This window comes from Corythoichthys intestinalis, chromosome 18 (genome assembly GCF_030265065.1).
Source record: "Corythoichthys intestinalis isolate RoL2023-P3 chromosome 18, ASM3026506v1, whole genome shotgun sequence".
Classification (NCBI taxonomy): Eukaryota; Metazoa; Chordata; class Actinopteri; order Syngnathiformes; family Syngnathidae; genus Corythoichthys; species Corythoichthys intestinalis.
The window spans coordinates 44,848,782-45,101,880 of record NC_080412.1 but is presented as its reverse complement, the minus strand read 5'-3'; the positions used below and the strand labels follow the sequence as shown (position 1 = coordinate 45,101,880).

The 253,099-nt window shown below is 38.7% G+C and overlaps 5 protein-coding genes across 11 annotated transcripts; 2 read left to right on the top strand and 3 right to left on the bottom strand.

The window, feature by feature from the left end:
• The first annotated feature begins 329 nt into the window (after positions 1-329).
• On the top strand, positions 330-36,842 carry tbc1d8b (TBC1 domain family member 8B). 4 transcript variants are annotated; one of them, XM_057821383.1, is made up of 21 exons: positions 330-590; positions 6,147-6,257; positions 8,526-8,644; positions 8,713-8,938; positions 9,043-9,283; positions 13,847-14,054; positions 14,146-14,313; positions 14,409-14,570; positions 18,412-18,562; positions 18,631-18,845; positions 21,394-21,511; positions 22,549-22,834; positions 22,903-23,032; positions 23,107-23,205; positions 25,143-25,211; positions 25,276-25,516; positions 25,589-25,654; positions 31,891-31,974; positions 34,201-34,248; positions 34,307-34,404; positions 34,487-36,842. In XM_057821383.1, exons 1-21 carry the CDS (start codon positions 464-466, stop codon positions 34,850-34,852), a joined length of 3,333 nt encoding a protein of 1,110 aa, XP_057677366.1. In that variant the 5' UTR covers positions 330-463; the 3' UTR covers positions 34,853-36,842. The 4 variants fall into 4 exon arrangements, with proteins under 4 accessions (XP_057677366.1, XP_057677365.1, XP_057677367.1 ...); XM_057821382.1 differs by having other exon boundaries at positions 31,882-31,974; XM_057821384.1 differs by lacking the exon at positions 31,891-31,974.
• Positions 36,843-54,761: 17,919 nt separating this feature from the next.
• On the bottom strand, positions 54,762-55,778 carry LOC130906478 (gap junction alpha-3 protein-like). Its single transcript, XM_057820856.1, has one exon. It carries the CDS (start codon positions 55,776-55,778, stop codon positions 54,762-54,764), a length of 1,017 nt encoding a protein of 338 aa, XP_057676839.1.
• An 11,667-nt stretch (positions 55,779-67,445) lies between these two features.
• Positions 67,446-158,696, top strand: LOC130906475 (oligophrenin-1-like). 2 transcript variants are annotated; one of them, XM_057820853.1, is made up of 24 exons: positions 67,446-67,542; positions 102,197-102,292; positions 102,378-102,439; positions 103,980-104,051; positions 106,202-106,303; positions 106,364-106,474; positions 106,598-106,702; positions 109,710-109,839; positions 109,938-110,038; positions 112,333-112,424; positions 116,601-116,679; positions 121,938-121,971; positions 122,044-122,106; positions 126,681-126,755; positions 129,386-129,470; positions 132,842-132,900; positions 137,125-137,230; positions 137,307-137,466; positions 140,186-140,357; positions 145,396-145,626; positions 150,881-151,019; positions 152,277-152,327; positions 155,703-155,742; positions 157,637-158,696. In XM_057820853.1, exons 3-24 carry the CDS (start codon positions 102,431-102,433, stop codon positions 157,646-157,648), a joined length of 2,028 nt encoding a protein of 675 aa, XP_057676836.1. In that variant the 5' UTR covers positions 67,446-67,542; positions 102,197-102,292; positions 102,378-102,430; the 3' UTR covers positions 157,649-158,696. The 2 variants fall into 2 exon arrangements, with proteins under 2 accessions (XP_057676836.1, XP_057676835.1); XM_057820852.1 differs by lacking the exon at positions 67,446-67,542 and adding an exon at positions 93,689-94,318.
• Positions 78,577-85,698, bottom strand: LOC130906477 (gap junction beta-1 protein-like). Of its 2 annotated transcripts, none has more exons than XM_057820855.1 (2): positions 85,476-85,698; positions 78,577-81,269 (listed from the first exon to the last, which is right to left on the bottom strand). In XM_057820855.1, exon 2 carries the CDS (start codon positions 81,253-81,255, stop codon positions 80,548-80,550), a length of 708 nt encoding a protein of 235 aa, XP_057676838.1. In that variant the 5' UTR covers positions 81,256-81,269; positions 85,476-85,698; the 3' UTR covers positions 78,577-80,547. The 2 variants fall into 2 exon arrangements, with proteins under 2 accessions (XP_057676838.1, XP_057676837.1); XM_057820854.1 differs by lacking the exon at positions 85,476-85,698 and adding an exon at positions 81,356-81,443.
• A 10,198-nt stretch (positions 158,697-168,894) lies between the features above and the next one.
• Positions 168,895-252,277, bottom strand: LOC130906380 (androgen receptor-like). 2 transcript variants are annotated; one of them, XM_057820659.1, is made up of 8 exons: positions 251,123-252,275; positions 229,360-229,511; positions 229,179-229,295; positions 201,540-201,806; positions 199,180-199,324; positions 187,063-187,193; positions 179,152-179,285; positions 168,895-173,502 (listed from the first exon to the last, which is right to left on the bottom strand). In XM_057820659.1, exons 1-8 carry the CDS (start codon positions 251,989-251,991, stop codon positions 173,344-173,346), a joined length of 1,974 nt encoding a protein of 657 aa, XP_057676642.1. In that variant the 5' UTR covers positions 251,992-252,275; the 3' UTR covers positions 168,895-173,343. The 2 variants fall into 2 exon arrangements, with proteins under 2 accessions (XP_057676642.1, XP_057676643.1); XM_057820660.1 differs by lacking the exon at positions 187,063-187,193 and having other exon boundaries at positions 251,123-252,277.
• Positions 252,278-253,099: the final 822 nt, after the last annotated feature.

Below are 253,099 nucleotides of genomic sequence, written 5' to 3'. Positions count from 1 at the left end.
AAATAAATTTCTCAGAAAAACAGTTGGAATTTTTTTTGGGGGAAAAAACAGCCCCCCATTTTTTTTCATGCGAATGCAATAAGCTTCCGTGCAATCCTATTATTCATTTGATTTAATTAAAAAAACAAACAAACAAAAAAATAAATGGAATGATCTCTGCCATAGTTATCAGTCAAAACTAATTGGACGTCTGTCACTGTCAATGGCAAGCAATTAAGTAGAGTAGCGCAGTTCGTACTGTAATGAGTCTAATCAGTCTAATGGCATAACGCTCCCGTTGTGGCACCGCCCCAATTATGAAAAACTACATTCCCACAATGCAGCGCGCCTGGTAAAATTTCTTGTCGACGTGGGGAAGAGAAGGCATCCGGACGGCGGACATAAACAAATATTCACGGGGTTTGATGCTATTAGCGTGGCATGACAGGAGGATTTGGAGGCGAACCCGCTGACGTTTCTCAAGATGTGGCTCAAACCCGAAGAGATCCTGTTGAAAAACGCCTTTAAACTGTGGGTCACCGAGAAGGATAATGAGTATTTTGTGCTTCAAAGAAGGCGAGGTTACGGGGAGGGTGCAGGCGGCTTGACAGGTAACGTTTTCACCTCCTTCGCATGTTTGACAGCTGTTGGTTTTCAGATCCCGACTACGTTGTGGTCTTTTCTTGCCCGCTTCATTTGTCTGTTTCAAAAGAAAACCGGTAAATGTGCCCATGTATACAGTAGCATGCTATAAGATGACTGCAACAGGTTTAAGCCAAATCGTCAACAGATGGCTTACCATTGTCTCTGCCTGTCAAAGTGTATTTTTCTTCTTCTCTAGTTGACAAAAGGTGTTCATGGAGCAAAGTTCATGTTTACACTGACTGGCCAATGGCTGTTGTCAACGTTAGCCCGTGAACGTCTTCAAAAATAGTCTTAAGTATTCAATGAGTTAAAGGCAGTTAGCAGTTAGACAGGTTAGTAACGCGTTACATTCGCTCCGTTACATTTACTTTATTAACTTTTGGAGAAAAAATACTTCAAAGAGTAGATTTGTGAAGAAGAAACGCTAGTCTTGCTCCGCTACTCCGGACTACGTTACATTTTTCCTCTGTAGTCTACATATTTGATTGCTGCAACGATTAATCGTTTAACTCGAGTAATTCGATTAGAAAAAAGCTTCGAATCGAATTTTGCCGCTTCGAGGATTCGTTTCATTAGAGTGGCGTTGTAATGGTTTGTTTTGAAAGTGTTTGCATTTTGTTTTATTGATTTGGGTGGATGCACTCCCCTCTAGTGGCAACAATGAATATGACACAACTCGTCTAATGGCTGAATCTAACTGTCCCCCTGTTAAGGCCAATGTAAGGATGTAAGTTTTTGTTGTAGCTAATATGTTTGTTTATGCATTCGTAATTGAGTTTAGAAGTATATTTAGGGGCAGTTTACACGATGACTCTCCGAGAAGACGAAAAATTTCACATTAGCATCTATATGCTTCCGTGTTTCCGTCTCCATTCGAACGATGACGCAATTCCGCGTGAAAACGATGTAGTATTAATGCCGGGCCTTAGGGGGCAGTGTAGTTTTACAAGGGGATAGCCCATGACGCATTTCCTTGACAACAACCTCCACAGACCGGAAACCGCACACTGATAGCCATGGCGACCACTGCAACGCGTTTTTTTATTTGGACAGATGAGGAGAATTTTTTTGTGGGTTTGTGTTTTGAACGATTGATTGAACGAGCTTTGTGGGGGGGGGGAAATAGCATTTAGGCTAGCGGAGTTTTGCTGTGCAAGTTAGCCAATTGTTATTTTGATGTCCTAAGATCCTCATTTATTATATTTATTTTTTCATATTTCTTAGGCTAAGCTCGTGTACTTTAGTTTTAAATTAGGGCTGTCAAACAATTAAAATTTTTAGTCGAGTTAATCACAGTTTAAAAATTAATGAATCATAATTAATCGCAATTCAAACCATCTATATAATATGCCATATTTTTCTGTAAATTTTTGTTGGAATGGAAAGATAAGACACAAGACGGATATATACATTCAACATACTGTACATAAGTACTGTATTTGTTTACTATAACAATAAATCAGCAAGATGGCATTAACATTTTGTTAAAGCGATCCATGCATAGAAAGACTTGTAGTTCTTAAAAGATAAATGTTAGTACAAGTTATAGAATTTTTATATTAAAACTAGGGCTGTCAAAATTATTGCGTTAACGGGCGGTAATTAATTTTTTAAATTAATCTTGTTAAAATATTTGACGCAATTAACGCACATGTCCCGCTCAGACAGATTTAAATGACAGTAGAGTGAAATGCCCACTTGTTAATTGTGTTTTATGGAGTTTTGCCGCCCTCTGCTGGCGCTTGGGTGCGACTGATTTTATAAGATTCAGCACCCATGAGCATTGTGTAAGTAATTATTGACATCAACAATGGCGGGCTACTAGTTTATTTTTTGATTGAAAATTTCACAAATTTTATTAAAACGAAAACATTAAGAGGGGTTTTAATATAAAATTTCTATAACTTTTACTAACATTTATCTTTTAAGAGCTACAAGTCTTTCTATCCATGGATCGCTTTAACAGAATGTTAATAATGTTAATGCCATCTTGTTGATTTATTGTTATAATAAACAAATACAGTCCTTATGTACCGTATGTTGAATGTATATATTCATCTTGTGTCTTATCTTTCCATTCCAACAATTTATTTTACAGAATATATATATATATATATAATGTATAGAAAATTTTATAGATGGTTTGAATTGCGATTAATTACGATTAATTATTTTTTAAGCTGTAATTAACTCGATTAAAAATTTTAATCATTTGACAGCCCTAATTAAAACCCCTCTTAAGGTTTTCGTTTTAATAAAATTTGGAAAATTTTCAATCAAAAAATAAACTAGTAGCTTGCCATTGTTGATGTCAATAATTCAATCGCACCAAAGCGCCAGCAGAGGGAGACAAAAACCACAAGTAACAAGTGGACACGGCACTGAGCTGTCATTTTAATCTGTTTGAGCAGGGCATGTGTGTTAATTGCATCAAATATTTTAACATGATCAATTTAAAAATTAATTACCGCCCGTTAACGCGAGAATTTTGACAGCCCTATTTTAAATGCATTTATTGCTCTTGAGAAATGAAAGTGCAGTTCAGCATCATTTGAAGAAACACTCAGAAATGTTATTTTGCATTTTCGTACTTTTGGAATTGCCATCTTAGCAAGCCAAAATAGATATTGTGGCAAGCATAATCACTTTTTTTCCTTCGTTTTACATCTCCTAAAATTTACTCTGCAAGGCATTAAATGTTTGTAATCCGTTTACGGGATTATTCGAACGAATTAATCAATAGATTAATCGTTTACTTAAATAATCGATAGATGCAGCCCTCGATTTAACTTTATTTTTGCCGTAAATCACTGGTGTCTAAGTCCGGTCCTTGAGAGCCCCTATCCAGCTTGTTTTCCATGTCTCCCTCCTCCAACACACCTGAATCACATAATCAGGATCGTTAGCAGAGCTTGCTGATGAGCTAATCATTTGATTCAGGTGTGTTGTTAAAGGAGGGAAACATGGAAAACAAGCTGGATAGGGACTCTTGAGGACTGGACTTAGGCTCCCCTGCCGTGGATGCTGACCAGTTTCACCAAATAGACTTCGCAACAATAATCACATGATTCCATGATACCAATTGGACGTAACAAGACAGTTACATGACCTCAGGCAAGCTTGCAGTCAGAAGTCCTATGATTACACTGGCATGATCAATGAAGTAGCGTCTTTAAAGCACTGTAAAAATGTAACAACTAGAGCACTCATGCTCTTCTTTTCTTGTCTGAATTTGATGATGTGTGTGTGTATCTGTCCTAATATGGTCATGTAATAAGTTATTGTACATCATAATAGTAACAGTTCATAGTGATAACGTTGTGCTGAGAAAAAAATAAAATACCATTGTAAAGGTGCAACGATTAATTGGAAACTAAACGATTAGCAAATTTATCAACAACTATTTTGATAACCAACTAATCTTTTAGGACCTTCTTCAACTTCGACTTATCTATATTATTGAAATGATAACATACATATAACTTCTCAGTTGTAAATATAATGAGGCTTCATCATTATAATTCAAAGTAGGACATGAACAAGAAAACTGCTTTTATCTTGGAAAGCAACAATTCACATTTTTGCCAATTTACTTTCTAAACTAGCTTCTTAATGAGGCTGCTGCAACTAATCGATTAAATCGATTAATAAATTATTCCATCGACTTCATAATGTATTGACGGTACACGGGGAACGGAGCCAATGAATAGGGGGCCTGCATTGTTGGCGAGGCCATCAAATCACGACCGAGTGGGATCACAGACAAAAAGCCTTTTTCGTTAAAAATTCTTGTGAATGAATGCTTAAATCCCTGAATTCTTTATAGGTATGGACATTACAGTCTCGATTCTGGGTTAAAAGCAAAAAAATAAAAACGTGCAGTTAGCATTTATTTTACGTAAATATGTCGAAGTACAATGCTAGTCTGTTAGTAAATGTAGCTAGCGGCCGCCTTATGTAAACAGAGTTTTTCCGGTGAAAATTCTTGTGAATACATGTTTAAATTCCCGAATTCTTTATAGATATGGATGTAAAACAATCTCAATTCTTGGTTAAAAGCAAAAAAAGCCATGCAGTTAGCATTTATTCTACATAAATATGTCGAGGTACAATGCTAGTCTGTTAGTGAATGTAGCTAGCGGCCGCTTGATGTAAACAGAGCTTTTCCGGTTAAAATTCTTGTGCATAAATGCTGAAATCCCCTAATTCTTTAGAGATATGGACGTAAAACAGTCTCGATTCTTGGTTAAAAGCAAAAAAACAAAAAACAAAAAAAACTTGCATTTAACATTTATTTTACGTAAATATGTTGAGGTACAATGCTAGTCTGTTAGTGAATGTAGCTAGCGGCCGCCTGATGTAAACAGAGCTTTTCCGGTGAAAATTCTTGTGAATAAATGCTTAAATCCCTGAATTCTTAGTAGAATTGGGCGTAAAACAGTCTAGATTCTTGGTTAAAAGCACACAAAAAAACAAAAAAAAAACGTGCAGTTAGCATTTATTTTACGTAAATATGTCGAAGTACAATGCTAGTCTGTTAGTGAATGTAGCTAGCGGCCACCTGATGCAAACAGAGCTTTTCCGGTGAAAATTCTTATGAATAATGCTTAAATCCCCGAATTCTTTATAGATATGGACGTAAAACAGTCTCGATTCCTGGTTAAAAGCAAAAAAAATAATTGCGCAGTTAGCATTTATTTTATGAAATATTGCGAACTATGATGCCAATGCAGTAGCAGCTAATTTCTCCCATTGATTTTTGCACATTTCAAAATGCATGCATAGTACGAAAAATATAATAATTACCTTGAATCCTCGAACAAATCACTCCTGAGACAATCCTTCTTGTTTGTATGCTTTCGTACTTTTTCAGCAGAAATCCGGTGTTAGATCGCTGCGTGCGTGTGTTTGTTAATAACTCCTCTTGATGTGGGCGGCCCCCTACTTGTAGGCGAGGCACAGTGCATGACCGATCGGACCCGTCAATACAATTGTGAAGTCTATGATTTTTTGCCAACAAAGTTGATAATCGATACAGTTGTAGACTACATTTAAGTCAGGAAGCTGTATTGAAATATTATTTTTGAAGGAAAGAGTCATCCATTTTGTCTTCATTGTTACTTAAAACATGTCTGAAACAACTTCAAGGTAAATTGTGAATGTACCGGTAATTTAAAAAAAGTGACATTTATCAGATTCAGTGATTAATTGTCTGATTAATCGATTATGAAAATAATCGTTAGTTGCAGTCCTATACCAATGTTTAAAAAATGATCAGACATTGTAAGGAGTCACTCACAATGTTACTCATAACTTGAGTATTCTTCTAACTGAATACTTTTTTACTTGTACTTAATTTTTTGGGGGGATGACTACTTTTACTTGAGCAATGTACGAGTATTTTGAAATAATGCTACTATTACTTAAGTACAATATTTGGCTACTCGACCCACCTCTGGCTAAAGGTAACGCTATACATCTGCAAGGCCAATGAAAATTTATCACTGTGTTGTAAATTTCAGGTCTCCTCGTGGGAACGCTGGACACAGTTTTGGATTCTACATCCAAAGTTGCTCCTTTCCGTATTCTGCACCACACGCCAGACTCACAAGTGTATTGGTCGATAGCATGTGGTACTTACTTACAAGTATATTAGCATTATCGAGATGTACAGTGGTATGAAGTATCTGAACCTTTTGGAATTTCTCACATTTCTGCATAAAATCACCATCAAATGTGATCTGATCTTTGTCAAAATCAAACAGATGAAAAAACAGTGCCTGCTTTAACTAAAACCACCCAATTTATATATGGTTTGTCTTTTTTTTTTTTTTTTTGAGGATAGTATGCAAACAATGACAAAAGGGGGAAAAACAAGTACGTGAACCCCTTGCCTAAGGAGAGTTAAAGAGCAACTGAAACCAATTTTTCCCAAGCAATTTAAGTCAGGTGTGTGCCCAATCACAGATGAGTGATTTAAAGCTGCCCTCCCCACTATTAAACACACACCTAGTAAGAATTGTCTTGATGAGAAGCACTGTTTGATTTTCATCATGGCTTGGTCAAAAGAGCTGTCTGAAGACCTGCGATCAAGGATTGTTGACTTCTATAAAGCTGGGAAAGGATACAAAACCATCTCTAAAGGTCTGGATGTTCATCACTCGATAGTCAGAGAAGTTGTCTTTGGCACTGTTACTTCTCTCCTTAGGAGTGGCCAGAGGTGTCGCCCCCCATTAGGCAAACTAGGCAATTGCCCAGGGCCCCCAGCCAGCAGGGGCCCCCAGAGGGCCAACAGATTTAGCACACGCAGCTTTACTGTACTGTCGCAGCAACAAGTGCGACAGTACCAGCGAAAGCCTTGTGTCTGAGTTCCCTAAAGGGGGCCCCTTCACTCGCTCTGCCCCCCCCCCCCCCCCACGTGACTCAGAGTGAGAGTGAGCGGTGATTTGGCTTTTTTTAAATTGGCGTATATCCAAAATGAAGAGAAGTTATCCTTCTGGAAGTGACAAAAGAAAAAAAAATGCAGTAGAGGAGAAAAGGAAGCAAGACAGCGCTGAGTGTACTATGTTACTGTAGTTTTATGTCCTAATGTAGTAGAAGCCGGGCACTTTGAGTATCCTAAAAAGCGCTCTATTACGAGGCTTTATTGCACTTTTATTAAATATGCTATTACTCCAAATCCAACTGTCCCCCTTACTTGCACACGCTCGAAGGGCCCCATGTTGCTTGCTGCCTGGGGCCCTCGGGGACTCTTGTCACGCCTCTGGGAGTGGCCATCCACCAAAGATGACGCCAAAAGTTCAGCGCAGAATACTCAGAGAGGTAAAAAAGAACCCTAGAGTGTCTGCTAATGACTTACAGAAATCAATGGCACAGTTCAATATCACTTTGCACACATCAACTATATGTAAAACTATGGCCAAGAGTGGGAGGACTCCAGGGAGGAAGCCACTGCTGTCTAACAAAAAAACCATTGTTCTCGTTTAATGTTCGCAAAAAGGCACTTGGACACTCCACGGAAGTGTTGGCAAAATATTTTGTGAACTGATTAAACCAAAGTTGAATTGTTTGGGAGTAACACACAACGTCAAGTGTCGAGGAAAAATGGAACAGCTCATCAACATCCACACCTCATCCCCACCGTGAAGCATGGTGGAATGAGCCTCATGATTTGGGGCTGTTTTGCTCTCTCAGAGCCTGGACAACTTGCAATCATGAATGGAAGAATGAATTCAAAAGTTTATCAGGATCTTTTGCTGGAAAACCTGAGGCCGCCTGTCAGACAGTTGAAGCTAAAAAGAGGATGGATGCTGCAACAAGACAATGAACCAAAACACAGAAGATAAATCCACTTCAGAATGGTTTCAGATCAACAAAATACACATTCTGGAGTGGCCAAGTCAAAGTCCAGACTTCAACCCCATTGAGATGCTGGGGCATGACCTAAAGACAGCGATTCATGCCAGCCATCCTACAAATCTGACTGAATTACAGCAGTTTTGTAGAGAAGAATGGGCCAAGATTTGTCCTGATTGATGTGCCAGACTGATCTGCAGCTACAGGAAGCGTCTGGTGGAAGTTATTGCTGCCAAAGGGTGGGCCACAAAATATTAAATGTGATTGTTCACTTACTTAATTTCCCCCTTCTGTCATTTTTTTGCATACTATTCTCATTAAAATATGAAAACCTATAAAAGTTTGGGTGGTTTTAGTTAAAGCAGACACTTTTTTTTCATCTGTGTGATTTTGACAAAGATTACATCACGTTTGATGGTGATTTTATGCAGAAATGTGAGAAATTCCAAAAGGTTCAGATACTTTTTCATACCACTGTAAGTGTGTGCCATTGTCACTGCACAGGTCCCCACTTTTAATTACGTTTTTTCCTAATTTTGTGTTAGGCGTTACCAAGGAGGAGATAGTCCAGCACTGGGATTGGCTCCAGCAGAATATCATGAGGACGCTCTCGGTGTTTGATTCCAGCGAGGACATCACCAGTTTTGTCCAGGGCAAGATCAGAGTACGGAATCTTAAAAACGAATAGGTAGTCAGAGGTATGATATTCTGAAATCCCGTTGATTTTCTTAGGGTCTGATAGCCGAAGAAGGGAAGGCGTCCCACGTGCATGAAGATGATCCTGAGAAGTTCAGAGAAGCTTACTTGAGGTTCGAGAATTGGTTTGCGCTGCCACCCGAGGAGAAGTTGGTCACGTATTACGCCTGTACGTACTGGAAAGGCAAAGTGCCCTGCCAGGGTTGGCTCTACCTCAGCACCAACTTCCTCTGCTTCTATTCCTACCTGCTGGGAGCGGAAGGTGAGAACAAACTCGTTCAGAATTGTTCGTTTCAGCTCACTCGTGAACGTTTTTCCTCTCACCGTCAATGAAACGCCTATCATCCACATCCTTTGTATCTTTAGTAAAACTGGTGATCTCTTGGGACGAGATATGGAGGTTGGAGAAAACGTCCAATGTCATCCTGACCGAGAGCATCCACGTGGTGGCTCACGGGGAGGATCACTACTTCTCCATGCTGCTGCGCCTCAACGAAACGTTCGTCATTATGGAGCAGCTCGCCGACTACTCCATCAAGCGCCTTTTTGATAAAGACGCCTTTGAAAGCCAGAGAGCACTCTCAGACCCCCTGCAAATTACCAAGAGGTGCTATTTTTTGCTTTATTATGAGTCACATAGCATCTTTCATCCATCTATTAATCTTAACTAACAGAGTGATAAGAGTTGCACTTTATTTTGGGGCACAGTTTTACATTCTCATCATCAAGGTCTGAATCTATATACTAGTACTATGCATACATTAGTATTAACACTAGAAAACCCAGCAGAGGCCGACTTGGCCTTTCCTAAGACAAACGTTCCTAATAGTCCCTAGCAATGGCCGATTTGGCTTTTCCTCCATGACTCATGTGATAGTTTGTGTCAGTTCAAATCAATCTACATTTATTTATGAAGTTTGACACTTTTTATACATTTTTTAATTCACTTCTCCTATACTCCACACATAACGACAGAAAGAATGGCCCAAATGTGTACATTGTTTTGAAGAAGAAAAAAAAGCATTTTAGAACTGCAATTTGAGTGTAAAGCAGGAACTGTGTCTATAGTTTAGAAGGACTGAATCAGGGGCATGGAGAATAAAATGTGGTCATTGTGTCTGAAGTTAATGTATGTCTAGTGGTTGCATTTCCATATGAACGGCTGTTGTCTGTCCGACAACCATTTGCCAATTCAAAAGCACTTGGGTCATTTTTGCCACATCTGGGTTTTCCGGGGGAGGCCATATCGGCCATTGTTTGGGACTAGTACGAGTACCAGAATTCTCTGGGACTTGTAGTGTTAAAAGGATCTGAACCGTTTGGAATTTCTCTCTTTTCTGCATAAAATAACCATCAAATGGGATTTGATCTTTGTCAAAATCACACAGATGAAAAAACAGTGTCTGCTTTAACTAAAACCACACAAACATTTATATGTTTACTTATTTTGTGTGCTAATGTAAAGAACTTTCGGCATGGTAACAACGTAGTTAAATGCGCTATATAAGTACGTACGCTCCATTTACCATTTAACGAGAACAGAATGCAAACAATGACAGAAGGGGGAAAAATAAGTTAGTGAACCGTCACATTTAATATTTTTTGCCCCCCCTTTGGCAGCAATAACTTCAACCAGACGCTTCCTGCAGCTGCAGATCAGTCTGGCACATCGATCAGGACTAATGTTAGCCCATTCTTCTCGACAAGGGTAGCTGCAGCTACAGCTGTAGTTCAGTCAGATTCCTGGAAGGTCTGGCGTGAATTTCTGTCTTTAGGTCATGCCACAGTATCTCAATGGGGTTCAAGTCTGGGCTTTGACTTGGCCACTCCAGAACGTGTAATTTGTTCTTTCGCAACCATTCTGAAGTTGATTTACTTCTGTGTTTTGGATCATTGTCTTGTTGCAGCATCCGTCCTCTTTTTAGCTTCAACCGTCTGACAGACGGCCTCGGGGTTTCCTGCAAAACATCCTGATAAACTTTTGAATTCATTCCAAATTGTCCAGGCCCTGAGGCAGGAAAACAGCCCCAAATCATGATGCTCCTTCACTATGCTTCATGAGCTGTCACATTTTTCCTCCACACATGGCGTTGTGTGTTACCCCCAAACAATTCAACTTTGGTTTCTTCAGTCCACAAAATATTTTGCCAAAACTTCTGTGGAGTGTCCAAATGCCTTTTTGCAAACATTAAATGAGCAACAATGTTTTTGTTTTTGTTTTTTTCAGACAGCATTCTTGACCATAGTTTTACATATAGTTGATGTGTACATAGATATTGGACTGTGCCAGTGATTTCTGTAATTCTTTAGCAGACACTCTAGGGTTCTTTTTTACCTCTCTGAGTATTCTGCGCTGAACTTTTGGCATCATCTTTGGTGGACGGCCACTCCCTGGGAGAGAAGCAACAGTGCCAAACTCTCTCCATTCATAGACAACTTCTCTGACTGTCGATTGATGAACATCCAGACTTTTGGAGATGGTTTTGTGTCCTACCCCAGCTATATACAAATCAACAATCCTTGATCGCAGGTCTTCAGACAGCTCTTTTGACCGAGCTATGATACACATCAGACAATGCTTCTCATCAAGACAATTCTTACCAGGTGTGTGTTTTATAGGGGGCAGGGCAGCTGTAAAATCACTCATCAGTGATTGGGCACACACCTGACTTAAAATGTTTGGTAAAAATTGGTTTCAATTGCTCTTCAAGTCTCTTTAGGCAGAGGGCTCACTTACTTATTTTCCCCGTTTTGTCATTGTTTGCATGTTAACCTCATTAAAATATCCAAACCTCTAAATGCTTGGGTGGTTGTAGTTCAAGCAGACACTGTATTTTCATCTGTGTGATTTTGACAAAGACCAGATCACATTTCTTGCCTGGTGTGTGTTTTATAGTGGCAGGGCAGATTTAAAACAATCATCGGTGATTGGGCACACACCTGACTTAAATTGTTTGGTAAAAATTGGTTTTAAATGCTCTTTGAGGCCATGTCCAGACGTAGCAGGGTATTTGGCAAAAAGAAGATATTTTTCTACGGTTTGACCTATCATCCACACGTGCATGCAGATTTAAACCAGGGTTCTTAGAAACGACAGGAAAGGTGAAGATTTGCGAATTCTGCGTTTGTGGCTCCATCATGTGGACACTGATAACCGAAGATTTACGTCACTGGCTGCGACAAATTTTGTCCTGACGTCACACATGAGACCAATTTTTACATTTGGAGTATATTAAATGGACGCTTTTTTGCTTCCATTATTTTTTACAAACTCTTGCTGTGTTTCTTATTGAATAATGGGTGTTTTGGACAATTATTTTATTGTTTTGAATGTACTTAAAAATGAATGAAAGCGGTTGGCTGTGGAAGTTTTTTTTTTTTTTTTTTTTTCTACACAAACGTGCAGGTGTGGACGCAATTATTTTTCCCCGACGTATTAGGGCAGAATCCTCGTTTTTAAAAAACCCTGCTACGTGTGGACATGGCCTGAGTCCTTAGGCAGAGGGTTCACTTACTTATTTTCCCCCCTTCTGTCATTGTTTGCATGCTGTCCTCATTAAGAAATATGAAAATCTATAAATGGTTGGGTGGTTTTGGGTAAAGAAGACACTGTATTTTGATCTGTGTGATTTTGACAAAGATCAGGTCACATTTGATGGTGATTTTATGCAGAAATGTGAGAAATTGCAAAAGGTTCAGATACTTTTTTATAACACTGTAGCTCTTAACTGCAACGACATCGAATGCATTAGAACTGGGTCAATTGGCAGTGAACGATCATGTTTCCATGCCATTAAAAAAAATGAATGAGCATCTAAATGCTACTCCAGTGTGACTTGTATGTTTTTTTCCATTCATTGTGCTTTTTCTGGTGAAACATATACTCAGGTGTGACTTATAGTCTGAAAAATAAATACAGTGGTACCTCTGCTTACGAATATCTCTACGTACAGAATTTTTAGGTTAAAAGACGCCTCAACAGGAAAAATTGCCTCTTGTTCCAAAAGAAATTTCCGGATAAGAAAGGCCAAAATACAGTATGGCTGGTACTTGCAGCTCTCAGAGTTTACTGAACGGAATATACTTATAGCAGCTCTGCCATTGGCTATTGCCTAGCTGTCCTCGCATCCAATTGGCTAAGACGGACCTCTACTGTATGTGTATGTGTGTATTCGAGCGTCCTCTTCATTCGCCCTTGGTGTTATGACAGCTTTACATGAGTAGATGAACTTTTCTTGTTTTTTATATTATGCACAACTCTGATTTTATCTTTATTGTACAATCATCTAATTGTAACATGTATTTGATTCATGTTTTGATGCATTTTTATGGATTATAGTAGATTTATGTCCGAATTTTGGGGGGTTTGGACAGATTTGGACATTTATATGAAATTTCCGTCTCTAATTCCAGAATTTTCAGGTAAAGAAACTACTTCCAGAACTAATTAATTTTGTAAGTAGAGGTACCACTTAGGGCTACAGCTATCGAATACTTTAGTAGTCTATTAATCGATGAACTAGTTAGTTCGAATATTTGAGTAATCGGATAAGGAACATGACAAGTTGAGCTGAGCCTCAAACGGTATTAAAAAAAATAAAAAATGAGGATCTAAATACAACAAAAGAATAATTGGCTAAGTTACATAGCAAAAGTCCGCTAGCTTAAATGCTATAAAATGCTAACAATTTTTTTTTTTTACAATGGTCTTACCAAATGGTTCAGACAGTGAGACACACATTCCCACAAAACACGACTAAATATACCTATAAACTAAATTATGAATGCGTTAAAAAAACATTAGCTCAAACAAAAGCTTACGTTGGTTTTAACAGGGAGCAGTTGCATTCAGCCATGTGAAAAGAGGCAGACCAGAGGGCAGTGTATCCACCCTAATCAATAAAACGAAATGCAAACACTTTTAAAATTTTTACAAGGCCACTTTAATTAAACGAATACTCGAAGCAACATCATTTAATTGGAATATTTTTTTCTCATCGAATACTCGAGTTAAGCGCTTATTGTTGCAGCGCTAGTACCACTGTATATTTTTAAATATGTGCCAAAAAATACAATTTGAAAATACAGTAAACGATCATCTAAATGGCTGTTTGGCTCAGTGTCTTACATTTTTACTATGCTTATCGCAACATTTTTTTTTTACTTGCAGAGGCCTAGAAGCTCACGCAAAGAGCGAGCAGTTCCGGACATTTTTCAGGCTGCCCAAAGAGGAAAATCTGCTAGAAGTGCACGAGAGCTTCCTTTGGGTGCCGTTCAGTCATTTTAATACGCTTGGCAAGATATGCCTATCCGAAAGCTACTTGTGTTTTGCCAGCCAGGACGGGAGCCAGTGTCACATCATCATTCCGATGCGCGAGGTACGTGATTTATTTGCAAGCCGACGCTTCCTTCCGACTCACGTAATATGATGAAACGTCTTTGTGGCTGGCCAACGCTTGCGTCTTCCAGGTCGTTAATGTTGATAAGTCAGATACCGGCAGCCGCGCTTTAACGGTGTACGTGCGTGGGAAAAGGGCCCTCCGTTTCACGGAGGTGCGGGACTACCAGCGACTGGCGACGACCATCCGCGGCAGATGCGGAATCAGCGCCAGCCCTCAGCACTCCGCCTCCGCCGAGGTAATAAATCTCCACGCGTTTTCTTTTCTGAGAGGTAATAAATCTCCACGCGTTTTCTTTTCTGACATCAACACGCTTCCGTCCTTGTCACTCAGGTTATACGCGGGGAATGTCAGTCGCTCATCAACCACTTTGAGGACAACCCGGAGGATGTGACACTGATGGTGGGCCAAAAAGACAGCAGCAAGGCAGTGAGCACAGAGGCTCTCATGACTGTTTTTCATCCCCAGGATGTGGAAAACCTTGACCCAAAAATGGTAATGTGGAAGAAAAAAAAGTGATGGTTGTCGCGGGGCAGCTGCTGGTTTTTGGATGATTCTCATGAAAGCTATGCATTATGGTGATGAAGCACATTTACCAAAGCTATCTTAAAATAGCAGAATTCTATGATGACTCAGTAAAAACATGTACACTAAAAACATGTAATAGTACATATTATGGTAATAATCACATTAGGGCTGCAGCTATCGAATATTTCAGTAATCGAGTATTCGACTGAAAATTCTATCGAGTAATCGGATAAAACCTATTTTTTTTAGGTAAAGCACAATTATAAATAGACATGAGAATTAGGGCTGTCAAACGATTAAAATCTTTAATCGAGTTAATCACAGCTTAAAAATTAATTAATCGTAATCAATCGCAATTCAGACCATCTATAAAATATGCCATACTTATCTGTAAATTATTGTTGGAATGGAAAGATAAGACACAAGACGGATATATACATTCAACATACTGTACATAAGTACTGTATTTCTTTATTATAACAATAAATCAACAAGATGGCATTAACATTATTAACATTCTGTTAAAGCAATCCATGGATAAAAAGATAAATGTTAGTACAAGTTATAGAAATTTTATATTAAAATTAGGCCTGTCAAACAATTACAATTTTTAATCGAGTTAATTACAGCTTAAAAATTAATTAATCGTAATTAATCGCAATTAATCGCAATTCAAACCATCTATAAAATATGCCATATTTTTCTGTGAACTATATATATATTCTGTAAAATAAATTGTTGGAATGGAAAGATAAGACACAAGATGGATATATACATTCAACATACGGTACATAAGGACTGTAGTGGGCATTTCACTCTACTGTCATTTAAATCTGTCTATGCCAGGGGTGTCCAAACTTTTTGCAAAGAGGGCCAGATTTGGTGTGGTAGAAATGTGGGGGGCCGACCTTGGCTGACGTCCTTTAAGTAGAACATTATATTTAAGCAAATTTTAGCAAGCCATTCTGTGTGTCACATTTGCTTTAATATTTTTTTTTAATTAATAATTTCAACAATCTCGCAACTAGCGTTCTCTTTCGACTCTCGGGCTCTTGCAAAATGCTGCTGCTGTGAAAATAAACTAGCTTCAAAAGTTGCTTCAATTTCTCACTGCGTATCTTCCCTGTAATCTTGCCGTACATGTTAGCGTGTCTTGTTTGGTAATATCGCCTCACATTGAACTCTTTAAAAACAGCGACTGTCTCTTTGCAAATGAGGCAGACACAGTTGTTTCGTATTTTAGTGAAGAAATAGTCCAATTTCCACCTGTCCTTGAAATGTCGCAGTCAACTTTTTTTTTTGTTGATTGACGCCATTTTAGAAAATTGGGAGTAAAGGGCCACACAGGGTAATGTTGCTTAGAGTGCTGCTGCCTTTTAGTGGGTAAATGAGCAGCAGCATTTAGTGTGTAAGCTACTTCATATGCTGGTAGCAGTACTGCAGACCAATTGATTAACTCTGTGTGCGGGCCAGACGTTATTTATTTTATGACAGAGGCTGGGGGCCGGATGAAATTTGACCACGGACCGCATTTGGCCCCCGGGCTGCACTTTGGACATGTCTGGTCTATGCTGTCATCACTCCGAAGCGTATTTTCCAAAGCTAGACAGCTAGTGAATGACGCCTTAATAATCAGACTTCTTCCTTTTTCATCTGATTTATTAATAAAATGGCCTCAAACCATTTTCCTCTTTAGACCGTCGTAAAACTACAAAAAAAAAGTACACAAGCATTGCATTAGCAACAACGTTAGCTTAGCACGCTATACAGATTAACTAAACATAAACAAAAAGCGTCTCATACAAAAAATATAACATTTCGCTTATTAACATAATATGTACATTCTTTACAACAACCATACTTACGGACAAATCTTGTCCAAGGATCATATAAGCACAACAGAGACGTCGTGCAGCCACATTGAACTGGCAAGAAACCAATAAACCATGTCGCAAAGCGACCACAAGAGTTCGCTGTTAGACAGCACAAAAAGCCTTGCTGTAAAACTTACCAAAAGGCAGAATACTGTCTGAGCGGGACATGTGCGTTAATTGCGTCAAAAATTTTAACGTGATTAATAAGAAAAATTAATTACCGTGCGTTAACGCGTTAATTTTGATAGCCCTAATTAAAACCCCTCTTAATGTTTCCGTTTTGATAAGATCTGTAAAATTTTCAATCAAAAATACAAACTAGTAGCTGCCATTGTTGACACATCTTCATGCTTTCCACAAGTGTTAAGTTTCTGATGTGAAAATTAAGTGATTTAATAGCTGTTGAAAACTTGCATCAAAATCGCACTAAATAAAAAAACGAGTCGCTTTTATGGGCAAAAACCTGATATGTTATATATTGATTAGGGCTGTCAAAATTATTGCGTTGATGGGCGTTAATTAATTTTTTAAATTAATCACTTTAAAATATTTGACGCAATTAACGCAGATGTCCCGCTCAGACAGATTTAAATGACAGTACAGTGAAACGCTCACTTGTGTTTTATGGAGTTTTGCTGCCCTCTGCTGGCGCTTGGGTTCCACTGATTTTATAGGCTTCAGCACCCATTACATTGTGTAAGTAATTATTGACATCAACAATGACGGGCTACTAGTTTATTTTTGGATTGAAAATTTTACAAATTTTATTAAAACGAAAACATTAAGAGGGGTTTTAATATAAAATTTCTATAACTTGTACTAACATTTTTCTTTTAAGAACTACAAGTCTTTCTATCCATGGATCGCTTCAACAGAATGTTAATAATGTTAATGCCATCTTGTTGATTTATTGTTTAATAAACAAATACAGTCCTTATGTATCGTATGTTGAATGTACTGTATATATCCATCTTGTGTCTTATCTTTCAATTCCAACAATAATTTACAGAAAAATATGGCATATTTTATAGATGGTTTGAATTGCGATTAATTACGATTAATTAATTTTTAAGCCGTAATTAACTCGATTAAAATTTTTAATCGTTTGACAGCCCTAATATTGATATGTTAAATATTGCTATTGATCCTGAAAATATAGGTGATAATCTCTGCATTTGGTGATGTTTGTGCATCTAGCTTGAAAATAAAGCTGAACTTTGATATTTGAATTAATTGGGATTTTATAAGGGAACGACTTTGAATTTTTTGATGCCGCTACTCATGGAGACTCATATATGCCTAAGGGAGGTGCCTGTTTTAGTTTTAGGTCGCTAGCGGCTCTGGTTTTGAACATATTTGAATTTTAAGTTTTTTAAAATAGGCCCCCTACAGAGCGGCCTGATAGTGAAGTCTATGCGTAAAATTAACTGTTAACTATATCAACAATATCTACCTTGGTGCCATCCTCTGTCTTGCCTTATTTGTGGTGTTTTATGGGTCAAAAACATGTTTTAAATTTAATTTGAAAAAAAAAGAAATACTGTAAAATCTGATTATGACGGGACCATGAATACAGTGCAACGGTAATCCAAGTTGCGTGCTTGAACATTACATTTTCCTTAAATATTTTTTTTAAACAATATAAGAAATCTTTGTAGTCTATCATAATCTGCTAAATTAGATGGTTATAAACAATTTGAATTAAGCTGATTATTTGTGATGCTGTATTGAGATGAAAAGATCAAAGGTTTTAAAATCAGTTCAAATATTATTTTGGGCCACAAAATATACACGTTTTCATGACTGGATTCCTAAAATCTTCAAAGACATAGTTTAGCGTAGCTTCATGAGAATTTGGAAAATAGTAGTTATTTTTTGAATCAAAGAACAAATAAAAACAACTTAACACAAGGGTTAATACCGTTGTTCAACAGCTTAAAGAGAAGATGAAAGAACAATCTTGGAACATCCATTTTTCCGAATACGGCCGCGGTACAAGTATGTTCTTCACCCGGAAGACCCGCGACCTGATTGTCCGTGGCGTTCCCGAATCCTTGAGAGGCGAGTTGTGGCTGCTTTTCTCAGGTACTACTACCGACACAAAGCATCCTTTCTTTGCGTCATCCTTGTTGACCCGCTGTCCTGTCGTGAAGGCGCCGTGAACGACATGGCGACTCACCCCGGCTATTACACGGAGCTGGTTGAACAATCTCTCGGCACGAGCACGTTGGCTACAGACGAGATTGAAAGAGACCTTCATCGTTCTCTGCCGGAGCATCCCGCCTTTCAGAGCGATACGGGAATCTCCGCTCTGCGCAGAGTCCTCACTGCGTACGCTTACAGAAATCCCAAAATTGGCTACTGCCAGGTAAACTCACGATGGACCTCCAACATACTCATGCTATTTATTTTCTAGGAGCAATTGTTTTGGCAGCCGTTTTAATTTTGGACAAAAAACTTTTGAGTCTTAGTCCTATTTTAGTCATCTTAAAATGTGTTCATCTTGTTTTCGTCGACAATTACTCAGCACCAACTTGGTGACGATAATACACACTCAATTGGAAAACAGTACGTTATTTTCAATTAAAAATACCCACCTGGACGCCACGAACTGTATGTAAAAAGAGTTGTCTGAGAGTTTTAAGATTACGCTCCCCATGCTAAATGCTAATGCTAACTCAAACGCTATGCTAATGCTATGAGTTACATTTAGTTTGTGATTATCAATCAGTCCCTATTTTTAAAGGCTAAAGTAACATTGCATATTCTCTCTTGCTAACATAGGAAAAAAGTAAGCCTAGAGTGCAGCCTAGCTTGAAGCACATCCTAAACACCGTTGAGGGGGGTTCGGAGGTGTAGCACTTGTCACATGAGTTACACCAGTGATCCCCAACCATACCCATACCTGTATGTGCCGCATTAGCTACTGGGCCGCAGAGAAATAATAAATCATGTGTTAACGACCGCAATCTGGCTTGTGACTGTGGCCTTGATGCATCAATATCCCTGTCTATTCTATAGACCAGGGGTCATGAACCTATGTCTCGTGAGCCATATATGGCTCTTTTAATGAGCGCATATGACTCTCTGCCAACCCGTCATCTTACAGTGGTATGAAAAAGTATCTGAACCCTTTGGAATTTCTGCATAAAATCACCATCAAATACGATCTGATCTTTGTCAAAATCACACAGATGAAAAAAACAGTGTCTGGTTTAACTAAAACCACCCAAGCATTTATAGGTTTTCATATTTTAATGAGGTTAGCATGCAAACAATGACAAAAGGGGGAAACTAAGTAAGTGAACCCGCTGCCTAAAGAGACTTGAAGAGCAATTGAAACCAATTTTTACCAAACATTTTAAGTCAGGTGTGTGCCCAATCACTGATGAGTAGTTTTACAGCTGCCCTGCCCACTATAAAACACACACCTGCTAAGAAATGTCTTGATGAGAAGCATTGTCTGATGTGAATCGTGGCTTGGTCAAAAGAGCTGTCTGAAGACCTCAAGGATTTTTTATTTGTATGTTGCTGGGAAAGGATACAAAACCATCTCTAAAAGTCTGGATGTTCATCAATCGACAGTCAGAGAAGTTGTCTACAAATGCAGAGTTTGGCACTGTTGCTTCTCTCCTAAGTAGTGGCCGTCCACCAAAGATGACACCAAGAGTTCAGCGCAGATTACTCAGAGGTAAAAAAGAACTCTAGAGTGTCTGTTAAAGACCTACAGGAATCACTGGTATAGTCCAATATCTCTGTGCACACATCAGCTATATGTAAAACTAGGGCCAAGAATGGTGTCCATGGGAGGACTCCACGCAGGAAGCCACTGCTGTCGACAAAAAAAAAAAAAAAAAAACATTGTTGCTCGTTTAATGTTAGCAAAAAGGCACTTGGACACTCCACAGAAGTTTTGGCAAAATAGTTTGTGGACTGATGAAACCAAAGTTGAATTGTTTGGGAGTAACACACATTATCATGTGTGGAGGAAAACTGGAAAAGATTACCAACATCAACTCCTCATCCTCACTGTGAAACATGGTGGAGGAAACATCGTGATTTGGGGCTGTTTTGCTGCTTTGGGGCCTGGACAACTTGCAATCATAATGCAAGAATGAATTCAAAAGTTTATCAAGATGTCTTGCAGGAAAACCTGAGGTCATCTGTCCAGACCGTTGAAGCTAAAAAGAGGATGGATGCTGCAACAAGACAATGATCCAAAACACAGAAGTAAATCATCTTCTGAATGGTTTTAGAGGAACAAAATACACGTTCTGGAGTGGCCAAGTCAAAGTCCAGAGTTGAACCCCATTGAGATACTGTGGCATGACCTAAAGACAGCATTTCATGTCAGACATCCCAGGAATCTGACTGAACTACAGTAGTTTTGTAGGGAAGAATAGGCCAAGATTAGTCCTGATGCATGTGCCAGACAGATCTGCAGCTACAGGAAGCGTCTGGTTGAAGTTATTGCTGCCAAAGGGGGCGCTGGGGGGCACAAAACATTAAATGTGATGGTTCACTTACGTATTTTTCCCCCGTTCAGTCGTTGTTTGCATACTATCCTCATTAAAATATGAAAACCTATAAATGTTTGGGTGGTTTTAGTTAAAGCAGACACTGCTCTGTGTGTTTATAACAAAGATCAGATCACATTTGATGGTGATTTCATGCAGAAATGTGAGAAATTCCAAATGGTTCAGACACTTTTTCATACCACTGTAGATGCCATATCGTATTTTCGTCTCGTTGTCGTCTCGTCAGACGAAAACTGGCACTCGTCTCGCTATGTTTTAGTTACAAATTTACCTCGTGATCGTCAGGAAAAAAAATTGTTGATCAACGAAATATTTTCGTTATCGTCATCGTTGACAAAGACGACAAAGGTAGGAAATTGACTCATTTCTCCTACTCAGGCCATGAACATTCTCACCTCGGTTTTGCTGCTCTATGCCAAAGAGGAGGAAGCCTTTTGGCTCTTAGTGGCTGTCTGCGAGAGGATGTTACCCGATTACTTCAACCGCAGGATTATAGGTGAGGTTTAACAAAAATGTGCTTCATTGACTATTAACAGCAAGCAATCAATTTGTTGTACCGTATTGGTCCGAATATAAGACGGCCCTGATTATAAGGCGACCCCCTCTTTTTCAAGACTCAAGTTTGAAAAAAAGACTTTTTGAACACCAACTTATTTTTTATACAGAAAACAATTACAGTACATCCGAAACAAATGATAATAACAATATATTTGAGAGAAAAAACATGTTATTTTGCCTCATTCAAATCTTAATATCTGAAAATTTAAATATGTAAACTCAAGTGCAATCGCATCCGTAAATGAATGGCTTCTGGTTTTTGAAATGTAAATAAACCAATTTATTGTGATAAAACAACAAAATTGCAATAACTTCATTAACCATCAAAGTGAAGTCTAACTGTAACTAAAGTCTTGATACAAATCTGAATAAGGAAAAACATTGCAATAAAATACTGAGAGTAGCTGAGCTCTATCATGACAGAACATCGCTTCAATGATATCTGGCGCCATCTAGCGTCGTGAATGGGGAGAGTAGCTGAGATCTGTCATGACAGAGCATCGCTTCAATGATATCTGGCGCCTTCTAGGGTCGTGAATTGGTCGTGAATTTGCCTGTACGGCAAAACAACCCCACCAGGGGGTTCAATTGCTTATTTGACATCCCTGGTCTACACTACGATGTCCAATCTGGCCCACCGCCCAGTTACTATTGTCCGACAGCCAAATGATGAAAATATTAAATATAGTCCACACAAGAAGCTTAAATTCATTCTACATTCTGTTGCACCTCTCATCTTTACCACTAGATGGAGCTAGTCACCTAAACTGTACCTCTCCATTAGCTCAAGGAGTCAAAACACAACAACACGTTGACATCAATGTAGGATCCCTGTGTAGAATTTCATCATTTTATTATATATAAATTAAAAAAAAGATTAGATTGTGCAAGAAAGAGTTTTTGTTTGCCAATCTGTAGTTGGAAGTTCAACTTAAAAATAAATAATGAGTAACTCGGGTGTTGTCTTTTCTCAAGGGGCTCTGGTGGACCAGGCTGTGTTTGAAGATCTAATTCGGGAAAACCTACCACAGCTGGTGGAAAACATGACGGACCTGAGTTTCTTCTCGTCCGTCTCTCTGTCCTGGTTTCTCACTCTCTTTATCAGCGTGCTCCCCATCGAAAGCGCCGTCAACGTGGTGGACTGCTTTTTCTACGACGGCATCAAAGCCATCTTGCAGCTTGGCCTGGCCGTGCTCGATTACAACGTGGACGCTCTGATCAGCTGCCACGACGATGCGGAAGCTGTCACAATCCTCAACAAGTAAGAACCGGCCATTTGGCCTTTGTGATAACGCCGTTCTGAATCGACTCATTTTTTTTGCGCTATAGATTTTTTGATAGCGTGACCAACAAAGACAGCCCGCTGCCTCCGACTGTACAGCAAGCCCCTGTGAGCAACAACAATAAATCGACCCGCTCAAACGTGGACATCAATGAATTGATCCGAGAAGCCTACGAGGTGCTGCGTCATTTTTTATTTCTTTTTTGCAGATGTGTTTCATGTAGTGTTTAAACTCATTTTCTCTAATTTAGAAATATGGCAACATTCGCTCAGAAGAGGTGGAGAGCTTTCGAAAAAGAAACAAGCTGTTTGTGATCCAGACACTGGAGGACACGACCAAGCAGAATGTTGTACGTAGCCGACTGGGTTGATTTTGGTAGCGTTCTAATATTGGTCTGAATCCTTTGGATAAAAATACTTAAGGCCGATTTATGCTTCGGCGTAGCGGTGACGGCGGACAAACACCGTTAACACAGACCCGATTTATGACTACGCATCACGTCAACGTGTGTGGCGTGAATGTCGAAGGACTTTGATTAGTCCGTTCAGAACGTTTCCAGTTCAGCACAGCACCGCTGTTTTCAAACATTCGCAAACATCATCTGTGTGCATACAGTCCCTGACAAAAGTCATGTCGCTTATCCATTTTGTTTTGGTATTTTGCTAATAACTAGGGCTGTCAAACGATTAAAATTTTTAATCGAGTTAATCACAGCTTAAAAATTAGTTAATCGTAATTAATCGAAATTCAAACCATCTATAAAATATGCCATATTTTTCTGTAAATTATTGTTGGAATGGAAAGATAAGACACAAGACGGATATATACATTCAACATACTGTACATAAATACTGTATTTGTTTATTATAACAATAAATCAACAAGATGGCATTAAAATTCTGTTAAAGTGATCCATGGATAGAAAGACTTGTACTTCTTAAAAGATAAATGTTAGTACAAGTTATAGAAATTTTATATTAAAACCCCTCGTAATGTTTTCATTTTAATAAAATTTGTGAAATTTTCAATCAAAAAATAAACTAGTAGCTCGCCATTGTTGATGTCAATAATTACACAATGATCATGGTGCTGAAACCCATAAAATCAGTCACACCCAAGCGCCAGCAGAGGGCGACAAAACACCAAAAAACACAAGTAACAAGTGGACATGACACTGTGCTGTCATTTTAATCTGTTGGAACGGGGCATGTGCGTTAAATGTGTCAAATATTTTAACGTGATTAATTTTAAAAATTAATTACCGCCCGTTAACGCGATAATTTGGATAGCCCTACTATTTTTAAATAATGAATCCCACCAGGACGTGATCTGGACGAAAAATTGTCCAATAGTTTAAGATGACGCTCACCACACTAAATGCTAATGTTAACTTGATCGCAATGCTAATGCTACAAATTACATTTAGTGTGTGATGGTCACTTAGCACAGACCTTTAAAGGCTAAAGCAACATGGAATGTCCTCTTGCCAAGATAAGAAAACAAATCTTAGCATGTGTTTCAAAACAAGCAAGCCTGGAGCTCAGCCTTATTGAAGCACGTCCTAAACACCGTTGAGGGGGGGGTGCAGAACATGTCACATGAGTGAAACGACCCAAACACTGCTATGTTGCAGGCTGATGTACTGCACGTACAATAAGAAAATGTCACACATTGGGAACATACAGGGCCGGCCCAGGCCATTTGGGGGCCCTAAGCAAAATAATGCAAAGGGGCCCATATTTTTGGCCCACCATTTCGTCACAGTGTACTGTGAAACCCATACATGCAATCCAACCCATACGTCCATATTTTGTATATTAATCAGATTTTGTTGCACTGCATACTTCAAACTTCTCACCCCAAATGATTGTCAGTACTTACAGTAGGTAGCGCCAAAGAACTTTGATTTTTTTAAAGCTTGTAATCAAGTATCAAAACTCACAAAAGCCAAATAAAGCAAACTGTAGTAAACAAAATAGAATATAAATTAAACAATTGCCAGATTGGGGGCCCCCTAGTGGTCAGGGGCCTTAAGCAGCTGCATAGTCTGCGTATAGGCTGGGCCAGCCCTGGGAACATATGACAGAAATGTCACATTTTTGTCTTGTTGTCGTCTCGTCAGACGAAAACTGGCATTCATTTCGTGTTTTTTTAGTCTTACAATATTGTTTGTCGACAAAATATTTTCGTTATCGTCATCGTTGACTAAACAACAACGATGGCCGACGAAATTTCCGTCCGCTGATGTCATTTGGAAAAATTGAATTAACACGTGTTTCTTTGTAGACGCGCGTCGTGTCCCAAGACGTGAAGTTTACTCCTGCCCAGCTCGACGAGCTGTACAATTTGTTCAAAGTGAGTGACTACTTTTCTGTTCTCTACAAAAGGGAATGTAACAATGCGGTCATCGTCGTTTCAGAGGCAACATTTTCTCAGCTGCTACTGGACAATGAAGAGTCCAGCGCTGCTTCACCACGACCCGAGTCTGGCCTACTTGGAGCAATACCAGCTGGGCTTCCAACAGTTTAGCGTACTCTTTTCCTTGCTGGAGCCTTGGGCTTTTTGCGCCAATAAAAGCACGCTTTCGTTATGGGTTTTTCGCTTAATCGACGAGAATCAAGATGGCCTAGTAAACTTTAAAGAGTTCTGTTGCGCCCTCGGTGAGTGTTCGCCACTAGTTTATTTCTTCTTCTCCCCTTTAATTGTATACCATTGTTTTTTTTCTCCCGCAGATAATTTGTACTGTGGATCTTTCACAAATAAACTCAAGTTCCTCTTCAAGCTGCATTTACCACCAGGTAAAAAATATGTCTGTTTAATGATACAGTGAGGAGCAGAAGTATTTGCACCCTATGTGATTTTGCAAGTTGACCCACTTAGAAAATTTGTAGAGCTCTGAAATTTCAATCATACATTTCCACTTATAGAGACAGAATCTTTAAAAAATCTGTGTCTCACATCGTATGATTTAAAAAAATAATCATTTATTTGTAATTTACTGGGGTTGCAAAATTAGTGGTGTCAACAATAACCGATGCGGCGATGCATCCCGATGCGGGGCATAGAGGATTCGATTCAATTCGGGCAACAAGCCGAATCGATTCAGCGCATTTTCAAATATATAAGTACAGTGATACCTCAGCTCACGAACGCTTAAGCTCACGAACTTTTCGCCTCAAGAACATTAAATTCGCGAGCATACAGTCTCTGCCGACGAACTAGTTTTCGGCGGACGAACCAAACCACGCGGTCGAACAGCGCCACGAGAAGCTGACGCACGCTCACGGCGTCCCAGTTCGTCCCCTCCCATTCGTTGAGTGCGGACGTGGTTTGTGTTCGATAGACATTTTGGACCATATTGAGTGTACTTTTGCTATTATGGAACCAGAGGTTGCGCTAGAATTTTTCGTTGTCTGTCATTTTGACTGACAGGGTCATAAAAATCCGGTCATAATCTATTTTTACCCGTCACTTAAATTTTTTAAATGATGATAATGACATTGTGGTGACCCTTTGTTTGGCATAATTCACCTTCCGTACTTGTGTGTCCATTTGGCCGAGTGCGTTAGCAGCTACGACACAGTCACGTGACAGTTTTCATTCATTTTAAATTAATATTCTGTCCGAACAAGCTTAACAGAGAATCCACACCGTGCCATCACACATCAAGCAGATGAATATGTAACTTTTTTTCCGCAGTGACAAAAACAGCTGACTGTGGCCCCAGTAGGTAGGTAGCCTACCATATGTAGCATATGGAACAATGAAATTAACAGTTCACCTGCTGTGGCCCGAACGTAGTTTTCACACCTTCCTCCTGGTGCGCATGGACTTGAATTGCATGCCCGCTTGTGCAGTCCCTGTTTTTTCACCTCTTTTATCAACACCATCGTCGTTTTGGGGCTTTTTGAAGAAACTTCGGACACTCAGTTGCCTTGACCTTTTTCAGAGTAAGGCCAACGACGTCATGCATCAAGAGAGACAATAGCTAATTAATATGCTCACTCGCCTCCCAGTGGTCTGGGGTGTGAATTGCAACCTGTCAAAATGACGGATGGACGCAGTTTTTTCCGTCACCGTTTTATAAAATCGGTCAACGACGGAAAATATTCAGTTAACGCGACCCCTGTATGGGACCGAAAAAGATCCCACCACAGGCTAGTGTTAAGCCTAAGAAGACATTAAAGAAAATAAGGTATATTTTTGTGTAGTTTTAAGGCTTATTTGGTAGAAAATTATGTTTTATGGGGACCTGGGAACGGATTATTCTCATTTTAATGGTTTCTTATGGGAAAAAAAACTTTGGGAAGACGAATTTTTTGCCTTACACACACTTTCTGGGAACCAATTATGTTCGTGAGCTGAGGTATCACTGTACGTTCAAAAATCTTCCCTGGGCAATTCCGTTGATGCAACGGATTTGGTTTCCAAATTTGTATTATTATTCTCATGTTTCATTTTTTACACACCGCATAACTCTGGTCAAGTTTGCCACCAACCTCGTAGAAGCCAAAATGTCTCCAGATGTCTGCTTTCAGTGGTGCATCAATAATCTTTCTCGCTCCCTCTTTCTCCGCTTCAGCCATTGTTATGTTATGTCCTATCTCTTAGACCAGGGGTCATGAATTAAAAATCCTCTGGGTCCGAATTAAAAAATTACAACAATCTTGGGTCCGGAAATATTTTTAATGCTTCTTTTTTTCCAAAAAATACAAACGTATCTTTACGTGGCTATGCTCATAATTACAGCATTCAAAAATGTAAATAAAATATTTAAAAAATTATATATAGTAAGTATTAAATAATATTTAATAATAATTAATTAGTAATAGATAATAAAGCGATTATATTGAGCCCTTAATTCCGCTATCTTTTGAGAACGGATGGCAGAGTTCATAGGGAAACTGTGAAAAAGCGTGCTTCGTCTCATAGTGCCTTTTCAAATTGCTGTTTTTTTACAAGCGCTACCGTTGTTCGGCCATTCCTTACTACGCGGCGAAACGTCTACACAACGCTCAGCGCGCTTGCGCAAGCATCCGAACGCATGCGCACATCGGTCAGAAGCGGCGAGTACTCACTATTTTTGTTTTTAATGAGTTTTTTAGAACCTTTTCATTGCCTCAAAAATACTTTTTGCATGGATTAACCTCTCATACTTTTAATCATTGTGGTTTTTTGTGTTAGCTTTGAAGCAGTTGACCACATTAGTCACGTAGCGTATTTAAACCGTCCTTATTTGGTATAACTGCATTTAAGTATTTTCTTCAGGCATTTATAGTACGTACTGCCTGTATGCATCCAAACAAAACAAGTTTAGCGCGCACGGTAGTACTTTGGGTGTCAAATTCGACTAATGTAGGACATTTCGCCGATGTAGCCGATAAGGCTTAGTGGTCTTGTACTGCCGCCAGGTAAAATGAACAAAAATGTGTTGTTCTACTTCTCCTTAAACACTGTTTTCTGCATCAATCTTGCGTAGTTTTGTGCACGCCATTTGCTGTACCTTTTCGCCTCATCCTCCAACTTCATTCGGCTCAGTTTTTGGCTGTCACTCCGCGGAGTCTGAAACGCGAGTGTGAGACATGCTGTTCTAAAAATAACTTTCAAATACTTGACTCCCATTGGCTGGCTCCTGCGCGTCACCGCTAGGGTTTTTGTTTGTTGCCTCCCTCCGCTCTGCAAACCCGCAGAAAAAAATTATTTTTGTTGTTGCAACGTGTATTAGTCCGGACAGGTTGAAATCCGGTCCAGACAGCTTGGGGGTCCGGAACCGGACCGAGGTCCGCGGTTCCGTGACCTCTGTCTTAGAGGTTAGATCTTGTGCCCGAACCCGATTCACATTCGGGTCGGGTCGGGCCCAAAATGTTAAGCATTCACATTCGGGTCGGGCCGCCGCGCCGGACTAATAAATTATAAAAAAAATAAAAATAAAAAAAAATGGGATAAAACCGAGAGCAGGCTCTCTGTATTGTGCATTTGCTTGTGCACGCACATAAACGCCGTGACCCGCATGTTTTTTTTAAAACTTTCCCAGCGTTATTTCGTTGTGCAAATGCTTTTTTAATGATCATAAAAATATGTAGACTATTTAAACATTAAGAAAACTTGCGCTTTTTTCGGCCAACTGAGAATTCGTTACGAATGACACTTTTATTTATGCACACAAAGGCAACACAAATGTGATCCTTTTGAGTCTTCTTATGTGTGTCTGCAAAACCGCATGTTTTTTTTTTTTTTTTTTTTTTTTAATTAACTTTCCTGGTGTTATTTGGTTGTGTAAATGCTTTTATAATGATCATAAAAATATGTAGACTATTTAAACATTAAGAAATCTTGTGTTTTTTCTGCCAACTCGAAGAAATGAAGATAAATTGCTGCTACTGCGTTTGACATACAAAAAAAAAAATCAGGTTTTTCGGGCTGGGCCTGCAAATCTAGTTAATTGATCGGGCTCGGGCCGGGTCGGGCTTCAATACCAGCGGGCTGTGTCGGGTCGGCCTGAATTTTTTAGGCCCGATCTAAACTCTATAGCACATATAAAGTGGGCTAGGCCTACATTTTACTTTTGTTCTACATTGCAATTTAGTTCATGTTTTGTTTGCAACTGAACTGATCCCTGGATTGATATTGCGATAAAGATGCTGCTGCACTACAATATTTTCTTTATCGTTTTCTTTAATATTCACTTGAATATTTTTATTGATGGGTCATTGTGACTAAAATACAGTGACTGTTATTATTGATTTTGCACAGGAGTTCAGATGTTGCACTGTGTGAAAGGCTGCTACTGTGTGTAAAAAAAAAAAAAGAAAGCTTTGGTCTCATTCAAAGCACTAATTAAATGCTGTGATCTGTTTTTTTTTTTAATACCTTGCCTTGCAAAAGTATTCGGCCCCCTTGAATCTTGCAACCTTTCGCCACATTTCAGGCTTCAAACATAAAGATATGAAATGTAATTTTTTTGTCAAGAATCAACAACAAGTGGGACACAAACGTGAAGTGGAACAACATTTATTGGATAATTTAAACTTTTTTTAACAAATAAAAAACTGAAAAGTGGGTCGGGCAATATTATTCGGCCCCTTTTTTTTCAGTGCAGCAAACTCACTCCAGAAGTTCAGTGAGGATCGCTGAATGATCCAATGTTGTCCTAAATGACCGATGATGATAAATAGAATCCACCTGTGTGTAATCAAGTCTCCGTATAAATGCACCTGCTCTGTGATAGTCTCAGGGTTCTGTTTAAAGTGCAGAGAGCATTATGAAAACCAAGGAACACACCAGGCAGGTCCGAGATACTGTTGTGGAGAAGTTTAAAGCCGGATTTGGATACAAAAAGATTTCCCAAGCTTTAAACATCTCAAGGAGCACTGTGCAAGCCATCATATTGAAATGGAAGGAGCATCAGACCATTGCAAATCTACCAAGACCCGGCCGTCCTTCCAAACTTTCTTCTCAAACAAGGAGAAAACTGATCAGAGATGCAGCCAAGAGGCCCATGATCACTCTGGATGAACTGCAGAGATCTACAGCTGAGGTGGGAGAGTCTGTCCATAGGACAACAATCAGTCGTACACTGCACAAATCTGGCCTTTATGGAAGAGTGGCAAGAAGAAAGCCATTTCTCAAAGATATCCATAAAAAGTCTCATTTAAAGTTTGCCACAAGCCACCTGGGAGACACACCAAACATGTGGAAGAAGGTGCTCTGGTCAGATGAAACCAAAATTGAACTTTTTGGCCACAATGCAAAACGATATGTTTGGCGTAAAAGCAACACAGCTCATCACCCTGAACACACCATCCCCACTGTCAAACATGGTGGTGGCAGCATCATGGTTTGGGCCTGCTTTTCTTCAGTAGGGACAGGGATGATGGTTAAAATTGACAGGAAGATGGATGCAGCCAAATACAGGAACATTCTGGAAGAAAACCTGTTGGTATCTGCACAAGACCTGAGACTGGGACGGAGATTTATCTTCCAACAGGACAATGATCCAAAACATAAAGCCAAATCTACAATGGAATGGTTCAAAAATAAACGTATCCAGGTGTTAGAATGGCCAAGTCAAAGTCCAGACCCGAATCCAATCGAGAATCTGTGGAAAGAGCTGAAGACTGCTGTTCACAAACACTCTCCATCCAACCTCACTGAGCTTGAGCTGTTTTGCAAGGAAGAATGGGCAAGAATGTCAGTCTCTCGATGTGCAAAACTGATAGAAACATACCCCAAGCGACTTGCAGCTGTAATTGGAGCAAAAGGTGGCGCTACAAAGTATTAACGCAAGGGGGCCGAATAATATTGCACGCCCCGCTTTTCGGTTTTTTATTTGTTAAAAAAGTTTGAATTATCTAATAAATTTTGTTCCACTTCACGATTGTGTCCCACTTGTTGTTGATTCTTGACAAAAAATTAAAATTTTATATCTTTATGTTTGAAGCCTGAAATGTGGCGAAAGGTTGCAAGGTTCAAGGGGGCCGAATACTTTTGCAAGGCACTGTATATATATCTCAAAGTATTTTCATTTGACTTCAACCAGGAGTGACACAAGAGCCAATAAAAAGTTGTTTAATGTTTGACCGCTTGTGTTGCCTCATGATTCACGAAAAATATGCTTTGCTTTAGAATTTTAATGCATCCCAGGCTTTAATGCATTGCCGAATCGAACCGAATCGAATCGTGACCCTCTGAATCGAATCGAATCGAACCGTGGCCCTCCGAATCGTAATCGAATCGAAACGTGAGGGCAGTGCCGATGCACACCTCTATGCAAAATCGTAATGGGTGCAAATACTTCTGCTCCTCACTGTGTATACTTTCCGAGTTTAAAGGTGCTATGAAATGGCAACGCCCATGTTTTCAAGTCATCTGCCGTAAAATTTCATAGCACCTTTAAAATAGGTTTACATCTTACCGCTGTCAATGCTAACCATTCCAGTTTACATGATCTGATGGTTTTCTTGGCCTACATTCTCCTGTCTCTTGATCTTTCCTCCCAGCGTGCTTACAGTCAGTCTCTTGTTAGCTTTCACAGGTAGTCCTTTGCAGGAACAGGAGGAAAATCTCTCCAACTTTTTTCCAGTGACAGAAGGCTCTCCTCACTTTAGTAAACTTCCTGGTTAGCCTCTTTACTCTTTCTTCACTCCTTAACCATAGACTTCATAATTATTTTGACGGGACAGATTCCCGAGACACTGCGGGCGCCATTTCATTGGGGACCGTCCCACACTCCGCTTCAGTTATTCGCAGTCGGTCTTAGTTCTTCTTAAACATATGCAGTGACCCAACGTCGGATTTAGGTTGAAAAAGTATGAAAGCGTTACCGCATACAAACAGGACGGATTGTCTCAGGAGTGATTTGTTCGAGGATTCAAGGTAACTATCATATTTTTCGTACAATGCATGCATTTTGAAACGCTGTAAAAAAAAAAAAAAATTCAATGGGAGAAATTAGCTGCTACTGCATTGGCATCATAGTTCGCAATATTTACTTAAAATAAATGCTAACTGCCCGGGGGGTTTTTTTGGCCTTAAAGAAAGACCAGAAATTACCCCGATACCAAACTGACTACTTGGCTTTGTCAAACAATAGACCACCCAAGCAACCAATTAAGCATACAACCCCCCTACATACACCTGTATGGTCGCTGCCTAGGTGTGAAAGGGGGGGGTTTCACTCTGGATAGCTGCAATTAGCACCTTGAATATTTGCAAATCCAGGGCTCCCTTGGCTTGGTCAAACACGGAGGAACACAGAGATGGCCAGTCACCGTGTTCTACAATATGATTGACACGGCAGTACTGAATGCATATGTGTTGTATCAGGCATGCACCAGAAGGCAAGAGAGACGGGTGGACTTTTTGGCGGGTCTTGCAAAGGAATTGGCTCACTCTCATGTGGGCGCAAAGAAGACGCAGAAGGAAAATTTGCTTCGGTAACAACCTTCAACACCTAGCCCCGGGAAAAGGACGAAGTGTCATATATCACCACATAAAAAATGTTATGTTTTATTACACCGTCTCTTGTACTGTAGGCAAACTGCAGCTTTTTGAAGATGTAAAAAGGTTGTCCGCCCGATTGCCTGCCTGAGCGATCCACTGTCTGACAAAGCCAAGTCATCTCTGTCCTGCAAACACTCAAGACGCTAATTGGAGCAATCCAACCCTGTGATTTTGCGAGTGTGAACGGGAATGACTATTAAGGACCTCAATGTTCACACAAGATTTGCTAATTAGGGTCAGATGACCCTGATCTGGATTTAAAAGGGATTTGTATCAACTGTTCCACCCTTGGTAGTTCTAGTGTAACCAAGAATCAAGACTCTTTTACGTCCATATCTATAAAGAATTCAGGGATTTAAGCATTTATTCACAAGAATTTCAATGTAAAAAGCGCTTTGTGGTGATAAGGCGGCGCCACAGTGGCTTAAAGACTAGCAGCACATTCGACATATTTACGTAAATGAAATGCTAACTGCCCGTTTTTAAAAAATTTTATTTTTTTGCTTTGAACCAAGAATTGAGACTTTTTTACGTCCCTATCTATAAAGAATTCAGGGATTTAAGCATTTATTTTAGGGCTGTCAAAATTATCGCGTTAACGGGCGGTAATTATTTTTTTAAATTAATCACGTTAAAATATTTGACGCACATGCCCCGCTCAAACAGATTAAAATGAAAGTAGTTTAATGTTCGCTTGTTACTTGTGTTTTGGTGTTTGACGCCTTCTGCTGGTGCTTGGGTCCAACTGATTTTATGTGTTACACCATGAGTGAGCATGGTGTAATTATTGACATCAACAATGGCGAGCTACTAGTTTATTTTTGGAAAATTTTACAAATTTTAATAAAACGAAAACATTAAGAGGGGTTTTAATATAAAATTTCTATAACTTGTACTAACATTTATCTTTTAAGAACTACAAGTCTTTCAATCCATGGATCGCTTTAAGAGAATGTTAATATTGTTAATGCAATCTTGTTGATTTATTGTTATATTAAACAAATCCAGTACTTATGTACCGTATGTTGAATGTATATATCCGTCTTGTGTCTTATCTTTCCATTCCAACAATAAATGACAGAAAAATATGGCATATTTTATAGATGGTTTGAATTACGATTAATTACTTTTTAAACTGTAATTAACTCTATTAAAAATTTTAATTGTTTGAAAGCCCGAATTTATTCACAAGAATAAAGCTCTGTTGTGTTTCTACTCTGGCAGCTTTGATGAAGATAGGCCCCGTGTCCCGTCAATACATTATGAAGTCTATGCCTTAACTTTTCCCGCTACCTACATTTTCTTCATGTGCTCCACTAACATATCGCCCACATATTTTCAGAGTTCGATCTTCCGGAAGATGGCGTAATTAAGAAAAGTCCTGAAAGAGGTAAACATTGAGTCATTTGCTGTCAATTGTTTTGTGTAAAATCCTTATCCATTAACAGGTCGAGGGAAAGTGGACCTGCAGGCGTATCTCAAACAATGGCAGAACGAAATACTTAGGAAAGAGGAAACCATCAAGGACCTTCCTAGAATTAATCAGGTCGTCCGATTAACATGCTGCTTTACATTGCTATTGTATCGTCACGTAATTTACACCACAAACTTTCATCTAAATCCACCAGGCTCAGTTCATTCACTTCTCCAAGACCTTGTACAACATTTTCCACGGCGACCCTGAAGAGGAGTCTCTGTACCGTGCCGTGGCTCACGTGACCAGCCTCCTTTTGAGAATGGAGGAAGTGGGCCGGAGGCTGCAGGAGCCGGGCGGCCCGGCCGCATCCGTAGAGCCTTCGGCACCCGCCGACGGCCCCCGGGAAGCGGGGCCCGGGCTCCCCGCCGCGGACTGGTCCTTCTCTTTCGAGCAGGTCCTCGCGTCTTTGCTGAACGAGCCGGCGATCGTGGGCTTTTTCGAAAGACACATGGACATTCAGACAAAATTGACGCAAGCCCACGTGGCCCAGCTAAAGCTAACGGGAAACGGCAAGTGATTGGATATTACTGTGCTACTATACCCTCTCATATCAATCCACAGTATTCTCCCCAGTTGCATATCATTCACTATGCATATTTTAATAGACTGTGTCCCATTTTTACGTAGCAGCCATATAACAGGGGTGTCAAATCCACGGAAACGTCCCGCCAGGGGGTCCAATTCGGCCCGCGGGGTTATTCTACCTGACAGTCATGATGTAGCTCATTCATACTGTACATACAAAATCACATGCATTTATTTTGACATTGGGATTTTAGTGATCATATGTGTGCACTACTGCACTTGACTCACTTTTGTGTCCGCAGATACATTCGTTCGTTCGCCCCTCCCAGTCAAAATGGATTGGATGTCACGTACCGTCAATGGCAGCCAATGATTTAACAAGGAAGTGACCCAAAAGTGACCTAGGAGCAACTTAAAGTGACACCAAATCACCTGGAAATCAACTAAACACCTAAAATCAACGGGAAACAGGCTGGAAATGACCGAAAAATCAACAGGTTGCTGTTGCTGAACGTGCTCCTCTGGCTCCTGATGACAGAGTGTAGAGCAGGGGTCCCCAACCTTTTTTGCACCACGGACCGGTGTTATTTGGGTCTTTTTTTTCACGGACCGGTGTTCTGACAAATTTTGCAACCCATCAAAAATTGCAACGATGCGGTTCTGCGCATGTGCGTAACGTTAAACATAGCCGCAAAATGCGCAAATGCAGCGATTCCAAACTTTCCTGAAAGAAAGGAATATTAACTTACGTTTGATCATGGAAGGACTTGTAGAAAAGTTCTCCTCAGATTCATCCTGCCATGTAAGCTGCACACAACAACTGCACACCGCGCTCACCATTAACGACTTCGCCTTGTCGTTAAACATTAATTAAGAAGCCCGCTTCACAAAGATACGATGTTGGAAATTGTAGCAAGCTTTTCAATGCTCTTGTCGCGATGTCAGGATATTCCAGAATGACTTTAATCCAGAACCTCGGTAGAGTTGTTGTCTCAAATGTACGTTTAATAAGGTCGCCGTCATTTGCGAGCTCTACAAATTGATCTTCCTGTTGCACAGACATGCTGGAATCACTCTGTTTATTCACAAACGGGTCACGAATCCACTCCTTCGCAGTTCGTGGGTCTTTGAGGTTGTAGGCTCGTCAGGTGCCCTTTTTGCCGTAAAAGTATCCTTTTCGCCGTAAAAATATCTCCAAAGACGTCTGTTTTCCAGTTATCTTCGCTCGTGTGAGGGCTAATTATTTCCGGGAACAAATGTGCTGTGCCCACGGCCTAGTAATACGTTATTATCTAGGACAAGCGCACATAGATATATTATATACACAAACAAGATGTACTGCTAGCAGTCCAATCAATGGACTTCTATGACAACATTGTAATCCATCCCGTAGTATTATATCTAGAGTAGACAGAGATATTGATGTGTTAAGCAGGGGCACAGGGTTAATTTGGCCAGAATGCGGTTGTTATTAAATTATTTCTGTGCGGCCCGGTAGCAAATGCGCCATGGACCGGTCCCGGTCCGCGGCCCGGCAGATGGGGACCCCTGGTGTAGAGGGTGACTGGGATTGTCCATAATGGCCAGGAGTTTCCTCATCGATCTCCTCTCTACCACTGTCACCAGAGAGTCCAGATTCATGCTGACCACAGAGCCCGTGCGCCTGATCAGTTTGTCCAGCCAGTTGAAGTCCCTCTTAGCTATGCTGCCTTCCCAGCACACCGCGGCATAAAACGACACTGGCCACCAGGCTTTGCTAAAATATCCGCAGCAATTTCTTACAGATGTTAAAAGATTGCATCCATCCATCCATCTTCAACCGCTTATCCGGAATCGGGTCGCAGGGGCAGCAGTTTCAGCAGGGATCCCCAAGCTTTCCTTCCTGGCCACATCAACTAGCTGTGACTGCTGGATCCCAAGGCGCTCCCAAGCCAGTGTTGAGATACAGTGCCCTCCATAATTATTGGCACCCCTGGTTATGATGTGTTTTTTAGCTTCTAATAATTTTTTTTAATTCAAATAATATGGGACCTTAATGGGAAAAAAGAGAAAAATCCAACCTTCAATACAAGTGCATTTATTCAGTGGGGGGGGGAATCCCACATAAAGAAATAATTATTTGCCATCAAATAATGTGTGTCACAATTATTAGCACCCCTGGTGTTAATACTTTGTAAAACCCCCTTTTGCCAACAAAACAAGGTCTGGGGACTGAGATGGCCATGGGAGGAGCTTGATTTTGTGTCTGGTGAACCATTTCTGTGTAGATTTGGCCATATGTTTAGGGTCATTGTCTTGCTGAAAGACCCAGTGACGACCCATCTTCAGCTTTTGGGCAGAGGGCAACAGATTTTGATTTAAAATGTCCTGGTATTTTAAAGCATTTATGATGCCATGCACCCTAACAAGGTTCCCAGGGCCTTTGGAAGTGAAACAGCCCTACAGCATCACTGACCCACTGCCATACTTCACAGTGGGTATGAGGTGCTGTCTACATGCCAACAAGCTGTTTGGGAGGCATGCACGGAGAAAACCTTTCCTCACTCACAATCATAAACGCAAATGTCTGGAGTTCGCCAACCGGTATTGGGGCTTCAACTGGGACCGTATGCTTTGGTCAGATGAGACCAAGCAGTGGCACCACCAGGGGGTGGCCAGGGGCCTATAAATTGGTTGGCCACCCCACTGGCCACCCCGCTTTCCAGTATATCGTTAGTATAGTTAGTATATATTAGATAGAATTTTTTTAATGCTTCTTCTTTTTTACGAAAAAATACAAACGTATCTTTACGTGGCCGTGCTGATAATTACAACACTCAAAAATGTAAATAAAATATAAAAAATAAATTTATAGTAAGTAATAAATAATATTTAATAATGATTAATTAGTAATAAATAATAAAGCGAACATATTGAGCCCTTAATTCCGTTATTTTTTGAGAACGGATGGCAGAGTTCGTAGGGAAACTTTGCGAAAAAGCTACGTGCTTCGTCTCATAGTGCCTTTTCAAATTGCTGCTTTTTACAAGCGCTACCGTTGTTCGGCCATTCCTTACTACGCGGCGAAACGTCTACACAACGCTCAGCGTGCTTGAGCAAGCATCCGAACGCATGCGCACATCGGTCAGAAGCGGCGAGTACTCACTATTTTTGTTTTTATTTAGTTTTTTAGAACCTTTTCATTGCCTCAAAAATACTTTTTGCATGTATTACCCTCTCATACTTTTAACCATTGTGTTTTTATTTGTTAGTTTTGAAGCAGTTGACCACATTAGTCACGTAACGTATTTAAACCGTCCTTATTTGGTATAACTGCATTTAAGTATTTCCTTAAGGCATTTTTAGTACGTTCTGCCTGTATGCATCCAAACAAAACACGTTTAGCGCGCACAGTAGTACTTTGAGTGTCAAATTCGAGTAATGTAGGATGTTTTGCCGATGTAGCAGATTTTGGCAGAAGACCGTCTCTGAGCAGATGAGGCATGTGCTGCTGCCAGGTAAAATGAACAAAAATGTGTTGGTCTACTCCTCCTTAAACACTGTTTTCTGCATCAACCTTGCGTCGTTTTGAGCACGCCATTTGCCGTACCTTTTCACCTTTTCTCCAACTTCCTTCGGCTCAGTTTTTGGCTGTTACTCCGCGGAGTCTGGAAAGCGAGTGTAAGACATGCTGTTCTAAAAAAACTTTCAAATGCTTCACTCCCATTGGCTGGCTCACGCGCGTCACCGCTAAGGTTTTTGTTTGTTGCCACCCTCCGCTCTGTAAACCTGCAGAAAAAAATGTTTTTTGTTGTTGCAACGTGCATTAGTCCGGACAGCTTGAGATCCGGTCCAGACGGCTTGGGGGTCCGGAACCGGACCGAGGTCCGTTGTTCCGTGACCTCTGCGCTACAGTATCATTTACTGAAAGCTCAACAAATACACTAGGTGGCAATATTTAGTCACAATATACAAACTCACATTTATCCTATGGCCAAATCTACACAGAAATGGTTCACCAAACACAAAATCAAGCTCCTCCCATGGCCATCTCAGTCCCCAGACCTTGTTTTGTTGGCAAAAGGGGGTTTTACAAAGTGTTAACACCAGGGGTGCTAATAATTGTGACACACATTATTTGATGGCAAATAATTATTTTTTTATGTGGGATTTTTTCCCCACTGAATAAATGCACTCGTATTGAAGGTTGGATTTTTCTTTTTTTCCCATTAAGGTCCCATATTATTTGAGTAAAAAAAAATTATTAGAAGCTAAAAAAAACACATCTTAACCAGGGGTGCCAATAATTATGGAGGGCACTGTAAATATCTTCAGAAATGCAAGGGGTGTATTCACTTTTGTGATACACTGTAGGTAATCTGAGATCCAGGACACCAAATGGGGGTCCACTTGCATCCCCATTGGCGCTCGACGTCAAATCCTTCTAGACTGGGAGGGTCGAATAAACGAACGTTCAGTGCCATTGCCATCAATGGCAGCCAGTGAATTAACTTACTTGGCCGAAAATCAACGAGTGATTGTCACCCACGAACCAAAATGAGTTTGACACCCCTGCCACACAATATTGCTAAAGTACTGTTTATTGTACAGCGTTTCAAATTAGCATCCATTGTACTGTTAACGCCTTCTATTATTCTCTGCTGAAGTGTGTTGTGTTTTGAATGGAAAGGACGCCTATGGCCGTCAATGGCACTGAAACACGATCATTCACTGCCAGCCCTCCTAGTTTAATTAGAGCGGACAAGAGTTAACTCGTAAGGCTCGGTATGACTCAACCGCTCGCGATGGACTTTGAAGGAAATTTGACTATTCAAATCTCAGGGTGCCGTTTGTGTGAATTAAAATGTGTTTTATCCTGAGAAAAAATATTAATGACTGAGTTGTAATTGTTGAGCATGTGTAGCACACTTTACGAGGCTAGCCTTCAACAACATGCAAAGTGTTGTCGTTTTCGAATTTAAGCTGCTTCCGTCTGTGTGATTTGTTGCACATTATTGTCCAATCTGCCTACGCGACGGAGGCGTTTGGGTTGGAAAGGTCGCGGACGCTTTGGTTCTAGCTTTTCATCTCTCGAGGCCATATACACACTTTTGATTTTTTTGTTACGCAAGACTGTTCTAGAAGCCAGTGGATTTTTCTCTCCATTTGTTATAAGATTTCCAAATGTATATTATGCAGTGCAATTGTAAGTCGAAACCAGCATCACATTTGAAACCGCTTTGTCGATAAATGTAAAGAATAAGATGTAAAGCCATACTGCTGTTCCACTACGATGGCTTTCCTGATGCATTTAGCTTAATGGAGCTCATATATTGAAATGATTTCAAAGATAGCTATTAAATGTATTTTATTATGCAACTGTCAATTGATAGAATGATATATTTTTTATGCGTTTTCGGTGACATTTTTATTTGACAATGGGTTTATAAGACTGTCATAAGACTGTCATAATTGTGACATGATACTGTCATGAGCATTATGTCAGTTTTGCTGTCATTGTCTTGACAACTGGTGTCACGGCAACTTGAGATATGAACTAGAAACTGCATTTTCTGGAGAAATTACTATGAGGCTTTGCTGTGGGGAGATACAGATCTTAGCCCCGCCCAGGTTGATTTCGGGACTTTTCAGGGACAATATTTGGGGATAGTTTTTTCTTTTTTTTGCCATTAGAAATGAATGGGAAATTTGGACGTCCGCGGCCGTCAATGGCATCGACTTACATATGCATCAAAGGAATCCAAGTACATTGGCATTAATAGAATCGACATTCATGGCCGTCAATGGCATCAATGCAATGTAAATGCCATTGGAGATGAATGGGAAATTTGGACGTCCATGGCCGTCATTGGCATTGACTTCCATATGCGTCACTTGAATCGGGGAAATTAAGGGGACACGTCCTGTTGATATCTGGTCATTTCCTATTGATTTTGGGATATTGTTTTTTTTTTTGTTTTGTTTTTTTGCCATTGAAAATGAATGGGAAATTTGGACATCCATGGCTGTCAATGGCATCAACTTACATATGCATCAGTCAATGGCATTACCCAAAGTAAATGTCATTGAAAATGAATGGGAAATGTGTACGTCCATGGCCGTCAATGACATCCATTTGCGTCAATGGAATCGGGGACATTTGGGGGACACGTCCTGTTGATATCTGGTCATTTCCTGTGGATTTGGGGATATTGTTTTTTTTTTGCCATTGAAAATGAATGGGAAATATGGATGTTCATAATACAAATACATCAATGGAATCCAAGTACATTGGCATCAATAGACTAGACATACAAAGCTGTCATTGGCATTACCCCAATTAAATGTAATATGAAATGAATGGGAAAATTTGCCGTCCATGACATGAAAAATCGGCATTTACGTGCGAAAGGAAAATTTTTCAGGGTCGTTGGAAAAAGTCCCTGCGTCGCGCAAAAATTCCGGTCGTTTCGATGTTTGAACAGTCCCGATTGGTCAAACAGTTCAGGCTGTGCGGCGCGTCGAAGAAATGCCATTCCAAAACTTTTTTTTGAATTTTACTATCTGGGTCTTTTGGGGGACACGTCCTGATGATATCTGGCCATTTCCTGTTGATTTGGGGATAGTGTTTTTTTTTTTGCCATGGAAAATTAATGGGAAATTTGGACGTCCGCGGCCGTCAATGGCATTGACTTACATATGCATTAATGGAATCCAAGTCCATTGGCATAAATAGACTCAACATACAAGGCCGTCAATGGCATTACCCCAAGTAAATGTCATTGGAAATGAATAGGAAAATTGGACGTCCATGACATCAGTGACATCGAAATTTGTTCAAAATTTGTAGGACTGGATACATTTTGAAAATTTGTTTTTTTCTCAAAAAATCGGCGTTTACGGGCAAAGGGAAACTTTTTCGGGGTCGATCGAAAAAGTCCCTGCGTCGTGCAAAATTCCTTGCGATGTTTGAACGGTCCTGATCGGTCAAACAGTTCAGGCTGTGCGGCGCGCCAAAGAAATGCCATTCCCAGAAAAAAAAAAAAAAAATTTGAATTTTACTACCTGGGTCTTTTGGGGGACACGTCCTGATGATATCTGGTCATTTCCTGTTGATTTGGGGATATTGTGTTTTTTTGCTATGGAAAATGAATGGGAAATTTGGACGTCTGCGGCCGTCAATGGCATCATCGACTTACATATGCATCGATGGAATCCAAGTACATTGGCATCAATAGAATCAACATACATGGCCGTCAATGGCTTTACCCAAAGTAAATGTCAATGGAAATGAATGGGAAATTTGGACGTCCATGGCCGTCAATGACATCGAAATTTGGTCAAAATTTGTAGGACTAGATACATTTTGAGTTTTTTTTTGGGGGGGGGGCGGGGGGGATCTGCGTTCACAGGTGAAGGGAAAATTTTTCGGGATCGTCCGAAAAAGTGCCTGCGTCGCGCAAAAAATTCCAGTCGTTTCGATGTTTGAACGGTCCCGATCGGTCAAACAGTTCAGGCTGTGCGGCGCGCCGAAGAAACGCCGTTCAAAAAAAAAAAAATTTTGAATTTTACTATCTGGGCCTTTGCTATAGCAAAGCCCTATATAATTATGTCACTTTTGAAACATCATAATTTACTCATAAAAAATTCCAGGATGGTAAAGGGCATAAAAGTTGTATCCAGAATTTGCCAAAAACTTTCTCATTCATTTCTAATTGGATGCCATTAATAGTACATGAACATCCAAATTTCCCATTCATTTTCAATGGCGGAAAAACCTGTGTGGTTGTGATTTTTCACCAAAAACCAATCCATAATAATTAAGACGGTCTTATGAACCCACTGTCAAATAATGTGTTGCTGTTTTCTTATTTTGTCCAAACACAAGAACTGAAATGCAAAACGGATCATTTCAAAGTATATACTGTATGAGAGGATTTTTTTTTTTTTTTTAATCACAATTTATCTGCTCATTTCACAAGTGCTGCTTTAATTTTGTTTGCCGTAAGGGAAAACTCTACATTTCACGAGACTGATTTGAAGGAATTTTGATGTAGATTGTAAAATCCTGATGAATGCTTTACTATTCATATGTGTAGTTATTGTCGAGTGCATTTGCTTACTTGCCAATGGTCTTCTTGCATGCTGCTGCTGTTTTTTTTTTTTTATTGCCATGGTTTCAAAATAAAGTGTGCTCATTCTTTAAATGGGATCGTTTGGCCGTGAGACAGTAGCTGCTTATAACTGACTTTTTTTTTGGTGTACCTTGACGTCTTTTACATTGTCACCGTCGAGGGCGTAGGTTTGGTCTCAACATTTGTAGGGACGCTATTACAGCATAACCTGCATGTCCACTTTTTGCTGGGGACGGGACATTAATGAGACCAAACAGATTGGATACATTTCTCAACATAACAACGTAAAATGAAAAAAGTTAAAATTATTTTCATAGGGAGAAACTAATTTTTCAAAATGCTTCCTTCATTTCAAGGAAATTTACAGTGGTTGTGTTTTTGTGCATGCACAAAATACACAGATGAATTAAAGTCGACAGTAGAAAACATACAGGAAGACACCTCTAGGCAGCTTTCTACTCGAGTTTCACAAGTTAGCAAGTTCACACAGTTTAATGTTATGCTAATTCTGATTCAGGTCGGACTTTCAGTAGCAAAATTAGTGGCATGTTCCCCACCTCCACAATATTGACATATTTTTTAAAATTACTTACAGTGGCTGCTGCTGGCCGGAAAAAAAATTCTAATATCCCTCCTCTTCAAAGGGGGTGGAGGAGGCGGCATATTGACATGTATTTCTGTCGGGACTGTGTAAAAGTAGGGGTTCTAGTCATCAGCCAATCGAACGTGTGTTTGAGGGGGAAAAAAATGGAGCGTCACATTCAGCAAGCGAACATAAGTCTGAACATAATAAAAGTAGGGCTGTCAAAATTATGGCGTTAACGGGTCGGTAATTAATAAAAATATTTGACGCAATTAACGCACATGCCCGGCTCAGACAGATTTAAATGACAGTACAGTGAAATGCCAACTTGTTAATTGTGTTTTATGGAGTTTTGCCGCCCTCTGCTGGCGCGTGGGTGCGACTGATTTTATAAGCTTCAGCACCCATGAGCATTGTGTAAGTAATTATTGACATCAACAATGGCGAGCTACTAGTTTATTTTTTGATTGACAATTTTTCAAATTTTATTAAAACGAAAACATTAAGAGGGGTTTTAATATAAAATTTCTATAACTTGTACTAACATTTATCTTTTAAGAACTACAAGTCTTTCTATCCATGGATCACTTTAAGAGAATGTTAATAATGTTAATGCCCTCTTGTTGATTTATTGTTATAATATACAAATACAGTCCTTATGTAGCGTATGTTGAATGTTTGTATCCATCTTGTGTCTTATCTTTCCATTCCAACAATAATTTACAGAAAAATATGGCATATTTTAGAGATGGTTTGAATTACGATTAATTGCGATTAATTACGATTAATTTATTTTTAAGCTGTAATTAACTCATTATTGACATCAACAATGGCGGGCTACTAGTTTATTTTTTGATTGAAAATTTTACAAATTTTATTCAAACGAAAACATTAAGAGGGGTTTTAATACAGAATTTCTATAACTTGTACTAACATTTATCTTTTAAGAACTACGTCTTTCTATCCATGGATCGCTTTAACAGAATGTTTATAATGTTAATGCCATCTTGTTGATTTATTGTTATAATAAACAAATACAGTACTGATGTACCGTATGTTGAATGTATATATCCATCTTGTGTCTTATCTTTTCATTCCAACAATAATTTACAGAAAAATATGGCATATTTTATAGATGGTTTGAATAACGATTAATTGCGATTAATTCATTTTTAAGCAGTAATTAACTCATTATTGACATCAACAATGGCGGGCTACTAGTTTTTTTTTTTGATTGAAAATTTTACAAATTTCATTAAAACAAAAACATTAAGAGGGGTTTTAATATAAAATTTCTATAACTTGTACTAACATTTATCTTTTAAGAACTACAAGTCTTTCTATCCATGGATCACTTTAAGAGAATGTTAATAATGTTAATGCCCTCTTGTTGATTTATTGTTATAATAAACAAATACAGTCCTTATGTACCCTATATTGAATGTATATATCCATCTTGTGTCTTATCTTTCCATTCCAGCAATAATTTACAGAAAAATATGGCATATTTTATAGATGGTTTGAATTGCGATTAATTACGATTAATTCATTTTTAAGCTGTAGTTAACTCGATTAAAAATTTTAATCGTCTGACAGCCCTAAATAAACGTAATTCACTAAATAACGATAGGGTCAATTCCATCCTAACAACACAAGGGGAGACAATCTAAATTACCTTTATAGCTGAACTCATTGTAAAATTCAGATAAGGTCGCTTAAAATTTTGATGTTGACAATTTGAGCATCCTGAAAAGTTGTTTGTGTAATGTCCCTCCCGTCCCTATGCAAACCTACGCCCTTGGTCACCGTATATTTAACCACAGCTGCCAGTATTTTACCGGAAATTCTACAGATTTTTTTTAACAGTGTAGCACAAACTTTTTTTCTATTTTTTAATCAACCTCGCCTATTTTAACCGCAGTCTAGTTCGTCATTTCATTTTTCACATGTCAAATCTTCCTTTGCGAAACAAAGGACAAGCAAAACCTTTCGCGTGATCCGTTTGGCAAGCTTTATGAAAGAGATGCTTTTTTTTTCAAAAGAGGAAAGAAAGAAAATACCTTATTTTTGGAATAAACCGCTTTGAGAATTTCCCCTCATAAATCAACTAAGTGGGGAATATTTAGCCAAGTTGTATCAAGCCTGAAATCTCTGTGATTTACAATTATTGGGTTGCCAGTGCCATTGACAGCGATGGATATCGTTCCAGATTCTATGGCCGTCAACGGCAATGAGTTAACTTGAAATATAAATAAGCTGAACCTTCTAAATATAGGCTAGACTTGATACGGCTTCCATCTTTTTTGCTTGAGGATTCAGAAATCGCTATTTGTCGCAAGTTGCCTAAATCAAGGCTAAAAGCTAGCATCTTGTCATCAGATTAAAGTCTTGGCATCACTTCAGCTTTGGCTGCACATTTGGCCATTATTTTAGAATCTATTCCATAGGCGGAGTACTTTTGGGGTGAGGGGGCACAACATTTTAATGACCCCGAAACGCAGTGTCCGCAATAAAATTAACTTAAATGAAGTTCACAATAAGCGTTCTTTTGTTTTCCCATCATTCTTGAGGGGAATTCTAAATCAGGCTGCTTAGGCAATACTTTTAGCCAAGATCGTCATCCATTGATATGGTACGCCCGCCGGTGTCATGCTAATGTCCTTACCCCAGTCAAAAATTGTATCCCCTGGGCGGAGGTAGATTTGTGTCTTTATTATTCAATGAAAAAAACAGTTGCTTCAGTAAGAAAAGTTGTTTCAATCAAAACATACCGTATTGACCCGAATATAAGACGGTGTTTTTTGCATTGAAATAAGACTGAAAAAGTGTGGGTCGTCTTATATTCGCGGTCTAGACATTATACCCATTCACGACGCTAGATGGCGCCAGATATCATTGAAGCGATGTTCAGTCACGTCAGATCTCAGCTACTTTCAAGTTTAACCAGTTTGCATTATTTTATTGCAATGTTTTTCCTTATTCAGATCTGTTTCAAAACTTTTGCTATGTAAAATTTGTAATGGTACTAGCAGCATTTATTAAGTATTTAGTACAGATGTCCCGATCGATCGGCGTCCCGATCGATTCTGATCCGACCATGTCATTTTCAAAGTATCGGAATCGGCAAATAAATATCGGCCATGCCTTTTTTTAATATATATATTTTTTAATTAAATCGTTTTCTAATTGTATTTGACGTTACAAACATAATATGTTACACTCTTCCAGAGATTCAGTTTAGGCTTAAGGTAGGGTTATCGAATTTATCCCAATAACGGCGGTAATTTAAAAAAAAAAAAAAAAAGTATCACGTTCAAACATTTAACGCAATTAATGCATGCGCTGCACGTCCCACTCACGCATTGTCGCGCTCAATCTGTAATGGCGCTGTTTTACCTATATAGAGAGAGATAAAAGGCAGCGTGAAATGAGTAGAGTGAACTTTGGCAGTCTTTGGAGCCTTTTTTTAATAGGCTAAAACCTTACAATCCCTCTCCCTACAATTAGAAATATCATGGGAAGCAATGTGGGGAAGCAAGGTAGCAAGTGATCTTTATCTTAACACCTTATGTTATTTGCCAACGCAGAGAAGATATATCAATTGGAAGCACTACGCACAGTCATGGTTCCACTTCCCATCATGCATTTGGGCATGGCTACAGTACCATTTACTGAAAGCTCAACAAATACACTAGATGGCAATATTTAGTCACAATATACAAAGTCACAAGTCTTTCTATCCGTGGATCCCTCTCACAGAAAGAATGTTAATAATGTAAATGCCATCTTGAGGATTTATTGTCATAATAAACAAATACTGTATGTTGAATGTATATATTCGTCCGAGTTTTATTCATTTTTTTCTTAATGCATTGCCAAAATGTATATGATCGGGAAAAATAATCGGGAATGATTGGAATTGAATCGGGAGCAAAAAAAAGCAATCTGATCGGGAAGTATCGGGATCGGCAGATACTCAAACTAAAACGATCGGGATCGGATCGGGAGCAAAAAAACATGATCGGAACAACCCTAGTATTTAGTGTAAGTTTTCGGGCTGTTGAACGAATTAATAGAATTATAATGTATTTTTATGGGAAAATCATGCCAAACGTACTACCATTTCGACTTACAAACAAGTTCCTCGAACCAATTAACTTCATAAATAGAAGTACCACGGTACTGTACTATGGCATATTACATAACCACATTAAGCCAAAGACTAGAAAAAAAGACATTGAATTCCAATGAGAGAAAAAACCTACAAAAATGAAGCATTATTCGCCCAATGAGCATGAGTGCCTTCTAGAGAAGAAAACATGTTTCCGATAATGAAACTAAAAGGAATGCCGTATTGGCCCGAAAACAAGACGGTGTTTTTTTTCTTTTGCATTGAAATAAGACTGGAAAAGTGGGGGTCGTCTTATATTCGGGGTCTAGACATTATACCCATTCACGACGCTAGATGCTAAATTATTGTTGGGATGGAAAGATAAGACACAAGACGGATATATACATTCAACATACTGTATATTAGTACTGTATTTGTTTATTATAACAATAAATCAACAAGATGGCATTAACATTCTGTTAAAGCGATCCATGGATGGAAAGACTTGTAGTTCTTAAAAGATAAATGTTAGTACAATTTATCGAATTTTTTCATTAAAACCCCTCTTAATGTTTTCATTTTAATAAAATTTGTAAAATTTTCAAACAAAAAATAAACTAGTAGCTCGCCATTGTTTATGTCAATAATTACACAATGCTCATGGTGCTGAAACCCATAAAATCAGTCGCACCCAAGCGCCAGCAGAGAGTGACAAAACACCAAAAAACATAAGTGTTAGGTTTTGTGTTTGGTTTCTCCTAGTGTGACTTGTCCCTGTGATTACCCATTGCTCTCACCTGTGTGTGTTTTCCCAGTGTATCCTGCAATCTGCATCCACCTGTGTTACCCAGCTGTTCCTCGTCTCGTTACCCCTTGTCTGCGTATATAATGACCCAGTTTCTTGTCACTCCTTGTTGCGTCATTGTCTATGTCTATGTCTCTACCAAAGTCAAGACCTGTCCAAGCCCTCGTGTTCCGTGTAAGTTTTTGAAAAGCAGTCTTTTGTTGGTGATAGTTTTGTGTTCCTCAGTGCTGTCTTTTGATTACCACAGCTTTTGTTTTGTACTTTGTTTTTAGTTGGCTTTAATTAAATCATTTTTGCACCGCCACCTGCCTTGCCTTTTTTGTTTCCCTGCAATTGGGTCCACACACACCCTGTCTGCCCGCGAATCCCTGACAATAAGTAACAAATGGACATGACACTGTGCTGTCATTTTAATCTGTTTGAGTGGGGCATGTGGGTTAAATGCGTCAAATATTTTAACGAGATTAATTTTAAAAAATTTATGACCGCCCTTTAACGCGATAATTTTGACAGCCCTAGTTAATCTAATTTAAATTTGCCAAGGAAAAAAAAAAATCCAGATATTTATTCTGGAAGCTTTCAAAATGTTTCTCTTGTAGTTTTTAAAAACAAAGGTTTGAAATGAATGATGCATCACTTGAACTCATACATATGAAAGTTAGTATAAATCAATTGATTTATTTTGCGTTGATTATTTAGCCTATCAATTAATTAGGCTCCTATTTGTGAGAAATGTATCCCTGACCCCTGTTCACCTAATCTGTTTGGTCTTATTAATGTCCCATCCCCAGCAATAAGTGGTTATTCTGTTATATTGTCCATACCAATGTTGAGATCAAACCTACGCCCTTGCTGTATTGGTTACAGTTGCCAATAAAAAACTCATCCAAACATACATTTATCAATCTTCGGTCTACCAAACTGTTCCTTGCAAAAGTGTTTTCAGTCGTCGTCAGCTCTCCCAGTTCAAATGCTTCGAACTTTTATCAATGTAAATGGCAACCAATGACTTCATCCTGCCTGCGGGGTTTGCTGTGTTAACAGTTCTTTGTTGAATTTATCTTGATGATCTTTACTTAGAATAGTCTAGACTAGCCTTTTCGCAAATGAAAAACCAATGGCACACTGTATTGTACCTACTGCGCCTTCAGCAGCCGACTCAATCCATCTCTTCATGTCACCCCAAACACATTGTAACCATAGAAACATTCAATATTGTAGAATAACACAATATCATGATCACTCTGGATGAACTGCAGAGATCTACAGCTGAGGTGGGAGAGTCTGTCCATAGGACAACAATCAGTTGTACACTGCGCAAATCTGGCCTTTATGGAAGAGTGGCAAGAAGAAAGCCATTTCTCAAAGATATCCATAAAAAGTCTCGTTTAAAGTTTGCCACAAGCCACCTGGGAGACACACCAAACATGTGGAAGAAGGTGCTCTGGTCAGATGAAACCAAAATTGGGAACTTTTTGGCCACAATGCAAAACGATATGTTTGGCGTAAAAGCAACACAGCTCATCACCCTGAACACACCATCCCCACTGTCAAACATGGTGGTGGCAGCATCATAGTTTGGGCCTGCTTTTCTTCAGCAGGGACAGGGAAGATGGTTAAAATTGATGGGAAGATGGATGCAGCCAAATAAAGGAACATTCTGGAAGAAAACCTGTTGGTATCTGCACAAGACCTGAGACTGGGACGGAGATTTCTCTTCCAACAGGACAATGATCCAAAACAAAGCCAAATCTACAATGGAATGGTTCAAAAATAAATGTATCCAGGTGTTAGAATGGCCAAGTCAAAGTCCAGACCTGAATCCAATGGAGAATCTGTGGAAAGAGCTGAAGACTGCTGTTCACAAACACTCTCCATCCAACTTCACTGAGCTCGAGCTGTTTTGCAAGGAAGAATGGGCAAGAATGTAGGTCTCTCGATGTGCAAAACTGATAGAAACATACCCCAAGCGACTTGCAGCTGTAATTGGAGCAAAAGGTGGCGCTACAAAGTCTTAACGCAAGGGGGCCGAATAATATTACACGCCCTACTTTTCACCCCAGATGTTCAGTGAGGATCTCTGAATGATCCAATGTTGTCCTAAATGACCGATGATGATAAATAGAATCCACCTGTGTGTAATCAAGTCTCCGTATAAATGCACCTGCTCTGTGATGTAATTGGAGCAAAAGGTGGCGCTACAAAGTATTAACGCAAGGGGGCCGAATAATATTGCACGCCCCACTTTTCAGTTTTTTATTTGTTAAAAAAGTTTAAATTATCCAATAAATTTTGTTCCACTTCACGATTGTGTCCCACTTGTTGTTGATTCTTGACAAAAAATTAAAATTTTATATCTTTATGTTTGAAGCCTGAAATGTGGCGAAAGGTTGCAAGGTTCAAGGGGGCCGAATACTTTTGCAAGGCACTGTATATATATATATATATATATATATATATATATATATATATATATATATATATATATATAGGGCTGTCAAACGATTAAATGTTTTAATCGAGTTACTCACAGCTTAAAAATGAATTATTTGTAATTAATCGCAATTCAAACCATCTCTAAAAAATGCCATATTTTTCTGGAAATTGTTGTTGGAATGGAAAGAGAAGTCACAAGACGGATCTATACATTCAAAATACTGTACATAAGGACTGTATTTGTTTATTATAACAATAAATCAACAAGATGGCATTAACATTATTAACATTCTGTTAAAGCTATCCATGGATAAAAAGACTTGTAGTTCTTAAAAGGTAAATGGTAGTACAAGTTATAAAAATTTTATATTAAAACCCCTCTTAATGTTTTTGTTTTAATATAGTTTGTAGAATTTTCTATCAAAAAATAAACTAGTAGCTCGCCATTGTTGATGTCAATAATAATTATGGTGCTGAAACCCATAAAATCAGTCGCACCCAAGCGCCAGCAGAGGGTGGCAAAACACCAAAAAAACACAAGTAACAAGTGGAAATGACACTCTGCTGTCATTTTAATCTGTTTGAGCGGGGCATGTGCGTTAATGGCGTCAAATATTTTGACGGGATTAATTTATATATATATATATATATATATATATATATATATATATATATATATATATATATATATATATATATATGTATATATATATATATACATATATATATGTATATATATATATATATACATATATATATATATACATACATATATACATACATATATATATATATATATATATATATATATATATATATATATATATATATATATATATATATATATAACATATATATGGCGGAAAACATTCAGGTGACTTGAAGTTCCGCTCTGAGGGTCCAAATTTAGCCAACTTTTTTTTGAACAGGAGGGCTTTTTTTTTTTAAATATTATTTTTTAAACAGCAAAACCCTATCTGTAGGCGCGAGCACATGAGAGCAGAATTACAGACGCCATGACTTTAATGAGCTATTATCGCGTACTTACCTCGTTTCGATCCAAAAACTCCATGTAGTATGTATCACTGACTGTCAAGACACAGCTGTGAATGGCCACAGCTGGATTTTTTGGGTGAAACATGATAACAGGGTCGCGATGCAGAAATCGCAGACATCAAGGAGTGGTCGAGATTTTCTTTTTCAAATATTTACCCTTTTAAGTGTGTGGGGGTTTTTTTTCTCAATTTTTCTTTGTTTGGATCGATTTTTATCATCTAAAATAATGGGGAAAATGCGACAGTAACACAAAAAAAAATACAACTAAGCGATAGCTATGAGGTAGATATCTGTGACCTATTTACAGACATTATTTTTTTTATTGCGACGTAATTTGTTTAAAAGATTAAAATATGCGAGTGGGTAATTCTTTGATTATATATATTTTTTAAACTAAATATTAGACATCAATTAATGATTCTAAACTAAAAATTACAGATATTTTGAATAATAAATATACTTACCTTCTTTTTATGGCTGGCTTGAAACAAAAGCGGTTGCGCGACGTCTGTAAATGGGTGTCTCCAGAGTAAAATGGACAAATGAAAAATATATATTAATGCGCCATGAATCTGCTATGGCAGCACATAGACATATTGTTCTATCAAACACAACAGATCTTTTGGCTTAAAATACAGCAGTTTATTTTAAAGAGGGGTGCAAGAGCAGAAACTGCTTTTTCAGTCTTGTCTGTGTTTTCCGCCATACATACATATATGTGTATATACAATATATTATACAACTCATTGTTGTTTAATGTATCTTGAAGGGTCGGAAAATGGCAGTCATGTCATTTGAAAAAGACTAGCTACAGCATCTGAGTCACAACAGAATAATAGACTGATTTGCCAACCTTAAAAACAGACGGCATTCTTTGACGCTTCCATATACCAAGTAACTTGCAATTGTAGCCATTTTTTTCCTGTTGGTCTGCAGTCCCTGACAATGAAGAAAAAAAGTAGCGTCTTATACAGTCCCTGACAAGTCTTGTCGCTTATCCATTTTGTAGAAACAATTGCTAATAACCTGACTTTTAATTATTCAATCGGTGTCAGAAATGGCTCACATGATAGCTAAGACCCTCCCAAACGATGTTGAATGTACAAAAATATATTTGTTTCACTGAAAAAAGATTGATCATTTAACCAAAGAAAGCAGTCTTGCATGCCTCCCAGAGTTCATCAACATTCTTGGGTTTCGCCTTCCATGCTTCCTCTTTCATCCTGTTCATGTCTGGTGACTGAGCTGGCCAGTCCTGGAGGATCTTGAGCTTCTTTGCCTTGAGGAACTTTGAGGTAGAGATTGAAGTATGCGATGGAGCACCATCCTGCTGCAGAATTTGTCCCTTTTTATGGTTAAGAATGTAAGAGGCAGCTAAGATTTGTTGATATTTCAGACTATTTATGTTGCTTTCTACCCTGCAGATCTCTTGCACACCTCCATACTGGATGTCACCCCAGACTATGATTTTGCCACAACCAAACTTCACTGTTTTGTGGCAAAAGTTGGATTTTTCAGATGAATCGTCCATTGAATTACACCACAGTCGCCGCAAATATTGCAGGAGACCTACTGGCGCCCACATGGATCTGAGATTCACTCAGAAAACAGTGCAGTTTGGTGGTGGCAAAATCATGGTCTTGGGTTACATCCAGTATGGGGGTGTGCGAGAGATCTGCAGGGTGGAAGGCAGCATAAATAGTCTGAAATATCAACAAATCTTAGCTATCTCTTATATTCCTAACCATAAAAAGGGACAAATTCTGCAGCAGGATGGTGCTCCATCGCATACTTCAATCTCTACCTCAAAGTTCCTCAAGGCAAAGAAGCTCAAGATCCTCCAGGACTGGCCAGCCCAGTCACCAGACATGAACAGGATGAAAAAGGAAGCATGGAAGTAGAAACCCAAGAATGTTGATGAACTCTGGGAGGTATGCAAGACTGCTTTCTTTGGTGTTCCTGATGACTTCATCAATAAATTGTATGTATCCTTGCCGAACCGCATGGATGCAGTCCTTCAAGCCCATGGAAGTCATACAAAATATTAAATTTGGATCTCACAGCACCACTACTTAATTCGATTATGTTATGTAACATTTTTGTATTTGAAGCACATTTTTTTGTTCAATTTTCACACTACTTTCTGTAGGCGACAAAACTTTTGTCTCGCCAAAATTTGACCTTTACGTCTTCATTAAATGATAAATCTTTTTTCAGTGAAACAAATATATTTTTGCACATTCAACATCATTTGGGTCTTAGCGTTCATATTAGCCATTTCTGAAACCAATTAAATAATTAAAAGTCAGGTTATTAGCAATTGTTTCTACAAAATGGATAAGCGACAAGACTTTTGTCAGGGACTGTACTGTATTAAAAAATACCATGAATCAACAACAACAATAATAATGATTAATAATAATAATTAATAAATTATCACTCTTTGTTAGCTGTTTGTGAAGTTTTGTGCATGTATGCTACATTCACTTACATCCTGTGCATCTCCTTGGGGCTAAGCGCCCATGTTCTTAAAACCTAGTGACGCCCCTGGTTACCATAGACTTTTAAACTACCTCTAAAAATCCCAGATAGTCCTTTTAAGGTCATATTTGATTTCCACTTGACAAACTGCAAATGAACTGCATGTTTTTGGAATGTAGGAGGAAGCTGGTGGACTTAGGGAAAACCCATGTCATCTCAGGGAAAAACTCCCAGGAGGCAGATGTGTTGTCCAATAACTACTTATCGCATCATGATTTTTGTTTTGTTATTGTTGCATTTAAAAAAAAAAAGTGTCTATACTCTCAGGTCATCTATCCTACTCCTGTTGTTGCTGATTTTGCTGGACTGGCTGCTTTTCCGCTGGCTTTCCGTGGGCAACCTCTCTTCTCCGTCACTTTTACTTTTCCTCTCTGCGGCCATGTTGTCTCTGTTCTGCTTGTACATCACTTTGCTGCTGTACGGGCTGTAGGGAGGATCCGACCGGGCGACCACCGGAAAGGGCTCGGGTCCCGCGGGACGCCCCGGGAAATAGCCGTAGTCCGGGACGAACGGGATGACGGCTTTCACGGGGTCTTTGACTGCTTTCGAACGTCTGTAACGTAGGCCCTGGTGGCATTTGGTGAAGCCCAGATGATACATTTCTACCAGGTTGAGCAGCAGAGAAACGCAGGCCACGGCCAGCATGAAGAGGATGAAGACCGTCTTCTCAGTGGGTCTGGAAATGTAGCAGTTGACCACGTTGGGGCAGGGCCAACGGTCGCACGTGTACATTGGCTTGAGCTCAAAACCGTACAAGAAGTACTGCGCGACGATGAAAGCCACTTCGAAAAGAGTCTTGAAGACAATGCTGAAGACGTAAGTCCGAAGTAGGGCTCCCCTTAAGTGGACGTGACCTTGGTTGTCTTTGATGGGCTTGACGGGCTTTTTGGCCCCACTGCCGAGGGTCTCCTGCTGCTTTTCGCTCTGCAGAGCCAGTTCTTTCTCCTTCTCTTTCAACTTCTCCTCCATGCGCACCAGATGGAGGATGTGGCCCAGGTAAATGAGAGTGGGCGTTGACACAAAGATGATCTGCATCACCCAAAAGCGGATGTGGGAGATGGGGAAGGTCTTGTCGTAGCACACGTTCTGACAACCGGGCTGCTTGGTGTCGCAAGTGAAGCCCGACTGCTCGTCTCCCCACACCTTCTCCGCCGCCGACCCCAGCACCAGGATACGGAAGATGAACAGGACCGTCAGCCATACTTTGCCCACCACGGTGGAGTGCTCCTGCGCGCTCTCCAGCAGCTTGCCTAACAGGTTCCAGTCTCCCATGTTGACTCAGCGATTGACCTTCTGCTTCAGTGACAGGACCACCTGGGTTGAGACAAGCAAGTGGCAAGTGTTTACGATTTGATTGATTTTTATTTTGACCAGTTATAAAGGAAATAATACAACAAAGGGAAGAAAAACAGTAGTAATAGTAAAAATGATGACAGCAAAATAACTAGAAACTGCAATTTCTGGAGAAATTTCTAAGGGGCTTTACTGTGGTAGATGCAGATCTATCAGGTCACTTCATGTTTATTTGGGGAGATTTGGGGGCATGTTTTCTTGACATTCCATGCTTCAAGAGTTAGCTTCTGCAGCTCGGGGTCAAACGCCAAGGCCCTCGCCTTTGGCTGAGCCCAACTCCCTACGCATCTGACCCCTTTGGCCCACCCCACAGGTGGTGAGCTGATGGGAAGGAGAAGCCACAGTGCCTTTTCGGGGACAGGGACAGGCGGCCACTAGACGCTCGCCTTCAAACCCCACCTCCAAGCCTGGCTCCAGAGGGGGGCCCCGGTGACCAGCGTCCGGGCCAGGAAAACCTGAGTCCATTTATTTTATTCGTCATAAGGGATCATGTTGAGCCATGCTTTGTCTGGCCCTCACCTCGGACCTGTTTGCCATGGGTGACCCTGCCAGGGGCTGAAAGCCCAGACAACATTGCTCCTAGGACTGCACCAAAAACTAAAATGTTGGGGGAAGTACAGCCACTGAGTCCTATCTCCTTTTTCTCACTCTACTTACCACCTGTCTTACTTTATTTCTTTTCTCTAATTTTAATATCTAGGCTATTTTTCAGCCACAGCCTCCTGACTATCCCGACCCCTGGCTGGATGGACGTTGTCGTTGTCACCCCTCCCGTCTCATCTGGCTAGATGGACCTCCTCTTGTTCCCTCACTCTATTGCATCTTTAAAAACTGTAACTCCGTCTGCTAATTCCCATTAGCAGTCCTGGTCCATCTTGTCTGTCCGTCCTGGGAGTGGATCTCTCCTGATTGTGGTTCTCCCCAAGGTTTCTCATTTTTTCCAAAGGGTTTTTGGAGTTTTTCCTTGCCGACATGGAGGGTCTAAGGATGAGGGATGCCCAGGAGTTGGACTAGAACTTTATTTAATTCCTCTACTGTTTCTGACTGTGTATCATATTGCCTCTGCAAAGCCCATTGAGACAACCGTGTTGTGATATAGGGCTATACAAATAAAATTGAATTGAATTGAATAGGACAGTGATTCTTAACCTGGGTTCGATCAAACCCCAGGGGTTTGGTGAGCAACTCTAAGGGGTGCGGCGAAGGTAAAGAAACGCAGAGCCCTATTTTCATCCGCTGATTTCATCTATGCAAAGTGGCTTTCTAGACCATGTTTTGGACTAGTTTTCTCCCAATTTACAGGTTTAACACTGCAAGTCCCGGTTTTTTGGCTATAAAGAAATACCAGAAAGGCATCAAATGACCCCGGTACCAAAATGACTACTGGGCTTTGTCAACCAATAGACGACTCAAACAAGCAATCAAGCAGGCCACCCCCTACACACTCCTGTGGAGTGGCTGCTTAGGTGTGTGCAATTAGCATCTTCAATATAAGAGAGACCGGTGGACGTCTTGGTGGGTCTTGTAAAGGAATTGGCTCACTCTCATGTGGGCGCAAAGAAGGCGCAGAAAGAAAAATTGCTTTGGCAAAACCTCCAACACCTAGGAGAAGGGCGAAGTTTCATATGTCACCACATTAAAAATGTTTTGTTTTTTATTACGCCGTCCCTTGTGCTGTAGGCAAACTGCAGCTTTTGGAAGGTTGTCCGCATGATTGCCTGCCTGAGCGGTCCACTGTCCAACACAGTCAAGGCAGCCCTCCCCCACAAGCATTTCAAGAGCTTTACCCATTTGTTATGGAGTTGTGTTACAATTAAGCTTGAGAACGATAAACTGATACGACCGGATATCCGGTTTTACAGGTGAGAGATACAGCTGTATCGATAGTAAAGTTACCATTCGACAGTAATTAGCCATTAAATATTCAATGAACCGATAGTAGAGATAGAATTCGGCTATCGCGAGCACAAGAATTGGCTTCTAATGCCTAGCTCAATGCATTGCTTAACGGGATAAAAATTTAGCTTTTACTTCACATGTCATGAATGCGCTTGTGTCATTCACCCCAGAGCACATTTAGATTGAGACGGCACGCATGATATAATATAGACAAGCACAACTCACGGTCGTGGTTGCCTCAACTTCCCATGCATTTCGGCAGAACCGCTACTAGTCGCTGTCATTACCCGATCGTCACGGGCGTACATAACAACGCGAGAGCTAACAAAACCACTGTAACGCACGCTCCGTAGCGTTTTCTTCACAGCCCAAAACGAAACTAGTAGTGGCAATGAAGCAACATGCTAAAACAATGGACAGTTTGAGCACCGACGCCAGCGACGTGCAGCGATTGATTTTCAACGCACCCGGGAAAAACAAAAGTCGGACTTTGAAGTGAGGAAGAAAGCCAGATCTGTTCGCATGGGACAGAGCTAGTGTGAAGCGGTACAGAGCTTGTGAGTTTTTAACCCTGAAAAATAACCCACTTCAATGGTGGAGAGGGCAGCACGACCCTCTGAAGATTTTTTTTCCACGAAACGCAGTGTACATGTGGATTAGTTGATCTTCCTCTAGAAAAAAATCTGCCGTTCAAAAAAGATATGGACAGTGATGAGGAATAAAAAATGTGGAAGCACAGGCATAAGTGAAAGACTCTGCTGTGTATAAGGTTAAAGTAATGATTATTGACCTGTCTGTCTAAAATGCCATGTTTGTATTCCCCCAATTATACCAGTGGTAAAGCATAATTTATTATTTATTCATGATAACATTGTAGGTTTAATTCTTTTTTTCTAGAGCTGCTGCATATAATTAATATTTTTTGTTTGTAAGATGTTTACGTTGAAAGTTTGCACTTAAATTACTTACCTCTGTTGTTCAAAACACCAGGAAATACAGTAATTGAATTATTGCACTTTATTGTTGTCTGTCACTGGAGTTTTATTCTATTATCAATCCCATCCAACAAAATGACGGTCATATAGTAAGCCTTGTTTTCATTTTTTTTCATAAAAAAAAATAAAACATAACATTGGTATGAAATTTTGTTGTTTAATTTTGCTATTAGAAATGTGGTCTTTTTTTATATGTTTAAAATACTGTACGAACACACACAACAAATGTTTACTATCGTATCGATTTCACTCTGCATCGAATCGTATCGTTCTTAAACTGTATCGAATCGTATCGAATTGCTCGGCCTAAAAATGTATCGTTTTTGAATCGAATCGTAACCTGTGTATCTAGATACAGTTGTGGTCAAAAGTTTACATACACTTGTGAAGAAGATAATGTCATGGCTCTCTTGAGTTTCCAGTTATTTCTACAACTCTGATTTTTCTCTGATAGAGTGATTGGAACAGATACGTCTTTGTCACAAAAACATTCATGAAGTTTGGTTCTTTTATGACTTTATTATGGGTGAACAGAAAAAAGTGATCAAATCTGCTGGGTCAAAAATATACATACAGCAGCGCTAATATTTGGTAACATGTCCCTTGGCCATTTTCACTTCAATTAGGCGCTTTTGGTAGCCATCCACAAGCTTCTGGTTACATCTTTGACCACTCCTCTTGACAGAATTGGTGCAGTTCAGTTAAATTTGATGGCTTTCTGACATGGACTTGTTTCTTCAGCATTGTCCACAAGTTCTCAATGGGGTTTTGGCAAGGCCATTCGAAAACCTTAATTCTAGCCTGATTTAGCCATTCCATTACCACTTTTGATGTGTGTTTGGGGTCATTGTCCTGTTGGAACACCCAACTGCGCCCAAGACTCAATCTTCGGGCTGATGACGTTAAGTTATCTTGAAGAATTTGAAGGTAATCCTCCTTCTTCATTATCCCATTTACTCTCTGTAAAGCACCAGTTCCATTGGCAGCAAAACAGCCCCAAAGCATAATACTACCACCACCGTGCTTGACGGTAGGCATGGTGTAACATATTGCCCAAACATATTGCTGGGCATTGTGGCCAAACAGCTCGATTTTTGTTACGTCTGACCACAGAACTTTCCTCCAGAAGGCCTTATCTTTGTCCATGTGATCAGCAGCAAACTTCAGTCGAGCCTTAAGGTGCCGCTTTTGGAGCAAGGGCTTCCTTCTTGCACGGCAGCCTCTCAGTCCATGGAGATGCAAAACACGCTTGACTGTGGACACTGACACCTGTGTTCCAGCAGCTTCTAATTCTTGGCAGATCTGCTTTTTGGTGATTCTCGGTTGAATCTTCACCCTCCTGACCAATTTTCTCTCAGCAGCAGGTGATAACGCGTTTTCTTCCTGATCGTGGCAGTGACAAAACAGTGCCATGCACTTTATACTTACAAACAATTGTTTCCACTGTTGCTCTTGGGACCTGCAGCTGCTTTGAAATGACTCCAAGTGACTTTCCTGACTTATTCAAGTCAATGATTGTTCAAGTCAATAATCACTCACAGGAAATTGCTAATTTGTGTTGCTGTATGTATATTTTTGACCCAGCAGATTTGATGGCTTTTTCTGTTAACCCATAATAAAGTCATAAAAGAACCAAAATTCATGAATGTTTTTTATGACAGAGTGATTGGAACAGATACTTCTTTATCGGAGAAAAATCAGAGTTGTAGAAATAACTGGAAACTCAAGAGAGCCATGAAATTATGTTCTTCACAAGTGTATGTAAACTTTTGACCACAACTGTACATATCGAATCGGCTTCATGCCAGAGATTCCCAACCCTAGTTACAATATGTGTACTCAGAGCTTTTCCAAAAATTTGCTTTTCTCAAACTATGAACACACACTTGTAGTGTTTAATGTTATTTCAACGCTAAAATAAATGCTTGTTACATAGCATCAATGACATTCAAAACTGCAAAATGCTTGTTTGGTTCATGAACTGTTGCCACATTATTCTCATGCAAAAGTTATCACAATAATTTGTGATAGAAACCTAAAGTTTTTGCATTTAATCAAAAATATATACATTTAAAGATGCATAGTTTGTGTTGTAAAACATACAGTGTTCACTTTGGTGTAGATTAGTATCTTAAGTGGAATGAATTTGATTTGATGACTTTTGAATTTTAGTACATTCAGATGTTAGTAATCTAGGATCATGTAAAAAATATATACTGTATAATACATTATTAGGAATAAATAACATTTAGTGAATTTAGTGAATTAAATTAGAAACAAAGCAGGAATACTATTTAATTAATAAAGTTTTACTTTCTACAAATTCGAATAAAACTTCATCGTAAAATCAAAGCCCACTTACTTGTTTGCGAGTGAGTCGCCCTGCAGAAAAAGACGGCGCTTGAGTTTGCGCTCAAGAGAAGATCCGATTGATCATGAATAAAGGAATTGTCTTCTCTTAACTTGTGTTGTCTGCACTAATTTAAGAAAAAAATGGGGTGTGAGAGCTGCCTGCCGGCTGACAACTTTTGCTTCAGGACAGATCTTGTGACCCAAGACCCAGATTTAGGTTTGTAGTTTAGATTTCACTGCCTGTAAGTGGTGACGCGGCAGCCAACCTAAAGAACACTTGTGCTTGTCCTTTGGGGTGCCGCAAGTGGACAGAGAAGGGGTGTCAAACGTATTTTGGTTCACTGGCCACATTTATGATTATTATTTGGGCCCAACTACTGTGATTTTTTTACCGTAAGACACTAGTTTTTTTCTTCATTTTGAATCCTGCAGCTTATAGTCCAGTGTGTCTTATTTGTTGATCTATTTGGGCTAATAGGTAACACTTCATTTGACAGTGGCGTCATAAAACCGTCATAAAACAGTCCTAATTATGACATGACGCTATCATGGGCATTACTGGATGCTTATGACAGAAGTCATTAAGTGTTATCTGGCAAATTATGTCACTGACTCCATTTACAGTGCTGCTCGAAAGTTTGTGAACCCCACAGCGATGGTCAGATTTTTTGTAAAAAAAAAAACTAAAATAACCTTATTAAATGTTAAGTTATACCCAAATCCACAATACTGACATTCCAAATAATGGACTGAAACAAAAGAAATAGTTATATTGTCATTCTTTATTTAACAAAAGTGGTTGATTTAAGAAAAACTCAGATATCATGTGTGCAAAAGTATGTGAACCCCTTCAGTTAATAGGATATTGCGCCTCCTTTTGCAGAGATTACCTCAACCAAACGGTTTCTGTAGTGACCAATCAGCCTCTCACATCTACTTTGGGGGATTTTTGCCCATTCTTCGCAGTCAGTTGAGAGAGGTTTGATGGGCGTCTGGCATGAACTGCTCGCTTCAGGTCCCGCCACAGCATTTCAATGGGATTTAGGTCAGGACTTTGACTGGGCCAGTCCAGAACACGAATCTTCTTCTTTTTCAGCCATTCCTTGGTTGTATTGCTGGAATGCTTTGGATCATTATCATGTTGCATGATCCACCTTCTGCCAAGCTTTAACTTCAAAACAGATGGCGTCAGGTTATGTTCTAGGATTTGACAATATTCCTCAGAATTCATGATTCCCTGGACTATGTGGAGTTGTCCAGGTCCTGAGGATGAAAAGCAAGCCCAGATCTTGACATTCCCACCTCCATGCTTCACTGTTGGGAGAAGGTTCTTTTGGTGGTATGCAGTGTTGACTTTTCGCCAGACATGGCGGTTTTGGTTGTGACCAAACAGTTCAATTTTGCACCTACATCAGTTGATGAAAACTCTTTTTAATTTAGTCTCGACAACACAACTGTTAAAAAAACAAAAAAAACTACTGAATTGATTGATTAGGAAATCAGGTTGAAATAATAGAAAATTCCAAAATGTTGAGGGGGTTCACAAACTTTTGAGCAGCACTGTATGTCCAGCTTGGATCTTTTACAGCCATTCAAAAGTTAGATAATTTGCCGGATAAATGACATCTGTTATAAGTAGAGATGTCCCGATCGATCGGGTCCGATCACGTCATTTTCAAAGCATCGGAATCGGCAAAAAAATATCGGCCATGCCTTTTTTTAATATATAGATATTAATTACATCGTTTTCTAATTGTATTCAATGTTACAGACATAATATGTTACACTCATCCCGAGTCTTTAGGCTTAACGTAGGGTTATCAAATTTATCCCGATAACGGCGGTAATTAATTTATTAAAAAATGTATCACGTTAAAATATTTAACGCAATTAATGCATTCGCTGCACGACCCACTCAAGCATTGTTGCGCTCAATCTGTAATGGCGCCGTTTTACCTATATAGAGAGATAAAAGGCAGCGTGAAATGAGTAGAGTGAATTTTGGCAGCCTTTTTTTAATTGGCTAAAGCCTTACAATCCCTCTCCCTACTAATAGAAATATCATGGGAAGCAATGTGGGGAAGCAAGGTAGCAATTGATCTTTTACTTAACACCTTGTGTTATTTCCCAACGCAGAAAAGATATATCAATTGGTAGCACGACGCACAGTCATGGTTCCACTTCCCATCATGCATTTGGGCATGACTACAGTATCATTTACTGAAAGCTCAACAAATACACTAGATGGCAATATTTAGTCATAATATACAAAGTCACAAGTTTTCTATCCGTGAATCCCTCTCACAGAAAGAATGTTAATAATGTAAATGCCATCTTGAGGATTTATTGTCATAATAAACAAATAGAGTACTTATGTACTGTATGTTGAATGTATATATTCGTCCGAGTTTTATTCATTTTTTTCTTAATGCATTGCCAAAATGTATATGATCGGGAAAAATTATCGGGAATGAATCGGGAGCAAAAAAAAGCAATCGGATCGGGAAATATCGGGATCGGCAGATACTCAAACTAATACGATCGGGATCGGATCGGGAGCAAAAAAACATGATCGGAACAACCCTAGTAATTACCGTAAAATGCTACTTTTTTTCTTCATTTTGAATCCTGCGGCTTATAGTCCAGTGTGGCTTATTTGTTGATCTATTTGGGCTAATAGGTAACACTTCATTTGACAGTGGCGTCATAAAACCGTCATAAGATAGTCCTAATCATGACATGACACTATCATGGTCATTACTGGATGCTTATGACAGAAATCATTAAGTGTTATCTGGCAAATTATGTCACTAATTCCATTTATGTCCAGCTTGGATCTTTTACATCCATTCAAAAGTTAGATAATTTACCGGATAAATGACATCTGTTATAAGCGTTCATTAATGCTCACGACAGTGTCATGTCATTATTATGATTATGACAGTGTTATTGCACCACTGTCATAAGCGGAGTTTAAGGGGGGCCAGGCCCTCCTGGTGGCCGAAAAGTGTCATTGCATGTAATTGCCTTTCCTACATATATATAAAAGTTGTAAAGCAAGAAAACAACAACATGAATAAAAAAAAACCCGATATTTTTATAATTGGTCAAAATTATTTTACAAACAAATCATGTGACTAGAACCTTACACGGTCATTTGCTTTGCATATTATCCCTCCACCCCCCCCAAAAAAATAGGGGAGGGCAATTTTAATTTTCAATTAATTTTTTTTCTTTGATTGAAAATATTTTTTTTTTTTTGATTGAAGCAACTTTTTGGGGGATTGAATGATTTAGACACAAATGTCCTACCCATGATATGGCCCAAACGCAAAAGGGATTGCTAAAATCAAAGAAAACTTTTTTATATGAAAAATTAAGTGTCCAAATGCAAATTTTTGAGTCTCAAATATTTTTTTCGCTTTCAAAAACTTTTTTGATTGAAGTGATTTTTCTTTTGAAAATGTATTTTTCGTATGAAGCAACTTATTTTTTAAATGAATAATAAAGACACAAATGTCCCAGCCAAAATGATGCCCAAACACAAAACGACATTACTTCAATCAAAAAAGTTGCTTCAATCAAAAAAAAAACCCAAAATGACTTAAACAAAAAAAAAATTTGAATAAGAATAGCTTTCAAATGCATTTTTTTTAGTTTCAAATTAATTTTTGCAATCAAACGCATTTTTTTTATTGAAGTGACTTTTTTTCATTGAAAATATATATTTTGATTGAAGCAACTTTGTTTTTTGAGTGAATAATGAAGACACAAATCTACCTCCTTATGGCTCCGCCCAGGGGATATAATTTTTGACTGACGTAACTACATTGGCACGACACCATATCACTCATTTTCAACTTATTAGTATAAATAGTCTTGTAGGTTAATTTTATTGCTGACACAGTGTTTTGGGGACATCAACATGTTGTGTCCCCCCTCAGGGCCGGCCCAGCCTATACGCAGACTATGCAGCTGCTTAGGGCCCCTGAACACCAGGGGGCCCCCAATCTGGCAATTGTTGAATTTTTGTTCTATTTTGTTTACTACAGTTTGCTTTATTTGACTTTTGTGAGTTTTGAGACTTGATTACAAGCTTAAAAAAATAAAAGTTCTTCCTTAACTTCTTTCCTTCCTCTTTTAGAAAAAGGTTTGGCGCTATCTACTGTGAGTACTGACAATCATTTGGGGTGAGAAGTTTGAAGTATGCAGTGCAACAAGATCTGATTAATATACAAAATATGGACGTATAGGTTGGATTGCATGTATGGGTTTCACAGTACACTATGACCAAATGGTGGGCCAAAAATATGGGCCACTTTGCATTTTTTTGCTTAGGTCCCCCAAATGGCCTGGGCCGGCCCTGCCCCCCCCCCCCCCCCGCCCCAAAAGTCAAACTCTGCCTGTGACCACTGTCAAAGTGTTTGCAAATACCATAATAAGCTATTAAGGAAACAACTGGAACAGTAACTGAAGAAATAATCAGCACAGAACTTGAATTTTGATTGTCATGTACATATATATATATATATATATATATATATATAGCGCCACAATGCATGCTAGGAGGCTTGTTGGACGACAACAGTGTTGACAGAAGGTCACAGTAGAGGTTCACTGTCTCCCTCAAGGGAGCAGTGATGGCCAAATGAAACGTCTTGAAGCAATGATGGTGATTTATTTGGTCTTATGACAGTCTTATGGTGCCACTGTCAAATAAAGTATTACCAAATACCATAACTTGCGATTAATAAAACAACTGGAACAGTAACTGAAGAAATAATTAGCACAGAAGATGAATTTTGATTGTTATTTATATCTGTAGCGCCGCAATGCATGCAATGGAGGCATGTTGGACGACAAAAGTATTGACAACAGGTGGCAGCAGAGGTTGACTGGGAGCAGTGATGGCCAAATGAAGCTTCTTGAAGAAATGAAGTTTTGCAGCCAATTGGTTCAAAGCTTCATGGTGGTTCATTTGGTCTTATGACAACACTGTCAAATAAAGTGTTACCAGTTAGTATCTTTTGGTGTAAATATCCCTTAATACAGCTGCGACTTATGGTCCAGTGCGGCTTATCTATGGACAAATGATGTTTTTTTTTTTTTTTTGCCAAATTTGAAGGGTGCGGCTTATAGTTAGGTGCGCATTATAGTGCGAAAATTACGGTAGTTTAATTTTTTTTTTTTTTAATAGCCGTATAGGTTAACTCACTGGCTGCCATTGACGGTGCCTTTATGTCCAATCCATTTATGCTGGGACCTTCGCTTATTCGCCCCTCCCAGTCAAAGATGGACATCGACATCGTCAATGGGATTGGAAGATAAGCATTTGCAGCCAGTCCTACCAGTAGTGTGGGGCAGGAAATGGAGGGCTGTGGGTGCAGCAGCAACCCCTGGTGTTGGGGAGAAAAAGTATTTTGGTGGATTCTTTTTGTTTTTGGGGGGGGGGGTGAAAATACAGGTAGTCCCGGGGTTATGAACGAGTTCCGTTCCTGTGCTGGCAACGTGTAAATGGGAATGACCCCCTAATGCAGACATGTCCAAAGTCCGGCCCGGGGGCCAAATGTGGCCATTGGTCAAATTTCATCCGGCCCCCAGCCTCTGTCATAAAATCAATAACGTCTGGCCCGCACACAGACTTAATAATTTGGTCAGCAGTACTGCCACCAGAATTGAAGTAGCTTACACACTAAATGCTGCTCCTCATTTACCCTTTAAAAGGCAGCAGCACTCTGAGCAACATCACCCCGTGTGACTCTTTACTTCCAATTTTCTAAAATGGCGACAATCAACAAAAAAAAGAAAGTTGACTGCAATGGCTGACGCTACAAGGATAAGTGGAAATTGGACTATTTCTTCACTAAAATACTCAACAACTACGTTTGCCTCATTTGCAAAAAAGGCAGTTGCTGTTTTTAAAGAGTTCAATGTGAGGCGATATTACCAAACAAGACACGCTGGCATGTACGACAAGATTACAGGGAAGATACGCAACGAGAAATTGAAGCAACTTGAAGCTAGTTTTTCACAACAACAGTATTTTGCAAGAGCCAGAGAGTCGAAAGAGAACGCCACAAAGGCTAGTTGCGAGATTGTTAAAATTATTAATTAAAAAATAGTAATAAAGCAAATGTAACACCCTGAATGGGTTGCTAAAATTTGCTTGAATATATTGTTCTGCATAAAGGACGTCAGTCAAGGTCGGCCCCCCACATTTTTACCACACCAATCTGGCCCCCTTTGCAAAAACTTTGGACACCCGTGCCCTAATGCTTTAACTTTCCAGTTGTGTGTTGTATTTTAATGATGGGGATACACTGCCCTCTGGTGGCAATCTTAAGACTGGCTGTACTCTTGCCTTGTATTAACTGAGAAGCACAATCGTCTGACATTGCTAAAGGACAGCTGCGCTTTGGTTTGTCCCACATCAGGCTGTAAGTTATTTAAGCTAATATACGTTTGTGTATGCATTTGTAATTAAAGTTTAGAGCTACTGTTTGTGGAGTTACGTGTGAGCGATTTGCTGTGAGAATTGTAAATACATGAGCCTTCGTAGCATTTAAGCTAGCGTACTTTTCTTAGGCTAATAAGGCTAATTTAACCAAGCAAATTTAAATATTGATCGGATTAGATGGACGTTGGAACACCAGTTGTGTCAAGTGTTTTATTTGTCAAAATGTGTGTCGTTTTGAACATAAGTACACATATGTGTTACAGCTTTACAAATCGTCAAAAGTGTAGGAAGTAAAAAGCTTCAAAAAAGCACAATTGCCTTGTTTGCTGTGTGTCAAGCTAAACAACCTCACGTTAAGTGAGGACAGAACACTGTCACATTAATGAAATAAAGTCCAAAATAAAATACTGTGAGGTACAATTAAAGGTGGTGTTTATGCGACTAAAAAACAAACAAACAAACAAACAAAAAATGACTGGAGACACAATGGCGGACTACACTCCCGTTGTTTAAAGTTGAAACCACGTAAGTCAGGTAAGTCGTAACCCGGGGACTACCTGTAAATCAATAAATAAGACACATTGAAACAACAGTGTATTTATCTCATTCACTGCCAGCCATTTTCCAGAGCAAGGCCCTTCGCTCCCGGCCGTTTTACTGGATTTTTGCAGATTTTGCAGGCCCACAGAAAATTCTTTTCTATTGCTATAAAAACATCGATCCCACCAAAAGAAAGATTAGACTCTCTTCTTTCAGCAGGAAAAAAAAAGTTAGCTCATATCTTGTTCCATTCTTTAGAAATCAGTTTTAGAAAATAGCTTAGTTTGAGCAATTTTCCAATTTCTGATGAAAAAACAGAAATTGAGCTTTTTGTGAAAGCATAAATTTCAAACAGAACTTTGACTTTAACACAGCTATTTTTTGCTTTAGTTACATCCTAAACATCTGAATAATGTTTTCCTTTTACAAAATAACATAAACAACAAGACAAATAGAGCTTTTGACAGCAAAGTAACAATTTATTTACACATAGCTAACTGAGAGATGACGCTGTTGTAGCCGCGACAGCCGGGGTAAACTTTTCCCTCATCGCCGCCTGTCTCTGCTCGGCGAGCAGCATGGACTGAACGGCATCGTCCGCTGCACTGGTGGTCCCGGTCGTTCTGCTCGGTCGTCCAGCGCCTGCCATCCCGGGCGTCCTCCCGGTTGTTCTGCTCGGTCGTCCGCCGCCTGGCATCCTGGACGTCCCTTCTGTCGTCTTCCGTGCGGTCGTTTGTTCCGTTGAATCGGGTTGCTGGTCTTAACAAATGCGCTACTGCCCTCCAGTGGCCAGTTTTATTGCTTTAACTAGCCTTAACCACTCAAAAAAAGATGGAGAAAATTATTTGACTAGATTAAATTTTTTTTTATCAGATTAATACGTTATAAATTTGCGGTGTAAAAGTTAATTGAGGTCAATACAGATTTATTTTTGCATTAATCATTTAGCCTATCAATTAAATAGGTTCGTATTGGTGAGAAATGTAGACCTGACCCCCATTCACCAAATCTGTTTGGTCTTATTAATGTCCCGTCCCCAGCAAAAAGTGTACATGCAGGTTATGCTGTTATATCGTCCCTACCAGTATTAAGACCAAACCTACACCCTTGCCATCTTGACTCCTGGTTAGCAGTGCTATCATGATTAGCATGTTTATTAGAATACCATCAAAAGAATGAATGAATCTTAAAGGCAGTAAAGCAGTCAACCCTTTTAAGATACAGTAATTTTCGTATTCATTAAGTTTTGAAGTGCTAGCAAAACATCACGTGATTTCTCGCTTTCTTTTTTTTTGTTAAATCAGTTTTTTCAGGACACATCTGACCGTAATCATCTCCCGCAGCCGTTAGCATCCACAGTTTGTAGGTGTAGAAATCTCTTTGATTTGATTTTATGATCAGCTGATGATTGCCGAGATAAACTTCTTTCCGATTGAAATTTTTCAGGCCTCCTGCCCGATCTGGTAAAATAAGTGTCCAAAAAAGCCACCACAAATAGGGCTTTGTGTATCTCACGTGAAGACACACTGCATGCGGAGAATTGTGAAAGGCCACACTTGTGAGTTTGTATTTGCTCAAATGGCAGCTGAAGGCTCCTGAGGGGATGCGGTTAGTCGTTTAGCACATATACGAGGTCTAAATATAAATTATGAGGAAGGGAGCACCTTTTTTTATCGGCGCGGTTGATTGACCGACTGTCGAGCTTTAGCTACACCGCAAGAATGTAGACCAAATGTCAAACCTTTTGGTTTGTATTGACTTGTCTCAAATTGGCGCCTCCGGACTACAACCGTCAAGCCGGCTGTCCAAAATTGTGCTTAAGACTTTTCGTTCCGCTCCATTATGCGGTTCAAGCCATAAAACTGATGATGACGACACCAATAGGGAGGCACCATTAATACAAGCATTGAAATTTCTATTAAGATAGATAGTTACAAGTCAGCAGAAACTACATTTTGTACTGTATATAAATATAAGCTGACGGGAGCTGGGACTCATTATGTTGGTCGGCAAGCAAAATGCTTTCCTGGATAAAATTAGTTAAACTTTATTCAATTTGGGTCACCCAAAATGAGGTCAGAAGTGTCAATTGGCTGTCGTAAATCCAATCAATTTAGGCGAAAATGGATATTCTTTGAAATGGAAATTTCTGGGTCAACATATCAACTAGAGATGTCCCGATCATCACACCATTTTCAAAGTATCAGAATCGGCAAAAAAAATATCGGCAATGCCTTTTTTTAGTATATATATATATTTTTTAATTAAATCGTTTTCTAATTGTATTTAACGTTATAGACATAATATGTTACACTCATCCAGAGTCTTTATTTTAAGCATAAAGTAGGGTTATCAAATTTATCCCAATAACGGTGGCAATTAATATATTAAAAAATGTGTAACGTTATATATTAATGTGTGCGTTGGACGACCCTCTCACTCATTGTCACGCTCAATCTGTAATGACGCCGTTTTACCTATAGAGAGGGATAAAAGGCAGCGCAAAATTAGTAGATTGAATTTTGACAGCCTTTGGAGCCATTTTTTAATTGGCTTAAGCCTTGCATTCCCTCACCCTATGATAAGTAACATCATGGGAAGCAATGTGGGGAAGCAAGGTGGCAATTGATCTTTGTCTTAACACCTTAAGTTATTTCCCAACGCAGAGAAGATATATCAGTTGCTAGTACGACGCACAGTCATGGGTGCACTTCCCATCATGCATTTGGGATGGCCACAGTATCATTTACTGAAAGCTTAACAAATACATTAGATGGCAATATTTAGTCACAATACACAAAGTCACAAGTCTTTCTATCCGTGGATCCCTCTCACAGAAAGAATGTTAATAATGTAAATGCCATCTTGAGGATTTATTGTCATAATAAACAAATACAGTACTTATGTACTGTATGTTGAATGTATATATTCATCCGAGTTTTATTCATTTTTTCTTAATGCATTGCCAAAATGTATATGATCGGGAAAAATTATCGGGAATGATTGGAATTGAATCGGGAGCAAAAAAAAGCAATCGGATCGGGAAATATCGGGATCGGCAGATACTCAAACTAAAACGATCGGGATCGGATCGGGAGCAAAAAAACATGATTGGAACAACCCTAATATCAACCTGAAAAAAATGTCTTCCAGAATATAATAGTGTAGGCAAGCGCATTGACATAATATGCTGTTTTCAATGTACAGCATAGACTTCATAATGTTATTAACAGGTCAGATTCAACCTTCACTGCGCCACGCCTTCAAGTAGGGGCCATCCCACAATCCGTTTGTTATTCGCAGTCGGTCGCAGCAACACATGCAGCAATCCAGCACCGGATTTAGATTGAAAATGTACAAAAGCTGTACAGCATACAAACAGGAAGGATTGTCTCAGGAGTGATTTGTTCGAGGAGTCAAGGTAATTATAATTTTCACATTTTTCACAAGAATTTTCAACGTAAAAAGCTCTTTGTTGTAAGGCTGCCACCACATCGTCTAACAGACTAGCATCATTCTTCAACATAAAATAAATGCTAAGTGCAATTTTTTTTTTTTTTGCGTTTAACCAAGAATCGAGAGAGTTTTACGTCCATATCTATAAAGAATTCATTGATTTAAGCATTTATTCTCAAGAATTTTCACCGGAAAAGCTCTGTTTACATATGGCGGCCGCCACTTTCGCTGACAGACTAGCATCGTCCTTCGACATATTTACGGAAAATAAATGCTAACTACACAGTTTTGTTTTGTTTTTTTTTGCTTTTACCAAGAATCGAGACTGTTTAACATCGATATCTATAAAGAATTTAGGGAGTTAAGAATTTATTCACAAGAATTTTCACCGGAAAAGCTCTGTTTACATATGGCAGCCGCCACTTTGACTAACAGACTAGCATCATTTTTCAACATGTTTACGTAAAATAAATGCTAAACGCATGTTTTTTGTTGTTGTTGTTTTTTAGCTTTTAACCAAGAATCGTTTTAGGTTCCATATCTATAAAGAATTCAGGGATTTAAGCACTTATTCACAAGAATTTTCACCGGAAAAGCTCTGTTTACATATGGCGGCCCCCACATTGACTGACAGACTAGCATCATTCTTTGACATATTTACGTAAAATAACTGATAACTGCACGTTTTTTGTTTTGCTTTTAACCAAGAATCGAGACTGTTTTACGTCCATATTTATAAAGAATTCAGGGATTTAAGCATTTATTCACAAGAATTTTCACCAGAAAAGCTCTGTTTACATAAGGCGGCCGCCATATTGACTAACAGACTAGCATCGTCCTTCAACATATTTACGTAAAATAAATGCTAACGGCACGGGTTTTTTTTTTTTTTTTTTTTTTTGCGTTTACCAAGAATCGAGACTGTTTAACATCCATATCTATAAATAATTCAGGGAGTTAAGCATTTATTCACAAGAATTTTCACCGGAAAAGCTCTGTTTACACATGGCGGCCGCCACTTTGACTAACAGACTAGCATTATTCTTCGACATATTTACGTAAAATAAATGCTAACTACACCTTTTTTTTTTTTTTTTTTTTTTTTGCGTTTACCAAGAATCGAGACTGTTTAACATCCATATCTATAAATAATTTAGGGAGTTAAGCATTTATTCACAAGAATTTTCACCGGAAAAGCTCTGTTTACATATGGCGGCCGCCACTTTCACTAACAGACTAGTATTATTCTTCGACATATTTACGTAAAATAAATGCTAACTACACCTTTTTTATTTTTTTTATTTTATTTTATTTTTTTTGCGTTTACCAAGAATCGAGACTGTTTAACATCCATATCTATAAATAATTCAGGGAGTTAAGCATTTATTCACAAGAATTTTCACCGGAAAAGCTCTGTTTACATATGGCGGCCCCCACATTGACTGACAGACTAGCATCATTCTTCGGCATATTTACGTAAAATAAATGCTAACTGCACGTTTTTTTTTTTTTTTTTGCTTTTAACCAAGAATCGAGAGAGTTTTACGTCCATATCTACAAATATTTCAGTAATTTAAGCATTTATTCACAAGATTTTCCCCGGAAAAGCTCTGTTTACATAAGGCAGCCGCCTCTTTGACTAACAGACTAGGATCATTCTTCGACATTTTTACGTAAATTAATGCTAAATGGAATTTTTGTTGTTGTTGTTGTTGTTGTTGCTTTTAACCAAGAATAGAGAATGTTTTATGTCCATATCTATAAAGAATTCAGGGATTTAAGCACTTATTCACAAGAATTTTCACCGTAAGAGCTCTGTTTACATATGGCGGCTCCCACATTGACTGACAGACTAGCATCATTCTTTGACATATTTACGTAAAATAAATGATAACTGCACGTTTTTCTTTTTTTTTTTTGCTTTTAACCAAGAATCAAATCTGTTTTATGTCCATATCTGTAAAGAATTCTGGGATTTAAGCACTTATTCACAAGAATTTTCACCGGAAAAGCTCTGTTTACATATGGTGGCCCCCACTTTATTTACGTAAAATAAAGACTAACTGCACGTTTTTTTTTTTTTTTTTTTTTGCTTTTAACCAAGAATCAAGACTGTTTTACGTCCATATCTATAAAGAATTCAGGGATTTATCATAATTAATACATTTGAAGTGGTTAAAAAACATTTATTAAATATATCCTGTATATATACATAAACATTTTCTTTTTAATTATACTTTGGGGAAAAAAGTGAAGAAAACGTGTCTTATATGTATCGCTTTCCAATGCTATATATGAATAAATAAATTCACTACACACACAATAAAATCTATTTTCTGGTCCCCATCAACCGCGAAAAACGACCTTAATAAACCTTAATACCCCAAAAATATATACAATGTATGTTAACGGAATGATGCTTCATAAATTAGTGGTTCGGTTCTCTTGCAAAGGTCAAAGAGTGTAGAGTTTTGGGTTATCAATAGCTTCGCTATGTGAGGGGTCAGAGCAATGGGGGACAAAGGTTGACCCCGACGACAGCTGAACCTGCATAGGCATTTTTCTTTATATGGAAAGTATCAACACAGTCATCTCTTAGATACAGTGGTATGAAAATTTATCTGAACCTTTTGGAATTTCTCACATTTTTGCATAAAATCACCATCAAATGTGATCTGATCTTTGTCAAAATCACACTGATGAAAAAACAGTGTCTGCTTTAACTGAAACCATCCAAGCATTTATAGGTTTTCATATTTTAATGAGGATAGTATGCAAACAATGACAGAAGATGAAAAATAAGTACGTGAACCATCACATTTAATTTAATTTTGTACCCCTCCCTTTGGCAGCAATAACTTCAACCAGACGCTACCTGTAGCTGCAGATCAGTCTGGCACAACGATCAGGACTAATCTTGGCCCATTCCTCTCTACAAAACTGCTGTAGTTCAGTTAGATTCCTGGAATGTGTGGCATGAATCGCTGTCTTGAGGTCATGCCACAGCATTTCAATGGGGTTCAAGTCTGGACTTTAATTTGGCCACTCCAGAACGTGTATTTTGTTCTTCTGAAACTATTCCTGAAGTTGATTTACTTCTGTGTTTTGGATCATTGTCTTGTTGTAGCATCCAGCTTCAACTGTCTGACAGATGGCCTCAGGTTTACCTGCAAAACATCCTGATAAACCTTTGAATTAATTCTTCCATTAATGATTACAAGTTGTCCAGGCCCTGAGGCAGCAAAACAGCCCCAAATCATCATGCTCCCTCCACCGTGCTCCACAGTGGGGATAAGGTGTTGATGTTGGTGAGCAGTTCCATTTTTCCTCCACACATTTACTGTGTTACTCCCAAACAATTCAACTTTGGTTTCATCAGTCCACAAATTATATTGCCAAAACTTCTGTGGAGTGTCCAAGTGCCTTTTTGCGAACATTAAACAAGCAACAAATATTTTTTTTTAGACAGCAGTGGCTTCCTCTGTGAAGTTCATCCATGAACACCATTCTTGGCCATAGTTTTACATATAGTTGATGTGTGCACATAGATATTGGACTGTGTCAGTGATTTCTGTAAGTTTTTAGCAGACACGCTAGGGTTCTTTTTTACCTCTCTGGGTATTCTGCGTTAAACCCTTGGCGTCCTCTTTGGTGGACGGCCACTCCTAGGGAGAGAAGCAACAATGCAAAACTCTTCATGTGGACACAACTTCTCTGACTGTTGATTGATGAACATCCTGACTTTTAGAGATAGTTTTGTATCTTTTCCCAGCTTTAAACAAATCAACAATCCTTGATCGCAGGTCTTCAGCCAGCTCTTTTGACCGAGCCATGATGCACATCAAACAATGCTTCTCATCAAAACAATTCTTACCAGGTGTGTGTTTTATAGTGAGCAGGGCAGCTTTAAACCACTCATCAGTGATTGGGCAAACACTTGACTTAAATTGTTTGGTAAAAATTGGTTTCAATTGCTCTTTAAGTCTCCTTAGGCAGAGGGTTCACTTATTTTTCCTCCTTCTGTTATTGTTTGCATGTTCTCATCATTGAAATATGACACCTATAAATGTTTGGGTGATTTTAGTTAAAGCAGACACGTTTTTTTTTTTTCATCTGTGAGATTTTGACAATTTCAGATCACATTTGATGGTGATTTTATGCACAAGTGTGAGAAATTCCAAAAGGTTCAGATACTTTTTCATACCACTGTATGCTGTTTTGTTCTTGTTCAATTGCTTAAGACGTTCCCAATATACAATTGTCCAACACGTCAAAATTCTGTTCAATGTGTACTTTATATTGTATTAAATCAATGGAAGGCGCTTGTTTTCCGAAATTTCCAGGTTCGCGGTGAATCAGTAACAGGCACACTTTTGCTTAATAGACAATGTTTATTGATTAGAAAATGCAGAATAAATGAGATTTATTGAATCCAATCCCACAAGAGCAAGCAACAAGCATCAAAAACAAGCATAACAAGGGTAACGATGACACTAGATTTGAGTTTGTCAATCCCAGAATCACCGCGCTATGTTACAGCAAAACCAGGTGTCCCTTAGCAATGAAAATCGCTTACCGTGACAAATGAGCGGGAGGCAACGCTCCGGTAAGGCGGCGAAGCAAGTCCGCCAGCGGGCCACGCACGGATCACCTGGCTTTGTTCCTTCGCCGCCTTACCGGCGCGTTGGCTCCCGCTCATTTGTCACGGTAAGCGATTTTCATTGCTAAGGGACACCTGGTTGTGCGGTAGCGCGGGGATTCTGGGATTGACAAACTCAAATCTAGCGTCATCGTTACCCTTGTTATGCTTGTTTTTGATGCTTGTTGCTTGCTCTTGTGGGATTGTAATCAATAAATCTCATTTATTCTGCATTTTCTAATCAATAAACATTGTCTGTTGAGCAAAAGTGTGCCTGTTACTGATTCACCGCGAACCTGGAAATTTCGGAAAACAGCGCTTGAATGGAATTGTCGAATTCCTTTAGTTTTCCTCAGGTCATAGACGGCAATGCTAACTGAAATGGAATGTGTGTATTTGCAGCTGCAGCTAATCAATATTGAACAACAAATGTAGTACAAATGTTGACGAGTTGGTGACACAGTTTGCGAATATTTGGCGGTGTTGTTGTGCCGAACCGGAAACAACGTTATGAGCGGAACAATCACAGTCCATTGACGTTCACGTCACGAAGCGTTGACGTGACGCGTAGTCAGGATTTTGTGGAGGCACACATCAGGTTACGGCGTATGGTCGTAAATCGAGTCTGCGTTAACGGCGTAGGTCCGCCATCACCGTAACGCAGAAGCATAAATCAGCCTTAAGGCTAGGTTCAGACCGTGGGTCTTGCACAAGTCCGATTTTTCTTCAGAGCGGTGTTTTTTTGCGTATCTGTACAGACTGGATCCAGATCAGACTTTAACCACATAAAGTGAGCTAGATCGGATTTGAAATGGTTCACTTCGATGCGACTTGTCCCCTTCAGACCGTCAAGTTAATGCCTCACTCCAGTCGAAAAAACTCGAAAAAATCGGATTTGTGCATTAAGACCTGTGGTATGAACCTACCCAAAGAGAGCCGGACGTCTGTTGTTGTCAGTGGAGGCCGAAAAGTTGATTTTTGGTCACTTCCTTGTAAGGGTGTAACGGTACATGCATTTGTATTGAACCGTTTCGGTACGTGTTGCTCGGTTCGGAACGGTGGCGTACCGAACGAGTTTCTGACGTAATGTAACCCTTACTTTTCGAGGCTGTGAGTTGATCGTGTTACAGTTTCTTTGTGTAGATTATATTTACTCCGTCTTCTCTACTATAATGAGGACCAACACGGTAGGACAGTGTAACCCAGAAATGTTAACGGCGCGACAACGTGGTCGCCGCAAGAACGCAGTGAACGCGGGCGTTAAAGTCAATCAGCCAATGCACACCAGTCGCTGTGCGGCCGCGTGTTAGAAGCGTCCCAGAAGCGGCTCAACACAACGTACGCGAGAAGAACGGCAGAGTTTATTATTTGATGCGAGACGCGACCCTTCTGCGTCAATACTAGTACCGGTAGCTAGGATCGGGCCCATTTAAATAAAATAAATTGAAATGAGCTAAAACACCTGTAATTAAATAATAAGAATAATGCAGATCCTGCTTACACAATTTAACGTGAGAAAATCCACCAATAAAGCTTTTGAAAACCGTTCATAATAAAAAACAAAAATGATTCATTGAGGTATTTCATTTGTAAAATACATGTTAAAATCTTTGTCATTGGGATTGCTTTTCTCTTTAGCACAGGACTTTGAATACGCGGGGTCTGAAAGGCAAATTGTTGTTGGATTAGCTTTAAATAGCCGCTACTTTTTGAGCAGAATTCTAGCTTTGTATAGGCTAATGTTGCTATTGTTGAAAGCACAAAGGTGTGTAATAAACAACTAGCACATTTACATTTTGCATTTTGTTTTCTTACTGTACCGAAAATGAACCGAACCGTGACCTCAAAACCGAGGTACGTACCGAACCAAGATTTTTGTGTACCGTTACACCCCTACTTCCTTGTAATTTTAGGGTATTTAGAGTGGTATGAAAAAGTATCTGAACCTTTTGGAATTTCTCACATTTCTGCATAAAATCACCGTCAAATGTGAGCTGATCTTTGTCAAAATCAAACAAATGAAAAACAGTTTCTGCTTTAAATTAACTCAAACCATGCAAACATTTATAGGTTTTCATATTTTAATGAGGATAGCATGCAAACAATGACGGTAAGTGAGTGAACCCTCTATCTAAGGAGACTTTAAAGAGCAATTGAAATCAATTTTTACCGAACAAATTAAGTCAGGTGTGTGCCCAATCACTGATGAGTGGTTTAAAGCTGCCCTGCCCACTATAAAACACACACCTGTGAAGAAATGTCTTGATGAGAAGCATTGATGTGCATCATGGCTCGGTCAAAAGAGCTGTCTGAAGGCCTGCGATCAAGGAGTGTTGATTTGTAGGGCTGCAGCTATCGATTATTTTAGTAGTCGATTAATCGATGAACCATTAGTTCGAATAATCGAGTAATTGGATAAGAAACATGAAATAATAAATTACCTGAGCTGAGCCTCAAATGGTATAAAAAAAATAAATAAATGAGGCTCTACGTACAACAAAAACTTACATAGCAAAAGTTCGCTAGTTTGAATGCTATAAAATGCAATTTTTTTTTTTTACAATGCTCTTAACAAATGGTTCAGACACATATTCCCACAAAAATAAGCTAAAAATAACTTTAAATTACGAACACGGTAATAAAAAACATTAGCTCAAACAAAATTGTAGCTTATGTAGGTCTTAACATGGAGCACCCGGATTCAGCCATGTGAAATGAGGCAGACTAGAAGGCAGAGATTCCACCCAAATCAATAAAACTAAATGCAAACACTTTCAAAATAAACCATTACAACGCCACTTAAATTAAACGAATACTCGGAGCAGCAAAATTTAATTTGAGTCTTTTTTTCTAATCGAATACTCGAGTTAATCGATTAATCGTTGCAGCACTATTGATTTGTATAAAGCTGGGAAATGAAGGATCACTAAAAGTCTGTATGTTCATCAATCGACAGTCAGAGAAGTTGTCTACAAATAGAGTTTGGCACTGTTGATGCTCTCCCAAGGAGTGGCTGTCCACCAAAAATGACACCAAGAGTTCAGCACAGAATACTCAGAGAGGTAAAAAAGAACCCAAGAGAGTCTGCTAAAGGCTTACAGAAATCACTAGCACAGTCCAATTTCTCTGTGCACACATCAACTATATGTCAAACTACGGCCAAGAACTGTGTTCATGGGAGGACTCCACGGAGGAAGCCACTGCTGTCTAAAATAAAATGTTGCTCGTTTAATGTTTGCAAAAAAAGACATTTGGACATTCCACAGAAGTTTTGGCAAAATATTTTGTAAACTGACGCAACCAAATTTGAATTGTTTGGGAGTAACACACAATGTCATGTGTGGAGGAAAAATGGAACAGCTCATCAACATCAACACCTCATCCCCACCGTGAAGGATGGTGGAGGGAGCATTATGATTTGGGGCTGTTTTGCTGCTTCGGGGCCTGGACAACTTGCAATCATTAATGAAAGAGTGAATTCAAAAGTTCATCTGGGTGTTTTGCAGGAAAACCTGAGGCCGTCTGTCAGACAGTTGAAGCTAAAAAGAGGATGGATGCCGCAACAAGGCAATGATCCAAAGCACAGAATTAAATCAACTTCAGAAAGTTTTCAGAAGAACAAAATACACATTCTGGAGTGGCCTAATCAAAGTCCAGACTGGGGCATGACCAAAAGACAGCGATTCATCCCAGGAATCAGACTGAACTGAAGCAGTTTTATAGAGAAGAATGGGCCAAGATTAGTCCTGATCGATGAGCCAGACTGATATGGAGCTACAGGAAGTGTCTGGTTGAAGTTATTGCTGCCAAACGGGGGGCACAAAATATTAAATGTGATGGTTCACTTACTTCTTTCCCCCGTCTGTCACTGTTTGGATATTATTCTCAATAAAATATGAAAACCTATAAATGTTTGGGTGGTTTTAGTTAAAGCAGACACTGTTTTTTCATCTGTGTGACTTTGACAAAGATCAGATCACATTTGATGGTGATTTTATGCAGAAATTCCAAAAGGTTCAGATACTTTTTCATACCACTGTATGTGTCACTTACTGTTAATTTGGGATCATTTCCTGTTGAATTCCAGGCTGCTTCCTGTTGATTTGGGGGCATTTTTTGGATCACTTCCTTGTTAACTCTTTGGCTGCTGTTGACAGTGCTAGACGTCCATTTTGACTGAACGGATGTAACTGCGGACATGAGAGTGAGCCAATTTATTTTGTATGTACAGTACATTATGAATGAGCTACAATGTGTCTTTCAGGCTGAACGACCCTTTCAGAGGGCCGGATTGGAATTTGAACCCCTGTGTTAGCTTTAAGGCCGCTAGTAGTGCTAAGCGTCTCTGAGCTATTTTCCTACTACCAGCTTCTGTTGGAACCAAGGCCCTTTGTGCAGGCGCTTGAAGCAGGCCTTCCCCACCAAGTAGAAGACTTCGGCAAGGTTGAGCAGAATGCAAACGCCCGACACGGCCAGCATGAAGACGGTGAAGACTGTTTTCTCCGTCGGCCTGGACACGAAGCAGTCCACCGTGTTGGGGCACGGGTACGAGTCGCACTTGACCAAACGGATCATCTTGTACCCGGGGTAGATCATGTAGAAGACGTACATAAAGACCACCTCGAACGTGACCCGGAATACCAAGCTGATGACGTAAGTCCACCAGAGGGCGCCGGAGATTTTAATTTTTTGGCTTTTGATCTGCTCCAGTTCTTTGGGGTTGCTCTTCCCCGATAGCTTGTAGAGCCTCTTGTCCACGTGCCGCCGGTGGGCCACGTGCATGGCGACCAGCAAGGCCGGAGTGGACACCAGAATCAGCTGCAGGGCCCACAGGCGGATGTGAGAAATAGGGAAGAAGTGGTCGTAACACACGCTGTTGCAGCCCGGCTGCTGGGTGTTGCAGGTAAAACCGGATTTCTCGTCGCCCCACACGCTCTCGGCGGCCACCACCAGCACCGTGATGCGGAAAATGAACAGCACAGAGAGCCAAATGCGACCGATTCCCGTGGAGTGTCTGTTGATGCCACTAATCACGGCGTAAAAGGAGGCCCAGCTCATTTTTGGCTCCGGGTCTGAAAGACACAAAAAAGAGGAAGGTTGAACGTCAGCGCAATAGCGTCCCTCTGCGCTAGACGTGGAACGTATCTTTTCTACCCACCTGCGTCTCGCCGATTGGAACAATGTGTGTATACTGCAGTGTCACGCTTTCCATCTAGTTAGTTGGATTGTTGTTGATCCTGTCTTTCAGCATGAAATGATGTCATAGTCTTTGGCATGCATGCATGACGTTTTATAATCTAGTACCAGGTTCAAGATATATCAAAGAGAATAAAGCGTTTAACCCTTTAACACCTAAGCCTATTTTGGCCGAATTTGCATGCATTTGATGTTGCCTTTATATTTCAAAGAAAAAATTGTTTACAATGGCCAAATTGGGTCCCTTTTTTCAGGACACCTTGAACTTCATGTCTAAACTGTTGTTTTCTTCACTGACCAATTATAATCCACATTTTGGACCCAAAAAGACAAAAAAATCCCAATTTTTTCCCCCAAAATTTGTAATGTTGACGTCCCATTGACAACCAAACATGCTCGACCAACCGTTTTGAAGCTTGATAATATTTATTCAACTTGTTAGGATAAACATTCAATAGAAAAAAAATAAGATTGAATAGTTTTATGTTTGACAATTCAACACAAACAGCAGGTATGGTCATAGGCGTTTTTGGCCTTTACACATACTATGGTCAAAACAGGTGTGTAGTGTGCAAAATAGTGAGAACATTTTTCTATATATAATCATCTAACGCAAAAAGGGTTTGGAAGATATATCTTTGTGAAGTTAGGTGTTGTACCCATCACCTTATCAAAAGTATATACATACATGCAATCAAGCTTCTCGAACACACATCTACATAAAAATTGAAAAGATTATAGTGAAGAAAAAATATATATAACATTGAAAAAAAGTATTTAAAAAATTATTTACAAGTAGTTGAATTCAAATTTTTCAGGCATGCGACTCAATAAAGTTTTTTTTTGCGCACTCAATAAAGCTTATTCTTGAAGAGGTCACGGAGGGAGCTGCGTCACACAGCCTACTCTTTCGCCGTTTGCGCTCTACTGTCACATCTACTCGCCGAGACGCCGATTCATCAGAGGAAAACAACGACAAATACAACTCATCTTCTTCCTTGAGTTAATGAAATAATGCATTAGCTTGTGCTAAATGTAGTTTTAGATTCATTCTGCACGTTTCAAAGTCGCTCGCTCAAACAAACCGGTGTTGTGCATTTTTCGGCACAACACCGGCCGTTGCTTGCTTCGCATGCCTCCCTTTCAATAGTTGGCGCCTCGCTCGGAAATTTATTAAAAATGATCACATTCGGTTCGTCCTTCCTGACATCACAACGACACTTGGGATAAGTAGTCTCTTGTGCTGCTTTCGGTTTTGAAAAAGGACAAGAAATGATGGAAATATGAAGATGGATACATGGTCCATGCAGCGTTTTAATGCATATTTATGAGTGCAATAAAACTATAAAACTCAAATGACATTATCTCCCGTTTTTCTTGGCTGATTGACTTCAATTAAAAACTGGTGTGGACATCAACTTCCGCACTTTCAAAGGAGACCAACCAGCAGCACGTGGGTGATGTAATTACAGCGTGACGAAGCTTCAAAGACGATATGCGTAAACGCGTCGCTGCCGACACGTTCGGCGTTAAAGGGTTAAATCAGGGGTCCCCAAACTACGGCCCGCAGCCACATTTGGTCCGGCTCCCTGAACAAAAAAAAATGTAAAAAATAATAATAATAATAATTTTTTTTTTTCTTTCTTTTTTTTTTCTTTTTAATTGTGTTATTTATTTCCTGGCTTTTTTCTGTGAAGAACCCATAGAGGGTTATTTGGTTATTATCTAATTAATAGTGTTCTTATTATGTTATATTATATTTAGGGCGAATCAAACGATTAAAATTTTTAATCGAGTTAATTACAGCTTAAAAATTAATTAATCGTAATTAATCGCAATTAATCGCAATTCAAACCATCTATAAAATATGCCATATTTTTCTGTAAATTATATATATATTCTGTAAAATAAATTGTTGGAATGGAAAGATAAGACACAAGATGGATATATACACTGCCAATGGGAAAACCCATTGGCAGTGTATCAAATACTTGTTCTCCCCACTGTACATTCAATATACAGTACATAAGGACTGTAGTGGGCATTTAACTCTACTGTCATTTAAATCTGTCTACGCTGTCCTCACTCCGAAGCGTCTACTTTTTCCAAAGCTAGACAGCTAGTGAACGACGCTAATAATCAGACTTCTTCCTTTTTCATCTGATTTATTAATAAAATGGCCTCAAACCATTGTCCTCTTTAGACCGTTGTAAAACTACAAAAAAAAAGTACACAAGCATTGCATTAGCAACAACGTTAGCTTAGCACGCATTACAGGTTCACTAAACATAAACAAAAAGCATCTCGTACAAAAAATATAACATTTCGCTTACTAACATAATATGTACATTCTTTACAACAACCATACTTACGGACAAATCTTGTCCAAGGATCATATAAGCACAACATTATCAGCCCGAGACGACGTGCAGCCATAATGAACTGGCAAGAAAACAATAAACCATGTCGCAAAGCGACCACAAGAGTTCGCTGTTGGACAGCACAAAAAGCCATGCTGTAAAACTTACCAAAAGGCAAAATACTTTCTGAGCGGGACATGTGTGTTAATCGCGTCAAATATTTTAGCGTGATTAATTAAAAAAATTAATTACCACGCGTTAACGCGATAATTTTGACAGCCCTAATTTTTACATTTAGACACTCCTGCAATCGTCACACTTTTGAAGTTAGAAACTGACCCCAGTACCTCATCAGAGAAGGGAAGGGTTATGTGGCCCTCACAGGAAAAAGTTTGGGGACCCCTGGTTTAAATGATGTCGTAAACACTGGTTTTGAAGTCGTTAGCTGCTAATGACAGTAATAGACACCCAGCCCTTTTCCACTGTCGCTCATGCCATGCCTGGTTGTTTTTTGTTGTTACATTCCCTGTTTTATTTGTGACGGATTTCAGACAATCACATGACAATTGTGACTACATCTCAAACACATATTCCCACAAAAAAGTGGCAAAATATTCCTTTAAACTAAACTACGAATGCATTAAAAAAACATTAGCTCAAACAAAAACTTAGCTTATGTTGGTCTTAACAGGGACCAGCTGGATTGGGCCATGTGAAATGAGGCAGACTAGAGGACAATGTATCCACCCAAATCAATAAAACTAAATGCAAACACTTTCAAAACACCATTACGACGCCACTTTAATTAAACGAATACTCGGCGCAGTTAAATTTAATTTGAATCTTTTTTTTTCTAATCGAATACTCGAGATACTCAATTAATCGTTGCAGCACTACAGACAATAATCTTAAACAACACCCAAACACACCCTTCTTCCTGCTCACGGCCCGCCCAGCGAGAGCCTTCAAAAGACTGACTGTTTAACTAATAGTGGTCATTTTTCTCAGGAACCTTTTGTTGACGTGTGATAGGGTGTCCTTCCTTCCCAGGTTTGTTTCTGTTTCGCCTTGCCGTTTTGATCGCTGTCGACCTGAATAAATTGTCAAGTCGTTTTCGGTGAGCTTTCTTTAAACCTTTCAAAATGGAGTCAGTACAAAGGGTTAAGACTAAGGTGAACGCGCTGAGTTTGGCCTTCTTGCCGGATTGCTGGGATCCCGCCGGCCCGGCTCGTTGGATCTTCGCCAGCGAGGGTCCCTCGCTTCGGCTGGCGTGATTCCGGCGATCTGGCCGGAAGGTCAGATTCCTTCACACTTTAACATCCAATTAGCAGTTACATTTCACTGGTCATTAATAGTAATATTTGTCAAAATGAAATGAACTTAGAGTTATATTTTTACGGCATTGATATTAATGTGAGGGTTGTTACCGGGCTGATCAGGAGGCGTAAGAGGCATATGAGGCAGTGATGACAGCTCGATTGACCCGCTGGCTTGGGATGGATGACTGACTGTACAGAAAGAGAAGACGGGGGCCTTCTCTGCCCTCCTTTGGATTTGGCAGACCCCTTATGAATGACCTTGCACTCTGCGTCATGTGACACACTCGCCCCTCATCAGAGTTTGGCACGCAAATGTGCAAAAAAATCTTCCCAGAGTTTGAGTCATGCTGCAAATTTTGGGTGAAAAACAATCACACAAATAGCAAAAGATGAATGACCTTACCTTCAGATGGTCCTCATAACATCAGGAAAAAATTGTGTATGTCGTCTTTTTGAACAAATCTGCACCAGTGAGCAGTGGCGCTTTGCATTGCTAATGGTATCACACACACACATTGCACCGCGCGGCCCTGAACTAAGAGGTCATATGCTTCTACACACACTGTTTGCATACAATAGGTCCATTTAGCCGCGCCAAACAAACAGCTACACAATTCAATACAAATGTTTTAATTTGGGCCCAGTTGAGGAATCTGTGTGGGGGACTGCTGTCTACCCTCTTGGCTTGATTCAGCTTTGTTCTGGACAGGAAGTGCAAAATGCTATAAAACAATAAATCAGCCAGAATGTCAAGAGACGGTAATACAGTGCAACTTTGTAATATGCAGACTTTGAAGTCTCTGTTAAAGGGTATGAAAACGCAAAGGGGGTGTGAGACCTCAATAGAACCGGTATGTGCCAAGATAACAAATATTGATAAAGTTAACAAAAAAATCAATCACATTAATGAGCAATTATCGAAAATAGATCGAAAATGACAAACATTTCCGAAAGTGTTCCGGTGTTCTGCCAAAATATCCTACATCGGCGAAACGTCTACATTAGTCGAATTTGACACCTAAAGTACTACCGTGCGCTCTAAACTTGTTTTGTTTAGATGCATACAGGAATAAGGTACTAAAAAAATGCCTGCAGAAAATACTTAAATGTAGTTAAATCAAATAAGGACGGTTTAAACACGCTACGTGACTAATGTGGTCAACTGCTTCAAAGCTAACACAAAAAAACACAATGGGTAAAAGTATGAGAGGGTAATACATGCAAAAAGTATCTTTGAGGCTGTGAAAAGGTTCTAAATAACTAAATAAAAACAAAAATAGTGAGTAATCGCCGCCTCTAACCGATGTGCGCATGCGTGTGAATGCATGCGCAAGCGCCCTGAGCATTGTGTAGGACGTTTCGCCGCGTAGTAAGGAATGGCCGAACACCTGTTCGGAAACAGCCGAATGGGGCGGACACGTCATAACAAGGAAACAAAAGGTCGAGTCAGGTGCCATCGTCGTTTATCGACGAGAGAGTTGCGTTCGTGTTTTATAAAAAAATCGCTAAAATGGTTCAAACCTGTCATGCTATGTGGTTTACAAATAGCCATTTGTCGCAATGAAGTACCCATGAGTTCCCGAACGTGAGAAAAAGAGCTGGACTACACAGACAATGAGTAAAGTTCGTCAGTGCTAAGAGGGCTAATTTTGCAGACCCGGCCTCCGGCACGGTTTTGTGTTGTGCGCATTTTACGCCTGAAAGCTATACAAACTATGGGCAAATGAAGTCAGGTTTTGCTAAGAAATTGCTGCTGAAAGCAGATGCGGTGCCCGGTGAAAGAGGACGATGACTGGCTCTGATGAGACACCTCACCACCCCAGGCAAAGCAAAGGAGGGAAATGGCCAGAGTGAGTACTCTTTTATAATAAAAAACATCACGCATTGGATATAGGACTGGACACATGTATGAATTATCGCTCGTAAAATATATCGAACAAATCCTCTAATCCCATTCATATTTGTGTCGGTTGGCAGAGAGAAAACCGATGATTGCATATTAAAATGATAATTATTCTATACATTACTTTAATTTGCGGTCACGGTGTATCAGCTTCACAAAAAGAAATGCAAAACAAACCATTCGGTGATTCTGTTGCCGCCGGTGTTTCATCAGTGTGATTGCTCCCCTCAACGATCCTTTCATTAGGCTGCATTGGCTTTCGTTTGGGCTCAAATTGATAACCCAAAACACCAAAGAAAGGTTCATAACCCTCTTCGTCACCATTAGAAGAACGTTTGTTACGTCGGATTCGTCGCCGCAAATAGAAACAAAATTGTCTGCCATCATCGCCGCCATTCAGTACTAAGCACTGAGCCGGTTGTTTCCCTATAGTGACGTCACGCACACAATATGCTAGATTTCAGGCATCTCGGGTGCGGGTCCTTTTAGCTTGACAATCGACCTAATCTCTATCATTTTCTTGGTGTTGCGATGTGTGTAATTACACGAAGTGGCATGATATGAATTCAAAACGCATGCGTTGATGGATAAATGATGGAATATTAGCATTTCCCCAGGTGTTGTCATAGGTGTGATCACGTCCTAGCAAGGGCGTAGGTTTGCATAGGGACTGTAGGGACATAACACAACCAACTTTTCAGGATGCTCAAATTGTCCCCACCAACTTTTAAGGTAACCTTATTTGCATTATATTATGACTTCAGTTATATTGGTAATTTACGTTGTCTACCCATATGTTGTAAGGATATACAGTGGGGCAAATAAGTATTTAGTCAACCACTAATGTGCAAGTTCTCCCACTTGAAAATATTAGAGAGGCCTGTAATTGTCAACATGGGTAAACCTAACCATGAGAGACAGAATGTGGAAAAAAACCCAGAAAATCACATTGTTTGATTTTTAAAGAATTTATTTGCAAATCATGGTGGAAAATGAGTATTTGGTCAATACCAAAAGTTCATCTCAATACTTTGTTATGTACCCTTTGTTGGCAATAACGGAGGCCAAACGTTTTCTGTAACTCTTCACAAGCTTTTCACACACTTTTGCTGGTATTTTGGCCCATTCCTCCATGCAGAGCTCCTCTAGAGCAGTGATGTTTTGGGGCTGTCGTCAGGCAACACGGACTTTCAACTCCCTCCACAGATTTTCTATGGGGTTGAGATCTGGAGACTGGCTAGGCCACTCCACTTGAAATGCTTCTTACAAAGCCACTCCTTTGTTGACCTGGCTGTGTGTTTGGGATCATTGTCATGCTGAAAGACCCAGCCATGTCTCATCTTCAATGCCCTTGCTGACGGAAGAAGATTTTCACTCAAAATCTCTCGATACATGGCCCCATTCGTTCTTTCCTTTACACAGATCAGTCGTCCTGGTCCCTTTGCAGAAAAACAGCCCCAAAGCATGATGCTTCCACCCCCATGCTTCAGAGTGGGTATGGTGTTCTTCGGATGCAAGTCAGTATTCTTTCTCCGCCAAACACGAGAACCTGTGTTTGTAGTACAAAAAGTTCGATTTTGGTTTCATCTGACCATAACACCCAGTCCTCTTCTGGATCATCCAAATGCTCTCTAGCGAGCCGCAGATGGGCCTGACGTGTACTGGCTTCAGCAGGGGGACACGTCTGGCAGTTCAGGATTTGAGTCGCTGGCAGCGCAATGTGTTACTGATAGTAGCCTTTGTTACTGTGGTCTCAGCTCTCTGTAGGTCATTCAATAGGTCCCCCCGTGTGGTTCTGGGATTTTTGCTCACCGTTCTTGTTATCATTTTGACGTCACGGGGTGAGATCTTGCATGGAGCCCCAGATCGAGGGGGATTATCAGTGGTCTTGTATGAATTCCATTTTCTAATAATTGCTCCCACAGTTGATTTCTTTACACCAAGCGTTTTACCTATTGCAGATTCAGTCTTCCCAGCCTGGTGCAGGTCTACAATTTTGTCTCTGGTGTCCTACGACAGCTCTTTGGTCTTGGCCATAGTGGAGTTTGGAGTGTGACTGACTGAAGTTGTGAACAGGTGTCTTTTATACCGATAATGAGTTAAAACAGGTGCCAGTAATACAGGTAACGAGTGGAAACTCATTAGACCTCGTTAGAGGAAGTTGGACCTCTTTGACAGCCAGAAATTTTGCTTGTTTGTAGGTGATCAAATACTTATTTTCCACTCTAATTTGGAAATAAATTCTTTAAAAATCAAACAATGTGTTGACAATTACAGGCCTCTCTAATCTTTTCAAGTAGAAGAACTTGCACAATTGGTGGTTGACTAAATACTTATTTGCCCCACTGTAACATAACTGAATTAAGTAATAATTATTAATTGAATTATTTTCATTATGTTCAGACCTACATTTACTGCTTTTCACTGCTGAATGTGCCAGTCCATTTTTTCTCCCTCAAATGCACGTTTGATTGGCTGATGACACACGCACTCACAGCCCCATGCCGCCTCCTCCACCCCGAAGAGGAGGGATATTAGAAGGTTGTTTTTTTTTGCAGCCACTGTATTTAATGTAAAAAGACGTCAATGTTGTTGAGGTGGGGAACATACCACTAATTTTGCTACTGAAAGTCCGACCTGTATCAGCGTTAGCATAACATTAACCGGTGTGAATTTGCTAACTTGCAAAACTTGAGTAGGAAGCTGCTTGGAAATAGTGTCGTTCTATATGTATTTTTTACTGTTAACGTTAATTAAACTGTGAGAAATGTAGTGTACCGAGGTTTATCCCTTTCTTCACAATTTTCATTTTTATTTTATTTATGTTGTTTTAAAGCAGCCCAAAGGACATTTCTTTTTTTGTTGTTGTTGAGTTTGGCTGTGCTTGTGGACAAAAGTAGTAGTGTCTTTCATGAAGGAAGGCTGAATTTTTATTTATTTTTTGTTTATCTCTGACTAAGAGGTTTTTTTGTGTTATTTCTAATGTATATTTTTATATATTATATATATATGTTGTATTAATTTCTCAACAATGTTGAGTGGTCTTAAGACAAATGTTTATTTTTTTGCATTCTTGGATCGTTAAGAGATTATTAACAAGTTTGTATTCATTGTGTATTTTAATATAATTTGAGTTATGTTCAAACATTGAAATATAAATTTGATAATTCAATCCAGACATTTATTCTGGAAGTGTTTCTTTAGTAGTTTTTGAAAACAAAGGTTTGAATGGAACAGTGTATCACCTGAACCAATACATATGAAAGTTAGTATAACTCAATACAGATGTATTTTGCAGTTTATTTAGCCTATCAATTAATTAGGATTATATTTGTGAGAAATGTAGCCCTGACCCCCATTTACCTGATCTGTTTGGTCTTACTAATGTCCCTTTCCCCAGCAAAAAGTACATGCAGTTTATGCTGTTATGTCGTCCCTACCAATGATGAGACCAAACCTACGCCCTTGCGTCCTAGCGCTGTTTCCAATCATACATGATAATGAATGAGTGTTCTCGACTTTAGTGAAGTACAAACGAGGGCATCTAGAGGTTCATATTAGTAATTGCAATTGATGAAAGTAAAGAAGAAAGTCTGGATTTGATGAAAAACAGTCAAGTCAAACTCAATAATTTCTTTTTTTTGGTGGCTTTAAACGTCCAGTTTCTTTTGACTGGGCGCATATCGCTGTCATTAACAGTGAAATGTGACCACTCAATGCCAACCTTCTCAGCAATGATGTAGTAATAAGACCAAACAGATTGGGTGAACAGGAATCAGGGATACAGTGGTATGAAAAAGTATCTGAACCCTTTGGAATTTCTCACATGTCTGCATAAAATCCCCATCAAATGTGATCTGATCTCTGTCAAAATCACACTGATGAAAAAACAGTCTTCTTTAAGTAAAATGGTGTTATACTTGTATAGCGCTTTTCCACCTTTCAAGGTGCTCAAAGCGCTTTACACTACATTGCCATCTACCTACTGGTGACGCAACACCAGGAGCAATGTGGGGTTCAGTATCTTGCTCAAGGATACTTAGGCGAGTTTATCAGGGCAGAGAATCGAACCCACAACCTCTGGGTTGGTGGATAACTACTCTACCACTGAGCCACGCCACCCCACGCGCTGTGTGGTGATTGACACAAACGCAGCATGTGAAATAAAAGCTAAATTATTATCATATTAAGCAATGCAATTAACTAGGCAATAGAAGTCGATTCTTGTGCTCGCGATAGCTGAATTCAATCTCTACTATCGGTTCATTGAATATTTAATGGCTAATTACTGTCGAATTGTAAGTAAAACCACCCAAACATTTATAGGTCTTCATATTGTAATGAGGATAATATGCAAACAATGACAGAAGGGGGAAAAATTAAGTAGGTGAACCATCACATTTAATATTTTGTGCCCTTTTCCACCCTATGGCAGCAATAACTTCAACCAGACGCTTCCTGTAGCTGCAGATCAGTCTGGCACATCGATCGGGACGAATCTTGGCCCATTCTTCTTTACCAAAGTGCTGTAGTTCAGTCAGATTCCTGGGATGTCTGGCATGAATCACTGTCTTTAGGTTATGCCACAGTATCTCAATGGGGTTCAAGTCTGGACTTTGACTCCAGAACATGTATTTTGTTCTTCTGAAACCATTCTGAAGTTGATTTACTTCTATGTTTTGGATCATTGTCTTGTTGCAGCATCCATCCTCTTTTTAGCTTCAACTGTCTGAAAGACTTCCTCAGGTTTTCCTGCAAAACACCCTGATAAACCTTTGAATTAATTCTTCCAATATTGATTGCAAGTTGTCCAGGCCCTGAGTAAGCAATGCAACCCCAAATCATGATGCTCCCTCTACCATGCTTCACTGTGGGGATGACCTGTTGATGTTGGTGAGCCGTTCAATTTTACCTCCACACATGACGTTGTGTGTTACTCACAAACAATTCAACTTTGTTTTCATCAGTCCAAAAAATATTTTGCCAAGTGCCTTTTTGCCAACATTAAATGAGCAACGATGTTTTTTTTAGACAGCAGTGGCTTACTCCCTGGAGTCCATTCTTGGCCATAGTTTTACATATAGTTGATGTGTGCACAGAGATATTGGACTCAGGGGTCGCGTTAACCGAATATTTTCCGTCGTTGACCGGTTTTTTAAAACGGTGACGGAAAAAAATGAAGTCCATCTGTCATTTTGACAGGTTGCAATTCACACCCCAGACCACAGGGTGGCGAGTGAGCATATTAATTAGCTATTGTCTCTCTTGATGCATGACGTCGTTGGCCTTACTCGGAAAAATGTCAAGGCAACTGAGTGTCCGAAGTTTCTTCAAAAAGCCCCAAAACGACGATGGTGTTGATAAAAGAGGTGAAAAAAGAGGGACTGATGCAGTGAAGGATGACAACGAATCAAGTGAATCGCCGGTTCACTCCTCACTGCGGCGAGCAGTTGAAAACACCGCCAATTACTAAGAAGGGCAGAATTGGTAACACGGTGAAAGCGGCATAAAGCCAAAAAAGCGGACCAGACTAGCCAGAGCCTGAAATTATTTCAAGGAAAATATGGAGGGTGCCACCACTGTGTGTACTCTTTTTGCTAAGCTGAGCTCGCATACCACGGTAGCACGTCGGCTATGAACGAACACTTGACGCGCCGTCACCCAGGTGTATTTCGGAAGACAACAGGAAACAACAAGCTAGCGGATTGTAAGTCTATACAACTTTCTAACGATTTTTTAAAAAATTGGAAGTTGCCTTTATGTGCGTCGTATCAACGTGCATTTTTATTTAATAATAATATATATATATATATATAATGGAATTATATAATATTTTATTATTATTAAATGTATTAGGATCATGGAAGGTCCCACTTGGGGGTGAAAAAAAATGTATATATATATATATATATATATATATATATATATCCTGTATATACATAATATAATAAAAATATATATGGAAACACAGTACTGGCCTGCTTACTGTAATCCATGACTGCACTAATGTTAGTTACTTTATATTATATTGTATTATTGTGTATATACATATAGTGACTGCATCAAGATATAGTCATTTTAAAAATTTAAGTGACGGGTAAAAATAGATTATGACCGGATTTTTATGACCCTGTCAGTCAAAATGACAGACAACGAAAAAGTCTAGCGCAACCTCTGATTGGACTGTGCCGGGGATTTCTGTAAGTCTTTAGCAGACACTCTGGGGTTCTTTTCTACCTCTCTGAGTATTCTGCGCTGAACTCTTGGTGTCATCCTTGGTGGACGGCCACTCCTTGGGAGAGAAGCAACAGTGTCATATCCTCTCCATTTTTAGACAACTTTTCTGACTTTCTACTGATGAACATCCAGACTTTTTCCAAAATTCTTACCAGGTGTGTGCTTTATAGTTGGCAGGGCAGCTTTAAAGACGAAAAGTGTAACAGAATGTAGGTTGAATTTAAGCTTCTCGTACAGTACGGTCCATATTGAGTGATATTTTCGTAAACTGCTGCGGCCCAATAAAACCAGGGCAGTAGGCGGCAGTTTGGGCCCACGAACTGTAGCTTGGACTCACTTGCGAAAAAACTCGTATTTAATTTTAAAAATATGATTTGTCATATTTTCCAATTTTCAGTTCCGATTGCTGCGGTCCCTTTAAGGGACTCCGGGGTGTTAGTCGCGGGCCTGGCCTGCTTGATAGCGTTCCATTTCGCGTCGCATGCTACTTGAACTATCAGTTGCCATTTACGTACAAAAAAAATACACCAGCTCAAAGAATCCAATTGTCATTTGAATTTCCGTCTACATATTACAGGAACTATAAAAGACTTTGACAGAGAATTGAGATTTCCGGATGTCAAATACAAGTCGTCATGTAGGACATATTTCGGAATGGGACGTGTCCAAAATGAAACCCACCGCTCTTCTGATAGCTACATCACAACACGCAAAAGTGGACAAGCGGGGCGACATTTAAGTCATTAAACGTCGCCGACGACTGGCAGGGTCGTATACGACGAGCTCTATCGGCAACTATCCGTTTATTCGTACTTTTTGGGCTTCGTAAGCGAGCAGCGGCCGTTGCAGGCTCCCACGGGCAACATGGTTGCTCGAGTTGCGCGCTAATGAGCGAGCGGCGTCCAGTCAGCAAACTCATTGACGGTTCCCATCATCTTTTCGAGCCCACAAGATGGGGCATCCTCCTCTGGAGTTTAGCGACTGCTACTCGGACAGTCCCGACTTCAGGGAGACGCTCAAATGCTACGAGCTGGAACTGGACAGAACGAGTAAATTTCTCAAAGAGTTGATAAAAGATGGCAATAATGTTATCAACGCAATCAAAGGTAAGCACGGCGAGCATTAGTTTTCATTTTTGCACTTTCCATGCAGATGGGAGATGCTTTGGAGTGACATAATCGGCTCCCAATGAGGGGGGAGCACGACTGTGTTTCTATTTTTTGACGGATATAGACGTCCGGTCTATTAAAAGAGTTGGCAGCGAATGAACGAACGTACTACTAGTGATAAACTCATTGAAATTCAGGAGGCCTGGCAGCATATATGATTTATAGATTATCAAATAACACTGGTCTACAAGCATAATGCTTCCTGGATTAAAGTAGTGACACTTTGCTAAATTTGGGTCACTAAAAACAAAACAAACAAAAAAAAAAATAACGTATCTACCTGTAAACAAAAGTGTCAGAATATAATTGTGAAGGCAAGAGCTTTGACATTTTATGCTGTTTTCAATGTATTGCAAAAATCCTGATGTTTTGGAAGGTAATGGAGACACATTTAATAAGTTATATCTATATATTAGGGCTGCAGCAATAGATTTTTTTAGTACTCGAATAATCTATCAGCTAGCTGGTTCGAGGAATCGAGTCATCGGATTAGGAACATTTAATGTGTTGCAAAATTAACTTTAGGAGATGTAAAACACAGGCTTGCTACGATTGGACTTTTAAAAGAGCATTAATTGCGAATACAAAATAAAACTCCCTAGTGTTTCTTCAAACTATGCTGGATTGCAATTTTATTTAAAGATAAAATACCTGAGCGTAGCCTCAAATGGTATAAAAAAATATATGAGTGAGGATCTAAGTACAACAAGTATCTATTGGCTAACTTGCATAGCAAAAGTCCATTAGCTGCTGAATGCTATAAAATGCTAACATTTTTTTTTTTTACAATGTTCTTAACAAATAGTTCAAACACGTAACTCCCACAAAAACAGCTAAAAAATACCCTATAAACTAAATTATGAATGCACAAAAAGACATGTTAGCTCAAACTTATGTTGATTTTCTTTAAAGATAAAATACCTGAGCTTAGCCTCAAATGGTATAAAAAAAATATATGAGTGAGGATCTAAGTACAACAAATAACTATATGCTAATTTGCATAGCAAAAGTCCATTAGCTTGAATGCTATAAAATGCAAACATTTTTTTAAAATTTTTTTTATACAATGTTCTTAACAAAGAGTTCAAACACATAACTCCCACAAAAACGGCTACAAAATACCCTATAAACTAAATTATGAATGCATAACAAGACATGTTAGCTCAAACTTATGTTGGCTTTAATAGGGTGCAGCTGGATTCAGCCATGTTACATGAGTTGTGTCATATTCAATGTATTGCATGAATCCTGGTGTTTTGGAAGTTAATGGAGACGAGGGCTGCAGCTATCGATTATTTTAGTAGTCGATTAATCAATGAACTAGTTAGTTCGAATAATCTGATAAGGAATGTGAAAAATCAAAATACCTGAGCTGGGCCTAAAATGGTAGTAAACAAATAAATAAATAAAAAATGAGGATGTATGTACAACAAAAGAAGAATTGGCCGACTTACATAGCAAAAGTCCGCTAGCTTATATGCTATAAAATGGTTCAGATACATATTCCCATTAAAAACAGCTAAATATACCTAAAATAAATCATGAATGCATTGTAAAAAACATTAGCTCAAACAAAAAAATTAGCTTATGTTGGTCTTAACAGGGAACAGCTGGATTCAGCCATGTGCTCAAACAAAAAATTAGCTTATGTTGATCTTAACTGGGAACAGCTGGATTTAGCCATGTGAAATGAGGCAGACTAGAGGGCAGTGTATCCACCCAAATTAATAGAACTAAATGCAAACACTTTCATAATAAACCATTACGCCACTTTAATTAAACGAATTCTCGAAGCAGCAAAATTTAATTCAAATCTTTTTTTCTAATCGAATACTCGAGTTAATCGATTAATTGTTGTAGCACTAATGGAGACACATTTCATAAGTGATACATAGGGTATAGACTTCATAATATATTGATGTGACACATTCTCCATTCTCTGCGTCACGCCTTCCCGAAGGGGGCCGTCCCACACGCCGCTTCATTTTTATTAGCAGTCGGTCACATGCAGTGATCCAACGCCGGATTTAGGTTGATAAAGTACCAAAGCTGTACTGCATACAAACAGGAAGGATTGTCTCAGGAGTGATTTGTTTGAGGATTCAAAGTAATTATATTATTTTTCGTACCATGCATGCGTTTTGAAACGTAAAAAAATCAATGGGAGAAATTAGCCGCTACAGTATTGGCATTATACTTCACAATATTTACATAAAATTAATGCTAACTGCCCATTTTTTGCTTTTAACCAAGAATCAAGACCGTTTTACATCCATATGATCTATAAAGGATTCAGGGATTTAAAGGGATCCTCAAGACAAAGACTTCTTAAAAGATAAATGTTAGTATGAGTTATAATAATTTGGTATTAAAACCCCTCTTAATGTTTTTGGTTTAATAAAGTTTGTAAAATTATTTTAAGTGATAGGTCGCCATTCTTGTTATGTCGCAGTGCGTGATGTCACCGGTCCCGTTGCTGAAATTCCAGCGTGTCACTCGTTAGCTTTCTCAACATGTCGTCGGTTCTACCCTTCCTATTTGAACCAGATCTGAAAATTGAAAAGCAGGACAGCACTGTCGGTCGTTCACAAGACGAGCTTCAGGAAAAAATGCGTGCAGCAAATACCTGATAAGACAAAAGTTGGGCAAAACTGGTGATGCTAGAGAGTTCTGTTGGGAACTCAGGTTGGGAGCGAGAGTGTATGCTGTCCGGTTTTATGAGCAGATATTCAAGGTAAGCATATTGCGTTTTCAAACTTATCCCATTATAATTATGTAGATTGTTAGCATCCAGAGCTGTCGTGTGCTTTACATACAGTACAGGCCAAAGAGCACACCTTGTGTAATCCATGTCTTGTACATTGTAACGCATGGTAGCTAGCATACGTGTATAAAAGTACCAAAAAGGGGAGAAGCTTCCACTTATGCACATTTATTCACAAAAAATAATATTTCCACCTTGACCACTCTTCACTCGGGAGCTCAGCAGTACGCAAACACGCGTTCCCTGACGCACTCCAACATTGTTGTAAGGTCCATGTCAGAGTCACTGTCGTCACTGTAGCGCGCCATAGTGCTTTGATTATTTGGTATGATTTAGGGAAAAATCCCACAAAGAATAGTCAACAAAGAAGATAGCAATAGTAAAACAAATCCGCGTTTTTTACTCACTCGAAGATCCAGGAATTACACCGATCCCATGGCAATGTTGCAGCCGCGATCAGGCCGTCGATTCCACAAAATAGACTGATCCGAAAAGCCGCTGTGGGACCGACGAATCAAAAAAATCCGGATTCCGAGACCGTCGGATCCAGAAAATAAATGGATCCCTTACTTGACTGAGGATCCAGGATAAATGTTCGGGTGCCAGCTGTAACGCGTGGTGGGTAGGATACGTGCATACAGGGACCAAAAAGGGGGAGAAGCTTCCACTTATGCACATTTATTCACTAAAAATAATAATTCCACCTTGACCACTCATTCACTCCCCTTGTTTCCATTTGACTGGAAATTGCATCCAAAAGCAGCACATCGTGGCATTTTACTTCGCCAGTTTAGGCAGCAATAAGCAATTGTTGAACACGAAAGATCCCAATGACGTCATCACTGCGAGCCCGCAAACCATGGCGCCAACTAACGGTCAAAATATGGACTAAATATTATAAAATATTGCCATTGATTTAACATTTTATGTGTTTCTAACAACATATTTTAGTACAGGAGAACAATTGTGGTTTATTAGAGCCTACATCTATTTAAGTTAGAGGATCACTTTAAGCATTTATTCTAGGGGTGTAAGGGTACACAAAAATCTCGGTTCGGTACGTACCTCGGTTTTGAGGTCACGGTTCGGTTCATTTTCAGTAAGAAAACAAAATCCAAAATATAAATGTGCTAGTTGTTTATTACACACCTTTGTGCTTTCAACAATAGGAACATTAGCCTATACAAAGTTAGAATTCTGCTCAAAAAGTATTGGGTATTTAAAGATAATCCAACAATAATTTGCCTTTCAGACCCCGCGTATTGGTCAGCTTTCTTTCTGAAAGAAAGAAGAAAAAAGAAGTCCTGTGCTAAAGAGAAAAGCAACTCCAATAACAGAAAAATTAACATGTATTTTACAAAGGAAATGCCTCAATGAATCTTTTTTTTTCTTATGAACGGTTTTCAAAAGCTTTATTGGTGGATTTTCTCAAGTTAAAGCGCCACACAGAAATTAATAAATTTAATTGTGTCAGCAGGATCTGTGTATTATTCTTATTATTTAATTACAGGTGTTTTAGCTCATTTCAATGTATTTTATTTAAATGGGCTATTATTTATTTTATTATGTGTTTATATTTTACAAATGTAATGCAGTATTCATTTATATTGTATATTTTATGTTGTATAACTTTAGTTCTTATATGTGAATATTAGTTCCTACTTGTTCTGTTGTGGTAGGAGGGTTTTGTATTGAACACGGGGCCTTGTTGTTTATTATTATAGCAGAGAAGAGAGCAGTAAATCAACAAAGACAAGTCAATTGTGCCCCGATCTACCACTCAAGAGATCTGATGGACTCAAAAAGTGGCTTACGATTGCATATTAGTTTGAAAATCGACCGGATCCACCGTATTTTTACACGAGTGACTTCCGGTCTGCCCGATCCTAGCTACCGGTATTAGTATTGACGCAGGAGGGTCGCGTCTCGCGTCAAATAATAAACTCTGCCGTTCTTTTCGCGTGCGTCATGTTGAGCCGCTTCTGGGACGAGTCTAACACGCGGCCGCACTACGACTGGTGTGCATTGGCTGATCGACTTTAACGCCCGCATTTCACTGCGTTCTCGCGGCGGCCACGTTGTCGCGCCGTTGACATTTCTGGGTTATACCGTCCTACCGTGTTGGTCCTCATTATAGTAGAAAAGACAGAGTAAATATAATCTACACAAAGAAATTGTAACCCGATCGACTCACAGCCTCGAAAAGTAAGGGTTACATTACGTCAGAAACTTGTTCGGTACGCCTCCATTCTGAACCGAGCACCACGTACCAAAAAGGTTCAATACAAATACATGTACCGTTACACCCTTAATTACAGTACATATTATCTTTCGTATGATGAATCATTTTTTGTAATACGAAGTGAAAAAAACTTTTTCGTAATTTGTAAAATGATTTTTTTTTTTGTGTGCTGAAGCTTTCGTATCTTGGTTTCTGGCAACCCCAGGACACACACGTGTTGCCCTTTCGCTGTCCAACAGTGCATCAGTTCCACTTGAAATGAAGCAAATCTACAATCGGCACGCAGGCTTATAGTGGACGGCTACATTTGGGTCAATGTAGCGCAAATAAGGCACACTATTTGTGTTGTTTATCTCGCCAAGATCCCATTTTGTAGCCCCGGCAAACAAACACTGTCACTGTTGTCGGTGCCTGTTCATCTCTGCGAATAAGCTGAAAGACTTTTTGTCGAGTGCACCAATGTTAATGTTTATTTAGCGTGAACAAATTTATTTTTCTTTGCTACATCTGCACGTGCTTGCGCCAGAAGCACATTCTTTACTAAATTAGAGGAAAGCAAGGAAGGCAAACGGTGAAGAAGAGTGAAGATTCAAGAATTGGATTTCAAATATGGGCCTAAAAGTCTTGCAGGATCGATTTAACAGACCCGGGTTTGTTTAGATAATGAAAGCCAGACGCGGTGGGGATAATACTTGACTAAATACGGGCTCCTGTTGACTTTCCTACCATGGCTGAAATAAAGGCAAATACCTTTTGTCTTGGAATCTCTCTGAGCAACTTCCGACTTATTATGCTAGGCAGGTTTACATACTTTAAGGTGTCATTTTGGTTTACTCATGATCTCATGTGGCCCGCACTAGTTTATTTTTGGTCAAATCAGTTAACTCATTGACGGCGCTAGATGTCCAATCCATTTGTACTGGGAGGGGTGAATGAGCGTTCGTCAATGGTACTGAAAGATGAGTATTCGGGTAAATTCCCATGAAAGCTATGCATTACGGTAATGAAGGCCATTTACAAAAGCTAGTTTAAAATAGCAGAACGCTATGATGACTCAGTCATTTTTTATTATCAAAGGTTTGACCTTGCTAATATTTATGTACAGTAAAATGTCTAATTGAATCAAGTCTGAAAACATGTAATATTGCACATGATGGTAATGATCACCTATGGTGGGAAAGTAGGCATATAAACTTAAAATAGCCAAACAATTTTACGTTGTAGCCATCTTTTGTCTTCTTTGTGGTGCATTCTGGGTCAGAAATACTTTTAGTATGACGCAGTGCAACATTAATGAAAGCTGCATGGTGGGGGGCCCTGCCCTGCCCTGGCTTGGTGGGCTGCTGGGGGTCCCGAGACGTGCTGTGCCGGTTGGAGGGCCTCAGCTGTGGCTCGTCGGCCGGGTGGGCGGACGGGGGTGGGCGTGGTGGTTGGTGGTGCGTCCCCTCTTTCCAAAGGCCAGTTGATGGGGCTGCGGGTGGGTCGGGGGACCACCCTGGATCCCTGGGGTGTGACGATTGCTCCTTTGCTGGGCTGCACTGCCCACCCCCCAGGTTGGCTGGTGGGGGGGGATAAGTCTCCGCTTGTCTGCGTGGCTATCACGTTTGATGAGATTCGCGCATGGCTGAATGTGATTGGCCACGCTCGGGTGGAGGACCTCGATGCCAGGATTAGTGATGGGGCGGCGTAGGGTAGGTTGCCAACAGGCTCACACTCACAAGGGATTCACACGATTACTGGGTTCTAGATCACAGGGCTAATTTTTGTACACTCCATCCCTCCAAATTACTTATCTTCCTGCCCCCCCCCCCCCCCCCCCCCCCATTTCCCTGGTTAACATGGTGTCAACCAGAAATACATCTAGCTGACGATAGCACCAACATATTCATAGTTGGTGCAAGCGTTCAATGTATTTCTTGTTGTTTGTGTTTCGTCTGTCTGTCTCTCCCTCCTTCTTTTCTTCTGTTCCCCATAACCCATCACAATGGGAACTCCAAGGTGAAACATTAAAACTGTTCAGACCAACCGGACACTTAGACTTCCATTCTCGATGTCAAACAGCTGAACAGGACAAGTTTAAAAAAAACAAAGACGCATGCTTGTACACTACATTTTCCTCCAATATTTTCCCAATATTCGAGAACGATTCACAAACATCCAAATTTCGATATTTAGTTATACCAGGTAAAGCGGAACTAAAACAGTCAGCGCGGTCTTCGGGACGCAATGAGGAACGGACCGAGATTAATATCATATTCAACTAATGCCGCTAGATAAAAAAACAATAATACCTGACTGCCGCCGACAGGCGCTACAAACAACGCCAAGTTGCTAGTTGCTACAAACAATGGCCACATAATGCTACGGTAGATACCACATATATATATAGAACTAGATGCGAAATGACAGACGGCGGCGGTGTTAGAACATGAATAGAGAACTAGATGCGAAATGACAGACTTGCCGGCATTAGTGAACAGCCGCCATCTTAAAGCAGTAGACTTCTCTGGAAGACTGTTGTAGCGAACCTCATTAACTTTTAATCTAAAATACTCCTAAATCGGCAAATCTTGACTTGAATCTATCTTTAAATGATGAAACAGTTTTAAAACCTTTACATGTCGAAAGTAGACAGGTGGGAAATTGTGGGTGGGTGACGTAATTACAGCGTGACGAGGCTTAAAAAATGATATGCACAAACACATCGCTGCCGACACGTTTGGTGTTAAAGGGTTAAGTAAAAATATTTCTATTGATATCCCACAAAGAGATGGAGTAAGGTTTTTTAAAGTGTGTTTATGTTTGATAGGCTATTCTCTGGCCGTTCAGAAGCTCTCTCAGACTCTCAGCGGCTTCCAGTTTGACTTCATTGGTGACTCCTTGACAGATGATGAGGTTAACATCGGTAGGTGGAAACATTCAAAACACTCAGCTGTTTTCTCGTCCTTCCGAGTGCATTTTCTAACTTGGCTATGACTTTTGATCCTCAGCTCAGTCGTTCCAGGAGTTTGCGGGACTTTTGCAGGAAGTGGAGCACGACAGGATGATGCTGGTGGGTTATCGACTTCCTCCACATGCATGACGTACCCTGGAGTCTCCTTAAGTGTCAGGACAAACACTTTCATGTACCAGTTAATCATCTTCCATAGACTTCATAATATATTGACGGCACATGGGGCGCGGGGCTGATTCATAGGGGGGCTATCTCCGTTAAAGCTGACCGAGTGGAAACACAGACAAAGAGCTTTTTACGTTGAAAATTGTTGTGAATAAATGCTTGAATTCTTGAATTTATTTATAAATATTAACGTAAAACAGTCTTGATTCTTGGTTAAAAGCAAAAAAACGTGCAGCATTTATTTTAAGTAATTATGTCAAATGCGATTCAAGTTTTTTAGCCAATGTGGCGCTGCCTTATCACAACAAAAAGCTTTTTACGATGAAAATTCTTGTGAATATATGCTTAAATCCTTGCTTAAATAAACATTAAGAGTGTAAGGATCACTCGGTAAACACCTTAAAAGGCTAAAGCGACATTGCATATTCTCTCATGCAAGATTTAAAAAAATCTTACAAACGATGTATTCGACTCATGTGATTTCGACTTCACGACATCGGAGTCTCGTCCGCCATTTTTTTTTCTCCAGTCGTTTTTTTTTTTTTTTAAAGTCACGTAAACAGTACCTTATTGTACCTCACAGTATCTTATTTTTTAGTTTACTTTATTAATAACGGGTGTTGACGTGGTGTGACGTCTTCTGTCCTCACTTAGCGTGAAATTGTTCAGCTTGACAGACCGCAAACAAGACAATTTAGCTTTTTGAAGTTTTTTACTTCCTTTACTTTTGACAATTTGTAAAGCTGCAACACACATAAGTACATTATCTTCAAAACAACACACTTAATCAATTAAACACTTGACACAAAACAGTTGTTCAAACGTCCTTCTAGTCTGATCAATATGTATAATTAGTAGATTAAGTTAGCCTAATTTGCCTAACAAAAGTCGGCAAGCTTTAATGCAATGAATGCTAACGTATTTAAGATTCTCATTGTAAATTGCTCACACACAACTCCACAAACTGTACATCTAAACCTAATTACAAATGCATACACAAACATATATTAGCTGAAACAACTTACAGCCTGATGATACCTTGCCAGCACAGGAACGGAACTTGTTCGTAACCCGTGAAAAAGTCCATATACAGTGGGGAGAACAAGTATTTGATACACTGCCAATTGGAAAACCCATTGGCAGTGTATCAAATACTTGTTCTCCCCACTGTATCGGCCCGATATATCAGCCGGCGGATATATCGGTTGACCTCTAATCGTCATCGCATGTTGTTTGCTTTTGTTCGAAGCTCGATCTTCTTATTGGCAACTTGCCATGGTATGGTATTTTTATTAGCGCTTACAACTAGAAAAATCCCGTTTGACCGGCTTGTCCGGTGACTAAACGAGAGCAAATTTCTAGCCGAGCACATGTACGCGACATACCGTTGTTTGGAAATTGCATTGCTAAAACATGATTGAGCAATGTGTTCAATAAAACGAAGTTCTACATAAAGCGTGTCTTTACTCCGCAGGTTCAGAACGCTTCCGATTTACTCATCAAGCCTCTGGAGAAGTTCAGAAAAGAGCAGATAGGATCGACAAAGGTGAATTTTGTTGTCTTCTGCCGCATCACATTGAAGTCAAAAACTGACTCAGCAATCCTTCCTTACACATATTTCCTAAAACAGGATGCCACCAGCCACTTCCCCATTATTTTTATGTAGATTTGCGTGGCAACACAAAGAACAATAGTTAAATATTTCCCCATTTTGGCCGTTATTGGGCCAAGGTTTTAAATTTACATTCAGTTTGACTTTGTTTGAGAACTTGAACACTGATTCAAAATATCTGCCTCGGGTGTCAAACTCATTTTGGCAATTCATACATTCATGCCAGTTAGATCTCATGTGGGCCTGACCAGTTTATTTTTTGGCCAAATAAGGGGATTTATGGCTGTCACGTCCCGTACATTGTGGATAATTTTGTTTTGATTGAAAAGCATTTCCAAACCATTTCCTGTTCATTAGTCACTTCCTGTTGATTTCGGGCCTTTTTGGGACACTTCCTTGTTAATACATTGGCTGCCATTGACGATAGTTGATGTCAATTGTAGTGCTGCAACAAATTTGATTAGGAAAAAGATTCAAATCACATTTTGCTGCTTCTAGTATTCGTTGAAATGTTTGTTTTTCAAGTGTGTGCATTTAGTTTTGTTAATTTGGGTGGATACACTGCCCTTTAGTAGCACAGTAAATGTGACATAAATCATTTAATATAGCTAAATCCATCTGCTCCCTGTTACGGCCAACATAAGGTTGTTTTTGTTTGAGCTAATATGTTTTTTTAAGCATTCGTAATTTAGTTTTTGTGTGACTCGGGAATTTTAATTTTGAAAGTGCAATCTTGGCAAGCCTTTGTTTAGCATCTCCTAAAATTTATTCTGCAACGCATTGAATGTTCCTAGTCCGATTACACGATTATTCGAAGTAAGTAGTTGATAGATTAATCGCCTAATAAAATAATCGATAGCTGCAGCCCTAGTCAATTCCATTTTGAAATGGAGGGGGCAGATGAACAAATGAATGCGGACTGAAAAGTGAGCAGTCGTGCACAAATACCCAGTTTTACGGCACTGATGTCAAAATAAATGCACGTGTTTTGTATGTATAGTATGAATACCATCCAAGTACGCCTGGGCAATATGACAAAAATTGTTTTCACAATAAAATTATTTTTCTTATCAGTCGATATCGATAATTATCACGATAGTTACGACATCTTTCAAAGTGGAATTTTTTGCCCCTAAGTGAAAGTTGACAAAACCAGATGCTTCTTTAACCAGTGGTAAATGGAGAATACTTATATCGCGCATTTATCTGGGAAAATTTTTGGACTTCCATGGCAGTCATTGGAATCAATTTACATAGGCGTCAATGGAATCCATGTACATTGGGACCAATAGAATGGACAAACATGCCCGTCAATGGCATTAGAAATGAATGGGAAATTTGGACGTCCATGGCTGTCAATGGCACCACCCTTCATAAGTGTCAATGTAATCGAAGTTTGGGGGACACGTCCTATTGATATCTGGTCATTTCCTGTTGATTTGGGGACATTGTTTTTTTTTCCATTGAAAATGAATGGGAAAAATTTTGGACGTCCATGGCCCTCAATGGCATCAAGTTACATAGGCGTCAATGGAATCCGAGTACATTAGCATCAATAGATTCGACATTCATGGCTGTCAGTGGCATTAATGCAATGTAAATTCCATTGGAAATCCCATTGGAAGTGAATGGGAAATTTTCCCGTTAGAAATGAATGGGAAAGTTTTTGGCAAATTTCTGGGAAACCGTAATTTTTTCCAAATTCTGTATAAAATCTTTATGCCCCTCACCATCAAGGAATTTTTGATGTCCAAATTGTGTGATTTGTTCAAAAATTGTAGGACAAGTAGCGTTTTGAATTTTCGAAAAAGTCCCTGCTTCGCGAGAAAATTCCGGTCGTGTCGATACTTGAACGGTGCCGATCAGTCAAACGGTTCGGGCTGGGCGTCGCGCCGAAAAAATGCGGTGAAGACATTGATCAAATAATAATAAAGTTGCAGAACAACACTATCTGTGTCTTTTTTAAAGACCCAGATAAATATCTGCAGAAAAGCGAGGCGTGTACTCACTTTTGTGATACACTGTACATCCTCACGGCTCGATCGAAGCAGTTCACTGAACTTTCATCATCGGGTGTTCTTCAGGAAAAGAGGAAGAAATTTGAAAAGGAAGGTGAAAAATATTACTCCCAGCTGGATAAACACCTCAATCTATCTGCTAAGAAGAAGGAGAGTCAACTTCAAGAGGTGAGCGATTTGCGGCACCTGCAGAGTGTCGCATGGCCATTGATCTTTTCTACTGTACAGGCTGATGAAGTCCTATGCAAAGAGCGGGTTAACTTCTACGAGTCCTCTGTGGAATATGTGTACCAGATCCATCAGGTCCAAGATAAGAAGAAGTTTGATGTGGTGGAGCCTGTAAGTCAAAACACACTTGAAACACTGTGCACACAATGGAGAATAAAACGTAGTGACACTCCTCTTAATCTGTCAAGTAAATTGGTCATTTGACGGAGATTTTTTGACCTATCTGTTGCACAGGTGTTGGCATTTCTCCACAGCGTTTTGACCCTCAACAACCTCACAGTGGAGATGACGCAGGACTTTATGCCCTACAAGCAGGAGCTGCAGCTCAGCCTGCAGAATGTAAGCGCACTTCCTTGGCGACAAATATGTAATTTACTAGTAGGCATGCTACCTTTTAGTGAAAAGTGTCAATGAGAGATTAACTAAATGAAATGTTAAAAATTGCCTAAAATCATTTAATGCCTACTTCGTTTTAGTTTTGGCAGCCTTTTTAATTTTCGTCTTAGTCTTTGGGACGAAAATATTTATAAGTCTTAGTCATATTTTAGTAATTTTAAAATGTGTTCGTCTAGTTTTTGTCAACGAATACTCAGTTTTCGTCAACATTTTAGTCCAAAACTTAATTAAAATAAAGGTTTCCAACAATTTGAATGAACATTGACAGACGACCACATATCGTAGCATCTACGAGGACAACGCCAACTTCATGAGGGTTTTCCAATTATATTATTTGGGACCGGAAGGATGACTACTGTAAGCTTTAGCTGACGCCATCAAAACCAAAACAACTCAACAACGGTTTAAAAGGAGGCTTGCTATGCTGAAGTTAATGCTAATGCTAGCGTGAATTCTATGCTAACGCTACGAGTTACATTTAGTGTGTGATGATCGCTCTTTACAAGCCTTAAAAAGCTCAAAAACAGCACTGCATATTCTCTCTTGCCAGGATAAGAAAACAAATCTTACCATGTTTTTCAAAACAAGCAAGATGGAGCGCAACCTAGTTTTGATGCACATCCTGACCACCGGTGAGGGTGAGGGTGAGGTGGAGCACATGTCACAGGAGGGACACGACCCAAACACTGCTACGACGCAGTCTAACTACATGTACAATGAAAAATGTCACACATTGTAAACAAATGACGTAAACTATGGTGCATTTTCGACTCATCGTCGTCACGTCAGACAAAAACTGGCCTTTGTCTATTTATTTTTTAGTCTCCCGAGACATGTTTTTAGTTCATCGTCATGAAAAAATAGTTGGTCGACAAAATATTTTCATTATCGTCATTGTAAACAATACATTCATACGTAATACAATACATACCAACTGATTTAATGCAGCTGAATAGAATACTTATTTAAGTACACTGTTTTTTAACCCCCTTATATTTCAGTGTAGCGTAACTGTTCAGCGTAACTATCGCTTCTAGTGATATACTTCCGTAATTATCGGACTTTAAGCCGCTACTTTTTTCCTTCATTTTGAATCCTGCGGCTTATAATCCAGTGCGGGTTATTTGTTGATTCATTTGGGTTGATAGGTAACACTTTATTTGACAGTAGCGTCATAAGACCATCATAATTATGACATGACACTGTCATGGGCATTACTGAATGCTTATGACATTAAGTGTCATCCATCAAATTATGTCCAGCTTGAATCATTTACATCTATTCAAAAGTGAGATAATTCGCCAGGAAACACTAAATGGCATGTTATAAGCTTTTATTCATTTTTATGACAGTGTCCTGTCATAATTATGACATTCTGATGGCAGCACTGTCAAAGAAAGTGTTAGAAAATAACATAACTAGCAATTAATGAAACAACTAGAGCAGTAACTAAAGTAATAATTAGCACAGATCATGAATTTTGATTGTTATTTATACCTGTAGCTAGAGCTGGGAATCTTTGGGCACCTAACGATTTGATTACGATTACGATTCAGAGGCTCCGATTCGATTATAAAACGATTATTGATGCACCCCCCTCCTTTTTTATGTTTTTTATTTATTTATTTATTTTTTTAATGTTTTGTACATTAGTTCCAAAATTGTTCAAAAATCCCCTCAGGCTAAACCAAACTACTATTTCAGTACCAAGTCAACATATAACAGTAAACAAATATACAAAAATAACAGAAAATATTCCAGTCCCAATTCTGTATCAGCAGCTTTAAACTACATTCAATTAATTTATTTTTGTGCATCAACCGTTACAGTTGTTAAAATTGCTCCTGTTATTCCATAATTTCCCTTCTGTCTACTTTTGACATGTCAAAGTTTTAAAACTGTTTCATCATTCAAAGATAAATTCAAGACAAGATTTTGCCGATTTAGGAGTATTTTAGATAAAAAGTTAATTAGATTCGCTACAACAGAGCCTTCTAGAGAAGTCTACTGCTTTAAGATGGCGGCTGTTTACTAACGCCGGCAAGTCCGTCATTTCACATCTCTGTTCAATAATACATGTTCTAACACCGCCGTCGTCTGTCATTTTGCGTCTAGTTCTACTTATATATGATATCTACTGTAGCCGTTTGTTTGTAGCAACTAGCAACCGGGCGTTGTTTGTAGCGGCTGTCGGCCGCAGTCAGATATGATTGTTTTTTTTTTTTTATCTAGCGGCATGAATTGAACATGATATTTACTCTCGGTCCGTTCCTCATTGCGTCCCAAAGACCGCGCTGACTGTGTTTTACTTGCGCTTTACCGGGTATAATTCAATAAACGGAATTTGAAACTTTGTGAATCGTTCTCGAATCTTCCACGGCCGAATCACGAATAATCTAAGAATCGGAAATTTCGCACGCCTCTACCTGTAGCGCTGCAATGCATGCTAGGAGGCATGATGGACAGCAACAGTTTTGACAGCAGGTGATAGCAGAAGTTGACTGTCTCACCCAAGGGAGCAGTGACAGCCAAATGAAGCTTCTTGAAGCAATGAAACTTTGCAGCCAATTGGTTCAAAGCTTCATGGTGGTTCATTTGGTCCTATGACAGTCGTGTGATACTGCTGTCAAATAAAGTGATATCGCTAATATCTTTTGTGGTTAAATATCCCATAATACAGTGAAGACAGCTGCAGCTTGTAGTCCAGTGCGGCTTATCTATGAACAAATGTCATTTTCGTGTCAAATTTGGTGCGTGGCGGCTTATAATCAGGTGGGCCTTATAGTCAGAAAATTAAGGTACATACGTATTACAATACATACCAACTGATTTAATGCAACTGAATAGAAATCTTATACAAGTACACTGTTGTTTCCCCTTATATTTCAGTGTAGCGTAACTGTTCTGCGTAGCTATCTCTTCCAGTCATATACTTCTTTTACTCCCACAGACAAGGAACCACTACGAGAGCACTCGCGAAGAGATGGAGGACCTCATGAAGCGGATGAAACAGTCGTCTCAGATCTGCAAAAGGCCCAGTTGGCTGCCAATGGCGGGCTATCTGTATTGTCAGGAGAAGTGTAAGTCAAGCAGATTTTTGCACAAGATGGTGTGACACTTGTACCAGCTTGTTTGAAGTGTGGTTGAGGTGCGCCCTGTTTGGTTTCCATCCCAACAGGGGCCCTGGGCGTGACCTGGGTCAAGTACTATTGCAAGTATCACACAGAGGGGAGACTGCTGCTCATGGTTCCTTGTGAACAGAAACCCACCACCAAGCAGGTGTTATAGTTGAACTACAAATTGTCTTTTTTCAGCCTGTTAATACTCCATTTTGATTTATTTGAATTGTTCTAATGACACTGGTCTAAAATATTTGGCATTATTTTTACTTGTATTCATTATTTCATTTATAAATTTGCCAATTTTTGACCTCATTTCTCTTTTTTTAGTGACCCAAATTTTGTAAAAAGTCTCACTGCTTTTATCCAGGAAGTTTTTTTCTTATAGACCGGTGTTAACAAACATAAAGAAAATAAACTGTAGATATAGTCTTCCTGTATTAACTTTAACTTTTTGATTGATTTTATTTTATATCTCTTACATCTCCTCCACCATTACTTTTAATTTTGTGTTGTATTTTTTCGAGTTAAAAAACTTTAAATATTTTGTTTCTACTTTCTATATTTTTTAATAAACCCCTAAAAAGCTGTTAATATTCTATTTTTTTTAGCAATATTTGTGTTGTATTTTTTAGAGTTAAAAACAAGGAAAAAACAATTAATATTTTGTTTGGTTCGTATATTTTTTTAATAAACCCCAAAAAAGCTATTATTCTATTTTTAAAAAATGTATTTACACTTAAAAACAATAAAAAGCTGAGATGAGATATTTGTTAATGTTTGCTTTTGCTTTTGGAAAAAACGCAGTATACATTGTAATGCTGCAACGATTAATCGATTAACTCGAGTAATTCGATTAGAAAAAAAGATTTGAATGAAATTTTGCTGCTTTGAGTATTCGTTTGAAGTGGCATTGTAATGGTTTGTTTTGAAAGTGTTTGCATTTAGTTTTATTCATTTGGGTGGATTAACTGCCCTCGAGTGGCCACAGTGAAAATGACATACCTCATTTCACATGGCTGAATCCAGCTGCTCGTTGCTAAGACCAACATAGGGTAAGCTAATATGTTTTTTTTATGCATTCGTAATTTAGTGTATGGCTGTATTTAGCCGTTTTTTTGTGGGAATATGTTACGATTTGTTAAGAGCACTGTTTAAAAAAAAAAAAAAAAAGTTAACATTGCTTATAAGGTAGCAGCTAAGATCAGGTATTTTAATTTATTTTTAAGTTTTTGTTTGAGCTAATTTTTTTATGCATTCATATTTTAGTTCATAGGCATATTTTGTCATTTTTTTGGGGAATATGTGTTTGAGCCAATTGTTAAGAGGGTTGTAAAAAAAAAAAAAATTATCATTTTATAGCATTTAAGCCAGCGGACTTTTGCTATGTAAGTTAGCCAACTGTTCTTTTGTCGTACTTGGATACTATTTAAATTTTTTTTTACCGTTTCAGGCTCAGCTCAGGTTTTTTAATTTTTTATGTTCCCTATCTAAATACTCGATTATTCAAACTAACTAGTTAATTGATTAATTGACTGCTAAAATCATCAATAGCCACAGCCCTAATTCGCAGTCCATTTTATTTGATGGTATTTAGCATTTTGCAGTAATTTTTCTCAGCACCTGGTTTGTCTTTCTTCAATGCACATTTTAAACTAACATGTAAATCCCAGTGTAATCGAACAGTAAATAACACTTGATGTACGTATGACTAATTTTATCGATTATTCTAATAATAATTATTTGTCTAGGGCTGAAGCTATCAATTGTTTTGGTAGTCGATTAGTCTATCAACTAGTTAGTTCAAATTAATCGAGTCATCGGATTAAGAATAAATTTTCGTTGATGTAAAATAAAGGCTCTCTAAGATTGCACTTTCAAAAGAGCATTAAATGCAAATACAAAATAAAAGTGTTTCTTCAAATTATGCAGAATTGCGCTTTCATTTAAAATAAATGAAAATACCTGATCTGAGCCTCAAACGGTATAAAAAAATAAATGAGGATATAAGTATAACAAACGAACAATTGGCTAACTTGCATACAAATTAACAATTGGCTAACTTGCATAGCAAAAGTCCGCTATCTTAAACTCTAATGTTTTAAACACATATTCCAACAACAACAAAAAAAACCCAGCTAAATATACCTATAAAGTAAATTTCGAATGCATAAAAAATATTTTAGCTTAGCTCTTAACAGGGAGCAGCTGGATTCAGCCATGTTAAATGAGTTATATCAGATTCACTGTTGCCACTAGAGGTCAGTGTTTCCACCCAAATCAATAAAACTAAACGCAAACACTTCCAAAACAAACCATTACAACACCACTCTTAATTAAACGAATACTCGAAGCAGCAAAGTTTGATTCAAAGCTTTCTTCCGAATCGAATTACTCCAGTTAATCGATTAATCACCTTAAATGTGACTATATTTGAACCGTTCTGTCTTCCAGGGCCCCAGCCAGCTGACCCTGAAATCCTGCATCCGCCGGAAGACGGAATCCATAGACAAGCGCTTTTGTTTTGACGTGGAAGTTAACGAAAGGTCAGTCAAAAACGCCTCGGGTTAAGCAGGTGGCGGCTGAGGCAAACAGGTGCTTTTCCAAGGACGGAATGGAGCGCAGCCCAAACATTCCCGGGGCCTCTGTAACAGATGGCAGAAAACGCTAAAGGACGGCGATGGGACAAAATGCATTTTAAACACTTGGCTCTTACTATTGTGACTTGGACTGAGCTGAGACGCTTGCTTGTCGTGAGGCTGTTTTTCAATATTTCAATGAATGGCCAATGACGCATTTGAAGGCTTTGAAAGAATCCCGTAATATTGAGCAACTAATTAGGGCCAGTTAACAACACCGTCAGATCTCTCAACTTGTCTGATAGACTGAAGGTGGCAGTATAGTCTTTGCCGAGAAGCTCGCTCTGCAGCGGCCAGAAAAAGAACTGTTGACACACACACAGGTTTTTCCCAAGGGCGTAGGTTTGATCTCAATATTGGCAGGGACGATATAACAGGAAAACCTGCATGTACACTTTTTGCTGGGGACGGGACATTTATAAGACCAAACAGATTATTCAATGGGGGTCAGGCCTACATTTCTCACAGATATGAACCTAATTAATTGATAGGCTAAATCAGGGATCCCCAAACCTTTTCCTGGGAGGGCCACATAACTTTTTCCTTCTCTGATGAGGGGCTGGGTCAGTTTGTAACAGAAAAAGTGTGACGATTACAGGAGTGCCTATATGTAAAAAAATTATTGTTATTCAGAAAGCCACAATCAAATAACTCTTTCAGAATTTTTCACGGAACAAAAGTAAATAAAATAAAAATGATAATATAATATAATATAATATATGGGGCTGTCAAAATTATTGGGTTAACTGGCGGTAATTATTCATTCATTCATTTCCCATGCCGCTTTATCCTCATGAGGGTCGCGGAGGTGCTGGTGCCTATCCCAGCTAACTACGGGCAGTAGGGAGGGGACACCCTGAACTGGTTGCCAGCCAATCGCAGGGCGGTCGGTAATTTAATTTTTTAAATTAATCACGTTAAAATATTTGACGCATTTAACACACATGCCCCGCTCAAACAGATTAAAATGACAGCACAGTGTCATGTCCATTTGTTGCTTGTGTTTTTGTGTGTTTTGTCACCCTCTGCTGGTGCTTGGGTGCGACTGATTTTATGGGTTGCAATACCATGAGCAGTGTGTAATTATTGACATCGACAATGGCGAGCTACTAGTTTATTTTTTGTTTGAAAGTTTTACAAATTTTATTAAAACAAAAACATTAAGAGGGGTTTTAGTATAAAATTTCTATGACTTGTACTAACATTTATCTTTTAAGAACTACATGTCTTTCCATCCAGGGATCGCTTTAACAGAATGTTAATCATGTTAATGTCATCTTCTTGATTTATTGTTATAATAAACAAATACAGTACTTATGTACAGTATGTTGAATGTATATATCCGTATTGTGTCTTATCTTTCCATTCCAATAATAATTTACAGAAAAATATGGCATATTTTATAGATGGTTTGAATTGCGATTAATTACGATTAATTAATTTTTAAGCTGTGATTAACTCGATTAAAAATTGTAATCGTTTGACAGCCCAAAATATAATATCATATAATATAACATAATATCATATAATATGATTAGGGGTGTCAAATGATTAACATTTTTAATCGAGTTAATTACAGCTTAAAAATTAATTAATCGTAATTAATCGCAATTAATCGCAATTCAAACCATCTATAAAATATGCCATATTTTTCAGTAAATTATTGTTGGAATGGAAAGATAAGACACAAGATGGATATATCCATTCAACATACGGTACATAAGTACTGTATTTCTTTATTATAACAATAAAACAACAAGATGGCATTATCATTATTAACATTCTGTTAAAGCGATCCATCGATAGAAAGACTTGTAGTTCTTAAAAGATAAATGTTAGTACAAGTTATAGAAATTTTATACTAAACCCCTCTTAATGTTTTCGTTTTAATAAAATTTGTAAAATTTTCAATCAAAAAATAAACTAGTAGCCCGCCATTGTTGATGTCAATAATTACTTACACAATGCTCATGGGTGCTGAAGCCTATAAAATCAGTCGCACCCAAGCGCCAGCAGAGGGCGGCAAAACTCCATAGACACAACAAGTGAGCGTTTCACTGCACTGTCATTTAAATCTGTCTGAGCGGGCCATCTGCGTTAATTGCGTCAAATATTTTAACGTGATTAATTAGAAAAAATTAATTACCGCCCGTTAACACAATAATTTTGACAGCCCTAAGCATAATATAACATAATATAATATAATGTATTAAAATAACACTATTAATTAAATAGATAATAACCAAATAACCCTCTCTGGGTTCTTCACAGAAAAAAGCTAGGAAATAAATAACACTATTGGAAAAAAAAAAATGTTCAGGGGGCTGGACCAAATGTGGAGTCGGACCATATCCGGCCCACGGGCCGTAGTTTGGGGACCCCTGGGCTAAATGATCAATGCAAAATAAATCTGTATTGACTTATACTTTCACGTGTATTGGTTCAGGTGATACACTGTTTGATTGAAACCTTTGTTTTCCAAAACTACTAAAGAAACATTTTGTAAAAATGTCTCTATTGTATTAGCAAATTTAAATTACAATATTTGAACATAACTTGAATCATATTAACACACAATAAATACAAACTTGTCAATAATCTAACTATCCAGGAATGCAAAAAATAAACATTTGTCTTAGGACTACTCAACATTGTCTGTCTAAATAAATAAATTAAATGTAACACAAAAAAACATTTTGATCAGGGAATAACAAAAATAAACTAGGCCTGCAAGCAGGACTGAAACGTACCTTGCACGTTGGCGCAACTCGGACGGCACGCAGATCAGGGTGGTGGCAGATCGGCTCCCTCTCTTCATCTCCTGAAAACCTAACTTTCTCGGAACTCGCCTCCTTTTTTGGGATTACAAATACATTCACACACCTCGGTGAAAAAGCCCCTGTTGAAGACAGTCCTACAAAAAAGGAGGCGCTACTGAGCTGTCCAGCAACGCCCATATTCAAAACTTATTGTGGGTCTATAAGCTGCCTAAGTCCCTGAAAAAATCGACTTCCTTTTAATGGCGAGCAAAGGGTCGTCACGGCAACAGACAGGGACGTGTGGATATGGGCCTTAAATTGTAGTCTCACAAAAGGTCTTGAAACTACAGTGACCAACCTGAAAAGAGTTGGACATGTATAAGTAAAATGAGTGACTTTCTGTTGCCACTTGTTGGCACTACAGAGTTGATGCAAATGACCCCTACAGGACCCTTCAGGGTACGACTATTTGGCACAGATATGTTGTATGTCTGCCAAGTTATGACTGTTCAGAATTTTTGGCGAGACGAAATGGTCATTTTCACTTTTCGGTTTGGACCCCTCCGCTTCAACGAAACCTCAATTTTGAGGTCAGTAGATTTATGTTCCCTTAGAGGAGGAGCCTATCTCGTAAAAAGGGGCATGTCCTGTTCCCACTAGGGGGCGCCAGGCCTAATGGGTAATATTTCAATGCAGTCGTGTTCAGGCTGGGATACCTCACATTCATTCCAGATATGAAAAAGATTGAACGTTGTATGAGGGAGTTATTAGTCATTTTCTGAATTTGGTGTTTTGCCCCCCCCCCCCCCCCCCCCCCAAAATGGCCGACTCTGGCACCCCACCCAGGTCAGGGCCGTGAATGAAAACTCACCGTTTTGAAAACCTAAGATCTCATATGTGTCATGAACATTCTCACCAATTTTGAGGAGGATCCAACTAACACTCTAGGCACCAATCAATCAATTGTGCACCCTGTTAATCGATACAAATTTCACATTCAATCCAAAATACCCGATTTCCTGTTGGGTTTAAAAAATAGTCGGCTGACTAATCGGGAGAAAATTAGTCGTATCCATCATTGTCAGCAGAAAAAATACTGTAGTTGATTTACATCATCTTTGTGGGCACTTTTTCCCCTTTTTTTGTATTAACAATTTGAACAAAGACACATTAATGTGATATTAAAAACATCAACATGTCTGGCTTTAAAAGGCAAAACGAGCGTAAATTCTGACTGTATTAATAAGCAAGCAATCCATTTTCTAACTGAATCATTTAATAGCGACCTTTGCCTCTTTAATGGCATTTGTTGGTGTTTCCATAGAAACGCGCCGGTTACGTTCCAGGCTCTTTCGGAGGGAGACAGGAAGTTGTGGTTGGAGGCCATGGATGGAAAAGAGCCTGTAAGTTGACTTTCTTCACATCTCCGGTTAATATTTGCAAAAAGATATTTTGGGGCAATTGCTCTTCTGAGTAAATCAAATACCAGGTCAAGCTTTCTTCTTGTCTATGTGAAATTTCTTTGTTTTTTTATTAGCTTGTTTGCTGGATTTAGCCATGTTACACTGCAGGCCAAAAGTATTGGCACCCCTGCAATTCTGTTAGGTAATACTCAAATTTCTCTCCCAGAAAATGATTGCAATTACAAATGCTTTGGTAGTAATATCTTCATTTATTTTGCTTGCAATGAAAAAACACAAACAAGAATGAAGATCATTTTACACAAAACTCCAAAAAGGGGCCTAACAAAAGTATTGGCACCTTCAGAGACCATTCATCTTTGGCCAACTGCTCCAGGTCTCTGAGATTTGAAGGGTGCCTTCTCCAAAGTGCCATTTTCAGATCTCTCCATTGGTGTTCTATGGGATTCAGGTCTGGACTCATTGCAGACCACTTTAGAAGTCTCCAGTGCTTTCTCTCAATCCATTTTCTAGTGTGTTTTGAAGTGTGTTTTGGTTCCTTGTCCTGCTGGAAGACCCATTACCTCTGAGGTAGACCCACTTTCTCACTCTGGGCCCTACATTATGCTGCAAAATTCTTTGGTAGTCTTCAGACTTCATAATGCCATGCACACGGTCAAGCAGTCCAGTGCCAGAGGCAGCAAAGCAACCCCAAAACATCAGGGAACCTCCGCCATGTGTGACTGGAGGGACCGTGTTCTTTTTTTTTGAAGGCCTTGTTTTTTTCCCTGTAAACTCTATGTTGATGCCTTTTCCCAAAAAGCTCTCTACTTTGGTCTCATCTGACCAGAGAACATTCTTCCAAAACATTTTTGGCTTTCTCAGGTAAGTTTTGGCAAACTCCAGCCTTGCTTTTGTATGTCTCTGGGTCAGATGTGGGGTCTTCCTGGGTATCCTTCCATAGAGTCCCTTTTCATCCAGACGCCGACGGATAGTACGGGTTGACACTGTTGTACCCTCGGACTGCGGGACAGCTTGAACTTTTTTGGATGTTCCTCGAGGTTCTTTCTCCACCATCCGCACAATCTTTCGTTGAAATCTCTAGTCAGTTTTTGTTTTCGGTCCACATCAAGGGAGGTTAGCCACAGTGTCATGGGCTTTACACTTATTGATGACACTGCGCACGGTAGACATAGGAACATTTTGGTCTTTGGATATGGACTTGTAGCCTTGAGATTGCCCATGCTTCCTCGCAATTTTGCTTCTCAAGTCCTCAGACAGTTCTTTGGTCTTCTTTCCTTTCTCCATGCTGTGGCACATACAAGGACAGAGGTTGAGTCAACTTTAATCCATTTTAACTGGCTGTGTGATTTAGTTATTGCCACCACCTGTTGTGCCACAGGTAAGTAACAAGTGCTGTTAATTAAGCATCACATGATTTTTTAAAATGGTGCCAATACTTTTGTCCGGCCCATTTGTGGAGTTTTGTATAAAAGGATAATGATTTAATTTTTTTCCATTCTCTTTTGTGTTTTTTCATTGCAAGCAAATTAAATGAAGATATTACTTCCAAAGCATTTGTAATTGCAATCATTTTCTGGGAGAAATTCAGCTTTATCTGACAGAATTGCAGGGGTGCCAATACTTCTGGCCAGAAGTGTGGCTAACTTGTATAGCAATTGTCCGTTAGCTAAAATGTTATAAAATGCTAACATTTTTTACAAAGCTCTTAACAAATCGTTCAAACACACATTCCCGCAAAAAAAAAAAAAGTGTTTGTCTTAACAGGGAGCGGCTGGATTCAGCCTGTTGAATAAGTTATGTCATATACACTGTTGCCAATAGAGGGCAGTGTATCCACCCAATTCAGTAAAACAAAATGCATACACTTTCAAAACAAACCATTGCAATGCTACTCTTATTAAACCAATACTTGAAGCAGCAAAATTTGCTAAATTACTCGAGTTAATCGATTAATCGTTGCAGCGCGAGTGTCAAAGCACTTTGAGAGCCTTGATGGTGGAAGGAAAGGTGCTATACAAGTGTAAGTCCAATTCCATCCATATTGGCGATATGAGGTTCTCATGATATGCCATTTTTAGTGCTCCAACAATTAATCGATTAACTTGAGTATTCGATTAGAAAAAAAAGATTCAAATTAAATTTTCCTGCTTCGAGTATTTCGTTTAGTTAAAGTGGCGTTGTAATGGTTTTTTTTGAAAGTGTTTGCATATCGTTTTATTAATTTGAGTGGATACACTGCCCTCTAGTCTGCTTCATTTCACGTGGCTGAATCCAGCTGTTCCCTGTTAAGACCAACATAAGCAAAGTTTTTGTTTGTGCTAATGTTTTTAATGCATCCCTAATTTAGTTTAGGTATATTTGGCTGTTTTTTTTTTTTTTTTTTGGGTGGGAATACGTGTCTGGACCATTTGCTAAGAGTATTGTTAAAAAAAAAAAAAAAAAAAACATTAGCCTATTATAGCATTGAAGCTAGCGGACTTTAGCCAATTGTTCTTTTGTTGTACATAGATTCTCATTTATTTATTTATTTTTTTATACTGTTTGAGCCTCAGCTCAGGTATTTTAATTTTTATGTTCCTTATCCCATTACTCGATTATTCGAACTATCTACTTCATCGATTAATCGACTACTAAAATAATTGATCGCTGCTGCCCTAGCCATTTCATACCGTTTCGACGATATATACCGTCATTTCGTACAACGCTAAACTGAATGCATTTCAGTGGGTAAGACTGATTTGAAATCCAATTAAATTGAGTTACAATCCCATTGGGAATGCTGTCGTCTTAGCTGTCATCACGCATTTGTTAATGAGATCCCAACAAATTATACGTGTCCGTCACAAATGCACTTCAGTGAAATCGGACCTGGAAAAGATTAGCAGCGGAGAAGAATTGCTCTTCCAGTTGTTCCATTTGTGGGCAATCGTGACTTTTTAAACCATTTGTTGACAGCTGACATCAGTTTACTAAGGTGATTGTTCATTGGCAACATTCACACTATGAAAGACGGTGTTTGTGTGTGACACATTCAAATGTAAGTGTGTGTCTGGAGGACACCTGCTTTCTCTTAAAAGCCCCTAAAACACAGACCGAGTAACACAATGGGACTTTTTTTGTTTTTAATGCCTCTTAAGTGCGTTTAAGTGAAAACAAGTCCAGTGTTTGATTTTGTGCCGAGCGAGAAAATACCGTGTTGTGTGTGGTGAGACCCCCTAAACAGGAGGCGAGTGAACGCTTCTTGTCACGAGATGGGCAGCAGATGAAAAAGAGAAGTTTTTGGGTGCCATCTTCCTGTGCAACTTCCCTAAAAATTCAGTTAGTCAGCATGACTTGAAGGCTTTTTCCACCCATTTCTTGGATATGAACTCATTGGCTGTTATTGATGGTGATAAAAGTCGAATTCATTAAAACTGTTCAAGTGGTTTGAACTTTTGGTCTATCATTGTCAGAAAAATAAATTTTATTCTTCCGTCAGTAACTCTACAGACTCACATACAGTGAGGAAAATCTTCCATTTGAACTGGTTAAATACTTACAGTGGGGCAAATAAGTTTTAGTCAACCACTAATTGTGCAAGTTCTTCCACTTGAAAATATTAGAGAGGCCTGTAATTGTCAACATGTGTAAACATCAACCATCAGAGACAGAATGTGGAAAAAAACCCAGAAAATCACAGTTTGATTTTTAAAGAATTTATTTGCAAATCGTGGTGGAAAATAAGTATTTGGTCAATACCAAAAGTTCATCTCAATACTTTGTTATGTACCCTTCGTTGGCAATAACGGAGGCCAAACGTTTTCTGTAACTCTTCACAGGCTTTTCACACACTGTTGCTGGTATTTTGGCCCATTCCTCCATGCAGATCTCCTCTAGAGCAGTGATGTTTTGGGGCTGTCGTTGGGCAACACGGACTTTCAACTCCCTCCACAGATTTTCTATGGGGTTGAGATCTGGAGACTGTCTAGGCCACTCCAGGACCTTGAAATGCTTCTTACGAAGCCACTCCTTTGTTGCCCTGGCTGTGTGTTTGGGATCATTGTCATGCTGAAAGACCCAGCCACGTCTCATCTTCAATGCCCTTGCCGATGGAAGAAATTTTTAACTCAAAATCTTTCGATACATGGCCCCATTCATTCTTTCTTTTTACACAGATCAGTCGTCCTGGTCCCTTTGCAGAAAAACAGCCCCAAAGCATGATGTTTCCACCTCCATGCTTCACAGTGGGTATGGTATTCTTCGGATGGAGTTCAGTATTCTTTCTCTGCCAAACATGAGAACCTGTGTTTCTACCAAAAAGTTCTATTTTGGTTTCATCTGACCATAACACATTCTCCCATTCCTCTTCTGAATCATCTAAATGCTCTCTAGCGAACCGCAGCCGGGCCTGGACGTGTAGTTTCTTCAGCAGGGGGACACGTCTGGCAGTGCAGGATTTGAGTCCCTGGCGGCGCATTGTGTTACTGATAGTAGCCTTTGTTACTATGGTCCCAGTTCTCTGTAGGTCATTCACTAGGTCCCCCCGTGTGGTTCTGGGATTTTTGCTCCCCGTTCTTGTTGTCATTTTGACGCCACGGGGTGAGGAGGGAGTTGAAAGTCCGTGTTGCCCAACGACAGCCCCAAAACATCACTGCTCTAGAGGAGATCTCCATGGAGGAGTGGGCCAAAATACCAGCAGCAGTGTGTGAAAAGCTTGTGAAGAGTTACAGAACACGTTTGGCCTCCGTTATTGCCAACAAAGGGTACATAACAAAGTATTGGATGAACTGGTATTTAGCTAATACTTATTTTCCACCATGATTTGCTAATAAATTCTTTAAAAATAAACAATGTGATTTTCTGGGGTTTTTCCACATTCTGTCTCTGGTGGTTGAGATTTACCCATGTTGACAATTACAGGCCTCTAATATTTTCAAGTAGGAGAACTTGCACAATTAGTGGTTGACTAAATACTTATTTGCCCCACTGTATTTCCTCCACACCCTTCTCACCTTTTTAAACCCCTGACCCATTTTCATGCCTGAATACAAATAAATTGTTAAAAACAATCATACACTGTGATTTCTGGATTTTTTTTTTTTTTTAGCATCTAGCATGAAAATTTCAAACCCGCCCATCATTTCTAAGTGGGAGAATTAGCAAAATTGCATTCTTTGCATATTAATGCATCACTTTACAGTAAAAGAATGCCTCGTTAAAGATGAAATTCCATATTTAATCAATCTTTCCCGTTTCAGATATATCACTCTCCAATTCACAAGCAAGCAGAAAGTAAGTAAGATTTTATTACACAGAGTGGCCTTGTCTCAAGAATGCTGTAAATGGCCTTTCTTGTCGAAACAGTGGAACTCAATGATATTGGATTCAAGTTTGTGCGGAAGTGCGTTAACTATGTGGAAGAAAAGGGTGAGTTGTATTACACTAATTCTTCCCTGTGTTTCTCTCTCTCTCTCTCTCTCTCTCTCTGTATAAATTGTGTTAAATTTGCGTCGGGCATAGTTTCAAATCGAACGATTCCGGTTCTGATTCCACGTTTCGATTCCGGTTCTGAACGATTCTGGATTCCGATTCTTTTAAGAGGCAGGGTTTAAAAAAAAAAAAAAAGGCAGGGTAAAAAAAATTGTATGGTTTATATTAAAGTTTAACTTCTTGATGAATTTTTAAGTTTTATGGACTTCTCACAGGGCTTATTTTAACTTGTTTATAAATATCAGTCTTTGAACTCGAGCAATTTTTTTCCGCTCGGCGGTCAGGGCAGCGAAACATGGAATCGAAATTTTAAAATCCGAACGATTCCGGTAGCATCGGAGTGTTAGAATCGGTTCCCATCAATACTCGATGCCCAACCCTAGTTAAAACCGAGGATCCTGCCCTCATATGCCGGGAAAAAATATTACGTCTACAAACACCGCTTTTGTAGAAAAAAATAATAAAGCATCCACAGCCAACCGCATTAATTCGTTTTTAAGTAAATTCATCGCAATGCGTGAAAAATAATTGTCCGTAAGGGTTTACAGTTGTTGGTCCGTATGTGTTCCTCAATATGAAGCAATGCAAGAGTTAGCGAGAGCGCTCTTTCGCGATAAACCGCTGTGTTTTGTAAGCCAAGTGCCCCGGGTCTGAATTTCCTGAGTCAGCGTGTTCTGCTCAGTCTGACATGTCTGTTATTAAATCCCAAGGAAGCTCATGCAGAACCTCAGCAATCCCTGCCATGTTGGGAAGGAAGGAGCACTAGCTTGACTCCAGAGCCATGTAGCTTGACTCGCTCAACTCATACCCTGCCTAGTTCACGCCCGCCCACCGAGTTTGATGAGTTATTGACAGATAAAATTATTTCATGCGGTACAAGGGGAATAAGAGTGTAAGAATGAAATAAATAAGATGTGAAATAAATAAATGTTGAAATAAATATATAATGAAATAAATACACATTGAAATAAATAAATAAATAAATGTTGAAATACAGTGATCCCTCGCTACTTTTCACTTCAAAATTTTTATTCCCCCAAAAATTGAGATTTTAAGCTGTCCAATGATGTATCACACATGCATCTCGGACAATTTTGAAAGTTGGCCAAATTGGGGGTCTAAGAGCGGAACTTCAAGTCACCTGAGTGTTTTCTGCCATACCCCCTTTTGCCTTCAGAACTGCCTCAATTCTTCGTGGCATAGATTCAACAAGGTGCTGGAAGCATTCCTCAGAGAGTTTGGTCCATATTGACATGATGGCATCACACAGTTGGTGCGAATTTGTCGGCTGCACATGCATGATGCGAATCTCCCGCTCCACCACATCCCAAAGATCCTCTATTGGATTGAGATCTGGTGACTGTGGAGGCCATTTGAGTACAGTGAACTCATTGTCATGTTCAAGAAACCAGTCTGAGATGATTCCAGCTTTATGACATGGCGCATTATCCTGCTGAAAGTAGCCATCAGAAGTTGGGTACATTGTGGTCATAAAGGGATGGACATGGTCAGCAACAATACTTGGGTAGGCTGTGGCGTTCCAACGATGCTCAATTTGTACCAAGGGGCCCAAAGAGTGGCCAGAAAATATTCCCCACACCATTACGCCACCACCACCAGCCTGAACCGTTGATACAAGGCAGGATGGATCTATGCTTTCATGTTGTTGACGCCAAATGCTGACCCTACTATCCGAATGTCGCAGCAGAAATCGAGACTCATCAGACCAGGCAGCGTTTTTCCAGTCTTTTTATTGTCCAATTTCGATGAGCTTGTGCAAATTGTAGCCTCAGTTTCCTGTTCTTAGCTGAAAGCAGTGGCACCCGGCGTGGTCTTCTGCCGCTGTAGCCCATCTGCCTCAAAGTTCGACATACTGTGCGTTCAGAGATGCTCTTCTGCCTACCTTGGTTGTAACGGGTGGTTATTTGAGTCATTGTTGCCTTTCTATCAGCTCGAACCAGTCCGGTCATTCTCCTCTGACCTCTGGCATCAACAAGGCATTTCCGCCCACAGAACTGCCGCTCACTGAATATTTTTTCTTTTTCGGCCCATTCTCTGTAAACCCTAGAGATGGTTGTGCGTGAAAATCCCAGTAGATCAGCAGTTTCTGAAATACTCTGACCAGCCCTTCTGGCACCAACAACCATGCCACGTTCAAAGTCACTCAAATCACCTTTCTTCCCCATACTGATGCTCGGTTTGAACTGCAGGAGATTGTCTTAAACCATGTCTACATGTCTAGATGCACTGAGTTGCCGCCATGTGATTGGCTGATTAGAAATTAAGTGTTACCGAGCAGTTGGAGAGGTGCACCTAATAAAGTGGCCGGTGAGTGTATATATTTTATATATATAATAGTTTGGAGAAAAAAGTGAAAAAACATCTTAAATACAGTGGTACCTCTACATACGAAGTTAATCCGTTCCAGGACCTTGTTTGTAAGTCGAAATGGTCGTATGTCGAGCAGGATTTTCCCATAGGAATACATTATAATTCCATTAATTCGTTCCACAGCCCAAAAACCTGCACTAAATCCTTAAAAAATACTGCTGGTGCTATTACAAATGGCAATTACACGTAGCAAAACAAATAAATTATAAATCAAAATTGGAATAATGTAATAAAAAGAATAATAATAATTCCTGTAATAGTGTAACGAATCGGGTTCTAATAAGGCGGACGTTTTTTTGTGTACCTGAACGCACCGCGGGGCTCACGTGCCAGAAACAGACCGGTGAGCTTGAGTTTCACTTTCACTTTGAATGTTCTCTTGAGAACACCATCATTTGAGGCAGACAGCAGGCGTTTTGTGTTGAATAAGTTGTAAAAGAAATGATGAAAACGTGGCGAAGCTGGCGATTTCTTTGGAGACAATAAGAATTGTCAGCTTAATTTATAAAGACTGGCGAACGATGGTCGGAGGAGGACCGTGGAGATGTATTGTTGAGCCATTTCACGGATGCCCACCCCACGCTCATATTTTTCTGTCATTTGCATCTTCATTTCGAAGGTAAGCATCAACTTTTTCCTTGTTTCACCACCTGTACCAACCTTTTCTGAAACCTGTGTTGATTTGTCACACAAGAAAATCCGCCGTGCATTCGTCTGCGGTGCTGCCATTGTCGTCGTATTTCGAGCATGTCGTCGGATGTAGAAACAAATGGCGAGTCAAATTTTACGTCGGATGTCGAAAAGTTCGTGTGTCGAAGCGATCGTATGTAGAGGTACCACTGTATATCTATTTCCAATGCTAAATCTGAATAATTACATTAAACACACACACACACAAAAATATATGAAGTATATATATATGTGTTTTTATATATATATTTTTTTATTTTTTTTTAATGGGGGGGTGGGCGCTAAAGGTGGAAAAGCGCTATATAAGTATAACACCGTTTACTCCGCGGCTTTCACTTATCGCGGCGGGTTCTGGTCCCCATTAACCGTGAAAAACGATGGATCACTGTAAATAAATATGTATTGGAATAAATAAATGTTGCAATAAATACATGGAAATAAAAGGTGAAATAATCAAATAAAAATTTAAATGAACAAATATTGAAATAAATGAATATAAAGTGAAGTGAATGAATAAATATTGAAATAGAAGCATTTTAATGACACATATAATTTATTTAATTTTTGCACTCTTGGTCCTCAATATGTCACACATTACAGCCTGTGCACGTCATCATACTGTGACAGCCAAATTAAAACCTCATCAACAATAGGCCAATAGGAAAGCTGCATACTGAAGTGGATGGGATGGGAATGATAATGACCAATAGGGCAGCAGCAGGGTCTTATGGCTCGACATTTAAAAACAGAAAGAAGGAAGTACATTTGTATCTTTTACAGTATTGTATTTCTGCCTCTCGTAACCTGAAATGTCTTACTTAAAAGAGGCAATATTTTCCCCGTTTAAACGTGTCGTAACCTGAAACTAATGTCTGTAGAGACATTCGTAAGTGGAGGTACCGCAGTTTAAATGAGCCAATGAATTGACTAATGAGTGATTAATCAACTATCAAAATCCTAGTTTATGGCAGCCCGACTGTGGTTGTGGTTTCTTTGCTGCATGTCAATTAAGCCCACACGCTTGTTTGTGGGAGGAAGCCAGAATACCTGAAGAAAAGCTCTAGCAGCGTGCACTAACATGCAAAGTTGCCACAGGAAGGCCCGAGCTGCAATTCAAACCCCACTCAGAGCTGCGAAGCAGATGTGCTAACCACTAGCTCGACGGCTGCTGTTCTTTTATTGCCTAAAGTAACTAATTTATCTGCACTGGAAGGCAGATCACTAAGTCACATATGTTTTCAGATTAATCATTTTATAGGAATTTAGTATGTTCCATTGTTTGAAAGCAGACCAAGTGGTAAAATGGCACATTCCGAAATGAGGAAGACCATCTGTCGGTCTGTCCGAGCCTTTTGGTGGAAGCATGTGGTACATTTCCATTCGTCTTTCTGTCAGACCCAACTCACTCTTTCTTACCCCCCATTTTGCAGGAGTGGCACAAGAGGGCGTGTATCGAACGGTTGGCAGCAATATTCAAGTGCAGAAGCTCCTAAACGCCTTTTTCGGTAAGGAACTAAGCCTGTCAACCTGCGCCGCCGCCGTCCATACGTACAGTATTTGCCAACAAAATGAAGCAGATGCGATGCACGTGTGGCTATTTTATGCTTGGCTTGTGTTTTTTTTTTTTAATTTTTTGACCAAGCATCTGGCAAATATAACCAAAGGTTCAGTGCCTAAGTGGAGAGTCATTATTGAATGTGGATCAGTCAGAATTATGGATGGATTCATAACACAAACAGCACAGCTGAAACTCTTTGCTAAGCAAAGGCCAACACAATTCAGACCTTGATAAATTATGTTTGTATCATTTATATCTCACTGACGAAGATATATGTTGTTTTTAGCAGCCCTTTTCATTTTCGTCTTAGTCTTTTGGATGATAATGCTTATTAGTAGGGCTGTCAAACGATTAAAATTTTTAATCAAGTTAATTACAGCTTAAAAATTAATATTAATTAATCGCAATTCAAACCATCTATAAAATATGCCATATTTTTCTGTAAATTATTGTTGGAATGGAAAGATAAGACACAAGACGGATATATACATTCCACATACGGTACATGAGTACTGTATTTGTTTATTATAACAGTAAATCAACAAGATGGCATTAACATTATTAACATTCTCTTAAAGACTTGTAGTTTTTAAAAGATAAATGTTAGTACAACTTATAGAAATTTTATATTAAAACCCCTCTTAATGTTTTCGTTTTATTAAAATTTGTAAAATTTTCAATCAAAAAATAAACTAGTAGCTCGCCATTGTTGATGTCAATAATTACACCATGCTCACTCATGGTACTAACCCATAAAATCAGTTCGACCCAAGTGCCAGCAGAGGGAGCCAAACACCAAAAAACAAGTAACAAGCGGACATTACACTATACTGTCATTTTAGTCTGTTTGAGCGGGGCATCTGCGTTAAATGCGTCAAAGATTTTAACGTGATTCATTTAAAAAATTAATTACCGCCCGTTAACGCGATAATTTTGACAGCCCTACTTATTAGTCCTTAGGGCTGCAGCTATCGAATATTTTAGTAATCTAGTAATCGACTGAAAATTCTATCGATTAATCGAGTAATCTGATAAAACTTTTTTTTTTCTTAAGTAAAGAGCAATTATAAATATACATGAGAAAAAAAAACATTTAATCCAATATTGAACCATTTTCAGTCAATCATTGTCTTTGTTTTATGGCTGTCAAATGATTAAAATTTTTAATCGAGTTAATTACAGCTTAAAAATTAATCGTAATTAATCGCAATTCAAACCATCTATAAAATATGCCATATTTTTCTGTAAATTATTGTTGAAATGGAAAGATAAGACACAAGATGGTTACATATATTCAACATACGCTACATAAGTACTGTATTTTTTATTATAACAATAAATCAACAAGATGGCATTAATATTAACATTATCTTAAAGTGATCCATGGATAGAAAGACTTGTAGTTCTTAAAAGATAAATGTTAGTACAAGTTATAGAAATTTTATATTAAAACCCCTCTTAATGTTTTCGTTTTAATAAAATTTGTCAAATTTTCAATCAAAAAATAAACTGGTAGCCCGCCATTGTTGATGTCAGTAATTACACCATACTCACTCATGGTACTAACCCATAAAATCAGTTGGACCCAATTGCCAGCAGAGGGAGCCAAACACCAAAAAACAAGTAACAAGCGGACATTACACTGTACTGTCATTTTAGTCTGTTTGAGCGGGGCATGTGCGTTAATTGCGTCAGATATTTTAACGTGATTAATTTAAAAAACGCGATAATTTTGACAGCCCTACTTACTGCTTAAAGATGGCGACTGTTTACTAACGCTGCCCAGACGCAGTCGCATCTAGTTCTAAATGCATGAGATATCTATGAAACTCATCGGACGTTACCTGCTACCACATTAGCATCATGCGGGTGTAGTTTTTAGCAACGTCGGCGTAGTTTGTAGCAGGTGTCGGCTGCAGTAAGGTTTTTTTGTTGTTTGTTTTTTTTTTTTAATTGCTTCTTCCTCTACGCACGTGACGTCAGCGCGTTGTCCCGCGTTAAAAGTAGTCCGGGCAAAACGTGATGCTTAGAGCTGGCAAAATTAAACGATTCCTCGAGGAGAATAAAATTACTCGGATCAGTTTTTAAACTCGAGTTGCTCGAGTATTCGTTTCAGCTCTATTAGTCTTAGTCATATTTTAGTCATCTCAAAATGTGTTTGTCTTCGTCTAGTTTTTGTGGACGAAAACAAATATATATTCTATTGTTTACACAGATTTTCACACTGAATTTTCAAATTCACACATGAAAGCATGTGATTCTGTATGTACAGAATGAATGAGCTACAACGCGCTTGTCAAGCAGAACAACCCCGCGGGCCAAATTGGCTGGACGTTTGGCACCCCTCGTATAGAAAACAAAATGCCGCCAACAATGGCACTGAAGCATGCTGCCGTCAAGATTTAGAATTTCAGATATGGTCACATAATAAAAAGACAAAATCTACAAGTGATAATCATAGTTCTTCACACTTGTTACTTTGACAAAACAGCTGTCCTTGACACCCGATAGTGTTATACCTGTGTAGCACATCATTAGCTTGTATAACACCCCGCTTGCCGCTTTGCTCCATTGCAGATCCTGCCAACCCTGGAGACGTGGACCTACACAGTGGGGACTGGGACATTAAAACCATCACGAGTGCGATGAAGTTCTATCTAAGGTTTGCATACATGCAGAATAACTTAAAAACAGTGTTGTTTTTGGCCCTTTTAATTTTTGTCTTAGTCTTTTGGACGAAAATACTGATTAGTCATTTTTAAATGTGTATGTCTTCATCTAGTTTTAGTCAACGCTTACTCAAAATGTTTTCATCCATAAAATTCAAAAGTTTTAGTCCAAAAATAGTTTCCAACAATTTCGAATAAATGACAGACGAGCTCAAATAGTAGCTTCAACAATGACATGACAATTTACACTGCTGGCCAAAAGTATTGGCACTAGGGTTGTTCCGATCATGTTTTTTTGCTCCCGATCGTTTTAGTTTGAGTATCTGCCGATCCCGATATTTCCCGATCCGATTGCTTTTTTTTTTGCTCCCGATTCAATTCCAATCATTCCCGATAGTTTTTCCCGATCTTATACATTTTGGCAATGCATTAAGAAAAAAATGAATAAAACTCGTACGAATATATACATTCAACATACAGTACATAAATACTGTATTTGTTTATTATGACAATAAATCCTCAAGATGGCATTTACATTATTAACATTCTTTCTGTGAGAGGGATCCACGGATAGAAAGACTTGTGACTTTGTATATTGTGACTAAATATTGCCATCTAGTGTATTTGTTGAGCTTTCAGTAAATGATACTGTAGCCATGGCCAAATGCATGATGGGAAGTGGAACCATGAATGTGCGTAGTGCTGCCAATTCATATATCTTCTCTGCGTTGGCAAATAACATAAGGTGTCAAGAAAAAGATCAAGTGCTACCTTGCTTCCCCACATTGCTTCCCATGATATTTCTAATCATAGGGAGATGGATTGTAAGGCATTAGCCAATTAAAAAAAGGCTTCAAAGGCTGCCAAATTTCACTCTACTCATTTTACGCTGCCTTTTATCTCTCTATATAGGTAAAACGGCGCCATTACAGATTGAGCGCGCCAATGCGTGAGTGGGTCGTGCAGCGCATGCATTAATTGCGTTAAATATTTTAACGTGATACATTTTGAAAAAAATTAATTACCGTCATTATCGGGATAAATTTATAACCCTACCTTAAGCCAGAACTAAAGACTCTGGATGAGTGTAACATATTATGTCTGTAATGTTAAATACAATTAGAAAACAATTTAATTAAATATATATATATATTTTAAAAAGGCATGTACGATATTTTTTTGCCGATTCCGATACTTTGAAAATGACGTGATTAATTGGCACTCCAATCTAATTGGCACTCCTGCAATTCTGTCAGATGATGCTCAATTTCTCCCAGAAAATGAATGCAATTACAAATGCTTTGTAGTAGTAGTAATATCTTCATTTATTTTGCTTGCAATGAAAAAAGACAAAAGAGAATTATCATTATCATTTTACACAAAACTCCAAAAATGGGCCGGACAAAAATATTGGCACCCTCAGCCTAATACTTGGTAATGCAAACTTGAGACAAAATCACTGTGAACAACCGGTATCCATCAATGAGTTTCTTACAATGCTCTGCTGGAATTTTAGACCATTCTTCTTTGGCCAACTGCTCCAGGTCTCTGAGATTTGAAGGGTGCCATTTTCAGATCTCTCCACAGGATTTAGGTCAGGACTCATTGCTGGCCACTGTAGAAGTCTCCAGTGCTTTCTCTCAAACCATTTTCTAGTGCTTTTTGAAGTGTCTCTTGGGCCATTGTCCTTCTGGAAGACCAATGAGCTCTGAGGGAGATCTAGCTTTCTCACACTGGGCCCTACATTATGCTGCAAAATTTGTTGGTCGTCTTCAGACTTCATAATGCCATGCACACGGTCAAGCAGTCCAGTGCCAGAGGTAGCAAAACAACCACAAAACATCAGGGAACCTGCAAACTATGTTGGTGCCTTTTCCCAAAAAGCTCTACTTTTGTCTCATCTGACCAGAGAACATTCTTACAAAACATTTTTGACTTTCTCTGGTAAGTTTTGGCAAACTCCAGCCTGGCTTTTTTTTATGTCTCTGGGTCAGAAGTGGGGTCTTCCTGGATATCCTACCATAGAGTCCCTTTTCATTCAGACGCCAACAGATAGTACGGGTTGACACTGTTGTACCCTCGGACTGCGGGACAGCTTGAACTTGTTTGGATGTTAGTCGAGCTTCTTTATCCACCATCCGCACAATCTTTTGTTGAAATCTCTTTTTTTTACGTCCACATCTAGGGAGGTTAGCCACAGTTCCATGGGCTTTACACTTATTGATGACACTGCACACGGTAGACACAGGAACCTTCAGGGCTTTGGTGATGGACTTGTAGCATTGAGTTTGCCTGTGCTTCCTCACAATTTTGCTTTTCAAGTCCTCAGCCAGTTTTTTGGTCTTCTTTCTTTTCTCCATTCTCAATGTGGTACACACAAGGACACAGGACAGAGGTTGAGTCAACTTTAATCCATTTTAACTGGCTGCAAGTGTGATTTAGTTATTGCCCCCACAGGTAAGTAACAGGTGCTGTTAATTACACAAATTAGAGAATCATCACATGATTTTTCAAAGGGTGACAATACTTTTGTCCGGCCCATTTTTGGAGTTTTGTGTAAAATGATAATGAAAATGATAATGATTTTTTTTTTTTTTTTCCCATTGCAGGCAAAATAAATGAAAATATTACAATCGAAGCATTTGTAATTGCAATCATTTTCTTGGAGAAATTTAGCATTATCTGACAGAATTGCAGGGGTGCCAATACTTTTGGCCAGCAGTGTATTTATACTTTTACATATATATAATACACGTTAAGCAGGAAAACAATGTTATTTTCAATGACTTATACCCACCCGGATGTCACAAAATATGTAAAAAAAAAAAAAAAAAAAGTCCTAGAGTTTAAGACGACGCTCGCCACGCTAAATTCGAAAGCTAATGCGAATGCTATGCTCACGCTAAGAGTTACATTTAGTGTGTGATAATCACCCAGCACAGACCTTTAGAGGCAGTGACAGGATGCAAACACTGCTATGATGCAGGCTGACGTACTACATGTAGAGTCAGAAAATGTCACGCATTGTGAACATATGAAATAATCTATGGCGCGTTTTCGTCTCGTCAGACGACAACGTTGTTGTCTCGTTATGTTTAAGTCTCCCAAGACACATTTTTAGCTCATCGTAGCCATATTATTTTCACGAAAAAATTGTTCCTCCACGAAATATTTTCGTTATCGTCGATGAAAACAACAATGGTTTAACTTTAAAACATCCTATTTTTGTTCCTAATCTAAATCGGATGAGCTTTTCACTGTTTTTTTACTATGTTAGTAAAGCACAGAGTGCTGCTCTTTATCATGTGGATTATCTTAATGCATGGTGCGCTGGCGTTTTACGAGTACTTTTATGTGTTCGCAGAAGTCTGTCTGAACCGCTGATGACCTACGATTTGCATGGAGACCTCATGCTAGCTGCAAGTAAGGGGTATTTTTAATGGCGCCTCGCACACTTTAGATATTAAAAAAAGAATGCATTTTTGACTTTTATGAAAATATTATTGCGGAAACATTTCTGACATTTGAATGAAAAGCATTCAAATCTAAAAAGAATGTTTAACCCTTTCAGAAACATTGGTCACTGCAGTGGAAGTCTATTCAAAAGTTATCATTAGCTTAATTTATTTGGAATTATTTCCATTTTTATTACATGTAGTGTGCCCGTATAAAACTGCACGCATGCAACATTCATATTGCACTTTAATGTCCAAATGGCCGTTGCAAAATATGGTCATGTGGGTCACAATTGGGCCTGGGCCGCAAGGTTAATACCCCTGTCTTGTATGGATCATACAGTGCCCTCCATAATTATTGGCACCCCTGGTTAAGATGTGTTTTTTAGCTTCTAATAATTTTTAAAATTCAAATAATATGGGACTTTAATGGGAAAAAAAAGAGAAAAATCCAACCTTCAATACAAGCGCATTTATTCAGTGGGGCAAAAATACCACATAAGGCAAATTTATTTATATAGCACAATTCAACACAAGGCAATTCAAAGTGCTTTACATCACATGAAGATCATAAAAATTACATTTAAATCAATACAACGTAAAAACCAAGACAAAAGATCGCATTTAATCACAAATAGAATAAAAATAAATAAATAAAAATAAAACAAAAATATAACAAAAACTACTACTAATAATAATAATTGAAATCAGCAATGGAGATAAGCACAAGAGGAATAGAAAGCAGGTAGATTGAAATATATAGCCAGTTATGGATATGCAGTGCTAAACAAAAGCGTTTTTAGCCCTGATTTAAAAGAGCTAACAGTTTGAGCATATTTCAGACGTTCAGGTAACTTGTTCCAGAGGTGAGGAGCATAATAACTAAATGCTGCCTCGCCCTGCTTGGTTCTTGTTCTTGGAATATGCAGAAGACCCGTTCCAGACGACCTTAGGGGTCTAGATGTCTCATAGGAATCTAACAAGTCAAGCATGTATTTTGTTCCAAGGCCATTAAGTGTTTTGTAGACGAGCAGTAGTATTTTATAGTCTATCGTTTGACTCACTGGAAGCCAGTGTAGCGATGTCAAAACCGGTGTAATGTGGTCCAGCTTCCTTGTATTTGTGAGGACTCTGGCTGCAGCATTCTGTACTAGCTGCAGCTTCCTGACTGATTTTTTATCAAGACCCGTAAATATACCGTTGCAATAGTCCAATCTGCTGAAAATGAATGCATGCAAAAGTTTTTCCATGTCTTGTTGAGTCAGAAGCCCCATAATTCTGGTTATATTTTTTAGGTGGTAATAAGCGGATTTAGTGACGGACTTTAGATGGCTATCAAATTTTAGGCCTGAGTCAATAATTACGCCAAGGTTTCTGACTTGATTTGTAGCTGTAAGTGACATTGTGCTAAGTTGCCTGCTTATCTTTGACCTTTCCTTTTTTGGCCCAAAAATGATCACCTGTGTCTTCTCCACATTTAAGTGGAGAAAATTCTGGCACATCCATTCATTGATTTGATGAATGCATTTACTCAGGGAGACTAAGGGACTATAATCATGTGGGGACACAGAAATGTACAGTTGTGTGTCATCTGCATAGGCGTGATAGGAGATGTCATACTGTTCCATTATCTGAGCTAACGGAAGCATATAAATGTTAAATAAGAGTGGTCCAAGAATTGACCCTTGAGGGACTCCACATGTGAATTTGGTTCGTTCTGACTGATAGTTTCCGACTGACACAAAGAAATCCCTATCATGTAAATAGGATGTGAACCACTGAAGAATAGTGTCAGTAAGCCCTACCCACTGTTCCAATCTGCTGAGTAGTATGTTGTGATCAACCGTGTCGAATGCGGCACTGAGATCCAATAGTAACAGAACAGATGATTTGCCTGCATCGGTATCCCGACGAATATCATTTAGGACTTTGATAAGCACGGTCTCGGTGCTGTGTTGTGGCCGAAATCCAGACTGAAATGAGTTAAAAAGATTGTTTTGCATCATAAAAATCTGGATCTGTTCGAACACAACCCTTTCGATAATTTTCCCCAGGAATGTCAGATTTGATATTGGCCTGTAATTGCTAATGGTTGAGGTATCCAGATTATGTTTTTTTAGGAGAGGTTTTATTACTGCAGTTTTTAAAGTCTGTGGAAACTCTCCTGTTTGGAGAGAAGTATTTACAATCTGAAGTATGTCTGGAGCTATGCAATGAAAAAACAATTTTGAAAAAGTTTGAAGGAATGATGTCAAGGCAGCATGTTGTGGGCTTTAATTTTGACACAATTTCTGTTAAAGTGGCATAGTCCAAGAGGCCAAACTGTCTAAGATTGACATGGGGGACATTTTGGGAGGCATTTAGTGTAGCAATTGTTAATCTGGAGTTGCACACAGTCTGTCTAATCTTTTGTACTTTGTGTGTAAAGAAAGACACAAAAACATAAAGAAATAATTATTTGACATCAAATAATGTGTGTCACAATTATTAGCACGCCTAAAATGTCCTGGTCTCATCTGACCAAAGCACACGGTCCCAGTTGAAGCCTGGGAGAGCCTGGAAGACCAAGATTGAGCTTTTTGGCAACAAACACTCTAAGTGGGTCTGGCGTGCCACGAAAGATGCGCATGCTGAAAAGGACCTCATACCCACTGTGAAGTATGGGGGTGGGTCAGTGATGCTGTGGGGCTGTTTCGCTTCCAAAGGCCCTGGGACCCTTGTTAGGGTGCATGGCATCATGAATGCTTTGAAATACCAGGACATTTTAAATCAAAATCTGTTGCTGGGTGAGCTGAAGAGGAGAGTACAGAGAAGAGGACCCAGGTCTCTGGATGATTTAGAGAGATTCTGCAAAGAGGAATCTTCAGTGATTATTTGTGCTATTATTGGCTTATCGGCTCAAAAAGAAACCTTGTTATTTACTGTTTTCCCATCTTGTGAAACATTATAGGAGAAGATTAGGTGCTGCTTTGTTGGCAAAAGTATTAACACCAGGGGTGCTAATAATTGTGACACACATTATTTGATGTCAATTAATTTTTTCTTTATGTGGGATTTTTTCCCCCACTGAATAAATGCACTTGTGTTGATGGCTGGATTTTTCTCTTTTTTTTCCCATTAAGGTCCCATATTATTTGAATTTAAAAAATATATAGTAGAAGCTAAAAAACACATCTTAACCAGTGATAACATGATTGTGGTTTTGAGTAATGAACCAGGCTGCGAGTTTAAAAAACCTCAGGAATCTTTCGCAGGGGTTTTGAGTTAATTCGTTGATTCAGATGATTAGGTTAGTTGCTTCTTTAGAGTACCTTTTCACGACATGCTATTTTTTTGAGATAGGGATTTTTGGTCTTTCTTGACTTTTTTGCCAAAATCATCAATATTAAAACAATAAAAGGCTTGAACTATTTAGTTGTGTGTAATAAATCTAAAATATATGAAAGTATAATGTTTATCAGTACATTACAGAAAATTTTGAACTTTATCACAATATTTTTTTTAGATGGACCTGTAATTTGGCCTTTAATCTCCCAAAATGGTAAATGGTGTTACACTTGTATAGCACCTTTCCACCTTTTTTAAGGCCACCAAACTGCTTTAGACTGTCTTGTCATCTCACGTTTTTAGCTCGTTATCATCTCATCGTCGTCGTGAAAAAGAGTGTTCGTCGACAAAATATTTTCGTTGTCGTCATCGTTGACGAAAACAACACTGATTACAGGTTTTCGTGACTATATCCCTAAAATCTTCAGAGACGTAATTTCGGTTAGCTAACCCACTCAGAGTTTCTACAAGTTTTTTGTCGACGAAAATATGACGTATCGAGGTAGACTGGAATGGGAACGGCGCTTTGGCTGGAAGTTCAGCTGCGGGACAGCTGATTACTTTAGCGGCATCAAGGAAATCTGAGTCACATTAGTCAACGTCGTAAAAGTGAGTTTAAAAGCAGAAGTCTTTCATTCTTGCCGGATGTCCCAGTGGAGAAAGATGGTTTTGGTTTCCTTCAAAAGAATCTTCCGCAGATGAACTCAACCTTGTTTTATTGCTTGTAATGTTATTTCTTTTGCCTTTTATAGACACCCCACAGTTTTACACAATTCCTTTCAGTAGCAGCTCTATTGGACTCGCCATTTAATGTTGCAGAACTCCAAGTTTTCCATTCAATAATAACCTCTTTCTTTGCTATTAGAATCGGACAGTTTGGACTCCCGACTGAGCGAGATTCACTCACTTACCCACAAACTACCCGAGAGGAATCGGGATATGTTGGAGATGCTTCTCAAACACTTGGTGGCGTAAGTGCCGGCACGTTTTTTCGGCTCAAACTGTCACAGTTTATCGTTTACAAGGTGTGATCGTTATTAATAACAGAGTGTGCAGTCACAGCCAAGACAACTTGATGACGCCGTCAAACATGGCCGTCATCTTCGGACCCACGCTGATGAGGGCCAGGGAGGAGACGGTGGCCGCCATGTTGGACATCAAATTCCAAAATATCGTTGTCGAAATTCTGATCGAGGAGTACAAAAAGGTACAAGAGACATTTTGTCACCTCGCATGACTTTTCAGCTGCTCATCTTTTAATGCGCCAAACAAATTTGCGTTCTTGTGGTTTTGTGCTGACACCCAAAAAAAAAACTTTCATGCTCGATTCTTCAGTGATTATTTGTGCTATTATTGGCTTATCGGCTCAAAAAGAAACCTTGTTATTTACTGTTTTATTATTCTAGGCTTGACATTTTTAGCTGGAAATGTGCATTGGAGCCAAAAAACTCAAAAGCAGATGTTTGCGAATATATTATTTTGATTCATTACAAAGACAGTTTTCAAATATCAAATAAAATATAATGATACTACTTTTTCCTTTTTTTTTTTTTTTTTTTTTTAATTTAAATTTAAATAAAACAAAAAAATATGTAGCGGAAAACACTCAGGTGACTTGAAGTTCCGCTCTTAGACCCCCAGTTTGGCCAAATTTCAAAATTGTCCGATATGAATTTGTAATGCATCATTGGAAAGCTTAAAATATCAATTTTCTGGGAGAAGAAAAATTTTGAACAGGAGTGCATTTTAAAAGAAAGAAAAAATTAAACGGCAAAACCCTGGAGGTGAAAGCACGTGAGAGCAGAATTACAGACGCCATGACTTTAACGAGATATTATCGCGTACTTGCCTTGTTTCGATCCAAAAACTCCACTACACTTTTTGGGGGATTTTATGGGTGAAACATGTTAATATAACAAGGGTCGCAATGCAGTATTCGCAGACATCAAGGAGTGGTTTTCTTTTTCATATATTTACCCTTTAAAAGTTTTTTTTTTTTTTTTTAATTTAATTTTTCTTTGTTTGGATCCATTATTTATCATCTAACATATCAGAGAAAATGTGACAGTAACAAAAAAAACACAATTACGCGTTATGAGGTAGATACGTATCCGTGACTTTTTTACAGACACCACTTTTTTCATTGTGACGTCATTTGTTTAAAAGTTTAAAATATGCGAGTGAATAATTTTTTAAAGTTTTTTTTTTTTTTTTAACAAAGTATTAGACATCAAGTAATGATTCTAAGCTAAAAATGACAGACATTTTGAATAATAGGTATAATTAATTACCTTCGTTTTATGTTTAGGTTGAAACAAAAGCGGTTGCGCGACATTTGTAAACGGGTGTTTCCAGGGTAAAACGGACAAATTAAAAATAGTTCGGGGGCTTAATGCGCCATGAATAAGCTATGGCAGCATACAGACATATTGTTGTATCAAACACAACAGTTGTTTTGGCTTAAAATACAGCAGTTTCCTTTAAAGAGAAGTGCAAGAACAAAAACTGCTTTTTCAGTCTTGTGTTTTCCGCCTTATATATACACTCACGGGCCACTTTATGAAAGACCCACATCATCACTAGTCGTAATTATTAGAAACCTAGCCCTTTGGAGGGCTAACGTTACGTTAGCAAAGTACAGTAACTTTAATTTTATTTATTAGCACTAGAGGTGGGAATCTTTGGACACCTAACGATTCGATTACTATTACGATTCAGAGGCTACGATTCGATGATAAATCGATTATTGATGACACCCCATCCACCCCCCGCTATTAGCTGCTTTTAATGTTTTGTACATTAGTTACAAAAACTGTAAAAAAAAAAAAAAAAAAAAGAAAAAGAAAAAGCCTCGCAGGCTTAAATAAATAAACCTTCAATTAATTTAATGTTGTGAATCACCCGTTAAAGTTGTTAAAATTGCTCCCGTTATTCCATAATTTCCCTTTTGTCTACTTTCGACATGTGAAAGTTTTGAAACTATTTTAAAGATAGATTCAAGTCAATATTTTACCGATTTAGGAGTATTTTAGATAAAAAGTTGATTAGGTTCGCTTGGAAGGTTCGCTACAACAGCCTTGCAGGGAAGTCTACTGCTTTAAGATGGCGGCCGTTTACTAACGTCCGCATCTAGCTTTTTGTACATATGCTGCTAACGCCACCGAGTCTAGTTTGCATCAAGTCCTATATAAATATGATATCTACCGTACCATTATGTGGACGTACTTTGTAGCAGCTGTCTGCAGCAGTAAGGTATGTTGTTGTTTTTTTAATCTCGCGGCATGAGTTGAGCTAGAGCCGTGAGTTGAGCATTGGCATTACTCGAGGGGCCGGGTAATGACAAGCATGATGTTTAGCTACTCTTGCTCCGTTCCTCATTGTGTCCCGAAGACCGCGCGGCGCGCTGAGTGTGTTTTACTTCCGCTTTACTTGACATATTTCAATAAACGGAATTTGGATGTTTGTGAATAGTTCTCGAATCTTCCACGGCCGAATCGCGAATAATCTAAGAATCGGAAATTTCGCACACCTCTAATTAGCACTACGTTAACTTAGTTTTACCTTGTCCCGAGTATCGCTCCTCCACTCTCGGAGTTAGCATGGTGCCTTCGGTGGAGTTGCACCATTGAAGACATGCTGTAGTGGTATGCAAGCGCCGTCTTACAGTGAATACATGAAACAGTGTTCGCCTTAGTGTCCAGCTTGAAATACTCACACATTTGACGTTTTCTGCTTTTTCTTGGTGCCTATCCCTTCGCTTTCTTCATCGTTACCACTAGTAATAGTTGTTGATTATTTGCACAATCAGTGTGTCGTCAAATGAACAATGGCAGCCCTCGTGTCACCGTCAGTGTTGCCGCTTCACGACTTGTACAAAGTGGAGCGGAGGTAACACTTACTCACTGTTACTTTTTTCCCGATCACAGATTTTTAGTCACATGCCCGAAGACGGCAACGCCCCGCCCGTCCCTCCTCCGCGCGTTACCCCGAGAAAGCGGCAACCCATCACCATCTCCAAGCGGCCGCCTCGTCTTTATCCGCCTCTGAGTCCCGAGCGCTTCCTCCCTCAACATCAGCAACAGCAGCAGCACCCTGAGAGTAATTATCAGCCTGCTATCTTCACCCTCATTATCTCTTCACTTTTTTAATGTTTGGACACACATTTAAAAGTGTCTATTCTATGTCTTTTTTTCACGTTTTTCTCTGTATTTTCTTCAAACTCATGTAATTTTCCGTCCGTTTAAACCCTTATTCTTAAGTGGGTAGGACGCCATCCATTCTTTCGCTCTGGTGGGCTGCACCTGCAGATGAGGAGGAAATTCTTACAACCAAACAATCAACACTGTGAAACTCATGCATGATTCATTCAGGAACACTTTAGGGCTTTGCATTTCGTTGTGTAATCATGAGTAGAAAATGTTACAAAGGCGTAGTAAATATTTGATGGGAGGAATTCATTGAAAACTTTTGAGAATTGATCAGGAATTGAGAGTGCCGGATCTCATTCACTGCCATTGACGGCCGTTGACGTCCTTTCCTTTTGAACTGGAAGGGCCGCCAACCGTCTATTAGGGTTGCCAAAAGTATCGATACTGAAATGTAAACCTATACTATTAGGGCTGCAACTAACGATTATTTTTATAAGTGATTCATTGGCCAATTAATTAATCGGATAATGTCACTTTTTTCAATAACCTTCACAGTAGAGCTGAAACGAATACTCGAGCAACTTGAGTAACTCGAGTTTAAAAACTGATCCCAGTAATTTTATTCACTTCGAGGAATCGTTTAATTATGCCAGCTCTAAGCATCACATTTTGCCCGGACTACATTTAATGCGGGACAATGCGCTGACGTCACATGCGTAGAGGAAGAAAAAAAAAAAAAAAAAAACTTACTGCAGCCGACAGCCGCTACAAACTACGCCGACGTTGCTAAGAACTAGCCCGCATGATGCTAATGTGGTAGCAGGTAGTGTCCGATGCGTCTCATAGATATCGCATTCATTTAGGACTAAATGTGAAATTACAGATTCGGCCGCGTCTGGGCAGCGTTCGTAAACAGCCGCCATCTTTAAGCAGTAGACTTCTCAGCGCTAATAAATATAACATTACTGTCACTCGCTCATGTAACGTTAGCCCTTCGGAGGGCTAGGTTTCTATTGATTATGACCACTGTCGATGCGTGGCTAACATGTCTTACATACAGTTTTTATTTAATCTGTAAAAACACAGCGCTGTAGAGTCATGAGGGTGGATAACTAAAACATGATAAAGCTAACTGTCAGATTTAGCTCAGTAGTAATTGCTGAATAAAACACCAAGTAGCACTGGTCCCTAATGTGCTCCAATACAGCAGGTATCATAAATTTATTTTGAACACTGCAAAAACTCAAAATCCTATCAGTACTTACAGTTTAGACTAACTTTAAACTTAACTAGAACTTAAAAATAGCTTGACACAAATGGAAATTCAATTGAAACACATGGGGAAAAACACGTAGCTTTCAAGTGATGTGTGTTATCAAGCGTAATTACATTTTTAGGTAAGAAATATGTTTTTTTTTATAAGATCTAGAAGTTTTTTTTTTGGTGAAAATCAAATCGAAAACATCGAAAACAAAGACATTGATTGACTGAAAATGGTTAAATATTGGATTAAATGTCTTTTTTTCTCAAGTATATTTATAATTGCTCTTTACCTTAAAAAAAAAAAGTTTTATCCGATTGCTCGATTAATCGATAGAATTTTCAGTCGATTACTCGATTACTAAAATATTCGATAGCTGCAGCCCTACTTCACAGTTTAACATGTTTTAAGTAACAATGAAGACAAAATCCAATTTCAAAGCACACTCTTTTGTATGACAATTTACAGTTTGAATGGGAATTTGTGTTGAGACTCTAAGCAGTTTTATGAATAGGTTTATATGTGTGGGTTTTTTTTGTATAAAAAGACATTTACTGTCAGTTCTACTATCTAACAGTAACTGAAGCGTTAATATTCTTCTCCAATACCGAATGCAAACGTTATTTAGGACACTGATTAGCGTAATCGCTTACTAGCTTAGCCCTCTGTGATAAGTAATAACGTATCATCAACAAAGACTACAAACAATGCAGTTAGCTTCATTTACTCACTTACTGAATCTAACAAAACAAAATACAATCTAACTCTTGACATTTTGTAATATTATTGATTCAGCAACCCTATCTGAATGTAGCAGTGAATTCTCACTCTTGCTCTAATTACTGGCACGCGCGCACAGCCTCACATTAGACACAAACAAGGACGCAAACGGGACCGGTCATAGCTCAAAAATCGATTATCAAATTTGTTGACCGCTAATTTATTAATCGATTTTAATTGATGAGTTGTTGCAGCCTCATTAAGAAGCTAGCTTAGATGTAAGATGTCTGAAAATTGGCAAAAATGTGAATTGCTTTCCAAAATAAAGCAGATTTTTTTCATGTGCTACGTTGACTTAACAAAAATATAATGAAGAAATCTTATAATATTTACAATTGAGAAGTTATATACAGTGCTGGCCAAAAGTATTGGCACCCCTGCAATTCTGTCAGATAATGCTTAATTTCTTGAAGAAAATGATTGCAATTACAAATGCTTTGGTAGTAAAATCTTCATTGATTTTGCTGAGAATGGGGAAAACATATTTTACACAAAACTCCAAAAATGGGCGGGACAAAAGTATTGGTACCCTTTAAAAAATCATGTGATGCTTCTCTAATTTGTGTAATTAGCAGCACCTGTTACTTACCTGTGACACATATCAGGTGGTGGCAATAATTAAATCACACTTGCAGACAGTTAAAATGGATTAAAGTTGACTCAAACTCTGTCCTTGTGTGTACCCACATTGAGCATGGAGAAAAGAAAGAAGACCAAAGAACTGTCTGAGGACTTGAGAAGCAAAATTGTGAAGAAGCATGGGCAACCTCAAGGCCACAAGTCCATCTCCAAAGACCTGAATGCTCCTATGTCTACCGTGCGCAGTGTCATCAATAAGTGTAAAACCCACGGCACTGTGGCTAACCTCCCTAGATGTGGACGGAAAAGAAAACTGACGTGAGATTTCAACAAAAGATTGAGCGGAAGGTGGATAAAGAACATCGACTAACATCCAAACAAGTTTAAGCTGTCCCGCAGTCCGAGCGTACAACAGTGTCAACCCGTACTATCCGTCAGCGTCTGAATGAAAAGGGACTCAATGGTAGTATACTCAGGAAGACCCCACCTCTGACCCAGACACATAAAAAAGCCAGGCTGGAGTTTGCCAAAACATACCTGAGAAAGCCAAAAACGTTTTGGAAGAATCTTCTCTGGTCAGATGAGACAAGAGTAGAACTTTTTGGGAAAAGGCCTCAATATTGAGTTTACAGGAAAAAAACAAGGCCTTCAAAGAAAAGAACACAGCCCCCACAGTCAAACATGGTGGAGGTTCCCTGATGTTTTGGGGTTGTTTTGCTGCCTCTGGCACTGGATTGCTTGACCGTGTGTGTGGCATTATGAAGTCTGAAGACTACCAACATTTTTTTCAGCATAATGTAGGGCCCAGTGTAAGAAAACTGGGTCTCCCTCAGAGGTCATGGGTCTTTCAGCAGGACAATGAGCCAAAACACACTTCAAAAGCACTAAAAAATGGCTTGAGAGAAAGCACTGGGACTTCTAAAGTGGCCAGCAGTGAGTCCAGACCTGAACCCCATAAAACACCATGGAGAGATCTGAAAATGGCAATTTGGCACCCTTCAAATCTCAGAGACCTGGAGCGGTTGGCCAAGAAGAATGGTCTAAAATTCCAGCAGAGCATTGTAAAAAAACCAGGGCTGTCAAAATTAATTAATTTTTTTAATTAATCAGGTTAAAATATTTGACGCAATTAACGCACTTGCCGAGCTCAGACAGATTTAAATGACAGAAGAGTGAAAGGCCCACTTGTTAATTGTGTTTTGCGGAGTTTTGCTGCCCTCTGCTGGCACTTGGGTGCGACTGATTTTATAGGCTTCAGCACCCAGGAGCATTGTGTAAGTAATTATTGACATCAACAATGGCGGGCTACTAGTTTATTTTTTGATTGAAAATTTTACAAATTTTATTAAAACGAAAACATTAAGAGGGGTTTTAATATAAAATTTCTATAACTTGTACTAACATTTTTCTTTTAAGAACTACAAGTCTTTCTATTCATGGCTCGCTTTAACAGAATGTTAATAATGTTAATGCCATCTTGTTGATTTATTGTTATAATAAACAAATGCAGTACTTATGCACAGTATGTTGAATGTTTATGTCCGTCTTGTGTCTTATCTTTCCCTTCCAGCAATAATTTACAGAAAAATATGGCATATTATATAGATGGTTTGAATTGCGATTAATTACGATTAATTAATTTTTAAGCTGTAATTAACTCGATTAAAAATTTTAATCGTTTGACAGCACTAAAAAAAACTAATTGATGGATACCGGATGTGGTTGTTTACAGTTATTTTGTATAAAAGTTGAGCTACCAAGTATTAGGCTGCAGGTGCCAATACTTTTGTCCGGTGCATTTTTGGAGTTTTGTGTAAAATGATCATGAATTTTTTTTTTTTTTTTCCATTTTCTTTTGTGGTTTTTTCATTGCAAGCAAACTAAATGAAGCTATTACTACCAAAGCATTTGTAATTGCAATCATTTTCTGGGAGAAATGGAGCATTATCTGACAGAATTGCAGGGGTGCCAATACTTTTGGCCAGCACTGTATATCAGTATTGGTTTGATATCGGTGTAGGATTTTCTAACTTGGCAATATCGGGTTATTGGTTAAAAAGTCATTATCAAACAACTCTAATTATAACCATTTTGATGTGTTGTAAGCTGACCTCCATGCAAAATAATACAATTAAAAAGCATATTCATCTTTCAATTCATTCCAGTTCAAATGAATGTGACCTCAGGAGCTGTCAACAGCAGTCAAGCAGTTAAGAAGCCCCTAAAAATATTTTTAGGTCAACAAAACAATCCCATGGAAACCGTTACAACGTCCTCCGATTTTGCAACCCCGCTAGTAAACTCGATTCAAATCAAACGCCGCTGTAAAGTTTACGACGCTTACCGTCATGTCATTGCCTTGCAACAGATGGCCAGAGTAGCGAGCGTGTGGTGGAAGGCGACGTCTCGCCGAGCCCCGTTCCCCTGCAGAGGACCAAGTCTTCCGTATGCGCTCCACTGGTTCCTCGAGAACCTCCTCGCAAGCAAGTGCCGCTCTACCGATCTAAGACTGACTTTGCGGAAAGGTCGGAGTCTTCTTCGCTGGCAAACGGAGACGGTCGAGCGGCTTCTTTCCAGGCCAGAAAACCTCTTCCGAAAGGTACGTGTGCCAACATGGAGGCTTGAAACAAAGTTTTGAGGTATTTAGAGTTGTCCAATATTACCGGGTAGGTGATAATATTATCCGATAAAAGCATGTACCGTATTTTCCCGAATATGAGGTGCACCCGTGTATAATGCGCACCCCAAATTTATTTGTAAAATCTAGGGGAAATTATTGTACCCGCTTATAACGCGCACCCTAATTTTAGCACAAATAAATAGAAGAATACAAGAAAACAGAGCTCGTGTACAGATACAGAAATGTCATTTTACTGACTGGTGAAACACAGCACAAGCATAGCATATTGGTAGTTCAAAACATTACCATAAACTGACAATATTTACGGTAATAATATGATTTCACAACTTCTCCAATTTACCAGAATCAAGGAGAAAACAAAACAGATGTGACTTTTCTTTTAAAGGCTACTGTAAAACTTGCTCGTTTCATCATGATGAATAAATGTTTCTTCCATGGATTGATACGGTAAAATGAAAGTGAGAATGTAAGTTGGAAATCCGAGAGAGCTCATCGCTGTCGACACGACAGTAACAATAGGAAGTATTGTTATTTGGGTTTGAGTTTCCTGAGGGACAGATATAGTTGACGGACACACAGGAAGTCTGTGTTGTTATGTTTGTTATGATCCGAGTTGCGGAGCTGCAATAAACGTTGACTCAAATGAGTTCAAGAAACTAAATTCTGTGCTTTACGAAGAGTGAAAAAAGCAGAATTTAACACAGACGAAATCATTCGGCCGATCAGAGTGAAGAATTACCGAAACAAAATGGTGACGTCACGTACTGTAATGGTAGGCAACGGATTGCCGCATACATTTCTTCAACACAACGTGGCCGTGTCAATAAAAAAAAAAATCGGTTATATATCGGTATATATATATATTTCTGTCTCCATCCATGTACCCGTTCATAATGCGCACCATGATTTTACAAGTTGATTTTGGGGGGAAAAAGTGCGTGTTATATTCGGGAAATTACGGTAAATCGGATAATATCGACCAATGGGCCAATTTGCTTGTCGGCTTCATATTGAATGTTCTGCCTCATGCTGGTCACAGCATTTATGTTTATTGACCATTAGATGTCTCCAAACTAAAGATTTTTGGTATTTGTTTTGTAAGCAAACTCTTTGCATTCATGGTGCAAAAATTAAATGAACTATAAATGGTTATAAAATAATGAATTATTAACTCATTACATAGAACTACTGCATTACCAGAAAGAAATAGTCTCTAAGAAAAGTAATAAAATACAAAAATCTGTGGTAATCTTGGTAATTTCCGGTACATCTTCCAATGTCTGAAAGCCATGACACGGGTAGATCGCGCGTCACATGACACGGCTATTTAGCGGGATATAAGTCTGAAAGGGGCTTTGGTCTTGCCTTTGTCCTTTTGCAAACAGGCTGAGCAGGCAGGGAGAGATATGCCCCACCACCCCAAACACACACACACATGTAGGAGGGGGCAGGGACACAAAGTTTTGGCGAATGTATCACGAATGTATTGTTTACCTTTACTCCGTCAGTTTTTGTTACATCAATACAATTTAAATAAACAAGTTTTTCTAAATGTTTGGTCTTAAATAGCTCATAAATACACAAAACGTTTGCATTTTAAATTTTTTCATTGAATATGTGTATTGAATCGTGAGTTTTCTTGCTTATAGACTAGTCACAAATAAGATCAGAGACTAGTTGGCAGGGAAATTAGTGGAAATTCCAATCCCTAATCATCATCTGGTGGCGCTTTGGGGTGTATTTGACTAAAACTGATGTTTGCAATAGTTTGCCTTCAACAATAAATATACTGCTGCAATATACATATACATATATATATATGTACACAATTTTTCCAGAACTTAAGTTGAAATGTTCTCTTATTTTTCACAGAATGTTTATTTGGAAAACTTTGAAGTTGTTACATTTATCATTATTAAAGTATCCAGTCGGGCATCACAATGCAATTAGCCATTATATGTTAAAGGGGGAGTTCAAATTTTTTTACATTAAGCTTAATCTTCTAGTTAGCTGGGGTTTAATTAGTCGGTGGAGTTGATTTCAACAAATTGTGTGCAGTTAATTTATTAATTTCAGGGCTCCGGAGCAGCTAAGCTACAACCCCTAGCAAAAAGTATGTAATCGCCAGTCTCGGACGAGCACTCACTCAGACATTTTATCATGTAGAACAAACTCGGATAAAAAGCGTGAAAAAATAATGAATTACTTCAAAAGTGCAACTCTTTAGTCTTCAGAAACACTAAAAGAAATAATAAAAAACATTGTGGTGGTCAGTAAATGTTACTTTTATAGAGCAAGTGCAGGGAAATATATATGGAATCACTCCATTCTGAGGAAAAAAATATGGAACCATGAGAAAGAAATAACAATCAAAACAATTCTCTAGTATTTAGTAGCACCACCTCTGGCTTTTATGACAGCTTGCAGTCTTTGAGGCATGGCCCTGATGAGTATTTTTCATCAATTTGGTGCCAACTCTCTTTGATTGCCGGCGCCAGAGCATTCTTGCAAACAAAGCATCATCACCTTGTCAAATGCAGATTTTTGACTCTTGACAAGGTGATGATGCTGGAACTTTTGTTTGGGGCTGGTCCAGTGAGATTTAGAAAGATGACTGCCTGAAGAAAACATCAAAATTCCCTCAGTCCTTGATGATATGGGTCTGCATGTCTGGCAAAGGCACTGGGGAGATGGCTGTGGTTAAACCTTCAATAAATGCACAAGTTTACATTGAAGTTTTACCTTTCTTATCCCTTCAATTGAAAATATGTTTGTCATTTTCCAAGATGACAAATCATCATGCCACAGAGCTAAAACTGTTGAAGCATTCCTTGGAGACAGACTCATCCAGTCAATGTCATGGCCTGCAAATAACCCAGATCTCAACCCTATTGAAAACCTGTGGTGAAATTTGAAAAAAAAAAAAAATGGTACACAGCAAGGCGCCTACCTGCAAGGATGATCTGGCAACTGCAATCAAAGAGAGCGCCAAATTGATAAAGAGTACACATCAAGTTCATGCCTCAGAGACTGCAAGCTGTCATACAGCCAGAGGTGGTGCTACTAAATAGTAGAGATATGTTTTGATTGTTATTTCTTTTTTTGTTTCTCATGATTCCATATTTTTTTTCCTCAGAATGGGGTGATTCCATAAATACTTCCCTGCACTTGCTCTATAAAAGTAACATTTACTGACCACCACAATGTTTTTTTTTATTGATTTCTTTAGTGTTTCTGAATGCTAAAGAGTTGCACTTTTGAACTAATTCATTAGTTTTTCAAGCTTTTTATCTGAGTTTGTTCTACATAATAAAATGTCTGAGTGAGTGCTCATCCAAGACTGGTGATTCCATACTTTTAGCTAGGGGTTGTATGAATATGTTGGTTTTATTGTCAACTAAAGCCCTGAAACTATCAAGTTACTAAAAAAAACTGCGCGGAATTTGTTGAAATCAACTCCACCGTCCAATTAAACCCCCGCTAACTCGAAGATTCAGCCTAATGTCTAAAATTCTGAACTTCCTTCCACTTTAAGTCCACAACCGCATATGTCGGTATCGGATTTTTCGAGTTGGACAAAATAGGGATATCGGTTAAAAAGTCGTTATTAGATAACTCTAGAGGAACAGTGGGACAAATAAGTATTTAGTCAACCACCAATTGTGCAAGTTCTCCTACTTGAAAAGATTAGACAGGACTGTCAACATGGGTAAACCTCAACCATGAGTGGAAAAAATAAACAGAAAATCACGTTGTTTGATTTTTAAAGAATTTATTTCCAAATTAGAGTGGAAAATAAGTATTTGGTCACCTACAAACAAGCAAGATTTCTGGCTGTCAAAGAGGTCTAATGAGGCTCCACTCGTTACCTGTATTACTGGCACCTGTTTTAACTCATTATCGGTATAAAAGACACCTGTCCACAATCTCAGTCAGTCACACTCCAAACTCCACTATGGCCAAGACCAAAGAGCTGTCGAAGGACATCATAGACAAAATTGTAGACCTGCACCAGGCTGGGAAGACTGAATCTGCAATAGGTAAAACGCTTGGTGTAAAGAAATCAACTGTGGGAACAATTATTAGAAAATGGAAGACATACAAGACCACTGATAATCTCCGTCGATCTGGGGCTCCATGCAAGATCTCACCCAGTGGCGTCAAAATGATAACAAGAACAGTGAGCAAAAATCCCAGAACCACACGGGGCGACCTAGTGAATGACCTACAGAGAGCTGGGACCACAGTAACAAAGGCTACCATCAGTAACACAATGCGCCACCAGGGACTCAAATCCTGCACTGCCAGACGTGTCCCCCTGCTGAAGCCAGTACACGTCCAGGCCCATCTGCGGTTCGCTACAGAGCATTTGGATGATCCAGAAGGGGACTTGGAGAATGTGTTATGGTCAGATGAAACCAAAATAGAACTTTTTTGTAGAAACACAGGTTTTCGTGTTTGGAAGAGAAAGAATACTGAATTGCATCAGAAGAACGCCTTACCCACTGTGAAGCATGGGGGTGGAAACATCATGCTTTGGGGCTGTTTTTCTGCAAAAGGACCAGGACGACTGATTGGTGTAAAGGAAAGAATGAATGGGGCCATGTATCGAGAGACTTTGAGTGAAAATCTCCTTCCATCAGCAAGGGCATTGAAGATGAGATGTGGCTGGGTCTTTCAGCATGACATTGATCCCAAACACACAGTCAGGGCATTAAAGGAGTGGCTTCGTAAAAAGCATTTCAAGGTCCTGGAGTGGCCTAGCCAGTCTCCAGATCTCAACCCCATAGAAAATCTGTGGAGGGAGTTGAAAGTCCGTGTTGCCTAACAACAGCCCCAAAACATCACTGCTCTAGAGGAGATCTGCATGGAGGAATGGGCCAAAATACCAGCAACAGTGTGTGAAAAGCTTATGAAGAGTTACAGAAAACGTTTGGCCTCCGTTATTGTCAACAAAGTGTACATAACAAAGTATTGAGATGAACCTTTGGTATTGACCAAGTACTTATTTTCCACCATGATCTGCTAATAAATTATATAAAAATCAAACAATGTGATTTTCTGGGGGGTTTACCACATTCTGTCTCTCATGGTTGAGGTTTACCCATGTTGACAATTACAGGCCTCTCTAATATTTTCAAGTGGGAAAACTTGAACAATTAGTGGTTGACTAAATACTTATTTGCCCCACTGTATTTATACTGTTTCACAGGAGATGGTGAGGGTCTGAGCAGAGGTGGCAGGATCCCCCCCATTTGCAGACCCCCGGTTAGGCCTCCCGAACCCCCTTCCAGGCAGCCGTCTCTCAAGCTACAAAGTCCAGCCGTCAACGAAGGATCCGCCGCGTCCTAGTAAGACACCTCTGACTTTATTTCCTTCAGATGAACATCGGTGCCCATTTTTTAGGGGGGTGATTTATGAGCATGTTGTAAAACACATCTACATGCTTCTAAACCGCAAATATTTTGCCTCACTAGAGGGTAAGAGGGGCTCGCTTTACGACCTTAATTTATTAAGGATCGGGTTTACGCCTTTTGACTTTTCTATTCATTTTGACGTTTTTAACAACACATATTCTTCATTTATTGCTTCTTTGTAACTGAATAACATTTTTGGCGAAAATGATGGTTAAATGGTATGTTTTGTTCATAATTGACGGCGCCATTTTATTCGAGGCCTATTTTTGAAAACGGGAATCGGCTTTTAACGGAACTGAGACTGTGTGTGGCGACCATCTGCTTTGACCGTTTGGGTTGAAAGAGAGCGACCACAGTCATTGGAAAACAATGCGCACAATGGTCCAATAGTAATAATTTAGGGGTGGGAATCGCCAACGAGGATGACAGTATCATGATACGGCGATAAATGATATATTGGAAGAAAAACAACTTCTTTTGTTATTCCAAATGGAGCGATTGTTCACAAGGTCCGTCCATTTTTCTATAATGTTTCTCCATCAGGTCGTAAAAATGTGTTCTGTTGGTCTTTTTCAGCATTGACAAAAAAATGAGACATTTGTATTCAACTCGTTAGCTGCCGTTCGCCATTGAAATGTGACCATTCAAGTTTGGAGCATTGTTGTTTTCGTCAATGAAAATATTTGGTCGACGAACCATTTTTTTTCATGACGGGAACACCAAAACGTAACAAGACGAATGCCAATTCATAGACTTCATAATAAATTGACAGGGCGCGAGGAGGCCTATTTTGAAAAACACTTCAAAGCCAAAGCTGCTACCAACCTAAAACCAAAACAGGCACCTGATTAAAAAAATTCAGTTGTTCCCTAATAAAATCCCGATTATTTATTTTTTGTATAACAAACTTTGAAACGGCTGTAAAATTCTCAGATTTGACAGTAGATGCACAAAAATCACCAAATGCGGAGATAATCACCTTTCAGTTTTTGCCCAAAATAGCAAGTTAATTTTTTAAAGTTTTTTTAAGTTTCCAACTGCTAATAAATCGCTCAGTTTTCCCATCAGAAACCTGCAGAATCAATTATGATATATAGATAGATTATTAATAAATTCTATAGAAAATTCTTGTAAATAAAAGCTTAAATCCCATAAATTTTACAACCATATGTTCTTCCCCTTTTTTTCTAGTGTTGCTTCGAAAGCCAAATTTTTTGAGAATGCCTCGAGACAAGTCAGCAGGTATGTAAACTTATTTTTATGTCGACAAAACCCTGGTGTGACACTTTTTCATGACCTGAATTGGGAAAAAAAATTAGGGCTGTCAAAATTATCGCGTTAACGGGCAGTAATTATTTTTTAAAAAATTAATCACGTTAAAATATTTGACGCAATTAACGCACATGCCCAGCTCAAACAGACTAAAATGACAGCATAGTGTAATGTCCGCTTGTTACTTGTTGTCTGGCACCCTCTGCTGGCATATGGGTCCAACTGATTTTATGGGTTAGTACCATGAGTGAGCATGGTGTAATTATTGACATCAACAATGGCGAGCTACTAGTTTATTTTTTGATTGAAAATTTTACAAATTTTGATAAAACGTAAACATTAAGAGTGGTTTTAATATAAAATTTCTATAACCTGTACTAACATTTATCTTTTAAAAACTACAAGTCTTTCTATCCATAGATCGATTTAAGAGAATGTTAATAATGTTAATGCCATCTTGTTGAGTTATTGTTATAATAAACAAATACAGTACAGTAATTTTCGCACTATAAGGCGCACCTGACTATAAGCCGCCGCACACCAAATTTGACACGAAAACCACATTTGTTCATAGATAAGCCGCACTGGACTATAAGCCGCAGCCATCCTCACTGTATTATGGGATATTTACAAAAGATATTAACCAGTAACACTATTTGACAGCGGCATCATATGACTGTCGTACGACCAAATGAACCACCATGAAGCTTTGAACCAATTAGCTGCAAAGCTTCGTTGCTTCAAGAAGCTTCATTTGGCCATCACTGTTCCCTTGGAGGAGACAGTCAACTTCTGCTACCACCTGCTGTCAAAACTGTTGTTGTCCAACATGCCTCTTAGCATGCATTGCAGCACTACAGATGTAAATAACAATCAAAATACATGTTCTGTTTTAAGTATTTCTTTACCGTTCCAGTTGTTTCATTAATTGCTACATTAACTGGTTACACTTTATTTGACAATGGCGCCATAAGACTGTCAATAGACAATCATCTTTTCAACATGAGACTGTCATGAGCATTAATGAATGTTTATAACGGATGTCATTTAGTGTTATCTCACTTTTGAATTGATGTAAAATAGCCGAGCTGGACATAAACGTAGTGACATAATTTGCAAGATGACACTTAATAACATCTGTCATAAGCATTCAATAATGCCCATGATAGTGTCATGTCATGATTATGACGGTCTTATAACGTTGCTGTCAAATAAAGTGTTAACTTTTAACCCAAATAAATCAACAAATAAGTCGCACTGGGCTATAAGCTGCAGGATTCAAAATGAAGGAAAAAAGTAGCGGCTTATAGTCCAAAAATTACAGTACTTATGGACCGTATGTTGATTGTATATATCCGTCTTGTGTCTTATCTTTCCATTCCAACAATAATTTACAGAAAAATATGGCATATTTTAGAGATGGCTTGAATTGCAATTAATTACGATTAATTAATTTCTACGCTGTAATTAACTTGTTTGACAGCCCTAGCAGTTTGGGTACAGATTTTTCTTATATACAGTGGTATGAAAAATCATCTGAACCTTTTGGAATTTCTCACATTTCTGCATAAAATCAGCATGTAATGCGATCTGATCTTTGTCAAAATCACACAGATAAAAATACAATGTCTGCTTTTACTAAAACCACCCAAACATTTTGTAGGTTTTCATATTTTAATGGGGATAGTATGTAAACAATGACAGAAGGGGGAAAAATAAGTAAGTGAACCCTCTGCCCAAGGAGACTTAAAGAGCAATTGAAACCAATTTTTACCAAACATTTTAAGTCATGTGTGTGCCCAATCACTGATGAGTGGTTTTACAGCTGCCCTGCCCACTATAAAACACACACCTGGTAAGAAATGTCTTGATGAGAAGCATTGTCTGATGTGCATCGTGGCTGGTCAAAAGAGCTGTCTGAAGACTTGCGATCAAGGATTGTTGATTTGTATAAAGCAGGGAAAGTGTAAAAAACCACCTCTAAAAGTCTGGATGTTCATCAATCGACAGTCAGAGAAGTTGTCTACAAATGGAGAGAGTTTGGCACTGTGTCTTCTCTCCCAAGGAGTGGCCGTCCACCTAAGATGACGCCAAGAGTTCCGCGCAGAATACTCAGAAAGGTAAAAAAGAACCCTAGAATGTCTGCTAAAGACTTACAAAAATCAATGGCACAGTCCAATATCTCAGTGCACACATTAACTTTATGTAAAACCATGGCCAAGAATGGTGTTCATGGGAGGAAGCCACTAGTGTCTAAAAAAAAAACATTGTTGCTCGTTTAATGTTCGCAAAACGGCACTTGGACACTTCACAGAAGTTTTGGCTAAATATTTTTTGAACTGTTAAAACCAAAGTTGAATTATTTGGGGGTAACACACAACGTCATGTGTGGAGGAAAAATGTAACAGCTCACCAACATCAACACATCATCCCCACTGTGAAGCATGGTGGAGGGAGCATCATGATTCGGGGCTGTTTTCCTACCTCAGGGTCTGGACAACTTGCAATCATTAATGGAAGAATGAATTCAAAAGTTTTGCTGTAAAACCTGAGGCCTTCCGTCAGACAGTTGAAGTCAAAAAGAGGATAGATGCTGCAACAAGACAATGATCCAAAACCTAGAAGTAAATCAACTTCAGAATGGTTTCAGAAGAACAAAATACATGTTCTGGAGTGGCCAAGTCAAAGTCCAGACTTGAACCACATTGAGATGCTGTAGCATGACCTAAGGATAGCAATTCTTCCCAGGAATCTGACTGAACTACAGCAGTTTTGTAAAGAAGAATGGGCCAAGATTAGTCTTGATCAATGTGCCAGACTGATCTGCAGCTACAGGAAGCATCTGGTTAAGTTATTGCTGCCAACAGGGGCGAGGGCACAAAATATTAAATTTGATGGTTCACCTACATATTTTTCCCCTTTCTGTCATAATTTGCATATTATCCTCATTAAAATATGAAAAACTATAAATGTTTCGGTGGTTTTAGTTGAATCTTTTTTTTTTTTTATCTGTGTGATTTTGACAAAGATCTAGACATCACATTTGATGGTGATTTTATGCAAAAATGTGAGAAATTCCAAAATGTTCAGATACTTTTTCATACCACTGTAAATTTATATATAAACCTGTTGATTTTCTATCTATATTTTCTAATATATCGGGCAGATATGTGTATTTTTTTTTTTCAAGATTTTTCGAGATGGCATCGATCGGCTTTTACTTTTGTGTCTGGTCGCAGTTAATTTTTGCGCAAAGTCCAAAAAGCCCATTTCCATCTTAACTTGGGCAACCAAAGCGCTTTTTGTCAGGGGACTGCGGTGAATAATGTCTCTCTTCTTCCACAGTATACAAGCTTCCCAGTCAGCAACAAATGAGAAAAAAGAGGTAAGATTTGCAGCCTTAAATGTCTTTTTAATCCTGACTGATTGCCAAATGCCATGGGTTTCCTTAATTTCCTAATTTTTCGTGTTTTTTCCTCGTGGTGATTCAAATGAAACAAATTTCAAATGTTATTTACCGTATTGGTCCGAATATAAGACGGTGTTTTTTGCATTGAAATAAGACTGAAAAATAGGCGGTCGTCTTATATTCGCAGTCTAGACATTATACCCATTCACGACACTAGATGGCGCCAGATATCATTGGAGCGGTGTTCTGTCATGACAGATCTCAGCTACTAGTTTAACCAGTTTGCATTATTTTATTGCAATGTTTTTTCTTATTCAGATTTGTTTCAAGACTACAGTTACAGTTAGACTTCACTTTGATGGTTTAATACAGTTCAGGGCTGCAGCTATCGAATATTTTAGTAATCGAGTAATTGACTGAAAATTCTATCGATTAATTGAGTAATCGAATAAAACATTTTTTTTTAGGCAAAGAGCAATTATAAATATAGATGAGAAAACAAGACATTTCATCTAATATTGAACCATTTTCAGTCAATCAATGACTATATTTTTGATGTACATTGTTGAAAACAGCCAACAATTGTGTCTCAAATGTGACTTTAAAAAAAACAAACTAATTCACTGCTTTAACTCAAAAAAACTTTTAGATCTTATAAAAAAAATATATATATTTCTTACCTAAATATGTAATTACGCTTGATAACACACATCACTTAAAAGTTAGGTATTTTTCCCTTGTGTTTCAATTGAATTTCCACTTGTGTCAAGCTATAAGTTCTAGTGAAGTTTTAAGTTATTCTAAACTGTAAGTCATGGTAGGATTTTGAGTTTTTGCAGTGTTCAAAATAAATGTTGTGCTGTATTGGAGCACATTAGGCATCAGTGCTACTTGGTGTTTTATCCAGCAATGACTACTTAGCTCAAATTGACAGTTAGCATTATTAAGTTTTTATTTTACACCCTAATTACTCTACAGCGCTGTTTTCACAGATTAAATAAAGCCTGTATGTAAGAGTTAACCACGCATCAACAATAGTCAAAATGATTAGAAACCTAGCCCTCCGCAGGGATAACGTTACGTTAGCGAGTGACAGTAATGTTAATCTTATTTATGAGCGCTGAGAAGTGTACTACTGCTTTAAGATGGCGGCTGTTTGTCTGTCATTTCGCATCTACTTCTACGTACATGTGATATCTATGACACGCATACGGACGCTACCTGCTACCACGTAGCAACATGCAGGCGTAGTTTTTAGCAACGTCGGCGCAGTTTGTAACGGCTGTCGGCTGCAGTAAGGTATATTTTTTTTATTGCTTCTTCTTCTACGCACGTGACGTCAGCACGTTGTCCCGCATTAAAAGTAGCCCGGGCAAAACGTGATGCTTAGAGCTGGCAAAATTAAACGATTCCTCGAGGTGAATAAAATTACTCAGATCAGTTTTTAAACTCGAGTTACTCAAGTATTTGTTTCAGCTCTAATGCAGTTATTGCAATTTTGTTGTTTTAGCACAACAGATTGGTTTTTTTACATTTCAAAAACCAGAAGCCATTCATTTACGAATGTGATTGCACTTTAGTTTACATATGTTCAGATATTAAGATTTGAATGAGGCAAAATAACATGCTTTTTCTTTCAAATACATTGTTATAATCATTTGTTTCGGATGTACTGTTATTATTTTCTGTATAAAAATGAATTTGTGTGTTCAAAAAGTCTTTTTTCAAACTTGAGTCTTGAAAAAGAGGGGGTCGTCTTATAATCAGGGCCGTCTTATATTCAGGACAATACGGTAAATTCAGTTTTCGGAACCAGCAATTGCGATGTCATTTCCGCTAGCACAAATTTCTGCTCATGCTCTTCTCTCAGAATGCAAGCTGAACGCAGCATTACGGAAGGCGACAAGAAAGCGCCGGCCCGTGATCGGTAAGGGTCCGAAGTGGCACGGCAACCGACCGTTTCCTGCTATTTGTTTTGGCCGCAAAGATGTGTTTGGAATTCTTGAGTTTCAACCTGACTCCGTTAAATGTCCGTTTTACCTTGTCTTGTCATTGGAAATGACTCCGAATTGCCTCTTAAAACATTTGTACACTTATTTTAGTCTTATCATTTCTAACATTTGTCTTTTCTGTATGTAATAGGTCAAATCTGTTGTTGTTTTTTGTCCTTGAAATTAATATTAATTTAATTAAATTGAAAATCCAAAAGGAGGGACCAAAGCATAAGTGGAAAGAACGTATTTTGTATTATTTGTTACCATTTGAACTCCACTGACTGATAAAAATCGCGCATTTTAAAAAAGTATTTGTTTTGTCATGACACAAATTTTGTTTGAGTGTGAGATTAACACTCCATTTTTTTTGTTTTTTGTTTTTTTTTTACAACTGCAATTGTTTGTTGTGTTTTTGTTAAGGAAAAAAAATCAAAACGGACTAGTTAGGAAGAAAAGAAAACTGTTACTGTTCACTCCTTCATATTAATATTTACTGTTTCCATTCATTTGTTGTGTCTGATCTTGAAATTGAGCATTTTGTACAGTGACATTCATTTTATACGCTGAAGGAAAAATCCTCGCGTGGTGTGCTAAAAAAAAACAAAACAAAAGTGCACGTTACACTGTTACATTTTTTGTTGTCCTCCAGAAATTTTGGACACGCTTTCAATAAACAAATTGTTCCAACAGTTAAAGGACAGCCAGCATTGTTTGTGACAGTAAACAGCTTGGCTCTTACCACATTTCTTCGCAAGTTTTATATACGCGAATTAACTGTGGCTAACGAGGTGACCTGACGAATAAAAATGGATGCAAAACAACCTGTTTAGTGTTAAAAAAAAGACAAAAAAGTTATTTTCGCGTAAATGTGTGAAATCTTGGCTGATATGGATATTTTATTCTTGAAAGATGAGAATGAGGGTAAGTTTTGGGGGAAACTTGCATCTTGGATTGCCACCATTTACTGTTTTTGTGTAAACAGTAAAAACGTTAGTCTGACATAGACACGTGCACGCGTGTCAAGTGTCGGCATGAGGGAGTACGTCACGACCAAAACGGCGACGTTTGACTGATAACAGTATGTTACCTTCAAGTTTTAATTTTGCTAGTATGCTGTGGAGCAACTATAGATTTAAAGTCCTGTCTCATTATTCCTGTTAATTTCTATTTTTTTAAAAAAAAGCCCTTCTACCAAGTGTATGTACGGTGCCCTTAAAGGGAAATTGACAGAAATAAAATAAATTGAAGCAATCTGATGTTCACCAGAAACTATTTAGTAAAAATTCGCATTGTATAGCATTTAAGCTAGCGGACATTTGCTGTACAAGTTTGAGGATAAGTGGCGTGGAAAATGAATGAATAAATGAATGAAAGTTTGTTAGCTAATTGGCTAACTTGCATAGCAAACGTCCACTAGCTTAAATGCTATATAACGTGAATGTTTACAACAATTGGCTTTTTTTATTTTTTTTATTTTTTTACAACAGTTGGCTAACTTTCATAGCAAGTGCAAGATTTGCAATTGGCTAACTTGCATAGCAAAAGTTGGCTAGCTTAAAAACTATATTATGCTAATGTTTACAACAATTGGCCAACTTGCATAAAGCATTTAAGCTAGCAGACGTTTGCTATGCAAATTAGCCAATTGTTGTAAACATTAGCATTATATAGCATTTAAGCTAGCAGACGTTTGCCATGCAAGTTGGCCAATTGTTGTAAACATTTGCATAATATAGTTTTTAAGCTAGCCGACTTTTGCAATGCAAGTTGGCCAATTGCAAATCTTGCACTTGCTATGAAAGTTAGCCAACTGCTGTAAAAATTAGCATTATAAGGCAATAAAGCTAGTGGACATTTGCTAAGCAAGTTACAGTAGCTAATTGTTGAATTGTTGCAATTGGCTAACTTGCATAGCAAAAGTCCGCTAGCTAAAATGCTATATAATGTTTACCAGACTGTTTCTGGTACGCACCATTTTTTGGCGTAAATCATCAGGAAATGATGGGAAATGCCCCAAATTGGACTGCTACTGACTGCCATGGATGTCCACCGTTTGAACATAACCCTCTTTGAATGGATTGGACGTCTACTCGTGATAAACTCAGAAGAAGGATGAAAATAGCTTGGTTTTCTGATGTACAGTAGAATATCCTAGAATTATTTCCTGGCCCGTGTTTCAATCATTGTTGAATCTGCATAGCGTGAACTCATCTTTATCGTAAGCCTTTTATTTGAACTTCTTAGGTGTACTCAGAGGTTCACCACCTCTAGTTTTAATTCAAACGGCCCATCACAAAGGTCAGGGATTATGACAACCTGTTTGTAATCAGGCATTGTTGCACTCCTCCCACCACATTCCACCCTCCAGTGCCAGGCAGCTTTCCCTTTGCTCCTTTTGCACCAGCAATATCATGAGTTGGTGGTCATTCTTTTGCCAAACGTAAAAAGTTTGTTCCCTCAACTGTGGTTCATGTTAGCACTTCGGGGATGTGACAATATATCAAAATGGTGATATATCGCAATACTTTGTATCCCTAAATGTTATCAATATGCTCCTACCAAGGATCGATACATTATTTTAAAAAGGTGTCAACGTTTAAAAAAGGTTTTCACCAAAATCTTCCGCTACAATAGTGTATGTGTTAGCTAATTGGTTGTCATTGACGGCAATAGATGTCCAATCCATTTTGACTGGGAGGGTCAAAGATGAATTTTGACATTTAGTGTCGTCAACAGCACTAATGGCGCTTTCACATGAGAACTGTTTGGTCCATTTTAAATGGACCGGAGTTCTTTATGAGCAAATCCGAGAACAGCCGTGCACACAAACAATGAGTTGCCACAACACACTATTGTTTAACAAGCTAAACGATGACTGACACATTCGCCGCCAAGCTTCTCTGGCAAGATCAGAGCTTCAACGCCTGTCAATCATCGTTAACTTTAAAATGCAAAACTCGCAGTGCACTGCACGAAGCAGAAGAACATAATTTTTAAAAAATTAAAAACGCGATCATTTTCAACCGATTTTGATCCTCTGAAAAATGGCACAAGCCTTAGTCCCTATCCTTAGTTTTAAATGAAGTTTTTCATATCAGCCAGTCAGATTTTTTTTAAAAAGGCCGATACCGATATACTTCAAATTTCCAAATATCAGCCCAATATATCAGCCGGACGATATATCAGTCTATATTAGGGCTGCAGCCATCGCTTATTTTAGTAGTCGATTAATCGATGAACTAGTTCGAATAATCGAGTAATCGGATAAGGAACATGAAAAATTAAAATACCTGAGCTGAGCCAAAAACTTTATAAAAATAAATAAGGATCTTATGTACAACAAAAGAACAATCGGCTAACTTAGATAGCATAAGTCTGCTAGCTTAAATGCTATAAAATGCAAACTTTTTTTTTTTTTTTTTTACAATGCTCCTAACAATGGTTCAGACACATATTCCCTCAAAAAACGGCTAAATATACCTCTAAACTAAATTACGAATGCATTAAAAAACATGCACTCAAACAAAAACTTAGCTTACATTGGTCTGAACAGGGAGCAGTTAGATTCAACCATTTGAAATGAGGCAGACCAGAGGGTAGTGTATCCACCGTAATCAATAAAACGAAATGTAAACACTTTCAAAATAAACCATTACAACACCACTTTAATTAAACGAATACTCGGAGCAACAAAATTTAATTTGAATTTTTTTTTTTCTAATCGAATACTCGCGTTAATCGATTAATCGTTGCAGCACTAGTCTATCTCTAGTCCAAGTTATACAAACATATTTACTGCCCTCTGCCTGATTATTCTCATGCCATTTTCAGGGAAAAAAACATTGCAAACCTGCCATTATAATAATACCATTCAGTGAATAATTTTTCACACATTAAAAAAATATTGTAAGTTTTACTTCATGAGTGACTTACTGTATGTGCCCTCTCCTACTACGGGACCCTAAAGTTCATAAGTTTATATGTATGATTTGTTGTATGTTGATTTTTGGGAAGCTACTTGGTACTGTTGGTTTACAGGAGACATCGCCGTATCATATATTTTTGTCACTGTGTATGTGTTTGGTTTTTGTTTTCTACGTATAGGTCCTTTTAGTTTTTTTCTATTCATTTTGGGGTTTGATGAGTCTGATCCAATTTCTAAGATGTACAGTAGGGCAAATAAGTATTTAGTCAACCACTAATTGTGCAAGTTCTCCCACTTGAAAATATCAAGAGAGGCCTGTAATTGTCAACATGGGTAAACCTCAACCATGAGAGACAGAATGTGGGGGAAAAAAACAACAGAAAATCACATTGTTTGATTTTTAAAGAATTTATTTGCAAATCACGGTGGAAAATAAGTATTTGGTCAATACCAAAAGTTCATCTCAATACTTTGTTATGTACCCTTTGTTGGCAATAATGGAGGCCAAACGTTTTCTGTAACTCTTCACAAGCTTTTCACACACTGTTGCTGGTATTTTGGCCCATTCCTCCATGCAGATCTCCTCTAGAGCAGTGATGTTTTGGGGCTGTCGTTGGGCAACACGGACTTCCAACTCCCTCCACAGATTTTCTATGGGGTTGAGATCTGGAGACTGTCTAGGCCACTCCAGGACCTTGAAATGCTTCTTCCGAAGCCACTCCTTTGTTGCCCTGGCTGTGTGTTTAGGATCATTGTCATGCTGAAAGACCCAGCCACGTCTCATCTTCAATGCTCTTGTTGACGGAAGGAGATTTTCACTCAAAATCTCTCGATACATGGCCCCATTCATTCTTTCCTTTACACAGATCAGTCGTCCTGGTCCCTTTGCAGAAAAACAGCCCCAAAGCATGACGTTTCCACCCCCATGCTTCACAGTGGTATGGTGCAATTCAGTGTTCTTTTTCCTCCAAAAATGAGAACCTGTGTTTCTACCAAAACGTTCTATTTTGGTTTCATCTGACCATAACACATTCTCCCAGTCCTCTTTTGGATCATCCAAATGCTCTCTAGCGAACTGCGGACGGGCCTGGACGTGGACTGGCTCCAGCAGGGGGACAAGTCTGGCAGTGCAGGATTTGAGTCCCTGGCGGTGCATTGTGTTACTGATAGTAGCCTTTGTTACTGTGGTCCCAGCTCTCTGCAGGTCATTCACCATGTGGTTGTGGGATTTTTGCTCACCGTTCTTGTTATCATTTTGACGCCACGAGGTGAGATCTTGCATGGAGCCCCAGATCAAGGGAGATTATCAGTGGTCTTGTACGTCTTCCATTTTCTAATAATTGCTCCCACAGTTGATTTCTGTAGACCAAGTGAAGCATTACAGAAAACGTTTGGCCTCCGTTATTGCCAACAAAGCGTACATAACAAAGTATTGAGATGAACTTTTGGTATTGAACAAATACTTATTTTCCACCATGATTTGGAAATAAATTCTTTAAAAATCAAACAATGTGAGTTTCTGTTTTTTTTCCCACATTCTGTCTCTCATGGTTGAGGTTTACCCATGTTGACAATTACAGGCCTCTCTAATCTTTTCAAGTAGGAGAACTTGCACAATTGGTGGTTGACTAAATACTTATTTGCCCCACTGTATGTATGGCAAATTTATCTTCTGTGACTGGAAAACAAAAGAATGTTGAAGGGAAAAAAATACATGGGGGAAAACACTCAGGTGACTTGAAGTTCCGCTCGGAGACCCCCAATTTGGCCCAATTTCAAAATTGTCCTATATGCATGTGTGATGCATCATTTGAAAGCTTAAAATCTTAATTTTTTTGGAGGAAGAAAAATTTTGAACAGGAGGGCATTTTAAAAAATAAAAAAATAAACCTCTAAACCCTAACTGGAGATGAGAGCATGAGATAGCATCATTAAGGCCACCATGATTTATTGAGATATTATCGCGTACTTACCTTGTTTCGATCCAAAAACTCCGTGTAGCATGTCTCACCGAGTGTCAAGACACAGCTGTGAATGGCCACAGCCGGACTTTTTGGAGATTTTATAGGTGAAACACAGAGATATAACAAGGGTCGCGATGCAGAAATCGCAGACATCAAGGAGTGCTCGAGATTTTCTTTTTCAAATATTTACCCTTTTGAACGTTTTTTTTTTTTTCTTTTCAAATTTTCTTTGTTTGGATGAATTATCTAAAATATCAGGGAAAATGCGACAGTAACAAAAAAATGTAGTTATGAGGTAGATATCAGCTACTTATTTACAGATACTATTCTCGTCATTTTGGCGTCATTTAAAAATTTAAAATATGCGAGTGAATAATTTTTTTTTTTTTTTTTTTTTTTAAACTAAATATTAGACATATATGAATGATTCTAAGCAAAAAATGATAGACATTTCAAATAATAACTATAATTACTTACCTTCATTTTATGGCTGGGTTGAAACAAAAACCGTTGCAGTTGGTGTCTGTGTCCCCAGGGGGAAAAAAAAAGTGACACTTCAATTAAAAAAAAAAAAAAAAAAAATCATTTTAATCTTTTTTTTTTTAGGGTGGGCAATTTTATTTTTGCAAAATAATTTTTTCTTTGATTGAATTTTTTTTTGTTTGTTTTGTTTTGTTTTTTGATTGAAGTAACATATTTTGGGATTGAATGATTTAGACACAAACGTCCTACACATAATATGGCCCAAACACAAAAAAAAGGTGGTTTCAGTCAAAGAAAACATTTTCAATGAAAAATTAAGTGTTCAAATGCAATTTTTTTAGTCTCAAATTTATTTTTCGCATTCAAAAACTTTTTTTCTATGATAGATTTTTTTCTTTTTTTGATTGATTTTTCTTTAAAATTTTTTTTTTTTTTTGGTCAGAAGCAACTTATTTTTTTATTCAGTAATAAAGACACAAATGTCCCGGCCAAAATATGGCAAAACAGTTTTTTCAATCGAGAAAAAAAAAAAAAAAAAAAAAAAAATTCAAAAAGTTTTCAAATGCATTTTTTTTTTGTTTTTTTTTAAATATATTTTTGCATTCAAACATTTCTTTTAATTGAAGTGACTTTAAAAAAAATATATATATATATATTTTGATTGTAGGTTTTTTTTTGGGGGGGGGGGGGGGTGAATAATACACACAAATCTACCTCCATAAATATAGAATGACTTCCTGACCCACGTATCGATAATTGCCGTATCGTAAGATCAATATCGTAAGCCCCGTGTCGCAACTCGTCTCGTATCGTCAAATCTCATCAAACTTCCAAAGTCGTCTTTTTTGATTTTAATTGCCTTTAAAGCATGGTTACAACCTTGAAAATGTTGAAAAACAGCTTTGGTTATATAGAGCAAATAAACTGAAAGCCAAATATCACAAAAGCAACAGTAATCAATATATACAGCAAGCATTTTTAATATCGCAGCAGAAATGAAACATCAATTATGATCAGAATTTAAGTTTTTTTGTTTGTTTTTTCCCCCCTGGAAATACAACATTTGTCCTAAGAAAAGACATTCATGGATGCAGGTGGAGTTAAAACGCTACATACATCACTGCAATGTACTTTACAACATTGCTCAGCGGACATGTTCAGTAAACTGCAAGCCAAGCGATACAACACAGCAGCGGTTTTCCAAGTGTGAGGCCAGAAAAATCCATCTTAAAATTGAAAAGTTGATGTGTTTTTTGTCGATTTTCTCCTTCGCTGGTCTTATTTGACCCATTTGTTGCCATGGATGGGGATCAAGACATTCAAAAATAGTCCTTGGATATCTTTGTTTCATACAATTAGACCAATTTTCACAAGGGTAAATGCGTAAAAAAAAAAAAAAAAAAATCCTATTAAACATGCATTTAGAGAAAATATACACACAATTGGTTATAAGAACAAGTGTCCTTGGAAAAAGTTGGTACTGACCCACACTTTGAAAACCTCTGTAAATTAAAGGCGATGTAGAATAATTACAACCGTTTTGAAAACACATTTGTAAATAACTCATTGACGGCGATCAATCCATTTGAACTGGGAGGGACTGATCAATACCTGCCAGTTCAAATCACTGTACGTGACATTCAAATATTTAAAAGGGAAGTTCAGTATTTTTAACATTGATTTCAACAAATTCATTGCAGTTTGTCAGTTATTTGTTAGTTTCAGGGCTCCGGAGTGGCTAAGCTAGCGCGAGTCAATGGTGCCTGCTTAGCATGCTAATAAAAAAAAAAAAAGACATTAACAGATCTAACATAGTCAAAGAAATTCAAAATGCATATCATTGTTTGAAATACCCATGCGGCCAAAACAATGTCACGCCAAACTGCCGTAATTCATTTCATTCTGCGGGACTTTTTCGGGAGGAGTGCTTCGGCCATTTGTGCTCAATCTGCTGGCAAGTCCTTTTTGTTCCCACAAAAAAAAAAATCCGCAAATGCGCCACGGACCGGTAGCCAGGTGGTTGGGGACCATTGGCCAACACTATTGATTGCATGGGTCATCGGTAATTCTCATGCGTGCTTATGTTGTTTTTTTATTGGTATGCTAAGCAGGCGCCATTGACTCGCACTAGCTTAGCCACTCCGGAGCCCTGAAAAACTAACAAATAATGGACAAACTGCACATAATTTGTTGAAATCAACTAATAAAAAAATCAAACATTAAGCCTTATGTCAAAAATTCTGAACTTCCCCTTTAAGCCTGGTTTTGTTCATGATCTCGGACTCCTTACAGTGAAAAACATCAAATCACATTTTTGAAGTATACATAGAGGTTATCCCACCATTTCTATGACGACAATACTGTAATCCGAAGCCATCGTTTACAACAATGTTTAAGTTACTCAGCGAAACGTGTCCTCCCGAACATTCAAAATGAACACCAATTAGAAAAACATCAAAGCTGGTCACAAGGCCTAGTAACGACTGGTGTTGGATGGCTACTTTTGCATGCATTTATTATAGGGCACAATTTCATTTCTTTTTAAACACTCGGAAAAAGCATACAATTTTTAAAAAATGATGTAAGGCACTTCTAAAATCAAACACCTTGTTTGCCAAAGATAAACGTTTTAAGAGTCATTCTGGCTCTAACCTGACCCGGCTGGATTTACACCAAATGATTCACTAATTGGATATTGTATCTGTAATTAACCATCCATGGAAACTTATTAGTTTGTGAAAGTGACATTTTGCTGGTCGGCTTCATTATTTTCGTTTTGTCATTTTTCACAGCAGGAAAGTCAGCATTTTCAACCAAATGGCTTATACACTAGGTGACAATATTAATGTTTTACCATAGACTTCACAATCAGTTGACGGGCTTTTCCGTAGGGGGCTTATTTTCATAAAATCTTAAAAGTTTAAATAACTTTAAAACTAAGCTGCTATCGACCTAAAACCAAAACAGGCACCTCCCTTAGGCATATATGAGCAGCGCCATCAAAAAATTTAAAGTCATTCCCTAATAAAATCCCGATTATTATTATTTTTTTAATAACAAAACTTAAAATGGCTATAAAATTCTCAGATTTTACGCTCGAAGCACAAAGATCCCGAAATGCAGACATAAACACCTATAATTTCAAGATCAATAGCAATATTTAACATAGCAGCGCCATCAAAAAATTGAAAGTCATTCCCAATAAAATCCCCATTATTTTTTTTATATAACAAGACTTAAAATGGCTATAAAATTCTCAGATTTTACGCTTGATGCACAAAAATCCCGAAATGCAGACATAAACACCTATAATTTCAAGATCAATAGCAATATTTAACAGTTTTGGGCTGAAATAGCGACTATTTTAATTTAGCGCTGTTTTGACATAAGTTTTCAACATCTAATAAATCACTCAATTTTCACTTAAGAAACTTAATACTTAAGTAAAGCATGCAGAATCATCTTAATTTTACTCAACAAAAGCAATATTTGCTTATTTAGGTTGAATTCCGAAGTCACTTTTGCTTCAGCACTTCTTGCCGGCTATCTGGCCCTCGTCGTTTTTAGATGGAAATGTTACATAAAATAAAACATGTAAAAGCAAAAATTTTTGGGGATGGAAGTGTCTAAATTACTTTTTTTTTTTGGCAAAAAATGCACACAATGTGAAGTGTATGGATACAAAATCCAACAGGGCGGCCATCACAAAACACAAAGCTTTTTAAGTTGAAAATTCTTGTAAATAAATGCGTAAATGCTGGAATTTTTATAAATATGAATGTAAAACAGTCTAGATTCTAGGTTAAAATAAAAAAACGGACAATTATCATTCATTTTACATACCTATTTCAAGCTCAAGTTATGCTAATTTTTTACTCCATTTTTTTCACAGCGTTTCAAAGTGCATGCATGGTGCTATTTCATATAATAATTACGCTGCATCCTCGACCAAATCACTCTTGCGACACTCCTGCCTGCTTGTTTGCCCTAAAACCTGTCTTTTTTCCACCTAAATCCGGTGTTGGAATGCTATGGGGCGCCGTTTGTAAAGCAGCACATGCTGAAAATTACGACAACATTTTCTCACATTTAGCCCCACACAGTGTTGAAAACGTGGTGTGAAATTTTTAGAGTCACTTTTTTTGGCACATTTACAACATTGTTTAGCAACCTAAATATTCATTTTTAAATAAGAAGTTTTGGACCTGAATGATTAAATCCAGAACTAAATATTTAATTTAAATCTAAAATGTATATCCGAAATACTAAATCTGGAAACGGTTGGAACTAAATATTTAGCTTAATATGCAAATTCACATGACTGGAGACCGGAAGTAACAAAATAAAAGCTGGAGCACACAAACTACTCTTTAGATAGTTTCTCCTAAATATGTATTTCACCTAAATATTGTTATGTAGCAGACTGCCACCGTTTATTAGGTTTTATTCATTTTCAAGCAACGTAAACAGACAGTCTGAGCTGCTCCACCAGCTTTTATTTTGTTACTTCCGGTCTCCAGTCATGTGAATTTGCATATTAAGCTAAATATTAAGTTCCGACCGTTTCCTGATTTAACATTTAGGATATAGATTTAAGATTTAAATGAAATATTTAATTCTGGATTTAAACAATCAGGTCCAAAACTTCCTATTTAAAATTAAATATTGAAGTTGCTAAATAATGTTGTAAATGTGCCCAAAAAAAAGTGACACTAAAAATTTTACACCATTTCAAACACTGTGTGGCGCTAAATGTGAGAAAATATTATCGTAATTTTCAGCATGTGCTGCTTTACAAACGGCGCCCCATAAAACGCAGTGTATGTTTGAGTTTATCGCAATGAAAGCTTCCACGATGCTCTGCCTGGCCTGGCCCCCTACAGGGAGCCGTGGCACAATGTCATTCGGAGCTATCCAGTCACCTGATAGTGAAGTCTACATTTTTGTGTTTTTGCTCAACCTACCAACGCATCAATCCATATGAATAAATGATTAGACACATAATAGGCATGAACTCTGAATTTAAGCATTTGGAGCTGCAGTGTAAATCCAGCCTAAGTACATTTCTTCCCTTTTAAAAAACACATTTTGATTGCCTGATTCCAACAAAGAACAACTAATTAACATTTTTGGCCGTCTTAACTTTTTTTGAAGTAGTCCGCACCAGATGGCACACAACGACTGGCCAAAAGGGATCCAATACAAAAGCTGTATCAAAATTTCTTTACAAAGGAAACCCACAACGACACTGTTAGAAAGGTATTAATTCAACAATATATTTATTATTACTGTGGTGTTGAACTGAATTACACTGAAATCAATTGGCAATATATATACTGTCTATTTTTGACTGTGTCAAACCTTGTAGTGTACAGTGGTACCTATACTTACGAAAGTTACTACATACGGAATTTTTAGGTTGCGACACACCTCGACGGGAAATATCGCCTCTTGTTACGACAGAAATTTCAGGATACGAACGGCAAAAATACAGTATGGGCGACTACTACAGCTTCCAGAGTTTACTGAAGGTAACATACTTACTGCTGCTCTGCCATTGGCTAATGCCTAGCATCTTCCTGGCACCCAATTTGCTAAGAGGAACCTCTACTGTATATGTATGTGTGTATCACAATGTCCTCTTCATTCGCCATGAGGTGTTCCGACAGATTTACGTGAGTGTATTAACCCCGGTTTTACACCAGGTGTTACCTACGCGTCAACGCATTGATGACGTTCGCCCCCAATTTCATCAGGATGAGTTTTATGAGCAGAGCGGCTTGAGCGGCTCACGCGAGGATTGCAAGATCGCGTGAGCATGGTGGGTAATAAAAGCAACACTTGGTAACTTTTTAGTTTTGGTCGATTTTAGCGACACTGGTGGACAAAAATGGTAGTGCCTGTGACAGCATAAAAAAAAATCTTAAATAGCATGATTATGTGAATTAGAATCATATTTTGAGAATTCAAGGATTTAAGCATTTATTCACAAGAATTTTCAATGGAAAAAGCTTTTTATTTACATGTGGCGGTTGCTAATTTCCTTACTGACTAGCCTCATAGTCGGCAATATTTACGTAAAATAAATGCTACCTGCACGTTTTTTTTGTTGTTGCTTTTAACCAAGAATTGAGACTATTTTACGTCCATATCTATACAGAATTCAGTGATTTAAGCATTTCTTCACAAGAATTTTCAACGGAAAAAGCTCTGAGTTTCAACTCGTTCAGCTTTGACTGAGATAGGCTCCCCTATAATCATAATGGTCGCCTGCAGATGGATTAAACAACATTTCTTTTTCCAGTGGCTGTGTGAATGATGAAAAATAATAATGGAATTAATCCATTTGTGGCTAAACAATAGCATATGACGGTTAGCAATCGTGTGGCTAACCCCCCAACCCCACCCAAGCTCATTAGCACTGTTTATTTTGTATATCCTGGTGTGCCTCACTTTTCCTCCTCAGACAAAACTTTTTGTCTCTTTTGTTGCTCTGCCATCTTTGCAGAATTCATGCCGAAGCGTCAGCCAGCAAATTTGTAGTTTTTTTGTATGGCAGGGTTCCTGCCACCCTCCTCCAAGTAAATAAGTGCCGGTGGAAGTGATACAGACCCCCTCAAAATACAGAAGAGGTGTCCTTCAACTAAGTTGTCAGTCGAGATATCATCACAAATGTTATGAATTTATGATTTATTTTTTATGAGGGTTGAAAAGTTACCTAGTGTTGCTTTAATAACATTAGTGCTGCAGCAATTAATCAACTCGAGTATTCGATTAGAAAAAAAGATTCAAATTAAATTTGGCTGCTTCGAGCAGTTGTTTAATTAAAGTGTCGTTGTCATGGTTTATTTTGAAAGTGTTTGCATTTAGTTTTATTCATTTTGGGTTCATTTCACATGGTTGAATCCATCTGCTCCCTGTTAAGACCAACATAAGCTACGTTTTTGTTTGAGCTAATGTTTTTTTTTAAATGCATTTGTATTTTAGTTTATTGGTATATTCAGCCATTTTTTGTTGGAATATGTGTCAGAACAATTTGTTAATAGCATTGTAAAAAAAAAAAAGTTAGCATTTTATAGCATTTAAGCTAGCAGACTTTTGCTATGTAAGTTAGCCAACTATTCTTTTGTTGTACATAGATCCTCATTTTTTTTTATATATATCGTTTGAGGCTCAGCTTAAGAATTTTAATTTTTTATGTTCCTTATCCGATTACTCGATTATTCGAACTAAATAGTTATCGATTAATCGACTACTAACATAATCGATAGCTGCAGCCCTAGTCGAGATATCATCACAAATGTTTTGAAAATATTTTAGAAAGGTTAAAAAGTTATCTAGTGTTGCTTTAATAACATTTGTGCTGCAGCAATTAATCGATTAACTCGAGTATTTGATTCGAAAAAAGATTCGAATTAAATTTGGCTGCTTCGAGTAGTCATTTAATTAAAGTGGCGTTGTCAAGGTTTGTTTTGAGAGTGTTTGCATTGTTTTATTCATTTTGGGTGGCTACACAGCCCTCTAGTCTACCTCATTTCACATGGCTGAATCTATCTGCTCCCTGTTAAGACCAACATTAGCTCAAACAAAAACTTAGCTTATTTTTTTTAAACGCATTCGCAATTTAGTTTATTGGTATATTTAGCCATTTTTTATGGGAATATGTGTCTGAACCATTTGTTAAGAGCATTGTTAAAAAAAAAGTTAGCATTTTATAGCATTTAAGCTAGCAGACTTTTGCTATGTAAGTTAGCCAACTATTCTTTTGTTGTACATAGATCCTCATTATTTTTCTTTTAATATATCGTTTGAGGCTCAGCTCAAGAATTTAAATTTTTTGTGTTCCTTATCTGATTACTCGATTATTCGAACTAAATAGGTATCGATTAATCGACTTCTAACATAATCGATAGCTGCAGCCCTAGTCGAGATATCATCACAAATGTTATGAAAATATTTTAGAAAGGTTGGAAAGTTACCTAGTGTTGCTTTAATAACATTTTGATTCGGGCTGTCAAAATTATCGCGTTAATGGGCGGTAATTAAATTTTTTAAATTAATCACGTTAAAATATTTGACGCAATTAACACACATGCCCCGCTCAAACAGATTAAAATGACAGCACAGGGTCATATGCACTTGTTACTTGTGTTTTTTGGAGTTTTGTCGCCCTCTGCTGGCGCTTGGGTGCGACTGATTTTATGGCTTCAGCACCATGAGAATTGTGTAGTTATTGACATCAACAATGGCGAGCTACTAGTTTATTTTTTGATTGAAAATTTTACAAATTTTATTATAACGAAAACATTAAGAGGGGTTAAAAATTTCTATAACTTGTACTAACATTTATCTTTTAAGAACTACAAGTTCTTCTATCCATGGATCGCTTTAAAAGAATGTTAATGTTAATCCCATCTTGTTGTTTTATTTTTATAATAAACAAATACAGTACTTATGTACAGTATGTTGAATGTATATATCCGTCTTGTGTCTTATCTTTCCATTCCAACAATAATTCACAGAAAAATATGGCATATTTTACAGATGGTTTGAATTGCGATTAATTACGATTAATTGATTTTTAAGCTGTGATTAACTCGATTAAAAATTTTAATCGTTTGACAGCCCTAATTTTGATATGTTAAATTGATTTTTTTGTTTTTTTCAAGTGTAAAAACTCTAAAAGGACACTTTATATTTTTCAACATGCCCCTAAAAGCACATTGTGACCATCATTGTGGCGTTTAAAAAGACGCAATGCCCACACGTATCCAAAAGCCCACAAAATAAGCTTACTGAAGCCAGAATTTGGGGATTTTTTTTTTTTAATCTTGCAGGCGTGAACTCATGCAGGTGTACCTAATGAAGTGTCTGAAGAAAATGTTTTTTCGCCTGCCGGTCAAGTGTGAAGTTGATTTCCAGACTTAGTTTGTGTGTGTGTGTGTTTGCTTTGTTCCATCTCAGCTCAGAATGACTAAACCGCAAAAGACGAGCTGGAGAGGTTGTGAAAACGCCCTTCCTACCCACCCACCCGTCACCCTTGTTAAAAAAAAAAAGCAAAGTCAAATATGGCTTCAAAAGAGGAAATAAAATGATCAGAGAAGATGAATATGAGCTCATACTTGTCAGGAAACAGTAAAAAGCCTTTTGTTTTTACAGTTTATGCCGGCAGCAAAGATGCTCTATTTCTGAAAGATGGGACTCGTACGTTCTACTTGTGGAACATAATGGGATTGGCCAAACCCGACAGCAACTTTGGTACGTGGACCGAGACGATTTCGCCGATCATCTCCGGGAAGGTCACCCTGGTTTGCAGCTTTTGAGCTTTGCAGAACAGGTCAAATGTAAACTGATGCAGCTTCTTGATGGTCTAAAACGTACAAAAGAAAAAACAGCATATCAATGCATACAGTGGCAAAAAGAATGCTTCCAACTAGAGCTGAAAGGATTACTCGAATAATTCGAGTCATTTTCGATGCCTCGAGGAATCGTTTCATTTTGCCAGCTCTAAGCATGAAGTTTTGCCCAGTCTACTTCTAATGTGGCACAGCGCGCTGACGTCACGTGAGCACAGGAAGAAGACAGAGGCGGTAGGTATACAGTCCCTGACAAAAGTCTTGTCGCGTATCCATTTTGTAGAAACAATTGCTAATAACTAGTAGAGCTGGGAATCTTTGGGCACCTAATGATTCGATTACGATTACTATTCAGAGGCTCCGATTCGGTTATAAAACGATGCACCCCCCTCCTTTGTTTTTTTTCTTTTTTTTTTAATTTTTTTTTTATGTTTTGTACATTAGTTCCAAAATTGTTCAAAAATCCTCTCAGGCTAAACCAAACTACTATTTCAGTATCAAGTTAACATATAACAGTAAAGAAATATACAAAAATAACAGTAAATAAAAAACTCCAGTCCCCATTCTGTATCAGCAGCTTTAAACTACATTCAATTAATTTAATGTTGTGAATCAACTGTTACAGTTGTTACGATTGCTCCCGTTATTCCATAATTTCCCTTCTGTTTACTTTTGTCAAAGTTTTAAAACTATTTCATCATTTAAAGATAGATTCAAGACAAGATTCTGCCGATTTAGGAGTATTTTAGATAAAAAGTTAATTCGGTTCGCTACAACAGAGGCTTCTAGAGCAGGGGTGGGCAATTAATTCCACAAAGGGCCGCAGTGGGTGCGGGTTTTTGTTCATACCCATCATGAGGACAGCCTTTCACCAATCTGGTTTCTTACAAGTGCAATCAGTTGATTGCAGTCAGGTGCTCCTTGTTTCCACTGAAACCTCATTGGTTATACTGTGTGTGCTGAAACAGTTGGAACAAAGACCAGGACCCACTGCGGCCCTCGAGGACCGGTTTGCCCACCCCTGTTCTAGAGAGATCTACTGCTTTAAGATGGCGGCTGTTTACTTACGCCAGAATGTGTCATTTCGCATCTCTGTTCAATAATACATGTTCTAACATTAGAGCTGGGAATCTTTGGGCACCTAACGATTCAATTACGATTCAGAGGCTCCGATTTGATTATAAAACGATTATTGATGCACCCCCCTCCTTTTTTTTTTTTTTTTTTTTTTTTTTTTAAATGTTTTGTACATTAGTTCCAAAATTGTTCAAAAATCCTCTCAGGCTAAACCAAACTACTATTTCAGTATCAAGTTAACATATAACAGTAAACAAATGTACAAAAATAACAGTAAATAAAAAACTCCAGTCCCCATTCTGTATCAGCAGCTTTAAACTACATTAATTTAATGTTGTTAATCAACTGTTACAGTTGTTAAAATTGCTCCCGTTATTCCACAATTTCCCTTCTGTCTACTCATGTCAAAGTTTTAAAACTATTTCATCATTTAAAGATAGATTCAAGACAAGATTCTGCCAATTTAGGAGTATTTTAGATAAAACGTTGATTAAGTTCGCTACAACAGAGCCTTCTAGAGAGGTCTACTGCTTTAAGATGGCGGCTGTTTACTTACGCCGGAAAGTCGCATCTCTGTTCAATAATACATGTTCTAACATCGACGTCGTCTGTCATTTTGCATCTAGTTCTACATATATATTATAACTACTGCAGCCGTATGTTTGTAGCAACTAGCAACTGGGCGTTGTTTGTAGCAGCTGTCAGCCGCAGTCAGGTATGATTGTTTTTTTATCTAGCGGCATGAGTTGAACATATTTACTCTCGGTCCGTTCCTCATTGTGCCCCAAAGACCGCGCTGACTGTGTTTTACATCCGCTTTACCTGGTATAATTCAATAATCGGAATTTGGATATTTGTGAATCGTTCTCGAATCTTCCATGGCCGAATCGCGAATAATCTAAAAATCGGAAATTTCGCACGCCTCTAATAACTAGAGCTGAAACGAATACTCAAGTAACTCAAGTTAAAAACTGATCCGAGTAATTTTATTCACCTCGAGTAATCGTTTATTTTGACAGCTCTAAGCATCACGTTTTGCTCGGACTACTTTTAATGCGGGACAGCGCGCTGATGTCACGTGTGTAGAGGAAGAAGCAAAAAAACAAAAACAAAAAAACCCCCAAACTTGCTGCAGCTGACAGCTGCTACAAACGACGCCGACGTTGCTAAAAACTAGCCCGCATAATGCTACGTTTGTAGCAGGTAGCGTCTGATGCGTCTCATAGAGATCACATGTATGTTGAACTAGATGCAAAATGACAGAGTCAGCGGCGTTAGTAAACAGCCACCATCTTAAAGCAGTAGAGCGCTAAGCGCTAATAAAGAGCGCTAATAAATAAGATTAACGTTACTGTCACTAGCTCACTTAACGTTAGCCCTGCAGAGGGCTAGGTTTCTATTAATTATGACCACTGTCGATGCGTGGCTAACGTGTCTTACATACAGGCTTTAACATAACATAGCGTTGTGGAGTGATTAGGGTGTAAAATAAAAACTTAATAATGCTAACTATCAATTTTAGATCAGTAGTCATTTCTGGATAAAACACCAAGTAGCACTGGTCCCTAATGTGCTCCAATACAGCCTGTATCATACATTTATTTTGAACACTGCAAAAACTCAAAATCCTATCAGGACTTACAGTTTAGTAGGGGTGCACAATATCCGATATCGGTTTCAAAAAATGGATAACTTCCTGCTCCTCAAGGCCGATACCGATACGATAACTGATAATATATATATATATATATATATATATATATATATATATATAATTTTTCAATGTATATTCATATTTTGAACACCTATAGGTCAAAAATACTAGTAGTTGATTCAGCTTAGATTTGCCTTTGACCGAACCAGAATTTTCATGATGACATGAACATATTATAATGAACAAAACAAAGACAGTAACAAAACTTTGCATACTGGAAAAACAGGAGTGGAAACAAACGCACAAATCCCAATCCGACCCCGTGCCAAAAATATTATTAATAGGGCCGATAATATATTATGTTATCGGCTTTATTAAGATGAAGTCATAATTCCTATTATCGGACCGATAATTATCGTGCACCTCTACAGTTCAGACTAACTTAAAACTTAACCAGAACTTAAAAAATTGCTTGACACAAATAGAAATTCAACTGAAACACGTCCTTACTTTTAAGTGATGTGTGTTATCAAGCGTAATGGCATTCTTAGGTAAGAAATAAATATATATATATATATATATATATATATATTTTTTTTTTTTTAATAAGATCTAAAGATTTTTTGAGTGAAAGCAGTGAATTAAGTCTGTATATGTTTTATCCGATTACTCGATTAATCGATAGAATTTTCAGTCGATTACTCGATTACTAAAATATTCCATAGCTGCAGCCCTACTAATAACCTAACTTTTAAGTATTCAATTGGTTTAAGAAATGGCTGATATGAAAGCTAAGACCCTCCCAAATGATGTTGAATGTACAAAAATGTAATTGTTTCACTGAAAAAATATTTATCATTTAATGAAGACATAAAGGTCCACTTTTGGCAAGACAAAAGTTTTGTCGCCAACAAAAAAATAGTGTGAAAATTGAACAAAAAAGTACTTCAAATACAATAACATGTTACACAACATAAGCGAATTAAGAAGTGGTTCTGTGAGATCCAAATTGAATATTTTGTATGATTTTCATGTGATTGAAGGACTGCATCCATGCAGTTCGGCAAGGATTCATAAATTTCATTGATGAAGTCATCAGGAATATCAAAGAAAGCAGCCTTGCATGCCTCCCAGAGTTCATCAACATTCTATGCTTCCTCAATGCTCAATGATGTTCATGTCTGGTGACTGGGCTGGCCAGTCCTGGACGATCTTGATCTTCTTTGCCTTGAGGAACTTTGAGGTAGAGATTGAAGTACGCAATGAAGCACCATCCTGCTGCAGAATTTGTCCCTCTTTATGGTTAGGAATGTAAGAGGCAGATTTGTAAGATTTGTTGATATTTCAGACTATTTATGTTGCCTTCCACCCTGCAGATCTCTCGCACACCACCCATGTAACCCCAGACCATGATTTTTCCACCACCAAACGTCACTGTTTTCTGAGTGAATCTTGGATCCATGCGGGCTATTGGAGAGGCCTGTAATTGTCAACATGGGTAAACCTCAACCATGAGAGACAGAATGTAGACAAAAAAACCCAGAAAATCACATTGTTTGATTTTTAAAGATTTTATTTGCAACTCATGGTGGAAAATGACTATTTGGTCAATACCAAAAGTTCACCTCAATACTTTGTTATGTACCCTTTGTTGGCAATAACGAAGGCCAAACACGGACTTTCAACTCCCTCGTCACCCCGTGGCGTCAAAATGATAACAAGAACGGTGAGCAAAAATCCCAGAAACACACGGAGGGGCCTAGTGAATGACCTACAGAGAGCTGGGACCACAGTAACAAAGGCTACTATCAGTAACACAATGCGCCGCCAAAGACTCAAATCCTGCACTGCCAGACGTGTCCTCCTGCTGAAGAAAGTACATGGCCAGGCCTGTCTGCGGTTCGCTAGAGAGCATTTGGATGATCCAGAAGAGGACTGGGAGAATGTGTTATGGTCAGATGAAACCAAAATAGAAAGTTTTGGTAGAAACACGGGTTCTCGTGTTTGGAGGAAAAACAATACTGAATTGCACCATACCCACTGTGAAGCATGGGGGTGGAAACATCATGCTTTGGGGCTGTTTTTCTGCAAAGGGACCAGGACGACTGATCTGTGTAAAGGAAAGAATGAATGGGGCCATGTATCGAGATATTTTGAGTGAAAATCTCCTTCCATCAGCAAGGGCATTGAAGATGAGACGTGGTTGGGTCTTTCAGCATGACAATGGTCCCAAACGCACAGCCAGGGCAACAAAGGAGTGGTTTCGTAAGAAGGTCCTGGAGTGGCCTCGCCAGTCTCCAGATCTCAACCCCATAGAAAATCTGTGGAGGGAGTTGAAAGTCCGTGTTGCCCAACGACAGCCCCAAAACATCACTGTTCTAGAGGAGATCCGCATGGAGGAATGGGCCAAAATACCAGCAACAGTGTGTGAAAAGCTTGTGAAGAGTTACAGAAAACGTTTGGCCTCCGTTATTGCCGACAGCGGGTACATACAAAAGTATTGAGATGAACTTTTGGTATTGACCAAATACTTATTTTCCACCATGATTTGCAAATAAATTCTTTAAAAAACAAACAATGTGATTTTCTGTTTTTTTTCCCACATTCTGTCTCTCATGTTTGAGGTTTACCCATGTTGACAATTACAGGCCTCTCTAATATTTTCAAGTGGGAGAACTTGCACAATTAGTGGTTGACTAAATACTTATTTGCCCCACTGTATCTCAAACTAACACATATTAGAGCTGTAATTGCAATACAGTGATATTTTGGCTTAAGGTTATCATACCGTCAGAATATCATACCGGCACATGCCTATTCCAATACAGAATTGACAATTCGCCACAGAGATTTTACTGCGTGAATGCTAATGTATCAGTATTGTTCCTTCTATTTTGAGCATGGATGCAAAGCACATTAGAGCGGATCTCACTATCTGGAGGGAGTCCATCAGTCGCGTGAGGTGGTATAACCTCTCGGAGCTGACTGCCAGGCGGCCCAGTTCGTTGATGTAGGTGAGCCGCAGCTCGTCGAAGTACTTCTGGCTCTTCATACCTTCCACCGGAACTGCAGCAAACAAAAGTTTTTATCATGACTTTTCTTAAAATGCCTTTTTTCAATCAGAATTGGCCATTATATATAAAAATTACTACTAAAACAAAAAGTATAGCTGCAGAGATACCGATACCCGTAGCAATACTAGTATCGGTACCAATACGGCACTAAAATGACTAAAGACAGTTGCCTGGGAGGGACTGAAACCCGAGTGACATAATTCATTCTTCAAATGAATTGAAAGGGTCGACTCTACAAAATTTTTGGGAGTCCGTATTGATGAGTGCCTTAATTTTAGAAAACATATTGATGATCTTACAAATAAACTAGGTCTGTCAAACGATTAAAATTTTTAATCAAGTTAATTACAGCTTAAAAATTAATTCATCGTAATTAATCGCAATTCAAACCATCTATAAAATATGCCATATTTTTCTGTGAATTATATATATATATTCTGTAAAATAAATCATTGGAATGGAAAGATAAGACACAAGATGGATATATACATTCAACATACGGTACATAAGGTCTGTAGTGGGCATTTCACTCTACTGTCATTTAAATCTGTCTATGCTGTCCTCACTCCGAAGCGTCTACTTTTTCCAAAGCTAGACAGCTAGTGAACGACGCCTTTCTATATATGCAAAATGACATCTTAGAAATCAAATACGTACCGACGATGCTATCAAAAGCATAAGATGGTTGCAGATTCAACTAGATTGACAGAGGAGACAATAACAAGTCCTGCTGCCATGCTTGTTATACTTCCTGACTTTTTCTGGTCACATGACACTTAACTTCCTGACTTTGTGGTCACATGGCAAGTCAGAGGCCATTTCTGGTACTACAACATGTCTTCATTTAAAGTGACAGTAACACAATACAAAACAAGACAATTCACATGTAAAGTAAAAGTCATTTTAACATTTTTAACAGTGGTAACGGCACGCACAACATTACAACGTAGGCATCAGCCCGAGACGTCGTGCAGCCATATTGAACTGGCAAGAAAGCAATAAACCATGTCACAAAGCGACCACAAGAGTTCGCTGTTAGACAGCACAAAAAACCTTGCTGTAAAACTTACCAAAAGGCAGAATACTGTCTGAGCGGGACATGTGCGTTAACTGCCTCAAATATTTTAACGTGATTAATTTAAAAAATTAATTACCGCGCGTTAACGTGATAATTTTGACAGCCCTAAAATAAACTGTCAAAATATGCTGCTCTTTTCTTTAAACTGAGACACTATCTCCCACTCTCTGCACTTCTCATTTTGTATAAATCTTTATTTGAACCACACTTACAATACAGTAATGTCATATGGTGCAACACATATCCAACTTATTTAAAAAAGCTCGAAATACTACAGAAAAAAGTTATACGTGCCCTAACATGGTCTGAGTTTAATGCTCCAACTAAAATAATTTTTCACCGCCACCACCTCCTGAGGCTTAAAGACCACAACTATTACCAAAATGCTTGTGTAATGTATCAGATTATCTATAGATTAAACTATAAATTAGGTGACCTCATCCCAGTCTGTACTCCTCAACACACATATACTACCAGAAGAAAACATCAAATCACAGGGAAAAAACGAAGGCTAAAGTGTACAAGCTTTAGCATTGTGCGCAAAGGACCACAGATTTGGAATGAATTGGATGAAACACTTAAAATTAGGGGTGTCAAACAATTAAAATTTTTTAATCGAGTTAACAACAGCTTAAAAATTAATTAATCGCAATTAATCGCAATTCAAACCATCTATAAAATATGCCATATTTTTCTGTAAATTATTGTTGGAATGGAAAGATAAGACACAAGATGGATATATACATTCAACATACAGTACATAAGTACTGTATTTCTTTATTATAACAATAAATCAACAAGATGGCATTACCATTATTAACATTCTGTTAAAGCGATCCATGGATAGAAAGACTTGTAGTTCTTAAAAGACAAGTTATAGAAATTTTATATCAAAACCCCTCTTCATGTTTTCGTTTTAATAAAATTTGTAAAATTTTCAATCAAAAAATAAACTAGTAGCCCGCCATTGTTGATGGCAATTATTACTTACACAATGCTCAGGTGCTGAAGCCTATAAAATCAGTCGCACCCAAGCGCCAGCAGAGGGCGGCAAAACTCCGAAAAACACACAAGTACACCTTTCACTGTGCTCTCATTTTAATCTGTTTGAGCGGGGCATTTGTGCGTTAATTGCGTCAAATATTTTAACGGGATTAATTTAAAAAATTAATTACCGCTCGTTAACGCGATAATTTTGACAGCCCTAGTTAAAATGTCACACTCCATCTCCATCTTTAAGAAAAAACTCAAAACTCATCTCCTAGCAATGTATATATAGTATGCTGATTATTTGAATAACACTACTGGTGTCTCTTACCAAATCCAATGTAACCAAAATTTTGAAATTGTCCACAGTTAATTGTGTGTGTGTGTGCGTGCGTGTGTGTGTATGTGTGTGTTGTCTAACTGGGCCCCTGCTAAAAGCTTTGAATAGCTTCTTTGGAGTGTCCTATTCGCCCATCTTAACATGTGAACTACTAGCGTACTGTATTTGATGATGTGCGAATAAACTGAAACTGAAACTAAAAAAAAAAATACAAGCGGATACAAAAGAAAAACAGAAATAAAAGCTAGATTTTTCGCTAGTCGTTTTTGACAAAGTGTCGCTCGGACGACTGGGAGTCTCCGGAATTAATTAATTAAAATTGAAAAATGCCTTATATGGATGTTAACACAACAAGAAATCGCCGATTTGCTGTCAATATTAAAGGGATTCGACCTCGGACCGATCATTCAATCATCATGCACAGACGCAGAACGACCAGCCGAGCACAGTGACCGATGGGCGGGACAAACCCAGCCGTTAGCCAACGACACGTTTCGTTTCACTGTAGTGGAACAATGCGCTCTCAATTCCAGAGACGCACGGTGTCCACACCATTTAAAGGGCATATGAAAAGTTAAATTCTTGAGCGTATTACTCTGTTAAATTGTATCATAGACTTCATAATTGTATTGACGGGTCACATCCGTCAGCCACTGCGCGACACCTTCAAGTAGGGGGCCGTGCTACAGTGCGCTTCAGTTATTTGCAGTCGGTCGCAGTTACAGTGCCCTCCATAATAATTGGCACCCCTGGGTAACCCTTGAGAGTCGAAGGACGCGCCGGCGCGTCCTCAGCGCACGTCGTCTTTGAAGCGCCCTCACGTCTTAATTACCCACATGCCTTCGGTTGGTCTCGTTTTAAAGTGCGGTAGTGTTGTATCGGTCGCGAACGATTCGTTCTTTTTGAACGAATTGTTTTGGTGAACGAGACCGAACTAATCATCATCTGCACTGATTCGTTCTATGAAGGTGGTGCTTGTTCGCTGCGTGGGAGGGCGTTGAGCAAGCGGCAGCGTCTTCTGACATCGCACACGACCAATCAGACGCCAGCCTCATCGCGGGCAGGGGAGGGACCGGAAACAGAATCAGGGCGTATGTCACCCACTTCCACGTGTGGCCAATAAGCAGCCAGCGTGCAGGCAGGGGGGCAAGACTGAGTTTTGTCACTTCCCGTTCAGTGACTCGGTCCTCCGGCTCCTGACCTAGCTTGCTGCTAACTTGACTTTCCAGTAATGACTATGCGGTGAACGAATCAAAAAATGAAAGGAAAGGACTTTGTCACATATTTGTTAACGTGGAGCCTATCAAATGCAGCTCAAAAAGACAAAAACACCACACAAATCTAGCGAGCATTGTTTAGAGTAGTACTTTTCTCAACAAACTCGTGACTGCCTATGACGACATACTATCAAATTTACAGTAATTTAAAACACGGGTAGCTACGAGGCAAGCAAAAGCTGAGCTGCGGTCGCGTGACGGCAGTGAAGCGGGCAGAGAACTGTCACTATATGGAGGCTTCATGGCAGCGATATTTACCTCATATGTGCACAGAAAAAAATATTTAGTATGATCACCATAATACTGATTTGCAATGAAACTATAGACATGTCAATTTTTTCCCGAGTGTTTTATTTTTTTTTCGTGTCAGCGTGTCGGGTGTTGGTTGGTTTGACAAATTATGTCAATCCGTCCATCATGTGCTACTCAAGCGCCCAAAACAACGCACGCAGACACGGGAGATGTCGCAATATGTCTACATTTTTCTTAACAGACTAATGAGAGTAGAAAGGCGACATCGTAAAGCGCTAACAATTATTTCTCGTCAGCATTTGACGATCTGAGATGCGTTGACGACAGGGGAGCTGACCGGATTATTTTATTTATTAATACCAGTGCAAAAAAACAATATGATCACCATAATACTGATTTGCAATGAAACTGTATATACATGTAATTTTTTTCCGAGTTTTTTTTTTTTTTTTCGTGTCAGGTGTTGGTTGGTTTGACAAATTATGTCAATCCGTCCATCATGTGCTACTCAAGCGCCCAAAAACAAAGCACGCGGACACGGGAGATGTCGCAATATGTCTACATTTTTCTTAACAGACTAATGAGAGTAGAAAGGCGACATCGTAAAGAGCAAACAATTATTTCTCGTCAGCATTTGACGATCTGAGATGCGGGGACGACAGGGGAGCTGACCGGATTATTTTATTTATTAATACCAGTGCAAAAATTCAACACGATCATCTTAATACTAAAAAACAAAAATACAACAGAGCGAGATGTAAATATGATGTGTTGGTCGTTCCATATTCAGAAATTAAACTTTCGATGTATTTTTATTTTCGTGACAGCAAACATGCTGTATATGTGATTGTATGTGTGATCAAGAACCTGCTAAAGAAAGTCCGTGCGCCCCCGCCCCCTACTCCCCTCACAAAAGGAAAATGTTTAACCGTGTCCTAAATCGAATTGCAAGCACGAGCCATGACTTTGAGCCCATAGAACTAGGACAGACGACGCGGAAGTTCTCCCTCGCTTTTGCAGCAGCAGGAGGGAGACGAGGCTGTCTGTGAAAGCAGAATGATACCGCCTGTCACTCATTTCTGAAACTACGACGAGTGGTCAATGTGGAAGAGAGGGAGGGACCAAGCAATGTCACTTCCCGTTCAGTTATACTGCGAAGCGGTCTTTGGTGATTCGTTCGGCAACGTCACTTCCCGTTCAGTAACCGAACGATTCGTTTGGGCGGGGAGGGAGATGAGGGGGGCGAACGATTCGTTGAACGATTTGTTTGAACGAATCTTTTTACTGAACGAACCGGAATGGATTCGTTTACTCAAGTGAACGACAAATCTCGTCACTAAAGTGCGGAAGTTGCGGTTTACTCTCGTTATTATTTGAAGTCAATCGACCAACTAAAACGTGAGATATTGTCATTTAAGTTTGATAGTTTTATTGTCCTCTCAAAAATACATTCAAACGCTGCATGGATCATTTGTTTATGTCTATATTTCCATCATTTCTTGTCCTTTTTCAAAACGGAAGCTCCATGAAAAAAACACAAATCAAACGAACCCTTTCGAAGTCACAGTGGAAGCACAAAATGCGTTTTTTTTTTTATAAATATAACTGCCGTGCGAGGTTCCACCGAACGAGAGGGAGGAGTGTTCTGAAGCAGCGAGGTGGCGAGCGACGGCCGTTTGGATCGAGCGAGTGACTTTGTGTGACTTTGAGAATGAACGGAAAACTAAATTTAGCGCAAGCAATTGTGCTTTTTGATCAACTAGAGGAAGAGGATGGTCCAAATTCGTCATCATCGTCTTCTTCGGAAGAGTCCTCGAGTGAAGATAGTGACGGATTTGAACACGTGGGTGACGACATCGACGAGCAGAGGTAAGCCAACTCACTTTTTTTTTTAATGCTGAAAAAGTTTCTTTTGAAAGTTTTATTTGATATTGCAAGACAAAGTTAATTTTGATGCAATATAAGTGTGTGTTTGTGTATATAATAATAAAATGTGCATATCAGATCAAAGTCGACCGTGCAATGTGTGTATCCCAGGCAGGAATTTATAATTTGTGGTGTTCTTCTTTCTATATGAAGATTAGGGGTGTAGCACATATTCAGCTATGGTATTCTTTCTATTGTCATAATATAGATTTCCATTATTATTTATTGCTGTATATATTTTTATTCTATACTTTATTATTTTCATAAATACTGACTTTTTTTCATGTACATTTATAGTGACAATGAAAGTAAAGTGAAATGAAAATGGAAGGGTGGAAAGAGGACCGACACCCCATGGAAGTGTGGGCTGTGTGATGTAGCCCTGTGTCTAATTCCAGGACGAAACTGCTTTTCGGAGTGGCATGCCTGAAAAAAATGTAACTTGTTTATTGTAAATATTTTTGAAAATACTTTTTTTTCCCAATGTTATATATATATATATATATATAATTTTTCCCCACAATCGGTCTTCTCAATTTGTGTATATAAATGTGTGTTCAAGAAGCTTGATTGTGTGTACATAGTTTTCATCAGGTGATGGGCCGCAATACCTAAACTCATAAAGAGATGGCCTCTAAACACTTTTTGTGTTAGATGGTATATATTTTTTCACTGTTCTTCACTGTTTGGTCTGCTGTTTTCACTAGAGCATGTATAAAGGCAAAAAACGCCTATGGCTATACCTGTTGTTGATGTTGAATTGTCAAATATATGACTATTTATTCTAAATTTTTTTGGTTGAATGTTCATCCTAACATGTTGATTAAATATTACAAAGTTTCAAAACGGTTCATTACGCATGTTTGGTTGTCAATTGGACATCTGTATTAAAAATTTTGACAAAACGATTTTGGAATTTTTGGTCTTTTTGGGCCCAAAATGATGATTTATAATTGGTCAGTGAAGGAAACAACAGTTTGGACATGAAGTTCAAGGTGTCACAAAAAAAGGGACCAAACCAGGCCATCGTAAACAATTCTTTCTTTGAAATATTAAGGCAACTTCAAAGGCATGCAAAATCAGACAAAATAGGCCCAGACCTTAAAGGGTTAAGATGTATTTTTTAGCTTCTATTGATTCTTTTTATTCAAATAATATGGGACATTAATGGAAAAAAAGAGAAAAATCCAACCTTCAATACAAGTGCATTTATTCAGTGGGGAAAAAATCCCACATAAAGAAATAATTATTTGACATCAAATAATGTGTGTCACCATTCTTAGCACCCCTGGTGTTAATACTTTGTACAACCCCCTTTTGCCAACAAAACAGCACCTAATCTTCTCCTATAATGTTTCACAAGATGGGAAAAGACAGAAAGAGGGATCTTCAGCCATTTTCTCTTTGCAGAATCTAACCTTTTCAAGTAGCAGAACTTGCACAATTGGTGGTTGACTAAATACTTATTTGCCCCTCTGTATGTATTTTGGAGTTGGACAATATCTGATTACCGTTTTAAGCAACACTTGGTAACTTTTCAGTTTTGGTAGATTTTGAATCCAGTTGTGGCTAAACAATAGGGTTGGCAACCGTATGGCTAACTCCTCCACCCCACCCAAACTCGTCAGCGCTGACAGGTTCAGTTGGGGGGTGGTGTCACACCAGCGAGTGAAAGCTGGGCCAATGTTTATTCTGTATATCTTGGTAGCCTCCCTTTTTTTCCTACTCAGAAAAAAACTTTTTGTGTCGTTTGTTGCTCTGCCATCTTTGGTCGACATATTATCACAAATGTTATGTTACCTAGTATTGCTTGGGTCGTCATTATCGAACTACTATCTTGCACCATCCACTGCAGCCAAAATGATTGGGCTTTATGATATTCGGGTGATTGTGGTGGACGTCAGCTTACGAATACTGAAGAGGAGCAGGGCCTTCATGCAGAGGAACTCCTCCTGCGTGATCTGAAGCAAGCCGAACTCCTGCGACAGGTGTCTCATTCGGATGCAGTGCTCATACATGGTGGAGACGTGCATCCTGTTTCTGGAAGAAGATTAAAGACAGGCTCAAGACTCAATGTTTTACCCATCTGACATTGGCTTTGTCTGAGACGGGGTAGGTGAGAGGTTACTATCGAATTGATTAAAGTACTAATGCGAAAGGAACAAAAGTGGATTTTCCTATTAGCTGAGGGAAAATATAAATTGGGTATATCCCATTCTGACAAGAGAAAAGCGGGTGACCACAGGTTTGCCACCGATGTTAAATGGTTTCATTTCTGTTCCGTGGCCTCAAGAATTTGGAAATAACTGCATAGTAAAACGGCAACGGAGAAGGGGTAATCATATTTCATCACTCGCAAATGGAAGGACGGAAACGTAATGGAACATTTTCCATCACTTTGCGAGATCTGACTAATCTCTACTGACCGACGCGGTGCATGACCTTCTAAATGTTCGACCGGACTCAGATCGGAGCTGGCTGTGAATCTTTCAGCGCCGTTGACGGCGATGTATATGTATATACATTGGTATGAAAAAGTATCAGAAATTTTATAAGGGAGCAAATTTTGACAGAACACTCCCTTATAAAATTTTGCTCCCAAAGCTTTTGTGGCGGTGAAAAAGCCCACTTTTACATTCAGTTGGACTCTCAATGTTATCCAAAGGTGCTAACTCAACTAGATACATCATAAACAGTGTTGTTAACAACGGCGTTACAATATAACGGCGTTACTAACGGCGTTATTTTTTTCAGTAATGAGTAATCTAATTAATGACTTTTCCCATCTTGGCAACGCCGTTACCGTTACTGAGGCGGGAAAGGCGTGCGTTACTATGCGTTACTAAGTTGGTTGAATAAAAAAAAGTCTGAGAGAAACGGACTCAGGGGGACGAGAGCAGAGCAGGAGTGGGGAAGACGCCGTTGCAACCGCGATGCTAGGTGGCTCCAATAATATCTGACTGTAGCCATAGCCGACAAACTACGCCCACATGACACGGTAGATATCATATTATAGAACTAGATGCAAATGACAGACACTGCTGCATTGCCAACATGTTTTAAGGACTACATGCGTTAGTAAACAGCCGCCATCTTAAAGCAGTAGACCTCTCAGGAAGGTCCTGATGTAGAGATCCTTCCTAGCGAACCTAAGTAATTTTTTTTGTAATCTAAAATGCTCCTAAATCGGCAAAATCTTAACTTAAATCTATCTTTAAATGATGAAACAGTTTTAAAACTTACACATGTTTAAAGTAGACAGAAGGGAACTAATGCAATAACGGGAGCAATTTTAACAACTTTAACGATTGATTCACAACTTTAAATGACTTCCACACATAGCAAAGGTTACTAGCTAGTTATCGCAATACCCTTGTGTCTAGTTAAGTGGAGGGTAAAGAATTGGGCTAGGGCCAATTGTCACCCAAACCCTTTAAGCTTCACATTGTGTGACCCTTTTTTTTTTTGGATGGGAAAAAAAAAAAATCTCACTAGTTACTTTGCCAAGTAACTAATTACTCTTACATTCAGGTAACTGAGTTACTAACGCAATTACTTTTTGGGAGAAGTAATTTGTAACCGTAATTAATTACTTTTTTAAAGTAAAATTAACAACACTGATCATAAACATACATGTGCAACACGAAAATGGCGTAAATTAATACTTAACGACACGTCGAAGTCGTTAACAGTGAAAGCGCGGGTTGCAGTTGCTGTGTGCAGCTAACATGGTAGGATGTGTCTGAGAACTTTTGTACATGTCTTTACTTGAAACCTAAGTAAATATTCCTTCCCTTAACCCTTTAACGATGGATGTGGCGCCGGCGACACATTTCTGGATGCGTACTTTGAACTGCCGTAACTCCTAAACGGTTTGCGCTATCGAAAAAAAAAAAAACAGATCCTGAAAGCTGAGGGGTTGCGCTTGACAGCCAAATGTGTGTCTTTGCTGTGATCTCACTCTCCTCCCATCAGGAAACTAGCGAATCAGCTCCTTTATTCTCTGACGTGCTGGCAGTGGCGCATTTACGTATGCGAGCCGCGATAGACACACGGAAGATGAGGAAGTCAGCAGAGCGGTAAAAAAAACAGCGAAGAACGACATGTTTTATAATTTTTTGAGAGGAAATGCCAGCAAGACGGTCATCCAGGATGATAAAACTTCCAAAGAGGTTTAGACAAGAGTTTGGGAGCAAGGAAGTGCGCAACGAGAGTAGAACGTTTGGTGAAGAAAGGTATCTATCGATCTGTAGTTGAACCACTCTGTACTTTTTTCAAGCTAATTTTTACTTTGTTCACGGTACTTTACGTATAAAACATGCTTCTATAGTGTGCTGACTTACAGTACAATATTTGGAGTGTAAATGCGCAAATGTGCAGTTATCTACTATGTGTGATGCATGCCTTGTTGGTTTAGCAACCATATTTGAACAGTAAGTAACATTGTCAAAGTTTTGCTTCAAAGTATATATAAATTATGATCATGTATGTGCGTTAATCCATACATTGTTGGTATCATACAGCGTTTGTGATTACTACTACTACTGTGCTACAGTTTGCGTTGTGATGAGGAACAGCTATACTGTGTATGTATATACTATGTGCTATGAAATGACAATAAAATAAGTACTTGTCTTCTATCTCAAGTGACCTATGTCCTGGAGAGGGCTGTGGAGATGCTGGAGATTCCAGTGTGATCATTGATCGAAATTGCCAACACTGCAAATTCTGGATGTGTGAGACATGCCGTGTGGGCCTGTGTATCCAGCCAGAGTGGAACTGCTCCTGGCAGTTTCACCAAGGCCTCTGAGGAATCAAAGACTAAAAAAATGTACCGTATATAGTTTTCATGTTATGTCCTGCACATTTAGAGGTAAAGTATCTAACAAATTTTATTCTAAATAGTTTTCATATACAGTATCTGTATTTATTATTGTAAGATCTGCTTGATTGTATGACCATTATACTCTGCGGGTTATACAAGTTTGCTCTAAGAATTAGAGGTGTGCAAAATTTCCGATTCTTAGATTATTCGCGATTCGGCCGTGGAAGATTCGAGAACGATTCACAAACATCCAAATTCCGATTATTGAAATGTGCCAAGAAAAACAGAAGTACAACACACTCAGCGCGCCGCGCGGTCTTCGGAACGGAGCGAGAGTAGCTACACATCATGCTTGTCATTACCCGGCCCCTCGGGTAATGCCGATGCTCAACTCACGGCTCTAGCTCAACTCATGCCATGAGATAAAAAAACACAACAACATACTTGACTGCTGCCGAAAAGCTGCTACAAAGTACATCCATATAATGTTATGGTAGATATCATTTATATAAGACTAGACGCATTATAGATTCGGTAGCGTTAGCAGCACATCTACAAAAAGCTAGATGCGGGCGTTAGTAAACGGCCGCCATCTTAAAGCAGTACACTTCCCTGCAAGGCTGTTGTAGCGAACCTTCCAAGCGAACCAAATTAACTTTTTATCTAAAATACACCTAAATTGGTAAAATATTGACTTGAATCTATCTTTAAAATAGTTTTAAAACTTTAACATGTCGAAAGTAGACAAAAGGGAAATTATGAAATAACGGGAGCAATTTTAACAACTTTAACGGTTGATTCACAACATTAAATTAATTCAATGTAGTTTAAAGCTGCTGATACAGAATGGGGACTGGGGTTTTTTATTTACTGTTATTTTTGTATATTTGTTTACTGTTATATGTTCACTTGATACTGAAATAGTAGTTTGGTTTAGCCTGAGAGTATTTTTGAACAATTTTGGAACTAATCTACAAAACATTGAAAAAATAATAATAATATTTTTTTTTTTAAAAAGGAGGAGGGTGCATCAATAATCGTTTTATAATCGAATCGGAGCCTCTGAATCGTAATCGTAATCGAATCATTAGGTGTCCAAAGATTCCCAGCTCTACTAAGAATACAGTTTTAGTCCATAATCATGTGCTTACATTTTTATTACCGGCAATTGCTCACATTCTGCTGATAAATAGATACACACACGTACAGTATGTTGATTCATCACACAACGTCTCAGTACTTTTCCACCAAGCTACTTCGAGTGCAAATGTGTGTTCAAAACAAAGTTATCTTGCTCGCTCAAGAGTGTGACTTTTAATTTAATCAAGAGTGTGACTGTTAAATCAATGACTAGAATAAGGAACTTTGCCCGATCGAAACTGCCACGTTGGACAACAGTGTTGTAACTATACTCCGCCCAGCAACAAGCCCTCAATAAAAGTCAGCAGCGCGGGGAGGCCGGAGAGAGACCTCAGTGAGATTCCGATTTGGCACGTTGCGCTCTCCGACTCTCCCCAAAACTGCAGTCTGGTAAAATCTTCTCTCTGACTCCTGCCTCCTTGTGTCCTGCCTTTTGTCACCTCGCTCTGGGTCAACCGCTAAATTGAAGAAGGTGTTTTAGACCCAACAATTATATATATATATATATATATATATATATATATATATATATATATATATATATATATATATATATATATATATATATATATATATATATATATATATTTTTTTTTTTTTTTGAATATATATATATATATATATATATTTTTTTTATATATGTATATATTATTCACTATTTTTGCACTGTTCTTCTCCTGTAAATAACCTGTTTGGACCATTGTTGTGTAGAAAGGACAAAAACGCTTATGACCATACCAGCTGTTTCTGTTGAATTATCAAATATAAAACTATTCAGTCTTTTTTTTTTTTTTTTGTTGAATGCTTATCCTAACAAGTTGAATAAATATTATCACGCTTCAAAATGTTTGCTTGTCAATAAGACATCAATATTACAAATTTTGACAAAACAATTTGGAAATGTTTTCTCTTTCTGGTCCCAAAATGTTGATTTATAATTGGCCAGTGAAGAAAACAACAGTTTGGACACGAAGGTTATGGTGTCCTGAAAAAAGGGACCCAACCTGGCCATTGTGAACAATTTTTTCTTTGAAATATAAAGGCAACATCAAAGTCATGCAAATTTGGCCAAAATAGTTCTTAGGTGTTAAAGGGTTAAAGAAAGTTTCTAGTGTTTACTTTGGAATCGCCGCATTCGCAGCCATTTTTAACGTTACGCGCATGCGCAAAACCACAAGGTAGCAATTTTTGATGGGCTGCAAAATTTGTCAGAACACCGGTCGTTTTAGCCTGACAATCGATCCAAATTTCTATCATTTTCTTGGTGTTGCGATATGTGTAATTACATGAAGTGGCATGATATTAATCCAAAAGGCATGCGTTTATGGATAAATGATGGAATATTAACATTTCCCCAGGTGTTGTAATCCTCTTTAACAGCTGAACAGGACAGAGCACACGCAAACACACGCGGGAAAATTACCGACCTCGTTTTTATTTACCGCGCCATGACCTTATTGCACATCGCGACAGGTATGCTCATCACTAGGAGTGGGAACCTCAAGGCAACTCACGATACGATACGATACGCGATACAAGGCTCACGATAACGATTATCTCACGATATCACGATACAGCAAATATCGATATATTGGTCAGAAATTTGATACATGATATTCTACGATACAATTGTTGAAACGAAAAAATACTGTTTAAGTCATTTATTAAACAGTGACACCTTTTCAGTGCAACATTGCTGTAAAATATAAATCCACTGATAATTGTGTACCTGCACATACTGTATAGAGGAAACAAACCACAACCACTGATATTTCTTGTCGAAATCATGATGAATGGCACCCCTAATTTCTTAAGTTTTCAATCTTTTGAAAATTTTTAACAGTGTTGTACGTGTCAGTCAGCAGTTGAGCTTGGAGTGGGGCAATGATAAAATTGGTGGGTCTTTTCTTTGTATATGAGCTTTGTTGTCAAAAGCATTGGTTTGAGCACTTCCACCATCTGCTTCAGCATTTGAGATGTCAGACTCAATCAGTTACATTCTTCCTCACCTTAAAAACAACACAATAAATAAAAAATATTAGTTACTCAATAGCTTTTGAGTTGAAATCCTGATTTTTTGTGTGTGTTGGAAGTCTTGAGTGAATTAAAAAAAATATGAATTGAATGTATAGAAATTAAAAATGCACTAATTACTTATTTTTAATATGTAGGCTACATTAATTATCATGCATGTCACCTTATATATCTTGGAAGCTATTCAAACCGTTTTTATAGCTTACTGTATCAAAATGGCAGTCATAACAGTTTATGTAGTAAACTAGATGGAAAGTGATACTCAAATAATATCAAATCAGTCAATTCATGTATGCTTATTCGCTATTCATTTTCATCCAGTTTAGGGTCCTGGTTGATTTTGTGTCATTCAACACCAAATGTCATCAAAATAATACATTTAAATTAAAAAATCAATTACTAGTACATTGCAAAACTTTCTTACCTCAAGTAATGCTCCATAGAAATCCAGTGTCCAATTAGTCACCAGCTGCCAGCGAACCTTATTTTATTAGACAATTCTTGCATACAGCAAAGTCCTTGTTCACCTTACTTCCTTTATTGTTGGTGTAAAATCCAAAGTGTGTCCACATGTGTGATTTTCAGCAATATTTTTCCCACTTTTTCCTCCACCGTTCTCACGAAGCTTTTATTTATTTCAACCACTTGGGGCCGCTCTTGTTCTCTAGGCGACTTGTGCGCACTTTACCTTAACCGCCACTGTTGAGCGCCCCTAGTGGACCGCCAAGGGATTGCTCAACAAACATTGAGCAGTTTACAGCATCCATACTCCATTGTATGGCCAATATGTCAAATAAAAGTATCGATACTTGGCGGGAGCATATCGATAACCGATCGGGTTGCAAAATATCGCGATATATCGCTCTATCGAGATATTGTCACACTCTTACTCATCACCTACTATGACCGCTCCGCCAATTAATTTGTAATATTTCTCTGATAGCCTGTCTTTCATGTGTAGTCCAATCTCTTGTCAGCAATTACGTACAAGATTTGGCTGCTATAGGTGCACTACGCCTTCACTTCACTCGACCGTTATTCAACGGCTGCTGAATTTGGTGTCTCATTACAATTGCTGTGCCACCTTTTTGTCCGCCTTGGCTTGCTCGGTACGAGATAGTAAGCAGCCAAGTGGCAGGGAGCACTTCAGTCCATTAACAAGTAGCGCTCGCATTTCTTTCAAATAGCCGAAATTACCTAGCTTTTCTGAATTATACGGGCTGCACCAGCCCGTAATTCGCAGTTCCAATTTGAAGATGCTAATCCAACACACCTTGAAGAACAACCAAGTAATCTGTCTTCTTATTCCTACTCTCAATTTGGTGATTTAAATGTAGTTTTAAAACTTGGAACTGCCTAAATGGAGTTACAGAACACCATTTTCATGACCGATGCACATCCATTTTCTATTCCGCCTTCCCATTTGGGGGAGAAAAAAAATGGAGCAGAGTGGTTAGTGTCCTCACAGGTTTGATACTTGATTTGAATATCGTACTCTGACTTTTTCTCACATTTCAAAACCAGTGGCGCCACCAGGGGGTGGCCAGGGCGCCCCCTATATGTTGCCTGTATGTCGTTAGATTGCAGTCGCATCTGTTAATGCATTTCATCACAAATGGGATGAAAATACACTTTACACCGAGTGAATTGTCGAGATTAATCAGGACTTTTATCGCAATACGAATGGCGAAAGACTTGAGCAATACTCTCCTCAAACTAAAAATAAACACAAATTGGCAGCAATGTATTAGTGCCTTCAAACAAAAAGCTAAAAGTGCTTACTTCTGCAACTTACATTATTCCAGCTGGATCTTTGGCGCGCTTTTTAACGATGTTGGCGTACACTGCCAGCCATTTGCTTTGCATAATGCTAGTTGTTTTGTTCGCAAAGAGCCCAAACAGCAAAATGGCCAGCATTTCCAACATCCAATTTACTGGACCCTCACTAATGTCTCATGAATAAAATATGTATGAAAAAGTATCTGAACCTTATGGAATTACACAATCACATCTTTGCATAAAATCACCATCAAATGTGATCTGATCTTTGGCAAAATCAGACAGATGAAAAAACAGTGTCTGCTTGAACTAAAACCACCCAAACATTTATAGTTTTTTTTTTTTTTTTTTTTTTTTTTTATAATTTAAGTTTTTATTTTTTTCCGACTCACAAATAATACACAGTACTTTGTACTTACAATAGTGAATAAAGATCGTCCATTTCTCGATTCATTGCTTTTCCTCTTAAAGGAAACGAGAAAAAAATAACACAATAACTTGAAAAAAAACAACAAAAAAAAAAAAAAAAAACAACAGAAAAAAATTAATTAATTAATAAATAAAGAATTTGGGAGCACATCAGGAATTGTTTTCTTACCCAGCAAGATAGGGATGTACTTTTTTGTTTGAGCGTCAATTGAAATCCATTCTAACTGGTTTCACGTACTCAGTCCATTTGGACCATATCAAGTAAAATCTATCCATCTGCAATGTAAGTGAAAATGACAGCTTCTCCATAATGTAAATTTCATGTATAATATCTATCCATTCCTCAAAAATTTATAGGTTTTTATAATTTAATGAAGATAGCATGCAAACAATGACAGAAGGGGGAAAATAAGCAAGTGAACCATATTTTGTGGCCCCCCTTTTGGCAGCAATAACTTAACCAGACGCTTCCTGTCGCAGCAGATTAGTCCGGCACATCGATCAGGACTAATCTTGGCCCAATCTTCTCTACAAAACTGCTGTAGTTCAGTCAGATTCCTGGGACGTCTGGCACGAATCGCTGTCTTTAGGTCATGCCACAGCATCTGTTTTCCGAAATTTCTAGGTTCGCGGTGAATCAGTAACAAACACACTTTTGCTCAATAGACGATGTTTAGTGATTAGAAAATGCAGAATAAATGAGATTTATTGATTACAATCCCACAAGAGCAAGCAAACAGATATCAAAAACAAGCAAACAAATGGTAACGTGATGCTAGATTTGAGTTCGTCAATCTCAGAATCCCCGCGTTACGTTACAGCACAACTAGTTGTCCCTTAGAAATGAAAATCGCTTACCGTGACAAACGAGTGGGAAGCCAACAACACTCCAGTAAAGCGTCAAAAGGACAGAAGCTGGGCGATCCGTACTTAATCCACCAGCGGACTTCCACAATCAATAAACATCGTCTATTGAGCAAAAGTGTGTTTGTTACTGATTCACCGCGAACCTAGAAATTTCGGAAAACAGCATCTCAATGGGGTTCAAGTCTGGACTTTGACTTGGCCACTTCAGAACGTGTATTTTGTTCTTCTGAATTCCTTCTGAAGTTGATATACTTCTGTGTTTTGGATCATTGTCTTGTTGCAGCATCCATCCTCTTTCTAGCTTCAACTGTCTGACAGACGGCCTCAGGTTTTCCTGCATAACTTTTGAATTCATTCTTCCATTAATGATTGCAAGTTGTCCAGGCCCTGAGGTAGCAAAACAGCCCCAAATCATGACGCTCCCTCCACCATGCTTCACGGTGGGGATGAGGTGCTGATGTTGGTGAGCTGTGACATTGTGTGTTACACCCAAACAATTCAACTTTGGTTTCATCAGTCCACAGAAGTTGAGTGTCCAAGTGCCTTTTTGCGAACATTAAACGAGCAACAATGTTTTTTTTAGACAACAGTGGCTTCCTCCGTGGAGTCCTCCCTTGAACACCATTCTTGGCCATTGTTTTACATATAGTTGATGTGTGCACAGAGATATTGGACTGTGCCAGTGATTTTTGCAAATCTTTAGCAGACACTCTAGTGTTTTTTTTTACCCCTCGGAGTATTCTGCGCTCAACTCTTTGTGTCATCTTTGGTGGACGGCCACTCCTTAGGAGAGAAGCAACAGTGCTAAATTCTCTCCAATTGTAGACAACTTTTCTGACTGTCGATTGATGAACATCCAGACTTTTATAGATGGTTTTGTATGCTTTCCCATCTTTATACAAATCAACAGTCCTTGATTAGATAGCTCTTTTGACCGAGCCATGATGCATATCAGACAATGCTTTTCATCAAGACAATTTTTACCAGGTGTGTGTTTTATAGTGGGTAGGGCATCTTTAAACCACTCATCTGTGATTGGGCACACACCTGACTTAAATTGTCTGGTAAAATTTGGTTTCAATTGCTCTTTAAAGAGCATACGACAGGAGAAAAAAAAGTCTTAAATAGCATTATTATGTTAATTAGAATCATATTTTGAGACGATTCGACTATGTACAACAATTTAGCAAAGCGCAGATGACGAGAAATTAGTCTTTTAATCTGCCGGATAGCCACCCCTACAATTATAGGGCTCTAGCGTCCCCAACAGGTGGATGACGTCAGCGGGAGAATGGGCTCATCGGTTTTACTATTCAACCCGTCGAGGGGATTCACAACGAGGAAAACGTGACGAAGAGAGCTGCAAAATGTCATTGTTTCTGTCTCTTTACTTCAATATTTTTACAGGATATTCTTTTTATCAAAGTATTTTCCCCAATTGCTAAATAAATGGCATGCTCATGACAAATAACAGTCTTGTGCTAAATGGAATATGAAATAATAAAAATGCACTTATTCAGGACGACATGGCATAATTACTCCATAATGGTCAAAACTGTCCACTTCACCTTTACTGTCGCACCTCCCGAACGATCTTTTATGACCCCTAAATCGGACATATGTCATTTCCCTTCCCCGGCTTCGGAGAATGTAAACAAACCAAGAGGCGTGACAGCTAGCTGACATGCTAACCCGAACCGAGTGATGTTTCAAAGTCTTCGAAGCGGAAAATCACACATAACTAGCCCGGATTATTTGACATGATGACTGGGTTGTCGACTGTCTTCGCGGATCGGCAAATCGCCCGGTGGAGAGCAATTTACTGTTCGTTCCCCGGAGGAGGGCGGCTGGATTTGTTGTGCAGCTAACGTGCAGCTAATGTGCACGAGTAGAGCTTTTTACATGCCTATCAATGATCAAACGTAACTAGTCCTTTATTTAAAGAAAGTTTGTAGTGTTTACTTTGTAATCGCTGTATTCGTATTTGCCATAATACAAAACAAGATGTTTACTCACTTCCTCGTAAGTCCAATGGTCCCTCAGTAGTAGGGCTTGTTTTGGCCAATGTCCACGGTGAATGGGAACCTTTTGAAACTCCAAAAAGGCACACATGCCTCTCCCTCATACAGCAAGATTTTTCTGCAGCCGTTTGGCTGGCGTGATGTGAAAAATAAACGTATTAATCCGCAAAATCAGATGAATCCTTAGTCCTTCTCATACGACAGTACGGCTGTATAGTGGATAGGACTCCTTCTCCCGTACACGTCACAGCGCCCTCCTCCTCAATGCAAGACCGAAGCCGGAAGTCACTCATTTTCATGGCGTGGGATTAAAAAAACGAAATAAATATAGCGATCGCTTCCACACACATCCAAGCGGTCCATATCATTCAGGAGCATAAAATACCGTGTGTATTATGAAATAAACATGCTTTTTCGTGTCACATGCACTTTAAGTCTCCTTAGGCAGAGGGTTCGCTCACTTATTTTTCCCCCTTGTGTCATTGTTTGCATGCTATCCTCATTAAAATACGAAAACCTCTAAATGTTTGGGTGGTTTTAGTTAAAGCAGACACTGTATTTTCATCTCTGTGATTTTGACACAGATCAGATGACATTTGATGGTGATTTTATGCAGAAATGTCAGAAATTTGAAAAAGTTCAGATACTTTGTCATACCACTGTAGGTAGTTTCTAAATGGAATACGGAGCTACCTGTTGCAAACGTTAGGAATTCCTTCCACATGCTGGTCCACTGTGAATCACTTTCACTCAGTGTTTGAATAATGAGAACTATTCTTCCTCACTTTAATCCCATGGTTTAGAAGAGTGCAACTCTTTCTACGCTATGAAAACAGCCTTGAATATACATGTGTATTTTTGTGCTCATTTTAACGAAGGTGTCTTGAACAAGCGGAAAAGATGATAGTGAGAAATTTAAGAAAAGACTTACTCGTTGAAGACGAGATCCGGCGCGAACCACAGCATTCTAGCATTGGCGTTTTGAAAAGACTTCCACCCCATGGCAAACACCATCACACCCATCCACGACTGCTGGATGACGGTCATTTGGTCATCAACATGGAGACTGCGAAAACCTACAAATGGTGATAGTGAAGCATGAGTATTCAACCATCGTAACATGAAGACTATAAAACAACTAGAAACGGCAATTTCTGGAGAAATTACTCTGGGTCTTTGATGTGTGGAGATACAGATCTTAGTCCCACCCAGGTTGGTTTGGGGGCATTTCGGGGACAATATCAGGTCACTTCCTGTTGATTTGGGGACATTTCGGGGACACGTCCAGGTCATATCAGATCATTTGGGGACATTTGGGGAGGCGTGTCCTGGTCATATAAGGTCACTTTGGGGGCGTGTCCTGGTTATATCAGGTCATTTGGGGACATTTGGGGGACACGTCCTATTGATATCTGGTCATTTCCTGTTGATTTAGAGACATTTGTTTTTTTGCCATTCAAAATCGATGGGAAATTTGGACGTCCATGGCCATCAATGGCATCGACTTACATGTCCGTCAATGAAATCCAAGTACATTGGCATCAATAGAATCAACAAACACGGCCGTCAATGGCATTAAACAAAATGCCATTGAAAATGAATGGGAAATTTGGACGTCAATGGCCGTCAATGGCATCAACATCCATATGCGTAAATGGAATCCAAGTACATTGGCATCAATAGAATTGATATACATGGCCATCAATGGCATCTGACTAAATTGGCCTCAATTTAATGTTAATGCCATTGGAAATGAATGGGTGTTTTCCGCAATTTCCAGGTTCGCGGTGAATCAGTAACAGTCACACTTTTGCAAAATAGACAATGTTTATTGATTAGAAAATGCAGAATAAATGAGATTTATTGATTACAATCCCACAAGAGCAAGTAACAGGTATCAAAAACAAACATAACAAGGGTAACGATGATGCTAGATTGAGTTTGTCAATCCCAGAATCCCAGCGCTACCGTTACAGCACAACCAAGTGTTCCTTAGCAATGAAAATCGCTTACCGTGACAAATGAGCGGGAGCCAACGCTCCGGTAAGGCGGCGAAGGAACAAAGCCAGGCGATCCGTACGTGACCCGCTGGCGGACTTTACTGGTCGCCCGGAAATGCCCGGTTTTTGTAGGAACGCGCCACACAGGGGCGGAGACGGCCTACCTCCGCTACCAGGCGGCGCGGCCCCGTCCAATGACAAAGCTACTTTTGGTTCAGCCCCTCCAAAAAGGGGCTTTTCTATGCGTGGTTCCCAGGTTGTGCCGTCCGGTAGCAGATGTTGTGTTCCCACGGTAAATATTATGAGTGCAAAACAAGTTATCTCGTGAGATTCCCTCCTAACTATGGAACCCAGAAATGTTAGAAACAATACTATGGTGCAAAACAAGTTATCTCATGAGAGTCCCTCCTAACTATGGGACTCAAGCGCGTGCTATGGTGCAAAACAAGTTATCTCGTGAGATTCCCTCCTAACTTTGAAACTCAAGGTAAAAAACAATAGAAGTTGTTATAATCTAGGTCACAGAAGCAATCATACATCACAAAGGTATAATGTAATATTTTCCCCCATCAATGGGGAAATTTGGACGTCCATGGGCATCAATGGCATCGACTTCCATATGCGTCAATGGAATCAGGAACATTTGGGGGACACGTCCTATTGATATCTATTCATTTCCAGTTGATTTGGGGACATTTTTTTGCCATTACAAATGAATGGGAAATTTGGACGTCCATGGCCGTCAATGGCATCGACTTACATATGCGTCAATGGAATCCAAGTACATTGGCATAAATAGATTCGACATACATAGCCGTCAATGGCATCAGTGCAATGTAAATTCCATCAGAAATGCCACTGGAAGTGAATGGGAAATTTTAACCAAAGTTGCATCCCATTAAAAATGAATGGGAAAGTTTTTGGCAAATTTCCGGGGAGCCGTAAATTTTTTCCGAATTCTGTATACAACTTTTATGACCCTCACTGTCCCGGATTTTTTAATGTCCAAATTATGTGATTTGGTCAAAAATTGTAGGAACAGATACATTCGGAAAATTTGTTTTTCCAAAATAATCGGTGAAAAATCTGCATTTACGGGCGAATGGAAAATTTTTCGGGATCGTTTGAAAAATTCCCTTTGTCGCGTAAAAAATTCCAGTCGTTTCGATATTCGAACAGATCGGGCTGTGCGGCGCGCCGAATAAATCCCATTAAAAAAAAACAAAAACAAAAACTGAGTAACACTATCTGGGTCTTCTCCAAAGACTCATTTGCAAAGAAACAGTCTTACCTGGGAGTCCTTTCGCCCATTTGACGACTTTGACTAGTTGTCTTTCTCCAAGCTGGTTGAGGCTGGTGAGCAGGGTGTCGGCCGAGTCGGGCAAAGTGTAATCGTGGCCCGCGTTGACCACCTCCGGCTCGATGGACTCCAGGAGGTTAACGAAGACCCCCTTCATGTTGGGGTTCAGGTTGGATTTAATGGACAAACTCGGGATCACCGCCGGTGGATCCTGATCTTTGGCAATTTTCGGCTGTCCGATCTTTTTTAGTTTGCGTGCTACAAAAAACAAACAAACAAAAAACACAAATGCAGTGTCAAAACAGAGATAGAACTGACAAAAAAAGTCTTGAGTGGGAAAGTCACTCGGTAACGCTTTACAATAAGGGTCCCTTAATTAACATTATTTAATGCATTTTTAGACAGTAACTCATAATTCATTTAATCCTTTATCTAACATTTACCGTATTGGCCCAAATATAAGACAGTGTTTTTTGCATTGAAATAAGACTGAAAAAGTGATGGTTGTCTTGTATTCGCAGTCTAGACATTATACCCATTCAAGACGCTAGATGGCGCCAGATATCATTGAAGCGATGTTCTGTCATGACAGATCTCGGCTACTCTCAAGTTTAACCAGTTTGCATTATTTTATTGAAATGTTTTTTCCTTATTCAGATTTGTTTCAAGACTACAGTTACCGTTAGACTTCACTTTGATGGTTAATGCAGTTATTGCAATTTTGTTATTTTATCACAATAGACTGGTTTATTTACATTTCAAAAACCAGAAGCCATTAATTTACGAATATGATTGCACCTTTTTGCACCCATTTTCCAAACCCAACAGGAAATCGGGTATTTTGGATTGAATATTGAAAAACATGCCATTTTTGCCAAAAACCAGGGTGCACGTTTGAGAACGTTGCGCCGAGGCAGTTAGTTGGATCCTCCTAAAAATTTGTGAGACTCTTCATGAGACATATGAGATGTTAAGTTATCAAAATGGTGAGTTTTCATTCACGTGCCTGACCTGGGCGGAGTACCAAAGGGGATATTTATTATATTATTATAATATTATTATATTATTTGGGGATTAGGGTTTAGGGTTTCTTCAGGGCAAATGAAAATGGCCAATTTGAAGTTCTGAACATGCTCGAAAACTCAAATCTAAACTATCAAAATGGTGAGTTTTCATTACAATATATCGAAATGGTGATATATCGTGATACTTTGTATCCCAAAAGGTTATCGATATGCTCCTGGCAAGAATCGAAATATCGTTTAAAATGAAAATGAACCAACAATTTGCAACCAAAATCTTCCACCATAATAGTGTCTCAATTAACTCTAAGGCTGCATTTACTGTGCTTGATGCCCCAACACATTTAGACTGGGAACGTTCGCTCATTCGAAACCAGAGCGTTCAGTCATTCTGTCCGATTTTCAGGGGATTTACAGGTCACTTGCTGTACATTTTAAGGCATTTACAGGTCATTTCCTGTTGAGTTTGAGTCACTGCCTATTCATTTGGGTGATTCCCAGGTCACTTCCTGTTCTGTAACTCAAAATAAACAGGAAGTGACCCATAAAATACCCTAAAATCAACAGGAAGTAACTCAAAATCAACAAGGTAAATGACCTTAAATGGCCCAAAATTACCTCATTGCCCGGCATTGGCTGCCACTGACGGCCATAGATGTTCAATTCGTTTGAAGTGGGAGGGATGGCAGCGAATGAACGGACGTTCATTCGTTGCCACCCTCCCACTTCAAATGGATTGGACTAGGGCTGTAGCTATCGAATATTTTACTAGTCGATTAATCGATGGACTAGTTAGTTCGAATAATCGAGTAATCGGATAAGGAACATGAAAAATTAAAATACCCGAGCTGAGCCTAAAACAGTCTAAAAATATTTTTTAAATGAGAATCTATGTACAACAAAAGAAAAATTGGCTAACTTACACAGAAAAAGTCCGCGAGCTTAAATGCTATACAATGCGAGTTTAAAAAAACAATTTTTTTTTTTACAATGCTCTTAACAAATGGTTCAGACACATATTCCCACAAAAAACGGTCAAATATACCTTAAAACTAAATCATGAATGCATTAAAAACATTAGCGCAAACAAAAACTTGGCTAATGATGGTCTTAACAGGGAGCAGCTGGTTTCAGCCATGAGAAATGAGTTAAATCATATTCATTGGTCTTAACAGGGAGCAGCTGATTTCAGCCATGAGAAATGAGTTAAATCATATTCATTGTTGCCACCCAAATCAATTAAAACTACATAAAAAAACACTTTCAAAATAAACCAATACAACGCCACTTTAATTAAACGAATACTCGAAGCAACAAAATTTAAGTCGATTATTTTTTTCTAATCGAATACTCGAGTTAATCGATTAATCGTCGCAGCACTAGATTGGGCGTCTACGAGTGATAAACTCATTCCAATTCACAGCAGAAGCTTGTTTTTCTGTTTATTATTTCTTTGTAGAATATTCTAGAACGTATCGATTATCGTTGCATCGCCATATCGTCAGATCATCGTTATCGTGAGCTTTGTATCGCAAATCGTATCGTATCGTGAGGTACCAAGAGGTTCCCACTCCTAATTCACGGGCTGACCTGTGCGAGGCGTTTTTTTGTGTGTTAGGGTTAGGGTTTAGGGTTCACACTCTGCTACTTCTTCTGTGGGAGAAAAAAAGATACGATGTACTTTTCAACGACATATATTAGGGATAAATTGGTTCATCAGATGACAGCAGTGGAGAACTGCTTTGACTCATTAAGGCTGTTGTTTCACACTCTGCTACTTCATCTGTAGCAGAAAAAAAGATACGATGTATTTTTCATCGTGCCAAAGTCAGACATTTTTTTGACAAAACACCAAATTCAGAAAATGACTAATAACTAGGGATGGGAATTGATAGGATTTTTACGATTCCGATTCCATTATCGATATTGCTTAACGATTCAATTCTTTATCGATTCTCTTATCGATTCTAATTTGGGGGAAAAGAAGAACAAACGTTTTGATTGGCATCGAGTTTGTTTAATCAGAAGTCACAACCTTACAAACTCACAACGAGATCAAAAGAGGCCCAAAGCCTCAATGTTAACTGTGGCAATAAGTGGCAAATACACAAAAATGTGTAACATTTTACTGAAACATTTATCTAATAGAAATAAAAAATATTGGTATATATTGGCAGATAGGTTGTTGTTCTGCCTTTGGCAATATGTGTTAAAGCAGGGGTCCCCAAACTTTTTCCTGTGAGGGCCACATAACTTTTCCCTTCTCTGATGAGGGGCCGGGGTCAGTTTGTAACAGAAAAAGTGTGACGATTGCAGAAGTGCATAAATGTAAAAAAATATTGTTTTTCAGAAAGCCACAATCAAATAACCCTTTCTGGATTCTTCACGGAATGAAAGTAAATAAAATAAAACTAATAACATAATATAATAATAATAATAATAATAATTAATAAAAACACTATTAATTAAATAGATAATAACCAAATAACCCTCTCCGAATTCTTCAAGGAAAAGGCCAGGAAATAAATAACACGATTGAGAAAAAAAAATAAAAAAATTCAAAATGGCCGGACCAAATGTGGAGGCGGGCCGTATTTGGGCCGCGGGCCGCAGTTTGGGGACTTCTGGGTTAACGTGTATTATTTACCATTACATTGAAATGCATGCCTTTTAGTTTTTGTGGCGCTTACACGCTCAAGTGGGGGCGCCCTTGCGCTTCCTCACGCGAAGAAGAACGCGCTCACGTGAGGAAGAGCGCGCTTACACCCGAAGAAGAAATGCCGCATACAAGCGAGTGAGCGAGTTAGTGAGAGAGGGAAACACTTCTACGAGCCTACGTTCTTTGTTAATGTTAATATCTGCAGAGGCAACGCCTGTATGTATCATCTTTTGTGTTGTTGTTGTTGTGTTTCCACTCGCGATCGGACACTTAAATCCAGTTGTGTAGTGGTTTGAACGATGTGCTAATGCTAGCGAACGAATGCTAAGCATTTGTTATTACTGTTATTAGCAGCTAATCATCGCTGATTTACGTTAATGCAAACCTGTTTGTTTTTGGGGACGAAATTGATTTGTTTCATTTCTATTCTTAGTTTCAGTCTTCAAGTGATGGTTGAATAAAGTCAGCAAATTATACCAACGTCTTCTGCATCGTCATTTGGGAGTTTAGCTAGCTGTATAGCCAGGACTGAGCCTTAGCCTCTCTGTGTGGACAGCGCAGTCGTATTCCCTCCCGATGCAGTTAGCTCCACCTTGCAATGACTGCAAGTCGCTTTGTTGTAATTTTTCCTCTGGAAGTGAAGACACACTTTCGAGCGTTCGAACCTACGTGCTGTCATTGTTATGTTTATGGCTGCAATGCTCGTGCTTACCCGTCGTAACCTTTGATTTTCACACTCTTTCCTGGTGAAGTGTAGTCAAACTTTGGAGCGAGTGGTTCTTGGCGCCATGCTAGTTTGATGCGTCTGGACAACAAGACACGTCACGACGCAATACGCGTCTTTAGGAATCGTTAAAGGGATCGTTAAGGCTTTTTCATTGTGATGTCGAGGCCTCGAAACACTCGGAACCGGTTTCGAATTGGAATCGGATTTCGATTCCCATTCCTACTAATAACTCCCCCATACAACGTTCAATCTTTTTCATATTTGGCATGTATGTGATGTATCCCAGCCTGAACTCGACTTCATTTAAATATCACCCATTAGGCCTGGCGCCCCCAGCTGGGAACAGAAAATGGCCTTTTTTACGAGACCGACTCGAAGGGAAAAAAACTAGGGGTGTCAAAATTATCGCGTTAACGCGCGGTAATTAATTTTAAAAATTAATCACGTTAAAATATTTGACGCAATTAACGCACATGTCCCGCTCAGACAGTATTCTGCCTTTTGGTAAGTTTTACAGCAAGGCTTTTTGTGCTGTCTAACAGCGACCTCTTGTGGTCGCTTTGTGACATGGTTTATTGTTTTCTTGCCAGTTCAATATGGCTGCAAGACGTCTCAGGCTGACGCCTACGTTGTAATGTTGTGCTTATATGATCCTTGGACAAGATTTGTCCGTAAGTATGGTTGTTGTAAAGAATGTACATATTATGTTAGTAAGCAAAATGTTATATTTTTTGTATGAGACGCTTTTTGTTTATGTTTAGTGAACCTGTATAGCGTGCTAAGCTAACGTTGTTGCTAATGCAATCCTTGTGTACTTTTTTTTTGTAGTTTTATGACAGTCTAAAGAGGACAATGGTTTGAGGCTATTTTATTAATAAATCAGTTGAAAAAGGAAGAAGTCTGATTATTAAGGCGTCGTTCACTAGCTGTCTAGCTTTGGAAAAAGTAGACGCTTCAGAGTGAGGACAGCATAGACAGATTTAAGTGACAGTCGAGTGAAATGCCCACTACAGTCCTTATGTACCGTATGTTGAATGTATATATCCATCTTGTGTCTTATCTTTCCATTCCAACAATTTATTTTACAGAATATATATATAATTTACAGAAAAATATGGCATATTTTATAGATGGTTTGAATTGCGATTAATTACGATTAATTAATTTTAAAGCTGTAATTAACTCGATTAAAAATTTTAATCGTTTGACAGCCCTATAAAAAACCTAATGACCCCCCCAAAAAATCACCGAAAAGAAATTGGAGAAATCAACACAGGACTCCCGAGGGCCCGTTGAGTCCTGCTTGCAGGGCTAACAATTCTTGTAATGTTACTTAAACATTAGTTATTGCCTAAAAATGCATTAACTAATGTTAATTAAGGGACCCTTATTGTAAAGTGTTACCAGTCATTCATACAAATTCAGGAAATATCAATTGAAAAGCAGACTTGGCAGAAGGCGTGATCGTCATTCTGAGGTCATTCATTTTCCAAATCATCAATTGGAGAGATAAAAAGCTACTGTGGTTTTTTAAATCTTGAACATCAAAAAATAATTTAGCCAACAATACCAAGACTAATCTTCTAATCTTCTGAGTAAGTGAGTCATATTGAACAGATGAGTTTCGTCTGGTGGAAACATCTGTGGTCGCTCATCCTATCTCAATGCTCTATTTCTAGCTCTTTTAGCTTTGCATGTAATGCAAAAGCAACCATCTATGTTATTCCTTTTTTTTTTCCAAACTGTTTGGCACATCGACACGGTTCCAATACCAAAATGACCGGAATTCTCGTGAGACATTGACCCCCCAAAAATTACTGTTCATGCCAAAACACAGGTTTAAAAAAAAAAAATACATTAAAAATTTCAAAATTGATGTAGTCCTACAATTTTTATCCAATTCACATTAATTATACATTTTAAAAAATCATGAAGGTAAGGGGCATAAAAGTTACCTTAATTTTCAGACTATAAGCCGCTACTTTTTTCCTTCATTTGGAATCCTGCGGCTTATATTCTAATGTGGCTCATTTGTTGATTTATTTGGGTCATGCCATAATTAATATTGTCTAATGACAGTTTACGGCACCCTTGTCAAATAAAGTGTTTCCTAATACCATAAATAGCCATTAATGAAACAACTGGAACAGTAACTGAAGAAATAATTAACACAGAACATGAATTTTGATTGTTATTATTTAAATCTGTAGTGCTGCAATGCATTCTAGGAGGCATGTTGGACAACAACAGTGTTGACAGCAGGTGGCAGCAGAGGTTGACTGTCACCTATAAGGGAGCGGTGATGGCCAAATGAAGCTTTGCAGCCAATTTGTTCAAAGCTTCATGGTGGTTCATTCGGTCTTATGACAGTCGTATGATGCCACTATCAAATAAAGTGTTACTGGTTAATATCTTTTGGTGTAAATATCCCATAATACAGTGAGGACAGCTGCGGCTTATAGTCCAGTGCGGCTTATCTATGAAAAATGACGTTTTCAGATCAAATTTGGTGGGTTGCGGCTTATAGTCAGGTGTGCTTTATAGTGCGAAAATTACGGTATATACAGAATTTGCCACAAACCTATGGTTCCCCCAAAATTGGAAAAAAAAAAATCCCATTTGTTTCTAATGGGATGCCATTGACGGCCATGTACGTCATTCCATTCATTTCTAATGGCCCAATTTCCCCTTTATTTACAATGGTAGAAAAACATGGGTGGTTGTGATTTTTGACCAAAAAGTTACCATTACAGGCCATTGACAACTGGCGCCCAAGTAAGTTGATGCCATTTACAGCCATGTATCTCAATTCTATTGATGTCAATATACTTGGATTCCATTGACAGCCATGCATGTCCATGCCATTGACAGCCATGTACGCCGATGCTATTAACGGCCATGTACGTCCTTGCCATTGACGGCCATGTACGTCAATGCTATTAACAGCCATGTACGTCCTTGTTATTGACAGCCATATATGTTGATTCTATTGACGGCCATGTAGGTTCATGCCATTGACAGCCATGTACGTCGAGGTCAGCGACGGCTATGTACGTCGATGCCAAAGACGGCCATGTATGTCCATGCCATTGACTGCCATGTATGTCGAGGCAAATAACAGCCATGTACGTCGATGCCATTGACACTGATGTATGTCCACGCCATTGACACTGATGTACGTCCACGCCATTGACAAACATGTATGTCGATTCTATTCATGCCAATGTACTTGGATTCCATTTACAGCCATTTAAGTCCATGCCATTAACATCAATGTAATTCCATGCCATTGACTGCCATGTAGGTCCATGCCATTGACTGCCATGTATGTCGACGACAGTGACGGCCATGTATGTCGATGGCAGTGAGGGCCATGTATGTCGATGGCATTGACGGCCATGTATGTCGATGGCATTGATGCCATTGGACTTAATAATAACAATAATAATAATACATTTTATTTGTAACGCGCATTACATTTGAAAAACAAATCTCAAAGTGCACATTGCCAAAAAAGAATAAAAAGACTAAGAATAAAAGAGTAAAAGCAAAACTTGGATTCCATTGACAGCCATGTACGTCCATGCCATTAACATCAATGTACGTCCATGCCATTGACAGCCATATATGTCGATTCTATTGGTGCCAATGGACTTGGATTCCATTGACAGTCATGAATGTCCATTCCATTATCAGCAATGTACGTCCATGCCATTGACAGCCATATACACTGTATGTCAATTCTATTGGTGCCAATGTACTTGGATTCCAATGACAGCCATGTACGTCCTTGCCATTGACGGCTATGTACGTCTTTGCCAATGACAGCCATGTACGTCCATACCATTGACAGCCATATATGTCGATTCTATTGATGCCAATGTAATTGGATTCCATTGACAGCCGTGTACTGTACGTCCATGCCATTAACATCAATGTACATCCATGCCATTGACGGCCATGTACGTCCATCCCGATGACGGCCATTTACGTCCATGCCGTTGACAGCCATGTACGTCCATCCAATGACGGCCATGTACGTCGATGCCAATGACGGCCATGTACGTCCATGCCGTTGACAGCCATGTACGTCCATCCAATGACGGCCATGTACGTTGATGCCAATGACGGCCATGTACGTCCATGCCAATCACGGCGACGTACGTCGATGCTAATCACGGCCATGCACGTCGATGCCAAAGATGGCCATGAATGTCGATGCCGTTGATTCCAATGAACTTGGATTCCATTGGCAGTCATGTACGTCCATGCCATTAACATCAATGCACGTCCATGCCAATGACGGCCATGTACGTCCAATACATTGACGGCCATGTACGTCCTTGCCAATGACAGCAATGTACGTCGATGCCATTGACACCAATGTAAGGAGGTTGGACAAAATACTGGAAACACCTTTAAAAAATCAACAAAAAGTAATTTAATATGGTGTAGGTCTGCCTTTTGCGGTAATTCTAGCCTCAATTCTCCGAGGTATTGATTCATCCAACTTTGACTTAAGATAGTCATTCTTCACTTAGAATACCCTGTAACTAAAGTTACCATCACAATTTCCTCAGAAATTGCATTTTCTACTTAATAAAAACTTTCCTCCTGAAGATTTCATGGTTTTTCCAAAGCGCACAATTGACTAAATCGTGTCCAATTTGCATTACATTTTGGTTTCATCCTCCGCTAAAAAGCAGAGTGAAATGGAGAGACGGCGAATGGACAAAGTGCACTACTGAAATTGAAACGCTGCCGCTGCTGACAACCTGCTGCACTTACACACCAATCACATGAAGGTTATTAGATTCTAATCATGTTACGCCGCTCTCTTAAGTTATTCACGACCACTGACTGCGATTGGCGTTCAATCATTCACAGCAAAATGGATTGGACGTCTATCCCCATCAATGGCAGCCACTGAGTTAACTTTTTTGTTACTATTCACAAGCCTCACTGATGTAAAATGATTATCGGTAGCTTTGCGTGTCATGCTAAAGCTACCATCTATAATAACCCAAAATGGCGTTTCTTCGTTACGCTGCCTAGCCAAAACCGTTTGACCCATCGACCCCGTTCAAACTCCCAAAACGACCGGAATTCTGACATGATGTGGCATGACCTAAAGACAGCGATTCATGCCAGACATCCCAGGAATCTGACTGAACTACAGACGTTTTGTAGAGAAGAAAGGACCAAAATTAGACTCCTTTGCTGGGCTGCGGGAGGAGGGATGGGCTGCGCTGACCCCCCACCCCTCCCGGGCTGGGTGGGTGGGGGCCAAGGCCCTGTGTCAGTGCCCGCGTGACGTCTCCGCTCGTCTGCGTGCCCGGCGGGGCTCGCGTGTGGCTGGATGATATTGGGCGCGCTCAGGCAGGGGATCCTGGTGCCGGGATTGGCGATGGGGCGTTGTAGGGTCGGTCACCAACGGGCTTACACTCACAAGGGATTCACACGATTACTGGGTTCTAGATCACAGAGATGATTTGTGTACGCTCTACTCCTTTCTATCACTTAGCTTATAGACTCCCCCACCTTATTCTCCCTCTTTCCCTGGTCATCAGGCCCCCCACATGGTGTCAACCGGAAATACATTTAGCTGACGATATTAGGCGTTCAATGTATTTCTTGTTGTTGTTTGTGTTTCTTTTCTTTTGTTCCCCCATAACCCCTTCCTGTTCGCTGTTTTATCATAATAAATGAGGTATGTTGAATGATCACAAAGAGAGTATGTCGGACTCTCAATGTGAAACATTAAAACTGTTCAGACTATCCGGGCAATTAGACTTCCATTCTCCGTCTGAACAGGACAGGTTAAAAAAAAAAAAAGAATATTCAAATTAAATTTTGTTGCTTCGGGTATTCGTTTAATTAAAGTGGCATTGTAATGGTTTATTTTTTAAGTGTTTACATTTAGTTTTATGGATTAGGGTGGAAACACTGCCCTCTGGTGTGCCTCATTTTACATGGCTGAATCCAACTGCTCCCTGTTAACACCAACGTAAGCGAAGTTTTTGTTTGGGCTAATGTTTTTGAACGCATTTGTAATTTAATTTATAGGTATATTTAGTCGTTTTTTTGTGGGAATACGAGTCTGAACCATTTGTCAGGAGCATTGTTAAAAAAAAGTTAGTATTTTAGAGCATTTAAGATAGCGGAATTTTGCTATGTAAGTTAGCCAGTTGTTCTTTTGTTGTACATAGATCCTCATTTATTTATTTTTTTATACCGTGTGAGGCTCACCCCATGTATTTTAATTTTTCATGTTCCTTATCCGATTACTCGATTATTCGAACTGACTAGTTCATCGATTAATCGACTACAAAAATAATCGATAGCTGCAGCCCTAAAATGAATACTTCAAGAAGCAAAATTTGAGTCGAAGCTTTTTTTCCCCTATCGAATTACTCGAGTTACTCAATTAATCGTTGCCGCACTACTGGACATGTCATTGACGCCCTTTTCAGTGACGGTCATGAACATCGATGCCCATGTACGTCCATTCCATTGATAGGAAGTGACCTGTAGGCAACAGGAATCAGTAGGAAGTGACCCACTTTGCTAACCATTACAAGTTACCGTCACAATTTCTCAAAAAATTGCATTTTTAAAGCTTTTGAATGACATGATTTGGTCTCCTGGATAAGTGCTCGAACCAGATTAGATAAATGTCCAATCCATATTGAGTGGGAGGGATGACAAAGATCGTTTGGTCGCTGTGATAAACACACCGTGAGGTTCTTGTGAGGTGTATATTGTTTTTGTACGTTTTAGCATGTTTTTCACCAACATTTCCGGCTTTGTGTGCTTGCCACAGAATAGGAGGAAAACTAAAATTTATCTTTGGGTTTCCTTCCCTGCCGACTTGAAGAAGGTCCCTATTTGACGATGGGAAGTCAGTCCAAATCACTTCATTTGCTCATTCTCCTGCCTGTTGTCTGGCAGTAAATGTTAATCGTCAGCTACTGTGGAGAATCTCTTATTAAAACTGCGGCTCACTTCAATCAATATTGAATTGTCAGTTTTAGACACAACTTAAGCCATCTTGAAATGAGGTGAAAGTAAACCACAGATGATATAAGGCCGTGCGTATCCAAATGTTGATCCCTTGACAAACATCAAATTAAAATGTTTCATTAAAAGTTCCTCGTGGCAATTTTCTGTCAACTTTTCTCTATTGATTTATTAAATATATAGCTACATTGCCCTCCATAATTATTGGCACCCCTGGTTAAGATGTGTTTTTCAACTTCTAATATATTTTTTTAATTCAAATAATATGGGACCTTAATGGAAAAAAGAGAAAAATCCAAACTTCAATACAAGTGCATTTCTTCAGTGGGGAAAAAATCCCACATAAAGACAATTATTTGACATCAAATAATGTGTGTCACAATTATTAGCACCCCTGGTGTTAATACTTTGTACAATCTCCTTTTGCCAACAAAACAGCATCTCATCTTCTCCTATAATGTTTCCCAAGATGGGAAAAGACCGAAAGAGGGATCTTCATCCATTCCTCTTTGCATAATCTCTCTAAATCCCAGACCCAGTGACGACCCATCTTCAGCTTTCGGGCAGAGGGCAACAGATTTTGATTTAAAATGTCCTGGTATTTCAAAGCATTCATGATGCCATGCACCCTAACAAGGTTCCCAGGGCCAGCATGCGCATCTCTCGTGGCACGCCAGACCCACTTAGAGTGTTTGTTGCCAAAAAACACTCCAAAAAAAACACCACAGAAAAAGACCGTGTGCTTTGGTCAAATGAGACAAAGATTGAGCTTTTTTGGGGGGGGGGGGGGGGGGGCATTCCTCCATGCAAATCCCCTCTAGAGCAGTGATGTTTTGGGGCTGTCGTTGGGCAACACGGACTTTCAACTCCCTCCACAGATTTTCTATGGGGTTGAGATCTGGAGACTGGCTAGGCCACTTCAGGACCCTTGAAATGCTTCATACGAAGCCCCTCCTTTGTTGCCTTGGCTGTGTGTTTGGGATCATTGTCGAGCTGAAAAACCCAGCCATGTCTCATCTTCAATGCCCTTGTTGATGGAAGGATATTTTCACTCAAAATCAATACATGGCCCCATTCATTCTTTCCTTTACACAGATCAGTCGTCCTGGTCCCTTTGCAGAAAAACAGCCCCAAAGCATGATGGTTCCACCCCCATGCTTCAGAGTGGGTATGGTGTTCTTCGGATGCAATTCAGTATTCTTTCTCCTCCAAACTCGAGAACCTGTGTTTCTACTAAAAAGTTCTATTTTGGTTTCATCTGACAATAGCACATTCTCCCAGTCCTCTACTGGATCATCCAAATGCTCTCTAGCAAACCGCAGATGGGCCTGGACGTGTACTGGCTTCAGCAGGGGGACACGTCTGGCAGTGCAGGATTTGAGTCCCTGCCGGCGCATTGTGTTACTGATAGTAGCCTTTGTTACTGTGGTCCGTGCACTCTGTAGGTCATTCACTAGGTCCCCTCGTGTGGTTCTGGGATTTTTGCTCACCGTTCGTGTTATCATTTGACGCTACGGGGTGAAATCTTGCATGGAGCCCCAGATCGAGGGAGATTATCAGGAGTCTTGTCTTCCATTTTCTAATAATTGCTCCCACAGTTGATTTCTTTACAACAAGCGTTTTACCTATTGCAGATTCATTCTTCCCAGCCTGGTGCAGGTCTACAATTTTGTCTCGCGTATCCTTCGACAGCTCTCTGGTCCTGGCCATAGTGGAGTTTGGAGTCTGACTGACTGAGGTTGTGGACAGGTGTCTTTTATACCGATAATGAGTTAAAACAGGTGCCATAAATACAGGTAACGAGTGGAACCTCGTTAGACCTTGTTAGAAGAAGTAAGACCTCTTCGACAGCCAGAAATCTTGCTTTTTGTAGGTGACCAAATACTTATTTTCCACTCTAATTTGGAAATAAATTCTTTAAAAATGAAACAATGTGTTGTTTTTTTCCCCCACATTCTGTCTCTCATGGTTGAGGTTTACCCATGTTGACAATTACAGGCCTCTCTAATATTTTCAAGTAGGAGAACTTGCACTAAATACTTATTTGCCCCACTGTATTTACCGTATTTTTCGGACTATAAGTCACGTTTTTTTTTTTCATATTTTGGCTGGGGGTGCAACTTATACTCAGGAGCGACTTATGTGTGGAATTATTAACACATTATGATATAACTTCACATGTTATTTTGGTGTTTTGCAGTGACACTGATGGTTTTGTAAAGTTGTTAGCATGTTCTTATGCTATAGTTACCTGAATAACTCTTTATAGCTATGGCCACGTTCGCGTTCTGCCTTTGGCAGTGTATGTTCAATTGTATTATTGACTTTTTTATCTTGAAATGGATGCATTTAGTTTGTGGCGCTTTCACGCCCACGTGAGGGCGCACTCGCACTTGTTTACTTGACACGCCAGAAGAAGACGGACTGCTACGTAGCTCTGAGTGGGCGAGTTAGCTAGAGAGAATAGACGGATGCGAACCTACTTTCATTGTTTATGCTTTTAAATCATCTCTACAGAGGCAACGCCTGCGTGTATCATCTTTTCTGTTGTTGTTGTGTGTTTTCCACCCGCGATCGGACACTTAGAGCCAGTTGTGTGGTTGTTTGAACGATGTGCTAATGATAGCGAACGCATGCTAACCTGTTACTTATTACTAATAGTACCTAATTATCATTTATTTACGTTGATGCGAACCTGTTTTCTATCGAGGACCAAATTGATTCAGCAAATTATACGGACGTCCAGCATTGTCTTTTGGGAGTTCGCTGTATAGCCAGGACAGGCCGTAGCGTAGGACAGTATATTCACATTTCGTTGTTCATACACTGTACACTGTACATTTATTTAGCATGTTGTTCTCTATTGTATTTTTATATTAAATTGCCTTTCAAGATGACATGTCTGTTCTATGTGTTGGATTTTATCAAGTAAATTTCCCCCAAAAATTCGACTTATACTCCGGTGCGACTTGTATATGTTTTTTTTCTCTTCGTTGGGCATTTTATGGCTGGATCGACTTATACTCAGGAGCGACTTGTAGTCCGAAAAATACGGTATTATCGGTTATCGATATCGGTATCGGCTTTGAGGAGCAGGAAGTTATCGATATCGGTTTCAAAAAATGGATATCGTGCACCCCTAACGTCGAGAGCCATCAATGGCAGCCAGTGAGCTAACTAATTTAGCCAAAAATAATGTGAGATCTAATTGCCATAAATGTGGCCCTCGAACCAGAATGCGTTTGCCGCCCGTTCCAAGTCATGATAGCGCCTGGTTGGTTAAATTTGGTAAAATGCCCATACAATGAACCTTCACATTTCTATTCATCAGTCAAATGAAAAGCTGGAAATATCGGGTAATGAGGACGGCGTGCAGGAGCCGCATCCTGCTCTTGCGCTATGAAAAAGCTCTGTCGGTCGCTATTGAGGAAATAATTAACATTCCGGGAATAATTCATTTGATCTAAAAATTAAACCGTTTAAACCATACTCGAGCAGATGCCAAACTAAATTCGTCAAATCAACTATCGTTCGCTCTAACCGAAAGATGAATAGCAAACGAGGACATGAACAACGTGTACCGTTCTGTGATGAGTTAGGCCCTCAGGAAAGTGCTGACCTCAGCCATGGCCTAATAATGCTAACTTGCACCAGCATTATGGATCAAATCTGGTTCGTATTCAATTATTAATATCTTTGCTGCACATCATTGGTTCATTGTTTGTTCACGTTGAGTAACACAGGTTAAAAACAAGAAGAAGCCATTGTTTTTTTTCTTTCTTTACTACTAAAAACAACACAAATGAAAGATTGCATCTATTCAGTTTGAATGCTAATTTCTCAATTTGCAAGTCTTATTTGTATGAAAACAACAACAACAAAAACTGCTTTTAAGACTGAAGGATGAAAAATCTTCCTGAATCGCTACAGTGAACCATTTAAAAGGTGATTGGTACCAAAAAAAACCTTTTTCATCGTGAGAAACTGGAAATCCATGCGGGTGATTCTCAGGAAAGCTATACATTACGGTAATGAAGGACATTTACTAAAGCTAGCTTAAAGCAACACTAGGTTAACTTTTCAGTTTCAGTCAATTTTAGCAACTCAGGTGGACAAAAGCAGTAGTGTTTTGCCTTAAAGTGCCTGTGACAGAAAAAAAAAAAAGTCTTAAATTGCATTATTATTTGAATTAGAATCATATTTTGAGACGATTTGATATACAACAATTTGGCAAAGCGCAGATGACGAGAAATTAGTCCTTTAATCCGCTGCTGAGCCCCGACTGTCTTTATAGTGCTCTGGTGTCCCCAGCTGGATGATGACGTCGGCAAGGTAACAATTTCATCTGATTTAGAATTCAGCCCATTGAGGGGAAGATTCAGAACATTGAAAATGCGACAGAGCAGCAAAATGTCCCGATATTTTCAATCTCTGTACTCCAATATTTTTAAAGAATATTCTTTTTATCTTTATATAAGTATTTTCCCCAATTGCTAAATAAATGGTATGGTCATGACTAGAGATGTCCCGATCGATCGGGATGATCACGTCATTTTCAAAGTAACGGAATCGGCAAAAAAATATCGGCCATGCCTTTTTCTAATATATATACAATATATTTTTTAATTAAATTGTTTTCTAATTGTATTTAACGTTACAAACATAATATGCTACACTCATCCAGAGTCTTTAGTTTAGGCTTAAGGTAGGGTTCTCAAATTTATCCCGATAACGGCAGTAATTAATTTTCTAAAAAATTTATCACGTTAAAATATTTAGCGCAATTAATGCATGCACTGCACAACCCACTCACGCATTGTCGCGCTCACTCTGTAATGGTGCCGTTTTACCTACATAGAGAGATAAAAGGCAGCGTAAAATGAGTAGAGTGAATTTTGGCAGCCTTTGGAGCCTTTTTTTAATTGGCTATACCCTTACAATCCCTCTCCCTATGATTAGAAATATCATGGGAAGCATTGTGGGGAAGCAAGGTAGCAATTGATCTTTTTCTAAACACCTTATGTTATTTCCCAACGTGGAGAAGATATATCAATTGGTAGCACTATGCACAGTCATGGTTCCACTTCCCATCATGCATTTGGGCATGGCTACAGTGTCATTTACTGAATGCTCAACAAACACACTAGATGGCAATATTTAGTCACAATATACAAAGTCACAAGTCTTTCTATCCGTGGATCCCTCTCACAGAAAGTATGTTAATAATGTAATAATGTAGCCCCATATGGAAAAGTGAAATGTCTCCGATCTGATAATGGTACTGAATTTACAAGCAAAGCATATCAAACATTGCTCATTAAAAATGCAATTAGGCATCAGACCTCAGCACCATATTCTCCCCATCAAAATGGGACAGCTGAGCGAAATTGGCGTACACTTTTTGACATGGCAAGGTGCATGCTTATTGAAAGTAGTTTGCCGAAACAATTATGGACTTATGCAGTCCAAACTGCAGCTGTGATTAGAAACCGATGTTTTAATAAACGTATAGAGCAGACACCAATCCAAATGCTGACAGGAAGATGACCAAATTTGTCTAAAATGCAAAAATTCGGTTCGGAGTGTTTTGCCTACACTCAAGACAAAAGAAAACTTGATCCAAGAAGTGAAAAATGTATTTTTATTGGCTATGACAAATATAGTCCGGCATACATTGTTTATTTCCCTGCCAGCAGAAAGGTACAGAAACGGAGATTGGTAACATTTGTGACGAAATCGGGTGAAGAAAAACCGACTAATCTTGCACCTAATAATGATGATGATGACGACTTCATCCAAAACAGGTCTAGTAAGTCAGAACAACCACAAAGTATTGAGATAAAGCGTGAGCCTGAGTCTCCTAGAGATGGACGTTACCCTACTAGAGAAAGGAGACAGCCAGACAGGTACACAGATTGTAGTGTTTTTAAAGAGAAGACTGATCAAGTCCAAAGCAATATAGATTATTGTTACACTGTTATGTGTGGTATACCTGTGTCATTCACAGAAGCTGTAAAATCGGATAAATCAAAAGAAGGGATAAGGAAATGGATTAACTTATAGAAAATAACATTTACCTTGACCAAGCTGCCCGAGGGCAAGAAAGCAGTGGGGGGTAGATGGGTAAAGATGCAAACATGTTGATATTAACCCTTGAGAGTCGAAGGACGCGCCGGCGCGTCCTCAGCGCACGTCGTCTTTGAAGCGCCCTCGCGTTTTAATTACGTCACCCACATGCCGTTGGTTGGTCTCGTTTTAAAGTGCGGAAGTTGCGGTTTACTCTCGTTGTTATTTGAAGTCAATCGACCAACTAAAACGTGAGATATTGTCATTTAAGTTTTATAGTTTTATTGTCCTCTCAAAAAAACATTAAAACGCTGCATGGATAATTTGTTTATGTCTATATTTCCATCATTTCTTGTCCTTTTTCAAAACGGAAGCTCCATGAAAAAAACACAAATCAAACGAACCCTTTCGAAGTCACAGTGGAAGCACAACATGCGTTTTTTTTTTTTTTTTTAAATAAATATAACTGCCGTGCGAGGTTCCACCGAACGAGAGGGAGGAGTGTTCTGAAGCAGCGAGGTGGCGACCGACGGCTGTTTGAATCGAGCGAGCGACTTTGTGTGACTTTGAGAATGAACGGATAACTAAATTTAGCGCAAGCAATTGTGCTTTTTGATCAACGTGAGGAAGAGGATGGTCCAAATTCGTCATCATCGTCTTCTTCGGAAGAGTCCTCGAGTGAAGATAGTGACGGATTTGAACACGTGGGTGACGCCATCGACGAGCAGAGGTAAGCCAACCCACTTTTTTTTTTTTTTTTTATGCTGCTGAAAAAGTTTCTTTTGAAAGTTTCTTTTGATATTGCAAGACAAAGTTAATTTTGATGCAATATAAGTGTGTGTTTGTGTATATAATAATAAAATGTGCATATCGGATCAAAGTATAATTTGTGGTCTTCCTTCTATATGAAGATTAGGGATGTAGCACATATTCAGCTATGGTATTCTTTCTATTGTCATACATATAGATTTCCATTATTATTTATTTCTGTATATATTTTTATTTTATACTTTATTATTTTCATAAATACTGACTTTTTTTTCATGTACATTTATAGTGACAATGAAAGTAAAGTGAAATGAAAATGGAAGGGTGGAAAGAGGACCGACACCCCATGGAAGTGTGGGCTGTGTGATGTAGCCCTGTGTCTAATTCCAGGACGAAACTGCTTTTCGGAGTGGCATGCCTGAAAAAAATTTAACTTATTTATTGTAAATATTTTTGAAAATACTTTTTTCCCCAATGTTATATATATATTTTTTTGGGAATGTCCCACCGACGGGAGTCCCTGGGGACGACCCAGGACACGCTGGAGAGACTATGTCTCCTGGCTGGCCTGGGGACGCCTTGGGATCCTGCCGGAGGAGCTGGTTGAAGTGGCTGGGGAGAGGGAAGTCTGGGCTTCCCTGCTAAAACTGCTGCCCCCGCAACCCGACCTCGGAGCAAGCGGAAGATGATGGTATGGTATGGTATGGTATGGTATGGTATGGTATGGTATGGTATGGTATGGTATGGTATGGTATGGTATGGTATGGTATGGTATGGTATGGTATGGTATGGTATGGTATGGTATGGTATGGTATGGTATGGTATGGTATGGTATGGTATGGTATGGTATGGTATGTTAAAATCAGTGGCGCCTCCAGAAATTTTTCATAGGGGTGGCCAGATGGGGCCCACTGAAAATCTTGGGGTGGCCAAAACTAAAAGCCATAATTTCAGGTTTTCATTATATTATTGCAGTAAAAAGGTCAGGGGAAAACTATCAGAAACATTTAAGGACACAGCTACTGATATACTTTGGTGTATTGTGTAATATTTGATGTTACTAATGATTCAATGTGTATAGTCCATAACTGTCCAGTCAACATTTTGAGTTCCACAACAATTCTGTTTTATTGTGTTATCTATATATTAGGCATGAGGTGTACATTTAACTAGGGCTGTCAAACGATAAAAAATTTTAATCGAGGTAATCACAGCTTAAAAATGAATTAATCGCAATTCAAACCATCTCTAAAATATGCCATATTTTTCTGTAAATTATTGTTGGAATGGAAAGATAAGACTGATATATACATTCAACACACTGTACATAAGTACTGTATTTGTTTATTATAACAATAAATCCACAAGATGGCATTAACATTATTAACATTCTTTCTGTGAAAGGGATCCACTGATAGAAAGACTTGTAATTCTTAAAGGATAAATGTGAGTTTATATATTGTGACTAAATATTGCCATCTAGTGTATTTGTTGAGCTTTCAGTAAATGATACTGTAGCGATTTAACTGTTCTGCCCAAATGCATGATGGGAAGTGGTGCAACCATGACTGTGTGTGGTGGCTGCAAATGCTATATCTTCTCTACGTTGGGTACACTACAGGGTGTTAAGAAAGAGATCAACTCCTGTCGTTCTTCCCCACATCGTTTCCCACAATATTTGTAGTTGCTGTGGGAGAGATGACAAAGCTTTTGCCAATTAAAAGCACGGCCCCAATGAATGCTTGTATCTACTCCACTCACTTGACACTGCCTCTTATCTCTGTATATAAGTAAAACTGCGCCATTGTAGGCTGTTTGCGGATGCGTGAATGCGTCGCACTGCGAATGCGTTAATTGCGATAAATATTTTCACGTGATTAATTAAAAATAATTAATTACCGCCCGTTAACGCGATAAATTTGACAGCCCTACATTTGACAAAATAAATGCATTCATTTGGGATGAAATGCATAACTCATGCTACAACAATCAAACGATATACTGGCAAGCGGGGTGGCCAACCAATTTATAGGGGTGGCCGTTGCCACCCCTGGTGCCGCCACTGGTTAAAATGTTAGCGTCATGAGAATCAACCATGCTTGATTTGCTTTCAAGGCTCTAGTAAGAAAAACCTGCGAATCTCTACAAAACGTTGAGTGTGATACGCCGCAAGTGAACGTACGTGAAAGGATGCTCTTTTTAGCCCCGACCGGAAAAGCTACAATCACGACATTAGACGACGGTATTTTGGCTCCGCAAGTTTGCCACCGACTAGTGCCCAAATTACCGGCGAGTCTGCCGCCTTAATTCACGTGTCAGCTTCGTGCCTCCTGTACAATTTTCACCGTAAACAGAATGAGAAAATGAAGAGGACTGGAAATTGAAGGAGAGCTAAATTAGTCCACTACACGTCAATCTTTCTAGCCTAATGTGACAAGCAGATCGGGCTGACGGTAAGGGGAAGCGAATGAAATAGGTGTAAATTGCACAGCGGCTCAGTCAGGGGCTTGATTATGGCTAACATCCCCTATTGTGATGATGCTGCAATTGACGAGAGTTTTCCAGGATGTGCGGTAGAGAAAGACTCAAGTACTCGGCTTTTCTTGGCAAACCATTAATACTTTTACAACTTGGCCTTCCTTCTAATATGTTTTGTTCGTCAAGTACGTGAGGCACAGTATACCAGTATATCATTAAAGAAGGGAATAAAGCACTGGTTTGTCAATGCCACCACTAATGATTATTTTCAAGTAGACCAATGACCTCAGGTATAAATCATGTGTTATTAACCCTTTAACACCGAACGTGTCGGCAGCGACGCTGTTACGCATGTCGTCTTTGAAGCTTCGTCACGCTGTAATTACGTCACCCACGTGCCGCTGGTTGGTCTCATTTGAAAGTGCGGAAGTTGATGTCCATGCCAGTTTTTATTTGAACTCAATCGACCAAGAAAAACAGGAGATAATGTCATTTGAGTTTTATAGTTTTATTGCACCCATAAATATGCATTAAAACGCTGCATGAACCATGTATCTATCTCCATATTTCCATCATTTCTTGTCCTTTTTCAAAACCGAAAACAGCACAAAAGACTACATATCCCAAGATCCGTTGTGATGTCAAGAAGGACGAACCGAATGTGAACATTTTTAATAAATTGCCGAGCTAGGCGCCAACTAAGGAAAAGGAGGCATGAACACCGGTTGGATTGCGCGAGCGACTTTGAAATGTGCAGATTGAATCGAAAACTAAATTTAGCGCAAGCTAATGCATTTTTTTATCAACTCAAGGAATATGATGAGCTGTATTTGTCGTTTTCCTCGGATTAGTCGGCATCTCGGCGAGTAGAAGTGACAGCAGCGCTCAAACGGCAGAAGAGTAGGCTGTGTGACGTTCTACGTGACGCAGCTCAGTGACCTTTTCAAAAACAACTTTATTGAGTGCGCAAAAAAAAAAAAAAAAAACTTTATCGGGTCGCATGCCTGAAAAAATTGAATTGAACTGAACTACTTGTCAATATTTTTGAAAATACTTTTTTTCAATGTTATATATATTTTTTTCTTCACTATGAATCTTTTCAATTTTTATATAGATGTGTGTTCGAGAAGCTTGATTGCATGTAGGTATACTTTAGATAAGGTGATGGGTATAATACCTAACTTCACAAAGAGATATCCTCCAAACCCTTTTTGTGTTGGATAATATAATTTTTTTCCCTCACTATTTTGCACAGTATATAACCTGTATTGACCATAGTATGTGTAAAGGCCAAAAACGCCTATGACCATACCCGCTGTTTGTGTGGAATAGTCAAACAAAAAACTATTCAATCTTATTTTTTTCTATTGAATGTTTATCATAACAAGTTGAATAAATATTATCAAGCTTCAAAACGGTTGGTCAAGCATGTTTGGTTGTCAATGGGACACCAACATTACAAATTTTGAAAAAATATTTTGGGATTTCTTTGTCTTTTTGGGTCCAAAATGTGGATTATAATTGGTCAGTGAAGAAAACATGAAGTTCAAGGTGTCCTGAAAAAAGGGACCCAACTTGGCCATTGTGAACATTTTTTTCTTTGAAATATAAAGGCAACATCAAATGCATGCAAATTCGGCCAAAATAGGCTTAGGTGTTAAAGGGTTAACTGTAATATCACGCTGTTGGAAATGTGCATTGGAACTAAAAACTATGCGTTGAGGAAAGTTGGACTATGATTTTGTGTCCTTATGTTACATTGCTTTCTGGATAGAAGTAGTTAAAGTGAGTAAGGTGAAAAGTGTCAATTGGTGATAGTTTTTGAGATACAGTATCTGTTCCAAATGTTCAAATCCTAACACTTTAGGCGAAAATGGGTATTCATTCAAATGGAAATATCTAGGTAAACATATCTACCTAAAAAAATTGTCTACCAGAATGTCAAGTTGTAGGCAAGAGCTTTGACATATTATGCTGCAACAGTCATGGTTGCACTTCCCATCATGCATTTGGGCAGAAGTTAAATGGCTGCAGTATCATTTACTGAAAGCTCAACAAATACACTAGATGGCAATTTGCATCTTCATTTCAATGGTAAGTGTCACCTTTTTCCTTGTTTGACCACCTGTACCAACCTTTTTGAAACCTGTCTTGATTCCTCTCGCAAGAAAGTTTGCCGTGCGTCCGTCCGCGGTGCTGCCATGTAGTCGTATTTCGAGCATGTCGTCAGATTTAGGAACAAATGGCCAGTCAAATTTTACATCGGCTGTCGAAAAAATCGTGTGTCGAAGCGGTCGTATGTCGAGGTACCACTGTACTTTGGGGGAAAAAAACATGTCTTATATGTACATCTTTCCAATGCTGTTAAAGGGATCCTCTATTTTTAACTCAAGTAATTCTTAAAAGATAAATGTTAGTATGAGTTACTATAATAACTTCATATTAAAACCCCTCTTAATGTTTTTGTTTTAATAAAGTTTGTAAAATTATTTTAAGTGATAGGTCGCCATTCTTGTTACGTCGCAGTGCGTGACGTCACCGGTCCCGTTGCCGAAATTCCAGCGTGTCACTCGTTAGCTCCCAACATGTCGTCAGTTCTACCCTTTCATATTTGAACCAGATCTGAAAAGTGAAGAGCAGGACAGCACTGTCGGTCGTTCACAAGACGAGCTTCAGGGAAAAATATGTGCAACAAATACCTGATAAGACAAAAGTTGGGCAAAACTGGTGATGCGAGAGAGTGCTGTTGAGAACTCCTGTTGGGAGCGAGAGTGTATGCTGTTTGGAAATCCGGTTTTATTAGCAGATATTCAAGGTAAGCATATTGCGTTTTCAAACTTATCCCAATATAATTATGTAGATTGTTAGCATCCAGAGCTGCCGTTTGCTTTACATACAGTACAGGCCATAGAGCACACCTTCTGTAATCCATGTCTTGCACATTGTAATGCGTGGTAGCTAGGATACATGTATAAAAGTACCAAAAAGGGGAGAAGCTTCTACTTATGCACATTTATTCACAAAAAAATTATATTTCCACCTTCACCACTCTTCACTCGGGAGCTCAGGAGTAAGCAAACACGCGTTCGCTGACGAACTCCAACATTGTTGTAAGGTCCACGTCAGAGTCACTGTCGTCACTGTAGCGTGCCATAGTGCTTCAATTATTTAGTATGATTTGGGGAAAACTCCCACGAAGAATAGCCAACATAAAAGATAGCAATAGTAATCCAAATCTGCGTTTTTTACTCACTCTGAGATCCAGGAATTAGACCGATCCCATGACAATGTCTCAGCCGCGATCAGGCCGTCGATTCCACAAAATAGACTGATCCGAAAAGCCGCGGTGGGACCGACGAATCAAAAAAATGGACGGATCCGAAACCAATATTGCAGACGGATCCAGAAAATAGACGGATCCCTTACTTGACTGAGGATCCAGGAAAAATGTTCGGGCTCCAGTTGTAACGCGTGGTGGGTAGGATACGTGCATACAGGGACCAAATAGGGGGAGAAGCTTCCACTTATTCACATTTATTCACTAAAAATAATAATTCCACCTTGACCACTCACTTCACTCCCCTTGTTTCCATTTGACTGGAAATTGCATCCAAAAGCAGCACATCGTGGCATTTTACTTCGCGAGTTTAGGCAGCAATAAGCAATTGTTGAACACGCTACACATTTGGAAAGATCCCAATGACGTCATCACTGCGAGCCCGCAAACCATGGCGCCAACTAACGGTCAAAATATGGACTGAATATTATAAAATATTGCCATTGATTTAACATTTTATGTGTTTCTAACAACCTATTTTCGTACAAGAGAACAATTGTGGTTTATTAGAGCCTACATGTATTTAAGTTAGAGGATCACTTTAAATCTGAATAAATACACTGAACATACCCCAAAAATAACTAGAGATGTCCCGATCGACCAGCATCCCGATCGATCGGGTCCGATCACGTCATTTTCAAGTATCGGAATCGGCAAAAAAATATCGGACATGCCTTTTTTTAATATATATATATTTTTTAATTAAATTGTTTTCTAATTGTATTTAACGTTACAGACATAATGTGTTACACTCTTCCAGAGTCTTTAGTTTAAGCTTAAGGTAGGGTTATCAACTGTATTGCGTTAACGGCGAGAATTAATATTTTTTACATTTATCACGTTACAACATTTAACGCAATTAACGCATGCGCTGCACAACCCACTCACGCATTGTCGTGTTCAATCTATAATGGCGCCATTATTCCAAAACAGTATATAGAGCTAAAAGGCAGCGTAAAATGAGTAGCCTTTGGAGCCTTTTTTTTTTTAAAAGGCTAAAGCCTTACAATCCCTCTCCCAATGATTAGAATAATCGTGGAAAGCAATGTGGGGAAGAAAGGTAGTGATTGATCTTTTTCTTAACACCTTATGTTATTTCCCAACGCAGAGAAGATATATCAATTGGTACCACGATGCACAGTCATGGTTGCACTTCCCATCATGCATTTGGGCAGAAGTTAAATGGATACAGTATGATTTACTGAAAGCTCAACAAATACACTAGATGGCAATATTTAGTCACTATATACAAAGTCACATTTATCCTTTAAGAATTACAAGTCTTTCTATCCGTGGATCCCTCTCACAGAAAGAATGTTAATAATGTAAATGCCATCTTGAAGATTTATTGTCATGATAAACAAATACAGTACTTATGTACTGTATGTTGAATGTATATATTCGTCCGAGTTTTATTCATTTTTTTTAATGCATTGCCAAAATGTATATGATCGGGAAAATTATCGGGAATGATTGGAATTGAATCGGGAGCAAAAAAAAAAAAGCAATCGGATCGGGAAATGTCAGGATCGGCAGATACTCAAACCAAAACGATCGGGATCGGATCGGGAGCAAAAAAAACATGATCGGAACAACCCTAAAAATAACCTCCGCCTCTACTTCAGATTTTTTTTCCTTTACTCTGATTGGCTGCTGGCTAGAGGGCGGGGAGGAAGCTCAAAGTAGGCAGATGTATGCATTTTGAAATGATTGTTTTCAGAGCTAAGAGTTTTAATTTCGATTCAAACAATCCAGTAACCCACACACATTTGAATGAGCATCTTACTGTTGATAAAATATCCAACTGGAAACGAGTAATGAAATATAATGTTGGAAAAAAAAAACATCGGTCATGTCAAAAGCATAATTCAAACTTAACTACCCTAATTTTCGCACTATAAGGCGCACCCGACTATAAGCCGCGACCCACCAAATTTGGCCCGAAAACGGCAGTAGTTCATAGATAAGCCGCACTGGACTATAAGCCGCAGCTATCCTCACTGTTTTATGGGATATTTAAACCAAAAGATAGTAACCGGTCACACTTAATTTGACAGCGGCATCATACGACTGTCATAAGAGCAAATGAACCACCATGAATCTTTGAACCAATTGGCTGCAAAGCTTCATTCCTTCAAGAAGCTTCATTTGGCCATCACTGCTCCCTTGGTGGAGACAGGCAACCTCTGCTGCCAACTGCTGTAAACACTGTTGTCATCCAACATGCCTCCTAGTATGCATTGCATTGTACAGATGTAAATTTGAATCAAAATTCATGTTCTGCGCTAATCATTTCTTCAGTTACTGTTCCAGTTGTTTCATCAATTGTTAGTTATGGTATTTGCCAACACTTTATTTGACAGTGGCGACATAAGACTGTCATTAGACAATCATAATCATTGACATGACACTGTCCTGAGCATTAATGAATGCTTATAACTAGGGCTGTCAAAATTATCGCGTTAACGGGCGTTAATTAATTTTTTAAATTAATCACATTAAAATATTTGACGCAATTACGCAGATGCCCCGCTCAAACACATTTAAATGACAGTTCAGTGAAACGCTCACTTGTTAATTGTGTTTTATGGAGTTTTGCCGCCCTCTGCTGGCGCTTAGGTGCGACTGATTTTATAGGCTTCAGCACCAATGAGCATTGTGTAAGTAATTATTGACATCAACAATGGCGGGCGACTAGTTTATTTTTTGATTGAAAATTTTACAAATTTTATTAAAACAAAAACATTAAGAGGGGTTTTAATATAAAATTTCTATAACTTGTACTAACATTTTTCTTTCAAGAACTACAAGTCTTTCTATCAGTGGATCGCTTTAACAGAATGTTAATAATGTTAATGCCACCTTGTTGATTTATTGTTTTAATAAACAAATACAGTCCTTATGTACCGTATGTTGAATGTATATATCCATCTTGTGTCTTATCTTTCCATTCCAACAACAATTTACAGAAGAATATGGCATATTTTATAGATGATTTGAATTGCGATTAATTGCGGTTAATTACGATTAATTAATTTTTAAGCTGTAATTAACTCGATTAAAAATGTTAATCTTTTGACAGCCCTACTTATAACAGATGTTATTTAGTGTTATCCGGCAAAAGATTTCACTTTTGAATGGATGTACAAATTCAAGCTGGAAATAAATGAAGCTAGTGACATAATTTCCCGGATGACACTTAGTGACATAAGCATTCAGTAATGCTCATGATAGTATCATGTCATAATTATGACTGTCTTATGACAGTCTTATGATGCCGCTGTCACATAAAGTGTTACCTATTAACTCAAATAAATCAACATATAAGCCGCACTGGACTATAAGCCACAGGCATCAAAATGATGGAAAAAAGTAGCGGTTTATAGTCCGAAAATTACGGTAAACCACTTCCCGCTTAAGTCAGGCACGTTTACGAATAGCTCAGCTCTGTTTTTCTTCCGTCTAGTATTACAGCGAGGACTGAGCTAGATAAGGTCCTGCTCTGCTCTGCTCCGACCAAATGCAATTTGTCAAGTATTTGAGTCCACCCTACCTCCTAGAGTCATCCCGGCTTGAAAGCACTTCATCAGCCTACAGGACGGACAATTTTTTCTCCTCAGTTTGTCAATGGTGCAGTCGTTCTTGCTGGCGCACAAGTATTTCTGCTTGCCTTCGGAGAAAGAAGAAGAAGCTTATTTTCAATTTGAAGATGTGTTTGTGACTCTTGTCTTTACCTTCTGCCGCTCTTTTGAAGAAAACCTTGCAGCTGCCGCAAGTCAGCGCACCGTAGTGGCACCCGGACGCCTCGTCCGAACAAATCAAGCATGTTCTCTGTGGCGGGTAGAAGAACTCCATGGGGATCATGTGCTCTCTGCTCATCTCAAACCTGCAGTCCGCCACAACAAACATAGTGTGTATGTGTCATTAATGTCACAATAAAATCAGATTGAATTATTATTAAGACTGAAAAAAAGGGAAAATGGCTGGAAAAGCCCCCCCACCCCCAATCTAACCATGTATAGAATCCAATGTTTCATCACATCCGGAAACAATTTATTATTCAAGATATTAGAAAATATTTCCTTCCTGCATCTTTTAATCTATTTTTTCCTTTTAATTTCATGTTTTCATGCACGGTAGCGTCCTGAACAGCATGTTCCGGGACAGAACATTACACGATTACACGTAATCAAGAGTGAGTTGGACATCCCTGGGTAACCTGTGGCTAGCTTAAAATGCTGTTGATTTAATGACAATTTGCTACACTTTGATCTTAAAGAGGCTCTGAAACGGTGTGCAAGTCAAAAAATGAAAATGACTGAATTTTATGTTTAGAAAACAAATTTGGCACTCAAATCTAGTGTTTGTTTGACCATTTCCTTGTTATTCCACACAAAACAATAAATCAAGGAACGTCCACTTTTTCTCAGCAATTCTGATTGTGACATCACAACCAGAATTGATGATCACGTCTAGCTTTCTAGTGCTGAGTTGGCTAGTTAGCTAGCTACAGTGGTATGAAAAAGTATCTGAACCTTTTGGAATTTTTCACATTTCTCCATAAAATCGCCATCAAATGTGATCTGTTCTTTGTCAAAATCACACAGATGAAAAAACAGTGTATGCTTTAAATAACACCACTCAAACATTTATAGGTTTTCATATTTTAATGAGGATAGCATGCAAACAATGACAGAAGGGGGGAAAATAAGTAAGTGACCCATCACCACTGTTCTTAATCTTACTTTAAAAAAGTAATTAATTACAGTTACAAATTACTTCTCCCAAAAAGTAATTGCGTTAGTAACTCAGTTACCTGAATGTAAAAGTAATTAATTACCGGCAAAGTACTAGTGAAAATTTTCATGTTTTTTTATCTCCCAAAAAAAAAAAAAAAAGTTCTGAATCAACCGTTAAAGTTGTTAAAATTGCGTTATTGCATTAGTTCCCTGGCTACTTTCGACATGTGTAAGTTTTAAAACTGTTTCATCATTTAAAGATAGATTTAAGTCTAGATTTTGCCGATTTAGGAGCATTTTAGATAAAAAGTGACTTCGATTCGCTAGGAAGGTTCTCTACAACAGAGCCTTCCTGAGAGGTCTACTGCTTTAAGATGGCGGCTGTTTACTAACACTAGTAAAGTTCAAAAAGTTAGTAAAGTTAGTTCAATATATATATATCTTGCTAATGCCACCTTGTCTGTCATTTGCATCTAGTTCTATAGTATGTGATATCTAACGTAGCATCATGTGGGCGTAGTTTGTAGGCTATCGGCTACAGTCAGGAGCCACCTAGCTTCGCGTTTCCAACGGCGTCACCACTCCTGCTCTGCTCTCTCGTCTCCGTGAGTCCGTCTCTCTCAGTCTTTTCTCGCGTCATTCATAGTAACGCATAGAAACGCGTGCCTTTCCCGCCTCAGTAACGGTAATGGCTTTGCCAAGATGAGAGAAGTAATTAATTAGATTACTCACTACTGAAAAAAATAACGCCGTTAGTAATGCCGTTATATTCTAACGCCGTTATTAACAACACTGCCCATCACATTTAATATTTTGTGGCCCCACCTTTGGCAGCAATAACTTCAACCAGACGCTTCCTGTAGCTGCAGATCAGTCTGGCACAGGACTAATCCTGGCCCATTCTTCTCTACAAAACTGCTGTAGCTCAGTCAGATTCCTGGGACGTCTGGCATGAAATGCTGTCTTTAGGTCATTCCACAGCATCTCAATAGGGTTCAAGTCTGGACTTTAACATGGCCACTCCAGAATGTGTATTTTGTTCTTCTGAAACCATTCTGAAGTTAATTTACTTCTGTGTTATGGATCATTGTCTGGTTGCAGCAGCCATCCTCTTTTAAGCTTCAACTGTCTGACAGACGGCTTCAGGCTTTCCTGCAAAACATCCTAATAAACTTTTCAATTCATTCTTTCATTAATGATTGCAAGTTGTCCAGGCCCTGATGTAGCAAAACAGCCCCAAATCATGATGCTCCCTCCACCATGCTTCACGGTGGGGATGAGGTGCTGATGTTGGTGAGCTGTTCCATTTTTCCTCCACACATCATGTTGTGTGTTACTCCCAAACAATTCAACTTTGGTTTCATTAGTCCACAAAATATTTTGCCAAAACTTCTGTAGAGTGTCCAAGGGCCTTTTAGCGAACATTAAACCAGCAACAATGTTTTTTTAGACAGCAGTGGCTCCCTCTGTGGAGTCCTCCCTTGAACACCATTCTTGGCCCTAGTTTTACATATAGTTGATGTGTGCACAGAGGTATTGGACTGTGGCAGTGATTTCTGTAAGTCTTTAGAAGACACTATAGGGTTCTTTTTAACCTCTCTGAGTATTCTGCGCTGAACTGTTAGAGTCATCTTTGGTGGACGGCTAACTCCTTGAGCGAGAAGCAACAGTGCCAAACCCTTTCCATTTGTAGACAACTTCTCTGACTGTCGAGTGATGAACATCCAGACTTTAAGAGATGGTTTTGCATCCTTTCCCAGCTTTATACAAATCAACCATCCTCGATCGCAGGTCTTCAGACAGCTCTTTTGACCGAGCCATGATGCACATCAGACAATGCTTCTCATTCTTACCAGGTGTGTGTTTTATAGTGGGCAGGGCCGCTTTAAACCACTCATCAGTGATTGGGCACACACCTGACTTTAAATGTTTAGTAAAAATTGGTTTCAACTGCTCTGTGAGGTTCCTTATTTTCCCCCTTCTGTCATTGTTTGCATGCTATCCTCATTAAAATAGCAAATCCTATAAATGTTTGGGTGGTTTTAGTTAAAGCAGACATTGTATTTTCATCTGTTTGATTTTGACAATTTCAGATCACATTTGATGATGATTTTATACAGAAATGTGAGAAATTCCAAAAGGCGTTCTCCTGCTTCTGCCTTCCCCTTTCTTCTCTTTCTTTCTCCACGGACCGTTTGTTGTTTTCATCTGAGGACTTGAGTTAATGATTGCAGCAAATAAATAAATAGATAAATGGGCTGTCCTAATCATTATTGTTCCGTTCGGGTTCAAATTGGAAGGGCAGAACCGACGACATGTTTTTGTAGTTAAAGAGTGACACTGTGGAAGTCCGGCAGCGTGGCCACGTGACGTCACCGCCCTGTGACGTCAACAACAATGGCGAACTACTAGTTAATCTAATTTTACAAATGTTATTAAAACAAAAACATTAAGAGGGGTTTTAATATCAATTTATTATAACTCCTACTAACATTTATCTTTTAAGAACTACATGGCTTTCTTTCTGTGGTTCCCTTTAAGATACTGATTAGCATCATCGCTAACTAGCTTAATGCTCCATGCTAAGTAGTAACTAAAGATGTCCCAATCGATCGGGTCCGATCACGTCATTTTCAAAGTATCGGAATCGGCAAAAAAATATCGGACTTGCCTTTTTGTAATATAAATATATTTTTTAATTAAATCGTTTTCTCATTGTATTTAACGCTACAGACAAAATGTCTTACATTCATCCAGAGTCTTTAGTTCTGGCTTAAAGTAGGGCTATCAAATTTATCGCGTTAACGGCGGTAATTAATTTTTAAAAAATTAATCACGTTAAAATATTTAATGCAATTAACGCATGCGCTGCACAACCCACTCACGCATTGTCACGTTCAATCTATAATGGCGCCGTTTCACCTATATATAGAGCTAATAGGCAGCGTAAAATGAGTAGAGAGAATTTTGGCAGTCTTTGGAGCCTCTTTTTAATTGGCTAAAGCCTTAAAATCCCTCTCTCAACAATTAGAAATATCGTGGGAAGCAATGTGGGGAAGAACGGTAGTGATTGAGCTTTTCCTTAACACCCTATGTTACTAAAAACACAGAGAAGATATATCAATTGGTGCTGCTACGCACAGTCATGGTTGCACTTCCCATCATGCATTTGGGCAGAACAGTTAAATGGCTACAGTATCATTTACTGAAAGCTCAACAAATACACTAGATGGCAATATTTAGTCACAATATACAAAGTCACAACTATCCTTTAAGAATTACAAGTTTTTCTATCCGTGGATCCCTCTCACTGAAAGAGTGTTAATAATGTAAATGCTCAAACTAAAACGATCGGGATCGGATCGGGAGCAAAAAAATATGATCGGAACAACCCAACAGTGTGGGACTTTTTTGATTCAGAAACAAGATACAGTGGTATGAAAAAGTATCTGAACCTTTTGGAATTTCTCACATTTCTGCATAAAATCACCATCAAATATGATCTGATCTTCGATCAAAATCACTCAGATGAAAAAACAGTGTCTACTTTAACTAAAACCAGCCAAATATTTATAGGTTTTCATATTTTAATGAGTAGTATGCAAACAATGACAGAAGGGGGGAAAGAAGTAAGTGAACCGTCACATTTGATATTTTGTGGCCTCCCTTTTGGCAGCAATAACTTCAACCGGAAGCTTCCTGTAGCTGCAGATCAGTCTGGCACATCGATCAAGACTAGTCTTGGTCCATTCTTCTCTACAAAACTGCTGTACTTCAGTCAGATTCCAGGCACGAATCGCTGTCTTTAGGTCATGCCACAGCGTCTCAATGGGGTTCAAGTCTGGACTTTGACTTGGCCACTACAGAACGTGTATTTTGTTCTTCTGAAACCATTCTGAAGTTGATTTACTTCTGTGTTTTGGGTCATTGTCTTTTTGCAGACTTGTATTAACATTTATCTTTTAAGAACTACAAGTCTTTCTATCCGTGGATCCCTCTCACAGAAAGAATGTTAATAATGCAAATGCCATCTTGAGGATTTATTGTCATAATAAACAAATACAGTACTTATGTACTGTATGTTGAATGTATATATTCGTCCAAGTTTTATTCATTTTTTTCCTTAATGCATTGCCAAAATGTATATGATCGGGAAAAATTATCGGGAATGATTGGAATTGAATCGGGAGCAAAAAAAAAAAAAAAGCAATCGGAATCGGGAAATATCGGGATCGGCAGATACTCAAACTAAAACGATCGGGAGCAAAAAAACATGATCGGAAAAACCCTAATTATAACTCGTACTAACATTTATCTTTTAAGAACTACATGTCTTTCTCTCCGTGGTTCCCTTTAAGATACTGATTAGCATCATCGCTAACTAGCTTAATGCTCCATGCTAAGTGGTAACGTCCCTTCGACAAAGAACACATACAATACAGTTGACTTCATTTACTCACTCAGAGGCAAAAGACAAGCTAACTCTTTACACTTACTATTATACAGCAACCCAACCTAAGTGTAGCAGTGAACTCTCTCTCTCTTGCTCTAATCATTGATGCACAACCTCACATTACACACAAACAAGGACCCAAACGGGAGTGCTCATAGCTGCTGGCAAAAATCAACTATCAAATTTGTTGGCAAGTAATTTATTATTCGATCTAATTGATTAGTTGCGGCAGCTTTGACCTCGGCAAATTGACACTTGGTGGGACGACAGTTCGATTAATTTCATTTGGGCATTGATTGCTAAACAAGCATTTGTTTGTTTGCTCAAATAGTGAGTGAATTCATGTGTAGGCAGGGAGTACGTTCAAATATTGTTAGTTATTGCTCTTCGTGTAGTAACTCGAGAGCTCCCAAATGTGTGTTTTACGGGACGCTGTGGGAATTTATTTGTGCGTCAAAAGTGCAGCCAAAAGTCTGACGAGGTTGGGCAGGCGGATAGGATGGGATGAGATGGGAAGGGAAGGGGCAGTGCCGGGCAGGATGCGCCCAGCGTCAGACTTTCAGCCCAGACGAGAGCAGCGAGAGAGAGAAAAAAAAACACCTAGACATGACGACGACTCGGATAGCATGGTTACAAGTAAAAAAATACATTTAAAAACAAACGAGACAACACCAGCCTGACTCGAGTGAAAACAAAAAATGTAGGTGTAAAAATGTGAGCAGAGTGCAAATGCAGCTGCATCTAATCCCAAATCAAAATGTTACAGGAAACCGTTCCATCCCATTACTGATAATTGTGCATATCGCAAAACACAATTCATTAGCACATTCTCCAGCTTTATGTCGACGTTAAACAGGGAAATAACCAAGGAACCAGGAAGCTATTACCCTGTTTATTTTGGCTCGGAGTGCATTTTTAATTGTTTATGAAGACGACTACGAGAGATGCGGTAAACGTTCCACAAAAATGGTGACAGTGTGCTTTACACGTAACGGTCATCAACATTGAAGCGTCTTGAAGGCATCCACTTCTTCAAAATAAAAAAAATGACACATGGACCCATCGGGTCAGTTGGTCAAGCATGTTTTTTGGGCCAGAAACTGTTGAATGAGAATGGTTTTGAGTTTTTAACGTCAACTTTTGCACTGTGAATTGCTTAAATGCACTTAAAAATTTTTTTTTGGGGTATAACGATACATCAACCTGGAGCAATATATAACAAAACAAACTAACCCAAACCATAACATTACCCTCCTTTAGAAATGCTGTTTTTTGGTTGTATTTTAAACAGATGATTTATGTGTCTGAAATGTTTCAGCAATAAAATGGTGTCCTGTATTAGCTGGGAATCTGTTTAATTTGTCGTATAATCAAATTTGAGTTATTTTACATGACATTCATCTTGTTAATGCAACGATTCATCAATTAACTCGAGTACTGTACTTCAATTAGAAAACAAGATGCAATTAAATTTTGCTGCTTCGAGTATTCGTTTCAATAAATTGGCGTTGTAATGGTTTGTTTTGAAAGTGTTTGCATTTCGCTTTACTGATTTGGGTGGAAACACTGCCCTCTAGTGGCAACAGTGAACATGACATAACTCATTTTACATGGTTGAATCCAGCTGCTCCCTGTTAAGACCAACATTAAGTAATTTTTTTTGTTTGAGCTAATGCTTTTTTATGCATTCATAATTTAGTTTATAGGTGTATTTAGTCGTTTTTTTTTTTGTAGGAATATGTGTTTCAACGTAGCATTTTATAGCCTTTAAGCTAGCAGACATTTTTTATGTAAATTAGCCAATTGTTCTTTTAGTTTTTGTTTGAGCTAATATGTTTTTTTAAGCATTCGTACATTAATTAATCAGTGTATTTAGCCGTCTTTTGTAGCAATATGTGTTTTAACATTTCTTAATAGCATTGTTGCAGTATTCGTTCAATTAAATTGGTGTTGTAATGGTTTGTTTAGAAAGTGTTTGCATTTAGTTTTATTGATTTTGGTGGATACACTGCCCTCTAGTTGCGAAATAACTCGAGCTGCCTCGAGTATTCGTTTAATTAAAATGGTATTGTAATGGTTTGTTTTGAAAATGTTTGCCTTTAGTTTTATTGATTTGGGTGAAGACACTGCCCTCTCGTCTGCCTCATTTCACATGACTGAATCAAGCTGCTTTCTGTTTAGACCAACATAAGCTAATTTTTGTTTGCGCTAATGTTTTTTTAAAGCATTTGTAATTTAGTTTATAGATATATTTAGCTGTTTTTGTGGGAATATGTGTTTGAACCATTTGTTAAGAGCGTTGTAAAAAAATGTTAGCAGTTTATAGCATTTAAGCTAGCGGACTTTAGCTATGTAAGTTAGCCAATTGTTCTTTTATTGTACTTGATTCTCATTTAATAATTTTTTTATACCTTTGGGAGGGTGAGTCCGGGAGGTTCATTCAATGTTCATTCGTTGCCATCCCTCCCACTTCGGATTGAACGTCTACTAGTGATACACTCATTCCAATTCACGGCAGAAGCTCGTTTTTCTGTTCATTAGTTGTTTGTAGAATATCCTAGAATGATCCTCGATAATCGTTGTATCGCCATATCGTCAGATCATCGTTATCGTGAGTTTTGTATCGCAAATCGTATCGTATTGTGAGGTACCAAGAGGTTCCCACTTCTACAAGGCATGATATATGTACCTTCGACGGCAATTATGAGCCTTTAATTATAATGTGTTAATGCATCATTGGTTTTTATTTTCTCCCAGTAGGGACATTCCGTAGACATGCATGTAAGGTTAATTGAAGACTCTAAATTGTGAGTGTAAACGTGCCCTATGATTGACTGACAACCGCGACCGCTTCTCACTGAAATCCAGCTGCAGGATGAGCGGGAAAGAAAAATGAATATTTACGACCAGATTTCTTGACGATAAACAAAACAATAACTCAAAATACAACGCAAACAAGAATGTTTTTGTCTTTCTGGAACATAAATGTAACCAACTTTAAAGACTTTTAACTTGAACTTGATGAACTCTTTCAGTGCCGTTGACGGCGATAGAATGATCACTGCAAGCCACTCCCAGTCCAAATGGATTGGACATCTATAACAGTCAATGGCAGTCAATGAGTTTATACACAGATATAGCCTATATATTTTTAAATGTATATATTGAGTGCTGCAACAATTTAAAAATAATTTGATTAAAAAAAAGATTCCAATTAAATTTTGCTGCTTCGAGTATTCGTTTAGCGTCATTTTCGTACTATAAGCCGCTTTTTCCTTCATTTTGAATCCTGCGGCTTATAGTCCAGTGCGGCTTATTTGTTTGTTAATTTGTTTGGGTTAATAAGTAACACTTTATTTGACAGCGGCGTCATGAGACCATCATAAGACCGTCATAATTATTACATGACACTATCATTCCCATAAATGAATTCTTATGACTAGGGCTGCAGCTATCGATTATTTTAGTGATATTAAATGTGAATACAAAATAAAATAAAGTGTTTTTTCAAACTGTGCAGAATTGCACTTTCATTTAAAAGTGAATTAAAATACCTGATCTTAGCCGCTAACTTAAATGCTATAACTTTTTTAGTTTTGCAATTCTCTTAACAAATCGTTAAAACACATATTCCCACAAAAAAAGCAGCTATATACACCTAAAAACTAAATTACGAATGCATAAAAAACATTAGTTGAAACAAAACCTACCTTATGTTGGTCTTAACAGGGAGCAGCTGTATTCAGCCATGTTAAATGAGTTACGTCATATTCACTGTTGCAACAAGAGGGCAGTGTATCCATCCAAATCAATAAAACTTTCAAAACAAACCATTACAACGCCAATTTAATCAAACGAATACTGCAACAATGCTATTAACAAAACGTTAAAACACATACAAAACCTCTCTAATTAAACGAATACTTGAAGCAGCAAAATTTGATCTTATACGTAGGGCTGCAGCTATTGATTATTTTAATAGTCGATTAATCGATGAACAAGTTAGTTCGAATAATCGAGTAATCGGATAAGGAACATAAAAATTTTTAAAAACTGACCTGAGCGTCAACCGGTATAAAAAATAAATAAATGAGGATATACAGTATTTACAACAAAAGAACAATTGGCTAACTTACATAGCAAAAGTCCGCTAGATTAAATGCTATAAAATGCTAACTTCTTTTTTTTTTTTTTTACAATGCTCTTAATGTTTCAGACACATATTCCCACAAAAAAAACAGCTAGATATACCTATAAACTAAATTACGAATGAATTAAAAAGAAAAAAAAAAAACGTCAAACAAAAACTTAGCTTATGTTGGTCTTAACAGGGAGCAGCTGGATTCAGCCATGTGAAATGAGGCAGACTAGAGGGCAGTGTCTTCACCCAAACCAATAAAACTAAAGGCAAACACTTTCAAAACAAACCTTTACAATACCACTTTAATTAAACGAATACTTGAGGCAGCAAAATTTAATTCGAATATTTTTTTTCGAAATGAATACTCGAATTAAACCAGTACTTCTCAAAACGTGGGGCGCGCCCCCCCAGGGGGGCGCAGAGCGATGCCAGGGGTGGCGCATGTGAGCTCTGGGAACCAGTGTTGTTAATAACGGCGTTAGAATATAATATTACTAACGGCGATATTTTTTTCAGTAGTGAATAATCTAATTAATTACATTTCTCATCTTGGCAACGCCGTTATCGTTACTGAGGCGGGAAAGGCCTGCGTTACTATGCGTTACTAAGTTGGTTGAATAAAAAAAGTCTGACAGAGACGGACTTACAGAGACAAGAGAGCAGAGCAGGAGTGGCGAAGACGCCGTTGCAAACGCGATGCTAGGTGGCTCCAATAATACCTGACTGTAGCCGATAGCCTACAAACTAAGCCCACATGATACGGTGGATATCACATATTATACAACTACTAGATGCAAATGACAGACACAGCTGCATTGGCAACATGTTTTAAGGACTACATGCGTTAGTAAACAGCCACCATCTTCAAGCAGTAGACCTCTCAGGAAGGCTCTGTTGTAGAGATCCTTCCTAGCGAACCTAAGTAACTTTTTTATCTAAAATGCTCCTAAATCGGCAAAATCTTGACTTAAATCTATCTTTAAATGATGAAACAGTTTTAAAACTTACACATGTTGAAAGTAGACAGAAGGGAACTAATGCAATAACGGGAGCAATTTTAACAACTTTAACGGTTGATTCACAACTTTAAATGACTTCCACACATAGCAAAGGTTACTATCTAGTTATCGCAATACCCTTGTGTCTAGTTAAGTGGAGGGTAAAGAATTGGGCTGGGGCCAATTGTCCCAAAAATCCTTTAAACTTCACATTGTGTGACCTGTTTTTTGTTTTTTTGTTTTTGAGAAAAAAAAAACATGAAAATTATCACTAGTTACTTTGCCAAGTAACTAATTACTCTTACAATCTTTTTACTAACGCAATTACTTTTTGGGAGAAGTTATTTGTAACTGTAATTAATTACTTTTTTAAAGTAAAATCAACAACGTTGCTGGGAACATGTTTTTTTTTTTTTTTGCCGTACTATAATAAAGTGTACTTGCACATCCACTCAGTGGGTGGCAGTGGCGCTCTCGTTTTCAGAGTGCGCGCAGCATTTTTCAACTAAGCAAGCCCACACAGAAAAGAGATACGAAGAAGAGCTGTGCGCCGTTTTCGAAAGCCGTTTTCCAACCGGACTCATGCGGCGACCCACTGTCTTCTCCGGTTCTCACGTGTCCGCCCGAGAAGTGCCATTTTCGGCTTGGGATCGTCACGACGACCGCCCTCACCTACGGTTCTCCCTCGGCTGCCGTGAATGCGCTATTTTCGGGCCGTTTGCCTTTTGGCTTTGACTTTTAATATAGTGGGAGAAGAGGAAAAACCACTGTTTACTGTGTCTAAAAATGATTATAATAATAATAATAATAATAATACATTTTATTTAAAGAGCGCTTTTACCGGTGCTCAAAGGCGCTTTACAGTTGAGGGAAAAAATAAATAAAGCTCACACAACGTGAGCAGTACAGAACAATAGAGGAAAGAATTACACATTAAAAGCTAGTTTAAAAAGGTGAGTTTTTAACAATTTTTTGAATGTGGGAAGATCAGAACAGGTGCGGATGGTTTTAGGGAGTGCGTTCCAAAGTGAGGGGGCAGCAATGGAGAAGGCTCTGTCCCCCCAAGTACGGTGTGTTATTTGTGGGGGCAGTGCGAGAATGTTTCCATTAGATGAGCGGAGGTGATGGGAGGGGGTGTGGGGACAGAGAAGGTCCGTGAGGTAAGGAGGAGCCAAGTTATTGAGTGCTTTGTATGTGAGAAGGATGATTTTGAAATTTATCCTGTGTGAGATGGGAAGCCAGTGCAGTTTGTGAAGGACGGGGGTAATGTGATTCCTGTAGGGGGTACGGGTGAGAAGGCGTGCAGCGGAGTTCTGGATATATTGTAGTTTATTGAGGAGTTTGGCTGGAGATCCGAAAAGAATGCTGTTACAATAATCGAGTCTGGAGGTGACGAATGCATGTATGAGGGTTTCTGCAGCAGAGTAGGTGAGGGAGGGGCGGAGGCGGGCTATGTTCTTAAGGTGGAAGAAGGCGGTTCTGGTGATGTGGTTGATGTGCTGATCGAATCTTAGTTTATTGTCGAAAATGATACCTAAGTTGCGGGAGTGTGTTGAGAGAGGGAGGGTGCAGTTGTCAATGGTAAGGGAGAATTGACTGTTTTTGATGTGAGCTGTAGGGTCTATGATGATTATGTCAGATTTGTTGCTGTTGAGTTGAAGGTAGTTAAGTTGCATCCAGGATTTGATTTCGCTGAGGCAGTTGTGAAGTGTAGTTTTGGTGCTGTGTGAGATGGTTTTAGTGGAGATGTATATTTGGATGTCATCGGCGTAGCAGTGAAATTGCAGTCCAAATTTACGGATGACCTGACCAAGGGGGAGGATGTAAAGAATGAAGAGGAGGGGGCCAAGAACGGAACCTTGGGGGACACCTTGTGGTAGGGAAACAGCAGGGGACGTGCAGTTGTTAATGCTGATGAATTGTTGTCGGCCAGTGAGGTAGGAGTGGAACCAGGAAAGTGCAGTGCCAGTGATATGTAGTGATTCTAGTCGGGAGAGCAGGATGGTGTGGTTGATTGTGTCAAAAGCAGCAGTGAGGTCCAGGAGGATGAGGATGGTGAGTTGTCCGGAGTCCGAGGAGAGGAGGATGTCGTTGGTTACTTTGAGAAGTGCTGTTTCGGTGCTATGTTGTGAGCGGAAGCCAGATTGGAAAAGTTCAAATAGCTTATTGTCGGTAAGGTGGGTTCGGAGTTGTGACGCAACTGCCCTTTCCAGTATTTTTGATAGAAAAGGCAGATTTGAAATGGGCCGGTAGTTGGTCGGGATGTCGGGGTCTAAACCGGTTTTCTTTATTATAGCTAGGGTGACCATATTTTGATTTCCAAAAAAGAGGACACTCAGCCCGGCCTCAAGATACTAAGTTCACCCAAAGATGCCTATATCACTTTAATATGTTTAACGTGTGCCCCCTCACTCTGGATGGAAAAATGCAGTTTGAAAAGAAAAATTAAATAAATAATGACTTTAAAAAATATATATACAAGTATAATATATAATGCAGCCCCCAAGAAATGTAGTCCAGTCAATACACATACACACAGTAGGCTATGTGCCAACTTAACATTTTTATAAATTACTATCACGACAATTGTCCTTGACAAATTGTTATTCCCATTCAATTGATATTCTCATTCAATGTTCTGGATTGCACACAAACAAAAAACGAAATAAACTGACAAACTATTCAACCAGCATGTTTCCAAACGTAGCACTTCAAAACTACTTTTTCCAATAATGCCTAGCGCGGTTTAGCTTACTGATAGCTAGCTGAGGCAAAGTCAAACTTTGCTATAAAAGTTTACAATCATCAACAGCGCAACGATGCGACACCAAACGGGATTTTACAGTCAAAGCTCCGACAGAAGTCAACAGTTGCCATTATATACGTATTTATCGTAAAAAACTTCAAGCGTTATGGCCAAATCGTCAACCCAGTAGATGGCGGTAATGCCTCATGATAGGGGTAAACTGCCAAAAAAACAAGAAGAACTACTCCTTCCCTCCCTACTACCAGGAGCCATGTCATCGCAGGCAGGCGCCGCCACCCAGCGGCATTCTCTTCAAATTGGTCCCGTGAAAAATCATAAAAACTGGACATTTTTATGAATTCATAAAACCCGCCCGGACGACGAGGATACTCCGTGAAAGTAGGACTTGTCGGGGCAAAAGAGGACGTTTGGTCACCCTACATTAGACCTCAATATCATTGATAAGCCGCTTGATTTTTTTTCAGCGAAAACGTGGCGAATATTGCCAACAATCATCCCGCTTTGTCCGTGTTATATCAGTAAACCAGTGAGCACTGTTAGCAAATGAGGTGATACTGTGAGCAGCGAAAATAAAAACTGTCCTTCTGTCCAAACACACTCTTCCTTTTGTCCAAAGACACTTTTTTTTTTCTTTCTTCTATATAATTGTGTTTTTTCGGTCAAATGTTTTGGCATATTGTCCTCATGAGTTAATGTTTCTAATCTATTTGATTTTTTTTTATTATTTACTGATTTTATTACATTTTATTTTTCAGTATGAAATGGTCAAAAATGTACCTTGAGTGTATTTTTACAATTTGGATGTGACTTTTTTAAAAATTCAGGCTAATTGATGCGCGTTAAGTAGTGATGTGTCGGTCGCGAACGAGCCGGTGCAAAGAGCCGGCTCTTTGAAGTGAACGATGAGAGCCGGCACCCTCCCTCGAGAGCCGGCTCGGTCATTTTCCCTTCTCTCACTCGCTCTCTCTCTATCTATCTACGAAAGGACGACACAGGAACACGGTTTGTAGGCCTTCAAGATGAGAAAACGCAGAAACATTTGGAGACATTTTAATTGGTTAAAGTCACATGACAATAGGGCAGAATGCCATGTCTGCAAACTTAACCCCTTATAGCCTAATGTATCACATTTGATACACTTAGAACTTCATTAATTTGAGACTCTAATTTAGAAATTTGAAATTAAAAAAAAAAAAATTAATGAAGGATGCAAGTCAACACATGCATCTGCAGGTTTTATGAGAAAAAAAAATCTGGAATTAGCTAAAAGACTGCACAAATAATTACTGAGAGAAGGAGCCGGATCAGCCTGTCCAAGTTGAAGTATTCAGTTTTCTTGAATGCAAATTTAAAATAAAACAAGGAGTAGCTTATGTTTGTTAAAATAAAGCAAGGAGTAGCTTAAGTTTGTTTTGTTTGCTGCTGCTGTTGCAGTTACTACTCACTATTTTTGTTATGATGCAGCATGTTTGATTGTTGTTGAAGTTTAATTTTGTTGCTTGTTTATTATTTGGAGCCTTTTTAATGTTCAATAAAATAAGTAAAAAACCCTTTTATTTGCTTGATAATTGTTGCTATTTGCAGTCAGTAGAGTGCAATATTTAGTTCACCAAGTCATTTATCAAAATATATGCTAAATTTGTCATAAATATTTAAAAGAAAAGCTAAAGTTAAAAGAGCCGTTTGAGAGCCAAAAAGAGCCGGCCTTTTTCACTGAGACGATCCAAATGAACCGGATCACCGAAAAGAGCCGAAAATCCCATCACTAGCGTTAAGTCTTTTCTGTTACAAACAAAACAATGTTAATAAAGTTATACTTTATTCTAAGTTCATTTATTTATATTACTGTTTTTTCTTTAGTAGAAAACAGATGCGTACTTATAACAATAATTTTATCGACAAATGATACTATTTACAGTGGCGGCAGAGAGTTTGGGGGGGGCGCAAAATATTTACGTCTTCCTTGGGGGAGGTCGTACCAGAAAATAATTGAGAAGCACTGAGTTAAACGATTAATCGCTGCGGCACTAATATCACCATTTCGATATTTTGTCACACCCCTAATGCCTCGAGTTAAGTCCTGTCAAGTTTGTGCCCTAGTATGTCGTATCCTTGTGATTACCCATTGATTTCACCTGTTGTGCCTGCTCCTTGTTTGTTGACCAATCCGCTGCCTCGTGTGTCCACCCACCTGTGCCTCATTGTCTCATTACCCCATGTCTGTATTTAAGTTTCCCATGTGCTGTCAGTCCTTGGTGCGTCATTGTCTATTTCAGCGTCCAAGCCCTTGTGTCCCTGTTCCTCCGATTAGTAAATTTTGATACCCCGTCATTTGTTCATACTCCTTGCCTTTTGATCCCCAATTTTTTTTTTTTTGTAATTTGTGTTTTTGGTGACTATCATTAAAACTAGGGGTGTCAAACGATTAAAAATTTTAATCGAGTTAATTACAGCTTAAAAATTAATTAATCGTAATTAATCACAATTAATCGCAATTCAAACCATCTATAAAATATGCCATATTTTTCTGTAAATTATTGTTGGAATGGAAAGATGAGACACAAGATGGATATATACATTCAACATACGGTACATAAGTACTGTATTTGTTTATTAAAACAATAAATCAACAAGATGGCATTACCATTATTAACATTCTGTTAAAGCGATCCATGGATAAAAAGACTTGTAGTTCTTAAAAGATAAATGTTAGTACAAGTTAAAGAAATTTTATATTAAAACCCCTCTTAATGTTTTCGTTATAATAAAATTTGTAAAATTTTCAATCAAAAAATAAACTAGTAGCCCGCCATTTTTGATGCCAATAATTACTTACACAATGCTCATGGGTGCTGCGCGGGACATGTGCATTAATTGCGTCAAATATTTTAACGTGATTAATTTAAAAAATTAATTAGCGCCCGTTAAGGCGATAATTTTGACAGCCCTAATTAAAACATTTTTTGAGTTATATCTACCACCCCGCCTCGCCTCTGCATTTGACTCCACCACGTCCCAACACTGTGACAACGCAACATTCAACTTAAAAGTACACTAAAATTTTACCAAAATGCTTACTTCAAAGCAAAAGCCTTAAGCCACCATTTTGTCACCGTGAAATAATATTAATTCATCAACAGGTTAGAGGTCAAACTTGAGCCCAGCTTATTAATGTCGGGCAAACAACTCTTTCTGTTCATGTTGTTGTATTACATTAACGTCAGTTATGTTATGAACGTACACAAAGTAGTCCAAATTTTATCTGAGGGGAAAATCTTATTTGGGATGTCAACAACTATAGGTGTAAAATCTCCTTAACACTCCAGTTAAATGTAATGAAATCAATACAGTACAGGCCAAAAGTTTGGACATACCTTCTCATTTGTGCGCTTTCTTTATTTTCATGACTATTTACATCGTAAATTCTTACTGAAAGTAGTGCTGCAACGATTAATCGAATAACTCGAGTATTCGATTGGAAAAAATGATTCGAATTAAATTTTGTCGCTTTGAGTATTCGTTTATTTAAAGTGGCGTTGTACTGTAATGGTCAATTTTGAAAGTGTTTGCATTTAGTTTTATGGATTTGGGTGGATATACTGTCCTCTAGTATGCCTCATTTCACATGGCTGAATTCAGGTGCTCCCTGTTAGGACCAACATAAGCTAAGTTTTTGTTTGATGTATTTTTTTTTTCTTTTTAATTCATTCGTAATTTAGTTTATAGGTATATTTAGCTGTTTTTTGTGGGAATATGTGTCTGAAACATTAAGAGTAGGGTTGTTCCGATTATGTTTTTTTGCTCCCGATCCGATCCCGATCGTTTTAGTTTGAGTATCTGCCGATCCCGATATTTCCCGATCCGATTGCTTTTTTTTTTTTGCTCCCGATTCAATTCCAATCATTCCCGATAATTTTTCCCGATCATATACATTTCTGCAATGCATTAAGAAAAAAAATGAATAAACTCGGACGAATATATACATTCAACATACAGTACATAAGTACTGTATTTGTTTATTATGACAATAAATCCTCAAGATGGCATTTACATTATCAACATTCTTTCTGTGAGAGGGATCCACGGATAGAAAGACTTGTGACTTTGTATAATGTGACTAAATATTGCCATCTAGTGTATTTGTTGAGCTTTCAATAAATGATACTGTAGCCATTTAACTGTTCTGCCCAAATGCGTGATGGGAAGTGCAACCATGACTGTGCGTAGTGGCACCAATTGATATATCTTCTCTGCGTTGGGAAATAACATAGGGTGTTAAGAAAAAGATCAACTACTACCTTTCTTCCCCACATTGGTTCCCACGATATTTCTAATTTTTGAGAGAGGGATTGTAAGACTTTAGCAAAAGGCTCCAAAGACTGCTAGTTAAATTTATTCAATGGCGTAGGTTTGCATAGGGACAGAACACGACCAACTTTTCAGGATGCTCAACTTGTCCCCACTAACTTGTAAGCAACTTCATTTGCATTATATAATGGCTCATAGACTTCATGATATATAAATATAGATTATGACGTCAATGAATAACTTCAGTTATATAGATTATTACATCAATGAATAACTTCAGTTATATAGATTATGACATCTATGAATAACTTCAGTGATATAGGTAATTTGGGAAATTCTCTCCCCATATGTTGTAATAATAGAATTGACCCTACCATTATGAAGTGAATTATTTTCATTATGTTCAGACTTACATTTGCCCCTTTTCGCCGCCAAGTGTGCCAATCCATTTTTCCCCCTCAAATGCACGTTTGATTGGCTGATGACTTTGCGACCCCACACACACACACACACACACACACACACAGCCCATTGCCTCCTCCTCCACCCCCTTCAAAGCAGCTGCTGCCACTTTTCTTAATGTAAAAAGACGTCAATTATGTGGAGGTGGGGAACACACCACTAATTTTGCAACCGAAAGTCCGATCTGTATCAGCGTTAGCAAGACATTAAATTGTGTGAATTTGCTAACCTGCAAAACTTGCATTGAGAGAAGTGTCCTCCTATATCTTTTTTGTAGTGTTAACATGAATTAAACTGTGAGAAATGTAGTGAACCGAGGTTTATCCCTTTCTCCCCAATTTTCATTTTATTTTATTTATGTGGTTTCAAAGCAGCCCAAAGGAGCTTTCAGTTCTTTGTGGAGTTTGGCTGTGCTTGTGGACAAAAGCAGTTGAGTCTTACCTGAAGGAAGGCTTAATTTTTACTTATTTCTGTTATTCTCGGACTAAGAGGTTTTTTTGTTATATTTAATTCATTTTTATATATATTATACAGTGCCCTCCATAATTATTGGCACCCCTGAAAAAGATGTGTTTTTTAGCTTCTAATAATTTTTTTTCTATTCAAATAATATGGGACCTTAATGGAAAAAAGAGAAAAATCCAACCTTCAATACAAGTGCATTCATTCAGTGGGGGAAAAAATCCCACATAAAGAAAAAATTATTTGACATCAAATAATGTGTGTCACAATTATTAGCAACCCTGGTGTTAATACCCTTTTGCCAACAAAACAAGGTCTGGGGACTGAGATGGCCATGGGAGGAGCTTGATTTTGTGTCTGGTGAACCATTTCTGTGTAGATTTGGCCATTTGTTTAGAGTCATTGTCTTGCTGAAAGACCCAGTGACGACCCATCTTCAGCTTTCGGGCAGAGGGGAACAGATTTTGATTTAAAATGTCCTGCTATTTCAAAGCATTCATGATGCCATGCACCCTAACAAGGTTCCCAGAGCCTTTGGAAGCGAAACAGCCCCACATCATCACTGACCCACACCCATACTTCACAGTGGGTATGAGGTGCTTTTCAGGATGAGCATCTTTTGTGGCACGCCAGACCCACTTAGAGTGTTTGTTGCCAAAAAGCTCGATCTTGGTCTCATCTGACCAAAGCACAAAAATACACACGGTCCCAGTTAAAGCCTGGGACCCTGTGTATTTTTGTGTGTAACCAAGATTGACCATGAAGTGAACAATTAGAGTGTTTGTTGCCAAAAAGCTCAATCTTGGTCTCATCTGACCAAAGCACACGGTTCCAGTTGAAGCCTGAGACCGTGTGTATTTTTGTGTGAGACCAAGATTGAGCTTTTGAGGGCACTGTACATTTGTTATATTAATTTCTCAACAATGTCAGTGGTCTTACGACAAACGTTTATTTTTTTCCATTCCTGGATAGTTTAGGGATTATTAACACGTTTGTATTTATTGTGTGTATTTTAATATAATGTGAGTTATGTTCAAATATTGAAATATGAATTTGTTAATTAAATCCAGACATTTAGTCTGGAAGTTTTCAAACTATTTCTTAAGTAGTTTTTGAAAACAAAGGTTTGAATGGAACAATGTATCACCTGAAACAATACATATGAAAGTTAGTATAAATCAATAGATTTATTTTGCATTGATTATTTAGCCTATCAATTAATTAGGTTTATATTCGTGACAAATGTAGCCCTGACCCCCATTCATCCACACTGTTTGGTCTTATTAATGTCCCATCCCCACCAAAAAGTGTACATGCAGGTTATGCTGATATATTGTCCCTACCAATGTTAAGGCCAAACCTACGCCCTTGAATTTATTGCTTTATCACTGGGGTTGGAACCGTCATTTGTGTTGCATTTAAGGAGGTGCGAACAAACTTTTGGCCTGTATATTTTAGTGCTGTCAAAATTATCGCGGGCGGTAATTAATTTTTTAAATGAATCACGTTAAAATATTTGACGCAATTAACGCACATGTCCCACTCAAACAGATTAAAATGACAGCACAGTGTCATATCCACTTGTTATTTGTGTTTTTTTGGTGTTTTGTCGCCCTCTGCTGGCGCTTGGGTGCGACTGATTTTATGGGTTTAAGCACCATGAGCATTGTGTAATTATTGACATCAACAATGGCAAGCTACTAGTTTATTTTTTGATTGAAAATTTTACAAATTTTATTAAAACGAAAACATTGAGAGGGGTTTAATATATAATTTCTATAACTTCTACTAACATTTATCTTTTAAGAACTACAAGTCTTTCTATCCATGGATCGCTTTAACAGAATGTTAATGTTAATGCCATCTTCTTGATTTATTGTTCTAATAAACAAACACAGTACTTATGTACAGTATGTCGAATGTATACATTAAGACTGTCAAAATTATCGCGTTAACGGGCGGTGTTTAATTTTTTTTATATTAATCACGTTAAAATATTTGAAGCAATTAACACACATGCCCCGCTCAAACAGCTTAAAATGACAGCACAGTGTCATGTCCACTTGTTACTTGTGTTTTTTGTCGCCCTCTGCTGGTGCTTGGGTGCGACTGATTTTATGGGTTTAAGCACCAGGAGCGTTGTGTAATTATTGACATCAACAATGGCGAGCTACTAGTTTATTTTTTGAGTGAAAATTTTACAAATTTTATTAAAACGAAAACATTTAGAAGGGTTTTAATACAAAATTTCTATAACTTGTACTAACGTTTATCTTTTAAGAACTACAAGTCTTTCTATCCATGGATCAGTTTAACAGAATGTTAATGTTAATGCCATCTTGTTGATTTATTATTCTAATAAAAAAATACAGTACTTATGTACAGTATGTTGAATGTATACATTAAGGCTGTCAAAATTATCGCGTTAACGGGCGGTAATTAATTTTTAAAATTAATCACGTTAAAATATTTGACGCAATTAACGCACATGCCCCGCTCAAACAGATTAAAATGACAGCAAAGTGTAATGTCCACTTGTTAATTGTGTTTTTTTTGTTTTTGTCGGCCTCTGCTGGCGCTTGGGTGCGACTGATTTTATGGGTTTCAGCATAATGAGCATTGTGTAATTATTGACATCAACAATGGCAAGCTACTAGTTTATTTTTTGATTGAAAATTTTACACATTTTAATAAAACGAAAACATTAAATGGGGTTTTAATATAAAATTTCTATAACTTGTACTAACTTTTATCTTTTAAGAACTACCATGGATCGCTTTAACAGAATGTTAATGTTAATGCCATCTTGTTGATTTATTGTTATAATAAACAAATACAGAACTTTTGTACAGTATGATAAATATATATATTCGTTTTGTGTCTGTTCGTTCCATTCCAACAATAATTTACAGAAAAATATGGCATATTTTACAGATGGTTTGAATTGCGATGAATTACGATTAATTCTTTTTTAAACTGTGATTAACTCGACTAACAATTTTAATCGTTTGACAGCCCTAGTATATTTATGAATATTGTCTGGATTTTTCATTTCATTGGCCCCATGAATGAACTTAAAAGTAGGAACACATTTATAAAAAAAAAAAAAAAAAAAAAAAAAAAAAAGTTAACTGAAAGTGCGTGTTTTATTTCTATTTTTATTTTACCTGGAGTCGTTGTAGGTGACATCTAGCCACGGAGCCTCCTCGGTTTTTATGCTGCTGGCGCCGGGGTAAGGCGGCATTACCATGCCACAGGCGGGGTACCACTGTTCGTTACGTCCGGAGCTCCTCTCGTACGGCTCGCAAATAAACGCCGCGTTCGCTCCGCCCGACTGCGGCGTCGACAAGCACTGCCTGGACCCCCAAAGCTGCGAGTTGAAGCGGGCCCCTTGACTGTAATTGCCGCCCCACTGCGTCTCGTCGTTCGCTTCCTCTGACTTGATAGTGGAGCCAAACGGGTACCCGGCGACGAAGCCCGAAGACGGGGGCTCGTAAGGTACCACTTCGAGGTTCGGGTGCGCCGACGACGACGACGACGCCGTGAAAGTGCACGTCGGTGCGGTGGATAAATTGGCGCGCTCGTGCTGTCTGGAAGTTAACTCGCAAGAGTTGCCGTGCGTGAACTTGGAGTGCTCCAAAGACGTCTGCCTGGACTCGGACTCTTGCCCCGGGGAGCACCTGTACATAGCGGCTCCCGCTTGGTAGTAACACCCGGACTGAAGATGGTCGTTGGAGGCGCCCCGGGGGAGTGAGTGCACCTCTTCGTTGGAAAGCCCCATAGACACGGACACCGCTTCGCCGAGCTCCCGGGCGGTCTCCGAGAGGGTAGCGATACTGTCGCCCACGCGGCGCGGGGCTAGAGCCGAATCCTTGCGAAGGACGACCGTCCTCTGACAGCAAACGTTGTCGGCTTCCCTCAAGCGGCTATTCTCCCCTCCTGTTGACTTTTGGGCTAAAAAGCCACTTTGCTCCGAGTTTGGCTGCACATCTTTGTCCCCCGCCGGGCATAATGACTCTCTGCTACTTTGGCTCATTTCCTAAAAAACGTTTTTTTTCGTTTTTTTTTTTTTTTTTTTTTTTTTTGAGGGGGCACTCACAAGTTCAGGAAAGGCGAATTTCTCAGAAGAGCAAGAGGAGCTTTGACCCGCGTGAAAACAGCAAAAAAAAAAAAAAGTGAGTCCAAATTCTCACACTAGGAAAAAAAAGTCTTTATTGCTGCTTAACACCTATCATCCGTACAAATACGGTCTCGTGGGCGGAAAAAACACGTGCCGATTGGACAGCCAGCCTTTTTTCAGTTCAGATTTGAGGGGTGTCACACATATGCCAGCACACACGCAGGAAAAAGACACAAAGCAATCCTTTGGATCAATGAGCTCCTCTGAACGTGCTTGTATAACTCCAGATAGGCACAAAGTGGGTTGGGCACTTCTATTTAGGCTTCATGGCTGTTATTAGAAAATCGGAAGATTAATCTGCATCTTTTGCAGTAATGAATTTAGAACCCAATGACGAAGTGTTGATGAAGTGTCCAATTTTCTGCAAAAACATTGTTATCAAGGTTTTTTTTCGTGACTCAGAATACAGTAGCATAATAGGCCTCAGTGTTTCATCGGCTAGTGTCGTCAATAGCAGCCAATGAGCTTAGAATAAATTCAAATTCCTTATACAATTGTACTATAATTAACCGTGTTACTTTATTTTTGGTATGCAGAGTAGAAATGTGCAAGTGCTTATATAACGTACCAACAGAGGGAACCCATGGACAACTGCCATCTTTGTCCTGATTAACACAAACCATTTTCACCTAACCAATCAGTGGATTGACTGTTTTTTGGTTCACTTCATGGTAGTTTAGTCAACAGTCAAGAGTGACTAATCAACAGATTTACTGTATTTGCCTTTGTTGGCTGCCTTTCATGGAAATGACTTCTTAAATGGTCTGTTTGGCTTTGTTTTGGCAGGATTGTTAATTCAAGTGACTGAAATTTGAGTTTCTGAGCTCTTGGATGGAAGGATGGATGTATGGCTAAGGCTGCAACATTTGAGTGTTAGAATAAAAAAATCCCTTTATATCTGCTAATTCGTTCATGTAACTCCCATGCGAATACATGTACAGTATTACCCATAAGCGGATTTTAA

Bases quoted from the DNA above. Each gene is read 5' to 3' on its own strand.
- tbc1d8b (XM_057821382.1), top strand. From the start codon at position 464: ATGTGGCTCAAACCCGAAGAGATCCTGTTGAAAAACGCCTTTAAACTG. The intron at 8,939-9,042 runs GTGAGAACAAAC...TTGTATCTTTAG, and splicing joins CTACCTGCTGGGAGCGGAAG to TAAAACTGGTGATCTCTTGG. The intron at 14,314-14,408 runs GTAATAAATCTC...CTTGTCACTCAG, and splicing joins AGCACTCCGCCTCCGCCGAG to GTTATACGCGGGGAATGTCA.
- LOC130906478 (XM_057820856.1), bottom strand. From the start codon at position 55,778: ATGGGAGACTGGAACCTGTTAGGCAAGCTGCTGGAGAGCGCGCAGGAG.
- LOC130906477 (XM_057820855.1), bottom strand. From the start codon at position 81,255: ATGAGCTGGGCCTCCTTTTACGCCGTGATTAGTGGCATCAACAGACAC.
- LOC130906475 (XM_057820852.1), top strand. From the start codon at position 94,165: ATGGGGCATCCTCCTCTGGAGTTTAGCGACTGCTACTCGGACAGTCCC. The intron at 116,680-121,937 runs GTAAGTTGACTT...TTCCCGTTTCAG, and splicing joins CCATGGATGGAAAAGAGCCT to ATATATCACTCTCCAATTCA. The intron at 137,231-137,306 runs GTAAGTGCCGGC...TATTAATAACAG, and splicing joins CTTCTCAAACACTTGGTGGC to AGTGTGCAGTCACAGCCAAG.
- LOC130906380 (XM_057820659.1), bottom strand. From the start codon at position 251,991: ATGAGCCAAAGTAGCAGAGAGTCATTATGCCCGGCGGGGGACAAAGAT. The intron at 201,807-229,178 runs GTAGGGTGGACT...TGTTTTTTGTAG, and splicing joins AGCCGGGATGACTCTAGGAG to CACGCAAACTAAAAAAGATC. The intron at 173,503-179,151 runs GTGAGATCCGCT...TGTACGTTTTAG, and splicing joins TGATGGACTCCCTCCAGATA to ACCATCAAGAAGCTGCATCA.